Source organism: Thermobia domestica, chromosome 9 (genome assembly GCF_964235325.1).
Source record: "Thermobia domestica chromosome 9, izTheDome1.hap1.1, whole genome shotgun sequence".
Classification (NCBI taxonomy): domain Eukaryota; kingdom Metazoa; phylum Arthropoda; class Insecta; order Zygentoma; family Lepismatidae; genus Thermobia; species Thermobia domestica.
Genome location: NC_137462.1, coordinates 243,124,779 through 243,413,136, shown reverse-complemented (window position 1 = coordinate 243,413,136; position 288,358 = coordinate 243,124,779). Strand labels below are relative to the sequence as shown.

At 36.2% G+C, this 288,358-nt stretch overlaps 1 protein-coding gene across 3 annotated transcripts; it reads right to left on the bottom strand.

Moving 5' to 3' along the window:
* Positions 1-54,393: 54,393 nt before the first annotated feature.
* Positions 54,394-277,644, bottom strand: gek (serine/threonine-protein kinase gek). Of its 3 annotated transcripts, none has more exons than XM_081725920.1 (32): positions 277,489-277,644; positions 261,511-261,887; positions 247,953-248,224; positions 246,323-246,622; positions 243,781-243,924; positions 242,287-242,409; positions 240,219-240,427; positions 235,065-235,201; positions 234,309-234,443; positions 231,463-231,620; positions 230,752-230,858; positions 224,792-225,100; positions 220,543-220,684; positions 219,262-219,411; positions 140,983-141,107; positions 139,140-139,248; positions 133,717-133,865; positions 130,898-131,004; positions 115,158-115,318; positions 112,759-112,996; positions 111,597-111,883; positions 96,505-96,648; positions 92,627-92,762; positions 83,065-83,309; positions 80,005-80,185; positions 79,004-79,192; positions 75,707-75,892; positions 72,413-72,512; positions 72,044-72,209; positions 68,939-69,065; positions 64,187-64,347; positions 54,394-60,821 (listed from the first exon to the last, which is right to left on the bottom strand). In XM_081725920.1, the coding sequence occupies exons 2-32, from the start codon at positions 261,731-261,733 to the stop codon at positions 60,708-60,710; spliced, it is 5,334 nt and encodes a 1,777-aa protein (XP_081582046.1). In that variant the 5' UTR covers positions 261,734-261,887; positions 277,489-277,644; the 3' UTR covers positions 54,394-60,707. The 3 variants fall into 3 exon arrangements, with proteins under 3 accessions (XP_081582046.1, XP_081582047.1, XP_081582048.1); XM_081725921.1 differs by having other exon boundaries at positions 72,050-72,209; XM_081725922.1 differs by having other exon boundaries at positions 234,366-234,443.
* Positions 277,645-288,358: the final 10,714 nt, after the last annotated feature.

Genomic DNA, 288,358 nt, shown 5'->3' with positions numbered 1-288,358 from the left:
ACATAATATTGCATGAAAACCGAATAAATTTTACAAAAGTTACCGTGGAACTCCAAAACAAACAATCAAAAAAAGTCAGGTAAAGCACTTTCACTGATGAACATATTTTTAAAATTGAAGGGAGGAGATAATTTAATCCTTTCGTTCTTACCAGATTTTAACTCCAACCTGTGGTGATATTACAATGCCATAAACAAGTTATATACAGTAAGTTTTGCTATAGTTAAATAATTTCTATGTCATTTACGAGTATATTGGAAAATTATCTTGCATGTATATGTTTAAACTTACTACTAGAAAGTAGATTTCACTCTGGATTGCAAACCCAAACGAAACAATATGATTATTTCTGAAAGTTGAAACGGTGCAACAGTTTTTTCAGGCCAGCCGTCCTGTGTGAGGTTTCCCTGGGTTTTCTTCATTCACGCCAAGTAAATGCTGGGATGATACCTAATATACAGACTTCCTAGGCCACTTCCTTCCTCCCCCTTCAGAGGATAGTGTGCTCGCCGAGGGACGTCATCTCTCATATTTGACGGGCTTAAGGCCATAAATGCAAGTAATGCCTAGAAATATGTATCAATAATTTAAAAAATAAATAAATAGATAACGAGAAACAGGATACCTTGCTTTAAAAATACATAGTTTTAGTAACTTAGTTCACTTTTCCAGTACGCATACATTGTTTTTTTTTTTTTTTTTTTTTTTAATATATGCGCGTCAGTTGTGACAATGTAAACCACTACGTCCAAAAATACTGATCCCGAAGACAATATTTCATTTCTGGTAACAAAAACATACCTTGTAAACGAATTTGAATTCTTAGGATCCCTTTTTCACACTATTGCTTTGGTTAGAAATTGGTTCGAAGATTTTTGTTAAAGTATGTTTACTTAAAAGATGAGATAAAACTTTTCCGTTTCTGAGGGAGAAATTCCTAAATAAGTAAGGGAAAAATTAAAGAGAAGTATTTGTTGGTCCATAGATTAAAGCAGCCATGTATGGCCTTTGAAGCTAAACTCTCCGAAACTGAGAAATAGCTTGACTGAAACGTTCAACAGTGGCCAATCTAGCCCTTGACCAGGGGAGGGGGGAGGCTTAAAGAACTCCAGTTTTTTGCGCAACAAAAATAATTGAAGCTATTTAATATATATATATATATATATATATATATATATATATATATATATATATATATATATATATATATATATTTTGAAACATTAGATATAGCTTCAGTTGCAATTTTCCTGTTATGCAGTGCAGTAGCGTAGCCAGGATGTGTGTTTGGGGGGGGGGGTAAAGCGCTGTTATAGGCACATATAGAAAAATTCCAAATAAAAAAATATATAAACATAAAAATATATAAAAAAAAATTACAAACATCAAAGTACCAAAGTACATTGTTGGACCTGTTTGGGGGGCCCGGCCCCTCCGGCCCCCCCCTTCCCTACGCCACTGATGCAGTGTATAACTGACAACACAACATTGCTGCACGTGTTGCAAATAAGAATAGAAATAAAACACTGAACTGCTGAACAAGAATGTAATATTCATAAAAATAAATATTTTACATGTTACGTTTTCATCTTCTAACCAAGATCATCATCAGACATACACTAAATCTGTTTACAATGTAACCATACGACACTTGCACCAAAAACCTATCTCCTCCCCAGGCCCGAAACCAGCCACAGAGGTTTGGGGGGGGCATGAACATGTTACGGGGGCCAAGTCATCTTACAAATATCTAAATTGCAATTTTTTGTATTAATAATAGCATTTTGTATTAATGTCTGAAGTGGCCACGAAAAGTTTAGGGGGGCAGGGCCCCCTAGTCCCCCTCTGGTTGCGGGCCTGCTGTTCCCTCATTGCAATGTATAAAACAATACTTGAGGTCCACAATGTCAACGTCCAACCTAGCCATAATATCCATCGGGAAAGAGTTAAGTTGGAAACTATTGCAGAACCTATCACAAAATGCAAACTCATGATATATATACCTATCATAGTATGGGTTCTGGCTTCCCCTCTTCCCAGTTTTTATCTTCAAGATCCGCCTCTGACGGTTGAAGTTTTCTTGGATACGTAAAAGTTGAAAATAATGAAGTCATTATTAGTGACATGATGCAAAGTTTTCAACTCATGATATGCAACATATCACTGAAATTACACTTTTTACGATCATATCTGGATTCCTTTTCTCCAAACCTCGATGCATAAGTGATGAACAAGGCGAACAACTTCATCAGAACGTTAGCACATTTGTGAATGGCTATAGTGAAAAATGGACAGAAAGTATGCATGCTTATCATGGCTGGTCTATCATCAGAGAGACTCAATAGAATGTCTACAAACGTAAACGACCAAAGAAAATATTTTAAAGTGTATTTGTACCAAATTAAGCATAGTATCATATATGCTTTACTACCCAACATTAGATAGGAAATATATTTTAACATGTACTTTGCGTATCATGTAAAGTGGTATCTGCAACAAAAACGAGATGTGATGAACATTTCGGTCTTCATCAATCAATTCAGCATCTGATGTTTACTTAAAATCCCACAGTTTCATTTGAAGGACAGAAAGAAAAGTTTAAATTTGTTTTACTGTATATGCAATTCTACTTTAATTGGAATAAACATAAATCTGTATCGAGGTCCGTAGTTTACACCCTGGAGAAGAAGTCTGTCAGTCTTTGTTGTTCTTTGTTCTGGTACGAACAGTCAGCAACAAAAGTTCCTTCCGTATAATGAAATTAGTTTCGTAAATAACTTCAATGGAAGAACAATATGAGTATAGTTTTCAGTAAATTAAAAAGAATGTAATTTACTGTACGTCACTATTAGCGTTATTCCCAAAATATCAACCATACTATCGTTGTTACCAAGATAAATTTTACCAAACGGGAAGAACTTTTGTCGCTGACTGTACAACTGTCTCGCGACTTTTTTGTTTGCGCTATATCCCAGGAGCATTTGAAGAGTCGTGGATCTTTTCTATTGTTGCTTCATCCAGACGGGAACTTCACGTTTCACTAGTTAGGGCATATTTCTGGAAGCTTACCAGTTTTTCTATTATTTCACAACACATTTCTGGCTAATTAGACTTCGAAGAAAACGGTTTGACATCCTAGGCATGAAATACTCGAGATAACGAAAAGTCGAGAAATATAACTTCATGTTAACGGGAAACTAATGAACATCAAAGCGTATTCTTTCCTCCACGGGTGCGAAATTACATCAATATTGAAAATTTAAGTTATAGGCTTTCAATCAATGGAAGAATTGCATTTTTATCAATTACAACATGACATATTAATATCAAATATTTTGAAGCAACCAACATTGATGAGATATCGTTCAATTCTAAAACGGAAAACGTCTCAGTCTGTAAGTCTGTGCGTCACGCTAATTTCTAACAATAAACAATTACGCTAATAGATGTCACTACCTGCTCTATCCCTTGCTGATCAATGATTTAAATTAAAACAATGTTATGTTTAACGAAGTCCTTGGATAATTGTAAACATTTAGAGCTCTTAATCACGATTTCAACCTATAGTGAACAGTGGCCGAAGGCTAGAGAGAAAATAACTAGTGCTAGTCAGGGGTAAAAGTGAATCTGAAATGGCGGGGGGGGGGCGGTAGGTAGTGGCACGACGTCGCGCAGTTCCCCCTGCCGATCTTTGCCCATTTATTTTTTAAGAAACTGGGGGACACTGTACGTATTTTTTCGAGGAGGGGGACGGCGTCCCCCGTGTTCCCCCTCACTTTTACCCCTGGTGCTAGTAAAACATCAACAACAAAAATAACGGCCTTGGGTTTATCTTGAATGTACGATTGGCAATAAATTTCCTCATGTTTTATACCAATCAAAGATTGCACACCAGGGGTGCACCCACGGGAAAATCCACTGTGTCCGGAACCCTCCTCCTCCCCCCAAAAAACTTCCTAATTCAATATACATTTTGGGGGCCGCGGTGGCTCAGTGGTAGAGCGTTCACTTCTGGTGCATGGGGTCCCGGGTTCAATCCCAGCTCCCGCCAAGTGAATCTAGTGGTGGACAAACACGGAGTGCGTGGGTTTCCTCGTGGTTCTCCCGTTTCCTCCCACTTACTTCATTCATTTCTTATCAACACCGTTTCCTTTGCCCTAGCCGGCATAATTGTGGGACGTAAAACTCAAAGATTCCATTTCATTTCAATATACATTTGCACTTGTTTAGCAGAGCATGTAGAGCAGAGATTGATGTAGCATGAAGATTTGATCATACACTTCCTCTGTACCCCTCTTTCTCTCCTTATAAAAATAATCTACTGTAGTTCTCTGAAAACATAGGTGGCAGTACTTTTATAATATTACTTATCGTCTTTTCGGGTACAGAATAATATGCGTTCAATACTACATAGACGTAGGAGTTTGTAGTATTAGACCCTCCTCAAAGCGCAGACCCATCCCAACAAAAAAATCTGGGTGCGCGCCTACTGCACACGGAACAGAAAAAGTTACTTTTACTGTAGCAGATATTTTAATTTTTGACTCCAAAATATGATTTCTTTGTTCGAATGGAAACACACACACATACACTTCAAAACGCAACAGAAGGAAGTTGATCAATTGAGTCACTTCTAGTCATGAGTGAGCAAACGGTTGGTGCAAATATACGTATATCTATATGTAGGGGGTAAAAGTGTGGGGGTACGCGGAAGGACGCCGTCTCCTCGCTTCCAGGAAATATCCGTAGCGTCCCCCCAACTTTCTAACAAAATTACAATTTGCAAAGATAGGCACGGGGACGGCGTGACGTCATGCGTCCCCCTACCTTTTCAGATCCACTTTTACCCCCTGTCTATTTGTATATGTATAAAAATACAAAGTACATTTATGAAAATACATATATTTGCTTGTGTGTGTCTGCAGGTGGATATGTGTTTGTGTGTTCGCAAGAAGAAATAAATTTCAATTCAACTGAACTCGACTAAATACATGCGAATATAAACGAATTATTACAAGAATGATGAAATGTGTTATGTGGATTTCCTGAAATCAATAACTGCAAGTCGTACCCAAGGGAAATACTGATATTGGGTCACGGCCAAACTCAGCGAGGATGACCTTCCTTACTAGGTTACATATTGCCGTTCCCTAACACAATGCTAGAATACACGCAGTTCTTTCAATTAACTAATGAGTTGGCTCGGGATCCGGATCACAATTTATTCTTTACTTTTTCTGCTTTCAACCACGAATTCACTAGTTCACTAACAAGCTACGACAATCAGTTTAAAATTACTCGTCTTTGCGACGAGAAATCCAGTCATATTATCAGTGGCGTATTTACGATTTTGTTTGGAGGGGGAGAGACTTTGCTAACTTTACTCCTGGAAGTGTGAAAATTCTGCAAGATATTTTATTTACTTTAAAATAGTAAAAAAAAAATCGGGGGGCTTAAGCCCGGAAACTCCCCTTCAATACGCCACTGCACAAAATAGATATATGTTGATGGCTTTGTTTCATGTTTGATAAGAATGTTGGATAAGGGATAAGCAAATCGATCTCCGGTTGTGTTCATACTCTGTTCGAAAACACAGCAACCACTGACTTGTGAAATTAGGTATAAAATTAAATAGTCAAATTTCAGAATGAAATACGTAAATAACCATATAGCGTAGCCGAAGTGCCGCAAATCACATCATTAGTGCTCCACAGATAATTCATATTTTTTTAAATAATCACTATGAGCATGTTACTTCAGGGGCGGATCTACGACCGACTTCTAGGGGAGGGGGTTGGTGGGTTATAATACTGCTACTTAGAGCTACTTTTAAGAACTCCGAACTCTGAAATGGGTTTTATTTATATATAAAATAAGAAAGTTTCCTCTTCTGGAGGGGGCAGCCACCCCGATCGCCCCCCCCCTGGATCCTCCCCTGTGTTACTTCATGCCAAGAGGCTCACATCTCAGAATCGCCTCAAAAATAAGTTTAATGGTTAGAACAGTGTTATTGCTCGTTAGAGCCATCAATATTAACGTTAGTGTTTCCACTAGTGGTGTGCGGAAAACGGTTTTTTGGTTTTCGTTTTTTTTCAGAATGTTGAAAAAACCGTTTTTCCACCGAAACCAGTTTCGGTTTTTCTTCAAAACCGGTTCGGTTTTTTACCAGGCCCGGTTTCGGTTTTCTTCAAAACCGGTTCCGTTTTTTTTAATTGGTTCTATTTCTGAGCAGACGAGTCTTTCATTATTCTCCAGAAACCGATTCCGTTTCCACAGAAGTAGTTATGTTTTCCAGGTTTTCACCGAAACCAGTTTCAGTGAAAACCGAACCGGTTTTGGAGAAAACTGAAACTGGTTTCGGGGAAAAACAGAACCGGTTTTTGGAGATAACCGAATCGTTGTTTGGAAAAAACCGAAACCAGTTTCGGTGAAAAACCGAACCGGTTTTGGAGAAAACCGAAATGTCGGTTTCTCGGATTTCGTTTTTTCTAGAAAGCAGTTTCCGGTTTTAAAAAACGGTTTTGCCCATTCCTAGTTTCCACGCGTCCAGCTCTTAACGTAAGAAGATGGGTCTGTCAACTTCATGCAACAGACCCATCTTATTCAAATCTGTCAAATGAACATGTTAACCACAAGATTTTTGTTAGTGCCACACAAATTCACATTAGTGCTTAAGCGTACTTAAGCTAAACATGATCTAAAAGCAGTGAAAAATAAAGTCATCTATTTGCGCCTGCTAACTTAATGCTAGCAGACCCACTTCTCAGAGAGCCTGAAAAATTAATTTAACGGTTAGAGAAGCGTTAGTGATCGTTGGTATTATCAACATTAACGCATCCATACATAAGTACAAGATGATCTGTTTTGATCTTCAAATTTGAACTTGTTACAATATTTGTCTCTTGTTATAATAGAGAATAAATTTTACAAAAAAATAAAAATAGCATTGTGAAGGCAGATTGGAGTAGGGCAGTTTACTTAATAGACCCGATTTTTTCATCCTTATTTTATAAAACTCAGAAACAATTACTCTTATAGCTTTAGGATCACACCTATTTAAAAGATGAAAAAGTGTTTTATATCATACATATTTTGTTAATATTTATAAGTAGTATATTCTTCAAACTTAAAAGTTTAGTTCAGTAACCTTAATTATTATTATTGAAATGAAATCAGGAATTATTATTATTTTCATTTATTCCTGATGTTAGACTACGTGCTGCAGCAATGTTAACCAGGATGCCCCACGATGATGAAACCCGTCACAAGCAGTGATTTAAAATGATAAACATCTAATTTTTCTTTAAATCTCTGTTCATTAAATAAATAAATAAATAAATAGATAACAGGTCATTTACAGGCGGCATAAATTTTTACAATCATACTATCTTATCTATACGCGTTTTGCGTGAACTTAATATAATATATAATTAGACTACACCAATTACAAGTTCAAAATGTACTAATTGACATCAGCTTTCTTTAAACACAACATAGGCTATCAAGTGAAATGCAACTTAAACATACGTATGGTTGAGCACGTACTTGTCGATGACGGTAAATTTATTACAATATGAGATGTTTTTCACAGTTGAAATACGATAGTACCGAAAAGTAACTACTGTCACCTCCATTGAAACAAATTTTGAGGACAAGAACCACGAAAAATACAAAAAAAAAAATAAAAAATAAAAAATAAATAAATAAATAAATAAATAAATAAATAAACACATCATCAAACTAAAACATGCGGCTATTAAAACAAATAACTTACTCACGATTTATATGAAGCACTGCAAACTTCTCAACTTTTTTGGTATAGCGCAAAGTTGAAAACTAGCATTTTAAAAATCATTTCTTTAGAACAAATAGTGGAGCAAGTACACATTTTTTACCATCTTGAAAAAGTTATTTATTGGCACTTGTCAATATTTTTATCATTACGTCATCTGCGCAATTACTATCTTTTAAAAGACAAGGGAAAATGTGAAAATCTCGAAACAAACGTTCAAAAGTGTACTTTTGAGTAAGATATTCTTAGATATATCTTATAAAATAATAATAAAAAAAAGATACTACCACTATGTAATGACCTAGAGCTCCTTCGGGGCTAAGCGGTTAGCGTACGCGCCTTTGGCGTGGGAAACCCAGGTTCGAATCCCGGCGGGAGCTCATGTGGTTCGGATTCCACTTTAATCAGTAGGTCCACGTACCATACTGTCTCACTGTTGAACGGGACGTTAAACTCAAAATCAACTCAACTATGCAATGAAAAGGCATAAATTCTTCTACTGTCCATTTGTTCGTAGTTTTTGAAGTCAAAAATCAGGAAGTAAATTATATTTTACTACCCGTAAAAGTGATCTCTCTATAAACTTATCAAGAAGTCTTTACTACCATGTTTTCTTAAATTAATTAGACAGTAAACAAACATTTTCAACACTTTTCCAAACCTGGTAAGAATTACTTTAGATGGTCATATCAGAAGGTATTTATTTTGTATTTAACTACAGAATATTACAAAACAGGCACATACAAATGCCTTGTCTCTGGTACTTATTCTAAACTAAATTAACTAGAGAGCAAGCAAACGTGAAATCGAATTTCGTTTCAAACTGGACGATAACTACTTTAGGAAATCTCGGCGAAAAACACTTCTCTCGTCCTGCTTAACAAAGCAAATCCTTAGCACACATACAATTCAGGGATATAGAAGCAAAACCTGCTACATACATTTTTCAGTTTTGACAGGAAACGAAACAAAGGTGACTCCCTCATGTTTCAGAATTGTTGAACTTTTTTTTTTTGGTAGATTTCACTCATTTGCATTAAATAGTAACCACTAAAAAAAAAAAAAAAGTTTAACAATTCTGAAACATAAAGGAGTCACTTTTGTTTCGTCCCCTGACAAAATTGAAAAATGGACTTAGCAGATTTTGCTTCTATACTCCTGAATTGCAGTCTATTGTTATTTTTTTTTCGAACTACACATAGATAGATAAAGGTTTGACCTAAGGATGGTTTCCGTGTCAGAGGGTGATGATGGGTGAATGTGCACTAAAATTTTCAGAAATTTCTGGAATGAGGATAATTGTAAGAGGCATATTTCTAAAGAAATCTACCTAAGAGACAGTTTGATTTAAACGAAATACTTCCAAATTCTCCACTTTATTGGAACGACTCTAACTTGAAGGACAAGCAATATTTATACTAAAATATATTTCTGCTAAAATAAATTAGAATATTTGTCATTTGATAGTCTTTTTTTAAATCTTTGACCCCTGTAATTACTGATATCTTTAAGGCAGAAACATGTGCACTTCCTAAAACACGTCAAAAACAAATTTGTCATTACAACATAGATTATACAGTAAAATCACTTCTGATTGTTATTTTGGCGTTTTCATTAAGTGTTACACGGATTTGTTTCAAGATAATGCGCTAGAAATGAGGATGTAAGGAGCTTGCCATTAAGAGTTTATTTTTTAAAAATCTTTTCAAGTGGACGTCGCAACATGACCGGATCCAACAAAGCTTCATTTTTTAACTATTTTGATCTGAAAACCTTAAAAGATTAAGCACTAACTTCAAAATATTCTGTATAAAGCATCAGAAAAGAGCATGGAGCTATCTCGTTCGTTTGGCTGTTTTAAATAACGTGAAGTTAGCATGCTTTTCAAGCGGACGTCGCAAATAATAGAACGACTTTCATTTTTAACTGCTTTCAGATATGTTTAGCTTAAGTACGCATAAGCACCAGGGGTAAAATTGAGTGGAAACGGGGGGGAATATCTATGGTGCCCCCCACTTCCTAAAAAATTACAATGGGCAAAGATAGGCAAGGGAGACGGCGTGACATCATGCGTCTCCTTACTTTTTCAGATCCACTTTTACCCCTGATAAGCACTAACGTGAATTTGTGCGGCACTAACGAGCACTAACATAGAGCTTGTGGTTAACATGTTCATTTGACTGACATGCGATTTGTTCCAGAAAGAGGCAAACAGTGGACAGTGCATTTTGAGCAGAACAGTAACATTTTGAGCAGAAGCAAATATGTTTTCAATGTCCCCCCCCCCCAAAAAAAATAGAAAACCCTCCTAGAGTATGACGTCATTACTTAATACTTTGACCCCCTTCTGCTCAAAAACACAAAACGCTTTTTGTTGTGTGTTATTGTATACTAAAGGACTAACTATTCCCAAAATTTCAGATTTTTCTATCCAGGCTCATTGGAGATAGTGGAGTGAAATATGCTAAACTGGCATAATTTCCCAATTTTATGATTTTTCCCCCAGGTCTTTGGGAGCAGCTACAGGTCTGTAAATTTTTATATATTAACTTATGATCCCGAACTACATGCAAAAACAAATTCAGACCTCTACGGCAGTTGCTTCCTCTTCCCAAACATGTTTTCAATGTCCAAAAATGTTGCTACTGCAGACCCTGATTTCACTACCTTCAAGTGGTTTTAGGCAAAAATGTTACCAGATTAAAGCTTTAGGTCTTCACAAGTTGGAGACGTCCAGCAATTTTCAATTTGTTAGGACAAATACATGCTGAGATATTCGAAACACCGTAAACGCCTAAAATCGAAAAAAAGAAAAACGCAAATGGCGCCAGCCCGTGTGTTGCCATGGGATGTTGTAAAACAATAATTAATTGTGGTACCCTGATACAGGATAAACATTTATGAAAAAATTAGATTTTTTGGAGATGGTCGAGCGGCACATGCTTGATCACTTAGAATGGATTGACTTAGTAACGAAGTAATAACTATTATGTAATCGAAATTGGGGGTACTTAGGTGGCTTGTCAACTTCATGGATACCCCTCTTTCCAGTATTTCTGTTGTCTAGTAAGGCTGGAGTGAAACAAGATATGAAGGGTGAAGTTGATTGTACCTTAAACTATCTTATCATAAGTATCATAAGTAATAGGCGCGACAGGTTAAATTTAAATTTATATTACCTGAAATATTCCTTTTTCGAACGATAAGATAGGTTCATAGAAAGTATTTGAATCCCTTACCCCCTTAGGATATATATTATAATGAAAGTATAATGGTGATAATCCACAAATCCCCCCATACCCCATTCTAATGGCTAATGAATTTTGGCTATAATGGTATCAAAAATGTTACTATTCATCTTAGCTACCTCGAAAATTATGATTAGACACTAATACAGGTTGTTTTCGGTTGTTTTTTGCATATCACCCCTTCCAAATCTCACCTCTTACACTTTTGAAGTCCTCCCCCTTTTAGGTTACACATTACAATGAAAATGTAATAATAAAAATGCAAATGTTACTCCTTCATACCCCCATTCTTTACCTCCATGCCAATGGGGGATCAATTTGGACTTAAACGGGATCTAGAACTATTTACCTTAGCGACTTCGAAAACTATCATTAGACACTAATATAGGTTGTTTTCGATTATTTTTTTTTACATATCACGCCTTCCACATCTCACTCCGCCCCCTTGAACTCATTCCCTCTTTAGGTTATGCATTACAATGACCGTGTAATCGTAAAAATTCAAATATTACCCTTTATACCCCATTTCTTACCCTCATGTCAATAGGGGATGAATTTGTTCTTAAACGGGGTCGGGAATATCACTGTTCTCCTCAGCGATCTCGAAAACTATGAATTGGACACAGATATAGGTCGTTTTCGTTTATTTTTTCGTGTCAGTTTCTTCGCACATCAACCCTCACCTCCTTGAGCCTCTTTCATCGTCACCCACCCAAATTCCTTCCCTCCTAGGATACACATTACAATTAAAGTGTAACGATAAACCTCCGTACTATCACTTCCTTTCCACCACCACCCCCGCTCATCCCAGGGACGGATCAAGGGAGGGCGATCGCCCCACCCAGAAGATAAAACTTTCTTATTTTATATATATAAATAAAACCCATCCCAGAGTTTGGAGCTTTTAAAAGTAGCTCTAAGTGGCAGTATTACAAGCCCCCCCCCCCCAGAAGTTCGTCCTGGATCCGTCCCTGGCTCATCCCTAATCCTATAGAGAATGAATTTGGACTTGAACAGCATTGGAATGTGTCACTATTCATCTCAGCGTCTCCAAAAACTATGACTTGGTCACTAATATCGGCCGTTTTCGATTACTTTTGCATGCCACCCCTTATTGCCTCCCACTCCTAAACCCTCCATGCAAATGAGGCTGAACTTGCGCTTGAACTAGATCAGTAATGTCACTATTTATCTCCGCTACCTTGAAAACGTGGCTTGGACATTAATATCAGTCATTTTGCTTATTTTTACGTCATCACTCGATTTTTCACCTGTGACCGCCACTCTCCCCTTAGGATATGCATTTTAATGAATTTAATATCATAAAACCCTTGGGAGGCCTAAGGTTGATAATCATGCCAAGTTTGATTTTATTTGATTCAGTAAATATTGCGTGATTTAATTTTTCGCATAAATTACGACTTCCTGCTCCCACCTTAGAATATGCATTTTAATCAATATAATATCATGTGGTGCTTGAAGGCATAGATCTAAGGTTGATAATCACCTAAAGTTTCAGTGCAATTGTTCAGTAGTTATTGTGTAATACGTACAATCAGACAGAAACTCACATTGAATTTTATATAATAGATTTACCTAGTTTTTGAACTAAATTTTGTAGCACTAATTATTCTTATTAGCTTAAGAAAATTCACTTTAGTAAAAATCTTTAAAAATAGTTGTTTACAGTGTCTTAAAAATAAAACTTGTGTTGTGTAGTTTTATTACAATACATGCTGAGAGCTCCTTCGTAGCGTACGCGCCTTTGGCGTGGGAGACTCGGGTTCGATTCCCGGCGGGAGCGTATGTGGTTCGCATTCCACGTTAATCAGTAGCTCCACGTCGCATATAGCTCGCTGCTGAAAAGGATGCTAATCTCAAAATCAACTCAACAATAAATACTGAAACATTGCTGTAAAACATGAAATGTGGTGATAGATATATGTGTGTGTTGTAATGTATTGCTGTGTGTATTTGACAAGCTGAGACTAGATTACACTCTAGTGCGGGGCTCTCTTAGGCAGGGGCCGAATGCTTTCTTTACTTTGAGGAAGAACCTTGAGTAAAATCTGAGGCTGCATGTTAGTTTTTGATTTGAATTCAAGTTTAGCGTCCCGTTAAACAGTGAGACTATGAAACGTGGACCTACAATTTAATATGGGATCCGAACCACATGAACTCCGCCAGGAATCGAACCTGGATCTTCCACGTCAAAGGCGCGTGCGCTAACCTCTTAGTCACAAGGACTGCAGGTTAACATTCGTCATTTATTGTCTAACTTGTTTGCTTTATATAACAGTATCTTAAATATTCTGTAGTTTACCTTCCTTTATTTTTTAAATAAATTGAAACAAACATACTACAGGTACAATAAAACTAAAAATCAAAACATCAGCACTGATTTTTAACAAACAACGCTCAGTCAATTTTAGTTTCAGCTTATAATATTCTCAGTTAGCAACACTGTTCTATCGATAATGAAAAGTTCGACTGCTTCCTACATCGATTTAAAAGGTTGCTGGCCAAGGATTTCTTTATAAGTTGCGGTTCATTGAGATGATAAAAACGATTTGGCTTTGTCTGCGTAATGACAACAGATCCGATAGCCAAATAGAAACTAAAATTTCTTTTAACAAAACGACCGCTTGCGGCAGACATTAAACTAGTAAGACATTACGTGTTGTTTTGCGAGTAAGGGAGCTGCAAGAAAAAAAGAGACAAGAACGTGTTTTTTTTTTTCCTCCCCTACTCTAATTCATTTTCCATTTCTGCAGGTGAGCGAGCGTGAGGCCGACGAATAAAAGAAAAAGATAAAAAAGAAAGAGAAGACCAATGAGAAGGTAAAGCATAAAGCATCAAGACCATTCGATCGAACTACTAACGCAATAAAACAGCTTATTCTTGTTTGAGGTCCTTTGTATCTTCCTAGCCCACACAAAAGGCAAAAGAACATTGTTTGAATCTAAAATAAACAAAGAACTTCCTTGCATATGTATCAAAAGCTTATTTATTGAACAACTAGTTGAAATACCCGTTTTTCTCACGGAAAGAATAAGTTTATGGAAATTATTTGAACCTCCTTCATCCCTTAGGATATGCATTTCAATGGAAGCGTAATTATGAGAGGGATCTATCGGGCTCAAACCCCCCCCCCCGAAATAAATTTATTAGTTTTTATCGTTCCACGTACAACCATAATCCTTCTTACCATATCTAAGATTTTCATTAACTTTCCGTTTTCTTATGCTTTTTGTTCAGAAATAATACTGTATTTGTCACAATTTCATTCCATGTAAGAACTGTGTTCTTTTTTTCTATCTTTCTTTCTTTCGTCCATGCTACTCTTCTGTTTCGTTTTCTTAGTTATTACTTTCTTTCGTTTCTCATATCATAGTTTCGACCGTTGTTATATAGTTGTGATTCAAGAAGGCCGTCGCCAGTAACACAAAAATAAGAGCAGCTGATAAGCGAAACTGGTGTTCCACCAACTTGCAAGGATATCAACATAACGGAACTTTAGTTATTATAGCAAAGGAATATTTACAACGTTTAGTTATAAAGGAAGGTAAATGTTTGAATTAAAGAAAATCAAGGGGGGAGAATAAGTAGCCTGGGAAATTAGGTAGGCCAAGAGGATGCTTAGTTTTTTCTTCTATGAATAGAATAAAATGTTAGATTCGCTGCTAAATTTTTGTGTGTATCATATCACACAAGATTCACCAGTCAGCAATTCTTGCCATTAAAACTTCAATTTATGTATAAATTAAAATTAAAAAAGTTTCAAACTCAGGTGGGCAATTGCCCCTGCTTCCTTTTTTTTTTTTTTTTTTGTTAAGCCTCCACTTCCCCCTGCCTTGGCCGATTTCTTACGGTCTTATTATAGGGCAGTCGCAACTTGCCTCTGCCTTTTTTTCTCTCTCATATACTCTTTTATTTCATTTTTTCTCTCTCTGCTATTCGGCTTTCGTCCTCGACAGATTTGAGGTGAGGCTCTGTTTTTATGGCATGGTGCCTAATTATATAAACCATGCCTTATTTTCTTCTTTTTTTTAAAATTACTATTTATATTTATTACAATTATTATTACAATTATTATTATTATTATTATTATTATTATTATTATTATTATTATTATTATTATTATTATTATTATTATTATTATTATTATTATTACAAAAGAACATACACAAACAATCACAGACATAAAACCTGAAAAGAGACAGAGCTGAAAAGAGACTAAAAATAAAAAAAATATTAATATAATATATAAAAGTGATATTACAAATGATAGTTATGATAGTAAAAACACAAAAATTTCCTTCTCGTTTATTAGGAAATCGGTACTCCAGACTTCCTAAACGTTTTTCTTCTCCCTGTATTGTAGGTAGTCCCCCGAAACAAAATCCTAAATACGCTACTGATAAAAACCCACATGATACTCTATTTTTGGTACACATTTTGAACTCCCCTAGCCCCGTAGGATACGTATGGAAACTAGGGATGGCCTCTTTCGAAAAATCTGTTTTTCTATTTTCGGAAATTTAATTTTTCGTTTTTCGATTTTTCGAAAAAAAAAATTTTTCGAAAAATTTTTCGTTTTCGAAAAAGTATTTTTCGAAAAAATGTGGCCATCCCTAATGGAAACAGTATTCAGCACTTATCCTTTTAACAAATGTTATTTAAAAAATACCAACCAAAACAACATCTGTGAAAAGCCCGGAGAAAAGCATTCACATTCAACGTTGATTGAACGTAATTACGCCAATAGGCCTAATGTATTCCTCCTCTTTCCTGTTAAAAACCACTTACACACTTAAAATATGTACAGTGGAGTGCCGGTAATCCGGACAGGTCCGGAAGGAAAATTTTATTTATTTATTTTATTTAAAATACGCAGTTTTAGGAAATGAATAACTAAAAGAATGAGGGTGGGTGTTTTTTTTTCGTAGAAAACAAAGTGAATTTTCATTAAATACAGTTTTCTTTTCTTTAGTATCTGTATTTAGACCTTAAACCACATTACGACAATTACACAAAATTTGAAACAGAATAAAGGCATCAAATTTTTCCAAGATCGGATCAACGAGACCACTTTAATTGTTAATAACAGCCGATAAACACTGATTTTTCTTTTCTTTTATTGGTTCAACTTTATTTCGAGGCTAATTTCTTGCTATGGATAAACTAAGATGTTTTCTCTTCGGTTTAGCAGACTGGAAATTCAAACGAACAAAAGAAAAAAAGTACTCTTTATAAAATACTCTTAATTTTGAAGTTACAGGTGTTGAATATATGTAGCAAATAAACATAAAAAGAATAATCTTTTTCTTGTTACAACAGGGGCGGATCCAGGACCGACTTCTGGGGGGGGCGGTGGGTTGTCATACTGCTACTTTTAAGGGCTCCAAACTTTGGGGTGGGTTTTATTTATATATATAAAAATAAGAAAGTTCTCCTTTTCTGGGGGGGGGGCGATCGCCCCTGTATTACAATAACATATTACTACTTTCAGTAGGAAAAGAAATATGACAATAACCGTCAATTACTCGTTTAAATCTGGTTTATTTATTTATTTATTCCTTCTTTCTTTCTGGCATACTAACTCCAATGCAGCGTTTCGACTTTCTCCCACTGAGAAACAGCACTTTTTCTTTCAAGGACATGTTTATGACCGCAATTAAGAAAGTATTACTTACGAAATCATTAGTTAATATTAGATAACAACTGAAAATATTCACAAGGAAGCGTCGTGTTTCTACAAAGTATGACTATTACGCCTTTGAATAATCACACAAACGTGTCAAAAGATTGTAACATTCTTAAGTTGTATGTACAACTTTATCATTTTTTTACGCTCCAAACACTGTTAAACGTGCGTTGGATGACCAAGAACTTGTACTGGGATGATATTTTAAAAGCAACTTCTTAAAGGAAGCCTAAATTATCCTAAAATCTTACAGGAGTAAGCTACAGGGGTAATCTTACAGGAGTTTTCGAGAAGAGGTGACATACGAACAGGGATACTTGCAAGATCTTTTTACTTTTATGGTTGGTGATCTGACAAACCTAGTACATCACTGGAAACAGGCCCGTAGCCAGAACATTAAGACAGGGGAGGTGGGGGGACAAGATAATTTTTTTGAGGTCTGACCGGACTTCACTTTATATTCGTACAAAACATATTAAGAAACAATTAACTGAGAGCCTCTATATAGCTACAGGTCTGACTAATTGAAACTGCAAATGTTTAGACCTCACCGGTGATTAATATCGCTGCCCCCTAGCTAAACTCATATTCTTGAATCAGGAAATGAGAGAGAGATGACGCATTTTGTAGTCTGGTTATCAGCAAAGTGCTTCTTGTGTTTTTAAGCTAACTACGTAACATATCCATATATAAAACAAGTCCTGAGTGACTGACTGACTACCCAGCACTCAGGCCAAATAGTTTAAGCTACAAACTTGAAGTTTGGAAAGTTCATAGGAAAAGTGACGTAAGATACCACTGAGCAATGATTTTTTTGAATTCTGACGAGGAAGGGGGAAATATGGGTGGGAAGGAGAAAATATGGCAAGATTATGTTAAAATGTTCATATCTTGGAATCTCTGAAGATTAGAGACATGAAATTTGGTATATAGAATTCTCATTTAAAATAATTAGACACACACACACACACACACACACACATATATATATATATATATATATATATATATATATATATATATATATATATATATATATATATATATGCATCAACATCAACGTTTTTATTATTTATTTGACTAGAAATGAAAGAGAGTGAGAAAATATTGAAGGCATTACAATTACTATACTAACATAGAATGTACACGGTCAAGGGCGCCCATGTTGTGGTTTCCAAGGGGGGGCAAGTATAAGCGACGTTTGAAAAATAGTTTCAAAATTTTACTGTAACTAATGTAAAAATTCTATTGGATTTTCGATATTTTGAAGTACAATTTGCTCTAGGGGGGCAAGCGCCCCACCTTTCCCCCCTGATGGGCGCCCTTGTACACGGTTCTGAATATGGAATCTGGAGTCAACCTATATATGTTCAGAAAGTACGCGTCATGTGATGGAAGAATCCGCTTTCAAAAGCTCCGTCAGGCCTAACGGAGCCCATCCCAAAATAGGGAGGTCCGACAAAAAAAAAAAAAAAAAAAAGCTAGCTGGTTTGACACGATACGTGGTACCTGCTACATCATCATAGCTAATACTCCGCTCTTCAAATATCAAATTATTGTTTTGAAATTTGCATACTTTACTTTTTAAAAGAATACAAGTGTATTAGAATGAATTTACTTACTGTATGATCAATGAACATTGCTACAGAATTCTTATTTCGATACAAAAGATGATAGATAGCAAAGAACACTCTGTATACATAATCTTATTGAAAATTTAGGCGTTTCGACTAAATGTGATAGATTAGGTCCTACATAAATTTAGAAATTATGTCGTTGTCCCGGAAGCTTTGGAGAAAGGGGATGGAATCCCTAAATTTACAAATGCATAATCTGATGTTGCATGCAATCCGTCAACAAACAAACCACAAAATAAGTAAAATTTTGTCAAGGAAAATTTTCAAGTAATGACTGTTAATAATTCTTACATTTTTTTCATAATTAAAAACTTGTAAGTTATTTCGTTTGGTTTCGTACTAATATTGTTTCCAATCCTATATATTTTAATGTAAATTGCAGTTAACTTCCCATAAAAAAAAGTCGATGATTACAATTATACAGATTAGTGTGTATTTTCTTCCTTGTGTAATGATATTTTGGAAGAGTCGGGCCAATTTCCCAGTTCTCTTTAGGTAATTTCTGTGACTAGATTGAGAACAGTGTATTGTAAATATGTAACTTAACAAAGCCAACAACATTAACATTGACTTCAATGAACCTTCTAGAATGCTATCAAGATTATAATGCTCACAAAATGGTCACCAAAAGGTGGGCATTAAACCATTTTAAGCAATATTGTGCTTACATCCATCATTGTGATTTTTTTAAAAATTTATGTTTGTATTGACACCCCCATATTTCGATATGGACTATTTAACACCACATTATTGTTCAGACGTTTCGGAGACACGCCATAATATAATATATAATTTTCAAAAATAAATAATGATATTAAAATTTCTGTTTAATTATTTCTACGTAAAAACTACTACTTAGTGAGTTAGGTGCTCCACTACCAAAGAACATATTTTAAAATTAAATATGATGCCCAAGTCAAAGGTTTCGTGGTCATGACTTCGGCACAGAAAGAAAGTGGTGTGGTCAGCAGTCAGCGCCATCTCTAGCCACTTTTACTCCTCAGACTTCTATAATATTCATTTGACACAGGTCGAGCAAAGCCTGCGTCGCAATTTTAGACAAGGGTACAATAAGAGAGGAATTAATAGTACCACGTCTTACACTATTAATTCCTCTACGACGCGCTCTAAATAATAATAATAATAATAATAATAATAATAATAATAATAATAATAATAATAATAATAATAATAATAATAATAACAGAAAACTAAATAAGGAAACAAGCAAAACTTATTATTTCTTGCTTTCTTTCTTTGAAAAAGAAAGAACAAAATTCTTTCATTTTAAAAAAGAGAAAACCAAAAAAGGAAAAAACAAAAAAACTTTTTTAAAACAAAAAGTGAGAAAAATATTATTATTATTATTATTATTATTATTATTATTATTATTATTATTATTATTATTATTAGAATTGAGAATAGTTGAGACTGGCAGATAAATATTGTTTATTAATATGTATAAAATTTTATTTATATCTTGTAATTATACAAAACAATTGAAAAGTTAATCGGGAATTACTGCAATGAAATTACTATGACTTTCCAACTGGAAAAACTACAAAGAAGAATCAGAGAAGTGAAGCGACTTCAGTATCTTTCTTCCCTAACTTTGTCGATTAAGTCTGGAATGTGTTCCTCCTCATCCCATATTTTCTTTTCTTCTTATCTATAAAGATGATATGCACCCCGCTCACATTGTAACTATGTTCAACATGAATAGACCCTTTTATTCACTGCTTGAATGAAATTAACCAGACATCGTAATGCCCAACATACAACATGAACTACGACATCTAAAAGTATGTTTTTAAAAGCATTGTTTTAAGATCACCTAAAAATACAATTATGATATTGTAAATACGTGTATTTAGCCTAAGAGTGCAACTTGCTTTTCACAATTTGCAGTAATTTATAAGCATATTTCTTCCAATTTATAGTTGAATATCAAGTTGCAGTTTTATTATGAAACAATAAGATTAAAATATTAGAGTAGAAATAAATTTACGACAAAACACATTTAGATCATATTTTATTACAATATTTGAACATTATTTTGAATGTCCGCTTCCAAAAAATTGAATGTGAAATAAAATCATTTTTGTAAACATAGAAATAGGACAGAAATTGTTTTAAGAAACTACAAGGATGGTATTTTATGAGCAAGGTTATCCTTTATTCCCTTATTTCCACTCCTGATAGTCTAAATCATTGTCGAAAATGAAGTTACAATCTACGTTGACAATTGTTTTTTTATTATTATTATTAAATTGATTTTAAAGAAATCAAACAAGTATGAATTTATTGATTTAAGCAAAGTCACTTATTAAAATGAATTAGGCCTAGTTGTCGAAAGGTTTTTATATTGTTCTTCTTTCAAATGATAATAGTCAAATCTTTGACAACTTCGTATTCACAATAAAACATTTTCAACCAATTGATTTTAGAGATTTGGACGCAGGGATTAAGTCAAATTAGTAGTCAAATAGTCGTTCAGTGGTTGATAATAAAACCCTAACTATATATACAATTACAACTGACATAAACTAAAGGGGTACTTACGGTTGACAGGGAAAGTTAAATTTGGCATGATTATAGCTTTTCGGGACTAACCGACAGGAAGATTGCCAAAAGTGAATACTTTTTTTTTTTTTTTAAATTTTTAACGAGTCTAAAAAGGGGATGAAGAATTTCCCCATGTTATTTAAATGGGTCTTTTTTGAACCTATTATCTCATGTTTTAGATATTTGGAATTAGAATAAAAACTTGAAATTCGGTATGCTTGTACGTTTTCGTTAGCATTACCTAAGTAAATCAGTGAAAATAAAAAAATCCAACTTTATAGTTGTTTTTTGGAGAACTGAAAAATCTTTCCCATGTTATTTATATGGGATATTTTCCACGCCCCAAAATGCTTAGGCATTTCCGGCAAGATTAGAATGATGAAATTTTGCATGATTGTAGCTTTCTGAAACTAACCGACATGTCGCGACAGGAAAATTGCCAAAAGTGAATATATTTAACTTTTAAGGGGTCTAAAGGGGGATGAAGAAATTCCTATGTTATTTAAAAGGGCGTTTTCTTTGGATACAAAATCTTGTCTTTTAGATAGTTGAAATACGAAAAGAAACTTCAAATTCTGTAGAATTGTGGGTTTAAGAGGTGCGAGATCGTAGGCCGAGCAAAGGCGGAGGTGTGGGGGCGAAGCCCCCACCTGAGCAAATTCAGGAAATATCAAGAGCAAATGCACGAAATTCACTGTTAATACAAAAGTCGATACAGAAGAGATGCGAGGCCGTAGGTCGAGCAAACGAAAGGATCTGGGACGGAACCCCCAGCTACTTCAGTTATAAAATTAATATATTTCAAGAATAAATCATGTACCTATTAATTTGTAGTGACTCTGACTTATGCTATTATTATTATTATTTTGTTTGGGTTATATTTACAATATAAATACATTGCCTAGTAAAATTGATTAAACAAATACGATACGCATAACAAGGGTCATAAAACATTAAACTTGAAAAGACGAGAGGGCAATTTCTAGTCATAATTTAGACATAAGAAAGGTTTTCACTGATTGTAGACATGTCACTAAACAGGAGCAAGAGTCAATCGCCAATTCTGATTTTTAGTCGTTTATATTAGAGCTGGAAATATTATATATTAGTTTATAATTCTTATATTGAATCTACTGTGTCAATTTTGTGTCTATCAATCTATATGTACAGTAAAATAAATGACTAAATAAATAAATATTGTAACAATAGTGACACACAAAAAAATTCGAAACCACTACCAGGCAAATAAACGTATTATAGACCGTATATCGGTTTTATTGTTAGAATGTTACTATGAAATTTCAGGGAAAGTATCAGTTCAGATTCAGGTTTTCCTCCAGTCCGGTAATATGTCGCTTATGAGAAGTTTGAAAGATCTCCTTCAATGTGCTAAGGGCACCCATCATCTTCATCATTTTATTTCTCCAAAAAACATTTCACAAGTGAAGTAAACATATTTATAAATTTACTATAGAGGCGAAATCAGGAGAAGGTCCCTGAAGTTTCTTACCACGCTCCGAGGAAAAATGGATCCTCTACTTTGGTGCTAGCATTACTAACCACGGTCACTCTGTTTTACACTATTTAAAAAATGCAATTATAGATACACCGAAAAAGCCTTGACACATGATTAGTGACAACGCCACTGCGAGTTGTCAGAGATATTCTCTTGCTGGCTCTTCTATAGCCTTCGACTAGCTGGGGACTCGCTCCCTTATCACCGCATTTGCTCGGCTTACTGCCTCGCACTCATATTTCAGCTTTTGTTTCCGTTCTTCGCATGGCAATAATACGTTTATGTCATTGTACTTTGCCGAAATTTAAACACCACATCCCCTTAGAATACGCATTTCAACCAACGTGAAACAATGACAAGCCATGTCGGCCTAAATATCACCCAGTTCATCCGTGCCATTTTAAATAGTTCACCCATTTTCCCCTCATGATGAGATTGAACCTAGAAATCATTTCTATATGAGATTAAAAAAAAAATAGAAATTGCCTTCTTCTCTCGTTAAAAGCGTAATATCTGGAATCGCTGAGGCAGATGTCCACTTGTTTTGAGTAAGATTAAGCACTTCTCATCGAACTATGATTGAAGAAACAGGTCGTTCCAGAGCCTGATTGAGTTTGTCAGTTTTGCTGCATAAGTTCTAACAACTTCCTTCAATGTTCGGCAATCACTGAGTTCTGTTAGTTGTTATCATGTTGAACACTGCTTTTCTCCATACACTTAACATGCCGTTAACTAATGTAGCCATTGTTCACATTATGAGTGCGCAGTGAAAATGTATGGTTTGTAATCTTTGAATATTTTAATTTGCAAGTATCAATTAGAAATAGTTAAGCTGTTTCAGGCCGGTAGCCAGCCCAAAAATGTGGCGGGGGGCCTTGACCCCCCCTTGGATACGGGTCTGAGCTGCTTCTACCTTCGTTCTACAGCTCAGGGGCTGGAGCAACCATCCTAGTCACAGAAAGATCTTGCGAAACCCCATCTTGCTCCATACGGGCCCTTGCGGGCAATCTTACCCCACCTAGATGTCAAATTTCTCCACTTCCGGTTTCAATAGGCAGAAATAGCGGAGATGAAACCTTGTCTTGAGAAATTGAATCCTATTATTATTATTATTATTATTATTATTATTATTATTATTATTATTATTATTATTATTATTATTATTATTATTATTATTATTATTATTATTATTATTATTATCTCTTCACGTTTCCGCTCTAATACCTATCGACAACCACGCCAGAGTTATTCTATATAACGTCCTATATGTATAGACCTATATATAGCATAGTTTTAAAGAGGAACTCCCAAAAATGAAAACTGAGAGGACGGGAGAAAACGATGTTCATTAGGCTAACAATGGACTGAAATTAAAGCCGGAAATAAACGCCCTACCTCTGATCAAGTTCCTCCTACAGGAAGTATGTTTACTTTCTGTATATTGACGTAACAGCTATAACTATAGAGCTGATCTGATAATCGTGTCTTTTACTACACAAATCGAGACTATTACACTAGAGAGAAACTGAACAGTCTCATACACTTCCAGTGGAATATATACACGACAACAGCGCTTTTCTGATGTGAGACTACGACTACAATATCACAAAAGGAAAGATGAGTAAGGGCTGGTCCCATCTTGAAATCTCGTATTCTTGGGAGATTTTGAATTAAACGTCCCTTTCAAGAGCGAGACTATAGGAGATGGGAGACCTACAACTTAACCGAACCACATGAGCTCCAGCCGAGAATCGAACCCGGGCCTCCCAAACCAAAGGCGCATATGCTAACCGCTTAGCCATGAGGAAGCTCAAGTTCTTCGAAGAATAACTACTATATCCTTAAACAGAGAGAATACTTTTGGAAGCAGTACATTTCTCCTTCGTTACAAACACAATTTGTATATTTTACTGTCGTTTGGGTCTTTCGTCAAGATTGGTTTCCTTTTCTTTCTTTCTTTTTTCGCCATCGCTGCAAATGGTAATCTCATTATTCCAGTTTTTTTCTTGTGTTCCTAACAACAACATATTTCTTTCGTTGACAGCACGAATTCCTGTCCCACACACTCTTCCTACTTCATATGGTGATATTACGTAACAGTTGATTCACATCTTTAAGTAACTTTCTACCAACACAGTCCAAATATATATATATATATATATATATATATATATATATATATATATATATATATATATATATATATATATATATATATATATTCTAAGGCAGTCTTTTTGTTTTATAAACATTATCAGCGTTTAGATCATAAGGGAATTAAGTCACATTACCAAAATTGTGAGAAAAATAGACATAAACCGCCTTATGCAAAGTCGTTTCGACGTATGATTAGCGTCATACTAAACTACTGACTTCTGCAGGAGACTTACTGTATGTTAGTTGAACTCGTTAGTATGGCACTAATCACTCTTCAAAAGGACTCTGCATAAGGCCCAATGTTTTTACGGAACACTTAATTAAAGGAAAAATTCATACTTAAAAAAATTATAACAGTTATTTATAATATCTGGACGTGGATCTTTTAAGGAAAGGACCGTGGAAAGGAGCTTCAGGTAAAGATCTTAAAGACTCAGTGTTAACCGACCACACGGGATCGGATCCTGGTCGGATAATGAAAAAATTGCTTGAGACGAAAATTACTATTTCAAAGCTCCTAAATTATATAGTATCTCTGAAATAAGTTAAAAGGCTTACAATATTCCATGCTCGGCTGTTTGAGAATCTAAATTATAAGAGAAATGTCAGTCTGTAGGGATGCGCATGAGTGGAGCTGAGTCCAGTGGCAGATCCAGGGGTGTTCGATCGGGGTGATCGCCGCCCAGAAGAGGAAACTTTCTTATTTTATATATATAAATAAAACCCATCTCAGAGTTTGGAACTAAAAGTATCTCTAAGTAGCAGTATTACAACCCACCGCCTCCCAGAAGTCCGTCCTGGATCCGCCCCTGGCTGAGTCTAGATTTAAGCCTGTCTCGACTCGCCTCGAGAAAATGTTGTTTCGACTCGTGTCTCGACCCGAAAATATGTTTCTGTCTCGACTCGTCAATTTATGTCTCGTATCGTCTCGTCTCGAAGTCGAGTCGAGACAAAATATACCATTTAAAGTATACGCACATATCAGCTAGGACATTTTACTACCTACCTAATTGTCAGTATGTCCACCTTTGGCACGGATAACAACGGCGACGCGTCTTGGCATGGACGCAATGATGATTGGTAGGTCACAGGAGAGAGTTGGCACCACATGTACACACACACACACACACTCACACACATAGGTCACCTAATTCCCGTAAATTCCGGGGAGGGGTGGGCGATATGCTCTGGCGTCACGTTCAATCACATCCGAGATGTGTTCGATTGGGTTCAGATCCGGCGAGTCGGGAGCCAGTACATCACTTGGAACTCGCTCCTATGTTCCTCGAACCACTCCATTACACTCCTGGCCTTGTGACATGGTGCATTATCTTGTCGAAAAATGCCACTACCGTTGGGAAACACGGTTGTCATGAAGGGGTGTACGTAGTCTGCAAGCAGTGTGCGATACGCCTCGGTCGTCATGGTGTCTTGCTCAAGCTCCACTAGACACATGCATGCTCATGTGAATGTTCCTCAGAGCATAATTAAGCCGCTGCCAGCTTGTCTCTGTCCCGCAGTACAGTTGTCAAGGAGCTGTTCCCTTGGAACACGACGGATTCGCACCTTCTCATCGGGGGTCATGATGAAGAAGGTAGCGGAATTCATGAAACAATGCAACGCTCTGCCACTGCGCAAAGGTCTAGTGGCGATGATCACGTGTTCATTTCCGTTGTAGTTGCCGATATCGTGGTGTTAACATTCGCACATGGATGGGTTGTCGGCTGCGTAGGCCCATCGTTAGGAGTGTTCGGTGCACTGCGTATTTAGACACACTTGTACTTTACCCAGCATTAAAGTCTGATGTTAATTCCGCCACAGTTCGCTGCCTGTCCTGTTTTACCAGTCTGCCCAGCCTACGACGTTCGACATCTGCAATGAGGCGGGGGTCGCCCAATTCCTCGACGTTTGGACGCCGTTTCCCCTTGGTTTCGCCACTTGTTGAAGACATTCACCACAGCACTCCTCGAACACCCAAGTGCTGCAGTTTCCGAAATTCTCGTGCTGAGTATCCGGCCACTATAACCTGCCCTTGGTCAAACTCAGATAGATCGCACGCCTTTCCCATTCTACACACGATCAGCACTTCACTAATTAACTGAATTGAGCTGAAAATTAAATCTCGATCTCGACAGATTAACTAAGTTTGAGCATTCTGTACCTTTCTAAAGCAATAAATGCTGGAATTGGTTTCAAGGTTGTTTCTGAGTGAATATTTTTTTCAAAATAACATTAAAAATTGTAGAAAACATTAAAAATTTTTACGAGCATTCTCGACTCGAAAATTCGAGTCGAGAAATACATTTGTCTCGACTAGTCTCGAATTTTATAAAGTGTGTCTCGACTCGAATTAGAGTCGAGATTGAAGACATGTCTCGACTCGTGCACATCCCTATCAGTCTGTGTCACTCTAATTGCTAATAGAAACATTCACAATAATAAATGCCGCTACCTGCGCTGTCAGCCGCCAATAGATGTTGCTAGTTTGCAAACAGTTTGTCGATATAAAGCTGTTGTCACGATTTAATTGCAACTTAAAAATTACATTGTTTCAGTTTAATTACTGTATTTCTAAATAATACAAGGTAGATACTGTCTAGTAATATGTCGTAAATATTTAATTTCAACTTAAACTGCATTTTTCGAAACATAATAGCTAATAATCGTTAGTTTATATACTATATTCATGTCGCTCAGTTAATAAATTATAATAGGCTTGACATGGAATAAGTACTTGTGAATTTTATAAAAGTATTACAATCTTATTTTCATTAAATATGACTTTTTGTCTTAATAATTAACGTAAGAGTTAGTTCATATTCAGCACGATTACTATCCATTTTCAAATAAAGGGAAGCATCTATTTACAATACAAAATCATTTCAAATAAGGGCAAGCAGCGAACGTAGCGGAGCGGCGATTGTTAACTATTAGGAAAGGAATTACTATTACTTATACACTGAGGTGATTTATAATATAAATAGAAGATATAAAATGTTGCAATTGACAATTCTTTGGGACATAATAATAATAATAATAATAATAATAATAATAATAATAATAATAATAATAATAATAATAATAATAATAATAATAATAATAATAATAATAATAATAATAATAATAGTAATAAATATCTTGAACACTAAGGGAAGGTCTAACTAGACAAAACTATTTTTTATATTCCGAAATCGGAAAATTTACCCCATTTCATTAGGCTCTGTAAGCGAGTTTCCTCAAGTATCAGATCTCGCAAAATCGAAAAGTTTATGTTATATGAATTTTTTCCGAGTACACGAGTTTAAAATGATGTTTAAAGAACGTAAATTTATTGAAATTCTTAGATAATATAATATCGACGACTGTTAAAGCATGATTTAGCATCTATTTTAAAAGATAAACTTAAGATTAAAAAAAAAAAAAAACTTTTTACGAAAATAAACTTTATACACACTCGCTTCATAGTCTGATGTATAATACTGTACTTTTATATTTAGTGGATAAATTCTTGTCTTACATTTTCTGAAGTTAATAATTGAAACTTAGAATACTCACATTTCCAGTAGAGCAGAAAACAACAACGTGCAAATATCTCATTTGAGATGATAAAGACATCTCAAGAAGACAGCACGAAACAGGAAGTTAGTTGTTATTTTGTTAAGCAAAGCAGTGGTTAAAAAATAGCATTCAGAGCAATATATACAGAAAAAAATGTCATTTTCTGAAAGTTGAATTATAAACATGTAAGGTCAATACTAATTCCTCTATTCAAGTTTATAGTAAACATTGCAAGGAACTCGTGTGGTTCAGATCCCATGTTAAGATGTAGGTTTATGTATCATTTACCAAAGCTATGAGAAAAAGAAACAAAATTTATACGGTATTTTAAGTACGTGGAAAAATTAACACTGTATTTAACATTGTAGAGCTAAGAATTATTTATATCTGGACATGAATCTTTTAAATTCTAAAAAAAGCTTAATAGAGATCTTAAGATGAATAAAGTCCAAAACTGCTCAAAATTGTACTTGATTTACTTTTGCACTGAACAGGTCCTATAGCCTCGACGTTAAAATAGACGCTATACTTCAATCCAATCAACTTAACGATACTTGCGAGTTTTTGTTGTGTTGTTTCAAAAACGGCCAACATTTGCTCCGTCAGAATTTATTGTTTACTACTTGTTGCTTTTTATTATCTTTTCAATGCTACGGATTTCTTTCCTTTTTTACTTTCGAGCGACGAAAGGAGAGAAAAAAGTTTGGTAACCGTGAAAAAAAATCGAATTCGAAATTTCAACAGATTTAAACGTTTTATGACCCATGGATACACCGAAAAAATATCTATGGACGTCTGTCCATCTGTTCATCCATTCGTCCTGATGTACGGTACACTCACCCAGAAACCAAACCGTTCAACGTATCTCAACCAAATTTTAAACTTAAAGTTTTTATGTGATTCTCCGTGGGGAATGCTTTGATTAGGGGAAATAGAACATATCAGTTTACACTCCTGAATTTCATACTTCAGTGCCATACATTTCTTTTAGATGTCATGTGGTTTGTTTAGGCCAAATTTTCTGTTCATTTGCATAGAGGAACGCACCCGTATCTCCATTTTTCATTTAACTTGCAAACGTGACGTCACATCCACGGCTGCAAACAGTGGCTCATCCGGTCACAGCAACTTTACGGACAGTCAGACCAAATTTCTATTCTGGCTCAGTGGTTGAGCGTTCACCTCCGGTGCTTGGGGTCCGTGGTTTGATCCCAGCTCGCGCCGTGTGGACTTTGTGGTGGACAAACACCGTGCTCGTGGGTTTTTTAAGGGTTCTCCCGTTTCCTCCCATTTTCTTCATTCCACCATTTCACTCATCTCTCATCATCACCGTCTCCTTTAGCGTTAGCCTAACCGGCATAACCGTGGGACGTAAAACTTAAAGATTTCATTTCATTTCATTTTCAAATTCCTGTTCCTAAAAATAAGGGTAGTTTACTTAAGAATAAAAATAAAAAACTACTATTTTGTCAAAAACGACTCTAACGATTTTATTCATGTTTCATAAATCAATTTTCCAAACACAATTCCATCATATGGTATGCCATATTTTCTCTGAGAAAATCGAGAAGGAGTACTTTATTCTTGGGGGTGACGTTCCTTTCAAACGATTTTCTCAAAAACTACTCAGGTTATTTTCTTCATATTTAACTTGTAAATATTTCTTTAATAATCTGATAATATAACTCATTGGTGCTGAAAAAATCTACGAGAGATACCTTATTCTTGGGGATGACTATTTTGGGATGATTTTTTCAAAAATAACTCAGGTGATTTTGTTCATATTTGGTACATAAATATTCAATTAATAATCTGACAATATGGCATAGAATCTGTCATTTTCTCTGAAAAATATACTATGGGTAGTTTATTCTTAGAGATAATTTTTTCGAACAATTTTCTCAAAAATGACTCAACTGATTTTCTCCATATTTCATATATAACTATTTTATTACTAATCTGATAATAGAGTATAATTTACTTGTGCTGAAAAAATTACGGGGGTAGTTTATTCAGGGAGTTTATTTTTTTGACATTTTTCTCAAAAATGACCCCGACGAATTTGTTTATATTTCACACATAAATATTTCATTAACAACCTTACAATATAGTGTAATTAATTTGTGATAAAAAAATAATTATGAGGAGTAGATTATTCTTGGGGGTGTTTTTTTTCGGATGATTTTCTCAATAATGAGTCAAAACGGTAGTTTACTCTTAGGGACGAGTTTCTTTTCAGAATTATTTTTCAGAAACGACACCGGAGATTTCGGTCATATTTTGTTGCCTAAATGACTTCCATGAGAATGTCCATGAAGAGTAATTTACTCTTGGGATTATTCTTTATATAATTTTGTAAAATACCACTCATATGTTTTTTTAAATATTATTATTACTAAGCCAATATTTCATATAGTGAACCTAAAATATGGCATAAGTTGTTTCTTATGGAAAAATCTAAAAGGGATAGTTTACTTTTGGGGATGAGTTTTTCTTCGGTGAAGTTTTCCGAAAATGCCTTAGTATTTTGTTCCTATTTCACAAAGAAATGTTTCAATAATAACTACAACACAATATGATTTATTTTAAGGAAACACAGGCTTTCCAATGCTTAATGGAAAAAATATAGGAAATCACGACGAAAAAATGTAGAAAGTTTCGTGAAGTTGTGAAAAACGAACAGTTCAATTATTTCCGGGAACATTTTGAAAGAACATTTGTGCATTTGGAACATTTTGGAAGAACATGGAACAAAGAGGCTCATATAACAATATTTCTACCACCTTTTGGAAGGAACATTTCAATTATCCAATAGGTATGAACAAAACAGAAAACACAGAAATTACAATGGAATACGATACTGAAAATGCTACGAGGAACATGCAGAAATACCGTTGCCCCCATCCTGGAAAAAACATCTGAAATGTAAAATAAAATCTAAACTGTAAGCATCCTGTAGCTGGCGCTTTCAAAGTAAGATTTGACTATGTGTAACATATTCTACAATTAGTTAGTGCAAAAAGTATTAATACACCTAAATAAATGGTGTCCTCCCACTTGTGTACATTCCCATTTCTATACATGACAAAATCCTTCCCAGTTGCGTACAAGTGCCAGATGCAATGAAATGTCATTATTTAAAAGCGAGATAAGAATTCCCTTTTCCGTACAGGTTCAATAGCTGGCACTATTTCTGTTAATTTTTGTTAGTTTTTGAGCAGAGGGGGATATGGAATCTAAAGGTTTCGAGTAGCAGACACAGCGAATAAGAATACTTGAATAGTTTCGTTTTGTAGGCTGCCTAGCAAGCCAGCACGACCTTCTTTACTGACGGCAGGCTTAAGAGCTACAACAAACTTTTCTTCGAATTTTTTGTAATTCATGCAGATATTGGAAGTTCAATAGAGGAAACTAATGTGATTCCAGTGGTTTTTAGCCTTCTCCCGAACAGGAAAAAGCATACATATGAAAGGTTGAAGTCCTGAATTGGAATAATGAAGTTGTAATGGTAGGCTTCAAGGAAGCAGTAATAAATTCTTTTAGGACAATTTTCCCTTCAGCTTCCGTAAGTGGGTGCAATTTTCACTTTAACCAGTGTTTTTGGCATAAGATACAGGATTTGGTCTTGGTTACAGACTACAAAAACAATGATGATATAAGACTTTAGGTTCGAATGTTTGCGTCATTAGCTTTTCTTCCGTTAGAAATGGTCGACAGTGGTTGACTGTTTATTCAAGAAGACATCCCCTAAGCTTGAGCAGTTCTATGGATATTTCATTGACCAGTTGCTAGGTAATCCTACAGTCCCAATAAGCATGTGGAACTGTCATGAAAAACGCCATAGAACAATACTACAGAGGATTGGGATAACAGATTAAATACTCCGCTAAACAAGCAAAATCCTCATGTCATCAAATTAGTCCGTTTTCTCAAGTTAGAAGCCAGGACAAGTGACCATGCTTACGACAGAAAGTATCTCAACTTGCAAGGTAAAAGAAGAAAGTATATATATGCAGCTTGACAAAAAAAAAAAGTTTTGATTAGTTTTGATATTTCAAAAGATGTTAGATGATATTTGGTTGCACTTTCATATATTCATAAGTTGTCATAAACTGTAAATCGTATATATATATATATTTACGGCCTACTGCACATGGACCAAGATCATTGAAGATCCAGATACTAGTTCGACGAAGACTCTCTACAAAAACCGACTTCTATATCCCTTTGATGTGATTTGTGAATTCATATCACACACATTTCGGGGATATATTGGTCGAATTTGAATTCAACGTGAAGAGTTGAGTCGAAAAAAAAAAAAACTTACAACAGTATGGAAAGCATATACGCATCTTTTCGTATTTCCTTCACTATGCAACTCCATATCATCTTCTGCTCATTTAATAAAAATACACAGAAACAGTGTCAGTTATTAAACATATACGGAAGTCGGAAAACTCTTATCAATATCAAAATATGTCATGTCATCGCCCATGGCACTTTTACGCATCTGGGAAGGATTGTGATATGTACGCATCTGGGAGGTAATCAAATAAATTATTTATAAGTTTTTAAAATCACTACTCCATAGAACGTTTTAATGAATATGACGAAACTAGTTTTTATTCCATTTTGTAGGTGTATGAATACTTTTTCAGCTAATTGTATATTGTTTCGTGTAATTATCTTTAGACAATAAGCAGGAAAGGATGAAACATAGAAGAGTCTCCATTCAACCAACTATTGTGGAGACAAAAGGCTTGCCAACCACCCACACCTTATTTCCTTATGTTATTTTCACAAGTGGAAGTAGCAATGCCACAAAAATATAGGTTTCGTTAAAATTAGGGATGGCCAGAACCGGTTTTTCGGATCCAGGTCTGGAACCGGTTCCTAAGATCCGGTTTGGGAGCCGGGTTTTCAGATCTAGATCTGGAACCGGTTCATAAGATCCGGTTCTGGAACCGGGTTTTCGGATCCAGGCCTGGAACCGGTTCCTAAGATCCGGTTCTGGAACCGAGTTTTCGGATCCAGGTATGGAACCGGTTCCTAAGATCCGGTTCTGGAACCGGGTTTTCGGATCCAAGTCCGGAACCGGTTCTGAAAACCGGATCTCCAAGAACCGGAACTTTGTGGCCATCCCTAGTTAAAATGTAGGAAATATAGGAATTTACAGGAAGAGACGGAAATATACAGGAAAAATAAGTAATATAGGAGCATTGGAAAGCCTGGAATCAGAGTAAGAAAGTTTAGTGCGGTGGTCCATACCTTTTATTTCAATTAATGTTGGGGTTCCTTCTGGGAATTCTGGTTCAAATGGCATAATTAGCAGTATTGCACAATATGACCCATGATATATTCGGCTATATGGAAAATGTTTGTGGTGTCCCCTTCTCTTGTTGCACTGGTTAATGGTAAATCTAGCCCTGGGTAGATCTTCCTTCAATCGTGCTCAACGTGCCATACCAGTCGCAACATTACTTCAGCCCCGTGTATTGGAAATTCTTCACCCCCGTATATATATGTATACGATTTTTTTTTAAATTTTAAATGGCGATTACACGGTTTCGAGTGCAGCCTTAAATATTAAATGAAGTTCTTGTATTAGAGCTGTTACTTGCTTAATACAACACTTCCTTTCCTTGCGTTGCAAATCGTTTATGCATGTGACAATGAACTGAAGAAAACTCTCAAAGAGAAATTTTTTGCCCATTCATTTCGTGTTTTGCAACTACAATACGTAATATGTCCCAGGTACTGTACAATAAGTAGCGATACCTTGACAAGCAAGATATTTATAACTTACGAAGGACGAATCTTGCTAAGAAAAGTACGTGTAGCTTCTTGGCAAGCCTTAAAGATTTTTTTTTCTTGTCATTATTATTGCGTTAGAAACCAGTCAAGAAGTAATGAACATTCGCTTTTGAAGAAAAACTTGAATTAATCATCCCAGTGTGATAATGATAGTTTCATTCGTCATATTAAGACTAATTCTTTCGTTAAAATAGTAATAATTATTATAATTGAGTACAGTAATTCCTAAATGTTTTGTAGAACTACTTAGAAAACATTCCATTGTAAATTCTGTTGCTCTCTAATTGTTTACGTAATTTGGCAAACTCATTTAGAACTATGTAAATCTTTGAACCAAGTGTCTAAAGCGTATGGTCTTGGCTTCGTTCCTGACGGAGTGTTTGCCTTTGGTACAAAATCGAGAAAGGTTCGGTTTGATTTGATTGTGAGTTTAGTGTCCTTTTCAGCAGCGACGCTGTATGAGATGTGGACCTACAGTTTAACCATGAGCTCATGCCGGGAATCGAATTCGGATCTTCAACGCCAAAGTCTCCAAATAGGATTTGGTTGTTACACTTTAAGAAATAGATATTGTCTCATACGTATAACTTCAGCTGAAAAAAAGTTAATTAAGCAATTCTTCAGAACAAGGCATATTGTATTTACAACAGCAATAAAAGGATCCGAAAATATTAGACAGACTAAATATGGGTTTCACTACATTAAATTTTTTGCTTAACTGCGATTGATTATTGAATTCAAATTAATTCTTTTTTTTTAAAAAATGTATATTACATTCTAAAAAGAAAAAGGAAAAAAGAATATACTGCCATTGCTGCAAATGACAAATTTTATTTCACTTATTTTCAAGTTTCACGTTGAACGGTAGCATCCTGTTACCTAAAGAAAATGGCCAATACACAATACACACACGTGAGAGGGCACGGTGGTTCAGTGGCAGAGTGCTTACCTCAGGTGTGTGGTATCCCTGGTTCGATCTCCAGTCAATAAGTTTGTAGTAGACAACATCGTGTCCGTGAGTTTTCTCGGGGAACTCCCGTTTCCTCCCATTTTCTCATTCCACCAATTCTTCCATCTTCATTCACTTGCCTCCCTTAGCCTAAAGGGCATAATTGCGGGACGTTAAACTGAAATGTTTCATTTCATTTTTATTTACAATACACGTCCTGCGCGGGATTCGAACACACAACATAAGAAGTTAGTCATCATAAGCCTAGTTCACTGAAGCACTTGGCCAGCTTTTCTGAACTGAAATATTATTGACAAACTAACATATTATCTCTTACGAGGGAACCTATCCAAGTGCGACTCTGACTTCGAGTCGAGACTATGGTCGTTGGATACCTTGTCCCAAAAGAACATAACACGAAAAGTGATACATCCTCGATCGCAACCGTTGCAGAGATATAAGCGTGAAAAGTTCGAAATTGAGCTCCATACTATACATTACAAAGTCAGCTTCCGGGTCAGATTTGGCGGAAACGGTCAGGTAAGGAAACTCAGCGAATACATATCAAAGTAGTGTTGGGAGCCCACCACCTTTTGAATGAAAAAAATGTTGCCTCCGGGGCACTCGCAGGGTCCCAAGCGGGTCCAACTCAAAATTGGCAAATGGAACCGGGGGTCAAGTAGCATATTGTATGAAAGCTAGTGTTAAATAAAAGAAGATAGAACAAATCTCAACTCTCTATGATGACCCTGTGCAAACGGGCAACTGGTCAAAATGTCAATACAACCTACATCAGAAAATATATGGCCACTGTGAGAGACTCTGCAACAATTTGTTTAACTTCAATACCTTGCACTTTTAAACGTGTTTTTCTGTCTTGTTATTGTCACAACTTAACGGATTTAGAAGAGTGGCCATATATTTTCTGATGTAGGTTGTATTGACATTTTGACCAGTTGCCCGTTTGCACAGGGTCATCATAGAGAGTTGAGATTTGTTCTATCTTCTTTTATTTAACACTAGCTTTCATACAATATGCTACTTGACCCCCGGTTCCATTTGCCAATTTTGAGTTGGACCCGCTTGGGACCCTGCGAGTGCCCCGGAGGCAACATTTTTTTCATTCAAAAGGTGGTGGGCTCCCAACACTACTTTGATATGTATTCGCTGAGTTTCCTTACCTGACCGTTTCCGCCAAATCTGACCCGGAAGCTGACTTTGTAATGTATAGTATGGAGCTCAATTTCGAACTTTTCACGCTTATATCTCTGCAACGGTTGCGATCGAGGATGTATCACTTTTCGTGTTATGTTCTTTTGGGACAAGGTATCCAACGACCATAGTCTCGACTCGAAGTCAGAGTCGCACTTGGATATGGTCCCTCGTTAGAGTTTTAGAATCACTTAGCTTATTATGTTGTGTAGTTAGTGAAGTCACTAAGTCAGCAGAGCAGGAATAGATAGGTAGCCCTGTCGTACAAAAAGTATATTAAAAACTTTATCGATTGATTATAATCCGTCTGTTATCAGTTGGCAGGTACATAGGAATTTATTTTAATTTATAAGGATAAATTATATTAAAATTTGTAAAATCACTCCATAAATTAGACTAAATTGACAGAAAAATCGGAATTTCTGGAGGGTCAGGAACCCCGGGACCCACCCCTCTGCATACATCTCTGGGTTTAACACCGAAGCTATATGGACGGGACGTTTTATTTAAGTGACATTCGAGTTACTACCCGAACGGAGACAAGTATAATATTTCCATGGGATAATGCGCATTACCCACTTAGTCACAAAGGAACACTACGGAAATCTGGAACCTAAGAAATTGTAGTGGGGAGATAGGTAAAGAATTAGACCAGAGACACCATGTATATATGAACTTAGTAATTATGGCTATATTACACAGATGATCACGTGCACATATTATGTAATATTCTCCTTATGGAGATATGAAGATCACTTACCTTCTTATAGGCTCAAGAAGCCAGATCCTTGAGTGAAGAGAATGAATAATTAATAACTCTGTAATGTATCTTTATTAAGACCACTCTAGCGGAAAGGTTATAACGTCAGTCCGTCCGTCTGTCCATTATTCTACTTGATAACTCTAAAACCAAGAATATTTTTTTAAATTTTGTTTTTTTTTTGAACCTACATAGCTAGAGCGATTATCTCGTCGGAGTTCGTTAATTGAGTCAATTTGTTATTTTAACGGCGACGATTGACGACGACTTTAACGGTGGCTGGCTATCCATATCAATTTTCTACTATTGAAACACACACACACACACACACACACACACACACACACATATATATATATATATATATATATATATATATATATATATATATATATATATATATATATATATAGTGGCGGATCCAGGATATGATCAAGGGAGGGGCTAAACCAAAATTTGCCGTTTTATCCAGTGTAAAGCTGAATTGAAGCCCATTTTATCCAGTGTAAACGTGAGCGTCAAGGGGGGGCTATAGCCCCTTAGCCCCCCTTGGATCCGTCCTATATATATATATATATATATATATATATATATATATATATATATATATATATATATATATATATATACATAAAACCTTTGAACGAAATCGCTGACTCTCACGTTGGGGGGCCTGTGACCCCCCTAATTATCACAGAGTCATGATTGATACATAGTAGGAAAGCTTATAGAACACAAATTCCAACGAGGTAACATTTGTCCAATCCACGCCCTATTCGTAGAAGTCATATATGGAACCGTCCTGAAAATAAATGTAATTTACGTTGAAAGAAATACTGCGACTCAAAAAATGGCCAACTTTGTGCCCCCTCCTCCTCCCATATAAGCAACAAGTATGTCCCCCCCAAAAAAACTGGCCCCGAAAAAACGTGGTGGGAAAAAAACGAACTTTACCCTCCGCCGTGGTACTCGCCGCATACATAAAATACATATCAGGAGCAAGCTTCATCCTTCGGGAATACAATGATACCAAAATTATCTTCCTAGCTAAATTAGGGGCTGAGCTATTGAGTTTAACACTTGGACGCAGCAGTTGCGTCAATAGGCGTTTAAAGGATAATTCTAACATGTTGGAAGTTACATATCGCGCTGTGTCGCTGCCCCTTCTCTGGATTCAGAACTCCACATAAAGTACAGGCCGAATAGAACAAGAGGGTTCCAGTATTCAAGATTTAAAATAGAAATCTAGGATGCTGCTGGAAACGCAAACAGGACCACCCACCCTCCTCTGACAGTGGCCTTTCAAGTAACGAACAGTAACCCGCAGAATGATATGATGAAACTAGACTCTGCTCTATTTCCTTCATGGTTTACAGATTGACTTCGTCGGATTTTATCAGTACGACTATGACAAAACTAATCTCTCTGCACGTAATAGTGTTGTCTGTTAGGTTGGTGTTCTGTTAATCGTTTAGTGTGACTCATAATTGTTCGCTGGTTCTCTTACTCTCGTTGAAGGATAACAAATAGTGACTATGCCTGGGGAAAAGAACTTCGCTGGAAATGTATGCACAAATAAAGATTCTGAGTGAAGAAAGTTATAGTACCCGCCAAATTGCTGCCAGATTGCGATTGGTACAAAAGACAGTTGCCAGATCATTAAGTAATTTCAAAATCACTGGAAATTATGGCTATAAAAAGCCAAAAGAACGTCAAAAGTACACAACTAAGCGTATGGATGACGCCATACTTTTGGCAGCTAAAAAGTGAGCCAGAAAATCAGCCAAAGCAATCCAGACCGTTTACCAAAATATAATAATCTACGTAGCTAAAGGAAATGCGCAAGAGGTTATTATGCGTTAATTTCAAATCCAATAAGCCTGCCAAAAAGCAGAAATTGTCGTCCAAGAACATTGCCAACCAATTGTCCAATTGTCACTTTGTAAACATATTTAAAAAAAAAAAAAAAATAAGTATGGGTGCCATTTCTGCTAAAGGAAGATGTGGATTGTGGTTCATGCCTAAAGGGCATGGGCGCCCGAAGAGGGGCGCAGGGTGGGGCCCAAGCCCCTCCCTGGCTCACGAAAATGTATTAAATTTCTTAAGATTTTCTTGATAGAAATAAAAAAAATATCAAACGTAATATAGCAACCAGGGATTTGAGCCCCTCCCTAGAAAATTTTCTTCGGGCGCCCATGCTGAAGGGACATTAATGAACGGAACTGTCTATCTCGATGTGCTTAAAAGGAATTACCAGTGTTTATATGGATATAAGACCAGTGTTTATATAGATCAACTAGTGCACCCACTTCCATGATGGAGCTCCATGGCACCAGACAAAAGCTATTAAAGAATTGCTTGAAACTAGCAGGTTTCAAATTCTTTGACCTTGGCACGGAAATTCTCCTGGCCTGAAACTCATCGAGAACTGTTGGGTAATTTTAAAACGAAAAGTGGCTGAGCGTAACCCGAATTCAGTTTCTCAATGAAGACAAGATTTATACACGTCTGCGTTACAGAAATTACACCAGAATACTGCGAAAAATTGTCTCTGTCCATGCCTTCTCGTATGCAAGCTGTGTTTAAAAATAACAGAGATTTGCACACCAAATATTGAACTCGTTCTCAAGCATGTATACTTCACTGTGTTTCTATCAATGAAACGATACTTTGTAAATTGAAATGTATCATTTATATCAATGTATATATCCATATTTAAATGAGAATGTTCTTGTGTATTCATAAGCATGACACTTATTTGCGGTGAAGTCATCCATTCTGGCCAATACTGTACAGAAATTTCTGTTTTTCATTCAACTTTTACGTAATCAGAATTATATTTTATATTTGGTTAAATTAACTACTCCAAAGCTTATAACAGTATTAATTTAACTCAATTTGATTTCTTTTTTCTTGAAATTATGAAAAAAATGTTACTTTAAAAAAATTACATTTGAAGTATATAATGCATGAGCTTTACACCTTGACAACTGAGAAAAACTTGATATCACAAGGGGAAGTAGGGGAGGTCCTCAACGCGGAGGAAGAAGAACGTTGTGGAGAGTTGCCACTCGTGTAAAAATCCTCACATACGTATTAAAGATTTAGGTAAATTAAAAGTTAAATAAAAATTCCATATTTACTCCCACATTTATGCCATTTAGGCTAAAGAAGAAGACTTATTAATATTTGGTGGAATGAGAATGAGGGACGAAACGGGAAAACCGAAAAACTCATACACAATGCTGTCAATCATAAAATCACATGGCTTGAGATCGTACCGGGGACCCACATACCCAAATGTGAGCGCTCTGCCACTCTCCAGACTTTCTGGGGACTAAGTCAACTATGTCACCAAAAGGATATAAGGTAACATAAAAAGTAAAACAAAAAAGCAAGTGTTGTAGTATGGTTTTGATTAGGTTAGAAAAATGAACCACATTTTCAACATACAATGGTAGTTAATTAACTCAACTCACTGGCGTCTCTGGTATGTAAAACTTGGGGGGTTCATCGAAGAAAGTGATTAAAATGGTGCTACCTAGCCCAACCTATTTATTATCTTCGTTCAAAATATTGGGGAGACGCGACCCCCTCGTCCCCCCGACAGAGACGCCTATGACTCAACTCAATAATCCTATTACATTTTTCTATATTCTCTTTTATTTTTCCCTTTCAAAGCTGCTAAGACTGATAAGCAACATATTTTCTCCCTCCTCTGTTTGTGACATCAAGAGTAAGTCTCGGTTCAGACGAGCAGAAAAGTCTGCTGCGGGCCCGCAGCAGAAAACTTGCGGACCCGCGCGAGCCGGAAATACATTGGTTCTTATCATTCATTCCACACGAGCAAACTTTCTCGCGCGACTCTGCTGCGGACCCGCAGCGGGCAAAATTTGAGCTGCGGGGACTGCTGGCTCGCAGCGAGTCCGCACACGTGTAGCGGGTCGGCAAACCATTGCTGGCAATGAGTCAAGCCACACGAGCAGACTTTCCCGTGCCCGCAGAAATGGAAAGCGAAGAACTGGACGTAGAACTATTCATTACCGAAATACAAAAATATCCGAGATATGGAATTTAAAGTGTGAAAAATATCGAGACAGAAATAAAAAGCGAGAGGCATGGAACAAGATGTGTGAGAAGAAGAAAGAAACAGCATTGATATGTATTATTATTACTTTTTAATGTGAGAATCTAATATTCATGTTGTGTTACTAGTGGCATAGTAACACTTTAAAACTAGAGTCAAGATATCGTTAAGTCTTAATTGTTTTGTTTTTCGTTTGTTTGGTTTTCTTTTTGCTTTGTTTTGTTTATCAATCTCTTGTCTGTGGTTGTCCCTGACCTTCCCTTCCCTTTCCTTTTTTTCTCCCTTTTTCGTTTACTTATGAAATAAAGGATACGAAAATATAAAAAAAATAAACATTCCCAATGATGATACCTCACCGGTTTTGTATGCTCAAGGCACTGGCTGAGCGAATGTAATAATAATAATAATAATAATAATAATAATAATAATAATAATAATAATAATAATAATAATAATAATAATAGTAGTAGTAGTAGTAGTAGTAGTAGTAATAGTAAATTCATGTAGTATTTACATTTTATTTTCGTTTAGCATCCCGTTTCAGCAGCGAGACTATGAACATTTTATAGTGATATTAACAACAATAGACAACAAATAGGTTTGGAGAACGAGTCTCTATTGTTAATGCAGTTCCTTGAGATTTCTTATATCACTCACTCACTCTCGAATGAATGGCCACTTGTAACAGAGCATTATACTTTAGGTCGAGGTCACTTATATAGCCTCTGTGCTGAAAAGGGACGCTGAAGTCCAAAACAACCATCAACATAATAGCAGAACACAATGGCGGATCTAGCCTGGGGCCCGGGGGCTTAGTCCCCCAGTTTTTGGGGTGGCAAAAATAATTTAAGGCAATACGGAAATTTATAGTAATCTCATGATATACGTATCATAGTCTGGGATCTGTCTGTTCCTTCCCCCCGTTTTTACCTTCTAGATCCGCCACTGGCAGAACAGAAAAGAAAGAAAGAAAAAACGTTTTTCGGCTGACAATTCGTCGTCCATTGTTAACGTGTTAAATTTTAAAACTATTAGATTAACACGAACATTAGTTGAACATCAGCGTATTCATGAGGTTAAAAAAAAGCGTGCTGGATGCGTAAGAAAAATATTATTGGTTCTCGTATAATTGATAATATTGTGTACATCGTAGCTATTTTAGAGATAGCAACTAAATGTTTCTTGACATAAAGAACAACTTAAAACCTTGCCATGAAACTCTACCTATGTAGCTTACAAAATAATAAGCCTATCTTTTTTCTGTTTTCGTTTGCTGCATTGCCTCCTTGTGGTGTGCTACACATATTGGGGATTTTCTCAAATCCTTTTATAATTATTCGTAAAATGTTTGAGTCACCTTCCCTGTGATGATTGCACTTCAATAAAAGTGTAATTACAAAACCCCATTACATACTCTATTTTTGGCATACATTTTGAACTCTCCTATCCACTTACACTGTAAGTAAATAAGTGGAAATTTTGATATTATATAAATGACCGCCCTTTCTCTTTTAGCAGGGGAATATACGAAAGCCTTGAAACATGTTCCATTGTTTTATGTAAGAGTTCATATTTGGAATTCACATCTTTAAGTCAAGAAACTCTCTCACACGGCACTGTGTGAATAAATAAAGGGAAATGTTGCAATTATAAAAACATTCCCCTTTTCCCACCTTAGAAGTGAACTATTGGGAAACACTAAATTCATTTTTTTTTATTTAAGAGTTTACATTCTGAATTTCATATTTCCAATTTAAGCGAATCCTCACATTGAACACTTTCTCAATATATAAAGGGAAATTTCACTACTATAGAAATGAAATGAAATCTTTGAGTTTTACGTCCCACGATTATGTCACGTAGGCTAAAGGAAACGGTGATGATGAGAATGAATGAAATGGGAGATTGAAGAAAGTGGGAGGAAACGGGAGAACCCGAGAAAACCCAAGCCCACTTAACGCGAACTGGGATTGAACCAGGGACGCCACGTACCAGAGGTGAACGCACTACCACTGAGTCATCGCGACCCCACTACTATAGAAATCCCTCTTCTCTTCTTCAAGAGAAAAGAAAATCAAAACCGCTGGAACCTGTGCTCCATTGGGGTTTATATTCCGAATTTTACATCCCTAACCGAAGTAAATTCTCATATTCGGCTCTTTGTAAATAAATAAAGGGAAATTTTACTGTTACTGAAATGCCTCTCTTACCCTTTTAGGAGCGGAATATTTGGAAACGCTCAAATAAGTGTCTAATTTTTAATTTAAAGTTGCCAACATATGCCAAAAATTGTAATTAGTCACGTGGTAATTAAACCACGCTAGTGGACGCTAATAACAACTGAAAATGTCTATGAATAGACCCCGAATTTCTTACTTTCTGCATTCATACAAACGATAGTTAGTTAACATAATTAGCTTACATTTAATGTAACAGCTAACATTTGAATTGGTGGTATCGGAAGTCTTATGATAGTACCTTCTGCTTTAATTTTTATCACTTAACTTATCGTTAAGAGTTCATCAAACGAAGTGCTGATCATGCGCAAATAATTTAAAGAACTTCTCTTCGTCATTGCGTAAATCAATAAACATGGAAGACAACTGTAGCTGAAATAGAATAAACTATTTTCTATGTTGGACTGAAACGCCCGCCCGAGTTCGTTGCGAGCCCGCAGCAGACTTTTCTGCTCGTCTGAACCGAGCCTAAAACCGATGACAGCGCCACTCTTTCACAACAATCTGATTGGCTGGTACTTATGCAGCAAATAGAACTCTTAATTTCAACAGAGGACATAGGAATACCGATCCTTACTCTATGCAGTCGTTCTTTCAGAGAAATTGTTCCGGGGGAAGGGCACTCTTAATATTCTGGAGGGGCACTCCTGGTAATATTCTATTTATTATTATATTATAGACGTATTATTTTGTCCTCCGGGAGGGGGCAGTCTCAGAGCTCCTGAGGGCCAGTGCTCCCCAAAAAACATGTTTGGAAGAAACACCGACTCTATGCATGAGGTACATTTGCATACTATTTCTTTCAGTGGCCCTGTCTGTAAAACTAGTACCCGAGGAGGAAGGAGAGGGTGAGGTAACCGGAATATGTTTCTGAGTACTCACCTCTAATACATACCGAAGTAACCTTCCCATTGACTTATTTCGAATGAGAGAAGGGGCACAATTTTCTTTACGTAGCTGTTTCTTAAAGTGTAGATCGTAATAAACCGACATGAAGTCTGTTTAAAGAACTATTCGTTAGAATCAAACATTAATATTTATTAGAGTAATATTCATTACTGCTATTATTCTTCTACTTGGAATCTGCAATTCTTGTTCTTAATTTTTGAAATGGATTGTGCTTACTTCCGGAACGTAATAGATTGTGTTTATATCCATTAACTGACTAAATTAAAAAAAAAAAAAAAAAAAAAAAAAAAAAAAAAAAAAACCAGGCCTACTCCTTTATAACAAGATGGAAACAAATGACCTTACTAATAAATCGGAATATAGACTGGCACTGGATAGTCTCATGTGTAATACGGTACGCTCGCTACAGGGTCAGCGCCCTTGTTAGTCCATTACAACAAATCCTTGTGATAAGGATAACATCAGCCTTTACTGATTTTGGCTTAAGTGTTTGTTCTTTAATCTTCTAACGTTTTCATTTGGATTTCATGTCTTCAAAACTGCCATATGATCTCCATTTTACAATTTATTACTCAGCGTGGAATGTTGATCACAAACGTTCATTGTACTTCAAATGTAGCATGATGCCATGTTATTGATATTATATCATCTCTTATTTCTTTTCCAGTAATCATTAAATTGTTCTACATAAGCATTTACAGTTGCCTTTAGGATATGTTACTCTACAAATTCATCAACAGCATTTGATTCTTCATCTTTTTCTCAACCAGCTTCCACAAGAAGAAAAAGATTATCTCAACAAGAATCAATGCCAATATTCATTCCAAGACAAATCAAAACTGCTTTCTAAACACACTGAATTTTTTTCTTCAATTCTGGTTTTCTACTCTTCAGAAGCAGCCACATTATCTATCAACAAAATTGTCCAGTTCCTTTTTGCCTCCTTTGCTGTCACATTTTATCAATCTCTTAGTTCTCAAGTTTAAAATAACTATCCAATTACAAATATCGTTGACTCTGTAGTTATAGGACATATCTTAAGTCCAAGTAGATGGTTGGACAAGTCCATTGAACGACAGACAACAATGCAACTGAATAATAATACAGGATGCTGCAACTAACAACCACTCTGGGATCTATCCGTCCATAGTTATATTAATAGACATCGTTCCTCTCCAGTCCCTTCCAAACACAATGGCACCATTTTTGGATGTGTCTAATAAAATGCGAATCTGATCAAAAATATACATAAAGCAGTCACTGATTGCTCAACCGTTCCTCTGAAAAAGATGGTAAGACGAAGAGCTGATCCAATCTATGTAACAATGTTTCTGCTCTTATAATGCAGAGTGTATGGATGGAAAAGACATATATAGAAGTAAATGTCCATCGCATGACGTTAATCATCTTCAGAAACAGTTTTTTTTTTTTTGGGGGGGTTACGAGTAGACGTTTCGATATATAATTTAATTGGGATATCATCTCTTATGTTTGGATGGTAAAATCAATTTGAGAAACAGTTTTCGGCATCTCAGGGTGGCCCAAAAGTAGGTATAAACCCCTGCATTGTTCAAGTAGAACATTCTAGTTTATGATTTTAGTTGCTTCGGCTTTTCCGAGATTCAAATATAAGTAAAAACACATTAACAACAAATAATAAAGGAACTACGGATAACAATAAGAAAAGACATAAAATACAATGAGCTGGTCCGTACGGTACTGAATACCTACTTTTGGGCCACCCTGTGTATCCATTTTCTGCATCGAGGAAACAATGCTGTCACAAAATCGACTCTGACGCTTACTGATAGGCAAATCAGATTTGTTGCTCAAATATTCAGAATAAGCATCATCAAGCTTAGGTGTCCTCCGTTCAGTTTTCTGCACTGATTCATCTTGAGGTAACAGACATTTTCAGTTTCTGAATATTCTTGGCTAAATCACATTTCAGCAAAGTTTTAATTCTCAAGTTGAGAATTACAGCACAAGTAGTTCAGTGGCAAAAGCCGTCAAAATTCATAATGATTGAGTGTATTTTAATTCCAAGCAGATGATTGGATATATACCTCCCCATGAAAGTAAACAGTGCAGCCTACAATTAACGATTGTGTACCTATGGGCAACTTTGCAAGTCCTGAACAGTCAAAAAGTATAGTTACCAAGTCAATCGCTACCAAGTATTCCAACACAGTGTTCACTGTTGTTATAATAAACATGTAGTAATCAGATACGGAAGACCTTAGTCTTCAAACTGGTCTGGTGAAAATGTGGACAAAACAGAAAGCACTCCCATTTCATCAGTAACGTTTTATCATGTTTAACCATCAAATGTTGAGTCGAGGATGGAATATCATAAACGCTGGACGACCTTCTAAAAGATTCTTTTTCTTCTTAGGTTTCCATACTCCTAGCATAGCGTTTAGAAGACGAAGTGTGGGATCTCAAATTATTTCTACCGTTCGCCGCAGAGGTACTAACTCTTTACTACAGAAAATATAACCGTGTATATATATATATATAACTCTATGGCCTATGGAACCCGGAGGTTTAATGCCGCGTTCACAAAAGCTCTCCACTGACTTCTATCCTTAGCTAACTGCATCCAGTTTCTACTTTGTATTCCAATCTCTGCGAGATCCATCTTAATATTGTCCTCCCATCTGCGTCTAGGTCTTCCTAATGGTCGTTTTCCAATTGGTCTTCCAGTCAAAACTTTGAAAGCGTTTCTACTTTCTTCCATTCTAGCTACATGACCAGTCCACCTAAGCCTCCTAGACTTGACGACCCTAACAATGTTGGGTGAACCATATAAATTATGTAGTTCCTCGTTATGAAGTTTCCGCCACTCTCCATTCCCGTTCCTCTTGGGTCCGAATATTCGTCTCAGGATCTTGTTCTCAAATACTTTCAGTCTATATTCTTCCCTCAGAGTAAGTGGCCATGTTTCGCAGCCATACAGAACAAAAGGCATGATTATCGTTTTATATATTTTAAGCTTCAAATTCCTCGACAGAATTCGCGACGACAAGAGATTTTGAACCGAATAGTAACACGAATTCCCTGCTTTTAGTCGACATTTAATTTCTTCGTGAATATGATTTTCGTCTGTTAATATTGATCCTAGATATTTGAAACTATCCATTTTATCAAAAGTATTATTTAATATTTTAACGCGTCCATAATTTGCTGTATTCCGGTCCCGACGCACTTCCATGTATTTAGTTTTCTCTGCATTTACTTCTAAACCCATGTCCCTGCAAGAGTTTAATAAGATCTCTGCATTTCTTTCTATTGTTCTCCTATCATCCCCTATTAAATTTACATCATCAGCATATGCCATAACCTGGTGAATACCGTTCAACTGTAGGCCCTGGTTGCTATCTTTGATTTTCATTTTAGCGTATTCCAGAACGAAGTTAAATAATAATGGCGGCAACGCATCTCCTTGCTTAGGCCATTTTCGACGTGAAAACTCGTGGACAAAAATTTTCCTACCCGGACTTCACTTTGGGATTCATTTAAACATATCTTAATTAATCTAATTAGCTTTCTCGGTATTCCAAGTTTTGTAAGAACGTTGTATAATGTTTCTCTCTTAACGGAGTCGTACGTCTTTCTAAAATCAATAAATAGTTGATGTACCGGGGTATTGTATTCCCACTTTTTTTCGAGTATTTGGCGAATGGTAAATATTTGGTCGATAGTTGATCGATTTCGTCTAAATCCGCACTGATAATCTCCAATAATTTCATCTGCGTATGGGGTCAGTCTTGCTAATAAAATATTTGACAGAATTTTATAGAATGTTGACAGAAGAGAAATGCCTCGATAATTATTAGTCAGTTTTGTCGCCTTTCTTGTGGATTGGAACAATGATTGATTCTTTCCACTCTTGTGGCAATTCTTCCTTGTTCCAGATAAGGAGAATAAGTTTGTGTATCTTGTTCCACAATTTTTCGCCTCCAGCTAAAATTAACTCAGCCGGAATTTCATCTACACCCGGAGATTTGTGTTTCTTTAATTTCTTTATAGCGGTTTATATTATATATATATAGTCGTAATATATAGGGTATTCACTTTATTTTTTCTAATATTGGTGAGCTAATCAGTTTGTGGAAGTAATACATGGTTTTCTTTAATTGTTTGAAATTGCAGTAGTATACTAAATGTGATGTCGTGTGTGTACGTTCCAGCGTAACTCTGGAACACCTGGAGCTATTTCAACCAAATTTGATACACAAATAACTTACAATCTACAAATGATACTGTGGGGATGGGAACTAGTGACAAGAAAAATAATCTAAAATGACCGAAATTACTTACGTATAGTTTTCGGGGTAAATAATGACCCACTCGATACCATTTCAGTTTAGTTCCCATAGGCATGGGTAAGAAGGATGCCGGCACCCCTAGGAGTAAGGGTGGGAGGATGTAAAATTAATCGAAAACGACCTATATTAGTCTTGAATATAACAATGCCTGTCAATTCCAAGTTCAGCTCCCACTGAAATAAGGAGTGAGAATGGAGATGCCGATGAAGTCGTCAATTTTTCACACGTGTCCAAAAAATAGACTTTAAGGGTCTTCACTACAGCGAAATTAAACTACCGCTAATTTTAGTTTTCTGTAATATCTTCAAAACAAATAAAAATATTCGAAAAACAGAAATGTAGTGAACTAGACAATACGATTTTGCATGTGATATCACAACTCATCTATCTGCTTTCGATTTGCAACTGTAGATAGATTTAGCATTTTTTGCGGGTACTGTAAATGGTGGCATATTAGAAGCAGATAGATAATTGTGGTAAAGGTATCACATACTGGTACAAAATCGTATTATCTAGTTCACTACGTTTCTGCTTTACGAATATTTTTATTTGTTTTGAAGCAATTACAGAAAAACTCTAAAATTAGCGGGAGTCTAATTTCGCTGTAGTGAAGACCCTTAAGGTGGAAGGGAACCATTTCTATAATTGTTTTTCCGCACTGAAATCGATGTTATGATAATGTTTGACTGCATCACGAAAAAACGGCTGACCTATTTAGAAATAATTTTGGATTTCGTTTCTACGAAAGGAAACGTGATACTTTATGTGGTGAAAAATACCTCTGCCATCAAATCTTGAGATTTAGAGTAGATTCTTCATTACACTCTAGTAATGCAACATGAATTCAGATACACGTAAACTGTTCATTGTGTTGTAGAATAAATACCCCCACTAACTAGCTGGAAATAATCTTGACACTCAACGTCTTCAATTCGTAACAGTAAGTCTAGCAGTTCTAAAGACTCTTGTAAAGATTGTCATTTATATTGTTTAAGTGTTTAAGTACTACAAAGAACGTTAATACAGGAGAAACAATGTAGAGTTGGATGCCTTAGGAACTGTGTACTCTGCTACGTAATAAACCATGCAGGCTGCTAGTTTGTGCTATAAAATTGGAAGATGTGTAAATTCCCCTATCTCAGACTTCGTTTGAATCTTTTCGTTTATGTTATATATATATATATATATATATAATGTAGAGCAGCGTTCTCTTAGTCTTTCTTGATTTGTTCGATGAGTTGCTAATGTGCACATTTGATTCACTAATTGAGGGTTTCTTTCCAGTAGCACCCATTTCTGTGAAACTCTCTTTCAGATGTGTTTCGTTGCGAAGATATCCAAGCAGAAATATGCAGCTTCAGGAGAACCACGAACGAAATATTGGAGCACAGTTCATTTTTTTCTATATTTATAAGAAAGTTCTGTCGCTTTTTGTAAAAGTCTGTGTTCAATTGGCTCTCACACCGAATAGAATGCGAATGGAGATAAGGTGAAGGTCAGTTGTTGGTGTGGGTATATCCAACATACCATCTGGTTGTGGCAGTTCAATTACATCGTGAACTTGCATAAGGACAGAGTGAACATAGGACCTCCATAGAGCGTCATAACGGCGTATATTCTGTACGATTTCAAACTGGAGTCAAACGCCGCTGCAGCGGGGCGGAAGAAATGCCAGGCCTTTGGTGAGGGTATCGTGACTACGCAGACAGTGCAGCGGTGGTTTAACAAGGACGGTGACGAAATACTCGAAGACACACCATGTGCCGGAAGACCAACAAATGTACAAAATGATCTTCAGGCAGCAATTGAGGCGAACAGTGGCCAGACATGTGAAGCACTGGGACTACAATTCAGTGTGAGTGAAGAAACCATTCGGCAGCACCTCCATCAACTTCGGAAGCACTACAAGTTTGGTCGATGGCTCCCACATGATTTGACTCCGGGTCAGAAGACAACGCGAGCAGACACCTGTGATACTTTGCTGTCTCGTCTGACGAAGGAGCCATTTCTGAACACGGTGTTGACGGATGAGAAGTGGATTCTATACGAAGCTCCATGGCGGCATCATCATTGGTTAGCATCACACGAACCGGTTCCAAAACAGCCAAAACCAGCACTGCACCAGAAGAAGGTCCTCCTGTGTGTTTGGTGGACTGCTCAGGGCACGTGCATCGGGAACTGCTACCAGCCGGTTAGAGCATCAATGCAACTGTGTACTGTCAGTAGTTGAGCCGTGTTCAAGAAAAACTTAAAACTCTGGCACTTCTGAATCTCAAAGGGGTCCTCCTGTTACAGGACAACGCTAAGTACCACGTGGCTAGGATGATCCGAGACACCATTCTATGCCTTCGATGGGAAACACTATTGCATCCGCTATACTCCCCCTGACATTCCACCGTCCAATTATCACATGTTAAATTCCTTGGACAATCACCTTAGAGAACACCAGTTCAAATTCCTAGTAGAGGCGCAAAATGCACTTGACACCGCCTTCGCTTCACGGCCACCAAATTCTACCGCGATAGAATCCATGGCCTTCCTGAACGTTAGCAGAAGGCCGTCGATGCTGATGGGGACTATTTTTTTTTTTATCTTCCAGGTACGTCTTAGGTGACATATCGATGTTAAAAAGTGGTGGGTAAAAAAGCGACAGAACTTTCTTGGTTATCTTATCTTTGGGCTGGGGTTATAATAATGTGAAAAGTTCGGGAAAATGTGAGATCATCATCTGGTCTTATATGCTTTTAATCGCGTATATTCTTACGAAAAATTCATATTGTATTACTGGTACTTGTATTACACCATTTACGAAATATGCGTGCTTTGGAAAGTGAAAAAGAAACGTGATATTTTACTAGAACTCTAATACCCTGACTTACATTCAGGAACAAAACGGACGACATTCTTATTAACTAACTGATAATTCAACTTAAAAAAACACTCATTACTATAAAAACTACAATAATAAAGGAACGTCAAACGCACTTTCGCACAATGTACGACGAATGAAACCAGGAGCGCTAAGCAATTGCCACGCCGCGATCTCTCTTACTGGCCGCTGGCGAAAAACGAGGGATGACAAAAATCATACTTTCCTTTCTAAACAGCATGTTCTTAGTTAATCTGTACAAATGGGACAACAACGGAATAGGTAAGCGCTAGCTGTTCTAAGTTCTGGACTCTGAAATTTCGTCTTGTATAAAATCAGATGACATGATTCAACCAGCCAATGTATGATCGAGAAGAAATTGTGTCCTTTTGGTTTCCTGAATGTTGTAATAAAGTAATGTTATTTTAATTACCAGACTGTTCTACAACTTGACTTTACAGAATTTAAAATCAAAAGAAAATCTCACACTTGGTATTTCCAAAATAGTAATTATAATTCGGCGAAATGGCTAACCAAATGCTTATTAAATGATAAATGGTAATATTAGCCATAATTATTACAGAGAAGTAAGTTTTGAATTTCCCTGAAATCAGTGATAAAATAATTTTCACTTGATAATGGGCCATATAAATAGTCCCAAAGGTATCTCCATCTAATTGCTGTGTTAAAAACATTCGATTACAATAAGAATAGACATTCAAGTCGATGAGTAATATCTGCCATGGGGCAAACATATATGGTGAAAATGTAAATAAATAAATTATAAATAAAAACGAATGTTACGATGTTTGTTTGCAAACTTCTCCTAGACTATTGGACCAATTTTTGGTACATGAGTTCATCTTTCTTAACTGGATTTTATCTCATTTTCGGTCTGGAGGTGAAAGTGGGTCGGAACGGGATAATATTTAAGATTAATAATAATAATAATAATAAAATAAAGGCCGATATTGGTGTCCAATCAATAGTTTTCAGGGTTGCTGAGATGAATAGTGACACTGGCGTTGCCACTTCAAGTCCAAATTCATCCCATGTCGTTGTGAGGGTGACATGGATTTTTATCATTACACTTATATTGAAGTTCGTATCGTAAGGAGTAGGAATTCAAATACTTTCCCTAAATCTAACTCCTCATGCGAGGAACCAGCATTTCACCTAGTATATAAATAAATACATAATAATAATAATAGTTAGAGTATCTGAGAAATGCCACAGAATTAGCATTTAGAAAACATGATGAGTGTGACAAGACAGTGAACAAAAGCAACTACAGTGAAACATCTACTAACGGACACCTCCCGTAATGGGCATATTTTGTAATCCCCAAACACTGTAATAGGAAAAAATATATTGGCAAACCTCTCTAAAGCGGACAGTCTTTCCCGTCTTTATAAGTATTATTTATCTTTGTATTACGGACACTTTCTCTAGAAACAAGTTGAAAAGTATAGTAAAAGTATATTCAGTAATTCATACATGTGTTACCAAGGAAGCATTGTGATAATATTTTGCACCCTCAACTGGTTATTCAGGCTACTTGACACCTGCCAACCATTTGACAAACGCAATAATTTTGCTGGAACTTCCAATAGTATTCAAAACTTCTATAGCAGAAGTAGAGAGTTTGACGAAATAGATCGTGAAATTTTCGGTAATTCCTTTGTTACAATATTACTTGATAAAACAACACAAGTAGCAATTTTGAAAATTGTTTCACTACGTGTCAACGGTGGTGGAAGAAAGATTATTGGTGGAAATAGACCAGCACCAGCTTTGGACAAGTACATGTAAAAATGAAAACGTCGCGCGATTATATTACTTTAGGCTAGCAGAATGTGGATATGAGAGGAAAGGGAGAACACCTACAAAATTCACGTACACGATGCTGCCCATATTAAAAATGGATGCTAATATTAGCTTAGAAAAAAAAATAAATGAAATATTTAGTTTAACGTCTCACTGTTATCCTCTTTCGTCTAAAGAAGGCGGATGATTAACGAAACTAATGCTTGTGAAATTAAATTTTCTGTGCTCGAACCCGAAGACAGACGCACTGGACCTGTGACTAAATGTTGTGTTGCTATGTATGACCTGTTCCCAGCCAGAAGCAGCACCTCAAGCCACTGGATGCCCAATATGGCAATAACGAAGTTACACCTATAAGCGCAGTTGTCTTATGATTAACTTTTAATTAATTTTGATCAAATGATTCAAATGGGAAAAATTACCTGAATTATGTTGGTAATTAAAATGTTACTAAAGTGATGTTAATTTGTGACGCAATCAAAATCAAGTTAATTGGCTGTTTGATAAAAGAAAGTAACATTATTAGCAAATAGGTATTATACGTCTTGGGCCACATGATGTTTGACCTCCTCTGAAAGTATTCTGCTGGGCTAATCTTATCCTTCGAGACGAAGAACGTCTTCACAGAACCAAAACTCTTTCCACCAGAGCACATTTAAAAACGGCGAAGTAACACAGTTACTTTGTAAATTCTGAAGTATTGGTATTATCGCCTTCTTTTTTACGCTTTTCTCCGAGGAGAGATAGCAACTTGAATCATTAAGCAGAATGAGCTAATTCAGAATTTTGGACATCGCTTAAAAATCGAACTTTCATGTCATATAAACTCAAAATTATAGCACATGATCTCCAGGGGAAGAAAAGACCTCTAGTTCCCGTCCAAAAGTGTGCATGTTGAACAACAAACTCTAACATGATGAGTAATTTTATTTACAAAATATATCACTTGTGAAGTAGCTTAATATACCAAAAAACAATATATTTTACCTCGAATTTACATTAACTTATAAAGTTACCTTTATTGCAAAATGTAAATATGCATCAGGTAATAAAAGATTTAAATATACATACTATGTGCATGGCAATAAGTTACGGGAAACACCCTTTTTTTAACATTATACCATATTTTTTACAGTTTAAACTGTAATATATAATTAAATAAATGATCAAGACTAGAAATCTAATTATTATTTTTTTAAAAAATATCAATACATTAGATAGAATGGAATACTTTTACTACCATAGTTTTTTTTTAAACCAATTTTGGTACAAAGCAACTTTTTATTATTTTCATGACCAACTTAAATTAGTTTTTATATAAAACAATAAATTATGCTGTATTGGTAGGAAAGCCTCAATATATTATTTTAAATATTTTATTTAGAATGGGGTTTCATTAAACTGATCTCATGCACACTACACGAAACCTCAAAAAAACATAAAAAAGAAAATAACTAGGGTAAACATTTTTTTTTCTGTACAAATTCTCTTATACACAATTCTTATGACACACAATCAAGAAACCATTTTATAACAAGATAAATTAAAACTTAAATACAAATAAAAACAGAAATAAATTATTCATTGTTAACAAATATTTCTAAATTATTTATATATATATTTCTTAAATAGAATGCTCTCCCCTGCATGTGGTAACACGTTAAGAAGAACTCGAAAAGTTAATGTTCAGAAAAAAAAAAAAAAAAATGCGCATCAACAACGGGTTTGCTCTTTCCTGGTCAGTGAATACAGATCATATTATTGCTTACAAATGTGAGTGTAAGCTTTCACAACACTAGCTATTACTGTGCAGCTTCATCTCTATTCGTTCACGATGATAATGCAATTTTTATATCTATTGCAGTTATACACTTAAAAATTATGTTACTACACCAACACAAACAAGATTCATGCTTTTAAAACTATCTGTCTACCCTGTTTACTATTAGTTCTGTCAATGAATGGAGAAATTAAATAATAGATAATTCTTAAATCAAGTTCTCTGGTATAATATTAGTTCGATAGAACATTAGATACTCTAGCCTTAATGAAATCTTTAATTCTTGTTCAATATTATATTTTTAATTTATATAACAGAAACACACACACACACATATACATACGGGAAGTTCTTCGAACACAAACATAAGTCAACAAATAAACTATATTAATTTGTATTTTTGTTCTCAAGTGTCTCCACATATATACTAAAATAGTAAAATCAGGGAAATCAAAAAATCGTAACTTGTAAATTTGGTTAACTAGTTTCGTCAACAATTAAAAAAAAAGCTTTGTTTAACGTCCTACGAATATGTCCTTTAGGCTAAGGGAGACGGATGACTAAGGTAAGTGAATGATGGAAGAAATCGTGAAATGAGATTGTATGAGGGAGCGGGAGTGCCCTTAGAAAACCCACGGTCACAATGTTGTCTACCACAAATCTAACAATTGGACACTCATGTGCTAGAACAAGGGGACAATACATTCGAAATGTTGCTTTCCACATGAAGAAATTTATTTAAAGAATAGCTCTTCCCTTTTCCTTTTGATTCGAATTTTTGACATTTCTTGCTGGCACATTTGTATATTGGTGTGAAAATATGTTGCCACAATCGTCATTAAATCGAATTCATGGAGAAATATTAATTTTATGACTGATAATTTCATCAAGATTTCCGTACATTAAACTTGCCATTATCCATATGAAATGTTTTGGTAATGCTCGAGGGAAGATAAGCTATCTTGAAAAGTGAAGATTAATTAAAATATACATTCGAATTTATCTGGGGTACAAAGTACGAACAGTTCAAATACAATTTAGAAGAAAAAAAAAAAAAAAAAAAACATCGTTGATAATTTTTGGATGATACGCAGCAATATACCGCCTTCCACTGAGTTTTATGTATTTGTTTTTCCTTGTAAGATATGATTTTGCTAGTTTTTAACCCAAGAAATTTCCGATCTGTCTGTTACAGTTAAGCTAAATGCACAAAAGATCCTCTATCACGTGCTAAATATTCACAAAGCTCCAACTGCTTTGGAAGTTCACATATTTTAGCATAAAGGCTTTTGCTAGGCTACGATTACAGATTTTTTCAACGATATTAAGCTAATCAAAGTACTACTACTCATGTACTTAACACAATTTCTTTTGAGTTCAATTAGAAAAAAATAACTAGAATTACCTCAATTATTGTACCTTTCTTTTAGTTCAGAGGTAATCTACAAACAGTATTTTTAAATATCTTGGGATAATATTTCAGTACAACTAACAATTTGTAATTTGACACCACTTTCTACGCTCTGGCTATTGTATTTTGTCGGAACTTGTTACTACTTATACTGTAATCATTGGTGGAAAAATTCATACAATATTTCCTTAGACGTATTATTAGTGTAGTTCTAAGAAGTATTACCATCCTCGTTCTTCTGTGTTTAATATTTTAAGATTGTAATACAAAAGGCACCTTACTTTAACTAAGAATAAATACAATCTGACAAAATACTATGTATTATTAACTTCTTTTACAGTTTCGGCACTATACCACTAATTTTATCAGATATAATATGTCTGATGAAAGCGGATGATTATTGCGGAAATTGTAACACAACTTACTACTAACACATAGTGCTTTGTCAGTTTTTTTATTTCTTTATTTTAAATTCTTAGTTATAGGTAGGTCCAAAGCTAGTATGAATAGTATAAGTTTTTTTTTTTTTTCTTATAGATTTCAGGACGGTCTATTTGGAGTGTTTATTATTTATTTACATCCAAATGTTATGGCTTATGAAAAAATACAAACTGGACCCAATTGGAAATCGCAGATCAAGAACAAGTGTTCTAGCCTTTCCGTAAACTGGAACCCTCTCTAACTGAATTCGTTGCGAAGTGCTGAGACATATATGCTTTCCTTAAACTAAATAACCGAAGAAGAAAAGCTATACAAAAGAAATAATATGTACAAAAAAATCCATAAATAATAGAATTAACACATTAAATCTGACTTATACAATCTTACATAATGAACATACTATACAAATATATATATATACATGTGGATAATGCATCTTCATTGAAGCGTTATGAAACTGATATAATCACTGAGACTTATAAAGCTTAGAGTTACAGTTTTTAATTTCTTCAATCGTATATTTCACGAAAAAACTTTTGTACGCATGGTATTGTTCTTAAATTAATAGTAAGATATTTGAATAGTATGCATTCAAATACACAATGATGTGTTGTTGTTATTATCTGTTGTTAAGTTTTGGATAGTAGATTCTTTCGCATATTTGTTTACAAAGTTAGATAGTCACGTTAAAAAGTCTCTCCTTCCCTGCCTATAATTTCTGAATTAACCAACTACTATTTTGACTTTACAGAAGGATTTTACTGTAACCAATAAATTCATCCAAAAATTTATCACACACAGTTAACACAGTCTAAATGCTGATCTAGGAGAGACGAAAATTTTATCGATACTCATGCATGTCAACTGATACGTAATTGCACTAAGCCACTTTTAAGATTGTCAGCTTAACGCTTTCCAGTATACAAGCGTACATGTACGAAGCAGCACTAACAACGAGTGAAAACTGAAGCGAATACCCTGAGTAACACAAAACCTGGTAAAGTGCATAGCAATGCACTGGTTGAGCGGTGGTTTCGTTCTCTAAAGCCTAAGACCACTCACTGCCCCTGAAACTACGATTTGGCTCTAACAGTGATTTTATTACGGGTGAACCACTGTGTTCCAAAGGGTTAAAGTTCTACTGCACTGTAAATAATAACTATAATGGGGTCTCAACTGCAAAATGCACCACATAAGAGGTTAGGTATGTATTTCAGAATTTGTGTAACGAGGAATGAACAACAGCTTGAAACTTTTTTTTTTTTTTTTTTTTAAAATTTAGAGAATGGCATTAGAATAATAATCTTTTTAAAATACGTGACCATTTCTTACGAAATCCGACAGCCTGAGCAATACTAGCGATTACACAGATGGTGCTTTAGAGAATTTCTGCATGCAGCGCTGCTTTTATCATGATTAATTTTAAATTTTAAGCGAAGGATAGATATTAAGTAATCATCTTTTATATTTCTTGCTGCGTTAGAATCATAATTTTAAAATATTTTCCCCATGTTTAGTGAAAGAAAGAGCCAAGTCCTAGTATTAAATGTACGAAATTCGAAATATTAGTAAGAAAAATAGTTCTTAGAATAGAAACTAATCACGCAACTTTAAAAATACCTAGATACAAGCACAGTATATGGTTCGAACCTACGACCTTTCGAACCACAGTGAAGACTATACCACAGGACCTTCCTACCAACAATATGTATGGCTAAAATTTGATGTTCAAGAGATCCCACGTTTTTTATAATCAAAATATTTATAACAAACATATAAAAAAAAGTTTGTAAACGTGTTTTATATTTCGTATTACAATCAGTTACTCATGAACATAATAAAGTTACGTAACAGGACGAAGAGTTGGTTTTTGACAGTATTCTCCCTATATTAATTACAGTACGGAATGTACAACAGAATGCAAAAAACGAGCTACGGTTTCTTTTTAAAGGTTTCGGCAAAGCATACTCAAATACTACTGAGGAAAGACATTGTGGTATCGGTCCATTTCTGTGCTTGCAATGAATATAATTACGTGAAGAAAGTTGAAAGTCGCAGCTTCAGATTTTACACGTTATTAAAGGTACTGAGAACTTTTGCTTAATTTTCATATATCCAACGAAAAGCGTATCAGACCATCATATTTTCTACTCTCGATGTCAGTTACGTTTTGACATCGAAAACAGCGGAACAGAAAAAAAGATTTACACAAAATAAAGAATTTTATATAAATAAGGTAAAATATTAGTAAATACAGAAAACAAGTGATTCTCCCTTCTTCAGAAAAAAATTGAGTTACATTTTGTGCTTCTTCCTATTCATTTAAAGAACGTTGCATCAATGGAGAATCATCGTCATTGAACTCATAAATCACTAATATGCCTTAATATTTTTAAACTTGTCACATCCATTTAATCTAGCCACAAACTTTTTATTTTATTTTTTTTTATTTTTCAACTATTATTTTTTGAGTGATCAATAGTACATTTTCATACTGTAATGCTGAAAAGTAAAATACACACGACTTTGTTACTTAGCTCGAAAACATTTATATTTAGTTATACGCAGATTCAGATTTTCTTCTAAATACGAAAGATATTAATTACTACGTTCCCGACGCAATATGTCGAATTACCCGCATTTAGTTTTCATAACATGTATGGTTCCTCTATTTATAGTTAGTTTAATCATATGTTATTTACATAATATTATTTTAACTTAATGAAATTAATGATAATTATCGCGATATTCAGATACAGGCATCTTATGTTTTCTCAATAATATTGACTGCAGAGGCCACTTCTTGCTTATATATTATTCAGTTGCCACTTTACGACTATGGAAAGACAGATATTAAATACTCGAACATATTTTTTAAGTAGTCCATTTTTTAAGTATAAAAATCTACGAACGTAAAGTTTGTTTATTTTTTTTTTTAATAAATTATATTTTCAAAACCTTAGTTTACCATTCGTAACATGGTATTTGGCGAATGCGATATTATAACAAGTAAATCTCAAATTTTACGGTTCTCTTAACTGGATACACTATGTAGTAGCAAATGAATCACTCTACTAGATTTTAAGTATCTACCTAATACTGAAAAAGTAATATTCATAAACGAAAATAGAATTTATGAAATTAAAAAATATACAAACAATAACTGCATAATCTCATAGCAATTGAAATGAATATGCACAATAATAGCGGATAGCCGTTTAAAAGCTTTAACACACATTTTTTCACGACAGAAATACGACCCATGTACGACCAGATGCGATAAATATGCTGATTCAGGCACCTGCTTTATAAAGGATTGACTCTACTAGATTACAGAAGTATAATCAAACTGTGCTCTTGTCTCTAAAGCTACATATTCACTCACTATCACACATTTTCACTCAAACATGCTTTGGGCATGATTACGAAATCTATCCTCCGCAAAAGAATAATTAAAAAATACAAATTGCTTGGCAACTCATGAAATGGATCCTCTTTCGCACTTGTACTCAAATAATAAGGAAACAGGCTTCAGCACTAAACTCCACCAGACTTGTCCTTACTTAATGATTATGTACATAAAAAATATTATAAGTTAGTACACGGAGTTAAGTACTTTGTGGTCAGTTCAACATTAAATCAAACTTCAATATCAAACACAGTAGATACATGAGAAAGTATACAATAATGTAATTTCATAATTGCATATTGCATATTCTCACTATTACAGTTGCTTCAATGCTTTCCAGAGAGTCCAGCTCATGGAGAATATTGCAAAGTTGGTTTCCACGGTTTTTGATCTCGGCTTCCATTCTAAATGTTTTACCATTCGTATTATGCCTTGTCATGCTTTAAATTTGGTAGGAGAAAAGGCAGAGTCTTCTTTAACAATTATTACTTCTAACTTTCATAGCTAGAAGATCCTTGATCATGCCCTGGGCTTGGAGGTGTGCTTGGATTGCTGCTATTATTCGATGCGATAGAATGTCTTGGACTTCCCCCTGTAGTTTGGTCCTAAAACATAACAGATTTTTAACAAATTTAACACATACTAAGTAATGAAAAAAAAATCAACATTTAAAGCTGTCTTTTTATTTGCTTTTATATAGTAAAATGCGAAATAGTATTAATATTTATTATTGTTAAAATTAACTTAAATTTGCTAAAGGCAATTCGAAACCGCTTAAAACATTTTTATTTTTGCAAAATTATTAAGCACATAAGTTTCAACTTAATCTTTGTCTATCATGTCAGATAACGTTTCTTTTGTGATATTATGCTTTGTATTATGTATGCATGTATGTCAACGATGCTAAGCTGTGAAACTGATCCTGTTATTTATTATTTGAGCCTCCTTTCATAGAAGACATCATGATGCTACAGAATGTAAATTTTGGAACCGGTGTACCACAGAAGAAACTTCTAGAGTTCAGTTCAATGACAAAGATGTGATAATGGAAACTAAAGGCGAAATATTAAAGCTTAAAGAAAATAGGAAGTTTGTTTCCAAAATTTTTCTTCTTTGTTGCTTACCGCAGAGGAAGACTATCACGCGAAATACACACTGAAATTTATTCCAATATTTATGTTCAGTAGTAATGGATTCATCAGGGGTGGCCCTAGGCAATTTGCAGACCGTGCAATTACATCATTTGCCGCCCCTTTCTCCAGAGAGAACAAATCGTAAAAGCCACGATTTTTAAGTATGCTACCTCAACATGAACAATGTAGGGGAGAGAAAGGGCACACGCACTCAGAAAGGCCTAAACACTACAAATACAATCTTCTTGTGTGTTTTTTTTAAAACTGTTTCCACCTCTAATGATAAGGAACTTGTTTGTGACAAAGACAAGACTAATTAATTTTCATATTAAAACTGTGCTGGTGTTTTTTTAAAACTGTTTCCACCTCCAATGATAAGGAACTTGTTTCTGACAAAGGCAAGACTAATTTTCATATTAAAACTGTGCTGATTAACTAAATGGAACAGGTGTTCGCTACTGTTCGAGAATTGAGTTCTTGTATTTGACAGCAATTAAGCAATTCATATTGGGATTTGTTTGATCATTTGCTTTAGCATTGTCTATGTGACCTTAAACTAATGCGACCTAAACATGATTTATGGATGTACAGTAGTATTCAAATAGGTCAGCTTAGTAAATTTAACTAGCATCATCATGAAGTCTGTTTCTAAGAAGAAATATTTATTTTACATATTATAGTTATGACAGATTTTGCCGACCTTCGGAACTTGATGCGCTGTGCAGATGCACGTGTTGCACAGATAGTAGAGCCGGCCCTAGGATCCATGTATTACATTCACGTTAAAACAGCTTCTGCACCACCTGGAAGATGCAGAAGCAGAAGAAAAAGCAAACTCTACTGACAAAGTACATCAGTTGTGTTTATAGATGAAATGGCCGAGATTAATTTCTAGAAATTTGACATAGAAACAAACAGTATTCTTCATTTGGCAGACCAGTTTTGCACAAAAAATGCGCGGCGTTTGTCATTCGTAAAAACTTTGCGTTGCTTCTAACATATATTTTGTAATTTCATTGAAGAGTAAACATGACAAACCAAAGGACGTTAATTCAGGTTTAAAACTGAAGACTACTCATGCTTAAAAACACCTCATAAATGAAAACGGTGAGGTAAGAAATTTATTAAACAGCCACTACAAAGGCTTCAAAGATTGGTCTGAAACATTTGAGTAGTTCAGAAAAAGGGGCGAACACAACAAATCATTTTGCATGTACCTCTTTAAATGACATGGAGAGCAGGTGCGTTGAACGTGTTTACACCTCACACTGATGTCTTAGTTCGGCTTGACATTTGGTACCCACAGCTTTCTAGAAGGCAGCATTATCTCTGATAGGTTCGAAATCAAGAGAAATTCAAGGAAACTTAAACAAAAGCAAGTAGTTGCGATGCCTGGTATATGCACTACCTTGGACAATGATATGACTGAAATTTTTTGTGATCCCTCGAAGTTACCTTCTGGAACTGTTTCATTAGTGCAAGTGACAGAAGTACCAAGTTCTTTCGCCTCTCGCTAGAACTTTGACTAGCGCTAAAGAAATTTCTGATGGTTTAGAAGAGTATCTTCATTCTTCTATTTTAAAAGGCTATAACTATACTAAACCAAATGATTAGTTTTTCACTGAAGCAAGTATAAAGTGCTGCTCTACCCCTAAATTTGGCTTAGTTTCGTCCTGTAGTTGCACGATTTGAAAACATTATTTGTAATACTACTGATGTCGCTGAAACCTCTTCTCTCATGATCACCACAATGTGGTTCTAACTTTCAGATATATGTATACTTCGCTGTGTTTCTTAATAGTGTTTGTCATTGATGGTGTCTTGCAAAAAATTGAAGATGTGTTTCTTTTCACGTGAACATAACACTGATTTCAGGCAAAAATGTGGGCATTTATGGCTCATTTATTTATCAGGCAAAAATGAGCCATATGACTACAAAGATTACACGACTCGCTATAGTTGGTATTAATTAAATAAGCAGATCGAATTCTAGAAATCGGAATTATGTCAACATGAAGCAAGTCTCCAAACTACAGTCTAATCTGAACATATGTACTGCTAACAACTGGAGGTACACACTTATTACCATATAATTAATGTAAGAATTTAGTAATTTCTAACAACTGTATAATAATTCCTCAATGAAACCTAATATAAAAATAAAATTTGTTTTGAAAAGAAGAAAAACTTGATCATTAAACTGACAAGAAGTCACATCCTAATTTCATACTTGCCATGTGGCTGTTCTACTATTTAGGTTATCAGTGACACGATCATTCTCTTCTTTCCTATTTACTGCCATTTAATCAGTCATCTGAGACAATCTTCTATTCTGTAAATATTTAGACTGAGATTTACTGAGATTTGCAGAAACTTACAAAAGTCACAAACTTTAAATGACTTCTTCGTTTTCACGCAATATTAATGTGCACGGAACAACGCAAAGCACAAAAACCTGACTGCTAGACAAACTAGAGCTTAAATCACTAATCATGCCGCTAGTAGTTCAAGTGGAAGAGCATCCGACTGGGAAGGGGAAGATTGACGTGTGAGGTCAGTACAGTATATAAAAATTGAAAGTAATAAAGATTTACAAAAATAATTTAGTCAACATATTCTAGAAGTAAGGAGAGAACGATTTACCTTTCACTCTTCTCGGTCATTCCCTATTTGCTGAACTATCAAATTACTTTATTAATCTACATAAATAATAAGCCACAACGAAGCATGAATACTTACACAAGTAACAACACCGCTAAAAACGTAATCACTTATATTAACTAAATGCGACTTTTCTTTAAAAATAAAATATTTCTAAAATGTAACATGATACGTACGGCGCATACTTCATGAAGAGATGACACACTCCCAACGTTCCCTGGTAAATTGTGTGGAATTTGTGAATCCGCATCACCTAAACCTTCAGGTGATCTTGGAAGAGACGGCGGAGTTACAGCTGGTCTAGGGGGTCCTGTTGATCTTCTCGTTGATGCAGAACCTATAATGGAAAAAGTTACGTTTAGTTCTAACTGGCATTTTTACAATACTTTAATGAACACGTTTCATGGTTCCTACAAGCCGAAAAGTTGACCTTTGATTGTCTGTTCATCTGTTCGTTCGTCCTAATGTATGCAAAAAGTGTTCCATGTTGTTTTGCAGTTGGCAAACCTGTTCTTACGATAATTGTTATCTGCTGTGACTCCGATTAATGTAGCTTCAATTGCTTTGACCAGTTTTCGTTAGTTTGTTACAGACATGGTGAAGTTTACAATGCAGCAACGCGTGTTGATTGTGAACACATTTTACCAAAGTGGTGAAAGTGCAACGCAGATAGTGCGAAAACTCGTACGATTTTTGGAAGAAATGAAGTCCGTAGTATGATCATAGGTACTCGGTTAATTTTTGGACAACAGACTGCTTTACGCAGTTCAGCAAAACCGGCTAAAATTCTCACAGTCAAATGATGTTCTCCATAGTCATAACAGACAGCCTCATCTATTCGGAATTATGATATTTTGTGTAAAGGTAAGAACATCGAAGTGCTAACTCTCTTCAAAACTAAAGGATTCACCGTACAATATGTAGCTTGCGCTAAGAATTGTTATCGGAATCTCAATTTTAAGTGTCTAAACAGAACAGACACATGGACTTGTTAAACGCCTTTGAAAGTTGCGAAAAGATTGCAATTATATTTAAAAATAAACGGGGAATATATTAACAAGTGTCAGAAATTTATCAATTACTAAGAGAAAAAGATATGTACAAGTTTCTTCTAATAGTCGGTCCGAACAGCAGCAAGGAAGCTGGTGTACAGAAAAACTTTTTGATACTAAGAATACGAACACCTCATTCGTCAGCGTTAATTTCAGAAATTTAATCTGAACACTACAAAGAATGGAATGGATCAAATTGATTTATTACTAATTTTCTAGTGGATTTAAAATGACATTTTTCTTGCTATTTCCTTCCAGTTTTCTGATTGCACTGTAGTTAATTCTGTTAATTTTTAAATTCATTTCTGTTAGAAAATTAGATAGAAATGCCTACAAACCCGCCTATGGCTCATTTAGACTCATGATAAAATAAATATTTAATCCTTGTTTCTGACTTTTAAAACGGCAATTATAGACTATACATTTAGCAATCGGCATTATAAACAAGAACAAGAATATACTAATATAATAAATATAATATAAGAATAGTAAATAATAATAATAATATTTAGGTTTCCCATGAGACGAGACAGATATTTTCGTAACGTTGCACGAGATAAAACAGTTCTTCCAATAGAAAAAATGTACACTTTCTGAAGTGAGATACACAACACCTTTTCTAAAATAGAGTGTCTCAAACTCTAACAATGACAACATATAAGCGCCATAGCTATTACTTTTCCACCCCAGTCAGTTCTTTGCTCACTATAGTACACTTTTAAAATTTTTAGTAAAAATTACCGTTATATCATCTACATGGCAGTTCACAGTACAGCGAATAAATATTTTGAGTAATCTGCAAAAAATCATTTGTTTCCATTTGTTTACAAACTTAGATTCTTCAAAATAACTACTTTATATACTCTTTCTCTCCAGTTTCTTATTTTGTATCACTGTTTACCAGTATATACTACAAACACTTCCAGTAAAAGTTTTGTATGAAATAGAAAGAGTAGATTTAAACTGAAATCAGTGTCTACAACCGAACGCATTGAATTATTATTGTTGTGTTCTCTGTTTATCCTTGGAAAAGTGTGTCTTTGACAGAATGTCGCAAAACAGTTCCAACGTTTTGTGCAGTGACTAAATAGCTAATTTGAGAAGATAGTAAGTGACCAACCTGGAAACTACAATCTATCAACACACTGTAAATCAGTGTGGTCATACACTTAACGGATTATCAGTACATGAATAATAAAAGTGCATCGAGTTTAAGCCTCCTCCTGTCTCATACTTAGAATATTCAGAAATCAGATATAACCAGTCTACGTGTTAATAATACACCTATATTGGATCTAGCTTACACAAGTGCTTGCATTTTGTTCAGAGGAGGTACAAGTAAGCATATCAACAGAAGGTTGTTTTTGGAATTATAAATGACATAAGAAAGGACCAACTTTTTCAATATCCAGTTAAACCTAAAAATAAGATACGTTGTAAAGAAAACACTGCCAGATTAATGTTAAATACAGGAAGATATCGTTACTATGTTGCAATTCCTGCATAATATTTATCTGTGAAAAATATTGAATACAACTTCTTGTACGTGAAAGAAAATTGCTGCATGCTTGAATATTACGCGTAAATAATAATTAAATGCAAATATAGATATACATATCACAATATTGCGAGCGGTGATTATATTCAATGAGAAAAAGCGGAAAGGCTATTACTCACCGCAAAAAATATGTAGCTGAATTTTCTTCTACATGCAACAGGTAGCGCTTTCGGATGCTACTTCCTTTATCAGCCTGTGGTAGACTTAAAAAAGGATAAAAGCATGAAGGATGGTTAAAAGGTTAGGATATGTTAAAAAAAAAAAATCTTCTGTCAAGCATTAAAACACACGGGAATAGAAACTCACTGACATGGTACACTGCTGTTCATTGTCTTCTGTTCTTGCTTTCCAAATGGTGAAAGTATGTAGTGAAAAGATCACTCCAAATAATATTTATTTCTCCTCTATCCAGGCTAAGCGAGGGCCTTTCTTTCTGAATATAATATGATTCCTTGATTTTTCGTTCCGTTGCTGTTTTTGCTTTTTCAATTAAACATGATTCCACGATTTGATGGTTATAATCTCTAAGATGCGCTGCTAGACCGGATAACTGTTGCGGATTCCGAGATTTCGAGGTACGAACGTGCTCAGTTATTCTAGTACAAATGTTCCTTTTTGTTTGACCTATATACATTTTATCACACTGACATTTCATCCGATAGACGCCACTGCTTTGTAAAGGGTCAGTAAAAAATGCTTTAAAATTGGCTATGTATTTATTTATCTATAGATTTTGGAGGAACTTCTGAAATTTTGATGATGTGTCTTTGCAGGATCTTGATTTTTTGCTGAAAAATGCGGAACCAAAGGGACACCAATCCATCTGTTAGTTACGGCATCTGTTGTTGGTTGGTGGTGCCGACGATCTCCTGTTGTACTTGTTTGTACCATTTTAACAATAAAGATTTTTGGAAATCATTTTCCTGTTTAATTTGTAATAAATACTGTATTTCCTTGTTGAGATCCTCAGAGAGGTCTGAAAGTAAAAGAGCTCTCCTAAAAAAGTTTTTCCAAACATTTAATTTCTGAAGCCATGAATGTGATGATTTGAAGTTGATATATTTGTACCAGCAGAAGGTTTGCAGTATACCGAAGTAAAAAATCTATTGTTATATCTTTTAATGGTAATGTCAAGAAAGTTAAGAGCACCATTTTCTTTAAGTTTCTTCGTAAATTTTATTCTAGGGTGAATTTGGTTAAACTCATCGAACAATTTAATTCTTGAGGGTCCTTGTACAAAATCAAAGTATCATCAGCATATCGAAAATATCTAATATAAGGAAATTTAGGAAGGATATTTGTTTCAAACACGTCCAGTACCAAAAGTATTGGAGAAAGGGTATTACCCATAACCAATCCATCGTCCTGTCGAAAAATGGTGTCTTCAAATTGGAAGAAATTGTTCCTTAAGACAAAAGGCTATTAGTTGAGAGATTAATTGGATTTCGTATGGGTTCACTTTTAGTTTAAGTAAAGCCATTTCCACTGCCTATAGAGCCAGGTCTACTGATACTGATGGATACATTTCCACATCAAAAGATGCCAAATGGATGGAATTTTGCAACAACAAAGGAATTCAAGCATGTTTTAAACTCCAACTTCAAGTATGTTTTTTACATATCCTAACCTTTTAACCATTTTTTAACCATCCTTCATGTTTTTTATCCTTTTTGAAGTCTGCCACAGGCTGATGAAGGAAGTAGCATCTTCCAAAAGCGCTACCTGTTGCTTGTAAAAGAAAATTCTGCTACATATTTTTTGGGGTGAGTAATAGCCTTTCCGCCTTTTCTCATAGATATACATATTTTAAGAAGAAAATTATGTTGGTAAAGGAGAGTTCTTTTATTTTGAAAATAAAGCACAGAAGAGTTTACATTTACTTCTTTTCTTTTTGATAAAAGAAACGTGATGTAGCTAAATATTAAAAACATATAGGAACAAATACTGAAGTAAATAGGTTAATAAGTAGTAAATGAGCGTTGCTATGCTGATTTTAAAATGGAATCGCTTATGTTCCGATATGAGGAAGTTTTCTCTCCCTTTGACTCTTCTTTTTCTCAATATTATTATTCACAGTTACGGCTGTAAACACAAATAATCATAATGCAAAAACCGTTAACGAATTATATATTAAAAAAAAAAAAAGAAAAAAGCATGGGTCACTTTGCTCCAGGTAGGGACAAATTGCCGTTCTACTAGTGTTACGGGAGAATTTAACTATTATCGATATATTATATCCTCGTGAACAGAAAAAAATATTTGGATATATAAATTTTGAGCAGCTTAGTGAATCAACTGAGGAAAATATATTTACTTACCGTTATGAACAGGATAACTTTGCACTGGTATACGTGGCTGATGACCTGAAAGACGTCTTGGTTCTGGGTGTATAGGAAGGCGTGGTGGAACCAATTTCGCTGGAGGCGGATGAAAAACATTTGTGACCTAAGAGAGAATCCATTTATGTTAGTACATTAACTGATTAAAGCAGACAGATAAGAAATGCTCATCACAAAGTAATGATGTTACAAATTTCTTAATTTAATAAGATAATGAGATTTAGGAAAAGATTACTGATATACAATTAATCTTCTCATTGTTTTCATTAGTGACCTAAGTGTTATGTATTTAAACATGATCTGAAATGTTAACTCAGTATGCTTACTAAATGAACTATACTTAATGAAAGATTGGAGAAATTTTATTGTGTTGGATAAAATATGAATATATAAATAATATGTGCACACTTTAAGCTAAAGAAAATTACATTTTGATAAAAAGTTTATTAGTATGTTTTCGCAAAAATGTATTTCAATTTTATCATTTTTAATGAATGACAGAATGAAAACTCGTTCATCGTAATTCCTGAAATATATTGTGTCGAACTAAAATAGAATATTTTATTTTTGTTGAATTATACAACTAAAAACGATCTCTTCTTATAAATGAAGTATAATCAAACTGTCCTATTAGAAATAAAACTACTGAATTCTTCACGCTATAATGTTCAGCGTTAACATAGTCATTAAGAAAAATGAAAATGAAACGAAATCTTTAAGTTTTACGTCCCACGGTTATGCCGGTTAGGGTAAAGGAATCGGTGATGATGAGAAATGAATGAAATGGTGGAATGAAGAAAGTGGGAGGAAACGGGAGAACCCCGAGAAAACCCACGAGCAGGGTGTTTGTCCACCACAAAGTCCACACGGCGCGAGCTGGGATCGAACCAGGGACCCCAAGCACCGGAGGTGAACGCATATCGTTACGATGTTAACATCTTAAGAAAATAAAGATGCTCACTAGCTTATATATTCTTCAAAATATTCAGAAATTATAAAGTAACATTAATATTTCTCTGAATAATTTTACAGTACTTATATTATTCAGTAAATCAAATATAGCAATTAGGGCCTAGAGATGAATAACATTCATCAGGTTATGGTGTACGCTGATTTTGTAAATCTGACACGGGGTAACACGAGAACAATAAAAAGAAATGAATAAGTTTTATTACATGGCTCCAGGAGCTTGGTTTTAGAAGTAAATGCAAAGAAAACTAAATATACAAATTCGCCGTGTCCGTAATACTGCAAATTATAGATATGTTAGAATATCAAATAATACTTTAGACAAAGTGGATACTTTCTGTTATCTAGGATCAATATTAACAGACCAAAACCATATCCACTAAGAAATTAAATGTGAACTGAAACAGGGAATTGATGTTATTATTCAATCCAAAATATTTTGCCTTCACTGCGAATTCTTGGTGTTCTTACTGGTTTGCCGTGCACGAATTCTATGAATTTTCCAAGTTTTCCAGGTCACGACTTACAAATTTTCAGCCCTATATATATATGTATGTATGTATGTTCCGACCAGAGGGTTTCTCATCTACTATGCATGTACGATGTGAGTGTGTAGAAGTGTTGCAAAATAAACTAATTTATTTTATAACATCCCCTACCAACTAGCCGGTAAAACAAAAACAAAACAAAACTGAGTACGGCTCCAAATAGTAAAAGCCGTACTTAAAAGTTTCTAACTTTTCCAGGTTCTTCTAGTTTTCCATTAAATTCCAGGATTTTTTACGAGTAAACTGAATTCCCTGACTTCTCAGGTCAATATGAACCTTGGTTGTGTCGAAGAATTTGAAACTTAAAATATATAAAACGATAATTATGCCTCTTGCCCACAATGATAGCAAAACACGGTTGCTTACTTAGAGGAAAGAATGCAGACTATAAGTATCTGAAAATACAATTCTGAAACGAATATTTGGACTCAAAAGGAACAGGAATAGTGGGAAATCTATTAACGAGGAACTGCATAATTTATACCTTTTACCAAACACTGTTCGGTTCATCAAATCTAGGAGGACAGGTGGCAGGTCAGGATGGAAGAACGCAGAAACCTTTACAAAATTTTCACAAGAGACTTAATCGAAAAAAGACAGATGGGAGGACAACATTAAGATGGATTTCGTAGAAATAGAAATACATAGTAGAAATTGGATTTAGTTGGCCAAGGAGAAAAGTTAATGGAAAGCTTTTGTGAATGCACCATTGAACCTTGGAGTTCAATAGGCCATATAGTTAGTTTTGTATACTATATTAGTAAATATACTCCAGTTCAACACGACATAATTGCGACATACTACTGAACAATTTACGAATAACCTGTCTCGTGAAGTTCAAAGATTAACGCATGTCAGTCGGACTTTGATTCCTGGTAGAGGCATAGAATTTTCGGTGCTGACTACCCATCTATCATTCAATTAGCAGCTGTCTAGTTAGTGATAGACCTACGTGGGTTGTACCGTTGGAAATCCAGTTCTAGTTAAAAGCGAAAATAAAATCTTTCATTTAACTCACACGGCTATGTCCTTTAGGCCAAAGGACAAAGATGATTAATAAAAATGAATGATTGTGAAAGACCCAGTGGACTAAGAATGTGGGAGAAAACGGGAAAAAAGCGAGAAAGCTTATGAACACAATACTGTCCATCATAAATGCACATGACCTGAGATCGAACAAGGAACCCCTTGCACTAGAGGTAAGTCCTGTACTACTAGGCGACCGTGTCCCTAGTTTTAGTTGTTTAGCATTTCATGAATACTCGAAGTTTAACAAGATTGCCATGTGTTTTGATTTGTGCAATACTTTTTAAAAGTGAAAAACTATTGGAGAGATTACCGAACACCCTCAGGATAATTTATGTTTCCATCAAGAGAGAAATTTGTCGACACTAAATGCTATCCAGTTTCCATTATGCATTGAACACAGTTTACTGTAAATATACTGTAAACTACGAACACTGAATACTGTAGAACTTTTACACTGCAAAATGTTACACAGAAAATGTAAAACGAATTTCATTTGAGCACAATAATTACACACAATCTGATGCTAATAAATACTTACACTTACTCGTTGGGCACTCTGTTGTGATGTAATTGACTGATCAGCAGTTTCAATCGTAGTAGGAAGATCTAATAATCTTTGAATTTGTATCCCATCACCTGGGCCCATATGGCTAATATGATTGAAGTTTGTTGGTGCTGATATCATTTTTGATCTTCTGTCGGTTCTGCAATTCAATAAATAATCACGTTAACTCATAGCATATTATCAGTTTCAAGTATATTACAAAACCATCAACTTGACATGTATTTTAATAAGATATGAACTTCATACATGTACTAGAATGAAATATTGCAATAAAAACAATATATGTTTTTCAACAGTGGTAAAGAGGTGCATTTATTAAGTTAAGAAAACTGGTCAACTTACGCTCTAGTTGTTCTGTTTCCTTCCCGAAGAGAAAACCTTCTTCTTGTTCTGGGAACTGGCCTTCCTGTTATATCTGGCTGCATTATATTAATAAGTTCTCCTGAAAATAAAGTACTTCCTATGACTTTGTAAAAGAGAAATCTTACGAACTACGTATCTTTAAATGAAAACATTTTTCTACAGAACTAATTTTTCCCACAAAAATAAAATTTTAACTATGACAGTGCATGTTTTGGCTCTGTTAATGATCTGGTTTCTTGATTTGGAGTTTACCGTCCCGTTCAGTACTGAGGTCATATGAAACGTGAACCTATAGCTTAACGTGTGATCCAAAACCTATAAACTTCCACCGGGAATCGAACCCATGTTTCCTACGCAGAAGGCGCGTACGCTAATCATATAACAATGAGAGAGCTCTGTTTCTTGGTACTGTAAATTGCAGAGCTTTATATGGGAAAAATATCAATTGTGTGCACGTGAATATTCGCGTAATGAAGATACAATTACTAAGCCCTTGTATACCTAGTGTTCCTTATTCTCAATCCCGTCCTCCTCTGGTTCCGTTTATAATACAGGTTTATGAAATAAACTTTACTATCCTACAACTCTCCCAAATATATGTAACAAATGAGATCATTTTTGGGATTTCGCTCTTGCCTTACTTGATTTTAGACCCATTCTGCTTATACTTTAAAAGGAATGAAATGAAATCTTTGAGTTTTACGTCCCACAATTATGACAACTAGGCTAAAAGAGACTGTGATTTTGAGAAATGAATGAAATGGTGGAATGAAGAAAATGGGAGGAAACGGAAGAATCTCGAGAAAACCTACGCACACGGTGTTTGTCCACCACAAAGCTTTCTTGGCGTGAGCTGGAATCGAACCAAGTACCCCCATGCACCAGAGGTGAACGCTCTACCACTGAGCCATCGCGGTCCCTATACTTTAAAAAGAGTCGTTTTCATCATTAGACTTTTGAAATATTTAAATCACGCATTTGATGATCTGTGATAGGAAACTTGCTGACTTGAAAATGGGGTTTTAAAGACTTCTCTACCCTTTAGTCGTCCCTAAATTATTATTATTATTATTATTATTATTATTATTATTTTTTAAATTTTAAAGAGAGTTTCGGCTTAGTCGTAATATTGGTTTATATTGGCACTTAATTGTAAGTAACCCTCTTGCAACTAGTACAATTCCATTTCCAACTTTTTCGTAAAAAGTAAAAAAAGTAGTCATATTTTTTAACTTTTAAAAAGCAGTAACTTTAAATGAGTGCTTGACAATGTTCTTTTCTGTATCATACAATTTCCCTCCATTATTACGACATTTTCCCCATGTAACGGAATAAGCACTTAAAATTATATTCCTAGACTACATTGTTGTAGTGCTGTCCGAAAGTGCGAAAAATTTGACTTATATATTGTTTCTTTGGATGGTTCCAGCAGTCCTACATTGATACAGCACGATAAAACACGATAATTGAAGTTGCTCTACACACAGCGGTATCTTGCATTGATACTTCCATACGAAGAAATAATCTCCTTGCTTATATCAACAAATTTAAATAACTCGCTATAAGCTCAATTATTATAAACGTTTACAGCAACTGAGATTTTCGTCAAGTACATAAATAACATGAATTAACTTAATATTACTTCAAGAAAACACTTTGTGCTGGGCTTCAAAGAAATTTCTTTTTAGAAAAATGAAATGAAATCTTTGAGTTTTACGTCCCACGGTTATGCCAGTTAGGCTAAAGGAGACGGTGATGACGAGTAATGAATGAAATGGTGGAATGAAGAAAGTGGGAGGAAACGGGAGAACCCCGAGAAAACCCACGCACACGGTGTTTGTCCATCACAAAGTTCATTTGGAGGGGGCTGGGGTCGAACCCGGGACCCCAAGCACCAGAGGTGAACGCTCTACCACTGAGCCACCGCGGCCCCAATTTCTTTTTAGAAATGGACAAGCCACCACCTGCTAAAACACGGTGAAATTGTTGGCGGATAAGAACATAAAACTTTTGTTTTATCGAGGTTACTAACTTCTCAATAGGAGAAAACAAGGTTTGATCCCCGTTCCCGCTAACTATCTTCCTATCACATGACTATAGTCCGAGTTTTTTTTTTTTTTTTTTTTTTGCCGTATCAACTAAAACTGCAAAGTCACATTTTATATTTTCTTTCCTCTGGAAATTAATGAAATACGAGACAATATCGCTTCATGTCCAGAGAATACAGATAAAAATAAATATTGGTATAGGAGAATTCTAAAACATACTTAAAGAAAAGAAGGTTCTTTCTCTGCAATTGAAACGATAAAAGATAATGTCACTTACAGTAACTTTTAGTATAAACATTACCTCTAGCATTAACAAAAAATTGGCTACTTACCAATGAATCCTCCCTTGAAAAAATTAAAGGTTTTGACGTTTCGGAACTCTCAGCTGGTTCCTTCCTTAGTGGCAAGGTAAAAAGGATTAATACGGAAAGGAGAAAAAAGGAGTAAAACCAGGAATACAAACCATGAATACATACCAGGAATATATACAACCATACGTTACTTTTATATAGTGGTATGTATTCTTGGTTTTACTTCTTTTTTCCGTATTAATCCTTTTTATCTTGCCACTAAGGAAGGAACCAGCTGAGAGTTCCGAAACGTCAAAACCTTTAAATTTTTCAAGGGAGGATTCATTGGTAAGCAGCCAATTTTTGTTAATTTAGAATATCCCCCCATGCGCCCATGTAATTATTACCTATAGCAGTTTAGCGCAAATCTGTAAACTTACCACAAAAATAATCCCACTTCTAATAGTTTTAGCGCAAATTTGAAAACTCGTAACACAAACCAACATTGTTTGTGACACTAACAAAAAAGTTTCAGGTCGTTAGAACTCAAAAATGAAATACGTAAATAAAAAAATAAACCGCGACTCTGATAGGCATACCGAAAGGGAAGTGTAAAAACTCTTACGGTCGCGAAGATAACTTCTTCGAGCAAGACAAGTTTCATTAATTGAAAACTTCAATACATTATTTTTTTATAGTAATATCCTCAGAAAGTTTCTATTAAACAATTACCTATTTGTAATATTAATTAATTATTAACAGGTACTTCACAGTATTTACTCAATTAAGTCAAAATGACTATAACATCGTGACAATTTAACAATTGTGATTATGCTACACACTTAGCGATGTAACTCAGAAGTTCAGTGCAGAACTACAAATGTAATACTATATAAATTTGTGTATAGTTCGAGTTTTGTAAGGAATATACTTACGTTGGTGAATATTACATAAATAAATAACATGAGGAATATCGTTTATGAAACACAAGCTCAGCGTCCCTGTACTGTTGAGTGGTTTAGTTTTTTTCACGTTTATTGTCTGCACCCACTCCCCAGAGGCACAATTGAACACATCCACATGTGTTTCACTGAAGACTAGCAAGAAACCATCACAACAACCTAAAAGAAAATATATAACATTTACAGAAACATACAACTATAGTATAGTTAAATGTTACACTATCAAGTATATCAAGATTAGTTGTATGCTATGTATTCATTTTAATCTAAACTAACTACACAATTTAGGTGGAAACCATAACGATATAAGTGCATTAATCTTGTTGAGAAAATCGAGTTTAAAGTTGGCTGATCCCGTAAGCTTCTTAAGAAACAGAAGGTTATAAACAACTGTATCTCTAGCAAAAGACATTATACTGCTTAGGTCTCTTTGCCACACGATGTTTCTTTTATGTAGTTGCCACTTACGAAAAAATATTACTTATAACTGTTTTTTCGTAAGTGGCAACAGACATCGGACTACACTTAAATTTTATGAAGTGTGAAGTAGGGTTTTTAGAAATTTCGCAAGATCAAATAGAAGTGTTATATTCACAATTTAAAAATTCAGCACCGGGAATACAACTTATCACAACCTCGTCAGCCTTTCTACTTGGTGCAGCCCTTTCACCTGAGGCAACACGTAGTTTGTTAGTCGAGAAAACTAAAAAGTTAGACTTTTTCTTATCACGTCTGGCTCTAGTCTCCGCACATTCAGCTTTTTATCTCCTTCGTGCGTCGTTCTCCATACCAAGAATAATCTATTTTTTACGCTGTTCTACTTCTTGGCGTGAAGTCGATTTACTAGAGAAGTTTGACACCGTTCTGAAATGTGGACTGGAATCGTTACTCAACTGTAACCTAAATAGCAACGCATGGATACAGGCCTCCCTTCCAGTTGATTCTGGAGGTCTTGGTATTCGTCGGGCTGTCGATTTGGCGTATCCTTCATTTTTAGCGTCGTTCTATGGCTCCCGGCATACCATTGAGATACTCCTCAACCAACTGAATGAGCCTCACATAGAATCTGACGTCCAAGACTGTATATCTGACTGGTCTAACCTAGTTGGTTTAAGCCCTCCTGAAATAACGGGCAGAAGTTCGCAATCAATTTGGGACAAGCCAATCATCAAATTACATCAATCAGTGTTATTACAAGAAGCAGACAGTCAAGAGGATAAGGCTAGACTTCTCGCCTCCTCATCAGCAATTTCAGGTGCTTGGCTACAGGCATTACCTTCACACACCCTAGGACTGCACCTTCCAAACGAAAGCTTTCGTATTGCAGTTGCACTTCGCCTAGGAGTAGACATCTGTGAATCACACAACTGCTCTAAATGTGGTGCATCAGTCAAACAGAATGGTCTACACGGTCTGTCTTGTATAAGTAGCTCCGGAAGACATGTGAGGCATTCGAACGTGAATGACATTATCTGGAGAGCACTCACATCGGCGGAAGTTCCATCTGTCCGTGAACCTGTGGGGTGTAACAGATCTGATGGCAAAAGACCAGATGGCATGACGCTGGTACCATGGAAGAGGGGAAGGATTCTTCTCTGGGATTTCACATGCTCTGACACTTTCGCGTCATCTAATTTGACTCTTTCTTCATCTCGAGAAGGAGCTATTGCAGCCCGCAGAGAATGCGAGAAAAGAAGAAAATATAAAGATCTGCTCAATAGATACATGTTCGTGCCCGTAGCCATTGAATCGAGCGGCATTTGGGGTCTCGAAGGGCTCAATTTCATCAAAGAAGTAGGCCAACGTATAGCACACCTTACTGGTGACAAGCGGGCTTCTACTTTTCTGATACAACGTATCAGCATAGCAGTTCAGCGAGGAAATGTGGCTTCCATTTTAGGTACATTACCTCCTGGAAAATCATTAGAAGAAGTTTTTCTTTTATAATTAACTGTTCAGAATTTGCTGTTTATCAGTCTGTAAAAAAAAAAAAAAAAAAAAAAAAAAAAAAAAAGTCAAATATGTTCCAATTTATATGTAAAAAAATATTCTATTTAAATTGTAATTTCTATGAATGCAGTGAAAAAAAAAAAAACAAAACTTATAACTGTTATGGTTTTCACCTATTCAATTTTGTCTAGACAACTGGTCATTAGATATTGTTCTTTATTGAATGAATAATAAACACACTTTAAAGTAAACATTAAGGAATAATATATAACAACTACGATCCGCATACTAAATAATGGGGAGTACGCACATACAACAGAAAACACTGTCGAACTGTTTGGTTAAAATAACTTGCTAACCCCGTCTCTTCTTTTGTATGAATATTACATGTCATTATATTGCTTTGTCTTCACTTCAGGATTTCTGTGTTTTATTTCCTTGTAAGAGAGTTTCCATACATTTAAAAATTAGTTGGGCTGCGGATCGAACCTGTGTCTGTTTTACCTCCGGTAAGTTAACTACTACGCTGTACCAAAGACAATCGAATGCCCGTATATAATAATGAACACTACATGGTGGCTGCGCATTAATAGAGTAAGCATATTTGCGTTTTACGAATTTCACTGTATTTTTATCTTCAGAATTAGGTATTTTAAAAACAATCGGTTGATTCCTAACTTTTTTCTCTCTATATATATAATATGGAACACGTATGGAATCATATACATGTAGAGTAGAACTAATTACGGTTGAATTCGAATGTAGGTTTGAGGACTGAAAGGATGATGTCCAGAAAAAAAAATACGAAGTACTCTTTCATGACTACGTACACCAAAGATTAAACAATGAACACATCCGGATACATTACGAAGATACAGGTTGTAATGCTCGTATAGAACGTAAAAAATAAATAAATAAAAGTAAACTAATAGCTGGATTAAGAAATCTTAGAATTACTGAAATTAAAGGGACCCCCCCGAAAAAAAATTCCCACAATAAAAATAAATGAATAATAAAAAAGTAGATTTTTTTTTTTAGTGCTGTAGTTTAGGATACTATTTATACGAAGCTTGTAGGTATATATCAGGCTCACCCTATTGCCAACATTAGAACTTTTAAACCAGTTTTTGCTAATACATTTCCATATTTACAACTCAAAAACGTATATTCTTCGTTCATTACACACGATTTTCGCACAATTACTACTTGTTTTTGGAATGTAAAATTACAGGTATCTAAAGGACAATCTGAAGTTCATTTTCAACTGTTCACCATTCAGATTAACACTGATTCTCAGAAATACACACAAAATGAACTTACTGACAGACAAGGGGACAGCAGGATACATTATCTCTCTATCCCTTGACTTTCTACCCTGGGCATCGACATATACTCCTAGCATGTTAAAAACTAATAAAAATTCTCCTCTGGAGAGTTCTATTGCACGTAACGCATCCACTTGGCTATAAGCCAAGAACCCAAGCATCTGGCTATCTGGATGCACCAAAGCTGTGAAAACAGAAAAGGAATACATGAAAATGTGATAAAATACATTTAAAATGTATTAATTATAGTAACAGGTAGAGTTTAAATTGGACTAGTTTCTATATGAATATGCCAGACTTTTATGCTAAAATATTTTCATTTTCACAAAAACTTTAAAATAATCGATAGTGCTTTAGCACGTGAACTCAGGATTCGTTGGGAGATTACGTTGAAAGTAAGTGATTTTGTTGAACAAAAATGTAAAATGCTTTAAAAAAAATCCGATTGTCGCAAATATGCGAAAGCTTCCAATGTTCCAGCTTAATTTCTGATAATAGTATTAAAACACTGAATATTTGTATTACCAGAAAGCTGTTTTAAGTGGATAACGAATAAAATTTTCAGCATCTCAAAATAGTTTTAAACTGGAAAACTTTTATATGAATTTAACATAAGGGGAAAGTATGTGCTCAATTACTAAGATACTATTTCGACATTCATTTAGTCCATCACTACGCTGATTAACAGCTCGATCATACGAACTCCTCTGACTTCTATAGTCACTCAGGATTAAACTTTCATTCTTTCTCTTTAAAATGTATTAAAATCACAGTAATTCTTTCTTTCATGTTGCTTCTTTAATTGTGAAACAATGGTCGTTATCATGCTTAGTGACCATCCTATTATAACACGAACATCATTTGAATGTACAGATTTGTGAAAGCTTTCATTTGCTTATCTACTTTTGATGAAACTTAGTTTTCTCTAATACTTAGAAACAAGCAGTTTATATGACGACAAAATCGAGCATAAACAATAAACGGATGAAAACTTACATAATGGATGTTGATCCCCCATAATGCTATAAATAGTAAATCCAGATTGATTGCCAACACACAATCTTCCTTCTGAAAATATGTTCAGTGTTTGGGCCTGCGCTGGCAAAAGAACCTCTCGTAACCTTTTATGGCGAGTCTTTGTGCGAGTAATTTCGTAAATTATGACCTGTGAAGTATTCTGAAAAGACAAAAAAGTATTGTGATGTAACATTTGACACGAAGCAGGAATAAGCATATTAGTTAAGTTAATCTTTTATATAGTGTGTTCGTTATAGTAAGTAACTCACTTCCTTATTCTTTCCCCGATTTATCTTGTTTATACCTAAATACAAATGTTTCAACTTCAAAGCAAGTTCTTATAATAAATTACAAAAGCCTTTAAAGGAAACTGAGAAGCTTTAAGCTACAAAGACTGTTCATATCTGAGTATAAATTAAGTTATTACAATAATCAACATTGCAAAGAACAAACACTGGTAAGGTATAATTTCTTAAAAAAAAAAAAAAAAAAAAACTGATTCTACGAGGAGTGTATTATCATGATTTACACTTTCTTTTTTCATTCCAAGTACAGTGGACCACTTAAATTGGGAAGGCACTCAAAGGCACCTAGGATCTTCATCTACCAATTGGGAGCGTCACTGGCAACGAGGTCGACAGGAGAGCCCTTGCTGTCCATTTCTTGAACCCCTGTGAGTGTTACAATATGGAAAGTGATTAGGGAACACAGCGCTGGACATCGTGGTTCCTGTGGAAAGAGGGTATGGCTGCTGCTGAAATTCATAGCCAATTTGTGGTAGTATGTGGAGAACAAGCACAGTAGCAGAAAAATGTACAACTGGGTAGAAGGCTGGAAAATGGGTAGCACCTCGACGAAAAATGGGAGCAGTCCTGAAAGAAACGTGACAGTGATAACACCAGCCATCGTCGCCATAGTAGAGAGGATCACTCAAAAGAACAAATGCATCACATTCCCTGAAATGGCTGCCACAGGACTAACCAGAAACATCCTGCAGCGCATCGTGTACAACCACTTGGGACACAGTTGAGAAAGGTCAGTGTAAAATGGGTTCCAAAACCCTTGTTTCCAGAGCAAAAATAATGCCGTGTGGACGTGTGCAAGGAACTTTGCAATGCCATAATCATGATCCCGAATATTTCACGTCTAAGCCTGTGACTGGAGATTAGACATGGCTTCATTATTGTGAACCGGACGACGAAACAGCAATCAAAACAGTCCATTGCGAAAGTAATATCGAATACCTTCAGCTGGGAAGTATAAGGCTACAGTGTTCTGGGACACGAAAGGCATTATCGTCACTGGTTGACTGGCTGGGAGGTGGAGCCACGATTAACAATGCAGTGTATGTGGAGACCCTCAAAAGCTTACGTCGTGTCATTCAAAGCGGCCAGCAAAATGGGTGAAAGGAATGCTTCTGCAACATGGTAATATGCATGCTCTAACACAGCCGAAAAATCAATGTTCAATTTCGATTTGCGCTTGCTACAGCCACAAAAAATCTTTCGCAACGCTACGGAAGATTCGACAGATGCACATAATTAAGTTGATTATCTCCATTATCTCCAATATTTCGACCCTCTCGACGGTCATGGTTGCGAACACTTTATTCTGCTACCTGGAAACTCACTAATACATTGACTTTAACTAACGGTGTCCACTGGCAAGGTGATCCCGATCGGATGAGTTCGGTTAAATTTACTGAATTTTCAGGGAAAATCAAATGAAGCACGAAATTTAAATTATTGGATTTTTCTTCTTTCTACGCTTGAGCAATTGTAATGTACCTTCCTTGTATTTCTTATTATTTTACTTATTTATTTATTGCAAAACGTAGCAACCTCCATTAACTCAGAACATACATGCCAATTAGGCAGTTTTATCAGAACGCAGCACTAAAGTTGATGTCTCAATTCCGCATTCTATAGAAACACTGTAACCCTTGATTTTTTCTTTTCTGAGATATATGACTAAGATAAAAATATATCAAACACGGGGCCTTGCAATAACGGATTACACATGTTAAAACAGTGACAAATGAAATGTTTCAACAAATATGACAGATAATTGAATTTATTAGCTATCCTTAGGATAGTTGTACAAATATTGCATATTGTTATTAATATATAATTTAGTGAATGTGTGAAATCAACGAAACTCCTATTACCATTACAGTATTTAGTCTAACTGGAACAGATCCTAACGACACACACACATACGGAAAAATACTAAGAATACTTTTGCTCATAGGCTTTTACAGAAACAAATTCAAAAGCAAAAATATATACAGAAATGCTTAAGTACATGGGTTTTTTACGTTTATTTCACTTAATTGGGTAACTTATGAAATATATACAGGGTGTTTCAAAACAACACTGACAACGTTTGGGAGATGATTCCTGACACCAAGATAAGACAAAAAGTATAGACTAACCTGGGTGCACAAATGCTTCCTTTCGGAGTTATAGGCTGCCGAAAACATGAAAAACTAAACTTTAAAGGTCGATAGCTCCAAAACTATGAGACCCACCGTAGTCGGGTTAAGACTTCACTTAGGAACTAGCATGTGCCCTATCCAAATATCTGAGTTTCAAAATCCTGTGGTACTTCCGCAACAATTTTTATAGAGGTAGTTGTTGAGTACTTCAAATTATGTGCCCGTAGCCAAACTCATTCTATAAAAATTGTTGTGTGAGTACCTTAAAATTCTGAAACATGTATTTTTGGATAGCGCAAGTATTGATTCTAAGTGAAGTCTTCATCCGACTGCAGTAGGTCCCATAGTTTTGGAGCTATGGACATTTGAAGTTCAGTTTTTCATGTTTTCAGCAGCCTATAACTCTGAAAGGAAGCATTTGTGCACCCAGGTTGGTCTATACTTTTTGTCTTAGATTTGAATAGGACGTACTTTTTTAATAGTCCTCGAAATGTTTGAAAGAAACATAGGCGAGAATTACTATTTTTAAACATTACACATGAGATGTAAAAATAAGATGAATAAAGTTCTACGACACTCCCAAGACGATCTCTCATCCTTACCTGTCTCTTAATAGCAACACATAAACAGAATGTTGGTTGTGGAACTCGCCGCATTAATCCTGTTGCAAAAGTAATGCATCCTTTGGTTTCCGCCACTTTTATCCATTCCACGTCATCCCCATCCAAAGCTCGAACCGGTATCAGACGGACATGCCTCTGCTTCCCAGAGAGCACTACGAGAAGTTGCTCTTCACTCACGTACTCCAACTGATAGATTTTCTTGCCTTCACCAACCTTTGCAATTTCTAGAAACATCATATTAACCAAAATTAGTGTTTTAAAGCTGAATAAATAGTTTTCAGTTGTTGAAATTTATGTTTATCTATATCCCTGCGTCAAAATATAAGGTAATGATTGAAGTACAACATAACTGAATAGCTGATTTGTAATAGGTCAATCAATTTGGGTACTAATGAAAAGAATGCAACGATCATGTGATCATTAAAGTTTTAAAAAAATAACGAAATACTCAGTAAAAACAAACAAGTCGGAATTACTTTACAATATGTTATATTTGCTTACAATTATTTGATACATCACTAAGTATACCAACAGACATATTATTAAAAAATGGGGTCTGGAATGAATCTGAACCTCAATCTAGTTATTATTGGGAAGTTGCTCTATTGATTGAGCTACCACAGACACAACGAGTTTTTATGTTTTGGCTCATAACATCTCGAGTTTCTACTGACAACCATATGCTGGTAATTTGTAGAGGTAGTTCAACAACTGTGCATATGCTATTAAATTATTTCATAGTGTCTGAAATATGAAGCACTAAAATACAGAAAAAAAAAAAATCGTGTCGATGGTAACTCATTCGTAGCAGAATGCCCAACAGACAGACAAGTTGTTAGTCCCGACAGGACAGTAGAGACCTGCACGGGCCGAATTTTTCGGCCCAAGCCCAATCCAGCCCGAACGTACCTAGGCCCGGCCCAGCCCGGGCCCGAAAAGTTTTGGAGATTTTCGGCCCGAGCCCGGCCCGGCCCGATAAGTTTTTGAAAATTCTTGGCCCAAGCCCGATAAATTTTAAAATTTTTGGCCCGACCCCGGCCCGATAAATTTTAAAAAAATTAGCTCGAGCCCCAATCTTTCTAAAAAAATTAGTACTAAATTTGACCTAACCCTCAGAAACATTTTCTAAACTCTGGTTCACAACCTGACGCTTGCCTCCCGAATGGTACCATTGCCTCCTAGAAATTTGCCTGTCATTGAGAGAACAAAAATTCCATTCCCTGTAACAAAAATCTAACTTAATTGATTTTTAGCATAAAGCAAAGTTGGCAATAATCTTTAGCGACAGGCAAAACATTCCCACCCCTTCTTTTTATATTTTGAGTTCAGTGAAGGTCAAGGTCAGAGCTCATTTTGCCGCATAATGCCTGCGATCCTCTATAGTGAAAGTGGAGGCGCTAAGCAACACAAAATGTAAATAGCTATTGCATTCTTTGTAACATTTTTCACGGACACACTTCTTCAACGTTTGGCTTTATTCCAATTATCGTTTAACGAAAGTCAATAATTATTAAAGAATTGCAATTGATCGGCCCCAGCCTGGCCCGACCTGAAGAGAAATCAGTGTCGGCCAGCCCAAGCCCGGCCCGGCCCAAAGAAATAATAGTGTCGGCCCGCCCAAGCCCGGCCCGGCCCAAAGAAATAACAGAGTCGGCCCGCCCAAGCCCGGCCCGCGGGCCGGGCCGGGCTTCGGGCCTCGGGCCAGGCCCGGCCCGTGCAGGTCTCTACAGGACAGCGGCCAAATTTTTGTGTGTTAAGTTTTCAGTGTTTCATATTTTTTATTAATCTCACACATCAAACTAAACAGAATTTTCATTTCACTGTTCTATAAATGTTTGGGCCATTCTGTTCTCTGCCAATTAAATATTATTAATTTTTCTAACAGCCTTATATTCAATTTTGACAGTGTCTGTATGTAGTGCCAATTTTTGTGTACAGATGGCTCTTGGGGTGACTTTTTCTCTACCCCGAAGTTTCGCATACTGGTTCCTTTCCTCCCATTGTTCAAAATTTACAGTTAGGCCGCGTCCAAGCATCTTTAGTCAGTGTGTGGGAGTGAGAGCTTTGTGAGTGTAACGCGCTACCGCGATCGTGCTTGGAGGACCAAATTACATTCCTTTTCAATTGGAAAAACTATCAATCTGTGTACTAAATACAGTCCATTAATTGTGTAATTCTTATTATGTGTTATTATAGTATTAAATAATTATCAACACGTTTTTACAGTGTGTTTATATATGTTAAAACAACAAACCGTTGTTTGGATAAACATATTATATGGTCCTCCGGGCCGGATTCGTAACCGTTTTGAGCAGTTTTTAAACGAACAGTGTGAACATTTTATTTCGGTTTAAAGTGTTTCGTGTGCTAAGATGGAGACATTTGCTGTGAAGAAACGGACCCTAAAGTCCAAAATCACAAGAGCGGAAAAAGCCGTCGAGCTTTTGACGACAAGTGAAGTGAACGCCATTCTTGTTCACAAGGAAAAAGTGATGGACCTTGAACGAGAATGCTCAGCGTTGTTGGAAGAATGTGCTTCGGTGGCAACAGACGAAGAATACACAAGGGAAGAAGTGGACATTGCGGAGATGGACAACAGGATAGTGAAACTGCGGGTGTCATTAATTGGATTACATGTGTCACAACCCCCTCCCCCAAATCCTGTGTCTGAAGTACAACAAGTGAGTGACATTAGGTTACCCAAACTCCAGCTTCCAGTGTTCTCTGGAAATCTATTCGAGTGGCTTTCGTTCCATGACTTATTCGTGGCCTCTGTGCATAATAACGAGAAACTAACAGGTGCTCAAAAAATGCAGTATTTAAAAACATCGTTGCAAGGGGAACCGGCACAGCTTTTACAAGCTATGCAGATAACGGACAGTAATTATAAGGAAGCATGGGTCATGTTAAACGCGCGCTATCATAATAAGCGAGAAATAGTAAACTCGATTTTGAAACGGTTAGTTACACAACCTTCCATTAAACAGGAATCAGCAGCCGCGTTAAGAAAATTGATAGACACCACCATGGAGTGTACGCGTTCTCTTAAGGTGTTGGAACAACCAATCGAACATTGGGATGCGCTCTTAGTGTACCATACAGCGGACAAATTAGACAACGAGACACGTAGACAATGGGAGCTTTCTTTGAACTCAAGTGAGCAGCCATCTTTTGAGCAACTCGCGGCATTTTTGAACAACAGAGCCCGCGCTCTTGCTGTTGCGGCCAATGACAAGCCGAGACAACCACCCGCCACTAGTGACCCAATGAAAGGCCGCGAAAAGAAATCAGCGTCGTCTTATGTCACTACCGCTCAACGAACTCAAACTCAATGTGAAATGTGTAGTTCTGACCACCCTCTTTACAAATGTGCCGAATTTACCAAACGAACAGTAGAAGATCGTGTCGCGTTCGTCAAGGAGAGAAAACTATGCTTTAATTGCATGCGCAAAGCATGTTGGAAGGACAAATGCTCATCCAGTAAATGTCGAAAGTGTGATAAGAAACATCATACATTATTACATTTTAATAGAAGTGAGTCGACGTCGAACCCAGTACAATCTCAGGAAACCAGTGTTGCCTCTCATGTGACTTCCGAAGTCAGTGTTCCCCATGTCCTACTGTGTACTGCTATCGTGAAAATATTAGGGAAGGATGGTGTGCCATATCCATTCCGGTGTATGCTCGATTGCGCATCAGAGTGCAGTTTTGTCACAGAAAATTGCGTGCAGAAACTTGGTCTTCGAAAAATCAGATCCAGTGTGATGATTTCCGGTATAACTGGAGCAGGGGTAGGGACTGCCAGTGCTATAGTGAATTTGAAGTTTCAACCTCTAGGCGGAAGTTGTGAATCATTCGAAACTAAGGCTGTTGTGGTGCCCAAGGTGACGTCAAATCTACCAAAACAGCCATGTCCCGAAGCAACGTTCTGGCCACATTTGACAGGCTTAAGGTTGGCGGACCCCACTTTTAATGAGGTGGGGCCCATTGACATTCTTCTTGGTGCTGACGTGTTTCCGTCTCTCATGCTCGGGGGAAAGCGGGTCGGGCCTCCAGGCTCACCTATTGCTCTTGAAACGACACTGGGATGGGTGTTATCCGGAAGTGTAGGCTCTAAATCCAGCAACGTGACAGTGACATCATGCCGTGTATCGTGTGAAATAGATTCTGCCCTTCAAAGGTTCTGGGAACTAGAAGAGCTGCCTCAGCAAACGCACTTATCCAAAGAAGAAAAAGATTGTGAGCAACATTTTCTGAAAACCCACCACCGTGACTCACAGGGACGTTATGTGGTAAGACTACCTTTCAGGGGTAGCGCGCCAGCACTAGGAGAATCACGCGAGATCGCGATTAAGAGATTATTCAACATGGAACGCAAATTAGCGAAACAACCTGTGTTACAGCGGCAGTATCGTGAGTTCATGGACGAATATCTTGAATTGGGACATATGGAGCTTATCCCCGCAAGTGAGAAGAATGTGCCCCCCGAAAAAGGCTGCTACCTGCCGCATCACGCGGTCTTAAAACCTACCAGCTCTACCACGAAAGTACGAGTGGTTTTCGATGGAAGTGCGGAAACAACTTCTGGGGTGTCCTTAAATCAAAGGCTCATGGTGGGCCCGAAATTACAGGAAGACATTTTTCCTATTCTAGTTCGCTTTCGCGAACATCGTGTGCCATTATGTGCTGATATTAAACAGATGTACCGGGCCATACGAGTGCACAAGGACGATGTGGACTATCAAAGGATTGTTTGGAGAAACTCGCCAAGTGAAACTATACAGGACTACCGCCTACTTACCGTCACTTATGGTACCGCTCCTGCTAGCTTCCTTGCCACGAGATGCCTACTCCAGGCGGTCGAAGATGAAGGGGAGAGATACCCGCTAGCAGCCGAAGCCGTGAAACGGGATTTTTTCATGGACGACTACCTCGGAGGTGCGAGCAGTGTGAGGGACGCAATTGAGTTGCAGCAGCAGCTAATTCAACTGTTACGGGAATGCGGTTTTGAGCTTCGAAAATGGTTATCTAGTGAACCAGAAGTGCTTGAGGCCGTTCCCCCCCACTTGCGCGAAATGGATGTGCCCTTCAATTTTAGTGAAGAAAGCAACTTTAAGACTCTCGGGGTGCAGTGGTCACCTGTAAGTGACGAATTTGGTTTCAGTGTATCCATCCCTCCTCCTCCCTCTGTGTGGACAAAACGGAAGGTACTCTCGGAAGTGGCCAAAATCTTCGATCCTCTTGGTCTTCTTTCCCCAGTGACTATCAAGGCTAAGATACTATTGCAATCCTTATGGAAGGAAAACTTAGGTTGGGATGAACCTCTTTCTCTTGAGACCAGTGCAGTGTGGCAAGCATACTGTGACTCACTATTTGTGTTACGTGAGGTGAAGGTAGCGCGATGTATCATGCCATCTGACGCTGTCAGCTGTCAGCTGATAGGCCATTGTGATGCTAGCGAACGAGCTTATTGTGCAGTGGCCTACCTACGATCAGAATGTGCAGACGGGGGTGTGGGCGTAAGCCTCATTGCGGCTAAGACTAAGGTTGCGCCCATCAAAGCTGTGTCCCTCCCCCGCTTGGAGTTGTGTGCGGCATTACTGTTGGCTAAGCTACTAAAAACAATTGCCAATGCAATTAATATCGATGTGAAGGAAGCTAGAGCCTTTACGGATTCTATGGTCGTGTTATCGTGGGTAGCTCAGTCACCGGATAAATGGCGAACCTTCGTTGCTAACAGAGTGGCGAAAATTCAGAATATTCTGCCTGCCTCCCAGTGGGGGCATGTTGAGAGTAAAGACAATCCAGCAGACTGTGCTACGCGGGGGGTCATGCCCCAGGAGCTCTTAAGTCACCCTCTGTGGTGGGAGGGTCCTTCGTGGATGCGCGAAGCAGTGTTGCCAGCGTCATTTTGTACTCCGGCTGCCTCAAGTGTAGTTGAGGAAGAAACACGAAAGTGTGTCACAGTCATGTGTGTAAACACCGAAAATGACCTTGTGAACCGTTACTCCTCCCTGTCAAAGTTGAAAAGAGTGGTGAGCTGGTGTCGGCGGTTTATTTACAATTGCAGAAACCCAAACCAGAAGCTTCGTGGTTCATTGACCGCGACAGAATTAGAAGAAGGTCTTTTATGCCTGGTCAAGGTAGTGCAACAAAGTGTTTTTTCTACAGAGCTGAAGTTTCTGCAGAATGAACAGCCCCTCCCCCGCAAAAGCAGTTTGTTGTGTTTAACTCCCTTTATTGACAGTGATGGAATTTTACGTGTTGGTGGAAGGTTGCAGAATGCCGAGATGTCCGTGGATAGGAAACACCCTATTTTGATGCCCAAAAAGCACAAACTTACTCGTCTATTGGTGGAATGTGAGCATGCAAATACCTTGCATGGTGGGCCTCAATTAGTGCTGGCTACCCTGCGAACAAAGTTTTGGGTGCTGGGGGCCAGAAGTTTAGTGCGTGATGTTATTCACAAATGTGTAAGGTGTCAGCGTTTCAATACAAAAACTCAGACTCAAATTATGGGTTCACTGCCAGCATCCCGGGTTAATCCCGGCAAGTGCTTTTCCAAGACTGGTGTAGACTACGCTGGCCCATATGTTTTGAAAAACAGCTATGGAAGAAGCCGTATTAAGGGTAAGGGCTATATTGTTCTGTTTGTGTGTCTCGCTACCAAGGCACTACACCTTGAATTAGTATCTGATGCCAGCACCAATTCATTTCTAGCCGCTTTGAAGCGATTTATAGCCCGCAGAGGTGTTCCAAGTGATTTTTATAGTGACTGTGGTCGAAATTTTGTGGGCGCTAGTAAGGAATTAAATCAGCTGTTGAAGGCCAGTGCGCATTCCAAGGAAAATAACTTGACCACATCATTCCTCTCCAAGAGGGGAATAACTTGGCATTTTAATCCCCCCTCTTCCCCTCACTTTGGTGGTTTATGGGAGGCCGGCGTGAAGAGTGTGAAACACCATTTAAAAAGCATAATGGGAAATGTAACATTGTGCTACGAAGAGATGTGCACCGTGCTGGCCCAAATAGAAGCTATTCTGAACTCGCGTCCTCTCACACCGTTGTCAGAGAATCCTAATGATCTCTCCTGTCTTACCCCTGCTCACTTTTTAGTCGGGGAATCCCTCTTGGCCCTCCCAGAGAAAGACTGCTCGTCCCCTAACCTCTCTCACCTTAGAAGATGGCAGCTGGTACAACAGCTTGTGAGGCATTTCTGGCGTCGCTGGTCATTAGAGTATGTGTCTTGCCTCCAGCAAAAGGCAAAGTGGTTTACGCTACAAGATAACCTGAAGGTGGGCGACATGGTGATAATAAAGGAATCCAACCTCCCCCCACTACAATGGAAGCTTGGGAGGATCAAGGAAGTTCACTCAGGCCGCGATGGAGGAGTGCGTGTAGTTACAATTAAAACAGCCCAGGGCGAACTGAAACGTCCTATTGTGAAACTGTGTTTGATCCCGTTCGATTCCGAAAATAAATAGGTCATGGCAGTGGTGTTGTGACAAGTGCATTAGCTGCTGTCCTATAATTTGTAAATAGTGTTTTCATGTTTCAGCGTATTAATATGCATTAGTTTTATGCAGTGTATGTGATTTGTGTGATTCAAGGCTTGTGAAGTTACTATTTTCTTTGAAACTTGAGCGTTTCAAGGTGGGGGCTATGTTTGGGCCATTCTGTTCTCTGCCAATTAAATATTATTAATTTTTCTAACAGCCTTATATTCAATTTTGACAGTGTCTGTATGTAGTGCCAATTTTTGTGTACAGATGGCTCTTGGGGTGACTTTTTCTCTACCCCGAAGTTTCGCATACTGGTTCCTTTCCTCCCATTGTTCAAAATTTACAGTTAGGCCGCGTCCAAGCATCTTTAGTCAGTGTGTGGGAGTGAGAGCTTTGTGAGTGTAACGCGCTACCGCGATCGTGCTTGGAGGACCAAATTACATTCCTTTTCAATTGGAAAAACTATCAATCTGTGTACTAAATACAGTCCATTAATTGTGTAATTCTTATTATGTGTTATTATAGTATTAAATAATTATCAACACGTTTTTACAGTGTGTTTATATATGTTAAAACAACAAACCGTTGTTTGGATAAACAATAAACTTTACATGTGAAACGTACTCAATTACGATGTAATACACTACTCGTTAGTTCAACGTTCTTCTCTGACACACTAAACATAGAGCAAGCCATTATAAACACCAAATCACAACTAACGTAACTATACATTAATTTGACTATTTGACTATGAATTTCTTATTAATAGTACACTGTACAAGTGTAATGTGTCTAAAACACGAGACTTGGAACTTTATTGGAATTTGACTTAAGTAACTAATTTACCACAAATAAAAAGATTAGCTTTCGAAAAATATATTTCATCACAACAAAAAACCCTAAATAGTATTTAAAAAAAAAATAAAAAAACTGAATAATACATATAATGGTTTCGACAACTTTACAAAATCAGAAATGCAGCATCAATTTTATTTGCCATGTTATCTGTCTGGGTGTTACTTTTTAATTTCAAAATTTTCATTAGAATCTTTTTAAGCAGTTTTATTTTATTCATTTAATGGATTTCCTTTTTGGAACTTCCTATCTAATTTTCCTGAACTGAATTTTCTCAACCTAAAATTCTTTTAAGAAGTTTATACAGCAAGATACCGAGTTTATTAGGGGACAATATCTTTCCACAGTTCCACGTATTGAAGTTTTTATTAGTGTCTTTGACGTCATGAATTTTCAGAACTGAAATAGCTAATTATTTTATTTGTTTATATATAAAAAAAGAAAAGTTACGGAAAAATACTTCCCATTCATAATAACAGAAAGTTGACTTCTCAAAACAACGATTTAATTACACTTCCGCGATACTTCGCAAAGGATGCAATTCGAACTACATACATTAACTAATTTAAAGTCTACTTGTTCAGCGTTCCTTTTGTTATAACTTCTTAAATTGCTATGATCGGGACTGTCATCCTCTTTTGAGCTATTAAGCTCGGAGCGAGGGAAGTTTGTTATATAAATTTAGGATAAAGATATCACTGATTAACAAATCTATGAACAGCTCAATCGAACTTGTAGAAGCACAATGAATAGCTGAGAAATGAATGGACAAACTCTACTATACCTCTACAAATTTTAATTCAGCTATTAACAGATTTTCGAGCTACACTTTCACATTTTTAACTTAAAAAGTAAAATACATTATCTTCTACACTTTAATCTAAGCATTTATAGATTTTTAGAGCTAGCTTCTATATATATTCCTTACTTCAGTTAAAATGGCAATCCCGGCCACCGAAAATTAAGCAGTGGCAGTAAAATGGGAAAAACGATGTTCGACATTAATTACATCGATTTTTGGATATTGTTCACTCTATAGACAAAAGTCTTTTTAATATTTAATACATCCGATAATCCTTGTAACATATCTGACTATAAGTAAATAAAAAGTTGAAATGTTACTTTTCTAAACCTAAAACGACTGAAATGCATGTAGCATCTACAACACAATATTAAATACTTACCACTTCTATCCAAATCTATACAAAACAACCCATCTTCTGTTCCAATGACTAGTCTATCAGGATCTATTATGGCCCCTGACATGGCATTTTTAATAAATGTTACTGTATTATCAAACAATTCTCTTGCTCTAAAAATCTGTAAAAGAACATGAAAAGCATGTGGCATTTAAAAAATTAAATAGACAGACTTCTAAATACTATGAAAGTGGCATAATAAAAGTTGGTCATTTCTTTCCATCTAACAACTTTAAATATAATAATACGAAGGTCTATTTTCAACTATTTTTCATTATGTCTATTATTATAAGAATATAATAATTATTATTTATTTCTCATATGCATTTTCACCGCCTAACAGGCCCTGTGAATTTTTATTATCTTCTACTAAATTCTCTTAATTTCCAACAGAGCAACGCTACCACTCCGACTCCGAAAGCGAGTAAGTGCCAAATCTTCCATTCTTCAGTCAACGCTCTGTTCTTCAGTTCTTTCTTCCTAATCCTTCCTCTCATTTTGACGAAAGAATTACAGAAAGACTTATTTTTCTCTGTCTTGTTAATGTTTTTATCTGTCTGCTAATTAATAATTGGATTTCTATGCTCGCTTCATAATTCCTTTATTCCTGTCTGTATTTATTTCCAACAAAAGTATGTGACAGAATTTTAGTTTTAAGGCTGTGTACTTAGTTACTTTTACTTTTGGAACATTTAAAAACTACTATCATTGGTTCGCAAAACTACTTTTCCAAGGCATGGTTAACTTCAAAAAATGGAAGGAACTTCTGAAGTTCAGGAACAGATGTCAGGAAAATAGAGCTAAAATATTGACAAACGGAAGACTGCTGAATCACATTATGTCCAATTATGGATTACTGTGCTTTCGGACTTCTCGACGGCGTCCTTGATCACTCCGGAATCGCAAGATAAATAGCCTTTATAAAGCCTGCAATTACACATGGGACAATATATCCTAGTACAGCTACAACGAAATATGCTGCAGTGGAAACTGTGATGTTGGGCATCACATAGAAATGATCGAAAGTGGCGAGGTGCAATACCTTAGATAAGAACTTCAATTTATTAGAATGGAAGTGGGTCAGCCTCTATATTTAGTAATTTCAATACAAACACTGAAAATAGCGAGAAAAAAAAAAAGTTTATCAATACAAACACTGAAAATAACGAAAAAAAAAGTTTATAAAATAAGTATTCTTTTATACTTCTAATATATTCAACAAGATGAAGGAGAGAACTTTAAATAAATCATAAAGACATTGGAATTAATAGAATACTGAAATTCACATTACAGGGATGCAAACCACTTTTGATGTCAAATTTACCGACTTTACTGACTTTAAATCTGAAAATACTATATATATATATATATATATATATATATATGGTGATTCTTTATAGGATTTACAACTTCAATAAGTTATAATTCTTTACTGAAACCACATACAGACTTGGTTTATATGTCATTATACTGCAAAACACTTCAAGTTTTTTTTGTGACAAATCCATTATGGCTCAATGTGTGCACCTGCGGACATTCTGGACACACCCCAACGGAAGTCGATTTCCTGCCAAACAGTAGCCGCATTTCGGGGGTAACGTCTGCGATGGCTATTGGGATGCGATATTCCAGTTCATTAACATTATCAGATAGGGGAGGAGTGTACACCTTATCTTTCACAAACCCCTACAGAAAGAAGTCAAGTGGTATGTATTCTGGAGTCCGTGGCGGCCAGGCAATTGGTCCACTACAACCTATCTCCTTATCTGGGAAACGCTGATCAAGAAATTCCCTTACGTCTATCAGGTAATTCGGCGGGGCAACATCCTGTTGCCACCATAAGCGGCCATCTTCATCTAACTGTGGAACAAGGAAGTTCTGGAGCATATCAAGATAGGCGAAGCCGGTGACGGTGCTCTCAGCAAAGAAGAATGGTCAATACACCTTTGCTCTGGAAAAGGCGCAAAACACGTTCACTTTGGGGGTGTCACGGACCAGCTTCAGAATACCAGTGTCTGAGGGATACCAGTTTCTTGGGATGCACGTCGTGTAGATTTTCGAGGACTGTGGACGAAACTCTCCCTAGCTGTTTCCACCACATCGTCAGTCACGGGTGAGCAGCCTGGAGCCTTTGTGTCGCACAGAACAACCTGTTTCAACAAATGTCTGGTGCCATTTGCACACTGTTGGTCTGCTGGATGGTTCCTTGCCGTATTGTGTGCGAAACTTACGCTGTACACTCGTTGCCGACTTCGTTTCTTCAAACCAAAACACGCACTTAGTTCTTTCCGCACCAGTAAAAGTCTCCATTTTCAACGATTGATCGGTGGCGCCACGAGAGGTCAACTCCGCAACTATTCACTACGTGAGTCAAACTTGAAGTGTTTTGCAGTGTAATGACGTTTAAATCAAGTCTATGTGGTTCCAATAAAGAATTATAACTGACTGAAGTTGTAAACCCTATAAAGACCACCCTATATATATATATATTAAGTTGGCCACCTTACTCCCCACTGAACAACTGTAAGCTTATGTTAACTCAGTTATTAACACATTTTGCAATATACGTAATATGATAATAAGTATATTAAATTCAAGAGCTGAAAAAATACCAAAGTTGTCTTTGTAAATCTGTCTACGCAAAACCATATGCATAAAAAACTGAATTGAAGTAAACTTATTTTCATAAGATGAAAAATTAACTACAGTTGCTCGAGCCAATTTCCCTTGCCTCCTTTTACTCATACAAACTTAAGAACCTTATTGTGATGTTCACCCCCCCCCCCCTTTTTTTTATTTCTTGAAATAAGATAGTAATTAATGAAGACTTTCCTTTTCTACACTTTTCTGAATTTTATCAGCCTTTTGTTTCTTCTCATCAGCTTCTTTCTTCATCTTTGTGGCACTGTCAAGCACTGCTTGTGCTCCAACGAGATCTTTGTTCTTAATGGCCTCTCTTAACCGTTCATTTGCTTCCTTCAGTAACTTATCAGATGTTTGTCTCTTCTCTTCTTCATCCCTTAGACGTTTTTCTTCAATTGTTCCTTTCTCAATTAGATTTTTTTTTTCAATTCTTCTTCAGCTGCCCGTTGTTTTTCCTCTGCTTTTCTTTCTTCTTGTTGTTGTTCCTTCAATTTCCTCTGCTGCTCACATAACTCTCTATAACTCTTGTAAGCAATATGTGCCAGATCTAAAAGCCCTTTAGATAAATATACTAAATATACCTTCCCATCATATACCTCATGCTGAGCTCCCGTAATATGCAAATGAGCATTGAGAACCCTCTTTTAAATTCAGCTGAGCCATGTAAAATTGAGAGGACTGCTTTCACAATTTTTAACACAGTTGGAAATATATGCTCTCCTAACATGTTAGTCTTTTGGTAAAAATGGTTCCGATAAACATCTATTCTTTTTTCACTACTTGTGATCTCGTCGTCTTCTAACCTTAATAGTGTCCACTCATCCACAAGTGTGTCTTCTTTGTAAGGGACAGGGAAAGCTTCAGCTATTTTGACAATTTTTTTTTTCCCAGTTGTCCTCTTTCTTTCTTTCTTTCTTTCTTGAGGATTCAAACACTCCAAATGTTTTAAGAGAGGCTTAAAAACCATAGACAACTTGTTGAAAATATGCTTCCTTGCTTGATGCAAGAAAGTTAGTTTACTCTTTTCATACACTTTGCTCAACTAACAATTGTTTTTAAAATTTTTGTTTAATCTTGCAAAGACGCTAAAATACTGACTTATTTAAAAAAATACTGACCTTTACTGACCAGTTTGCATCCCTGATATTAACATAGCTACCTCTTTCTGCACGATATAAGAAATGCAATTCTTTGAGAGCTGCAGAATTGAATATACTCACAGTTCTATTAGGCAAATTATTCCTCTTTAATATTCTATGCAGTTCACTAAGCGCCACCACCCACTTCGTTTTCTCACTTTCTGTGTCAGCCAACATAAGAGTATGGTTTTTTAAACCAGGAGGATCCATAAGAGAAGTAGTTATCTGTTAAAAAATAAATAAATAAAATTACGGTTATGAGAATCAAATTAATTAATCATTTTTATAGAACAGAAAAGCAAACGAATCAATTCAAATTGACATAAAATCATACTTTTCCCCTCTAACTTTATACTAATGTACATGAAAAATCTATTGGAAAAATAAGGATTCTTAAGATGTCACTGTAATTTCATGTTTTCTCGTAGAACTTCTTTGCACCAGAGAACATTCCTGTAATAAAATTAATTTCGTATATATTTTTATCACAGAAAAAAAAACTTTACAAAAGTCATTTCTAAGTGTGGTAACAAGAAAATCATATAAATGGTTTAAATATATCTAGCTCTGATATATATATATATATATATATATATATATATATATATATATATATATATATATATATATATATATATATATAAACTGGGGTAGGTTTATTTTTAGACCTCTTTCTTTACTGGGGTAGGTTTCAACTACAGCTACATTACTTATTCCACTTTCACTGATTTCGCTTATTTAGTTGAGAAGTTTCTACTTCCATTCTATTGACACATAAGATCAAGTTACATTCGGTTTTCATGTTAATTTGAGACATTCTCTACATAAATTATACAACAAATGTATATCCAAGCACATACAACAGGTTGTAGTCAGTACCACTTTAAAAATAAACAAATAAATACACAAATAATAGCGCCATGAAATATATGCAAATATATTGTAAGGTTCCCACGTATCTTCACACCATGCTGGATGTAACCATGTGTTTCTATTACTCGTGCCCGAAGTAAACAAACACACTACAGACGACAGCAATGAAGAGGACGTCGTCCATCGTCACCAACATGTGACAAATGACGCAGAGGCCAGCTGTCAGCAACATTTTGGTATGAAAGAGAAGAGCACACCTTAGGAAGTATCCATCTCGCCCGGTTGATCAAACTACCAACTCTCTAAGACGCTTGGTCATTCAGAGCGCCCTACCCCTCTCTAAGATGCCTGGTCATTGAGAGGCACCTTTTCTACATGCTCTAACATGCCTGGTGATTGAGCTCCTTTTAGAGTCACCTCACCAACAGCCCTAACACGCCTGGTCATTGGATTCCTTTCATTATATAACCTACATAATTTTGTATTCAAGAGAAACTACTGTAATAAAATGTAATGGAAAAGTCCAAACACCTATGTACCGAATTTTGCTCTACCTTATACAACAGAAAAAAACTTTACAATATGCTTGTTATTACAAGCAGACGTTATCATGGTAAAATTTTCCAAAATTTTGCTAAATAAACATACAAATAGTTTAACCATATTCATTTCAGTAAAATAACTGAAAAACTACAAAAAACACTAATTATTATTGGTTATTTGGTAATAAAGAAAAATGTTTAAGTACAACCTTCTATTGTCTTTCCGAAATCCACAAATGACATTTGCATGAGGAGAGAACTGAGGATAAAAATTATCGTAGCATATTCAACTGGAAAATAGTTTTTGAAACAGTTTGCCAGAGCCGCTGGCGAGGTCCTGTAACTCAGCTTTCTTGGACTAAGAAAAAGTGGAGGGGAACGGCCTGTACTAAGAGCATTGATCTTGCTCGGTGGTCTTGTGCATCTGCCAACAATACTGAATTCAAGCCCTCGTCGTGGTTTGGTGCCCATATTAATAGTAGGTCTACATATCTTATTGTTTTCGCCGACTGTTCTCCCTCGAACGTAGGAATGAAACAGTGTAACAACGGTCTAGCTCTGGGGAACAAATTCGTGATGAACAATTCCGCGAATGTCGAAAAATACAATGATTATAATCTCCGTTGAGCTGCGGCTCATTCTCGTCTTCTTCGGTCGGTTAGTTTTTCCACTGTGATGACTGTGGTTGTGTCTCAGAGATATACCTAAAGACCCAACACCTATCACAGGTGATGCTCCAGGACTTGAAAGATGGGTCATCAGCGACATCTTCATGAAGAACTTGGCGTATTTCGAGATGATGTTCCTTCTGTTCAGGGGAACAGCTGCCGAGGAGCAACTTGACAACGACACGGCGCGTGTTGAACTGCAACGTCAGGATTGTCTGTATTGACATACACGACACACCAACAATGACTATAAGCTCGTTGATAATCCTCTGGCTATCCTCATCCATAATTTTCCCAATTTTTTCGGTGCTGATGCTCGTAGAACGTCTCCCAAATTACTCGTCGTCTTTAACGTTCTTCCAACTTTGAAGGTGCTAGTCGAAACACTGAGTAGGACTCATTGTCTCATCACTGTAAACTTATCTCAATGACCTATTTCCCCCAATTTACCATAAAATTACACACTGATTTTTTTTTTTTTTAAACTAGGATGTATTTACAAAGTACCCATATATAGGCTATGTTCTCACAAAGCCACAAGGATGCTTGATATTAATACAACGATGTCTCTTGACACATTATTTTTATCAAGATGGAAGGTCACTATAGCTCCGAGAGCAATCTTTGTGCTCTCACCTGTTAGTGAGCTATGGAACTAATTCGGATATTTTTTTACTGTCTTGTATTATATACAAGCTGCGGAAAATAACACTACGAAACTCCGGCAAGTGATTCCTTATATGAAATGAAACAAAAAGAAAGTTCTAATAAACATGGATGGAAAACTTGTTCATTTAGAGTTATAAACCACTGAAAATGCGAAAAATCATGTTTCAAAATGCACTAGCTTTAAAACTATGGGTTCTATTACAATGGTCCAAGGAAGGAATTACACAGGAACTAGTATATGCTCTATGTTTCAGAATCCTCAAGTACCAGCGAAATGAACTGTATAAAGGAAGTTTGGATATAATTTTAAATACTGCTGGAGCATTTGTTTCGCCCGTACCGTAGGATTCCAAGATATGGAAGTCCCTAGTATTTTTGTGTAATTCCTTGAGGTGCTTGCGATAGGTCTCACAGTTTTTAAGCCAACGCGGTTTGAAGCGTAACTTTTTTAATTTTCGGCTGTTTATTACTCTGAAAGTAGGCGTTTTTCGGCCAATATTTATTAGAATTTTTTCTTTCTGGGATCAGCTGAGTTCGGTGCTGTTATTTTTTCGCTGCCTTTATATCGGGCTGACATGATGCAATTTAATGATCGGGATTATTAGGTGTTCCTGTTAAACTTTATAACGTATTTTTACATTCGATAACCTTCTTGCCTTTGGTCTGATAATAAGCAGAACTAAGTACCTAAAATATTGGGCGACATATTCAAAAATTAAAAAGGTGCTAACGAACCGGATATCGAACCAGATGTCCTGTTACCATGGCCGTGTGATTATTACTTTTTTCACTCTTTAGGTTGATTTGTTCGTTGAAATGTAGCGCCCTTTTCCAGTAATAAGGTTATAAGAGACGATGCCCTACAGTTTAAGATGGAATTCGAATTAGTGTAATGTGTTCAAATCTCAATGCTCTTCCACCAGGAATCGAACCCGGGATTCTGTGCACCAAAGGCGAGCCGCCAGCCACTAGGCTAGTGAGGAGGGCTCTTAAGAGGCCTAATCACTGTGAAATTAAAATACCGCAAATTTTACAGTAATTATGTGATATCTTAAAATTGATAAAAGATATTCGAAATGTGGAACAAGAGCGCGCTAGACGATATTATTTTGCATGAGGTACCGATATCACAGTCACCCTAGTAGCTTTTTGTTTGTAGTCATTTGCGAGGATCGGCTGATAAGTTCTCGGTCCGACCCCCTTCTGAATGTACTACCCTGATGTAATTGATGTCCTGTGAAATGTTGATCTTTTATATGTTTAAGTACCAAATTTTACAATTCTACCATGAACGGTTTTTATTTTACAGGTAATTGAATGAACCATAGCGGAGCCAAATGTCAAATTCACCAAAGAGGAGTTGCGAGGTGTAATGAAGTTCTTTTCCTGCAACAGAAGTCGCCCAAGGAAATCTATGGTTGCATGCTAGACACATTGGTTGGACAGTGCCCTTCATACTCCATTGTGAAGAAAGGGTGTGCGAACTTCAAGCGTGGTGAATTTTCAACAGAAAATGTTGACAGGTGTGGCAGGCCAGTGTCTGTGTCAACTCCGGAAAAAGTGGACCAGATTCATGACCTGATTTTTAGCAACTAACGGATTTCGCTTCAGGAGATAGCTGACAAAGTGCACATATCCAAAAGAACGTGTTGGGTCAATAATCCATGATCAGTTGGTCATGCACAAGCTTTCTGCGAAATGGATTCCGAAATGTTTAAACGCGGATCAGAAACGCGAACGTGCGAGATCATCGCAGGTGATTTTACGGCATTTTGCGAACTACAAGGACGATTTTTTGAATCGGCTTGTTACCCAGGATGAAACGTGGTTGCATTACTTTGATCCGGAAACCAAACAGCAGTCATGCGAGTGGCGCCACTCAGGATCTCCAAGGCCCAAAAAATTCAAAGCACAAAAGTCCACAGGGAAGGTGCTTGCCTCAATATTCTGGGATAAGGGTGATGTTTTGCTCTCAGACTACCTTCCAAAGGGCCAAACCATAACTGCAAAGTATTATGCAGTCTGCTGGCTAAGGTAAAGGATGCTATTAAAGAAAAGCGCCGGGGAAAGTTGACACGAGGTGTCTTATTCTTGCAGGACAATGCTCCAGTCCACAAGGCTGGCAGAACAATGGGTTTTCTGAGGGACCTAGGGTTTCAGTGCATTGACCACCCACCTTACTCGCCAGATCTTGCCCCTTCTGATTATTATGTTTCCAAAACTCAAAACAGCACTGAAAGGACAGAAATTTCACAGTGATGAAGAGGTGATAACAGCTGCGGAACAGTTTTTTGCAGACCTTGAGATTTTTTTTGAGGGGTTGGAGAAGTTGCAGCATCGAAGTGCCAAGTGTGTTGACCTTAAAGGGGACTATGTTAAATAGCCTCACACCTTCATGCCTGCAGCTCAAGTCCTTCTGAGTCGGGCCGAGAACTTATCAGCCCACCCTCGTATAAACGCGAAAATAAATGCCGATTTTCTAAAGAGCTGGAAATCGAAAGCAGATATGAGTGAGTTATGATAACGGTATTTCATGTAAAATCATATTGTCTAGCGAGCTCTTGTTCCACTTTTCGATTATCTTTTATCAGTTTGAAGATATCGCATAATTACTGTAAAATTAGCGGTATTTAATTTCGCAGTGATTAGGCCTCGTAAGGGTTGGTGTTCAGCCATTTCGACATGTGAGCTATACAATAACTGACAGCTGCGAATACAACCTGGCATGTATTAATAAGCACTTGCGACTGTTAAATTATACACATAAGAACAAACAATTGCTCGACGTACAACGAATTACATACAAAATAATAGTGAAAACATAATGGCGCAAACTAAACTAGGCAGGCTTTAAGCTCTTCACTTAATGTTTTATCAGTAGAGATGGTATCGAGACGAGACTTTGTACAGTCTCGGTCTCGTCTCGGTTGATAAATAACAGTCTCGGTCTCGTCTCGAAAGTATCGAAATAAATAGTGTGAAATTAAAATTGTGAAAGTGCTATTATCGTGCAGTCTATCGTTTCCGCTACTTATTTTTGCCTTCATTCTTGACTTATAATTGAAAGGTTGCATGAAAGAACCAAGTAGGTCCATTTTTTTTTCTTTCTTTAGCGAATTTGAGGTTTTCACATGTTCTAGTAGGAAAAAATATCACTCTACATTGTATGTAGGAATCATGTGGATCCGATGATTTTATTCAGTGTTTTAACCCATTTCCGCATGATTTTTTTTTCTTTTCGCGAAAAAATAATCAGTATTGAAAATCCTTATATGGGAACTTGAAAAATGAATTAAAACTTGAATTTTAGATTTTTCACTTAATTCCAACGAGAAGTAAGTACGTGTTATATATGGCACACTATGCAGTAAGATAAACTTTCCTAGAAGTGCGTAGGGATAAAATTCTAAAGGTACATTTGTAAACCAATTTCGAAGAATATTTTGTGGATTATATTTCGAGATACAGACTGAGTCAACCAAACATCAACGTTATTACTATCGCCTAAGTCTGGAGCTGCAGTAGGAACAATATTACTTTGAGCCTCAATTCCACTCAGAACAAATGCTTTATAACCCCATTTATGACGTTTCTTTGCGTTATATTGTTCTACCGATGATCTACACTTTATGGGAGTGATTTGCTCATCGACTGCCAACAATTCTTCTTTGGAGTCTTTTCTCATACGCTCTAGTATATGTTCAAGAAAAGGCCTAATCTTATGAAGTATGCCATTGCCAAGTTCTCCTACAGGAATAAAAATTGAAGTGGCATTGAAGTAAATAAACTGTTTGATCTCTTCAAACCGATCACAACTCATCACCTGATTTACCGTTTCATGACCAAGCCTTCCGTTCCAGTAATTTCTAGTAGCTGCGAGTTGAATAATTGACATGTAGAAAACCACACAATAAGCTGTTCAAGTTTATTTGTAGTCATTTGTTGGTCGAACTTGTGTTGAATATAGCTTTGACTGTTCAACTGCGTAATGAAGAATCTCATCAATGAAAAAGTACTTGAAATATTCAATAGGCGTTTATAAGAGTTTTATTTCTTCAGGTAAGTCCTAAGAGCCTTGAAATTTTACATCTTCTTGGGACTTTTCCATGTTTCTAGGTCTCCGCTTGATGTTTTTCACCATACGTAGACCTCCTATCCTGAGAATTATTTATGAGATAGAGAGGGACATCATAAACATTTGAATTCATTGCATCATCAGAATTGGATATGATAATCCTCTCAGGGGAAGGAGCAACAGAATCTTCATCCAAGTCCGATAACAAAATATTGGTATTTCTTGGATCTAGTGCTGATTCATCCTCAGATAAAACTGATAATTCACTCTTCACCATTTGGAAGTTCTTTAACAGCTACTGATGAACGTCCATCATATATATAAGCCCTGGATCAACTGCTGTAACAGAATTGCAGAACGACTATAGTAGTTGTCACTTCCACACTTCAAGAACATAAAAGTACCTGTAAACGCATGGTTTGACATATATGGCACATACGTTTTTTTTTCACATTCCTCCAATACGAACATACAAAATGAAGATCCTATTGTTGGAAATACATCTCAAAGTACTTATCTTGAATGTAATATTTTTTGTTTGGAAAAGTGCGCACAATGTTTCGCCAAAAAAATATCTTCACTGTTAAAAATCCACTGCTTCACAAAAACCACATGTCAACGTTTCCCCGCCTAATACAACTCCAAAGAACATGCCAGATGACACCAAAATATCTTATTCATAAACGTCAATATCTCAACACAGCAGAAGAAACAGTTATTTGGCGCATTTGATAAATTACATAAAAGCTAAAGTGAAAAAAGGGAATGTGCCATATATGGCACGGCATGCGGTAAGGGGATAATATAAAGGGATGTACCTACATACAGTGATTATCGTGACGTTAGAGCAAGAAGCACGCAGCTCTGGAAAAAAATCTAAAAATGGGCATATCTGTTTCTTGCATCCAACCCTTCAATTATGGTATGGTGTACCTTCTAATAGCTAGTTTGCTAGTGCTAATGCTTTCCATGCGTGTGTTCCAGGTTCAATCATCAGTGGGTATATCATACCTGGGATAAAATCCTAATAGTAACCCATATTTCACTTTCAGCAATAGACTTTGTCTCATATAGCGTCAGTACTGCCTATACAATTAAACTCTATTAAATGAACTCCAGTACTATATAGTAGTTTATTTCTATCCTTTGAATCAGAATTGTTTGATACCTCCTAACGGATAACGCAACACATCGGCACTCATCTTTGTTAATGTGTGGTCTTGGGTTGGATCACCAAACACATTAGATTCAATTATGATGTTTCGCATAGTTTGCGTCTCACTTTAAATACATTCTGTTTCTTATACAAGTTGCATAAGGTCGTAATGCATTACACAAGCATATATCTAGTGCCGTACAATAGATTCAGCTTATTACTGAGCTCTCAGCGGTGCATGCCATCTTTATTCGAGAAAACTAATCGTGCGTTCATGATGTTGAAATTTTACACTGATTGAAAATTACTAGCGAAACAGGGACATACATATTATACAGAACTAAGTAATTCGAGCTATATTTTCTCTCTCTCAGTAAAACAAGTAATTGATTCTTAACGTTCTGGTTTTCTTTTGTATTAATTTTCGTAGTTCTGCTGCAACATAAAGTATTGAATAATCCAAAATATTTTTTCGCTGTATGACTTTCGTTAAATTTGGGCTCCATTTTTACCCTACCTTACCTAGTAAAAGTTATATATATGATTAAAAGTGAGGGGAACGCGGGGGGACGTCATTCCCACACCTCCATAAAAGTGTGTACGGCGCCCCCCAGCTCCTAAAAAATTACAATGCGCAAAGATAGGCAGGGGAACGGCTTGACGTCATGCCGCTACCTACCGTCCTTCTACCTTTTCAGATCCACTTTTACCCATATATATATATATATATATATATATATATATATATATATATATATATATATATATATATATATATGAGTGGCCCAAAAGTATCTCAGTCATTTTTGATATTTTATTTTTCATCTCCTCCACCCCACTCAATGCAGATGGGGATGAACTTGGACTGAAACATCATTGGAAGCGTCAGTATTCATTTCAACGACCCTGAAAACTATGTATTCGACACTAATACATGGTACATATTCAATTATGTTTTCATGCCATAATTTAGCCTCCCCCCCCCCCCCTAGGGTACTAATGGAGCTGAAGTTGAACTTAAATGGCATTTGGAATATCACTCTTTATCCAAGCGACCTCTAAAACTATGTACACTAATATCGGTCGTTTCTAATCATTTTTATGCCTGCCCCTCCCACTCTCCACCAGGAGTGCTCTGAAGATTTTGTCCCCACTGGAGGGTGAACTTGGACTTAAACGGCACCAGGACTGCCTCCAATTAACTTAGCGATACTTAAAGCTTATGATTTGTCACTAATATCTGTCGTTTTCAATATTTTTACGTCACTATTTTACCCCCGGGATGCTAATGAGGGCTTAAATTGGACTCAAACGGCGTTGAGTGTGTCACCATTTATCTAAGCGACCCCGAAACTATGCATTCGTTTCTTATCTTCTTTATTATCTGTCGTTTCTTATCATGTTATAGCCCTCTTTCCTTCCTCTAGGAGTACTAGGCGGATCTTATCCCAACTGGGAATTGGCCTTGAACTTAAAAGGGCACTAAACTGTCACCAATCATCTTAGGGAATCAGAAAACTATGGGTTCGGTACTAATATCGGTCAATTTTGATTTTTATGTTTCCTTCCTCCCTCTTTCCCCTAGATGTGTTACGAGGCCTTAGCCCGACAGTACTCTTTTCCAGACTGTAAGTAAGATATGTGTATCAAGTTTGATTAAAATAGCTCCAGGTGTTCAAGAGTTATGGTGGAACACACACACACACTCACATCCATATTTAACTGAAACGTGCAGAAAAGCATTTTATTATTTGTTTATACTGATATACGAGTATGTGCAATAAAAATGAAGGAAATGTAGTCACATTGCTTTGTGTTCAAGATTACAGCTGGACATCATTACAGTGAATTTGATCGAGCGCGAACAAAATTCGTTATGCATGATTCCCGAACGGGTATGTATATACAGATGGTGATCAGAAAAATGGAAACGCCTGTAGTTGGCAACACGTCAGATGTATAGCTTGGAAGTGGTGTCGTGGCACCCGCAGCGCCGGACCGCTGGTGGTGGTGTGTTAGGTCGGTCTCCATACTATGTCAGGCGCAGTGGAACAGCAGTGTCCAGTGGCTGCAGCCGACGGAGGTAGTGTAAAATGGGAGACCTCTCAGATTTTCAAAGAGGGCAAATTGTTGGTGCGCGGTTATGTGGAGTGAGTGTGACGGTAGTGGCTACTGTGTTAGGTGTGTCGCGTGGGACAGTGTCGAAGGTGATGACGGCCTACACAACACACGGGAAAACCACATCGGGGAAGCGGAACAGTGGGCGGAAGAAAATCATGAGTGACATGTCACGCCGGATATTAAAGCGCATTGTCACGCTGAACCGTCGTGCCACTGCGGAGCAAGTGACGGAGGAACTCAATCAGCACCTCCCCCACCCTGTTTCGACAATCACAGTCCGCCGAGAATTACATGACATGAACTTACGGGGTCGTGTTGCACGGGCCAAACCGCTCATTAGGGACCATAACGCTTTCGCACGCCGCAAATGGTGCCGCGACCATGCAACTTGGACCGTTGAGGACTGGAAACGTGTGATATGGTCGGATGAGTCATCCTTCACCCTATTCTCAACCACGGGCCGTGTTTATGTGTGGAGAACGCCCAAAGAAGCTTATGATCTGCAATATCTCCGCCCAACTGTGAAACATGGCGGCGGCTCGGTGATGCTGTGGGCCGCAATATCATGGGTTTCATTGGGTCCTGTGGTCACACTTAGCGGACGAATCACTGCCAACGATTATGTCGCAATTTTAGGAGACCACTTGCATCCTATGGTCCGGATGTTGTTCCCGGACAATGACGCCATCTTCCAGGATGATAATGCACCCATTCACACAGCTGGCGTTGTTGCAGCGTGGTTTGAGGAACATCGGGATGAAGTTCAACACCTCCCCTGGCCCGCCCAATCCCCAGATCTCAACATAATTGAACATCTGTGGTCCGTCTTGGAAACACGACTCCGGCGACGATTTCCACCTCCATCCTCTCTCACAGAACTGGCCGATGCCCTGCATAAGGAATGCTGTAAAATTCCACTTGCTACCATTCACGACCTCTATGCCTCCATCCCACGTCGCATCAAGGCTGTTCTGAAGGCGAAAGGTGGCCCGACACCATATTAATCTGGTAAGTTGCAATTTCGTTCAGGTGTTTCCATTCTTCTGATCACCATCTGTATATGGGTTTGGAAATTAAATTCCAACAACAATGTTAAAATGTGACCTTCTACGAATGAATATCGAAGTTTATCTTATTTATAATTAAAAAAACATGCCAGTCTGTGGATAACGGTACTTCCTAGTAGAAACAATCAAGTTAATAGCTGACACTACTTATGCTGTCTGTTTATCAATGTATGTCGCTTGTGGGCAGGTAATTTGCAGATTTAAAAGTGTTGTAACGATACAGCGGGCCAAAGACTTAATTGATGAAACACACATTACATCCACATTGGATTAAAGTTACATTAAAGTAGGATTGAGACTACGCGCGGAAGTAATGCACAAACGATCTCCTGCTACTGACATCTTTCACGTAAGGACAAAAAGCTCTTACAGGAGGAAATGAGCATAATTTACACGAAGAAATGTTAGTATTTTCATAGGAACTTCGGCTTCTGAAGTAAGGTGAGCTTGCATTTAAACAATCAAGCTGCGAATACATTTCCCATAGCGTAGAGTTTTGCTAGAAATGTGCTATTATGCGGGAAGAGAATGAAACTTAAGACCTTCTGGAGAGCCTAGTTCCATCATAGCACTAAATAAGCTTTTTACATACTCAAAGATTTTATTTTCCAACTTGAATTTTTCTTCGTTATGGTAAGGATAAGGCATGTGAACAAAGTGTTACATAACGTGGAACTCCATAATATATATGCATCACTGGACATTATACCAAATATTAGACAAGGTTCCCATTATTTGGTGAGCACCAATTCCTTGACTTTTGCAGCCTTTCTAGGTCGCGATCTAGAAACTTTCGGACCCATATATAAAGTAAAAAGTAACTATACTTTTCTTATTCAGGGGGTTCCTCATTTACTATGCATACGCATGCATAAAGTGTGTGCGCAGGTAAACAAGTTTTGCAAAACAAATTTATTTTATAAAATATCCTCTAGCAAATAGCCGGTTAAGGTAAAAAGAGATATGGCTTCTGAGAAGTAAGAATCCGCACTTATATTCTCAGATTTCTCCCCGATTTTTTCAGCTTTTCATGAAATTCCCCGACTTTTCCATGTTCTCCAGGTAGGTGAGAACTGTTAGATCAACACGCCTAAGGTGATGAGGCACATCGTTCGTATGGAAACCTGGGTGGGGGGTAGATTTCTGGTTAGAAAGAGACCTATGGTCAGGCCTAGAATATGGGAATAATATAATACAAGGCTTCGGGAAGCAGGGTGTAGGGCACGGTGGCTTATGGTAGAGTTGTCACCTCTGGTGCAACGGATCCATGGTTCTATCTCCGGTCATGCAAGTTTGTGGTGAACAATATCGTACTCGTGGGTTTTCTCAGGGTTGTCCCGTTTCTCCCACATCCTCATTCCATCAATTATCTTATAAGCATTTATCTTTATTAATTCGGCTGTCTCCTTCAGCCCAAAATGCATACACGTGAGTTATTTTATTATTCTTCTGTAATGATGAATCGTTTAAGTTTCTTAAGCCATGAGAGTAAGTTACTGATATTTTCGGTACGTCGAATTATCGATATCGGTTCAGTTCAAAACTAGATATTTTAAGAAATTCTTAGAAACTTTAGCGCGTGAGCATTTACGCCCAATCTAATTTCACAACAGAAGGAAAAGCAGTCATTTTGATACAGTGAAAAGATGTAAAAGAGTTATCATTCATGGCTACTTTGCTACTGTTGATGATTCAGATCCTATTCATGGACCTACTTATTGTAATGAAGTTCCTATTTACTCGACTTAGCCATTCGTTTGTCAAGATACTCCCCTGAAATGCCTAAACCGTTCTTAACAAAATATGACAATGTGATTCGAGAGCGCGCGTTGAATGTTTAAGGGGCTGCATGTCCCGATTGGACATGCCGTTGAGGAAGAATCACAGAGAAACGGGATGCCTAACCTTGGAAAAGCATTTGGTGTGCAAATTCTTATTGTGAACAATGGAAAATAGAATTTTCAGCATTAGAAATCAGGGTTGGCTGGTTTAAACCAGCTGTTAAAAAAAAAAAAAGGTTTAAACCAAAAAACGAAAAATGTTCGTAAAAGTGTAAGTGTTCGTAAAATCTTGATGAACACACATTTGTTGGTTGCCACGTTTCACTACCGTATATTATTCGTATTATATTCAGACCTAAATTCTCCATTCAGTACTCAAAGAGATTATACTACAAAAGCACCTTTTTTTAAAAAATAAGTTTGACTGTTTCTTTTGTGATTTTTTTTATAGTTTATTATTATTGTTATGCAATTGCAATCAATGAAAAATTCTAAATATTGTTTCGTTTTAATAATGTTTACTATTGATAAAATACATCGAAATGCCGTGCTTTTTTTGGCGAGGGGCGGGTGGGGGGTCATGCAAACTTCACGAGAGGCATTTATTGAAATCAGAAGTATCTTTTGCATCTATTTATGTGTAAATGGGTCAGAGCCGAAGTGCACTCAAATAATTCGTATCTTTATTCACTTTTCTTACTGATATGCAAATTAAGTCGTTATACTTATTTACCTTGGACTAAATTAGTTATTCTGTATTCTGCAGTATTTTGAAATTGTTCATATGTAATTCTGTATAATGGTTTTATTTGTGTAACTGCTTATCTTTTTGTCCTTCTGAAATGACTTGACAATTATATTGACAAGTATGTAAAGGTCAGTACAAAGTATTTTTATCACAAGTCCTTCGTGAGTGAGTCGGCAGACGTATCGCATTCGTGGCTAATTAGCCCCGGTTTCGAGTTTCAAATGGAGGACAATTTCTTTCGGATGTAAGCCGAGAAGCGGTTTGGATTGCGCTTTCAGCATAACTCGGTTGTTGCATAACACCAAAGGCGGAACATATTTCTGTCCATATGTGATATAAATACGTAGAGCAAATTATTTAAAAAACTGGTTTAAACAAAAAACCTTTTTTTGTTTTTTTTTCAATAAAAAACACAGTTTTTGCCAACCCTGTTAGACATAGGGCGAAGCCCTTTTCCTTTTGTTTTGCGAACATAACTTTTCAAAGCCCTTATGCTTTCCGCTATGGCAAAATTCAACTATTTGCATATCGTCTTCATTCACTAAAGCAACTGATGCACTAAAAAATTCTATGAATAATTATTCATTATAATCAATAAAAGTCGATCGCTTCGCTTTAAATTTGCGATTATTGCATACCTAGTATATCTATACCTTTTACCCGGCATTAGCATAGGGCAACGAAGGTCATTTTCAATCAACTGTACGCTTGAAAGAGAAAAACCAACGCAAAAGGAAAGTCAGAAGTATTTTACATTCAGTCGTTTACGGAAATTATATAAGCACTTCCAATAGGTAATCTATTTAGATATCGAGCTAATTCTCAACAACTTTGTTTACTTTACTTCAAATTCATTTTAGCAAAGGATTAAATTTTCTTGATACATCTACAATATATATACATATACTGTAGACATGTTAGCATTTGAATTTAGCATTGTTCAAATCACCTTTCAAATACTTAACTATCCACATTATAATCAGTCAGCAGAAAGGAAAAAATATATATTGGAAAGTAGAAGGCAAAAGTAGAGTGCTCGACACATGAAATTGTTTAACTTATGAACGTTTAAAATTAATGAAGAAAGTAGATCATTATATTAAAATGAATTTTCTACAAATGTTACTTACCATAATGTTTCTTTACATAAGAAAAATGAAAAAAAAATGAAATCTTTGAGTTTTACGTCCCACGGTTATGCCGGTTAGGCTAAAGGAGACGGTGATGATGAGTAATGAATGAAATGGTGGAATGAAGAAAGTGGGAGGAAACGGGAGAACCCCGAGGAAACCCACGCACACGGTGTTTGTCCACCACAAAGTTCACTTGGCGGGGTCTGGGATCGAACCCGGGACCCCAAACACCAGAGGTGAACGTTCTACCACTGAGCCACCGCGGCCCCTTTCTTTACATAAGAATCTCACTGTTAGCTCTACCACGTATTCCACTTGAGTTTCGACACAAAACACTTACCCTAAAAATACAAGGTATATCCTTCTTGGCAGCATGAATGACATCAGAATCTCTCACGGAGCTTACTGAAAATTCTTCGTCTCTCATATCTAATACCTGAGACACATACACACTTGGAAGAGCGTTTCTATCTGGCGAAATATCATACAGAAATAGTTTAAAATCACACACCACCACAAACTGTCTAATCCATCCCTTCTTCACTCCTCCGGGTTTAGGTACTTTGACGTAACCTTCGTAAGCAGTGCCGATGCCTCGAGTAGGATCAATGCCAAGGGGTCTTTTTGCTGGAAAAAGAAGTTAATTCATTAGCAAAATTATACATAATTATCTTGTCTGTTATTATTTCCTTCAAACCAATACGCACAATTACACAAATAACGTATTCTGTATTGTTTTCACTATTATACTTGCTACTAAGCAACAGAAGCTCTTAATGTGATATGTAAGTAAAAATGTGAAGCAATAAATTATTTTACTATAGTTAATTAGACATCCAGTGTACATCTACAGCATATCAAATTTACAAAATGAAACTGCTTGAAGTGAAATGATTTATTTATTTTAACTGTAAGAACTGAACTTCACTATGTTAAAGGATCACAATTTTCTTGACTTTTCTCAACTTTGGAAATATGTTGCTTTAATAGAAATGATACTTGAATGAATTTCTTACACTAATGCAATTTTTATATTCAACTATTAATAAAATGTTCTTCCGGATTCCTCTGCGACATAATAATGGTGTATTGCATGTTTAATAACACACACTGAGATATGATCAAATAGAATTCTTTTAGCCTTAAAAAAAAAAAAAAAAAAAAAAAAACTTTTTTTTGTTTGTTGTTTAACGTCCCAGTTATGACCTTTAGGCTTAAGGAGACGTATGTTTAATGAAAAAGTGATTAATATTTTGTGCTCTCCCACCGAGACCACGCGCATCAAAGGAACACGCACTAACCACCAGATTAGCGGGAAGGGATAATAAACTAGTCTTATTTAAGGACGCAGAGAAAAACTGAAAATGATCGCTTGAAGCTTTAAAATTTCATTATAATTTGGTAGCTGTTAGCCAATTCGAAATTTATACGTACAAAATTACAAGCGTATCAATATTCTTGTTAGCACAGTTACGTTTAATGGGAAAAATTGCTAAACTTACTCTGATCTGGAGGTACAGGACAAATAGCAGGCACTTTCTCACAGCAGCCTATATGACAGGCAAAACCACAGACTTCGCAAACAACACCCTGGCGAGTAAGTCCTACCATAAGCGACGTACAATGATTACATTTGGTGGGCGATGAAAATGTGCGAACAAGGAACTGATGAGACTTTGGTTTCGGAGGCATATGCGTTATTTGAGGTTTATGTTCAAGTCCTGGTGGAGACCCATGATCCTAAAATAAAGATAAGAATCATTACAGACAAATCCAACCCGAAATCATTCGAAACATATTCAAGTAAGAAAAATGCTCATTTAAAATACGTTATGATCAAAGGTTCTTAAAAGTACAAATTGCTCTTTTTGTAAGTTAATTATTAAGTTACATATGATATAAACCATTCAATAGGGTGAGATCGAGGGAGAGAGAGAGAGAAATAGGAAAGTATGAAAAATAATGTTACACATACATCATGTGCAGGGCTTGAAAAATCTTGGTTGCAAGTACTAGCCAGCCAAAATATCTACTAGCCAGACTATTTTACAGTTACGGTGTTTATACAAATAAACAAAAATCACTTTGCGACACAGTAAACGTATCAATATATTTTTTTCTATTTGTTTATTGGCATGTTTCTTACAAATAATAAAAAAAGCGTGACATCTGCTATTTATTCTTCAATTTCTTGTGGATTGATCGGACTTAACTCGCCAAATGTAAAAAAGTATTCGCCACTGGCGAGAAGGCGATTTTTCACGCCCTGATCATGTAAACAAATTCTTCCCACATATTTCAAGTATGACCGCAAGATTTGAATACGAATTTACAATAAGAATCATTAGTATTAATTTTATGTTTCAAACACTTTTATCGCTGAAAATACTGCAAAATACATAATATAATCCTAGAATTTCTCCGTATCGTTTCCTAATAGCTACAAAACAACAGTCATTGTATTCGAGATATTTCTTTATGTTAACAAATATATTTCCAAATCAACTATGACTCATATTCTTTATAAACAAAATGTTCCAACAAGAAAAGCAACTCTGTATATTTTTTATTTGCAGTTCTGACGTTCCGCACAGTATTTTATGTGCTGAAAATGGCTAAAAAAATTGCTTATCTTTTCCAATACTAGAAAAATTAAAACTGAAAAGTTACACGCTTTACGAAAAACGAAGAAGTATCTCTATTATAATCGAAGTACCAACTTAGATCTCATTCCCCTTAGGCACCAAGCACGTAAGACATTAAACTAAAAACTACAAGGAGAAAACAAAAGAAAAAAGTTACAACCGACAGTTTACATCCGACGGTTATGCTCTATAGGCTAAGGGTAAAGGATGATGAACGAAAAGCGAATGATTATGAAAGAATGGAGAGATGAAAATATGAGAATAAACGAAAGAAACCCCCCCCTCCAAAAAATCCACGGTCGTGCTGTTGTCCACCACAAACTCACATGACCTGAGACTAAACGGATGATCCTACAGGTAGGCTATGTTAATACTCTTATAGCTATAATATTTTCATTAGTTAATGTGTAGATGTCGTTGGAAAAGGAATGATTATTTAAGGTAAGTGAGAAAGTATTTGCATATCATAGGAAAACGACACATGTATTTACACTGATATTTACACAGGTTCCTTTTCTCAAGATATCGCCATGTATTATTCAACAGAAATTGAACAGTATGATCTCCATCACTGCCTTAGCATAATGTTTAATTTATATTCGCACATTTATCAATATTACACTCTTACTAATAACTGATTTATACTCCGATCTGTAAATACTCTTTAACGCTATGATATTATTTCTTAGGGATCAAGAAGACAGATAAATGCAAGGAATTGACGGTGAAAGAATTTATGAAGATAATACGGTGAAACTAATATAATAAGAGAAAGCCAACGGATATACTATCTACCACAAATTGAGATCGCCTTGGATAGATCAAGTGACCCTTTGCACTAGAAGGAAGGCTCTACCACTGGACCATCAAATATCCTTCTCTCTTCTCCAATTCGTGCTACAGTTGGGTGCTATAAATACCCTAACGTCCTGATCAACAAAATTAAGCTGTCTTATATTGAAAAATGGAGCAAACAAACGATTTTAACACAACAATTCTTCTATAGGTAAGAATTCAATGATACACAAAGAGTGGATGAGTACAGAGTGAGGAAATGTATGGCTATTCAGGAAGCGGACTGGATTAATGCATCAGCACGGTATGCCGAATATCCTGGGCCCACGTCCCGGTTCAGTCGTGCATTTTTCTCTCTCTGTGTATCATTAAGTTGTCTTACTTTAATCATTCAAAATCAACATAACCATTTAAATTATTACTACACACAAAGTATCCAGTCTGAAATAACAAATACTTACTATACTAAGCTCTGATAAATTTGACTTGCTACTTGTAATGGAAGGTGCTCTATTGTCTTCAATATCTCCTTCTTCACTCTCAACTGAACCACCATGCCGGGTAGAGGATTCTTTTAAAAATTGTTCTAAATATGACATTCTTGATGACGGTCGTTCTGGAACTAAGATGATAATTTATTTTAAATGTATGTTTCAATTTTCTACAAAAATTACAAAAAAGTGCACGCATAAAATATTTTTAACGGAACACTCAGAATTTAGTATTTTAGGTTCACAAATTAAGCAATATGAAGAAAGTTTAAAGTTTTATACATTATTCACTCGTGTTATCACTATTTTATTAATCCTTAGTACATTTAAAAACAGTTGTCTCGGAGATTTACAAATCAACTCAATTCATGGCACTATGTCGTTTTATTAACTAGAAAGTAATATCGGGAGGTAACTCATAACATAAATAGTGCAATCAAGTTTAAACATAGATATAAAAAGGTTCCTCACAGCTAAAAGCTCCCGAACTTACGAAAAAATAAAACTAACATAAATGAGACTAATAAGTTTATGGAAGTAGGAAGAATCAATTTTAGCAGAGATGAATCATGATTGGAAGTCATTCCGATGTAAGTTTTACAACCTAACCGTTATTTTAATTATTTATTTTTTCGTTTTACGTCATACGAGTCTAATTAGTCTAAAGGAGACGAAAAATTACTAATACCAACACTGTAAGATGGATCGAAATCCGCTTATTACAAGTGAATGATTAGAAAATAGAATTTTCCGTAAAAATAATCTTCCAACTTATACACAACTGACTAAAAGTAGCAATAGTTTATAACTTGAAGATCTTTCTTTGAAACAGAAACCTTGTTTCTATGGGTAAATTGATATAGTTCATTCCGAAAAAAAAAAAAAAAAAAAAAAAAAAAAAAAGAAAGAAAGAAAAACTTCGGAATCACGAATAAGGCATTTTTCAAATCGAAGTTTCACTGTAACAGCAATCTTTCGTACGATGAATTATAACCAATCCGTCTTTCATTCTTCCTATTATATGACCCATTTCTATCTCTGAACACCAATCAGATAACTGAGGAGTTTCTACTGTCGGCTCCAATTGTTTGTGGACAAATTCAACCTTATTAGTAATAATAAAGTGACGAATAAAACATTTAACTTGATAATAACTATAGCAAAATCATCAATTCAGTTTCGACCGATCTATTCATTCATATTTCCTATCGAGTAAGCATGCCATTCTGTTAGCTTTAAACTACTATGTCTGTACATACGAAAGCCGATAAATTTATAAGTTTATAACGTCCGAATATTAAAGTTCATTTCTCTATAACTGGAAAACATTTTCTGTTAGCAAATATTCGAATTTGTTGAAAAAAATAATGATTTGCCACCTGTATCTAACTGAAAAATCAGAATGTTAACAGTACATGTTGAAGGTGAACACTTTTTTTTAAATATCTGCAGATTATGCCTTATAGTTCAAAGGAAAAAACGGGAGAACCTTGAGAAGACATAGACACGGTAAAATCAATCATAACATAAGATAGGACTGAACCAGAAACCTTTAATCAGAAACAAGCACTCTACACCCTCAGCCTCTCTCGTTGAAGAGGAAAAGAAAAACATGTGAATTGAATAGTTACTGTGATTATGAATGGTCACTATGGAACTTATTTAAGTCTACAACGGAATTTATTGAGTTCCATCAACTGTAAGTTTTACTAGGAATATAGTTACATTTATTATTGATAAACTATTACAGACTGTTGTACTAACCGTTCACTGTTCCAGAAAATGCAACGGCAATAAATGTTTTCTTCGTGAAGCAGAAAATAAGTTGAAAAAGCAAGAATTTTCAGCTATTATGACACCTCTGTGTACATACACCAAATGTATGTGCCATGCATTTTAACATTACAAGAAAGGTGATATAAATTAGCGTTTACTTGATACGTTCAAGTATGCAAATTATGTATAACTGAGAAATCTTTTCGAGTTATCGTTATTTTATTTATATATTGCTGCAAGTAACTCAACTGTTCATTTCTTTAAAAAGGGGGTGGAGTAACAGTGTTGGCAGAGCTGCTACTAAGAAGCATCTTGTCTGTGGTGAAGAATATGATATACAGCCATTTTTACGTTTCTCATTATCATCCTTAAAATTCTGACTTATTAACTCCGGAAACAACATCAAAGTGGACAATGATGTCTTCAAAACTACATTATATCCCAATAGGAGGAGTGCGATTAAGAATGAACAGGATGATTATTATAGAAGTTAATTGATCATCTGGTTTATATGGAGATCTAGTTCAATCCAGTCCGCCTTACCAAGTTAGTTCCTAGACCAGAAAATGCTCTGCTTGTATCCTACTCTCCTCTAGCAGGGTAATTACACATGTAACGAAAGATATTGGTAATTAATGTTTATAGTTAAAGATGACTATTAGTTGCAACAGAAAACATGTCGTTATTATAGTATGGATTTTGCTGATACGTCAACTTTTATTGGTCATGCGAAGGAAAATGCGTTGCCCATACGAACTTCACTAATTATACGTAGGCAATTGAAAACACCCTAATTTGAAACCAAGTGGAGGAATTTGGATCAAATGTTGAATGTGAGTAATGGAGTTCTAATATCTGATGGAGGTATGAGCGTCATGGAACATACCTTCAATTTAGCTCAAGGATTTAAACGAGAAGAAATAAAACATATTGTTTAGGCTGAACTTCCTTAAGAAAACTGTAAACGAAGTTATTTTTAATTTTAGTTTTAGTTATTTGTCTAGAATACACAGACTATTAAGTTGAAATTTTCAGAAATGCAATGGGTTATCTTAGTTTTTCTATATCTTTCCATTAAACCGTAATTCACCATCCAATCACGTTTGGCTAGGTAAGTCAGCATGATGTTAACCCTAAAAAACAAATCGAGTTAGTGTCGATGATTGGTGTCACATAAGTAGGGTGAGTACACCAGTGTTCAACGCGTGTCTCCGATAAAAGTAGTTCTTAAATGGGTTTGTGTGTGATGATAAACACAGTGGGCAGCCAAGGACCACAAACAATGAAAACATGGCAACAGGATTCGTTGTAGCAGCCATTGTGAAGAGCCCCAAACAAGGTATACTAAATGGAAATAGCTTGTATCTAATGTAAGTCAAGAAGTCCATCTTAGAACAGCTGCATACCAAAGAGTGGTATACCTTCAAGTTGCAACTCCAACAGACGATTCAGAAAGGTGTATACAATTTATGACGTTTACTCAGCGCAATGAGAATACTATGTTTCCTAGGCATGTATTATTTAGTGATAAGGTCACACTCTATTCACAAATGTATCTATATAAATAAAAATGAAAGTGACTATATCTGTAACCTAATAACTCTTGAACCATCCGACCGATTTAGATCAAATTTTCAAAATACATGAGGGGCGGCCCTAGAATGACTTTTATCATTTCATTTTGACGGAGCAACTTAGGGGAGAGGAATATATATATATATATATATATATATATATATATGATTGAAAATGACCGACATGTGTCAAATCCACAGTTTTCGGTGTTGCTGAGATGCACAGTGACACTTCTGATGCCGTTTAAATCCAAATTCAGTCCCGCAAATTGGGGAGGAGGAAGATATATCAAAATGATTGAAAATGATTGATATTAGGGTCAGATCATAGGTTTCGGGTCGCTGAGACGAACAGTGACGCTTTCAATGCCGTTTAAATCCAAATTCAGCCTTCATTAGTACTCCTGAGAGGGGATTGTTACATGTAAAATTTATTGAAAATGACCGATAATAATATCGAATTCATAGTTTTTGAAGTTCCTCAGTTGATTGGTGACAGTTTTGGTGTCCTTTATGTCCAAAATGAAACTATTCTCCCCGTGTGAAGAACGGCTATTCTGCTAGTAAATCAATAAATGTGAATATCGTTGGCACTAACCTATCGTATACAGATTCAAGTAAAGCAGTTGACGGGACCGCTCAATGTGTCCCAGCTTATACAGTTCGGATGATAAACTGGTTGCGGAAAAAAACACGTATGTGTATGAGACAAACAAGAGCTGTGTTTTAAATATTTGTATATAAACTTTGACGTAACTTTTGGAAAACAACTTCAATAGATTTGTTATCAGAGAAAACACAGATCATTGGACAATGTGTAAACCATTTTTCAACGAATTTATAGACTTTGACATTTTTTTTTGTTTTTTTTTTTGAAAATTGTTCATGATTAATGAAGGAACTACTTTTTAAAATCATTTTTAGATCATTGGTTCTCCATGAACTGGTCATCATTCAACTAATAATTATTAAACAGGTAATGATGATCTTTGACGAAAAGTTATTACTTTTGGAATCGGTATGCAAATAAAGAATCGAAACTACAACGCCATTGTTAACGTGGATAACATCGACTTCAAAATCTCAAAAGTTTATCGCCCAGAAACAACGCTCACCATCAGATCCTATTCTGTGCTAAACCAATCCAGGCAGAATAAATTTCTAAATCGAGAAGGATAATGAATCATCTGTTATCAGTTTCCATTTGTCTTATTTCTTCGTGCTGTCACAGGGGACACTTGAAATTAGTATTTCATCAAGTACATACAAATTCGGATGAAGATTAAATTAGGGAAATGACAATACTTACTTGGAATACTAACAGTATTCAGACTAAAAATTTCCTAAAAAAAAATTTCACACATTGTGTGTATGACATTGTAATAACGGGCAATTTTGTTTACCGTAATAGTGATACAGATAAAAATTGGGCATAGTACTACCTTGAAATTAAAGAACGATCAAGCTGCTTTAGCAAAGTTTAACAAAAAGATAACATTTTTTCCTCCTAAGGTATTGATCCATATTGAGCCCTAAATTCATCTTAGCTTTTACTAATACATTAAAGCAAATTTACATTTATCGAAGTTCAGTATAACGAAAGTATTGTACGATTGGAAGCTTCGTAAGGATTAATTGCTGTTACTATTAGTTTCTAGTTTTACAGTGTCTATATAACACTAACTTCAACGCAATAATGAAAATAGAAACTTTACAAGAATTTTGTAGAATTATAAATAACAAAAAGATAAACGATATAATAAAGAAAAAGGATATACCTAGGTCCGTAAAAAAGAATGGAAAACGATCGAATGTCATACAAAATAATGAAAGACTTTACTCCAGCAAAAGAAAAGGAAGGAGGTGATGATGATTTTGGGTTTAACGTCCCGTTCAGCAGCGAGGCTATATGAAACGTGGACCTACTGATTAACGTAGAATCCGAACCACATGAGCTCCCACCGGGAATCGAACCCGGGTCGCCCACGCCAACGGAAGAAAAGGAAGGCTAAAATTTAGATGACTGGATGGCATTGAAAGTTATTTTGAAAAAAGTGAAGATCCAAGGATGGAAAGTGATGGGGAAAGACTGGAGGAAAATAATTTAAGAAGCAAAAGCGCATAACGGGCTACAACACTACGTGGTAAGATAAAGTAAATAAAGAAATAAAATAATCTATTCTAGCAAAACAGAAACTATCAACTGCATCAGACTGGTACCGAACGTTCTCGTTAACGCCACGTTTTACGATCGTTGTCGAAAACTACTCATCAGAATTAACCCCTACGCATAACACTTTGTTCAGCTCGATGTGATATATCGATTAACATGTGTCATATCTTGGGATAATAATAATTAAACAAAAATTAAAGTTCAAGAGGTAAACATGATTTTGGCCTATCTATATGTTAAAATGCTACGCTTATATGTTTGTTTCCAATCCTTTCGACAATGAAATCTCGAAAACCATTAAGTGATAGAAACTAATCGATTCCAAATTTTGTGTAGAGTGTTCAGTTCTAATTGAATATTTAAAAAACATGGCCGTTATTACGTTTTTAGAAGTACACTGGAAGTGTTGAAATTTAAAAAAAAAAAAAAACATATCCTACGAGTTATACATTCAAACACCACATCATTGTATATAGGAGTTTTGTACCTCTCAGGCGTTAGTTTCATGGCCAAATGATATTGAAAAACGAAGGATAACCATTTCCATGTCTAAGATGAATCTTTATTGTTTGGAGTGTTTTGTTCAATGAACACCATATATCAGTGACATTATAATTAATTTTGTACGTAATGTATTTGCTTATTACATACTTCATGCAAGAAGAAAGAAAACACTGATCATACATGAATTAGAAACTCCAACCGGAAGTAGGCTCAATCTTGCAAATGGTGCAAGATATCGAGAAAATTTCCCATGAAAACGTCCTTTACTTCAATCTGTAAAGGGATATGTACAGATGTTGTGAGGAATGACAAGGAGATTCATGCTTGTATGTAAAGGATGCGCTGTGTAGAGAGCGCAAGTTCAGCTAATATCTCATTAAACGCACTGTATACTGTCAACTCGCTAGTATCAATAACGAAACGCGTAACTAATGTATACTTCAATCTGTTTTATCTTAACACGTGGCGAGTTATAGTACAACATCCATTTTTAGGTTTACATCATCTTTTTAGTCTGACGTTCTACAATTATGCTCTTTAGGCTAAGGGAGACGATTACAGCAAGTGAATGATGATGGAAGAATTTGTGGAATGAGAAAGTGAGAAGAAACGAGGGTATCCCGGGAAAACCCATGGACACGCTATTGTCAACCAGAAACTTACTTGGCCGGGGATCGAACTCGGGACCCCACGCACCAAAGATAAGCGCTCTACTACTGAACTACCGTGCCTCTTTTTAGGTTGACAAATTAGCTCATTTTTTTCCAATTTTCTTAAAAACTACACATGAAGATTTATACCCACCCATATCATTTTCTTGCACTTAATGAAATCTGTCGATTGATATACATTTCATCTTCGGACACTTTCGTCCCGCTAAATGCTAATCATATTGTAAAATTTCTTTATAGTCTACGCTTAGCAATTGCAGAAATAAGTATGTCAAGAATATTTTATTTCAATTACAATAAGCTAACTGTTCTTATGTGGACCGACCGAACGTATAGAAAACATATCAAAATATAACACATGAAATGAATGAAATCTTTGAGTTTTACGTCCCTATTATGCCAGTTAGGCTAAAGGAAACGGTGATGATGAGTAATGAATGAAATGGTGGAATGAAGAAAGTGGGAGGAAACGGGAGAACCCCGGGAAAATCCACGCACACGGTGTTTGTCCACCACAAAGTTCACTTTGCGGGGGCTAGGATCGAACCCGGGACCTCAAGCACCAGAGGTGAACGCTCTACCACTGAGCCACCGCGGCCCCCTAAAAATATAACACAATACTAACCTGGGTGTGTTAGTAGATGTTTTCCTTTAAACGCTCATCAATATTTTTAGCAAAATTCACGACTGCTTTTCTTCAGTGATTTTAAGCTTAATTTTTGTAGATGTTTAGCTAATCACATATTAGAGCATAGCACTTCAGTGGCAGTAAATCAATTGTAATTATCTACGTATTCCAATACTAAAACAAATAACGAAAACCACCTATAGATAGTATCTCATATACGGTATTTCTAATTCATATTTTTTTATAAAGTGCACTATTTAGGGTCAATATAAATTCATACTTTATATTTACACGATAACTTTTCCAACGTTCTGAGCAATAATAACAAAAATCGTTAAAAAAAACTAGTGCTTCTTCATCCACATTGGAAAATTTTGTGCAGTTAAATACAATATCGACTTGGAGAGTCACTGCTGCTAAACTTGTTTCCAGTATGATGATGTTCTCTTATCCACTTTTGTATAAAATTTCATATTCCGCACTGGAAGATAGGTTATTAACTGATTCACTGCCATTGAAATATTATATCCTAGTATGTGATTCGCCACGGGCGTCTCTCCTTCAGTTTAACGTTTCACGATATTATGCCCTTTAGGATAAGGGGACGAATGAATGATTACGGCAAGAGAATGGTGATGGGAAAACTGGTGCAATGAGAATGTGGGAGAACATTTGACATAATTATTTGAAAAAGTTTATATGGACGAAAAAACACGTAAGTTGAAAAGTAATGACTTGGAAGGAGACAGGGCACAAAGATGGAATTAGTTTCCATTAAATAAAATAAATGGAAGCTTTTCAGACAAGGAAAGGAAGTATATGTTGTGTTCGTTGATTTCGAAAAGCAATAGTGTAATCTGAAAATGCTTGGAATGAAATGAAAGTTCAAACTCGGAAGAAACTCACATAAGAATCAATCATTAAAAGTTGGAAGTTGTGTTTGACAAAAATTTTGCCTTTCGGTGACATTATTTATTATCTAAAAGAGTAGTAATGAAAACAGTCTGAGATTAAAATAAATATAAAAAAGATATAAGCAATGGTAGCTGATGATTGAGGCTGTAACAGCTGCAGAAATTTGACCAAAGAAAGAATAGCTGGTAGTTTTCAATATTAGGTTTCAGTATTAACGAAGATATGAAATTAAAATTACCAATAAAAAGCAACCTGAAAATGGTGAAATATTTTTAAAAATGATTATGGTAATGATAATGAGAAGCATATTATGTGAGTCACCGAATGAATAGTTATAAAAAGAAGTTAGATGGTAAGTACTAAATTATACGCAGAACAAACATGAACATAACGAAAAGATGACAACAAAATCTTGATTGTACTTGAATTCTTGAGTTCTTCGAAATTATACTTGAGTACTTCGAAATTTGTACGTTGAATAGAATGGAAAAACTTAGCTGACTTGAATGATAAACCAATAAGAGGCATAAGGAATAATAGGGATGAAAGAACAATGTGAAATAATTTAGAACATGTAACGACATTGCTGGACAAAAAAATGGTGCTTTGAGTGACGTGGTAGAAGACATGATGGAAGTAAAAAACGGTGGTAGTGGTAGAGGCATATAGAATTAATGGATAGTATTATAGTTCCTACATCAAGAGAAGTATCCTAATGATCATAGTATATACGATACGTAGTAAGCCAGTAAACTACCAATGATAGAATAATGTATTATGATTAATTGTACTGTTAGAAGTAGGAACTCGATCCCACCAGCTCAAGTAGCTTCCCATTTACCTCACGATTTCTGACATAAATTTACTTGGGATCTACAAGTATTGTTTGTTGTAGTCGTCCCCCTCAACTTTTGTATGCCAGAGACGTCTATGTGATTAGCCAAACATCTTTACAATTTAAATCTATAAACACTCTGAATAAAGGGAGTAAAAATTTTGAGTATTTAAAGGAAAACTGATTACAGGTTAATACAAATCCAGGTTAATATCGTCGTCTTATCTTCTTTTCCTGCCAGAAATTATGTGGCTCTGATATATCTTCACGATGTTTATTGCTCCTTTCTATTTAATCTGAAACTTGCCTCCCATGAAAAACAGAAATACTAAATTACAATAGTTAAAAAGTTTTTCTTATGTAGTCGAAGTCATTATAATGTTTTGTTGCACTCATTATAAATTATTATTAGTACGCTAAGGTATCAATTCCAAGGCACTATTTTCTATTAAAAACCAGTTTGCTAATCTGAGTGATGAGTCACAGCGTTTGAAGAAGCTGAGATATGTCATTGACTTTATTCCTGCCAACATTGATGAGCATTTATTTCTCTGGAATCTTTTCTTGACTGATTTATTTACTTATGACACTTGCGTTTACATTCCTAACAATATCATAGATTACTGTAATTTTATTGATGAATTAAATAATCGTAGTACACAACATTACTTACATTTTCGAGGGCAACTGATTTTATACTCAATTTCACAACTTCTATTCTTTAATCTATAGAGTTTTCTGGTTTTTGTGTATCTTTGCACGTCAAATCAAATTACGAGATTCGTACGAAAATAACTTTTCTATCAATGGAACTAAATAAATGGCTAGGTTGTTTGAACAAAATGAAAAGGCATATCTGACGATGATCCTTAGCCTACTTATTATCGTAATTTTTTCTAACCTGAGTAATAATTTCTCTACATTTGGTGCAAATTCTGTTTAAATTATCCTTATCTACTTCCAAAACGTTTCATAGCACATTCATGAACGTTTTCATTCAACTGTAATCCCATTAGTCCCCTCATCAGCAAGTTTTAAATTTTACGACGTTGCGCAGTACGCAGTACACTTTTGGCTGTTTTAAAAATTATACATATCGTGGTTTGTTGAAGATTATCAGTAACTTCACATTAATCTCCAATTATATACATGTGTAAACTATTTTAATATCAATACGTTAATGAATTTCTCTGTAAATCACTTAATGCCTTAACATAAAACTATGAATTCAACAATTACTATTAATAAACCCTTTCCATGCATTTTAATAAACTGCTATCAGCACTATTATTACTAAGGTTTTATGCTGCATGCTGTAAGCAAACTAGCGGCATTACACAACTGCGGGTAATACACAACCTAATCATGAAGCCTGCAGCATTTTCTAATACTTACACAGAGTAATTTTCGCTGATTTTCAGTGTTTAGAACAGACACTGGTTGGTTCAAAAGTAACTAACTGAGAATGTACTCTGCTGCTGAATTACAACTTAACGCATCTACATCAACTACTAGGTATATATAAAAAAAAATAAAACACGGTTACCATTTGATGGAACATATATGTATACATAACTCCTTATAAAGTCAGAATTGACTTTTTAGGTAGCGTCATGCATGTTACGAAACAACGGGTTTATCTGTCAGGAATCAATAAAACGAACATGTGTTCTTGCTATATATCAGCGAAGGTTGCTTTGGTATTTGTCTCTGAAATTCACACAATCCTGCGAACGTATTTTAATTTACAATGTCACTTTACAAATGTTTGTTTGTATCATATGTGAACTCCTTATATTAGTCAGCACTGCACACAAAAAGTAATAAGGTAATGACATAAGTAGTGGGGTAAGAATTAATCACAAAACAAATTATGCACCAGTACTTTACCATAATGTGCTGATACACCTTTTTCTGTCCGGTAAGTTGATAGCATTGTCAGAAATAGATTTTCATAAGCAGCATCAGTAACCCCCACAGGCAGCTTGTTACACCAATAAATAAGGGCATTTTGTCTACGATCAAAAGCAAACATTTGAGTCAGACCTTGAACGCTCTTTAACAGAAAATGAATGCACATGTCAGATCCGATTTTTCATTTCCTGTAAATTTATATTATATAACTACACAAACTAATCTACAATTGCCATGACACAGCTTACAAGTCCAGTGTATCACTGCTTCTGATCATTCTTCCATTTTCTTTATACTTAAGTCTTTGGGATGCAATATGCTGCTAGACAGGAATCTTAAGGAACAGCTCTGTCTCTCTCATCTATCTAAGGTCACTTACGATTAGAAATTTATTCTTCATCATTCTTCATATAATTATTCCAAATATTCCATAAGTAATAAATTCCTTGGTTTGGTTGAATAATAATTCCAGATGATAGCAAAAAGTAGAACCAACCCGTTTTGTTCACGAAATAAAATTTACTGTATACATAATCACATGGAGACTCTCCATACAATTTGCACCAGTTAAAATATTTCAATCTGCAGAAACGAATCTAAACATAAATACTATTCACACAGCAATATTCGACGTGTTCTTACATTAAAAACGAATTAGAAGAAACATGTTACGTTCAACTATCTCTGCATATTTAACCGGAAAAATTCAAGATCTCAAAATTAAATTGTTGACATTTCTATACCGACCGTTTATTACCTTTTTCTGCTAATTTGCTTCTCCAACTACACTACATAAGAAGTGTTATTTGCCGTCCATGATAAGAAATGTTTATTTCTTCACGCTGAACCAAGTAACAACAATTTACCTTGACGTTACATCTCCACATTTAGCTCAAAATATATTAGGGAAGACGAACTATTCCTTGGCAGAAATTACTCGTGCTTCAGTATGATAAATATTGATATATATCGTGTATATGATATGTCTATATATACATAAAAAGATTCGAAGCACATATTCCGCAATGATAATTCTGAAAAGTACTCTACAACCTGCACAATAATAATATTACTATAAGAACATGAACCAAAAGAACCACAGATATTTCAATAGAATTTGAGCTATGTACTTAAAGAACAAACACTTGTGATGATTGAGAAAATCGAATTCATATCAAATTCATCCAAATAATCGAAACACACGTATTCGACACCAAATAAAACTCTGACTTTAGATAAGAATGCTGCGACTCAATGATAACATTGTTCTCAGAAGTTAAATAATGCAATAGCAAATTCTAAAAGCCAATCAACAATGTATGTATCTCAATAACTGCTTTACATTGTTCAAATCTGAAACTCATTTAATAATGCAAATCTTTAATTTTATCTGAGGGCAACTTCTTTATCTAGTTTTATGTTCATCTAAGCCTCCATCACGTGTAAGGGACAGCATACGTCAATAACACATAGTTCGAGTGGCATGTGAGAAGAAAGCGCTTTCAAACTTGTATTTCAGACGATCTATCCATTGGTAGCCACGTGAATCCCTAACGATCAGCGGCTCTAAGAATCGAATGTGTTTCTGAATTATCAAGTGTCCTCTATTGTACTTACTATCGTCTTATGTTTTCTTCTCTTTTGTCTGTATTATCGTCCAAATTTTAAGGGTTCAAATTAAACTGCGCGGGGTAACTTCCAATGAGACACGAGGTATCACCTTTTCTTTTCAGAGGCACTGCTCAAAGTATGTCCATTGCTCATCCTGACTATACTCCCAGTGTTTATACTGAAATATAAATCTACGATGTTTCAATACAAATCAAAACATTTGCTTTAAAATTAAAATTGGATTCTTTATTCTCGAATCACCTGCGGTAAGAAATTGTTTCTCACGTACAATAATTTTCTAAAAAATGAAAAAAAAATCCTTAGATATAACAAAAGCTGTTCGGTTTGAAACGATAGTACATTACAGATCCGATATTAACATTCAACTTCGCTCTTCTTCCGTTTATTCCGCACAAATAATTGACATTTCACTAAAGTTCGGCAACATTTGATAATTTCGACCATTGGATAAACTTCCTTGTTTTCGATATTCAGAAACAGAACAGTTTTACAGAAACAAGATAGGTATCTCGTATTTCTCGTAAACTGGACTACCATTGCAATATACCCATCGCTGTAGTATCTTACGTTTCTGCGATTTATTTCTTCTCTTTTTGAATTTAACCCTCAATGTTACATCTATCCGCTTTGAAATTAAATGTTTTTTCTAAGTGACCTTCGCCAACATGTCAGCAAACTTCTAATGCCTATAGGATGCATTTCTGAAACGATATATTTTTTTCTTTTATTATAGTTCGTAATTTATTTCTTTGATTCCAACACATTCAAATAAATATTATTCTATGTTCTGTTACTCTCTTTAACAAACAGTATACCGCTGCACAGAAGAGTAAAAAATTAAAGCGCCGCCCTTTAACTGTCTGCAAGGCGTATTACACCTGAGAAGAGTCGTAAAACATGACCTTTCATGGTCAGAGTTCAATACTAATCCTGACGGAAAATAATACTTCAACCAAACTCGAGGACACACATGCCAATGGCATAAGTAATCGATATCGATAAATAAAGTTCTAGCAATAACATTATTAATTATCCAATACATCGCTAAATATATTGATTCGAATCCAATCTAAGTCCGAAAAATAAAGTACTATTATTTTCATAGTCTGAATCATATCAAAGCCACTTCTCACTACGGGAATCGGATCAACAAACCATTTCATGGCCCAAAGGTAACTTTAAAGGCAATTCCTCTGATCATACACTTATTTATTACAAGATAATGGTTCCCAACAACTCGAAAGAAGACTGAGTTTAGATATTGTTTAAATTATAATATTATCACATGCTTTAATTTTAATTTATTTTTTATTTTTGTAAGGTACAACATGAAGCTGAATTTTAAACGGCTTTATTATTATAGTTTTAGCGTTTTTTTTTATTAAGTGTTGATATTTAATATGTAAACCATGCAGTTCATACTTTCCTTCTTAATACGGGAGTAATATGATAAAAGTTAAATTTTAGTCACGGAAAAAGCGTGTATATCATGCAGTTTAAACTCCTGATTAGTTCACTGATGGAAGTTACAACTATTCTATTTAGTAAGGAAATTTAACATCACGGATAACACAACACCAGCACTTGGGTTCCTGAAGACGACATAGTGCAATCCTACGAGATGGATGTAATTGTTCCTGCTTTCTATCCATTAATGGTATTTAAACATAAAAATATCTATAATTTTACTTTTAGCAATATCACTACCTCGAGATCTCTCAAGGAGGATGAAGTTAATATCATTGGATATTATTTAAGTTATATCAAACAGGGACTTGAAATCGCTTGAAAAGCTCGAAATCGAAAACAACATAAACGAAAATTATTCAATTATCTATTTGTGAATAGAAATAATTTGAGGTAGTTGACGTAAATCTTAAAAACACTGTTATAAGAGACTAAATTAAGCTGACCATCAGTGAACTTGTATGAAGAATCTAGTGAAAAGTCAGATTCTGTCACAACGAAAATACACATTAAGTAAGCTCTTTGTATTATATTACATATGTCTTGAAAGCCACATTCGCAATATGTTTACACACCAGAAGCTTTAATTAGTTTCTGAGTCCAAACTACGTGTATAACGTATCCAGAATACCTGTTACAATTGTTTTTGTCCAAATAATCCGATTGTTTCGCACGAGTTATACAGTGTAAGACTGTTTTCCATGTGAGCAGTTCTCTTGTGCTGAAAATTACCAACCCCTATGAATGTTATTTTTCTTCTGAAAGCACACATTAACATAGTATTTTCTTACTATTTCAGTATCACATGATGCCTGAAGTTAGTAAAAACGAAGCAGTTATGAAAAAAGCATATCAAAAGTTAAAAAAACTGCCTTGCAAACACGAAAGCACGTACAGTATACTAGCATTTAAAAACATACTAACTTCAGGCAACAAGGAATGTCATATCACAGCGGAGAATAATTAAAGCACTATCTAGATATAAGGAAGTTAAACCATTCAACAGTCCTCTTTTTATACGCACCATTCAGACCTGTATCTTCGAAGCTAAAGGTAAGACTGATTAGCTACAGCAAACAGTACTAATAATAATAAATGTAAAAATAAACATTCTTAGGATTACATTTGCATTCTTACATGATTTTTGTAATTATAATTTTAACAGTGAAAAAACGAACAAAAATTTCAACTCCCAGTCTATATTTTTTTAAAAAGCACTCATACGTTAAAAAAAATTCTTTTTTGAATTCGGATACAGATTTCATTAGCTTGTACAACGTTCAAATGGTAGAACCTTTTAAAGACTAACAAAAAATATAGTGTGACGGGTACTTCTTGTTTTCATCATCGAATGTCCAAAGATTATTAAGTTTTCAATTTCACTATTTAAAGCATGACCTTACTTCCAGAAGATGGAAGATCCTGTTGTGTAGTATCCAAAACTGTGTAAACACGCGTAAGGCTGATCTACATCCACTGTTCTAAATATCCCACACTAGCAAATGCAGTGACTTCACAGCAACATTTACCATGCATCAAGCAAATTCTTGTGTAATTATGCATTAAAAAGAAAGAAATTTCTATTTATTTCTGCAGCAACCCTTTAAAATGAAGTACTTACAGCTTTCTGTTGCTTCCAATCGTTTTTGCAAGTCTTTGATCTGAGACTCCTTTCTCTTCACATCCATCACAATTCCGTCGTACTTTTGCCTAAATTCTCGCAACTCCCTGTAAATAGTATATTACACTTTTAGAATGTTCTCTAGTTTATTGACAATTAGAACAAAGAAGTTGAATAAGCTTTAGTTTCAATATAGATGAGATATGGCAAACTTTTGTTAAGAATAATAACAAGTAGAAAGAAAAGTGACTGAGTTATATTACATTAGCACCAAATACCCAACGTTAAACTTGAACTAGAGCAACCTAGATAAAAATTAGAGTAGTGTTAGAAATAGGTTCATTCAAAAATGCCATTTTCAATAATGTTAAATTGAATAAATAATCCGGCTATACCCAAAAGCTATAAGATAAAGCATTTTGTCTGTATTTGAAATCTGACGACTGAAGTGAAGTGAAGGCTTGGAAAAGTTCACCCTCTGAAAGTATAACTTGTGTGTGTGTGTGTACATAGTTGTGTCTGTATTTTATTTGTATGTTAGTGTCAATCTTTAAATTTTGAGCTAGTGTGTATATGTTATCGCACATAGTGTGTATTATCATTTTCTCGGAAAATGACTGAAGTCAACTTTCTTCAATAAAGTCTGAAATGATCTTAGTAAATTATTCATCACAATAAGAATCAAAATTACAATACATCTCTGTCTAGTAGAATATAATCCACAGCACATCAACAATTCTTCTTCGTTCACCTCTTCTCTTAAGTCTAAGGACACACAAAAAAGTTCGTGGTTGTTAAGCTCTACTTTGTTTTATAACAATATATTCATTATTATAGTTAAATGTCAGATATCCAATTTGATTTATGTTATAGATTATGTTTTAGGTACAACAATATTGTTCAACACAAACTAACTACAGCAATAAGAAAAATGTTAAAAATAAATCTAGTTTTAAAGAATTCCAATTCTTCTATTAGAAAATGGTATGGATACTACACATTTATTAAATGCAAATGTTTCTTACTCTACAAACTGAATACCATAAAATTTATTTCGTGTATTTAGTAGCCCACTCAATTAACAAGTTTACCTTGTAAAAGTAAAATGAAATGAAATCTTACGTCCAACGCTTATGCCAGCTAGGCTAAAGGAGACGATGATGATAAGAAATGAATGAAATGGTGGAATGCGCAGTGGGAGGAAACGGGAGAAACTCGAAAAACCCCACGCATATGGTGTTTATTCACCAAAAAGTTCACTTGGCCCGAGCTGGGATCGAACCAAGGATCCCATGCAACAGAGGTGAGCGCTCTACCACTGAACAACCGCGGCCCCTCCTTGTAAAAGTAATACTGTCACCTGGCCGTTTCAATATGACCTATGATAAATGACACGACTTGTTTAAATGCTCAGAATGACGTTATTTGTCAATGCAACACCGATTTAATGATACAGAAGCAGTTACATGTACGCATGTAACTACCCTTAACCCTGTTTCAGGAACATGAAGAAGTATAATTACGTTCTTGATTGTACGCGGAAGGAACATGCATCAGTGCCAAGAACTGATAACTGTTCAGCTATACCACATTTGACTTGATTTAATTTCAGTTTACCGTCCCTTTCAGCAGTAAGGCTATATGAGACGTGGACTTACTGATTAACGTGGAATCTGAATCAAACCCGAGTCTCACACTCCAAAGACGCGTACGTTAAACGCTTAGCCACGAGGGAGCTCAGCTGTATCAAATTATTAACAAAGGTGAATGTATTTCAATATAAACATGAGAGAAATTTAAAAAAAAAAGTTTGATTTTCCTAGAACGCGACAGATCAACACGATTTAAACGTTTATGGCAAATGATCCCCAAAGGATACGCAAGGAATTGGAAACATAATTAGAAATTTCACCATTTATACCATGTTAATGAATGATTTTAGCATGCGTAAAATTTCTGAAAAATGGATGCCACACTATGTCAATAAAATATAATAATAGCATAAATGGAAACCATCTGCATTGTTACAAATAAAATTACATATCCTTGGTAGCATCACTACAATCAACAAATCAGGCTCGGTCATAAATGTCAATTTTAACGAATGATATCGTAACTGTCGTTACATTCAAGCCAAAACCTAGAAACACAAAGATAGAAGATTAGGAAATGAATGTCAACTTCTCACGTACTATTTCAACATAGTTAATATGCACATTATTCTCACTATCTGAAGTACTCTCATTCCAACAATTTTGCGTCCCGAAGCTACATCTGAGATCACATCACGTTGACGATGTTTAGTGCAAACATCTTATCTCGCGAAGGCGAATAAATTGAGTTGAGAGAGACTTGTGCATCCCCTCATATGGCTATACTTTTGATTTGCTTCCGGATAAGGAATCTGTAGAAGGAAAATGCTTCTTCCTTGACATCTTTAGTATCACTTCAGTAATACTCTCTCTTCTGGGAGGAAACAAAATGGTATTATATTGTAACGTATCACCAGGTACAAGAAACTGAGTAATCCCAGCAACAAGAAATAATACTGAATGACTGAATCAATAATCAGCTGCATTACATTCGCATTTCACTAGCAGATTTCATATCGCCACTACAAAACAAACAGTCCTCTATTCATGTATGTTATGTCCACCTTTAATATGAAACTGTATTCTTCCGCTTTTATACTCAATTTTGACAATACACTACAAAATTGATATATCGCAAATAATAATACCACATTCAAAATATCTGACAAGAGCTACTGTACAGTTCGTGACAAAATGTAATTAAAACAAAAGAACACTGAGACTTACTTTTGCGCTGCAACCAATTCCGATCTTGTTTTACTGAGATCTTCACTAATTGCCTGTTTCGCTTGGATTTCAGACTGTAAACTACTTTGAAGATTTAGAAGTTCCATTTTATCCAATTTCGCTGATCTTCTATTTCTCCAATTTTTACCCTGAAATATTAAGAATGTTATTGTACACTGACGGAAGTGCATTAATTATGCAACGGTAATTAATGTCTATGCAACGGAACTTATAAATTATTTTTAATTGAAACTTATTTATTATTACGCGAAAATGTTAAATAATGACTTCATTGGAAATTTAAAATTACAATACATCTCTGTCTAGCAGAATATAATCCACAGAACACCAACAATTCTTGTTCGTTCACCTCTTCCCCTAAGTCTTAAGTTATTGATATGTCATGGCTAGAATTCGGATTACAAGTGCTCTATATTTCCACTGGATACTTCAAATGTTCTAGCTTATAACTGCCAAGAGATGTGAGAAACTTATGGAGAAAACAGGTATACTGAATATGAAAATAAATGTAAAGGATCAATTTAAACTTAAAATAGACCTGACTACGGATAAGCAAAAATTCAATTTAGGCATATTATTATTATTATTATTATTATTATTATTATTATTATTATTATTATATTACAAGGCGCATGTAAAAAAAAATAATAAAAACAAGAAATTGATAGAAGAACCTTGACTATTTTTCACCATGAATTTCCAGATATTTCTAGTAGCGTGACACAAGCTTCCGCATATTCTCTATGCTAAATTTTACCGCCCGAGAGTGCAGCCAGTCCAGAGCTATGTCTTGAGCACTTCACTGCTGTTAAGACGCTTCGATACAAGCAACTTTTTCAGGCGAAGAAAAGGAAATAAATTGCTGGGGGCAAAGTCAGGGCTATAAGGGGGGTGACTGAATAGTTACCATTGTAGGCGTTGTCACTGACCAGAAGAATTCCAGACGTACCATTCCTCTGTTGATTTTGGATGGCACATTGCAGATTATTCATTATTTGGCAATACACATCTGCTGTAATTGTTTGTTCTGGTTCCAAGAATTTCACAAAATCACACAATTCCATCTTTTGGTCCCAAAACACGGTTGTCATGATTCTATAAACTGATTGTGTCTGTTTGAATTTCTTCGTTTTAGGAGAACCAGAGTATTTCCATTGCACTGACTGCTGTTTCGACTCCCCAGTGGCATACAATATCAAGGTTTCATCCCCTGTCACTATTGAGAAAAGAGGTCTTCCTCATCCTCTCTTCAGTAAACCAAAAACTCACGTGCAGCTGTCATTCTTTGTTCTTTGTCACAGTGTGCCAATAGTTTTGGTAATAGTAGAGTGCTATTTCTTATATGCAAGTTCATCGTGGATTCGATAGTAATGCGCTCAGGGGGACGCCCATGGAAATTAATACATGAAAATACATTTTTCCAAGTAAAAATAACGTAAATTCTTTACTGAGTTCAACACAAGGACGCATAAACTTACGATGATAATTATGTTCATGAGCATTCTAATAATTTACCAGTCTATTATCGAACTACTTTACACGTTAGCAATATTATTTCATCATAATATCTTCGCGCTTACGTCGTTTTCTTTAGCCAATGGAACATACTCGTAAATTGTTTATAATAGTCCATGTGAACATTTTCAAATTGGCTGAAGTGTTTTGAACACATGAGTTAACATTTAAACCTACAAATAACAGGTATGGTCTCACAGTAATGATAACAAGCTATGACATGATTATAACAGAATCGGTGGAATGGTCATATGGGAGGAAACGTCAGAATCGCTTCAAACGTTTGCTTTTATTTTATTTTTTTAAACTTGTAAACCTCGGAACACAAAACACAATACTTTCATGATATAATCTTTTGCAGATGTGCCACTGTATACCAAACATTAATCACCTCAGAGCTGACGGCAAGCTTGTAGCCACTCCAAAAATGTAGGGGGACGATAGAAGTTAGGGGGGCTAATCCAACCATATTATAGTTCATCAACACATTATAGTTTATTTGCAAGCCTACCTTGAAAATTTTAGGGGTTCAGAAAAAAATTATGGGGCGGCCACCCGTGGATACGGGCCTAGCTGAAGGGGAGAAAGAATATATAAACTTATGTTTGCATACTTAGAACATTATTTCGGGTAAAGTTATTGAAAAGAAAAACCTGAAGTTTCAAAGTAACAACATAATACATAATGAATCTCTGTCAATATTCCTCTTGTTCAGGCTCGAAAATTCCTAGACATCAGGTAGTCAAGGCAATTGAAAATTGGAGTTTGGCTCCTAAATAAGTTAAATCCAAAATAAAATTATGTATGCTCATGTATGAAATTGTATTATGGTGCCTAGGTTTGAGAACCGGCGCCTAGGTCACAAGAAAAGTTCTCGAGCACTTATCTTGTTTATGATGGTCTTTCGGCAGCCTATCTGCCTGCCTCTATTCGCTACAGCTTTCTCCAGCTTCAAACCACCGCGGTGACCACAAAAGCATTTCCCTTGTAGAAATAAAGTAAGAAAGTAAAGCGCTATATAATACGATTCTTGTAGCATTAAGATAAGAATAGTTGTAGCAATGGTGTGCGGTGGCCAATTGCTAATATGCCGAGTAAATAGTAGAAAAAATGAAAGGATGTAACAGGATACGAATATTTTTAAAAAGATTAAGAGCTTTTTGGTGCAGAAAGTGCTTATTTGTAGCTGTAGTATAATAGCATGGAGATTCACGACAAATCTTCGAAATAAAGAAAAGCTATAATATGGTAGCCTAGATATTCTCAAACTGCGCATGACTTAATTTGAACTGATATAGTGCTTAGACTCTTCATGTTTTGGGGGTAATACAATAGTAAAGTAATCCTGCTTTGGTGTACAAGTACCTAAAATATTTGTAATGACAGAACATTAGAAATTATCATTAATGTATTTCAAACTAGGAAAATAGGTCTTACGTTACGTTTATATACAGTAAGTGTATTACTTATTTTGTCATTTTTCCTTTCACTATTCTACTAAATTTATTTGTAGTTTGCAGCAAGAAACTACAATATGAAAAGATTCCCTGAAACTTCCAATGCAACTCACAAGTGATACGGACCTGTGACGTCACGCCAAAACCTCTATTTTTGTTGCCGTGACATAGGCAGCTCATTTTTCCATGGTTTGAAACGTTGTATCTCCGTAACGAAGAAATATTTTTCTGAGATTTTTTGTATGGGTATACTGAAGACTAGTTCTACACGATGGTGTCTTTAGATTACAATCTTTGGTCCAAAAGGAAATGTTCATTCGATGGACTGTTTTCGCAGACACTTCTGGAAACTCTTTGCCGAATTCAATTATTGTGAACCGGTGACGGAACTTTCTCGTTTCGCCAGATCGTCGGTCTGAACACAATGCCTAACGCTACGATAATCATCATGAACATTTGAGCGCTCTTTCCCAAATTCTCTGCACCATTACCTGACCTTCCCTTAACTCATTACTGTCGGTCCGTAAATGAAATGAAAAAAAAAAAAAATCCATGTGGATGTAAGCTGCATTTTGAAATTGTAATAATAGATCTCAATTCATATTTGGCGGGATTTCGTATTACGGTAGCCATTTTACCATATTGCTACTCCCACGTAAGTAACTCCAATCGGACGATTCTATCTCTGTTGCAGAATACTAGGACATGCTCCTGCGCATGCTCAATTTCATCAATGTTGTCAAGTTTGCGTAAAAAATATTAATCTTTTTTTTAACATGAGCCTCGTATTATTATTATTATTATTATTATTACAAGTGTTTTTTTAAAAACCCTTTAGCTGCGACTGCTTCTAAGGGCGACGGTAATATCTGAAACTACACTAAATGACATGTGAATGAATGAATGTAGCATATATTCTACAAATCATACGAACGTATTGAACGTACTATTACCATTCAAAAACCTCGTCGACAGAATTTATGTCAATATTTCGTGTGTTGGGCCCAGTATGGTTCCCCTAATATGTTAAACGAGACGAATGAAAGAAACAAGATTGTGGAATGGAAGAATGCCATGAGAATCCATTTCCACGATGCTATTCACCAAAGACTTATATGGCCTGAACTCCAATCCATATCTAGCACCAAAAGCGAACGTTCTTTCATGCCATATTATAATTTTATCAACTCAAGATTTCATGCACTTTGAACTGATTTGTATATATTAAGCAGAATACTACTCTAAAAAGTAAGAAATTTTAAATTAAGAGTTTTGTAATGATTTTGGCAAAATTGCATTATTTTTTTTAGAAAATCACGTATTTACCACTAATTAGTACAGCATCGAATAAAGTAACTTAAAATGGTTTATCTTCTCTGCTAAATTACTTTTTAAAAAATTCTAACTTACTTAAATCCATCTACTAACATCCAACTTTTTAGCATTTCTAACCTGGTTTCATAAATAGGTCTGATCACAATAACATATTTTCAACGAAAATTATATGCTACGTCTGCAAATAAATTTTTAATTTTTACACTTAGCATGACGTCAAAAATTCCAAAACACTGGTATATTCCTCATCGTAGTTTAAGTTCGGTGCCACGCGTTTTGTAAATAGGATTCTGTTTATAATTTCATTTAAAATCAGGGACAGCGTAGAACTGTACCTCACAATCAACAGGATCGTATGAAGGTTATAAGAAGATGGAAATTCATTAAAATGACATAAGTAGTACGATGTACTCCTAAGCTTGCAGATGTCACTAAAACTGTAATCCAATTAACGTAGAAGGAACGCATTTAGTAACGTTTTCTCCCATTATGTACGTACCTTTTATATTCATGTAATTAAAAAATATCATAAATGAATATAATTCACTATCAATAATTATAGAATTGCTTTGCAAAAGTTTAAAAACAAGACACCAATCGAAATCAGAAATGCAATTTCGTAAACTTTACTTTGATCTGATAGTGTATTTTCTTGATTTGTTTTGTAGTTTTAGCGTCTCTTTTAGCAACGAGGCTATATCAGACGTGGATCCGAACCGCCACGACTTCCCGCCGGGAATCGAACCCAGGTTTACATCACAGGTGCGTATGCTAACCACTTAGCCATGAGGAAGCTCGGTTCATTTCTCTTATACCAACAATAACAAAAAGGTTAGAACGACGTTATACCCTTGCTTCCATGTAGAAATAGTTACTTTAAACGATAATGTAGGGCTAAACGAAAGTAGTTTAAGACCTATAATTCGATAGAACTCAACAGAGTATGAATAGGAAATCTAACTAATCTGAAAGTCCATTTGCAGATCAACTTTACAGTGTAAATCCAACATTTTAGATCTTAAATTTCCCACACATTTCTTTAGTTACACAGTACACATACTACTAAACCAGAGAAGTTGCAAGTAAAATACTTACAGCTGATGGAGCATTGCCCACTCCTGTATGCTTCATAAATTCTAACTCTTCTGTCATTTTTGTTGCCAAAGCCTGTAGGTAACCACGAGCATCCTTCTCATCACTCACCCTGAAAAATAACAAAAATTTATTTCATCCTAAAATAGTTATATTATAGAAAACGTATTATCCAACTGGTATGAAAATCACACTTGTTATGTTACAATAAACCTGAAGCCAATTCATTATATCCTTGTAATTTTACCTGAACGTACCTAATTTACAATTAGATGCCACATAATTGATATAGATTTTATATCTACGAGGGCTGGAAAGAAGTAATGTAGATGTCTGCAAGAGAGTGACCAACAGCTCGAAATATGAAATATAGAAACGTATCCCTCGTAGCGGTTCTTTCATCTCAGGGAAAGATGAAAGTCACGTGGACCCATGTCCGGTGAATAGGGTGGGTGCTCTAGAACCTCTCACCCCCAACGTGCAAACAGATTCCTCACAGCAACTGCTTTGTTACAAGGTTGTTGTCATGCAAAACAATGGATGGATCCCTTATGAAGTTGGGTGTCCTGCGCAGTACAGGACGAAGATGTTCCAGAAACCTGCCGTAGTACACTGCATTTACGGTCTGGTTCGGAGGAACTGTATGCCGTAATATGACACCACGCACATCGTATGCCACTATCGGCATCACGTTCACATTCCTCGATTCCTGGCACAACTTCTTGCGTCGGGGAGATGATGAGCGACACCATTCATTTGATTGGCACGTAAGTTATGGCTCATAAGAGCACGCCTATATTTCGTCAAGTGCGATGATCCTGTCCAGGAATACGCGACCTTCCCGTCTGTAACATGCCACATGATTACTAGCGAAGGTGTATCTGTGCCATTTTTGCACGTCTGCAAGGTGCTGTGGTATCCACCGAGATGCAACTTTTCAGTAACCAAGGACATTGTGCAACACAGTCAACACTGTAGTGTGGGATGTTCCTACCTCGTTAGCCAATTCCCTGGTAGTTCTCCTGTCCACATGCAGCAAAGATTGAATCAATTCAATGACTCAGTTGTCGACTCCATAACAACCTCCACCTGGTTCCTGTTGCACACTATCACGCCCTGCACGAAACGCTGCAACCCAACGTGCCACAATCCGATACAGCAATGCATCATTATCGCACGCTTCACGTAGTAAAGAGTGACATTCCCTGGCGTTTTTTTCTACGGGCCATTTTGCTCTTTATCCATGACATTGTTCTACTTGTATCTTGGAAAACACCCTTCAAAGCGATGTGATTTGACAACCTACATTCAACACACTCCACTACTATCACTGCAGCACCTACACTAGCGCCGTCCCCGAGTTATATAGCTTCACCCACTCTCTAAATGTGCTGTCAATAGCAGCTCGAACAAAAATCCCTGCGCGGGTACAAAAGAGTGTTGCACTTATTTCTTTTCAGCCCTCGTATACCTGTATATAGGAAAAGGGACAGCAATGGCAATTTTTACGTACGTATACCCTTAAAGGAGGACTACGCAGCGTGTGGTTAGCGAACCACTCCGCTGGGTTTGGCCCCTGGTTTACGTATAAATAACTTAAATGACAAGTCTAATTTTGGGCATAACAAGAAAATCAACATGCAAATACACCATACAGGGAACACTCACAAATTGAAAAGGTAAATGAATTGACACAGTGATCACATTGACATAGTCATAGTGAGCACTTCCAGCAAAAACCGTACAGTTCAACTGAACGTTTGCATGATATCTGATTTTTCTGCATAAAATTTACCTAACAAAGAATCTCTTAATATTAAAACTAGTTAAAAATTTTTAATCTTACCACTGAATGATTTCACTTATTTGCGCTTCCCACTGAGCAATGGCATCTTTTTTGCTACGAAGTTCTTCATATTCTTCATCTATTTGCCTTCGTTCGTTTTGGAGATGGCTCACTGTTTCTGTTAGCTGCAATAACATAACACAATTACAAACGTGTAGATTTCTTACAAACTCTACATATCATCTTTGAATCGACGTCATATATATATATATATATATATATATATGTTTTCATTACTATAATTTGATTGAGGAATTAGCAAATAATTATAACAAAATTGGTCCAAAATTCAGTTCTGATAAAGGTATTTTGAATGAAAAAAAATATCTACGAATAAAAATAATAAAGTTACTATCAATATCAGCAGCCAGACGCATTTTCCATGTCTAGATATTTTCCCTTCAAAATAATTCAGATGCTTATTATTGTGTTTCGTGTTTCGAACACTATTTTCAAATAATATGAAAAACTATTATTATTATTATTATTATTATTACACATTTGAAGAGCCCATTATTGCATTTCTCGATACAATAAATCACTGTCCACATTTATTGCAAGTTTATCTATAAGAAAAGTCCAAAAGCTCTTATTAGTAACTACTAGTGCTATTAGTATTTTTAGTAACTGTCTTCTTTGCTTTAATTTCAGCATCTTACAATGGTTTTTGAGCAATTGTTGTTTTGTTTTCATGTTATTATTATTTGTTTCATCAAGTTTTATGTTGACAGCTCGGACCTACAGAAGAAGAGAAACGATTGGAAATATCTATTCTCCTAGGTAGAATGAGAATCCGTAACTGACAAATCTTCGTTCTACATACCATTCGAATGTCAGCCAGCCGAACAAAATGTATTTACAGTTTTAAATAAGGAGAAAGATTAAGTAGTATAGGGCCTATATGACTTTACATTTATTTTCTTAACTGAAAATTATAATGCATTCTAAAAATGCACTAAGATAAATTATGGTAAGCTTGATTTCAAAACTCCACATACAATATAACGCATAAACGAAGATATCAAAGAGGGCACTTAAATAATTATCGAAGTATCGTAGTTGGATCTAGAAGTCAATTTACTTGAATGGGATTTCTTTTGACAATACTAACTCATGATTTCAGTGGCAAAGATACATTGTTTCCTGTGTTATATTAGAATGCTGAAAATTCTACTGAATCAGCACATCAAAAATAGAAAACTTCTAACGACATTACGTTTATGTTAAGAAAAGTTGGGTGGATTCTCGTGTTTAGAGTTTCTTTTCAGTAGCACGGTACGTCAGACGAGGACCTCCTATTAAATATGGGATCCACACATGTCCTTCCTCTGGAAATCGAACCATGTCTTCCACGCCAAGAAACGGTAATGAAACAATGTAATACGTTAAAAAAAAAAAAAAAAACTCTTGTCACGTTAAGCACTATGGTAACTACTCAAAATAATTTATACAACGTATCTAGAAGTTCAACAGCAATTATCAATACACTGACCCACACAAAGTTTTCTGAAAAATCTGTATGATCATCTCTCAGTCATCACTTCACTTTCCGTGTCAGGCCGTGAATTGTTGCAAGAAAAGCTACTGAGACAAGAGCAGTAAAGATGAAATAAACTTACAGTCAAAACCCGAATGGAATGTTATCACTTATCAGCAAATTGAAAAGTCTTTGCTCCATGTTTAGATGCAGCATAAGTACATGAATATATATGTATAGCTTGCCTTTCTTCTCAAATTCAGATTTTTACATCAGTACATGTTGTAAAGTGTACTCTCTTTCCAGCCTTAGAACAAAGTAGACGTAAACAAAGCGAAATGTATTACTCCGCGGCTCACACGTGCTTCGGCAGCGAGAGACGTGAACAGCAAGATCGTCTGCTTACTTACTGTGGTCGCATAATTTTCAAAGTGTAAGGCTACAGTTGGTTGGTTAATAATTAACGCACTGACTACTGCCATGTTGGAAATATGTATTTTCTTAAATCCTTATATAAACGAGATTGCCTCTGTTCCTGTTGTCTTTGTTTGTGTGTGTGTGTGTGGGGGGGGGGGAGCGCGGATTCGACTTGCGGGGTCGAGTTTTGTGTAAAAGCAGTTACTTCCGGGGTCAGAAAACTTTCGGGGACGAAAAATCACGTCCCGAAAGTCGGTCATAGTTTTTTCTTATTAGTTTTCCTTATTTTGCATGTTTATTTAAATAATCTGTACTTTGAATAATAAAAATTGAAATTTATACTTCCTAATTAGTAAACTTTGCAGTAAAGTGCAATAGTTTTTATGTATTTAAAAGTTTACCATTTAGAACCCTACGAAAATCACTTGTGTACAGCTATTTTTGTAGTTTGGCAACTTCCGGGGTCGTTTGTTTTTTTTACGAAATTAAAATTATTTAGGAGTGTTTAAATTGCGTAAATGGACGTATTGATAACTTGAAATGTATTCTTTTAAATTCTGACAGAAATTCCACTTCAGTATGCTTTATATACTTAAACAAAATTACACACACATTTGACTCAGTTGCCCCGCCCACTCCATGTCAGTCATACTATGAGCAGGCTTTGTCAGACCATGGCTCTTCCCACTGCCCCGTCTTCCTCTTGTCAATCATTGTCAACGTAATACGTGGATTGAGTTAAATTGTACGTACAAATCAATAAAAATTAGTGTAATAACTTCAGTTGTTGCTTCTTTTTAAATGAAGAAATTAATAAATGTGGCTTTGCTTTTCGGAAAAAACATTGTTTAGAATGACTATATGTCGGCAGAAAGAAAATTGTTCAGATGTATTAGTTTTGTGTGAAAAAAATTATGTATTGTCAAATATGATGTTCACTTCGTTGACGCATGCACATTTCCTCTGATTAGCTTTGCTCAGATTTGTAATATGATGCACAATTGTAATGACTACAAAATTTATATTATGATCACACATTCTTAACCAATTTCTCTAGTATCCAATATAAATAAATTAAAGAGTTTGTTTGCCTGTGTTTATGTCTGTCTGTCTGCCTGCGAGCGGCCTGGGGACCGGACGAATGGGCCGAGAGTTATGAAATTTTCGTCACCGTACCTTCGTCCAGGCCCCAGACCAAGACGAAGAGCTTTTTCAAAATTCGAACCAGGTGTCTCAGGGGGTCGTTTACCGGAACTTGTAAAAGTAGTAGAAAATGACGGATATTATTGTCAAATTCATAGTTTTCTCGGTCGCTGAGATCAATGGCGAAAATCCGATCCCATTAACTTCCAAAATCATCCAATTCGGCTGCGCGCCTGGGTTAGGGGGGATACAGAGCATGTAAAAATAATCCAAAATGACCGATATTAATGTGAAATCTATAGTTTTCGCGGTCACTGAGATCAATAGTGACACTTCCATTAGCGATAACGTTCAAATTCAGCTACCATTGTATCCACTCCGGGGATCACCGGGGGAATACAGAGCCATGTAAAAATGTCCTAAATCATCGATAATAGTTTCAAATCCATAGTTTTAGCTTTTGCTAAGATCGATAGTGACACTTCTATTAGCGATGACTTTCAAATTCAGCTACCATTAGGTGCACCTGCGGGGGGGGGGGGGTACCAAGACATGTAACAATAATCGAAAATGAATGATATTAGTATAAATCCATATTTTTCGGGGTCGCCGAGCTCAATGGTGAAACTGAACATTGCGTTTACTTTCAAATTTAGCCATTATTAGTTAAGGAACCGGGTCCATAATAAAAATGTTACCGAGACATGTAAAAATAATCGAAAATGACCGATATTAGTGTCAAATCCATAGTTTTCGTAGTCGCTGAGATCAATAGTGACACTTCCATTAGCGGTGAGTTTCAAATTCAGCCAAAATTGTATGGGGGTTGAGGGTCTCCTACTGGGGGGTAAGCGACATGTAAAAGTAATCGAAAATAGCCGATATTAGTGTGAAATTTATAGTTTTATTACATTCATGTTGCTTCCTTCTGTTTAGTAGTACCGTAGATGGTTTTATTGTGGTTAAAAACAGATTAGTTAATTGTTGTATTAGGTATAAACCGTGTTCACTATTAAAATCATTCCAATGGAAACACATCTACGTTATAGGATATGCATTCATACAAACTAGATCCAATTTCAGAAATGTTTCTTAATTGCTCTTTGGTTGTTTAGTTTGTTTCCATCGATATTTTATCTCACCCGTGTGAAGAACGGGCATACCAGCTAGTTTATAATAATTTAAAGGATATTTCATAAAAATAATAACTTCTTTTTATTTTCAGCACACAAGAGATTTATCGTAATTCTTATGTAATTTTTGTGATATTTTCTAGTGTTGCTCACATAAGACAGACAGGATATAAGGGTTTATCACCTCGTTTCAAACACTTCAGAGAAGATGTATCGTCTCATCTTGAATCTCAAAGAATTCCATCTCGTCTCGTATTGATTAACTTTTGAAATTTTCTCGTGTTGTTTTGTAAATGTATGACAAACTTTGCGCATTGATTTTTCTACTTTATTTTTTCTAGAAGTTATGACATTTTCTCGACTGGCTAGAAGCCTAAAAAAGATTGTTGTAATAACTTATAACCCAAGTTTATTACTGGGGTATTTGGATCCTCCAGTTTTTTGTCACAAAAATAATTTAAGCTATTATTTGTATATTTTTGAAAGTCTATACTAAACCCGTGATACACCTATCAAAGTCTCTTTCTTTCTGCCCTCCCCCCCAGTTTTCACCTTCTAGACTCGCCCCTAGAGAATTGTCATATTTCTCGTCTAGACCCAAATTCAAATTATAATTCTCGTCTTCGAGCCAATAATACAGACGAGGCTAAAAAATTTTTGTCTCGTTTCGTCTCCCGTTCACCTACTTTTATTTTCATAATACACAACGTTCATTTTCCTAACGAATGTAGATTAATAAAACTATCATCGTAGGTGCTGCAAATGGAATGTTTTAAAGTGAACGAAGCTAAAATTCTTAACTAGAAGTTCAACTTGTCATCTATGCTAGGTATGCTGAGCGAGAGATTCTGTTAAAGAAGGTAAAATACAGGAGCATGAGAGTATGTATTAGCATGCGATGGCAGGCCATAACTCAAAATCTCTTAAGATTAGCGATATGTTAGGGATATGAGAACCTGTGGAAGTAGGCTGAGCAAATACAGGTCTTCGGGTCGGCCTCGTACTTTTCGTATATATATATATATATATATATATATATATATATATATATATATATATATATATATATATATATATATATATATATATATATATATATATATATCTGTGGCTTCGGTCTAAAAGAGCCAATGTCATTTTTGACAAAGATACTCTTGAATTTTAACGTCTATAAATGGATGTTTTCTTGTGCAAGAATAGCAAATGTCAACACGAAATAATTTGTAATATATACCATTCATACTTTTCTTGCACAGAAAATATCCATTCGTAGGCGTTAAAATTTGATGAACATCTCATTTTTTGCCCAAAAAATGACATTGGTCCTTTTAGACCCTTGCCAAAGATATATATATTTATGTTCTGTCAAAAAATCCTGGTCTATCTTTAGTCGTTAAGGAAAACCTTGGCAAAGGTGAGCGGAAGGCCTTAAAAATTTAACCGATTGCTAGAAAGTTTGCATGTAGAAAATGCAAATTCCACCGTTAAATTTAATCGTGGTTGTATGGTTTCTGTAATCACCTTCGGTGTGGGAGAACAGAATTCTCTTCCCAATGGGAATACCCATTTTCAGTGATGCCAAGCTCAAACATTCTAAAATTCCATCTCTAGAGGCAAAAATTCCCATTTCGTTTTTGAATTTCCCACGTTATAGTAATTTAAAAAATAAGATTTCAAGATTATTGATGATTCATTGGCCTATTTCCCACCCATAAATAATTTATTTGTTCTCAATGAAAAATCCCTTATTTGCTGCCAATTGCGACAAAAATTCCCTTTATCCCTTTTCAAGAAATTAATGTTAAAAAATACCACAAAATGTGATTTTTTCACGGGTTGACATCACTACACATGTTTCGGATTCCACGTTAAATTCTATATCTACTTCTCATATTATCTCTGTCCTGAAAGAGATGCTAAGCTTAAACTCAACCAAATAAACGTGATCGTTGATCTGGGCGGAAGAATAACTTGGTCCTTACACCTAACGGCAAGTTAAATTCGCTGCTGTGGTCGCAAGTTAAATTTTCTACTTTTGTTCTGTTGCATTTAATGTTCCATTTCAATAATGTTCCTTTGAATATTGAGACATTTTTAGCGTTTGTGCGATCTTTTGTTATACTTTTGAGTACAAAAGTTGTGATCATCTGTTCCAGTTAAGTTTGTAGAGTGATACAATAGAAGTATAATCATGGGGGAGATAATGGAAATCCGGCCCTCCAAACCACTTCCTGGCCCCCAAAATAGAATTTGTCTGCTAAGTGTTTATTTAAACATGTTTACTCTAGCAAATGCATAACGTATATAACAAAACAATTTGAAATGTCGGTTCTTCGCGCAGGAAGAATAAAGTTTAATAAATATTGGAGAAAGTTCGAATATTGGAGAAAGTGCCTCTATTTTCACTTTTCAAGCAGAATGTCGAAATCCTGCAATACATGATTACCTATTGTTAATTATAAGTTTATATACCGAATTTTATACCTCCAGCTCAAGCAAATCCTCACACTAGTCACTTTCTGATAAAGAATCAAATCTTTTTAACACTAGAAATCGTCTCTTATGGAGCCGAATTCTTAAAAACGCTGAAATATGTTTTCGTATTGTTTCAATTAGGAGTTTATATACATAATTTCATCCCTCAAATTTAAGAGAATGCTCATATTTAAATTTTGTGTATAAAAAATTGGAATTTTTTAAATTGTCGAAACATACATTCTCTTCTTTTTAATTAAGAGTTTAAATAACGAATTTTACATATCTAGCTTGAGTAAGTCATCACACTTGACGGTTTCACAATAAAGATTCGAAAATCGTAATATAGAAATTGCTTACTTTCCCATATTTAAGAATGGATTTTTTTTAAATGCTTAACACATATTGAGTTACTTCTATTTTTATTTGGAAGCTCATATGCGGAGTTTCATCCTCTTCACGTGAGATAGTTTATTTTCAGGAAAATATATTTGAACTCCCTTTAAATTCTCTTAAGATATGTATTGAAAAACTTTCTTATCCTTTTTTCATAATAAAAAGATTTTCCTGCCCAAATTGTATTTTCCAGCTATAGTTGTACGCATGTGAGCTCACGCTGGATGAGATCGGTAAGGGGGCAACTACTCTGCTAGATTTTTGACAGATATTCGGTTCTTCGAGATACATGTCACAAGCACATTAGATTTGCTTAGGTGTTTACTTTGTTTGTGCCGGTATTTTGTTCCCCCCTTTTTCTTCGAAAATCTTTCGGGTGGTGTTTCGGATAATATGATCTTTATGTTGATAAGTGAGTCACTTTTACTCTTTTAGGTAACAGTATAGATAGGGAAGAAAAATTCTAAACCACGTCAACATATGATAATAAGTAGGAACTTTTCAAGTAGCTACAATAATATAATTAATACAATACTGATTAATGATCAGAAAAGCATCATAGAGCGGTTATAATTGCCTTACGAAGATGAAAACTTGAACACACACATATACGCCAACCATTATCTGGAGTCATCGGCTGAAATGTGAGCCATAGGTCGGCTAAAACTTCTTCGACTGATGTAACACGAACTTCAGTATCTTTTTTTCTTTCAATAGGCAGAGGTAGGGAAAATTGCAGGAGAAACAGATAGGAAATAGATTACTTTTGTATTCTTCAGTTATACAGATTTAAAATACAGACCATTTTTGCAAATAATATAAAAATATAACTTCATGGAGTCCAGGATTTGTTCCCAGTTGGCTCACGTTCAACTGAGAGTTACATGGGTAGCACATCGGTTCCCAGCGCCACTATTTCTAGCTTTCTGGAGTGGACCTTGTTACCTCTTAATTCAGACAGCACCCCAATTACCTCATGATAATAGATCAATACTGGAGAACTTTAGTGCTCTCACCGAGAATAGAATAGGGATCATGCACACAGAGGTCGCGCACGCTGACAATTTGGTTAAACAGACAAATAATAATAGTAATAACTTTGAACATTCGCTTTGTAATCTCTACTCGCACTCGCATGTGACATATTTTGATACCTATGGTAGCGAAAACAGTTGAAAAATATTAAGAATACAGTATATAACTAATCTGCTGTAATCGTGTGGGGTTGAAGACAGAATGGCGAGTCAAACTCCTGTCTACGCCACTGATTGATTAATCATCTACTTTGTTACTCTCATTTACCACACTCCATGCATAAGTTGCGAGTTTATTACTAGACTATTACAGATGAGGTTCTGATCTTATTTTATCATCGTATTTTTCGATTTTTTACAACTTATACAAACCGGAAGTTCAACAAATGAACTTCCTAATTTTTTTCTTTTCTTATGAATAGTTTATTGGCACATTTCCTACTACTTATGACTAAGTTTATACAGTGTCAAATCAATGTTTCAACAGCAAATAATAATAATATATAGTTTCTAAGTTATTAATGCTTTCACTCCTGATGCAGAGTGAGTTCATTAACGCTTCCGCATCCTGAAACAAGACTCTTGATTCGCTTTTAGTATGTAAAAATCTGGACTCATGAAAGATCATGGGATCCCCTGAAGAAAAATTTGCTGGGTATATCCATGTGATATAGGTATTCCTTATTGAAGTCTGTTCTATTTGATTTAATGTGTTATGATGTGCTGCTTTTCTTTCCGAAACAAATATAATGTAATGATTACTAATTTCAAAAATATCACAAACACTGCTATAAGAATGGTTGCACTTAATCACAATAAAATTTTAAGAATCTCCGTTATCTGAATATAGACTAAAAATATAAGATAGTTTTTATATTTTCTTGCTTTTGCCTCTCCACTTTTTTCTTTAATTCTATATATAATTAAGTACGCTTTCCAATATTCATTTTTTAAATGATTCTACTTCGTGATCCTGTCGGTGATCTGGAATAATATATTATTTCCCGAAAAGTATTTTTCGAAACATAACTATAAATTATTTTCATAAATTTTACTCATTGAAGTATTTTCAGTGGCACGTTATGTTATTATTATTATTGTGCGATGAGTTTCACTCTACTCTGCGTGTGAATTTCCTTTCGAAATACATTTTAAAATTATTGACTAAATAACTTATTTAGCTACTAAGTAAGTAGTTAGCGTGCATGAAACTAGATAGTTTTGTTTTCTTCTGTTTCCTAACTCATTTTGTTCGTTTCTAGCTACACCGTTTATTGAAATTTTTACACTAATTATCGAGTCCATTTCAAATTATTCACATGATTTAACGTATATCTTATCTTTTACTATATTTCCATAATCTAATGCATTTCTTGTTGTTGATTACTTAATTTAAATTTATAAATTAGTATTTTCATTTTCAATTGTATATGTGTTAAAGTACAATAATAAGTAACAATGAATTCAAACGTGATTATTAGTGTCAAAGTAATTTTATTCTGCGAATCTTTCAGATATATTATAGTTGAATTTGTTTTCATTTGAACAAGTAGAGGAAAATTATGAGAAAATAGAAGCAATTGCAGACAGAGAGAAGAGGGAAGCATGTGTAATTGTAATGGGAGATTTGAATGCAGTTGTGGGAGAAAAACAGGAAAGTAATGTCATACACAAATATTGTTTAGGCGAAAGAAATGGAAGGGGAGAAAGACTGCTTAATTCATGTATACAGAATTCACTAGTAATTGGGAACACGTGGTTCAATCAGCACAAGAGAAGATATACATGGAAATCCCCAATAGATGGTGGAAGATATCAGTTAGACTATGTTATGATTCAGGACAGATGTCGAAATAGCTTGAAAAACGCGAAGACCCTTCCCGGGCTGACAATTTCTCGGCGTAACCTTGTGCTGGCCGAAGTAGACATGCAACTGAAAAATGTAAGCAGGAAGAAAGTAGGCAACAAGATGTTAAATAACGAAAAATTGAGAAACGAGAAAATAAGAAATCTTTCCGTTGAGAAATTCGAAGAAAAATATTCAAATAAGGAAACGATAGGTGCAGGTAGTAATAGACGGTGGATCCATGTTAAACTTAGTACACAGGATACTGCAGAACAAGTAGTATGTTACCACGAACATAAAATGGTTAAGAATCCAGGGTTACATAACAGATGTTTAAAAAAATGAAGGAAAGGAAGACGTGGAAACAGGTCGATACTGAAAAGAGAAGAAAAATGTACAGGAAGTTAAACAATGAGTTACAAGGGGAAACAATAGAGCACGGGAAATTGTACAAAAGAAAATGCGAGGACTTAGAAGAATTAGAGTTCGGAAATATGAAGGAATGTACAAGGAGGTGAAATCTATGGAACTGCAGAAGAAACAATGGGCTATTACGATGGCTAATATGATGGCAGTAGAAAATAAGAATGAAATGGTAGTCAGCGAAAGAAGTGAAGCCTTAGGAAGATGGAAAAGCATATGTTGAGGACTCATATGAATGGAAAAGCAACCCGGATAGATAATATAAGAATCGAATCCGTTAAGAACATAGGAGACAAGGGCAAGAAAGAACTGTTTCGACTCTGCGATGAAATATATCAAATAGAAGGGTGTCCAAAATACTTCCTGACGAAACCTAAGATGATGCCGATGGCTAAGAAATTGAACAAAAAAAGAGGGTTATAGAACTATTAGTCTTAAATCTCATACAGTGGGGCCGCGGTGGCTCAGTGGTAGAGCGTTCACCTCTGGTGCATGGGGTCCAGGGTTCAAACTCTGTTCCCGTCAAGTGAACTTTGTGGTGGACAAACACCGTGTGCGTGGGTTTTCTCGGGGTTCTCCCGTTTCCTCCCACTTTCTTCATTCCGCCATTTCATTCATTTCTCATAATCACCATCTCCTCTAGCCTAACCGGCATAACCATGGGACGTAAAACTCAAAGATGTCATTTCATTTCATTTCAAATCTCATACAGCTAAAAATTTCTTCGAACTCTGAACAGAAGGTTGTATGTAAGAACAAATGAAAATGTTGAGGAAGAACAATTCGGGTTCAGGAGAGGTAAGGGTACAAGAGATGCAATTGGATTACTAAGGGTGATCGGTGAAAGATTTATAGGAAAAGGAAAGAATTTATAGATTATTAAGGTATGTGGTATTTATTGATCTAGAAAATGCTTTTGACAGCGTGAATTGGGGATTGTTGTTGGAAGTTCTAGAGAAAGTTGGGTTGAAATGGAAAGATCGAAGACTCATCAGAAACTTATATGCAAAACAATAAGTACGTGTTAGAATATAAGAGGAAATGACAGAGAGAGCGCAATTGGAAGGAAAATTCAACAAGGATGCTGTCTCTTGCCTACATTATTTAGTATATATCTAGAAGAGATGGTGAAAAAGAACATACATAATAAAGATGAGATTTCACAAGGAGGTAGAATGATTAGGTGTATATGGGTTGCAGACGATATGGGGCTCGTTGCAAAATCTGAAAAAAATAAAAGATATTAGAAAACTATGGATGAAAATAAATGTTAGAAAGACAAAAGCCATAATGATTTGAACAAAGGGGTGTGTGTCAAATATATAAGTAGAAGGGGGAAAATAGAGCAGGTGACTAGTTTGCAATACGTGGATAGTATTATTAGGAATGATATGAAGTATGAACATGAAATAAAAGGAAGGATAGGAATGACGAAAAAACCTTTAGTAGGAAGAAAATGCTGTTTGTGGGACCTTGAATATAAAGTTGAGAAAAAGACTCATAAAATGTTTCGTGTGAAATATTCTGTATAGGTGAGAGACATGGACATTGCGCAACAATACTTTAAAAAAACACCCGAAATGTTTCGAAATGTGGATGTGAACAAGAATGGAGGGAATTAGCTGGGTCGAGCGGAAAACAAATAAGGGAAATTTAGAAATATTGATTTTTAGAAGCGGAAAATATCAGGTTGTCAAAAAAGTATTGGGCTTTTGGAGGTAAAACTTGAGAATAAATTGTTGTTATTTGAAAATAACATTATAAAACTGCGCATGCACTACTTTGTTGATGAACTTCTTCCATTTTATCGGGAACACTATAATTCCGTCACTATAATCCCGTCTGCTATATCTGGTCAAAAAATTGTTCATGTGATTTTCACATGTTTCTTTGAAACTAACTAACTTATCACTATTTCGGAAGTTCTGTAGTGACTCGAACAAAAGGTAGTCCGGTAATGCCAGCCCCACGATATAAGCTGGACGCAATGGTAAATAGCAGTCGTTTTTTTTTTTTTTTTTTTTTTTTTTTTAATTTCTGACGGCCCGTAAATATAAATGCGATCTCGTCTTGTTAACGTGGTGTATGACACCCTTTGTGTTGACTTCAGGCTGTTCCTTTCGAATTGTTAGGTGCATGTTAATTGTTGACAGTCCATGATGGAGTCTATCGTTCTGCTCGGTGAAAGCAGCTCGTGATTCACAATACCCTAATAGTTCCATCAAACTCAAAGAATATCCTTCCTAGAAGTGAGTGTAGGCTTTGCAACGGACTTCCTATCACGATCGTTCTTCGTGCATACCATTAGGTTATGTACTTTTCATCACTCGTGGCAAACCAATTTGGAAATGATACCAAAGATCCAGAGATGGCTGAGTGGTTAGTGTACGTGTATTTCACGTCGGAGACCGGGTTCGATTCCCGGCGGGAGCTCATGTAGTTCGAATCCGACGTTAAGATGTAGGTCAACGTTATATATAGTCTCTCTGCTGGAATAGACGTTAAACTCAAAATCAAATCAAATCAAATCAAATCAAAGAAATAACTCTAGTTTGTTACGTTTTAGTAGATATTCACAGATGAAAATTCGTTCGAGTAAGTGTGTTTGAGTCATTTCATATATCAACAAAATGTCAAGCTGGTTTTATAGCCAGTTTTCTCGAAATGGTTTAACACCATTAATGTTTCGGTAATAAGCAATACTATGACAGCTTACACTCCGGTCTTGCTTGACTTTTGTCAGAACATTATCCACTTTTGGTGCGGTTGATCTCCCACTGCGAGAAACATTTTGGGTATTCAAATTTCCAAAACGAAAGCAACTGAACATCTTTGAGCTGTTGTTTTAATAATGTGTATTGTGTATAAACAGCACTAATTTCATCACAGTCCTGGCAAATTAGCAAATTATTTCACTCATGTTAAGAGAGTATCCTCGTGGTTATGCGGTAAGCATACGTGCCTTTGGCGTGGGAGACCCAGGTTCGATTCCCGGCGGAATTCACGTGTTTCGGATCCTACGTTAGGTTGTAGTTCCACGTCTCGCGTCTGATAGTCTCCCTGCTGAAAGGGACATTAAATTGAAAATCAAGTCAAATAAAATCATGTTGAAGTATTAGATATATTCTGCAGTTTACATCAGAATCTGTTACATATATATTGTGATTCACACTTCAAAACAGGATTTAATATAGGAAAGAAATTATACTCTTCGTGGATGTTAATAATTTGCAGTTCTTTTGTCATAAAACTCTTAAGGGTATTTGCCATTACTAGAACCTGCGCAGAGTATGATAAAAACATATAATGCTATCATGGAAGAAAATCTGTATCATAAAAATTGCAATATAACTAATCAGACATCTCGAGGTTACTCCGATATTGAACCTATTATTGGTACACTATAGAAAAAGTTTCTCGTTACCTACTACTGTAATGTTGTATTGATGTCAACTACAGCAAATCGGATGTTGCAATGGATTTCAATCACTTCTGATTTTAGAAGAGCGATATTGTTGGACAGGTGTTATGTTCTTGGTACGCTGAATCCATATTAAGAAACTTTTTTTTTTTTTTTTTTGTCTCTGACCATCCTGCTATTTCCGGTTCGTTAGAATAGAGGAATAAGAACGGGGATATCACATATTCTTTGAAGGTTGAATCCATACAAGAAAACCATCTCTATTTTATTATAAACTTTTTGCTGTCATACCTAGTGATGGGCAGTGGGAATATTCCCGGTGGGAAGGAAAATAAAAAATGGGAATATTCCCGGTTTTTTCCCTGGCATATAAATTTCCGGGAAGGAATTTATTTCCATTTCTTTACTTTCTGTTCAAAATTATAAGAACCATAAGACTAATTACTTTATTTTCATTTATTACGATTTACTTCTAGGTTTTAAATAACTTAGAGAGTAAAAAAAAAAAAAATCGTTGATTGTACTTTATATAACTAAATATGATTTTTTAACTTCCATTTCCATTTGCACTACAAAGTAGCAAAATACTAATTTACAAATGATGAAAAGGAACCAGTTCGTAAAGTAATGTAGAAATTATGTAGGAATAGAGATGAAGTACTATTAATACACTCCGAACCACCGTTAGTAATAGACGTCGGTCTGTCTCCTGTCTCCAGTCTCTGACTTGAATTTCTGAAGAGGTACTCGGATTTCTCTTACATGTGAAATAACGCATGAAATTTTGAGAAATAGGTAGGAAGAAAGGTCGTGTTGACAATATTAGGGATGAGCATGAGCGAGTTCGAGAGAGTCTTCACTGAAACTCGAATCAACTCGAAACAGACATCTTTGAACTCGACTCGAGAACTCTTCTCAAAAAATTTCCTCCAACTCGACTCGAATTTGACTCGAGTTTCGAGTCGAGTCGAGCGAAAACGAGCCAAATTGAGCTAAATGCTGTGTGTAGTTTCAAGTACTTTCTTCATGTATGCTACATAGACAAAATAATTATTATCAATGATACTTCTACTATTATAACATTATTATTATTATTATTATTATTATTATTATTATTATTATTATTATTATTATTATTATTATTATAACAACACTGTGTATAAACATGAAAGATAGGTGAATACTAAAAATTTTTTGACTACTGACCTCGATAGTCGTGAAGACTAGGAGGCAAAGACATCGTTCACGAGATTCTGGGTTTCATTTTCGGAGGAGCAAGTATCCGGGCTCGAACCAAAAATCGTTAAAAGTTAAAGGGCGCCGGCCACACATGTTCAAAACTGCTTGGTCCGGGTTTAGGGTTCTCAACGGTTCGAGCGGCTCGGCTCACAGCTCATTCCCTACCGGGGGAGCCGAGCCAACAGCTCACCCACCCAAACCAACACGAGCCGAAACGAACCGAGCTGATGACTCACCCCAACCGAGCCGGCTCGAGACTATGGCTCACCTAAGCCGAGTCGCTGCCTCATCTCAATCAAGCCGGCTCGAGGTGTTCGCTCAGTTGAACCGAGCTAAGCCGGTTAACATCCCTACACGGGTTGGGCTTTCGCTTCGGCTCAAAACTTTCACCTTGCAGGTCTCAGCCTTGGTGGTGAGAACTACAGTATATACTTATGTTAGTGCTCACAACATGTAAATGCTGTCTCGTTATAAAAATCCATTATCGTCTTATTAATAGAGACGAGGGGAGATGCGAGCAGTGTCTCACTTCGTGAGCAACACTAAAAATGTTCCACATTTATGTTTACATTTCTCATAGCTTTAGTTTTCCAATATAATCATCGAAATGATCTCAAAACGAGTTAAAACGAGCGAGCGATTTTTCAAACTCGACTCAACTCAAAACTCTACCTCAAAACAGTGACTCGGCTCAGAACTCGACTCGAATTCGCTTCGAATTTTAGCTCGGCTCGTGCCCATCCATAGGCAGTGTTATGTGCACAATTCTAAAGATATGAATATCTTCCAAATATTGTGAACAAAAGTATGTACGCGCAAATGTTGATAAAATGGTGAGACATATGTCTTCTTGCAGTTACCCAGCCTAATTTGTTAATCTACATATTAAAATGCTAGATGTATATGTTTGTCCCCAAAGAAAAGTTTATATGTTTCTCTCCAATCCTTCCGACACTGAGATCTCGAAAACCAGAAGTCCTAGAAACATGCCCTTTTCGCTGGTCGATTCCAAAGTTTGTGTAGGTATTATAGTTCTAATTCAATATTTTGAAAATCTGGCTGTTATTTCTTTATTACATTTTCTAGGGGTACACAAGAAATGATTTTTTTTTAAAAAAAAGTCATATCCTATCAGTTATACGTTCCAACAGGACATAGTTGTATATAGGGGTTGTATGTCTCTCAAGCGTTTCTTTCATAGTTAATGATAATGAAAAACGAAGGATAAACATTTCTCCACCCTAAGATGAATCTTTATTGTTTGGAGTATTTTGCCCAATGAACACCTACATCACTGACATTATAATTACTTGTGTGTGTGATGTATTTGCTTATTACATACTGCATGCAAAAAGAAAGAAAACACTGATCATACATGAATTAGAAGCTCCAACCGGAACTAGGCTCAATCTTGCAAACGGTGCGAGATATTGATAAAATAATCGATAAAATGTCCCCTTTATGGTATCCTTGCCGATTTTTATCAAGACGTCTTTTACTTGTGTCTGTAAAAAAACATGTACAGATGTTGTGAGGAATGACAAGGAGATTCATGCCCATATGTGAATGATGCGCTGTGTAGAGGACGCAGGTTCAGCTAGTAAAATTTAATATGTTTATAATATCAGTAGTAAGGTCAAATTTAGAAAATCTACTTACAAATAAATTAAAACTGTTTACCGGTGTAAAAGTATGTGGACTTACTATACCCTTTTTTCACATATTTACTTGCATAGAACATATTTAAGTTAATATACATTTATGAGTACTCCTTAAATATAATAAAATATCATAATACCGTTCAGAATATACATTTTAATGAATCTTCTGGAGACAGCAATAGTAATATACTATGATATAAAAAAACAAATTAACTTTGAAATCATAATATAGTAATATAATGTAATTTTCTTTATGATAGTACATAAATTTCCGGAAAATTACCATTTTGGGGAATCTTCCCGGGAATATTCCCGAAAAATATCTTCCCGGGAATTTGCTCATCACTAGTTATACATATCGAAGACAGATGAGTATAGCCGTTCTGTAAAAATTCCGATACTTGTTCATAGCATAGTTTTGAAATCTAAAATAGTGCAACCTTAAGATAGTCCATAATATACTTGTTTTTAACACTTAAATAATGAGATGATATTGAAATACACGATTTATAGTTAGTTTATCCATACTAGATCATGGTCCAAAAGTGTAGAATACTTCAATAGGTGATGAATGTTGCAAAACCTAACCAAAGTAACAATAAGTGAGGAAAATGTTTAAAGGCTCATTATGATGATTACCGCCATCTTGAACGTTTACAATTGTCTTAAATGGAAACTATATCATGGGATACATCATTTTAATAGCAAAATCTTGCAGAAATTTAAAGGGCTTTTTTTTTTTTTTTTTTTTTTTTTAACGAAGCTATGACTTTCTTTCTTCATATCGTTGTAGGTGATTTACTAGCAGAAGATTGCCTTGATGCATATAGAGCGCATCTACATCGTGCTCACCTCTGGAGAACGAAACACCAGACTGACTAAAGACGATTTTAATCGTTCTCATTTACAAAGTACTCGTATCGGCAATAATACTGTGTTGAAAGTATTGAAGAAATTCAAGAAATAAGATTTGTGGTTGATCGACCCAGCCAAGATAAGTAGACCACGCACAGCGACAGACGAAGCAATAACTGTGGCAATGTTGCCATCATTCAGTAAAAGTACCACGATAAGTACGCATAGTGAAGTCTATGAAGGTGGTGTTAATCGCATATCAATCATGCGTGTTGTGTCAGTGAATAAATAACACCCTTATAAGCTTCAACTTTGCCAACACCTTACATAAAATGCAACACCTTACATAAAATAGTAGTCTAGAGTTTGCTCAATGGGCCATAGTGTTACTGCAACAACTACAAATAACGTATTTGCCTCTACCGTATTGTTTACGGATTAGGCAAAATTTAACGTATCGGGCGAGGTTAACAAACATAATGTGTGATACTGGTGTGATAGTGATCCACGTTGGTTTCAAGCATCGCATGTTTTCCTGGTAAGACGATGTGTAATGTGATATATGGGAGACTCGCATTGTGAGCCCAGCCTTCATCGACATCGGCGGATCACATCTTATCATCACTGTTGTCGCAGGCAGGGTTATTTCCCAAGTTTTTTCAACACGGTGACGACCCATCCCACTGCGGTAGCTGTCTCCGCGAGAACCTCCACCAGCAGTTTCCTGATGCGTGGATTGGTGGTGAGGTGCTATGTAACGGCCAGCTCATTTCCCTGGCGTGACCGACTATAGTATTACCTGTGGAACCATGAGAAGTCTGCTGTGTATGCGGTGAAAATTAGTGATGTTCACCATCTCAAGGAACGAATTGTAGACGCACATTCCAACATTACAGCCGTCACTTTGCAAAAAGTTTACATGACTCAGAACTTCATATTCAGCATATTCTTTAACAGTGAGTGGCTCTTGCCGTATGACTAACCGCTTTTGTTGGGGACACAACAACAACAATAAAATAGTCTTAACTTCGTAATGGTTAGCGCTACAGCACAAATAACACTGACATTCAATTTGTACAAAAAATGCTATTAAAATGACAACATATATCATGATTTCCATTTAAGACAATTGCGTAAAATACAAGATGGCAGATGTCATTGTGAGTGTCCTCAAACATTTTCCTCATCCCTGTTTCTTGACTACATCGTTACTTATATTTTTGCAGCGTTTATCATTTATTAACGTGTTTACACACTTTTGGACACCCTGCGTATTGACTTGTACAGAATAGAACATTTAAGAAATAAAACTAATTGATTTTCTGTTTAATTCGAGTCAACCTCGGTCCCATCTTACTTGAATTATCGCGATTGCATTCGAATTCAAACCACTAACCGGCTAACCATTACACTTCTTTACCTAAGTTTCGATTCCGAAGAAACACAACGAATGCAGCAAAGGATGAGCTTTATTTCTAGTGAAGCAACCTCTCCGGGTGAATAATTTCCATAGAAGTTTTCTATCAAGAAACAAGAAACTAAAATGGAATTTACGATAGGATTGTGAAAATTAGTTTTCTGCTTCTCAAGAATATAAGAACCGCTAGCTAAACCATTTTCCGGACGTTCCCTTTTCAACGCAGGGGTCCAACTCTCTATTGAAAACTCATCGGTGCTCCTCCTCTTTCCTTTCTACCTGCTTACAGGCTAGTTTTCTTGTCTCTCTCTACCTCCTGATTTGCTCTGTTTAACAATGTGCAGCGAAACCTCTCCCACATTAGACAAACATTGCCCATTTCCTGGTTCTCAGTAGCAATGAACGGTAGCGAATTATATTCAATGTACTTGCTCAGTGGCGGATGCAGAAGTTCGTCAAGGGGTATTAACCTAACAAGTTCATAGAATTTCATGCGTTTGTATACAAATCTTAATATGCTAAAGGTTTATTTTTTTCATATCTTGCTCAAGAGAGTATTAAAACCCAGAAATTCCCCTTGCGTGTGCCACTTCAATGTTTTGTCACTTATGTTTAATTCTCGTTTCAATATATAGAATAGAATTTCTTATATGATCAACTTCTTCCCTAATGTTTAACTGCATATAACACTTCTGTGATTTTATTACATCAAGTAAACCATTAATATATAACAAAAACAGCAAAGGTCCTAAGTTTGAACCTGCGCAATACCTGAATGAATTACAAATTCAGAAGTCAGGACAGTTTATATAACTACACGATGACTGCGCTCATGGAGATATGGCGATATGTAAATTTAATGTGAAAAATTAATAATGACAAGCTTCATAAGAAGAATATCATGATGTATGATACCAAATGTTTTACTATAGTCTGTATAAATTGTACATTTGATTTCCATTATCAATTTATGTTGCTAGTGAGTGAGCTCAACAAGATTAGTTATTGTTGATTTCCTGGGTAAAAAAAGAAAAATCATGCTGGCTTTTTAAATTGATTGGATAAACAGGAAAATATATTGTTTTGTGAATAATAACTTCAAATACCTTGACAGAACAGAGATTAATGCTACTGGTCTGTAACTTTTTTATATCAATCTTATTTCCCTTAGCGTTGGAAATAAAACAAATACCAGAAACTTTACTTCTATTTGAAAAGCGAAAACTGGCTAATGACTTATTAAACATCGCCTATAATAGATATTTTAGTGATTAGTTATACCTTGATGATATATGATTCCTATATTATAGGTGGACAAATACCGTGTGCGTGGGTTTCCTCGGGATTCTCCCGTTTCCTCCCACTTTCTTCATTCCACTATTTCATTCATTTCTCATTATCACCGTCTCCTTTAGCCTATTCGGCATAACCGTGGGATGTAAAACTCAAAGGTTTCGTTTCATTTTTTCCTATATTCTAGAGAGATTTGAGTTCTAAGCCTTTTGAAAACATCTATAACTTCTTCCACTTCAACATTCCAATGAGCATGAATAGATTTGAACTAATTAAACAAATCAGAGTTAACACGATGTGACAAAAACTCAAGATCATACTCAGATTTGTTACATGAGACCTGAAAATATTGAATAAATACGTTAGCAACATCTAGGTATTTTGGTATTTATTTGAAAAAAAAAAGTGAAATGAAATCTTTATGTTTTACGTCCCACGATTATGCTGCTTAGGCTAAAGGAGACGATGATATTGAGAGATAAGTGAAATGGTGTAATGAAGAAAGTGGGAGGAAACGGGAGAACCCCGAGAAAACCCACGAACACGGTGTTTGTCCATCACAAAGTTCACACGACGCGAGCTGGGATCGAAACAGGTTCCCCAAGCACTGGTATTTATTTGACGTTCTTCACAATTTAGAGTGTTGTTATCGGAATTGCTTTCTTAAAGTCGAAAATGTTTGGGCTTTACAAGAACACATGATTCGTAATCATTTATGTATCTATCATAAACACTTGAAACTTCCCCTTTCGTTGCAACCATAATTTCTTTAAATGATATCTTTATGAAAATATATGGATATATCTTCAATTATCTTTATGGAAGTTATAGTCTTATTTAATATGCTGACTCTTAGTACGGATTCTCTTATTATACGAAAATCAATAGATGAAGCAGGGTGATGAACCTCTTCAGACACCAACAATTTAGTTCCGATCCTTCTTCAATGTCATTGATATTTCCAAGAAGTACAACTCCCATTCTTTGTAAATTTTGTTTAGCGTCCCTAAAATTTTCTTACTTCATAAAGCTATGTAACTCCTTTCAAGTATTTTGTAGAACTAAGAAAATAAAAATCAACTCCGGTTGTGTATGGGTTAACCTCACAGGTTGGCTAGCCTGGAAAAGTTGTTACACTTTTTTGACCGAGTGTTCGGGAATTAAATCGAATCCGGGACCGCTTGCTCCAAAGACAAATACGTTAGCGACTACGCTACGCAGAGCAACTTTAATCGCCCATTAAAGAATCTTACTTTCCGGTTGCGAAAATATATACAAATAATCAAGAGATTTGGTTGATTCAGATGGAAAATATACAAGGCAATAGAGAAGAAACGTTGTTTACACTAATTTTTATGCATGTAGGCCTATATACGTAAGAACAACGACCTGCAAGTTTCAGGGGAGGATGAAATTTGATTCAGCGGGCTGACCCCTCTGATCACCCTCTAACTACGAGCCTGAAGCATTATTAAATTCTAGAAGTGTGTCTTGGATTCAATTCCTGCAAACAGCACAATTTCAGTGTTGTTTTATCGTTTAAGAAAACCGAGGATTCTATTTATAGTGATCGCAACGAGTCGTGAAACTTGACCTAGATCTATCGATTTCACCACCCAACAGAACGCGAGGGTGTGTACTGGTTGTCGACCACTATCTATGAAATTTTACCAGTGTCGTCTCTCGTCCTATATGGAGAACATCTTCAGAGGTTCAGTGTTGTCGAAATGCCGCTAAGTTTCGTTTCGTACTTTTTGGGGCTTTTTTTTATCGTTGTATTATATTTTTATTGTTATTATTGTTACGATTTAATTCGAATAATTCACTTGTTTCTTTTTGACAAAATTACAACTAATGTCATCAGAAAAGATTGTAATTAATTTCTTGATTGCGTCACTGTAATCCAAAGTATTTACTCTGAGAATTACCTGAAAAGATAAACAAATATTTCTAATTTCTGCAGACATAAAATCCACCTGAGATACAATCTTGTGTAAGATTACATTTAAAAAAAAAAACAATATTTTAAATTCTTCTTTGGTTTCTTCTGGAAGTGTTTCAGTATCAAATATGTTATCTTTCGATTGCGGGATTCAACTTCCTACATTGATATAGTCTAAATCTAAATGTTACCTTCAAACGTCCGAGAGAATTAATGGTTCAAACTTAGAAAAATGTAATCTGCCCATTTACTTCTGCCATAGGTTTCATTGTCTCAAATTGTACACAGAGCACCCTTGTGGCTATGTGGATAACATACGCGCCTTTGGTGTGGGAGATCCGGGTTCCATTACTGCCGGAAATTCATGTGGATCGGATTCCATGTTAATCTGTAGGCCTAGGTCTCATAGTTTGCTGCTGAATGGGACGTTGAACTCAAATCCACTCTAATTCGGGCACATTACATCTTGTTTCAGAAATTCTGTAGAAGGAATGCCGACACGTGTATTTTAATATCTGTCGGATTGATTTGATTTGATTTTCAGTTTTAGTTTCCCGTTCAGCATCGAGGCTATATGAGACGTGGACCTACAGTTTTAACGTGGAATCCGAACCACATGAGCTCCGACCAGGAATCAGACCCTGGTCTCTCATGCCAAAGGCGCGTATGCTAACTGCTTAGCCAATGGAGAACTCTCTGTGTGACCTTGAAAATAGCCTAGAACAATGCAAAAGTCGCTTAATTTTTGTATTACCAATAGATTAAATTTCCTTCCTGCCAACAGATTTTAAAAGATCACTTAATCCATATTTTTAAATCTAATTTTGTTTAATTTGACCTCTAGAAAGGGAATATTTAATATATATATAAGATGTAAGATTTTCTTTAAAAAGTTGGTAGTTCTTTGGTTGGTAGCTCACAGTACGATTTAAAAACGATACGGTAGCTCGAAGATTCATAAGTTTGACGACCACTGGTTTAGAAGATAGTTCATACTCTATTGATAAGAGTGCTCGATGATTTATTTTCCCTTGACCCAAAAATTAACGACAATAGCATAGTAAAAAGTGCTTTCTCTTGCATAAATGTATAATTGCGTTCTTTGTATTAATTGGAGAACACTGAGTTGGATGAAAGTTTCTTTAAACATATCTGTCCATAGGGTCATGAACTCAAACTGCTTTTGTTAATGGTGAAAGTGCCCACGCTTTGAAACATTTCTAAATGTACTTTCCATGGGGATTCCAAATCTATTGGAACTATTCTAAACATATTTGTCCATAACATTACACACACACACACAAAAAAAAAAAAAAAAAAAACTTGATCTCTTTGATCTCAATGGTTTCTGAGCTAACGATAATTAACTAAACTCTTTCACTTGCCGTGAAGCGGGGTAATTACAAGAGCAGGGTAATGAAGATTTTTGATGCAATGCAAACTTCAGGAAACACAATTATTGTAACTTCAAGTAACAAATTTCATTGAGAAGAAGAACTGTAAGCCGTTTATTTTCCGTGACTTAGTCAGATCCAAGAAAGTAGCTGCTACTCTGACTTCTTAATTTGTTTCTCTTTGACAAGATTATCACTCAGATCATCAAAATAGGTTGTTAATTAATTTCTTGATTGCAGCACTGCCATCCAAAGTGTTTATTCTCAGAATGGTTTCAAAAGTTGCATAAATATTTATCATTTCCGCACACCGAGAAAACGAAAACATCATCTTGTGTACCGTTATATATATATATATATCTATCTATCTATCTATCTATCTATCTATCTATCTATATATATATATATATATATATATATATATATATATATATATATATATATATATATATATATATATATATAATTAGTTTTCTACAATTTCTTCTAGAAGTGTTTCAAATCCTCCACCGAAACTCATGTCTGTGGACAATGTTTCTGTCCCTCTCTCTCCCCGTTGCAAAATCTGAAATGGCACTATTGATTCAGACCTTATACCTCTTACATCCCTATGTATGGTAACCTTAAAAGCTTTAATTGTTTATTTCAGTGTCAAATGAGTTATCTTTTGACTGCAGGATTCATCTTCTTATATTTGTGTGATCTAAAATTTCCATTCAAACATTCAAGAGAGGTTCAAATTGAGAGAAGCATAATCAGTCCGTATACTTCTGCTATCCCATCACGGTACAAATTGCATTGGTTTTCAGTATTTTGTACAACTTTCTCTACTTTTGGTAGTTTTTCTGTTATTGATTTTATTGTTTTAATTTGTGCACAGCACATCTTGTTTCTGAAAGGTTATGAAGAAAAGAGATTGCCCACCAAAGCATTTAAATATTTGTGATAATCTCTTTGGGCTTGAAAACAGCCAAGTAGCAGTACAAACGGCACTAAATTCTTTACCAAGCAATGAACTATATTTAATTTTTATCAAATATATTTAAAAGATCATTAAATTCATATAATTAAATCCAATTTTGTTTAGTTTAATTTCTAGGAAAGTTGTAAAAAATTGAAAGAAAATATCATTTTATCTCGCGCTTCTTAAAGGTCCGGGTTCCCAACCTTTCTCGGGATTACCATCCCATTTTGACGATCTTGATGATATGCCTAGACTGAATGTTGGGCACACCTCGAGTGCTTAAACTTAACTTGAATAAATTTAACTATTCCTTTAACAGTCGATTGCTCAGTAATCCAATAACGTGATTTGAATCACTTGAATATATTTTGTTTATAAATTTAATTGGTTTGATTGTTATAATATAGTCACCTAGAAACTCTTAGTTTATGAGTCGATTTGGTGTAACTCATCACGATTATGATACACGATAAATCAGCAAGAACAATACCGTGACAGACAACACCAAAATCAAGTTGTGACAAACTCCCGTCACGATAGTACACTTAGTTTTGTCCAAACTTTGAATAGAGGTTTTTCTTACTGTTCTTTCTCTATGGCGATTAAGATTGAAGTCGGAAATGGTAGACTTCTAGCTCTACCGGCTACAATAGAAGAATTAGAGCATATGTTTGAACTATGAATGTACACAAATTCATATCAAACGGTTTCTCGGAATTTATTAAGTAGCCTTATTTAATATTTTGCCTGGAAGAGGGAGAGGCAAAATTATCCTATATAATTAAAGTTCCACGTTTTTTCTTAGTAGGTTATTGAAATTTGATATAGGCCGTACCAGGAGTATCAAAATTCTGGGGGTTATAGGCAAACTCTGTTAAAAGTGAAGATATGAAAACATGGAAAGAGGAGAAGTTGTTGGAAGTAGGTAGCTTTTAATTTAAAATATTGGACTTTTTCTAATAGCACCAACCGTATGAACTCTACACTGGGAAAACGCCCCATGTTAAATGAAAATGAAACGTTTTCAGTTAGCAGGCTGTAAAATGGAACGCAACGGCACACAAAAGTAATCCACGAAAAACGTGCGAATTGTTATGTGAAGGAATCTAGAATATTATGGTATTAAGCCCAAAGCAGCAGTCTCCCAAAATGGCAGGTTGCTTTTTCGTCTAACATAGGGCACCTTACCAGTGTAAAACCTAAATGGTTGATACGATTCGGAAACTTCCACGATTTTAGATTGAAAACCACCTATTTCCAATAACTTTCCTCTCTTTCCATTTTTTCGTACCTTGATTCAGAATAGACTTTGCCTATTGCCCTTGCCGCCCCCAAAAAGTTTTGATACACCCGGTATTGTGTTATTGACATATAATTATATATATGAAACTCAGGGAATTGGCCTTTGCAGCCCTGTATAAAGTCTTTGTATCTGTTACATTTTTGAACAGGGAGGTAATGTTGAAACCGGAAGTTGTAATGGATTTCAGTTACTTCTGGTTTAATGGAGTGATAAAATTTTGCAAATGATGAATACCGTCAAATGGGGTGAATAGAAACACATTTTTGGCTATATGAGTATATAAGTCTGGTGATGTTAAAGATTTCGCGTATCAGATTATTCCAAAAAAAAGGTCTTAATATGCTAATGAACTTCAGTAAACGTCATATTAATTTATCAACTCCACTTTTCTTAACCTTGATTTTTCTTAATGTTTCTATTCACTCCATGGGTAGGGGTGAATAGAAACAATGGCTTTATTTTGATTGTTGTTTCTTTTATACTATTGGAAAGGTAAAAAGAAACAGCGTATTTGTTGAAACGAACTATTTATTTGATATCTGCAAGATACAAGTTCAATAAGACCAGTATTACCTAAGTTACAAACTTATAAAACAATACAATGCACAATATAGGTACAAACGACCATACAGTTTTGATGATATTTGAATAAGATTTAAACCACTGAAATCACCAGGGAAACTTATCATGAGTTAAGTTGATTTTGAGGTTACCGTCCCGTTCAGCAGCGAGGCTATATGAGACGTGGACCTACTGATTAACGTGGAATCAGAACCACATGAGCCCCCGCCGGGAATCGAACCCGGGTCTCCCACGCCAAAGGCGCATACGCTAACCGCTTAGACACGAAGGAGCCCGAAACTTATCATATACTTAAAGTGTGGTGACGAACTCCTAATAAAACCGAACAGTTTCGTATCAATATCCTCATGTAGTAAGAACGATTCTTCAGAAGTTTCTGAAAATTTCATTGTTTATGTGCTCGCTTCTAAAACACTCCCACATATCCATCATGTTCACATTTTCGCACTTGGGTAGTGAATAGTATCATCGAGTTTTAGCTTCTCATAAACCTTCACCACAGCAAAATCACCAGCTTTAGAAAACCATCATCTAGTTCGTGATCGTCTGGAATGCTGCCTTTCTCCTCTTCCGACAATACAAGGGTAGGTTGAGTTTCGTTGTGATTTGATGAAAATGCACCATTTTCAGAAAACAAACCAAAACTCTTACCAGAAACATCTATTCGTACTCTCTTGTTCTCTTGTTTAATTTTTTCATCTTCTCTCATGCTCTTGAAAAAACATAAGGGAACGGTTTACAGTCTGAGGTGTCTTTTGCTGTTCTGTTTCTTCTCGTTCATTGTCTCTTTTTGGCAGCATCCTCAGCATTTAGCCTCGACAAAGGGGAAAAGCTCCACACTTTTCAAATCCAGCCCTGATATTTTCCTCCTTCAGTTTGTCACACATTTCTTGTTTTTAAGAAGACTTGGAAATTTGTCCTTAGGGGTGGTTGATTCATTTCTACCAGGTCTCTTTTTCCGCTCCTCAAGAATTTTCCACTCCTCAAGAAGTGTTTCTATTCACCCCACTAATTAAAAATCATAACAATAACCCAGTAAAGTTAAATTTTGATTAAAAATAATTTACAAAAGGAAAACTTTAACTATGAACGTCAGTAAATGAAACAACAAACTACAAAATAGGCATATGTTCAAATACAACAAATATGAAAATGTCATACTTGCCAAGAAAGTTTGAGGAGCGCTAAAATACCGTGTAAGATTTCAGTAACACATTAATGCTACTGTCTTCTATCTCAGTGTTTCCAACTCAGGAAAACATTTTGTCTCTGCCCTGAACAATTTAGCCGTATAAGACTATGTTAAGAAATTTCAGTTTTCTTGATTAATTTATCGTCCATATAAATCCAAAACTAATCTGGGAGTTTTGTTTCTATTCACCCCCATGTTTCTATTCACCCCATTTGACGGTACATTAAAGAAAAAATACAATTACTTCCAAACTTTTCTTCTATGGCTACTAAAACTGAAACTGTTCTGCTGTTTACGGCTGGAAAAGAGCCAAAGGACGGAGATATTACATATTCCTGGTACTCTGGATCCATATCAAAATATCATCGCTCGCTATGTTCTTTTTTTTTCGCTCTTATACTTGACAAACAAACATAGCCGTTATACATTATAATAATTAAGATATTTTGACAATACTTAGCATAGTTTGGAAGACTAGAATTAATACACAGCTAGAAAAAGAAACTATGATATTATCTTAAAATTCTAGGTATTACGTTGGTTTTAAAGTAAATATACTATATTTTTACAATCTGAGTTAGAATCAGTGGCATTTCAGGTTTTACCAGAGGAGCAAGTTTATTCAACGATATTAGCATGCAATTCTCAAACTCACGTGAGGGCAATTACTCCCTGTCCTCCCAAGGGATGTCCTTGGTCACCCTGTTCCATCGTACAGGAAGTATCGTTACTATATTCTTATTCAACCTAAAGGAGCCCAGACAGAAATAGAAGCGACCCCTCGAGGTAAATTCAAGTATCCAGTATCTTTCTTCTGTTTTCCCTGCTCTTTAAAACGTATCAATGACTTCCCATTTTGCCATTCCTAAACTAGGCTGCTCTTCACTAGAACCCAAAAGGGCTTCTCACAGAAACATGACTACTTCATTGCAAAGATTGAAGAAAAATATCTGTAGATGAGGGCAAAGTCCTCCGCCCCCATTTGAAGTCTTTGATATAGTCACGCGCCATGTGACCTTGACTACAGAATAGTAGTTTTGCTATGTCTCTTTTCTCTTGACGAGTATATACCTAGCTAGAAAGGCGGCACAATTAAGTTATCTTCTTGAAATTACTGTCACTGACAGTGAACTGTTTACATGGTTTGACCCTGTTACCAGGGTCTCAAATCATCTGTAGTACATACTGTGGGAGAAAAGCTAATTTTTTGTTTAAACCACCGCCTCCTCGATTCACTTACCTGCCTGTTCATTCTTTTCAAAAACCATTGTCTCCCGCGTGAACGCTTGTTTTCTAATTTCGACGCTAGAGTGCAGCACGTACTGCCCATTTTTGTGAGTAAATCTTTATGGTTTGCATAGGAATGACCACACTTTTCCAATAGTTTAGAAAAGAAAATGGTCTTATATTGTTGGGTATCATTCTGCAAAGCAAGAAAAGGCAAGTTGGAATACAATGGAGTGTTATTTCATGAAATGCCGACCGATAATGAACTATGTAAGAAAATTAATAGGGGTATACATGAGGGATACTAGATTTTCCGTTTTTTCCTCAAGCCTTTGGCAGTTGCATATACGAAACTCTCTAAGTCAATAACTGACTGTATACTCCACAGTTGATGAGTTCAACAATGTGGTATATTGACGAGGAGTTATAAAATGAAAAAGATCTCCAGTATTAGACTTCCAAACTATACTATGTATAAGTGTTGGCAGTTTTCTAGAACGGCTATGTCCTTCGGTTGACAGGTACCAGAGCAAAAACGGCAAGAGCTATCGACATGCAGTTTTCGGGGATCGATTCAGTGTCCCAGGAATATCTTCCATCTCCTTGGATTACCTTCTACTTAAGCCGGAAGTGGTTAAAATCGACCACTTCCGGTTTCAACAGTAAAGCTTATAATTCAAAACGGTGATAGATAGCCACAAGCTGTTTTCGGAAATTGATTCATGGTCTCAGGGAAATAACCCATCTGCACCCCTATATCTTAGTAAAACTGGAAGCAGGGGCGGATCCAGGACCGACTTCTGGGGGGGCGGTGGGTTGTCATACTGCTACTTTTAAGGGCTCCAAACTTTGGGATGGGTTTTATTTATATATATAAAGTAAGAAAGATTGCTCTTCTGGGGGGAGGCGATTGCCCCGATCGCCCCCCTGGATCCGTCCCTGACTGGAAGTTGAAGAAATTCAGTACTACGTCCAATTTCATTGTTGATTTTCATATAGCAAAACCGGTAAGAGATTTTGCGAAAGGTTTCTCAGTAATAGATTCAGTCCCAAGAATGTACTCCATGTCTTCAATATAGTATTCAATTTGCATAGCTTGGAAGTCTACTGTAGTTTCACTGTCTGAAATGATACTCACTTGTATATTTTGGATATTGTTGCTCTCGAGACAAGATTTAAGCTACTTCATCTCAAGAAGCTGTTGCTATATTGTGAGACAGCTTTTCATCTCGTTTCTCATAGACAGTTGCTGTTTCGTATCGTGGGCAATACTAAATTTAATACTAAAACAATGTACAATTTAGTTTAGAGTAAAAACAATCTATATAACATGTTGTGGTGTGGTTTGCGATAGCCCAAAGTCTGGAAAGTGTATTAGAAAAGGTACAATTCTTTGTGTTTCACATTTGTATTAGTAATGACTAGTGTTGGAGTTTAAACTTCCTTATTATATATAGGGCGGCCCAAAAGTAGGTATACAGTAACTTACTAATCAACCCATTGCTTTTTATATCATTTCTTATTGCTATCCATAAGGTAGACTTAGTTTCTTTATTATTTATTCTTGATGTCTTTGTACTTATATCTTAAGCTCGGAACAGCCGAAACAAATGAACCTATAAGCTAGAACAGGGCTGTCCAAATGGCGGCCCGCGGGCCGCATGCGGCCCGCCAAACCATTTTCTGCGGCCCACAAAGCTTTCATGACTTACGATTGTTATAACTGATAATATTTTAATTTATATTCATTCATTCGTTTAATGTTTCCACTCCTCTTTCGGAATAAGGCATCCATTTAGCGCTTCTATACAACAAAAAGGCGCGGGCCTCCACGGCAACACTGGAGTCGGTAATGTAATCGTTGCTGAAAGCTACTACGATTACTTCAATGAACGAATATATATTTGATCTAGCTTTTAAAGTTAGACCCTCTCTTCCTCGAACTTTGCCTAGAAGCCATAGCGTGCTATAAATACACCACTTCTTGTGATAAACACAATTTAGCATACTTTCCAAGTTGCAATCGTCTGACATTAGATTTTGAAAAGGAAGCATTTATTTTTTCTGAGTTCTGTAGAGACATCGAGAGTATAACGAATGGATTTAATGCGAGATTCTGATTTTGACAAACTAAAAATAAAAAATAAAAAAACGACATTGCATTATTTATTAATCCAGTGACAATAGACATCGAAGAACATCCTCCAAACTTACAACTCGAACTTCGTGACCTTTAGGCTGAACCATTCTTTCAGACAATAACAAAGAAAGGAGTAGATTTTTCAGATACTTTCTAACAAACGTTTTCCTAACTTTTGTGAGTTGTACCGGAAAATAGTGTCAATGTATGGTAGTACTTATCTGTGTGAAAGTGCATTTTCCACCGTGAAAATTGTAAAGAATCTGCCTTGGAGATTCTTATCTTTTCACATCTTCCGCGGGTTACATCTTTTACAACAAGAGCCCTTGTAAACGCTGCTAGTTACCCTTTACATTAGTCACATTGAACAGGTATGTAATATTTCAAATATATTTTTTTATATATTTTCTTCTGTAGTGTAATAATAATAATAATAATAATATTATTATTATTATTATTATTATTATTATTATTATTATTATTATTATTATTATTATTATTATTATTATTATTATTATTAGCTGCGGCCCTCCACCTTATCAGTAAAGACGGTTATGGCCCTCAGGCTCATTATAATTGGACAGCACTGAGCTAGAATGATATACCTGATCGACGCAGGGGTGTAGGCGTATACCTACTTTTGAGCCACCCTGTATAATTACAATTATAGTTAATGGCGCCGATTTCTCAGTAAATTTGGGAGGGGGGCATTCAGATGCAGAAGACATATATGAGGATTTTAAGACAAATTGCGTTCAAATTATACCAAATATCGCATATTCATAAGTACAATGCGCGGGGCCGGGCCCCCGCCCCCAGGATCGGCACCCTTGCTTATAGCATCAGAGTTCCTTCACACGAGAGCATAAAATTATATACTGTATATTCTATTTAGGCCAATATATGATTGTGCGTATTCTTTCATTTTTGTGCCTCAGCCGTAACATCAATAAATGTGTTTCTATTTAAACTTTTTTTTTTTAAGTTCTTCAATGATTACCGCATATTATATCCTTTACGCAAACCATTTAGATTTCTTTACATTCTTTCTATTAACATGTATTGTATACGTACAAATGTCAAACTGCAACGCTACAGGATTGACTGTCAAACGGTAGGATGCCATGGTAGGACCTGCCATCTAGTGGCGAATTCGTGATGAAACGTACACGCATTTTTTGGCTGATTGAGCAGGCAGGTAGAGGGAGCGGACGGATGTAGAAGGCAGTGGTTTAAACTCCGTAACGAGATATTGATGACTATTGATTGAAATGTACTCGCTAAAGGTTTTAATGAACTGAATAAAAATTAATCAAAATTTTGTGTAATTAAATTAACAGTTATCTTGCAGCAGTAGGTATTATTAGCTGGAACCTTACTCACGGTTGGCTCTAATGTATGTGTAACACGTGCCACTTCACGAAGCGGGCAAGAATTTGAGGGACAAGAAACTAGTATCAAGTTTACAAAACCAAAATGTATGAAAAATGTATTAATTAAAATGAATATTTATAGCTCAAAGTTAATTCCTGTCGAACGCACTGTAACTTTGTACCTTTTCACTGATCAACAACTGTTCTTATTAACAGTTTATTATTATTATTATTATTATTATTATTATTATTATTATTATTATTATTATATAATAATTTTTAAATCTTGTTTTTACTAAAGCTACAATAATTATAAGAAGTAAAGTACTTAAATTCGTGGCTCTTAAGATGTATTACTTCTAGGGGTGAAGGTAGGGGTGTCAAATGTTACTATTGCATCGATTACGTGTTGTTTGCCACGATGTTATCTTATATCACAATCGTGAAGATTTATACAAAATCCACTCATAAGCTATGGGTTACCAAATGATCATAACAATCAAATCTATTATATTTATAAACAAAATACATACAATACAAACTGTCGCAAGCACGTTATTGAGTTATTGCGCTATTGGCTGTTAAGGCAACAGTTAAACTTAGGCCTATAAGGTGAGTTCAAGCACTTGATATAATAATTTGCTTAGAAACTCTCCAAATGCATTTTCAAAATTGATATGAAGTACAATTTGTTTGTGTTCGATTGTGTAGCCAATATTAAATCTAGGCTATCATCAGGACTACCCATAAGGGGGGTAGCAATCCCAACAAATGGGGACCCGAACCTCCTGGAGGAGCCGCGATATATATTTTTTATTATTATTTCATAACCTTTGTAGAGAATAAATTAAACAAAATTAGATTTAAAAACATGTTTTTACCGATCTTTTAAATACCTTTGGTGAGGGTTTAGTCTATTGGTAATACAAAAATTTAGAGACTTTTGTATTGTTACTTGGTTATTTTCAAGTCCACACAAAGAACCTCCTAGTGGATCCTTTCGCGTGGGAGACCAGGGTTCGATTCTCGAAAGGAGCTCATGTTGTTCGGATTCCATGTTAAACTTTAAGTCCACATTTCATATAGCCTCGATACTGAACGAGACGCTAAAATTGCAAATCAATCAATCCCACAAAAATTATTAAAATACAAGGGGCGGCAATCCTTCCATAGCCTTTCTGAAACAAGATGTGCACGAATTGGAGTGAACTTGAGGTGAGGTGAGATGATTTTGAGTTTAATGTCCCGTTTAGCAGCGAGGCTATATGAGACGTGGACCTACTGGTTAACGTGGAATCAAAACCACATGATTTCCCGCCGAGAATCGAACCCGGATCTCCTACGCCAGAGGCGCGTTCGCTAACCGCTTAGACACGAAGGAGCTCTGGAGTAAATTTGAGTTAAGCATTCCATTCAGCAGCAGATTATGAGGCTTGGGCCTACAGCTTAACATGGTTTCCGAACCATATGAGTTTCCGCCGGTAATCAAACCCGGGTCTCTCACACCAAAGGCGCGTACGCTATTCACATAGCCACAAACGAAGTCTGTGTACGATTTGAGACAATAAAACCTATGGCAGAAGTAAACGAGCAGATTACATTTCTCTAAGTTAGAACCATTAATTCTCTTTGACGTTTGAAGGTAAAATTTAGACCATATAAATGTAAGAAGTTGAATCCCGCAATCGAAAGATAACTCATTTGATACAGAACCACTCCCAGAAGAAACAAAAGAAGAACAATTTAAAATATTGGCTTTTTTATGTAATCGTACACAAGATTGTATCTCAGGTGGATTCTGTGTGTGCATAAATGAAAATATTTGCTTAACTTTTTAAGTAAGTCTCAGAGTAACACTTTGGATGACAGTGACGCAATCAAGAAATTAATTACAATCTATTCTGATGACTTTAGTTATATTTTTTTTCAAAGAGTAACAAGTATAAAGTGCAGCTACAGTCTCGGATTTTCAAAATGAAATTTATAAATTAAAGTCATATTTGTGTTTCCTGAACTTTACAAGGCACTCAGAATTTCCTCGCGCGAAGTGGGTTTGTGGTGGACAAACACCGTGTGCGTGAGTGTTCTTCTGTTTCCTCCCACTTTCTTTATTACACTATTTTTCATTCATTCTCATCATTACCATATCCTTTAGCTTACATGGCATAATCGTGTGACGTAAAATTTAAATATTTCATTTTTATTTTATTAGTATATAAAACCCAGTTCCTTAGTCGCGTGGCATAACGGAAAACAGAACATTATATAACAGAGGAGATTATATTAAAACTCCCTTAAAACAGCAAATGCAATTATAGGGCCTTCAATTTACTATGCAATTGTGATGTTAATGATGATTTGTATTAATTTGTTTGGAGCTTAATGTTCTCTTTCAGCAACGAGTCTAATGAAACATCTCTCGTCCCAAAGGCGAGAACATTTACCACTTGTTCCAGAGGATCAAAAACAGAGGTGCCTGACAACTCCTGCTTTTACTTCAGGTGTGTGTGAATTTTCACGATAATGAGATATGATAAGATCGGAATGCAAATATTGTGGCAAAATCGTGGCAAGTAACACGAAAATCAAGCCGTGGCAAACTACACCACGGCAAACAATACGCCACCATTGCACCGGGCAGCAAATAGCTTAAGATCGGTCCTTACCATACTATATGATTAAAAGCAGACACGTTTCTTTCGAGTGTTAGGGAGGAAATGCCAATATTGATTTCAGTTTATCCTTCCTCTGCGGAACAAAGGCTGTAAAATGTGGGACCTGTTCAAAGTTGGATCCCGCACCGCCGCTACTTGAGTTTGTATCCCAGACTACTACCACATCGAATTTTGAACCCAAAACCGCGCACACAGAAAACATGAACGGTACCGTCCACGACAAAGCGTACACTTTAGGAGAATTTAGACGTATTCGTCTGAATTGCGGAGGAGATGAGCATTCTTGGTGTCTTTCTATGTATCAACAATTATGATTCGTTTATTGGAGTTATAATGTTAAAACAAATGTTAAAATTTCAGATAACATTTCTAAAAAAGTTGACCACAAGGTCAAAGAGACCTCTAATATTATATGTATAGTTGACTGGAAGATTTGGAATTTAGTGTCCCTTCAGCACCGAGGCTGCAGGCCTATGAGTTGTGGACATGCAGCTTAATGTGAGTCTGATTCACATGAGCTCCCTCCGGCAATTGAACTCTGGGTCTTCCGCGCCGAAAGCAGTTGAGTGGATATAGCCACGTGGAATCAAATTTTATAGTTTCAAGAAATTTACAGGCAGATTTGTCGATTTTTAGGTATATAATAATTGAGTTATAACAATATACATGATAATTCTTAGTTCGGCTTGTGCATAAATTCTTGAAGAAAGAACCGCAAATCATGAGCACGAAGCAACTTTTTCTATCGGAAGAAATTAAAAAAAAAAAAAAGTTGTCCTGAACATAAAGTTCAAACTACTTAGCTAAGCTGTCTTAGGTGTTGGCTGGCAAACGAAAGACAAAATCGGTAGTTAAAATTTCGTTTGCTAGGGAAGGGATATTAGCATAACATGTCATATTAACTGTTATTGCCATAATCATTTCTGATTTTCCTATGCAGTGGCGTATGTAGAAGTTCGTCAACGGGTGTTCAAGTTCAAATTTCAGGTGTTTGCATATGTATCCCTGCTCTGCACGTCCGCAATCGTGAACGTCAACGTCCTCTTACACCTACCAGAGTACGCTCGTGGCTATATGATTAGAACGATATATTCGAGTTCGATTCCTGCAGGAGCTTATGTGATTTGGGTCCCACAGTAAGCATTAGGTCTACGTTTCATGTAGTGTCGGCATTGAAAGAGACGTTAAACTTCAAACCAAATGACAAACACATTTACTCTTACATATGAGAAGAGTAAAGAAATACCTAAACAAATTCCGAAAAGACTTACTTTATCATAGATGAATCGAAAAATACAGCGACTCAAAACATCTCATTATATTCTAAAAATCAAATTGTATATAACAGTCAAATATTATCCATATTCTACTTGGTTAATCTCTCCTACCAGGCCGGTAGCAGCCCAAAAATGTAGGGGGGCGGCTGAAGTTAGGGGGGCTGATCCAACCAGATTATAGTTCATCGCTATATTATAGTTTATTTGCAAGCCTGCAGTGGAAATTTTAGGGGGCCAGCAAAAATTTAGGGGGGCCTGGCCCCCCTAGACCCCCTGGATACGGGCCTGTCTCCTACACTTCTCCACAACCACCCATTATTCGCAATTCTTATTAAAGTTATTGTGCAGTACTTCTTTGTTTAGTTGCAGCCTTGTATGAGATTTTCCTCTACTCATTGTCTCTTTCAAGCAATCAAAAATATCATCACTTCTACTTGCAATATATCCGACCAACTGCCACTTCAATACCTTTATTTTCGTGACAATATCCGCAATTCCTCTCATACTTGTGAACAAGTGACTCTTTTCGTATATTTGCGAATGGTTTTCAACATAGTTACAATTTCTTGTGAATTGGCAGATGGTGAATTTTTGATTTTGTTAAAAGTCCTCGTCACAGTAGTGTAACAGGCTTTTTCTATAGGAAATCTGTTATGCGTGTTGAAGTTTGGTAAAATATACATAAAAAGAAAAGATAAACATTTAGACTAACTTTCTTTTAACTGCAGGAAACAATAACATTGCGGTTCTTATAGTAAAGGAACATATTGTCATAAGCGGATCCAGAGGGACCAAAGGTCATTCACCTCCTGTGAGGACAGGCGACAGCGGTGAAAAATCTGGTTGAGAAAGAAAATTGAGAACATTTCACGACCCCTCCACCAACCATCTCCCAAGAGACAATCCTGAATTTGCTCCTATTACTAGTAAAGTAATTTATGAACACCTCATATAATAGACATTTCCACGTTTTTTTTTATAAATACTTCAGAGCCAGATGGTTACGAGAAGCACTTCCTTTCACTCATGCGTTAATTCTAACTAGTTGAAGTTTTCGATCGAATTTCGGTCTGTTAAAACAACGCATTTAAAACAATGACTGCCATGTTTGTACGTTATATGTCGGTTCAGGAGAAACTGTCCCGTCGCTCAGAAGAGATAAGATGAATGTTTTTCACGTGTGTAAGACGTTGCAAATAAAACAAAGAATAAATAAATGATAATAACTTATGGCTTCTCTAAAAACTAAATTATTTATCTTTTTATTTATTACAAATTATTTGAATATACTTTTGCAATATTATACGATGAAATATCTAGCATATATCATTACTCAGTAGTGAAATCCATGCATTGAATTTCGTAAAACACTTAAATATGTAACTGGTGTTACTTTCCTTAGCAACGCAACATATTCAGTGCTTATGAACGTACATTCGCATTCAAGTATTGTAGTTCTACTAAAAGCTTTAATGTAAGCTACACGCGTAAGTACACGAAGGCAGTTTTGATAGTAATTTTATTTATTACATTTACGGAAATTGACATTATTTGCAGACTGAGTTAATAAACTAATTAATGTACTCGTGTTTGGGTAACCAACCAACCTTTCGAAGCGCATTTCGAAATGATTTGATAGAGCGCTATTTTCTTGTATGCAAGTTCGTCGTGGATTCGACAGTTAAGCATTCAGGGAGAGCCCGAGGATATTTACTCACTAGAAAACATTTTTCAAAGCAAAAATAATCTAAATTCTTTATTTAGTTCAACAGTAGGACGCACGAACTTAAGATGATAATCATATCCATGAACTTTCTGAGAATTTTCCAGTGCTATTACCGAACTGCTTTACAGATTAACACTGTTATTTCACCATAATATCTTCGTGCTTACCATCGTTTTCTTTAACTAATGGAACATACTGATAAATTGTTTATACGCGTATTAGTCCATATGAATATTTACATATCGACTGAAGTGTTTTGAACACATGAATTAACACTTAAACCAAGAAATATACAGATATGGTAACATATATGACACATGTGCAATTGACTAATTATTGAACGAAATTTTTAGTTTGATGTCCCACGAATATACCTTGTAGACTAAGGTAGATGGATGATTAATAAAAGTGAATGATTATAAATGAAAATGAAAATGAAATGAAATCTTTGAATTTTACGTCCCACGGTTATGCCGGTTAGGCTAAAGGAGACGGTGATAATGAGAAATGAGTGAAATGGTGGAATGAAGAAAGTGGGAGGAAACGGGAGTACCCCGAGAAAACCCATGAGCACGGTGTTTGTCCACCACAAAGTTCACTTGGCGGGGGCTGGGATCGAACCCGGGACCCCAAGCACCAGAGGTGAACGCTCTACCACTGAGCCACCGTTGATTATAAATGAATTGATGGAATGATCATGTGGGAGAAGACGTCAGAATCGCGAGAGAACCCACGAACTCGATGCTGTCCACCACATATACTTCGGATTGAACTGAATACTCCTCGCACCAGAAGTAAGCGCTCAACCACTGATGAAACTTTGCATGTAGACTTTTCATTTAAAATAATTAGATACCTGTCTTATGTTGTTTCCCATAATTACAAGGGGGAAAATGGTGGGTAGACAAAGAGAATGGGGTTGTAATTGTTAAAATAAAATGACCATATCTTGAAATCCCTTAATTTTTGAAACATGAAAATTGCTGTTTCAGGTTTTAATTTAAGATAATGAAATATGTGTTTCAGGCGTGTTTTTTTGATGTTTCCCTTAAAAGGGAAGAGAAAAGGATAGAGGCTGCAACTGTTATAATAAAATTCCCACATCTCGAAATTCCTTAAAATTATAGACATGGTAGTGATATTAGAGGTGCGAGATCATGGTCTGAGTAAATATAAGGGTCTTCGGCTGAAGTCACCAGCTAGCCGAAGGCTACTTTAAGAATAATTCGAAACTAGCAATTTGAACCAGGCGATATGACGAACTATTTGTATCTGAAAAACAGGATTGGAAGAATATGTAGTAATTATCTCCCAGGTTTCTTTCTTTCTTTCTTTTTTTTTTTTTTTGTTTAAACCATAATTGTTTTTGTTTTCATCAAACATAATGTTTTAAAGTAAACAAAATTAATAATAAATGGGAAGACTATTAGTATGGAGATAATATAGTTGGAAAGCTAATTGTGATTTGTTTGATTTTTACAACGCAAAATATTCCAGAAAGTGCTTAGTCCAAACAACTTTATTAAGGTATATGGACTCACCAAGCATAACAAAACTCTATTAGAGTTTCGCAGAAGTGTTCAGGGCATCTAAATAATTACACAAATTCTTCAGGAATCCGGTAGTGGAAGATAACATCAATATTAAAATGTTTTCTCAATTTCGACACGTAAGAGCCGCGATGGCTCGGTGGTAGAGCCTTCACCTGTGGTGCATGGGGTTGGTGGCTCCATCCCAGCTCATGCCAAGTGAACTTTGTGGTGAACAAACACAGTGATTATTGGGGGGGGGGTCTCAGGGTTCACCTGTTAACTCCAACTTTCTTCACTTCACCATTTTTATTCATTTTTATTATCACTGTCTCCTTTAGCCTAATCTGCATAAACGTAGGACGTAAAACTTAAGTCTTTCATTTCCGACACTTGCTTCCATTATGAACTGTTGTAAAATACTTGTCTTCGTTTTGAATAAAAGTAGAAACCAAATAATCATGGCAACTTATCAACGAGTATAGGATTTTGGATCACGTTTTTAGTGCTGCTTCAATATACCGTTTCCTGGGGACACTACAGGAACGAAGTATGCAAGGTTTAACATTTTCAGGAATCAGTGAATACGAAGTTGACTTCGATTTTCGGTTTGGATTGAGTTTAAATCTATTTTGAGCATCGAGATTATATGAGATGTGGAACTAGAGTTCAACTTGGAATTCGAACGACATGAACTCGAACTGGGAAAGAACGTGGGTTTTCTGCGTTGAGGTAGGACTGAATATGGAATTTCATTTAACTTCATGAAAACAGTTAGTGTTCCAAGATGCATTTGATGCTCTCAAATCTACCAATCATTTTATTATACCCGTAAAAAGAGTATTCTTCAAGTTTCATGAAAATCGATAGATATTTTTATTTTTATTTGATTTGATGTTGAGTTTAACGTCCCTTGAAGCAATAAATCTGTATGAGACGTTTACCTACTAGTGCAGGAGCCATACTACTGACGACTGTTGCACGGAAGTGTATAGAGAACTTATCTTCAAAACTTGTTTCCTATCTGCCTAAGAATAGTTTTTAGCTTGGATACGCATTTCTGGTATGGGGAGGTTTCTTTTAATATGGCCGCCAATATGGCCGACCAGCCAAAGTAAAGAAAAGTCAAAAATTATTGATATGAAAGTGGAAACATCTAATGTTGAGCAAAATTGATATTTCAAGATATCGTGGCTCTCAATTAATAAACTTTTAACCTTTGAGCTAACACCAGCGTCATTCTTCATGGCCAAGAATGGCAATCTGATAAAATTAAACAAATCAGAATTAAACTTAGTAAAAGAGCTTGAAATAAAAATAAAAACCACATTCCAATGTCATCCAAACACATCCTGCATAGTATTTGATTTTATGGTTCATGCTCGCTGCATAGCTGCTACTGCTGAAAATTCCATGAAAAGCTTTGGCAATTTCTCTGAGAGTATGCTAAAGAGGATAATTTACCTCTAAAATCATCCAAAAGGGATGATATTGTCTTTTGTATTTACAAAAATGATAGTATAAAGGCTGTAAAAAGATTGAGATGAATTAAAAAGGACCCAATTAACATAACAATTTCAAGCAGTGTTATACCTTTGCCTGAAGACATGAATGCATTTTGTGCTTCAATTCAAACCAAAACACAATTTCAACAATTCTGTAGAAAATTTTATTCAATAAAAGGACAGACCTTCAAGTAAAATAGTTTATTTTAGTGGTATGGATGGAGACAGTGGCGTATTTACGACTTTGTTTCGGAGGGGGCTTTGCTAACTTTCGGGGGGGGGGGCTTTGCCTGAAAATGTGAAAATTCAGCAAGATATTTCATATAGTTTACTATAGTAAGTAAGATTTCGGGGGGGGGGCTTAAGCCCGGAAGCCCCCCCCCCCCTAAATACGCCACTGGATGAAGAGGTCACAAATTAGAAGAAAACAATGCGATAGAAGAACATTTCAGTGTAGTACCCTTCTAGAAGCCGATACACATAAATCATATTGCAGGTATCGTTGAGAGCAGGGCTGTAGTCGATGGTACACGACGGTACACGTCGTATACCCTCAGCTTAATCTTAGTCATTAGAGTGTACCTTCTGCTTCAAAGCTATAATACTTTCTACTTTTGTTTCATTTAATTTTATTTACTTAATCAGGCCATTATTCGAATGATAAAGTGACTATATTACCAGACCAAAGCACAAAATTGTAAGTTTTAGGCTATGGGGATAGATCGATGCAAAGTGGCGTAATTTTTTTTTTTCTGAGTCGATATCCTAGCGTTTTGAAGGTCGATGGTTCTGATATTTCAATTGCTTAAAACCCTGTTTTCTGCTAAAGGCAACCAAACTTGTTTGATATTTTAAAACTAAGGTATGAATATTTTCAATATCATGCTAATGTTAATACGTAACTTTGAGCAATACAGAACCTATTATTTGAAGAAAAAATGACAATGATTTTATAGAGTTAAATTTTGGGAAAATTTTCTTACTTCTGGCACATCGGGCTCAATTTTTCTGTTCCTTCTTTAAATGAGTTGTTTCCTTCTCCATACCTACACGCTTTTATGTCTTTAATAGTGTGATTTAAGTAAAGAATGCCATCAAGTAAACAGTATGAAATGCTTTTAGATTATATAATAGTAAATATCCTTTTTATTTAAATTCAATTAATTAATTCATGGGTTGTACATTGTTTATTAAAAATGACTTCTATGTCCTTTATGACAATCATAGATGATCACAAAACAGCCTATGAAAATTTTAGGACTACAGCATTGGTTGAGTGTGTTAATAGCAATATTAGACACAGATGTGTTTGTTTGTGCTGTTTATTATTTTCATAAAGTGTTTCAACCGAATGGCGTAAACGCATTTCGGACCTTTTCTGCGAAAGGACAATCTACAAGGTATATCCCAGTATACGATTTATGTCATAGTGTTTCAATACAAGTTATTGAAGTACTTCTTGCGATTCGTTCCAGGCCGGTAGCCAGCCCAAAAATGTAGGGGGAGGCTGGTAGAAGTTAGGGGGGGGGCGACGCAACCATATTATAGTTCATCACTATATTATAGTTCATTTGTAAGCTTACTGGGAAAAGTTTAGGGGGCAAGCAAACATTTAGGGGGTGGTCCGCCCTCCCGTGGATACAGGCCTGATGCGTTCTTTGAGTGGATATGATACTACCAGCAAATTTAATACGAAACAAACAGCTTTAAAGCTGGCAGAAGACTACTCATACTTGATTAAAGACTTCGGAAAAGATGAACTAGCAAGCTCAATAACTGAAAATGCTGCAAAAAGTTTTTGACAAGGATGTTGTCTAAAGACTTTAGAAAAATGGATGACTTAACAGTCATAAATACCATCGATTGTAAACTGTAGACTTCACAAAGCTTCCACCATTATCATCTAGTACGGCATTACATATCCAGAGGGCATATTTACAAGCTAACTGATGGTACAGTCTGTTAACAGATCTACGAGATATGCATAATCTTATTGAATATGGATATGCGGAATTTGAAATAGTATGTATTTCTCAAATTACCACACAACACCTTCCTCCTGACTTTCCTCACATTTCTACTTGTCAGAAGAATGTAATAGCGTGTTCCAGATTCTGTACTTGTGAACTTTCAAATTGCCACAATGATTGGAATTAGTCTCTGTTATATTATATATAGAGATTAGACCTCATTAATAACCATTTACTGCTTCTAGTTTTTAATAGGCCTAATTATAATCATTCCTATGCTTAAGATTGTGTAACTTATCAAAATGTATATTTTATCTTAGTAATGTTGCAAACAATGGAGTGTTTTTAATAATAAAGCTTTTCATAATCTTTAAACTATTTTTTTAAACTGCACATTATCCAAAAATATGTACTGATTAATTTTAGTCTTTTAGACTTTTGAGCTAAAAGCAATAGTTTCGGAGATATAGCTATCGCTAGCTATCGGTTAGATTATTTTTCACCAACATTAAACATTAGGTGGCCGCCATATCGGCGGTCATTTTGGGAGAAACTTCCCCATACCAGAAACGCGTACCCAAGCTAAAAATTATCCTTAGGCATATAGGGAACAAGTTTTGAAGAGAAATTCTCTGTACACCTCCGTGCAACAGTCGTCAATAGTATGGCTCGTAGACTGTACAGCATAACGTGAGATCTGAACAACATGGAATCCCGTCGGCAATCAAACCCGGTCTCCCACTCCAAAGGCTCGTACACTAAAAGTTTAGCCACGGGGGAGGGGGGAACTTTAAAGATATTTTGAATTTATAACGAAGAACCTCCAGCTTTTTTCCCCTTCCTTGTGTCAAGTAGTTAAATCACTTTTTTTGTGTCCAAAGGAACTCTCACCAAATCATGAAAATCATTAATTTCTTTTAAGATAAAAATTGCAATGATGTAACTAAGGAAGTATGCGAAATTCCATAATATGACAATTTCCGGAAATTAAATATTATTACTATTAATAATAATAATACTTTTGGAATGAGAAATGGAAATTTTTGCCGTACTCTTTGGACTCATACTCGCTATCCTTAATAGAATTTGTACACTCTCGATCTCAGTATTCTCATTGAGGCTCGTGCTCTCTACTTTTGATGATTTCTCTTTCTTGGACTCGTAGAAGGACAATTCTTAAACTAACTAAGCGAAATATTAGAATAAAGTCATCCTATTGCAACACTTCTTAAAGCAATGATTCAAAATGTTAGGTACTACGGTGGTGCAGTGATAGAGCGTTCACCTCTGGTGCGTCGGGCCTCTGGTTCGATCCAACCTCGCGCCATGATGGACAAACACTATGTGTGTGTGTTTTCTCAGGTTTTCCCCGTTTCCTACAACTTCATTTATTCCACCAATTTATTCTTTCTCATCACCACCATATCCCCACAAGTCATAAAAGTGGGAGGTAAAACTGAACGAATTCATTTCGAAATTTTAACTTTTGTCTGTCCTTTGCATAGGTAGTGAATTTAAAGAAAGTTCCAGTGATTTACTAAATTTTAAAATGAAAGTATAAAACTCAATTAAGGAATATAACACAATTGTAGCACGATTTCTGTTGCACTTAAGCGTTACCACTTTATATGGAGGAACTCAGGTTGCGTTCTTCGTGGACATCATATAGTTTAAATCCCGCATTAAATTGTTGGTTCACGCCTCATGTACTCTTCATTTTACAAAGAACGCTAACTTGAATACAACCAACTAAAATACAAACTAGTTCCTATATGTGAAACCTATTCATAAAATCTCGCAATCTTAATGCTCTTTAAGAAAGCATTCACTTAAGTATTAATAAGAATAATATTGTCACCAGTAAATCATCCTGGCCTTAGGGTGTATTAATAAAATACAAAACCCAGGGGCTGTCGAAGTTTGGTTTCGGTGCATTAAACAGTGTGGTCTATAAGCTCCTGCGACGAAAAAATCAACAAACAAACGGTCGCACATCGAAAATACTTTTTTTTTTTTTTTTTTAGGGAGGAGACATGTTGGAGTTATGAGACGAGTAATTCAGTAGAAATTTCGAATATGTTTTTTTTTTAATTTAGATTAAAACCCTCATTTTTTAAAATCTTAGTTTGATTAAATACATTTATTGATGTATACTTCCTATGTATGGTTCAAGTTTCACGGACATATGTCACTTGAAAGTGGCGCAGCATGCGATACTTACTTTCATCCTTAAGTTTTACACATCAGTTGATATAAAGAGTTAACAATTCGTTAAATGAAATGAAATGAAATCTTTAAGTTTTACGTCACTCGTTTATCCCGGTTAGGCTAAAGGAGACGGTGATGGTGAGAAATGAATGAAATGGTGGAATGAAGAAAGTGAGAGAAAACGGGAGAACCTCCGAGAAAACTCATGCACACGGTGTTTATCCACCACTAAGTTTACTTGGCGCGAGCTGGGATCGAAGCAAGGACCTTATGCACCAGAGGAGTGGCTCTACTCCCGACAGTTCATTAAGGGAAAATGTCACACTAAATCCTTGCAACATTCTGGTTCTTGTTTGCTGAAACTCAGTCACAAATAACAGAAGTTATAAAAAAAAAAAAAAAAAAAAAAAACGATAATGAAATTAGAAAGACATGTGGATGCGTTAGTTTGCATCATAGTTGTCGCGCTAGCTGCGGTTAATAGGGCTCGTGCGTTCTTTTTACTTTCAACGGCGTTTAAGCTAGCTACATTAATGGGACTTTCTCGGGCTCTGACTTGTCAACTACAATGGGGCTTATGTTCGCTTGACTCGCGCTCAAGCATGGAACTGGAACTCTTATAAGCGTCAGTCTCAGACTCACGAGCTTCGGGAATCGTGAGTTTCGATAACCAAAATTGTACAAAATCAATTTTCATGTAACATTCAACGATTGTGGTAATGCTTATTCAGCAAAAGATCCCTCAAACTTCTAAGAATAATAAGATTTAAGAACAAAAAGAACAATAAAGTAATATTTCAACAATAGAGTAATAAAGTAATATTTCACCTGTTTGTTTTCGTATTATTTGATGATATAATTGTGGTAGTGGCGTACGTAAAGGGGCTTTGACCAATACATTAAATTATATATACAAACACCTGGAGTTACGTGAACTTGCGAGCTTAAAACCCATCCTGGATGAACTTTGCTACTCCATTAAATTGTGCAGGTTTATTTCATAGACCAACTATTTAATATTTTTCAACATCCATGAGATATAGGCCATATTATACTATAACCCAAATACCCTCACCCAATTATCTCCTTCCTTTGTCTTATTGAGTTGAGTTGATTTTGAGTTTAAGGTCCCGTTCAGCAGTGAGACTATACAAGATATGAACCTAATGATTAACGTGGAATCCGAACCACATGAGCTATCACGGGGAATCGAACTCAGGTCTTCCTCGCTAAAGGCGCGTACGCTAACCGCTTAGCCACGAATGAGTCCCCATGTATTATTGTTCTGGCTACGGGCCTACCTAACACTGAATTGATAGTAAGTGAAACAAATATAATAAAATTAAACTTCCTCTCTTAACCCGTAAGTAGTCGCGCCATTTTTTGTAACGTAAGTACTCGCGTGGGGGTGCCAAAGACCCCCATATTTTTTTTTTTTTTTTTTAGCTGTTAATTAAAATATTGCGGTGAGAATTGCTAGAGACATTCCTTATAACCTTTCTTTTCGACTCAGTGATTAATAAAAGGCAAAATATTGATGTTTCTCAGGAAGGTACTGTAAGTGGCAGCAGTATAACCAACTCCATTTTCAAGAACATCACTAAGGAAACTTGCTGGGGGTCCAGGAGACCCCCACGCGAGCACTTACGGGTTAAGCAGAGTTTAAAATGTGTTACATTTTTTATTTATTGGAAAAGTAAATTTGAGTTTCAGTATACATACATTGAAACTGACTTGCGACTAATTGTATTACAAAATTGGTCTATTTGTAAATTTTATGTGACGACATGCCTGTATGGCTCATTCTTGCATTAGTCAATAACTTTTTTTTTTTAATTTTTAACCCCCAATTGTTATAGTAGTGAGTAAACCAAATTTATAAGCGAGACTACTTTCATTTTCTTATCTAATTTAATAACTATATTGTTACAATATTTTCATTTGTGATAATTTTCTCATGGTATACAATGTTATTATACATGGTAATTCTCACTCGAAGGTTTTCTCTGCGAAAATAGTATTAGAGTAAGTGCTTTCATAAATTTTCCATAAATGAGAACATATATATTTACTCTGAATAAACCAATGATAAAAGAGTTTAGGTTAACTTTGTTGGAATAATTGTATGGAACAAACATTATCCTCAAACTGTTATATAAATACCATCGTACTTCTAATGGAAAATAAAAGTTTGATTGTCATAACTTACATTTTGGCCAGTTTTTCATTGAATATATGACAATTACATGCGATTAAACGAGAATGGTGCACTTTGTTTATTTTTTCATCTACCATCTCGTTTTTCTAAAGTGAACTATTGTACGGATGATACAATTTATGATCTTATCAAGAAGGAAGAACGTAATATTTACGTGTATGTGGTCCCAGGTTCGATTCCCGGTGGGAGAACACAAAATAGTAATTTCACATTTTTCACTTTCATGAATTATCCGTATCATTTAGCATAGAAAGCATAACCATCAGACGTTCAACTAAAATCATTAATTTCATATGTAGTAGTTTACGTTACGTCGGATAACTATATTTACTAGATACCGGAGTAGGATCTAGGTGGATATGGTAAATCTTATAAGGTAATTAGGATACAGGTTGTAAGTATTCAGGTCAAAAAAGAATGAAATTTTACTGGTAGAATTGAATTACTTCAAAAGAAAAATTTCTAATTGCTAAGAAGCAGTGGCGGCGGTTAGACGTTAAAAGTGAGGGGGCAAGACATGATCTGAATATTTGTATATAAATGTTAGTTTTCCTGGTTGTTTCTAACATTTTGTTTGACGAAAGGTTGTATAACTAATAGGATACTATATTTTCAGTTAAAATACCGTATATCGTATATAATAGTTTATTAAGTAAATTGAGAAGAACAACGCAAGTAGATACTAGCCCTTTGTACTCTTAAACAACGAAAGTGTAAGAAGAGATTTGATTCCTTGCTCATGAACATCTTAAAATTCTGTCTGGAAAATTGTGTGATCAGATTATTTAATAAATTTGCAAAACAAATAAATAGAAAGGATAATATTAATCATAGTAATGAATAATGATGCTTGTTTTGCAAAAGTTATATTGAAACTGAGGATTAATGAAAAACTTAATATTTAATTCCAAACATGATATTAACCCTCGGATGCATGTGTGGGGTCATTTTGACCCCAACATGCTTTTATTTCCTAGTATTACAAGGAAATCTCACTGAAAAATCCTGATGTTCTGTGACATCTAAGCAGGATGCTTCAACTACAAAAGAATGTAAACACATTTGTTTTGCAAGTTATTATTATTTATTTTTTTTACCATTTTTTATCATTACCCATCTATTACATATGTGGGGTCAATTTGACCCCAGTTTCAAAATAGTTTAGAAACGTTCAAAATAAAAAGTTTGGCCTGGATATAATGTTCAGCTATACCCAAAGTAGAGAAAATCTTTTAAAATCAGTATTCCCCGGTGGATAAGTGGTTACTCTCACCGCCTTGTAATCAAGGGGTCCCGGGTTCGATTCCCGGTGGGGACACATGTGATTCGGATCCCACGTTAAACTGTAGGTCCCGTCCTTAGGACGTCATCATCATCCCATGGAAGGCAATGAAAAACCACCATGGGCTCATCTTGCCCAGGGACCTTCGGGTCAAAGACCTGCCTTAGGGCAGAACAACAATCATCATCATTCGAATTATCGAGGGATGATGATGAATCTTTTTGTAAAACTGGATATTTTTTATAAGTTTTGATTTCGAGATCTTATTTTCTCTGGGAATAAACTTATGCTCTTGTAAAATTTCCATAAATTCGCATATTGCTGCAAGTATAGTAAAAATTTGTCGCGAATAAAAGGTTGTTTTATCTTATTTGAAAATATTTTTTTCCACTGTAACCTGACAACACTGCAATCAGTTGTTGTTGACAGACCGCGTGTATAGTCGGACGACATTTCTACAGTGCTCCGCTCTCATGTTTGTTTGTGTTGCAGAAACAATTGCACACCGTGTGTGAAAGAACGCCGCATTTTAGGTTTGAACAAGTGCATGCTTATTGCTTTTACGTGATTTTATAAAATCCTGTTTATTAGACTGAAAGTGCCATAGACAGTAATGACAAAAAGAGGATTGTCTCTAAATGAAATAAACGAACTGCTTACGGAGGAGGATGATAATGGTGTTGCCAGCAACTTGGACAGTTTTGACGAAGATGATGGAGTTTCAGAGGAGGAAAACATTCCGAGGGAAGACAGTGATTTTGAAATGGATAATGGTGGTGATGATGATGAAGAAGAAGAAGAAGATGCAAGGGATGAGCAAGCGTCTTTCGGTATGATTTCGAAGAATGGAATTGAGTGGAAAAGCAAACCACCCGGTGTTCACCAGACTGCTAGGCACAACATCGTAAGGAATGTACAAGGTCTCCTGCGGGGCTTTGTCTTGACGTCACCCAAAGATGCCTTTGATTTGTTCATTTCCCGTAACATTTTGGAGGAAATTGTGCAGTGCACGAATTTAGAAGGAAGAAGAGTGGCAGTGAAATCAGTGAAAAAGTGGACTGACCTAACATTAGAAGAGCTTCAGGCTTTTATTGGCATCCTTCTTATCGCAGGTACTGAGAGAAGTTGGGATGTTCCTATTCGCGAACTTTTTCTCAGCAAATTCGGTAATCCGAAATACAAAGCAACTTTTGGCGTGAATCGTTTCGAAGATATCAGAAGACTGCTCCGGTTCGATGACAAGCGAACCCGCGCTTTGCGTCTGGAAACTGATCACATGGCTGCATTTCGATATATCTGGACACTTTTCATAGAAAATTGTCGAAAAGTTATGGTTCCCGGAGTTTTCCTCACGATTGATGAACAGTTAGTGCCTTTCCGTGGGAGATGCAAGTTTGTGCAGTATATGCCAAGTAAACCAGGTAAATACGGCATTAAGATCTTCTGGTTGTGTGATGCTGAGAACTTTTACGCAAAAGACGGTTTAGTGTACTTGGGACGACAGCCAGGGGAACCAGTTCAAACTCACCTCGCCAGCAACGTCGTGAAGACATTGTGCTACACGCTGCGGAACTCCGGCAGTAATATCACAACTGATCAGTTTTTCACAAGTTATGATTTAGCTAAGGAACTGTTGGTACAAAATGTAACTATTGTTGGTACAATAAAGAAAAACAGACGTGAAATTCCACCTGCGCTGGTCAATGTTAAGTCAAGACAGCCTAGCACATCACAATTCGTCTTCAATAAAGATGTTACCCTAGTAAGCTACGTACCGAAAAAGAATAAGAACGTCATTCTACTCAGCACCATGCATCATGACACAGGCGTGGATGAGGAAGATTCCAAGAAGAAGCCAGAAATCATAAAATTTTACAACCAAACAAAGAGTGGAGTTGACGCCATGGACAAATTGGTTCAAACATACACCTGTAGGAGACAGACGCGTCGCTGGCCAATGGCCCTCTTTTATAATGTAATCAACGTAGGCGCTCTCAATGCATACACATGCTACTTATCACAACATCCGGATTATCATTCAGGGATCAGTCACAAGCGCCGTGTCTTTCTAACTGAGTTGGCGAACGAACTGATTCTTCCTCACATCAGGCTGAGGTGCCACAGTTTGAACCTAAAGAAACCAGTGATTGATGCGATGAAACTCTGCGGTGTAGAGAGGGAAACAAAGGCATTGGCTCCTACATCTTCGAACAAGAGAGTAAGATGTCAGATCTGTACAAGGGAAGAGGACAGGAAGACATCACAGCGTTGCAGCAGATGTGAGAAGTATGTGTGCAAATTTCACAGTAGTGTGTTAGTAGTGTGTTCTGAATGTCAGTGATGTGTATTGATGTGACAAAGCCAAAACATGGGTACTTTCTTCATATTTAGTGTTGTTTTCCTTGCTCAAGAAATCTTTTGTTTCAAGTAAGATTATGGTGCTGAATTGCAGCTCGGATAAGTGTAAGTGAACTGTTACTCATATTAATATGAAGAAGAGTGAACTATTTTTAACTATTCGGAAAGCGAGGAAGAGGAAAACAGTTAAAATATCTGAACAATATTTGTAATTGGTTTATTCCTTATATTAATGAATAAAACGCGATAACCTGAACTATATACCTTGCCTAATGTAACCTAATCTAAACAAACTTAACATACCTCCGCATTACCTAACTTAACCAAACCTAACGTAATCTAATTAACCTAACATGCATACTATGTTATATTATTATCAACCAAATATTGCGTGGGGTCAAATTGACCCCACATATGTAAAAGTGTAGAAAAAAAGCGACATGCATCCGAGGGTTAAATGTATGTTATTACTCTTAGAAAATGAAAGACAGTAAATACTACAAGCATATGCTACGACATTTAAAGAAATATTTGCTTTTGCAACTTCTTGAAATATGTTCGTTGCCATTAGGTGCAGATTTCACTTTCTTGGAACACATCAAAACACAACAATACTTACAATCCACACTTCAGTTATACAAAATAAACTTAAAACCTAGAATTATGTTCAATTTACTAAATTTTATTGTATATACACTCGTACATCCTTAAACACAACACTTCACTCGTATATTACACTACAAAACAATGGAAAAGGTAGAAGTTGTTTCTTATCACGCTCTTTTTAATCGATATTCCTTACTTTAGAAAGAAGAAAAGACATTTTAGGAACTGCCAATTTTTGTGCAATTAAAGAATAACTTGTGAAATAGGCCCTACTTTTTTGCATAATGTTCTTTCGATTAGCTTCAAAGCGGCTCACTAACATATCGAACCCTTGTAAGAAGAAATGAAAGTATGCTGAAATTGTGCTCCAATAGGTTATTTTTTGGGGTTATTTTCTGTGGCGATTAAAACGCAATTACTGTAGCTTTCTTTACTCCACGGGAAGACAACCAATACGTATTCACGCAACAGCAAATGTTATATGGCAGCATTTTTTCCTATTAATTAACACATACAAAATCGTTACATTTCCAAATGAAACTATATATATTAATTGGTTACTTAAAAAAAGTGCGGGGGCAACTGCCCCCCTTTGCCCCCCCTAATCGCCGCCCATGCTAAGAAGTCAATTTTTGCGAGAACAGAATGGGATAACTGCATAGTGTGTAACCTCATCAAGGATTGCTAAAAGCTGACAATGAATGGAAATAGTAGTTTATACTGTACTTCTGAACCAACTCTGCATCTACTCTGCCTTGGCTCTGTCCAGTTTCATAATTCTTAGGGCTGTCAAAGCAATTCCTTCGGCAATTATACCTAACAAATGTACAAATTCTCTACTATAATAAAGAGAGGGCACGTTGGCTCAGAGGTAGAACGCTCACATCTAGTGCGAGGGGCCCTGTTTCGATCCCCAGCCACGCATGTTTGTGCTGGACAACACTGTGTCCGTAGTTTTCTCGGGGTTCTCCCATTTCCTCCCACATTCTGATTTTTACAATTACTTAATAGCCATTCATTTTCATGGATTAATCCGTTTCTGTAGTCTAAGGAGCATGGCCGTACTGGCCAGGCGGGAAACCGGAAAATTTTCTTGTGGGCACTGGACGGTGAATTTTTTAGTGGGCCCTCCGCCTCGTACTGTAACTAGCGGTATATGAACAAAAAGGCACACGTCGAGAACCGGCAATACAGTCAGCTAATCCGAGACTAGCGTTGCCAGCCCATGATGTTGCGGAAACAGCTTTCACATTTTTCGTAATTCAAAAATTGAAAAATTCCTGATTTCTCACTCTGCTTGATATTTTTGATAATATTGAAGTATTAAGCTAAATTGAAATCTCAAATAATGCAATAACTTGAATCGCTGTCAATCAGAGCCGTAGCTAGAGATTTCGGCGCCCGAGACGAAGTAGAATTCGGCGCTCTCCTCCCCTACACTCACCTCACCAAGCTTTATCTATATCTATATCTACATCTATCTATCTATCTATCTATCTAATCTATCTATCTAATCTCTCTCTCTCTCTCTCTCTCTCTCTCTCTATATATATATATATATATATATATATATATAAGAGAAGCTGCTTTTGTCGTTATGCTACGATAATTTTTTTTATCAAGCTGCTTGGATAGACCATTACAACAGCCAAAAGGGATCATTAGTGTTCTTTTACAAATAAGAGTTTTTTTAAAGAGGCTTATATTAGTTTCGTTAAACTCGAAAAAAAAAAAAACTACCTTTTATTGTATGCAAATCCAACTGGAGCACAGCTATAGAAATTTACAACTATTTACAACGTTTCATACTATCGATAATAAATGAAATTTCAATGCATTAGGAACTATGTGCTTTTAAAATGTTCGAAATGGGTGACAGCATTAATTTCCAGTAATAATTGTAAACTTTTCAAATTTTAATCTGTATGTAACTACACAAATACCATTTTAAATTTCGATTCTTGTACGGTAAGAAATATTTTGTGAAAGGTAACGGAAATTCAGAAGGAGCCTTCTTTGCGAATTTCTCAATATTGATCATGAAGATCAAGAATATGTATAATGTATCTTTCTTAAAATCCAAATGTAGTTTGGTTACTACATATGTTTGAAATTATAGCAATTACTTGAAAGTTCTGAATGTAAGGCTACTTATTATTAACATGTTGAAAACACTAACACATACACACATATGTTAATATATATATATCCTGGCGATACATTCAGTAGATGGTGAAATCGTCCCAATAGATTCCTTGAAATTGGAAGCATTTTATATCAATGGAATGAAAAAAAGATCACTTGTTGTGACCAGTCTTTGAAAAAAAGTTCTGACTCCATAAGCCCCTATTCTACAGTTGCTTCAAGTTCGAAAGTGTTGTTATCCCCCGCCCTTGTTTACCTTCATTTCTAATATCCTCGCACAAACAGCAGCTTCCGGCCATCTATATCACATCTTCAATTACAAATCATATATAGTAACTTTCTTTAAGTAATAAGTAAAAGTTTGTTGCGACTTCTTGAAACGTTTGCGTTGTGAGGAAAGCGAAGAAGATTCAAAAAAAGAAAGAAAAAAACTATCCTTTGCAATCCCACAATATTGAGTTAATAGAGCGTCAATACGTTTTCATTTCCGACAATTTTTATTTCTTCTTGTTCGTTCGGCACCCTCTTGCTATCAGGGCCCGGGGCTACGGCCTCGCTCGCCTACCCCTAGCTGTTAGTACAGGATAATGGAGAAGTATCGCATTTGTATAAAGTATAAATTACGTCTGATGTTTCTGATGTTTCACCACGGGCGACTATAAAAGGTTTATGGCACAAGTGCGGCATTGTTATTTTAGGGGGAGATGTGAAGTAATCGAGCCTGTGCAGATGACTCTACAGTTGCAAGAGAAGAATGGAGGATTGGGCATTACGTCAGTGTCAGGGGAGAAATTACTGCCTTAAAAATGTTTAATCTGCATTTTGAGACTATTCAGTGTACTTAATCCGAGTGACATTCCCGGACTTCTTTTATTGTCGGGGGAGGGAGCAGTACGTATATGTAAGTGGGCCCCCTAGAAAGTACTTTCCCAGTGGGCCCCTGGGTTGCAGTACGGCCCTGCTAAGGAATGTAACTGTGAAGTATAAAATTAGAAATGTAATTTTCCGAAATGAATAAAAGTACAAACCTTCCTCCCCAGTGAGATTCAGGGAGTGGCCCGAAGGAAAACATTCCTCCGGAGCTAAGAAATTCTTAGCGAGGGTTACCTTTTATTTATTTATTTATTTATTTATTTATTTATTTTTTTTTTACGTAACTGCTTTCATCCCCATGCATTTGTAATTCTGTCCTCTCCGGGAGAACTGTTCCGAAATAAGCGGTGCTCCTTGTGTAGCTAAAGTGCATGTCATTGTTGCACAAGATCTTGGGTTTGATTTTCAGTGAGAGAGAGTCAAACGCAATCCAGTAGTTCATATTCTACTTTAAACTGTAGGTCCTATTCTAAATAGACTCGCTGCTGAAAAAGAGCATAGACAAAAATCAACCAATCTAATAAGGAGCAAGATTTTAGAATAATAACAATCGAAATTTTCAAAATTGAGAGTTACTTATGTTTATAACCATAAAGCTATGCTCAAGTTCTATATTTACTATAGAACGGTGGGATCTCATGTGGTTCAGATTCCATATTAAGCTTTAGTTCCAGGTCTTATATAACCTCGGTGTTGAAAGGAACGCTAAACTCCAATTCAAGCAATCAATCAGGTAATGTACAATTTAAGAAAAAGAAGTGTGTAGGAAGTACAACATATAAGGTCTGAAGACAATTGAAGGTTATTTTTTGCAAGACGCTATCTTTAGCCATAATACATTAATAAGTTCTTCATATTCACTAAAATTATATCTATGACCATGATATGTATACCGATCTATTGTCAATTTCCACAGAAAAGATAGGAAAGCCATAAAGAATAGAATTCCACTCGGCAGGACATCGATTAACCGCACCGCCAAATCTAATATGGGAAAAATCCTCTCAGAACCTTTCAGAAAGCAAAACAAGCCATGGGATGGCCATTTCTTTAAAAGAGTTACCACGTCACAAATGTGGGAGGAGCTTATTTAAACTCACACTTTAAATATGTAAAAACAATCACTTATGAGGTCGGCCCGTAAGTCGGTAAATACATAGAGTATCTGCTATTTGACTTACGGGCCACCTACTTTCGGGGACTTTTCGTGTGTTAAGTGATTTCTTATCATTATATGTACTTCACACTTCAAGAATGACGTAGCTTAATTCATAAATGCACTATCTAAGGATTTGACTCTACTGTTAACCCTCCAGTTTAGTAAAAACGTTTGCTTTTCAGATGGTCCCCGCAAGTCATTTCGGAGTTGTGTGCGAGGTGTGTGTACAGGCGCTTGGCCCGCAAGTCGGTGCATGCTGTACTCTGTGTGTGTGTGTGTGTGTGTGTGTGTGTGTGTGTGTGTGTGTGTGTGTGTGTGTTCCCGCATTCCTATCCTTGTTGGTACCTGCATATGGTTTAACACCTTACCAGTTGGGACCGGAAAAATTGTTGGGACATTTTCCGGTGCCAACAATTTTTAAGCCTACAGGGGCTTCGTGGCGACCCCGTGGGCCTCCTGGCCGAATTTCGGGAAGGTCCCAATAATTATAGAAAAATGTGAGAATCTGTGTAAACCGTGTGTATGCTCTGCCGAATTAGCTGCCTCCTGGTGGTCTCACACTTTAACTACGAAACGGTGTGTAAATATGACGCATACCGCATTTATTGGCACTGCCCTGCTTACGGGATGGAGAAACGTAAGGGGAGTGGAAAGAGGAGGTGAGTCGTGCGGGGGAATAAACACACAAGCAAATTTACACAGTGCTTGTTGGTACCGACGCAACCTTGAAATTTTCGTTTGCGCAGTCGCGTCTACTCACAGTAGCCTGCCTGTCACATGACAGTTAAAGAGGAGAAGGTGGGTTGAAATCCGGGGAGGCATTGATCACAATTGGAGAAACGTATATGCATATATTTACAACTCGTACTTCCAGAAACGGTGGGAACAGAAACAAACATTGTGATAAATGAATGGAAGATAGGCTAGCGTAAAACATATACACAGAGCGTGATCTTATCGGGACACAATTATTGTTTCTATCTACACACGTAGTTCGATTTTCTGTTGCTTTATGTAAGAAGGTCTGGGACCAGTGTATGAAGCGAAAGTTAATTTATTTGAACAAGAGAAAAAACAAATGTATCCTAAGAGGTACACTAGAAAGGTCTAAGATTGAAGACTTATAAGCACATTTGCAGAGCACAGATTCATACATACCTACGTACTATATGTTCCAACTTTCACACTATTTTATTTCCTTCTTTTGTCAAACAGAACTCATTAGTTTAAAAATAATAATAAACTAAATATTTATTTTAACCTTTAACAAATAAAAAAGCACAACCGTAGTTTACAGATATGTCGCATACAGATTTATTAAATTAATTCAAGCAATGGAGTAGGAAACATGTATAATGTCTGGGTTGGCAAAGGATAGGCAGCGACCGCAGCCCTTGATTGTTGGTGGGAGTGATACGGCTAACTACGTACTATGTGAGTCTCAGTAGAATAGTAGTGTGACGGTATCGAGTAAGCGGTCATAAAGTAAAATAAATTAACTAATTTCCAAAGAGACCAAATTATTAAAGCTCGGATATATGGTGTTAGCGTGGTGAAAGTGGTAAGTATGCTTAGTGTGTCGCGAGTAACAACACTTAGGTGACAGTCAAAGTGATGAAATTCTACAAAATTTACGGGGAAACCACATCCTCGAAGAGGAACAGTGGTTAAAAGAAAATCCTCGGTGACAGGTGCCACGTACAGCTGTGCGATATTAAGATATATCGATTAGTAGATATTTTTAAGTATCGAAATTTTTTAACCCTTTGGGGATCCGATGGTACAACTTGTACCATACGGGTGTTTCATGGTACATTGCGTTATAACTATCCTATTTGAGCTTTTTCGTCCGGGTTTTTTGTCTTTCAAGTCCAGAGGCATTGTAGAAGACTTTACGGATGGTTTCACACCTTCCTGCGTCGAGACATAGGAGGTGATGACGTCATAATTCTAAAATATATATTTTCATTTATTTAGCCTATTTTCATTATTTTTTGGCGGGCTTATTTTTGCACGTAGAAGATTGAAATTTTGCACAAACATTCAACCTACCAAGTTGTATTTAACAGATTTTTTTCAGATTTCTGCGTTAAAACAGAGGGGGATCCAGAGGGGCAAATTGTTGAGAAAAGGGATATTTTTACCCAAAAAATCCCTTTCTTCGGGATGTTCCTGCCTTAGATACATGATGGAGACACGCGAGTCATAGCGTCTGAAAGGCAGTTTTATTCTAAAGAGAATGATGGGCGAAACATGACCCTAGGGTAATTAGGGATGCCTCAGGTAATTTTTACAAAATATCCTTCTGTATACGTGAATTTGATACATTGTCTTTATATATATATTTTTGGCGGGCTTACATTTGCACCTAGAAGATTGAAATTGTGCATAGTGGACGCTGTGGCTCAGCGGTAGAGCGTTCACCTCCGGTGCTTGGGGTCCCTGGTTCGATCTCAGCTCGCGCCGTGTGGACTTTGTGGTGGACAAACATCGTGCTCGTGGGTTTTCTCGGGGTTCTCCCGTTTCCTCCCACTTCCTTCATTCCACCATTTTATTCATTTCTCATCTTCACCGTCTCCTTTAGCCTAACCGGCATACTCGTGGGACGTAAAACGAGAGATTTTTTTGAAATTGTGCATAAACTTTCAGCCTACCTAGTAGTATTTATCATATTTTTTTTAGATCTCTGCGTTAAAACAGGGGGTCCAGAGGGGCTCAAAGTTGAAAAAAGGGATATTTAGACCATAAAAATCCCTTTGTTCGGGATTTTTCCGCCTCAGGTACATGATGGAGACACATGAGTCATACCGTGTGAAAGGCAGTTCTATTCTGAAGAGAATGATTGTCGGATTATAGTCCTAGGGTAATTAGGGATGTGTCAGGGATTTTTTTTTATCAAAATATACTTCTGTATAGGGGAATATGGGACATTGTTGGTATAAATATATTTTTGGCGGGGTTATTTTTGCACCTAAAAGCTTGAAATTGTGCACAAACATTCAGTCCACCGAGTAGTATTTAGCAGATTTTTTTTTTCAGATTTCTGCGTTAAAACAGGGGGGTCCATAGGGGCTAAAAGTTGTAAAAAGGGACTTTTAGACCAAACAATTCCCTTTTTCGGGAATTTCTCGCCTTATATACATGATGGAGACATGTGAATGGTACCGCCTGAAAGGCAATTCTATTCTGAAGAGAATGATGGGCGGATTATAGTCCTAGGGTAAATAGAGATGTCTCAGGAATGTTTTTACCTTTGATCATGGTGTTTTACTGTAATTTGGGGCATTGTGGGAATTCTTGATAAAATTTCTCCCGCCCTTAGTATTCAAGATAGAAACTTGAAATTCGGCACACTCATTCAGTATACCAAGTACTATTTATCAGATTTTTTAGATCTCTACGTTCACACAGGGCCATTCCAGATGGGCCCAAAGTGGGAGAATTTTTTTCCCTCCGAAATTTTCCCTTTGACAATCTTCCCTCTCCTGGTATATGGTATGAGCATGCAAGTGGTACCATTTGAAAGCCAGCTCCATTCTGAAAAGAATGAGGTATGAACCATGATCCTAGGATAAATAGTGACGATGCAGTAGCTGCTTGACTGAAAGTCTAAAAAATAGCCCAAAAACCCCGGATCCCCAAAGGATTAAGATCGATGTTTTTAATATTTCAATATTTTTCAATATTTCGGTATTTTTCAGTATTACGATATTACGATTCTTCGATACTTTTAATGCTTTAATATGTCCATGTTTCACAATATTTCGATATTTTCTATTTAACCTCTTCAATCCCAGGTAATTATCTGCAGTCATACAAATTTATATATTTGTGTATTTGTATCGTAGGAAAAGCAAATTTGTATATTTTTAAACTGGAGTGTTATAAAACATAGAAATGACGTTTTGTAAGAAGACACTACCTAGGTATATTTATTTTAATAACCCGAACCTGCCTAATCGAAGAAATAAAGAAAACCTGTGGATTTCAGTATATTTATTATCTAGTGTACTATGTATATTAGAGGTGTTCAACTATCAAAATACGAGCACAATATGTTAAAGGTGTCTACCAAAGTGGATTGTAAGGTAAATTACGACAGTAAAAAATAAAGTGATATTGCGTAAAACAAACAGATGTAATACTTTCTCGTGTTCTGACTGTTGATAACAAAAATAGAAACAGTAAGTAACATTTCTTCTCTCAGTCGGATGCGACAAAACTTTTAAGTTTTACGGACATGACTTCCCTCCGGAGCCGAGTCTGGTGTTGAAATTGTAATATTTATTATATCCCTTCTTTCTTCTGTATTTCATATCTGTTTTACTTTACATGCAAATCATCAGGACAGTTTCTATTTTCTCAATACACAAAAACATCTTTCACTTAGCGCACTTGAAACTTTTTGATTTCGAACACCCAACCTTAGTCCATCTTTGGTAGTTTTTGTCTTCAGCTTTCTTTCTTTACATATCTACATCACATTCATCCGTTTCTTCAGATCCTTACGCAAGAGTTGTTGGTTGATTCAGGGTCTAGCATCCTATACAGCACCAAGACTATAGGAAACATGAAATGCAGCTTAACGCGGGATCCTAACCACATGAGGTCCCACCAGAAATCGAACCCGGTTTCATGCACTTAAGGCGCGCATGCTAACCATGTAACCACTAGGGAATATGAAAGCGGAAGTCCAGTAAGTCTTTCTAAGAGTGTCCGAAATTAAAATTGTATTTTCTATGGACTATCAACGAATTCACTAAATACACTTCCGCTCAATGCCCATGTAGCAAACGTACCAATATTTGTTCTTCAAGATCTACAAATGCTTAACTATTTAACAGTCACACCTGGAGTTGGTAACACGTCACATATCTGGGTCACCAAAGATTATGCGGCCACCACAGATCTGAGACGATGGTAGTGGCGTGGTACGGCCAACTCCATACTACGTGAGGGGTAGTAGAACGTGAATGGACAGTGAGCTGAGCAGTGTTAGTGTAAAATGAGAGTTCTATTTAGTTTTCGAGGAAGGAAAATTGTTTCTCCGTCAAGATCTGCAAGCGCGACAAAACTTACAGGCCTGTTAGGTGTGCCGCAAAGGACAGTGTCCAAAGTGATTACAACCTACAAAACTGACGGCAAATCCTCATCCGCGAAGTGAAACAGTGGATGGAGCAATACCGCCGTTGACAGATCTCGCCAAGCCTTACGGCGTATTGTCACTCTGAATCATCGTCTGACTGCGAAGCAAATAATGGAGAAACAAATAGCACTTTCCTCAACCGGCGTCGACAATCAGTCTACCAAGTTACATGACATGAATATGACCTGACATGGATGGCCTTCATAATGGACCATGACGCTTTGGCACAATGTCAACAATGAAACATGTCGACGGCTCTGTGTCATTGTGGGCTCAAATATCCTGTTTTCAGTAGATTCTGTGCTGACGCATACCGGTTGTGCCAATTCCCGTGACTATGTCGTCATTTTTGGGAATCAGGTATTTTATGGTCCAATTGTCTCCGTTATGAAACAGAAGAACACCGAGAAAACCCATTGAATACAAAGAAGTTTTTCCGCACCTGAGGTATGGGTAGGTAATGCAAAAGCTGAACCCACCTAGCATCCTGCAGACAGAGCAAAGACATTAACACGCTGTTACAAATCTTTACAGGAAAAAATAACTGGAGAACGAGTAATTTCGTTGAGAACTTGTACCAAAATTGTAAACCAAGTATTTGAATTCCGACTATCAACGAAGTTCATGATTTTTCGAAACTGTTCACAGCTAAGAAATTTAGAAACGAAGAAATATGTTATTTTATAGAAGGAACTCGACTAAAGAAAAGATAGCAACCGTCTAATTAACGAGTCCAGGGGGAAATGCGGGATGTCCACTTTTGGGCGAAATTTCGATTTTCATGCCATCTTGTTGAGCACGCTGTGAGTTTCATTCAATATATGGAAAAGGGGGAAAGGTTTACGGTTAGCCTGCTATAGCAGTTTAAAAATCCTTTTAAAATGGAAGGAGGTATCGTCATCACTTACAGTGCAAGAAAGGGGAATTCATTTTACTCTTATTTTTCTTTCTCTTTTGTCGATAACGTTCAACTGTATTTGTGTGCCAGTGTTGACTGATCATACAGCTAAATGTAGCTTCAACAATCTATTTCTTTAAAAAAATTAGTAAGACAAATCATCTCCCAACATCCATAATCTTGAGCTTTTCTGTTACACTTGCAGTAGTCAAAATAAGGATTATACTTTATTCAGATGCCTTCATTGCATTGCACATGAAAGGCAAGGGTTCATTTTCTTTCAAGTAACATTACCAGTTCGTGTCATTCCTACCTTGAACGTGATAAGAACATGAGACTGGTGAACATAAAATCAAGAGATCAAATACCAGAGGATTGGAATAATGTAATCAAAGGCAGCAGAGTGAAACGTACACTACATAAAGTAAGTGGATTTACACTTTCATAACTCGAGATTGGATATCATTCTTACAACCGCTGTACTTGGGAAAATGCTCATTCCACTCTAGGCCAATCATGAGCTTCGAGTAGAGAAAAGTCCCCCATGTTTTGTGATACCAAGGGAGACAGACTTATAATGGACTTTTTTCTTCTGTGATTCACCTACTAATAACAAATGGCCTACCACAACCAGATTTATTGGAGGGAGAAATCTTTAATCCATAAATGACTCGCGTCGGAAAGCCGGACGCTTATACCATAAATTGTATTAATGTTGAAATATAGTACAATAACACTGCACGGGAGACCCGGGTTCGATTCCCGGTGGGAGCTCATGTGGATCGGATTCCACGTTAATCGGTAGGTCCACGTCTCATATAGCCTCGCTGCTGAAAGGGACGCTAAACTGAAATTCAACTCAACAACTCAATAACACTGCAATAATGCGCAAAGAACCGCATATACATTACTATGAAATAAGAAGAAAAATCGAATGAAAAGGCCAGGATTGTAAACATCATATTATGCATCCGTGAAATTGATCTGTCATGGGCATGCGTGCAATACAAGTATTTCCAATGAATTATTATTAAATGAGTTAAAGTATATAACTATTGTTCCAGAACCCGATTTTTAAAATTCTAATGTCAAACTTGCTTAAGCAACTGCACCTTTCCGTAAGCAATGTCAAATAGTCGTTTATAAGGCTTTGACTCTCAGGTCAACAAAGTCAATGAAACTTTGTACCCCACTTGTTCTCCTTGTTTCACTCTCCCATACTTGATATTGATTAGAGGATAAAAGTACATTTCCAAGATTTTCGTTGTACATTAAAGAACTGGGTTAAATCGGTTGGGAACAGTTTGAATAGGATGCTATGAAAAATATCATAATTATTGGTGGGATTTACAAGATCGTTTCCTCTTTCTTAAAGGGAAGTTGCCTATCTAGGAAGAAAAATTGTAGGATCTGTATGCTTTGAATGTCTTATGCATCCTAAACGCTTAAGCCTTCTATACGAAACTCCAAAAGAAGTAATTAGCGGAGTAAAAGAGAACAAAGATGTCATACTTTTAATAATATTACTTATAAATTGAAAAACAGTTGCCTCTTTTTTCCGTTAATTTGCCTGCAATAGACCCGTTTTTTCCCAGTATATACCAACCTCATGTCAGCTTTCTTGTATTCTTTTACTTACAATAATATACATTGAACATAAGATTTTGTAAGCTAGTTTCCAATATAATAAAGAACTTGTAAACCAAATCTGAAGCATTTCCCACGATTAGTTTCCGAAATAAAATGTTTTGAACTTTAAAAATCGTTTCCTGAAAAAATTGTAAAAATGGGCATCCCCTTTTCCCCTGAACTCTTTATCTATGACAATTTAAGAAGGGACTACTCGGTAGCCTTATACAAGCTCATGCAAACGATAAGCATACCTGCGACATGCAGGCATTCGACCTATGTTTGCGCCATGAGTGACAGTATTTCTTGTAGAATGGCCTTGCCGTCCGATTGTATTCGTATGGTGGTGCTCTAAAGCTATTTGTAGGTAGCGCGTATACGTAATAGTAGCGTTGGTTAATTTAGTTTATTCAGTAATATGAGTAATGTTTTTCGAATCCAGGTTTTCTGCATCGAAGACTGTAACGACAGTGATTTAGCTACAAGGGAACTAAAGAAGGAAACTAAAATTATCCAAAATTTTTGTGTTGGAAAAAATGCGACCGTAGCTATGCAAAACGTAAAACCAAAGAGCTCATTGGGAATGAAACGAAATCTTTCACTTTTAGGTGCCAGAGTTATGCCGGCTAGGCTAAAGGATTGATTGATTGATTGATTTTGAGTTTTACGTCCCGTTCAGCAGCGAGGCTATATGAGACGTGGACCTACTGATTAACGTGGAATCCGAATCACATGAGCTCCAGCCGGGAATCGAACCCGTGTCTCGCGCGCCTAGGCTAAAGGAGACAGTAATGGTTATGAAATGGTGGAATAAAGAAAAAGGGGAACTGAAGAACCCCCAGAAAACCAACGCATACGGTGTTTGTCCACCACAATATTTATTTGGCGTAATCAAACTATGGATCCCACTCACCAGAGCCCATAGGGAATAATAGAGAAGAAAAGAACGTAACTGGAGACAAAAATAGGTTAGGCCATCACTGCTGAACAAATTGTATTGTGGGAGAGGCGGTAGAGAGGAAAAGCGACAAATACTACAATTTATGGTGGTATTAAAGCTGTCAATTCGCATATCAGGACGATAAAATTGCTGAGAATCGTTTCAAGTAATATATTTGTGATGGCAATAGCTATAATGAATTATATAATACTGTCGTAGAGACAACAACTATATTTCGTTTCACAATGTGAACATGGTAGACTTCGAAACTATGAATATTCAATATTAAAACTGGTTGCAGGAGATATGTAGCTTTCGATTACAATAGAGGAATAAAATTAGAGATAACATGTTCTTCGGACGCTAAATATACAACAAAAAGTTCTATGTATTATTGTATTTGCTCTATGGAGATCAACAGTGAAACGGGAAGTAGTATTCGGTTTTCCTAGTTTCGCTTTTAGTGCCGAGATACGAGTGAAGAAATATATTCTTGGTACGATGAATCTTATATAAAAAAAGTTTTTCCCTATCTATATCCATGTTTGCTGTATGGAGATTAACGTTAAAACTAGAAATTGTCTACTTTGACCACTTCCTATTTAAATTGGTCAAACACGGGATGGAGCCTTGGGACCTTGAATCGATCACAGAAGACCGATTCTCATAAATATCTTTCAGTTTTATCTCAATGCGGATCAATACTGACACTAGAAGCAGTAGTAATTTCTTTACTATTTCCGGTTTAATAGAGAGAGAGAGTGAGTGAAGATGGTATATTTTCTAGAGATGCTCAATTAATTCTAGAAAACCGCCTATCGCTATCTGTTACTGCGTTCTTTCTATGGTAATCAGTGTTGAAATCGTAAAAGGTTTATTTCTACTACTTCCGGTTTTGGAAAAGCGTTAACGGAGGAAATGGGAATTATTCTTGGAATGGCGAATCAATTTCAGAAAACCGCTTCTTTATATACCTTACGATTTTTTTCCTGTACGGAGATCGATATTGAATCGTTAATTGTAGCTCTTTTCGAATGTCAAGTTAAATAACTTTGAGAAGGTTTTCTCCTTCTTCAATAGCAGTGAAGCGACGTTGTCATCATTTTGGGGCAGATGACAGTACACAGACACACGGAATTTCGTACTACTATGACCTTTGTCAATATCTGTCGCAGTACCTAGAAATATCGCGTATCATTGGGTACCGCTCATGTAGGTTCTCATCTGGAAAAAGGTATAGTAATAAATTTCTTCTTTTAGCAAACAAACACGGGTGATGTTATCTTTCCTTGACACGCTCAGTCCATTCCATAAAACAAATTATCGTTATATATTGCCGCTTTTATTCTATGGCAATTAATCGTGAAACCGGATACGGTTGACTTCTACCACTTCCAGTTTGAATAGAGACTTATCAGAGCGGATTGAATCTATTCTTCAGGCGCACAATAGACTCCAGAAATTGCATTTTCTATATCTTACTGTCGGTCTCTCCCTCTATGTAGATCAATATTGAAACCGGAAACAATAGTAAAATATTACAATTTCGGATTATAGTAAAGAAATACAGATTCTTTTTTTGAGACACTGAATCGATTTGTGGAAACTATTTGTCAATATCTAGTATAGTATTTGTTATGCTTAATTTCTACTATTTCTGTTTGAACAGCATATTAGCGGAGTACAAAGGATTCTATCTTGGGACGCTGAAATGATTAAAAAACTGATTTTCGATATATCTTACCGTTTTTTTCCATGGATATCAATATTGAAACCGGAAGTAATAGTAAATTTATAATGCTTTCGGTTTTAATACCATATGGATGAAGATTCTAAAATCTTTCAAAAATTGAATTGATTCCCGAAAACAACATGTTCTGCAGCTCTTTTCAAGTGAGAAGTTACATGGGTGGTAGCCAATGATACGAGATGTTTCCAGGTAGCTCATCTGGCATTGGCAATAATCATAACTAACTAACTAACTCTATGGCCTATGGAACCCGGAGGTTCAGTGCCGCGTTCACAAAAGCTCTCCATGATTTCTATCCTTAGCTAACTGCATCCAGTTTCAACTTTGTATTCCTATCTCTGCGAGATCCATCTTAATATTATCCTCCCATCTGCGCCTAGGTCTTCCTAATGGTCGTTTTCCTATGGGTCTTCCAGTCAAGACTTTGAAAGCGTTTCTACTTTCTTCCATTCTAGCTACATGGCCTGCCCACCTAAGCCTCCTAGACTTGACGACCCTAACAATGTTGGGTAAACCGTATAAACTATGTAGTTCCTCGTTATGAAGTTTCCGCCATTCCCCATTCTCGTTCCTCTTGGGTCCGAATATTCTTCTCAGGAACAATAATCATAGTAATGCGAAAAGTCCTTATGTCTATATACCTGCCCCAAAATGATAACGAAGTTTCACTGCGATTGGATGTAGCATAAAGTCCGCTCAAGGCCATGTATCTTGTCATTTGAAAATATTTTTTTAATATTACTGTTATTACTGTGTTACTTTTAAGGCGATCAATGTTGAGACTGCATAAGGATGACTTTTACCAGTTAGCATTTCAATAGTGGATTAACGGAGGATAAGATGGTGCCTATTCTTGAGATGCTGACTCGATTTTTGAAAACCACTTCTCGATATTACTCACCAGTTTTGCTCTAATCCCCGTCACAAATGGAAGGACGGGTATAGCCGTTTTGTAAGACTTCCGATATTTATGTATAGCATAGTTTGGAAGTCTAAAAATTGAAACTCACTAGCTTTTAATTCAAATATCCATCTAATTGCCTTGCCATTTCAACATAACTTTAGTTAAGTCTACAAGCATTATAAAGCACTTATGGTACCCATCAATTATAACATTCAAGAGACGCCCATGCTTATATGGAGTTATTCTGTGCTCAACTGGCAACGTTTTGTCTGTTACGCGCAAACACGATTCCTCAGTTTAGTGTTTACAGGAATGTTTCCCTTTATCATAAACTGTTAGGCCATTATAAAAAAATGGATAATTCAATGATTTTCAAACACAAGAATACCTAAGAAAAATCTATTTAAAAGTTTTGTTGATCATTTTGGTTTGGATAAAGTTTCAGTTGCCTTTTTATCATTACTTAATCAACTGAGGTATCAACAAATTTAGCTTCGTATTAGTATTCTATATCTCTCTATATATCTCTATATCTCTCTCTATATTCTATATCTCTCTATCAGTATACGAGTATTCCTTAAATATTTATCGTTCTACTCTGTTCTATATTCTTAAGAGGAGACTAAGGCTATTCGGGTCATTAATAACATGTAAACGAAAATAATGATAAATGGTATCTATTAAGAATGCCAAATTTTTAAGTGACTTTATTAAAATTTAAGCTTCGTAAAAAAATCGCGGATTTAAAACACAAAAATCCTCACCACCAGAAACGACATTCTGGGAGGGCATAGAGGGTAATTGTCACTCCTAGTTTTTACAGATACAGACCATTTAATAAATCGTATACTAATATACTATATAAAACGTGAAATTCCTATGTCGATGAACGATCTTGCTCCACCCCTCCCCGCTAAAATCTAACATGATCTGAAATTACGCCCCCGCTCACCACTGAAACATGGTATTCATAAAGTATATTACAACATGAAGCTTTTGACATAGGTTACAGTAACCGTAACACTTGGATTAAAAGCAATTGTAGCATGATTACAAGACACTCTTTAATGTTTTATTTCTGTAAGGTTAAATTTTGCCTCCATATCATTTTGTAAGGGATACTATTTTAACAGTTGTGTTTACCTTTACGTGTAGGTATGTATTTAATGCATGCTTTCATTTTTACTTTAAGTTCGTGTACACACCAACTTTTTAATTCTTTTAGAAAGTATAAGGAAAATAATATACTCGAGCCCCAAACTTAAAGTGACCTAAGACATTCATATGCCAGGTTTCATGAATGTCGGTTAGGGTCAGCAATAGAATACATGAGGTAACACTATAGTCATTTTATTCATGGAGTGTCTGTACTAAAACAGTGTATCAAATACTGCCAATATTTAAGGAAACCGTATCTTATGTCGAACCTCATGTCCAGAATGCAAAAAAGTCTAGGACAGTATAGCATTCATATGCAGGATTCAATATGGAATATGCTCTCCTCGAAGAGAAACGCACTACTGACATCGACGTAGCATACTGGAAACGATTGGCAAGCAGTTATTGTTGCAGAGCCTGTCACTCTTCGTTTGAGAGTTTGTCGAAAGTCTGGAAGAGTACTTGGTGGAGGTATACGTTCGGCAACACGTCTCCCTAGAGCATCCCAAGTATACTCTTTGGGTTGAACTCCAGGGAATACGCTGGCCATCAGATTTAATGAATATCCTCTTCCTCAAAGAGGGCGGCCACGACAGCTGTACGATGCGGACAAGCATTGACATTTATAAGACAAAACTTTGGACGGATAGCTCCACGAAACAAACATAACGGAGAATGAATGACATCAATGCAGCATCTGGGCTCTGTTATAATCCCTCCTTCTATGAACTGCAGTTCACTGAGTCCGTTAAATAACAAAATTGTATCTTTCGTGCCCTTGCCTAGCTGAAAACGAACTCGGAGACTGATTGTCGGCTGAGAGAAAAAGTTTGGAATTTCACTATTAGCTGAGTCTAAGTCTATTTTCACCATCTTTTTACAAGTAGCATTATTAACAACGTTTCAGCTGTTGTGTGTGATCTATTGCTCTTAGCGGTAAGTTCGGATATCTTATAATTAGCTTTCTGTACTTTTTGCGAAACACGCGCCATAGGAGCAGTGACGACACAAGCTTTACTTTCTTGGGGGAGGGTATGTGTGTGAATAGGCGGATACATTTTTGGAAACCCAGTAATATTTTGTGTACCGAAAAACTGCTGTATGATAATACATCATGCCTTGCGGGGGGCGGTTGTCACGAGGACGGAAGGCGGACGATGTGATCGGAAGGCGCCCGTTCCCCTAGTCCCTTCTAGTGTCGTCACTGCGTAGCAGTCATACACGTCTTCGTTTTTTGTCCAACAACCGATGAAATTAATATATAGAGAGTAAAATACGACAGAGAACAAAATACTGTACAAGCGTATGAAGCCTAGTAACTATAATAATAATAGACTCTAATAACAATAATAATAACTCAAAAAATAATTTCTTACGATGTGTAAAACTTTGCATCACATATTTCACCTTGCCATGACACTCTGGCGCCGCAGTACGCCGGTTGCAGATCACTCGTCTAGTATACTGGGTGCATCAAAGACCGGAACTTTGTTACGATAAAGTTACAACAGCAGAAAAGAAAAGTTGTTGGAAATAGAAGGTTTTCAATCTAATATCTCGGATTTATTCCAATCGCACCAGCCGTTTCCGCTCCACACTGTAAGGTGTCCAGTATTAAACGCTGACAGTGCTTTTCTGTTTATGTGAAGGATATACGAGTATACCGTATATATCGTATATAATACTCATTGTCAAAGCTGCTTCAAGATAGATTCCCGGCGACGTCACCACCAAACAGGTCATTACTTTGGATATACATTAGTAAGGCGAGGATTGTAACTCACACTGTAATGTATGTTCGATAACTCTTTCTATTTTCAGTATAAAGTCGAAATCCCTAAATATATATTTTGGTTATGTCACTGATTTAGATACAATGAAAACAACCAGTAGGACTTTATTGATTATAAATCTCACGACCGCAGCTGAAAATTACAACATGATTGCTAAATTTGATGCTTGATTATAAAAATAATGCTTAATGCTTATGAACTAAACCTTAAGAGAACAACAGAAACGGTAATGAAAATGATAAAATTATCGTCTTGAGTAACTAATAAGGACAAAATTCTGATTTGATAAACAAGGAGTAGGGAGAAGTTATAGCCTTGATTTTCATAAAAGGTACGGGCCACCGCACTACACTTTGTCGCTCCAATTTCCTAAACTGTTAGGCCACACTTCCTATTGAAACTTGTATTTGGAAATAGGAAAAAAATAATTTGTCTTGGAAATCTCAACTGAATAAACTTCACCCTTCCTCCCAAAAAATGTACCATTCCTTCAGATATTTTTATTAGACGTATGTCATACTGTATATTAGAGCAATTAACAAAATAATTGTTTTTACAATATTAACAAAAGCATCTGAGCCAATTTTGAGAAAATCGTTAGAAATCTCACTCCAAGAGTAAACTACATATTGTGGATCATTTTCGATCATGTGAGTTTAGCAATATTTTTTAGCTACTTAATGAAACATATATTTACGAAACTTGAACAAAATAGCCTGAGTCGTTTGAGAAAATTGTAGGGAAAAACCATGAGTAAACTACCTTTTTTTTTTTTTTTTTTAGGAACAATGAGTTAATCCATATTATTATATTACTAATGAAATACTTATTTATGAGATCACTTGAGTTGTTTTTAAAAACCAAAAGTAGCCGAAAAATACAAGAATAAACTACCCCTTGCAGATTTTGACCAGGGAAATGTCTTATACCACAATATAGGGTTCTTAATTAAATATTGATTTATGAAACATAAAAAAATTGTTGGAGCCATTTTTGAGAAAATCCTGTTTTTCGATCTTTACTCTTCAGTAAACTACTCTAATTTGAAGAAAACTTAGCAAACGGACGGACGGATATATATCGAAAAATCACATTTTCGATATGTAGGATTCATGAAAGATGTAAATCCGTTGAGTTCTCGATTTTTTTTTCACGATCGCTATGCTTTCTCTCCTTCGTCGTTCGAAAGTAAAAAGTGAAAAATGACCATCTGAGATGGTTTTACAGGCGAATCGAAAACTGACGAAAGAAAAGTAATGAAATGGACATAGCGGGAAATGGAAAAGAAAAGGAATTGCAAAGAACTGGGAGATACCAAGGTATAACCGATGATTATAATGAGGATAACGTCATAGAGCAGAACCTAGAAGTGTAGTAGGTAAATTGCGGAGAAACCGGGAGGATGCTCATTAAAAGGAAAACGTCATATTAAAAATGGAAAGTTGACATAAGTTTTCATGTAGAAGAGATTTTCTTTTTCTAAGAAAAGAAGAAGTTAATTTAGGTGTTTGTTTAACGATAAATGTCCTAACATTACAACCCACGAAGATTTACGGCAAGACAGAGGGCTTTTATAATGACATTTCATTAGCACTAGGGTTCCAATCGCAAATTATTTTTGGTTTTCTAATCTGTGAAAATTTCCAATGGCTTACGACGCTCATTGATCGACTGGTTGGAATTAAATCTCCCTTTTTAGCACCTAGGTTATATGACAAGAAACACACTAATGTAATATGCAAAACACATTGCTCGGGTTTGTATTTGAAGCAACTACCACCAGTAAAACTTGAACCAATGATACCAACTCGTGGGATAAATCCATATTGTAGGATTTTTTTTAACATTTGCTATTAGAAAAGGGATAAAGGAAGTTATGAGGGATATTTATGTGGGACTTTTACACCTTATCGACGACAACAATTACTTTAAGGACCGAAAATAGCCTAGTAAATCTTCAATCTGTAATCAGGTAATTGTAATTTTATGCTACAAGAAGACACATGCTAGAGGGAAATGTCTTAAAAAAAAAAAAACTGCTGTCGGCCGCCAACAAACGTAAATTGTGCTCTGGCGTTGAAAATATATACTGCGAAATGAAGATTTTTTGTATTTTGCCTATTTCCTTTTCTTGTTATTTTCATATTAATCTTTGTTGTTACATCCAGTAGAAGATAATGGAACAAAGGATTGGCAGAAATAATAAGTTTCGAAAACAAAATATATTTGTTTCTATCAACATACTAAATTGCTTCTTTCAAGAAAAATCATTCTTTAGAAGCTACTTTATAAACGTAGAAAATCGATATTTGCGGATAATTAATTATATATCGCAGAAAATAACATTCAGTACTTCTGTTTTTCTTACTTTGCAAGTTTCGTAAATTTATAATTAGCATAATGTGGGAAACTCAAGAGCAAAATGGGAATTTCTACACTACGAGATGGGATTTTATAACGTTTGAAGTTGGCATAACTGATTTGAACCCATAATCATAATCTCTCACGAAGGACATACAATGACGGTAATTATGTGGATTTATTGATAATGTGTGCAGGACCACGTATACCAAAAGTGCATTCGCGGTCTCATTGTTAAGTCCCGTACCCCAAGGTCATATATACAAGGAATTTTCAAATGAAAAAGTACGAAACATCGTAGAAAACAAACGTCGTGTGTTGAAGTAGGAATAACTATATCGCTTTGAAATAAAGTACTGCGACATCTAAGGAGAGAATGTAGTGTCCGGCCTGGTTGTGCCCATGCGTAGCTGCCTTTCACATGATGCAGGAGAGAATCAGGCAATTATGTGTTCCGTTCAAGTCGAATTGACTCGGCAGTGTGTGTCAGGAAATAATAGCGTTCACAATGAAACATTTGACGATTGAGGAACAGCGAGGTATTATCCGATTTCTGACTGGGAAAGGGGTTTAATCGGTCGATATTCATCGCCGGATGGTGCCTGTATACGGGAGAGACTGTGTGTCCAACAAGTCAGTGAGAAAGTGGAGTGATTCTGCTCCACGATTACGCTTATCCACACGTCCAGCAGGTCACACGAAGTGTACTGAATAATAATTTGAAGTGGGAGCAGCTTGAGCATCCGCCCTACAGTTTGGACCTATCTCACTCCGACTTCCATCTGTTTGGTCCGCTAAAAAGACATCTCAAAGGCAAGCGCTTGAACTCGGACGAGAACTGAAAGAAAACAATGTAAAACTGGCTGCTATCACACCCACTGGATTTCTGGGAACAGGGAATCCTTTGGCTCATAATACAGTGGGATAGTTGTGCTCAGCGTCTGGTAATTACTTTCTAACAAAGACATCGATTATACCAACAGTGTCATCTTTCACCTTTCCATTTGAACACCCCTCCTATATCGGACTTAAATATAATAAAATCAATACATTCTTTGTATCGGGTCTAGTTAGAGAGAACGATGAGAAGCAAAACTTGGCTGCCATAATGGTTCTCTGCAGGGGCGGATCCAGGATATGATCAAGGGAGGGGCTAAACCATATTTTGCCGTTTTATCCAGTGTAAAGCAGGATTGAAGTTCATTTTATCCAGTGTATACCTGAGCGTCAAGGGGGGGGGGGGCTATAGCCCCTATAGCCCTCCCCTTGGATCCGCCACTGGTTCTCTGTTTTTGATAAGAACTACTTCTTAACTGTTATATAATGATCCAACTTTTTTTTAAATCGCCAATTTTTTAATTCGATAAATTGGTGTTCTATCGCAAGCATGCATACTATTAAGTAAACCAACAGTGCTAATAATATTATCAGGCAAGCAGGTAGTAGCAACGATCCTCCAGACCCCTGGAGGAGGGGTGAACCTCGAAACTGTTTTGCACAGGGCTTGGGTTTTATTCCAATGATGGGAAAACTTATTTAGGAAGGGGCCGAAAGAAAAAAGAAAAACACTTTGGCGGGCTAATATTCAAAGAAAAAGAACAATTAGGTGGCCTATACATTTTCTTTAAAAAAAAAACGACTTCTTGTAATACTAAGCCCACGATTGAAAGACTATAAAGTGGAAGTGGTAAATGAAATTTGTACAGCATTTCTACAAGTTTCTCACAATATTGATTAAAGTGGGATTCACGGATTTTCAGAAGTGAAGTTAAATTCTGTAGATCAGGACTCATGTTGCGGACCTTGTGGTGGACAAACACAGTGCTCGTGGGTTTTCTCGGGGTTCTCCCGTTTCCTCCTACTTTCTTCGTTCCATCATTTCACTTATCTCTTATCATCACCGTCTCCTTTAGCTTAACCGGCATAACCGTGGGACGTAAAACTTAACGATTTCATTTTATTTTCCATACTGCGGACCTGATAGAATGTTTCAGCCGGTGGCATCTGGCCCGTGAGCCGTAGTTTGCCCATCACTGTTCTATTCTACAGATAGATAAGACAAAACCGGTTCCGTCACCATTGTGCCAAGTTGTTACATAATTAATATCAGCGCCAGACCTTAGTGATGCACTGGAAACTATTGTTTACTTTTGTAAAGTATTGGCATGTCTGCACTCCTATTGTTTGCGGCCTTGGATCATAGAATGTTTTCTTCCTTTAACTACAGTGACCATAACGACTCGCGAAGCCTGGGCTCTACACCAATTACAGAAATGTTTTGCTTTACCTCTGATACATCGAAAGATTTCGGTATACGATTCGTGGAGCCGTCTTTCGAACGCAAGCTTGAGAAAACGTCAAATACCGAAACTTCACCAACAATATTGCCAAACTCTGAAGACGTGCTGATTATTTGGTTTCGCAAAAAACACATCCTAAATAAATCTAAAGACACTGTATCCTCGTGAGATATTATCCATACAACGCGGGAGACGACAGAGGCAAAATTTCATGCATAGGAGTTGTCAACCGACACCTCTCACGTTCTATAGGGCCGAAAATCGGTATATTTAGGTGAATTAGGCAATGTAGGCAGTGTTCAGTGATATTACGAGGAGTGTTCGTTAATTCGATATAGAAGATTTTCCATTTTGCCACATAGTCCCATATCACTATAATGCACTTCTCCCAACAATGTTCTAGAGCATGAATACCAGTTTTTTTTTTTTTTTTTTTTAATCCTTGACGGCTGGAAGCCATTTTTCGGCAGCCTGCATAACATCGTTGGCAAACTTTGTTCCTCGCGGGTGCTACTTAATCTTGGGAAACAGGTGAAAGTCACTTGGGGCAAGATCTGGAGAGTGGGGAGGGTGCTCAAGTATTTTATACCCGGCATCGGCAATAGCGGTGGAGGTAAGGTGACTTTTGTGAGTAGAAGAATTGTTCTGCAGCAGCAACACCTTCATGTGTAGCTGCGTTTTCCCTTGATTGCCTGCCTTACTTTTGGAATCAGTTGTGAATAGTAGTCACTTGTAACTATCGTTGGACCCTGAAGATAATCAATGAACAGTATGCCCTTACTATATCCCCCGTCCCAGTAAAAATTTGTTACTAAATAAAATTTTTAAATTTAGCATGAGGCGGGGGGGGCTAAGTGCACGCAGGTTTCAAACCAGAAGACTTTTGTTAATTGTAATCAACATATTGGATCCGCCATTTTGAATTTTCTAATTTTGACGTCAGATTTTGAATCAGCTGTCCTGAAACCTTTCTGGGTTCTTCTATATTAAATGATTGTTTTCTGTCTATGCTTCAAAACCTTCCTTTATGTTCAAAGGGTTATCGAGAGACCTTAAACCCGAACCATTGCCGATTTTTTTTTTAATACGTGTCGATTCCTTTCCGATGTTGTGCAAATATGCAAAGTTTCATTCAAATCAGTGAGTTACACGTCCGTAAGTTACCTTGTTAGAGAGGCATTCAGTAATATAATAATGATGGCCAAAAGAATTATCTTACACAGTGACCAAGACAATTACAAGAATATTTTCTAATTCCAGAAGTTATATACAAATGTGGAAACAAAGTTGTCACAGTCATTTTCTAATGTGCAATTTTTGTACTGAGTGCACATGTTTCAATGTAATTAAGTTGTTCCTTAAAGTGTCAAATGTGAAATACATTTAAATTCATATGATCAGTACAAGAGCCCGATCAAAAGTTCTGTTCATCTCTCCGAAAAGCAATTACAAATGTCCTTTATTGAACGTCTAAGTACATACCAAGAAAATGCAAAAAATAGCTACGCTTTAAAATTCTCAGCATATCCTATTTATGTTTCTGTATTAACATTTTTCTTTCGAAACAGTTCAGATCTTATGCTTTTCCTTTCTATCGACGAATGTGATATAAAAAGAGTCTCACTGTCGTGAGAATGTTTCTACGTCATCGTCACGTAGAAGGTAGAGGAACTGTTTGAATGGGGGGAGAGTAAATTGAAAAGGTGGATATATCTTTCTGAGCGTTTATTAACAAATGCAGCGAGCAGTTGTGGTCATAGCAAACTTCGAACTGCCTTTCGCCCGTTTACGAACGAGTTGTTTCTTTCCCAGTAGAACTTGTTTTAAATACCCACTTCTACTCCGATAAAGCGAAGTGGAGACCAAACATACAGTGTGTCTCCCGGTTTAACGTGGTTGCCAGATTTAAGGAGTAGTGTAGGCAGTTCACTTGACGAATATCTGATAATTTAAATATAAAAAACTATATAGCTTCTTTCCACATATTTTTACATTCTTGTAGACTTATTTCCCCAAAACTGCGTGTACTTTTCTACTTTGTGCTATTATTTTACACTGTAGATAACTGAAATATTGCAACACTGTAGAGGTCCTCATAACGCCTGCAATTCTGTAGAAGAGTGTTAATAGTGTGTATGTGTGTAACATTCGATCATCCAGATATGTTATTGGTACCGGTGCCATTTATATCTTGCAGGTGATGTTGGCACCAGGATCCAACAAATATAGTACGGCACCATACGCATTTCCCAAGAAACTGCAAGAAATAGCGACATAAGTATTTTCCCACCGCAAATCTGAATAAAATTCATGCATTTTGATCTCACTCTCGTTTTTGTATCTCTTCTAGTTTTTTATGCACATTTGGTTCCAACAAGTCGGTCTCCCAACTCGGAGCTAACAAGTACGCAAATACGCGTATACGTGTGTGTGTGTGTGTGTGTGTGTTTGTTTGTTTGTTTGTTTGTTTTATAATACGAGACGAAAATGGATTACTGTCACACGTCGTCGCCATGAAACTCTGTATTCTAAAATAATTTTAAATGAGAGGGGTAGGCGCGCGAAAGCATACGCATGCGCAGTAAATACTGTATGTCCAAATACGGGTGAGGTTGAAATAAAGCTATATCTGTTGTTAAATATTATAGTTATTGCGTTTATTATCACAAAATGCAGAATAAATTCAGATATCTTTATTTGAAATTATGATTTTAGTAGAGGTTATATTGCGGTAGGATACTAGTGCAATGAGACCAACAACCAATCACTGGTCATCGACCCACTGGTAGTCAGGTGGATTTGTTTACATCTAGGGCCGCGGTGGCTCAGTGGCAGAGCGTTCACCTCTGGTGCTTGGGGTCCCGGGTTCGATCCCAGCCCCCGCCAAGTGAACTTTGTGGTGGACAAACACCGTGTGCGTGGGTTTTCTCGGGGTTCTCCCGTTTCCTCCCACTTTCTTCATTCCACCATTTCTTTCATCACTCATCATCACCGTCTCCTTTAGCCTAACCGGCATAACCGTGGGACGTAAAACTCAAAGATTTGTTTACATCTACTTTTTTCTAAGGCTGGAAAGAGAATATATGAGTATCATCTCACTGTTATGTACATCTAATATCGGAAAAAGAAGGTCTTCGCCGCTATGCAAGGGTCAAAAAGTTGGCTGAATTATTAAAAATTCACACAGGACTAATTTTAAAATCGTGTTAAGTTTATGTCTTATTATAAATTGTTAAAAATCGAAATGTGCGATTAACGATTTAACCCAAGTATAAAAATAAGTTTGAAACTTTTATCCGAGTATTAGAATTAGTTATTCCTTTATTCGAGTGTTATAATTAGAAATTTCTTTTCTCCTATACATATATTTTATTCCCTACTGTCAATTACAACTATACTGATGAACCCTCATTCTTACGATCTGATAAAAGATTAGATTTACTGAAAACAAGGTGAATGAAAGAATAGTCCGATAGTTTTGTTGAGAATCTATGTGTAATGAAATAAATATGTATCACTTACAGTGTCCAAGTCCATCATAAGCTTTTTGTTGTCTTCAACAAGCAGCATCTTCTCCCTCTCATGTAACCTCTTTAATTCTGAAAGAGCTTCTTCGCTGTCTGTTAAGCTTTCGAGTCTTGCTTGTTCTAATTTCTCTTTCAGCAGTTGGACCTGAAATAGTTTTAACAAATTATATAACGATAACTGCAAACAGTGCATTTCTTACTAGCGAATATAAAGGTACACTTACCATTGTGCTGAAATTATTTATACTGGGAACAGTTTGGATATGCCTTTAATATCTTTATCCATCCAGATTAGGTGAAGATGTAATGTAATAAACTGACGAGTACTTCTAATATAGTTATGAGCTACCGTTAGGTGATGCTACCTGGAGCCTTCGTAGCTACTAACTGAATCGCCTGTTAATAGGAGGAAAGATGACCAATTGGCTGTTTTTTGATGAGACTCTGGACTTGTAAAAATAGCCACCTTAATTGTTAGTCACCTTCTTACAAATTCTTGGCATGCTACTGATTAATATGTTAAATAATGCGCTACACAATTGTTTCCCTAGCATTAATTACAAACCGACTTTTCGCTACTATCTCTACTTCATTTCTCAACAAATTCGATTTATGGTAAGTCGGGTGATTGTGAAGATCATTTCATGATTTTAATTAAGCCTTCGTCCTGTTTCTGTTCCTACAATCCTCTACACAATAGTCTTGATGCGATAGCTGATTGAGTGAAAGTCTACAAAATGCCTCAAAAACCCCAAAATTTAAAAGCGTTAAAGCAGCGATGAGTTGTGTTGCAGTTAAGCATCGACTCATTTTAGATACAACTTTAATGAACTGTTCCTGCTTCGTTGTGGTGCATTTGGGCCTTCCAATTCGATTTGTCTTCATTTGTAAAAGTCTCTCGTTTTCTAACAAAAGTGTGAGTTAGTCAGTCTGTCTGTCTGTCTACCATCCATCCATATATATACACATCATCCATGGACTGGAAATATAGGCAACATCCAATTTACTCAACACACAATTTTTACTAAAAACGAAATTTACCTGCGAAATACTTTACAATAATGAAACGGTTTTTAAATTATTTCCAGATAAATATCTGTACTTATAAGAATCTCCTACCTTAAAAGAAATAAAAATGTAAAACTTTTCAAGAATATAATTACTGGCATTGTCTTTTTTTCTTATTACTAACGAATCATTAATAAATCTACAACAAAGATACTGTGTAAACGGTTCAACGAAATAAGGATATTGTTACCCAAGCATAAATACTTACTTCTCTCTCTAAAGCATCTCTTCTGCTTTCAGCCTCTTGCAACTGATCCCGTAAACTGGAACATTCTAAATTATACCGACTTTGTTGTTGGACCAAATTTTCATTGTATTGGACTTCTAATTTCTCAACTTCTGCTTTTAGTCTGCAACAAATAAGAATGCATCATACAACTTGTAACACACATATATAATTAAATATTGCAGTTCCAGCTTGTTTAAAATCACTTTATTCACCATATTCACCAAAACTTATCACGATAATTATTTCAATAAATTAAACTATTTTTATTCTTTTTAAACTTTGTCTTCCTTAATACTTATCCTTCATTTTGCAGAAATTAAAAATACACTTCAATCAACTATAACTTCCTTACTTATTATATCTTTAACAGCACAACAAGTGCTTTAAACAAGTTTGGCCACAAGCTTTACCACAAAGTACCGGACATTGTCCTTGTTGCCCTATAATATACATAAACGTTATCGTTGCAAACTGTACATTGATAGATTTAACAAATAACAATAATGCCTAATGCGTAATAGATGTAAACCCAGTAATGTAAAATAAACCAATGGTTTTCTTCTTTTCTTTAAGTTAGAGTCAAGTTTCAAAGACAGACTACAGATACTTATCAATTTAATGGAAACACATCAAACGTCTGGGTTGACAATGCTCAGGAGGCGACCACAGCGCTGGGGTGTTGGTGATAGTGTGTTAGGGTAAGCAAGCTCCACTCTACGTGAGAATCAGTAAAACGACAACTGAGAAAATGGTGATACTGTGAAAAGGCGAACACTCTGATTTCCAGAGAGGCCAAGTTGGCGTTCGATTATGAGGTGCGAGCGTGACAGAAGTGGCTAGTATGGTTGGTGTGTTGCGAGATACAGTGTCCAAAGAGATGGCCTACAACGCTCAGGCAAAAGGATATCGGCGGGGAGGAACAGTGGTCAGAAGAAAACTTCCAGTGACAGGTCCCGCCGAATATTAAAGCGGATAGTTACTCAGAGCCGGCGTACGACTGCTGTGCAAGTGACGAAGAACTCACGCAGCACCTCTACAATCACAGTCCGCTGCGAGTTATATATCGACATAGGGTCAGGCTGCGCAAGTCTAACCACTAATAAAGAACCATAACGCTTTAGCATGACGTTAATGGTGCCGTGAACATCCAAAATGAATTGTTGATGACTGGAAATGTGTGATATGACCGGATAAACCCTTTTTCAGACCAGGAGCCGTGTTTGTGCGTGGCGAAATCCTTAAGAAGCATATGATCTGTAATATCTCCGCCCCATCGGGAAACATGGCGACGGCTCTTTGTGGGCATAAATATCTTCGTTTTCAATGGATCTTGTGATAACGCTTATAGGTCGCGTCACTGTCCGTGATTATGACGGCCAGTTAGAGGACCATAGGTAGCCTATGGTCCAAATGCTGTTTATGGAGAGCAATAACGCCATATTCCAAGAACACTTTCCCTAACCTGCCCAATCTCCGGACTGAACACAACTAAACATCTGTGGCCCGTTCTGGAAACACAAAACCAGCGCAATTTCTACCTCTATTCTCTCTTATAGAACTGAGTGATGGCATAATATTTCACTTGCTACTACTCACGACCTCTACGACTCCATTCCATGTCGTATCAGAACTGTTTTGAGAGCGAAAAATGGCCAACGCTTAATCTGGCAGGTTGTACTTTTTGAGATGTTTCCATAAATTGATACTATCTATACATTTGAAGTCTGAAATCGCAAAAACTGGCGAGGGATTGTAAAAGGAGATGCATTTATTCACTAGAATTAAATTAAAGTTGTTTTCAAGATTTTTTTTATTACAGTAACTTGTTTAATTTATACCATTATTTAAACAGAAATATCGAACTGTTCAGTGTCCGACAGTAGGATAACTACACGAGTAGCAGTCTGTTTTTTACTTTGATTTGTTTTAATTCCTTTTCAGGGACAAACAAAAGCTTAACCCTATGTTTACCATGTGGGGTGTGCGCACACGCCAATGTTGTTTCTTGTGTTATAACTTAAGTAATGATGTTTATTCAAGGATGTTATTCCTTGACTTTTATTATTTATTTCTGTTAAGCCTATCTACAAAAAAGCAACAGTTTTCATAGCTGTCTTCTAGAAATTTGAAGCAACATATCGCTCCCAGAAAGCAGATAGGTGCTATGCGCCAAAATGAAAAATTTCTCAGGAGAGCATAAAAACGAATGAAACACTAATTAATTTCGATTCTGTCTTTGTTCTAGAATTCAGTTTTCCCTGCAGACCTTTCATATTGTCTCCTGCCACTTATCTCTTTTCTGCACATTAAACAGGATATGCATTTAGTTGGAAATCAAGGAAAGTGGCGCTTAACACCTCTCTGCTTTTTTGGGGCGATATGTTATCTTTGTATTATTGCTATTGCACAATTACCATATACAAATATGCAGTATAATAAATGTGCTGGTATTCAAGTTTCGACGGTATCCATATTATTCACCTTGATTCAGAAAAATGTACAAAAGAAGTGAAAGAAACTTCGTAGAATTAAGGACGTTGCAAAGAAGCTATCATTTACGAGACCGGTTAAGAATGTCTTTCGTGTTTTAACGTAGTAAACTTACACGAAAGGAAATATTTACTCAAGAATTTCACTGATATTGGCAGCGAACAAGGTAGAACCGCACAAAATGTTTAATTCGCCAGTTTTATTTCTGTTTCTTAAGCAATACTACGACTTCGACAACATGAGAAGGATGTACATCTTAACTTTTCCCACAAACGTAAGGTTCATCTTGTGGAAAACAAGGCAGTAGAGACCCCTGTTTGCTTTAAAGCCCTTTCCGACTGCCTTATAGAAAAACAGAGATGTCTGTCTAAGTGTAAAACGTTTCAGACTATATACCATAAATGGGTCACATGGTCACACTGGAAGACTTCCTGTTGATAAATATGGTAAGGTATCTTCAGTGTATGATTGTAAATGGCATACGCTTCCAGAAAGTAACTATGAATTTACCTCTTAGGGGCACTCAACTCGTTCATGGAGACACACAAGTTTAAGTCTGACATCCAAGAAAGTTACTGTGGAAACATCAGAGAGCTGCAGGGACGTAACCTAGAATGCCTGAGGGAGTAATTTCTGTTTGTGGTATGGTGAAGTGCTTGACGAACTACAAGCAAAAGGCTACAAATAGCCACAAAGCCTGTTTGACAACATAAAATTTGCCAGGGCAATTCTCAGTTTATAAAATACAGGAAAATTGTAATGGGCTATTCATTTAAGTATTATCACAGAAAAGAAAAGGACTAGCTACAATAAAGTCTGATAAAAACGGACTGAATTCAAAAGGCTATACAACGCTCCAATCAAATTTCCACCGGAGAAACGCTGTGATTTGGAACATCTTCTAAAATTCTGTAAAGGAGAAAATTCCTAGGAACTATATTGTCAACTTCTTTCTGCTGCTGAGGATGATTACAACAAAGAGATTAGAAACATGATGAGCTTAGGGGTAATTACTGAAAATAAGACCTTTCACTTTTATCTCATTTGCTTTTAATTTTACTGAAGTTAGTTCTTTCTCTTGTCAGATTATATGCTGATTGAAATAACATCCTTGAAAATATTTTGTTAACTTATAGTCTTTGTAATATAATAAAACTGTCATACTTAATTGCAAAATGTTTAGTTACATAAAGAGCACTCTGATCAGAACTAAATAATAGTAATAATAATAAAAAAATCTTGAATGCAAAACAAGTTGCCCGCGCAGAGGAAAAACCAACGAATTCCAATCACTACATTAACTAATAATATGCACCTGAAGTTATCATACATTTTAATAACAGACTCTATTAGATATTCCCTTGTGAGACGGTGAACTCCTAATCAACTCAACTCTTTATAATATGATACAATATTTGTAAACATTAAATATCTATGTTTCAACTTCAGAAAACAGTTATTTAAATATCAGCATATATTGAAGTAAGACTTGAAATCCACGCAAACATCGTTAAAATCTATTGTTAATTTTGGGCTGTACTGAATGTAACACCATTCCTACTATATTTAAATAGAATATTAAGATTTTGTTTCACACAAAATACTGCGCAGAAATTGTACTTGAAACTCGATGTTAAGTGATGGTACAATCTCTGCAAACCTTACAAATGTTACTACTTATTGATCAAATAATATACATTTAGCTGAATAAAAAGGTCAAAATAATACTACTAAGTACCTTGCAATTTCCTGAGATGCCTGTAGTTGATTTGTACTAATATTTTCGCCAACATTCTTTTGCCTCAATTTTTCCATTTCCTCTTCCATTTGTTTGCAGTATTCTTCACTCCTTTCCCTTAACTTCCTTTCCTTCCCTGCTTCAGCTTGAGCTTCCTCGATTCTCGCTTCCAATTCTCTTCTTAGTTTCTCAGCTTTTCTTATGTCATGACGTAAACTATCGATCTTCTGCATTGCTACTTCCAATTCCTCTTCTTTATCCCTCACTTGTCTCGACAGTTTCTGTTTCTGCTGACGCAATTCTGATAACCTGTAAGTTAATTAAATTGTACTTGTAATTTCCTGAATAATAATAATAATAATAATAATAATAATAATAATAGAATCTAGGACATATTTAATATTTAAACACCGCATATTCGATTTTCAGCTCAGAAACTTCTAATGAAGCAACATATTACTACCTGATTCTCCGTACCAAATGCTTAAAATGTATATTACACTAACGACGCAGTAATTTATTCAAGACTTCAAAAAAAGTTCCTGCCTTTTAGGATCATCAAAGACAGACATACAAGGCATCGTACTCAGCGTTAGGTCTCGAAGTGATCTCTTCAGTATCCAATACACTTTGCCAACGTTCCTGTAGCTGCTCAATGCCCTGATGATAAAATCCAAGGGTCTTGGACGTCAAGAAGTCTGTGAGTGCGTGCTGCAGGTCTGCCTCATTATAGGATTTCCCACGGAAGTAGTTGTTCAGAAAATAGAACAGCTGGTAATTTGTGCGCGCTAAGTCCGGCGAGGATGGCGCAGTGTCTCCAGCCAAGTCGCTGAATACTAGTCGTTCTTGCCATGTGTGGCGTCTATTGTCATGGACCCTTGCGATTAACTTAACCAATGCTGGCTTCTTCTGTAATACATACTGCATCCGCCGTTGCGTAGCTTGGCGGTAGGAGCTGCAAATGACAACTTGGCGACTAGTCCACCGGACACAGAGCATGGATGATCTTGCGTGGATGCAGATGTGTTCTTGAGCTGTGAGGCACAGGGTCACGTGATGACAACCAATGTCTGCTACGCTTGGGTGTGTCATACTAGACTCACTTTTCGTCACTGGTAAGCACTCTACTAAATATGGGTATGTTGCGGTGCCGAAGCAGTAACGACACAAAGACTATAACCAGTTGTTTCCTGTTGGCTACCGACAATGTGTGAGGTATCCATTTGCTCAACTTGTACGTCTTCCCAATGTGGTACACATGAAGTCTGATTGTTTCTTCGGAAACCTGGAAGCGTTCGGCAACTACAACACACGTTTGACTGTTGTCCTCCTCTATGGCTGCTTCAGAGGACAACAGTCAACTCTATGCCGACCTGAACTTCTGAACTCAATGCCTGGCGGTGAGTTTGTTCTGGGCATCCTCCCCAAATGCTTGAAGTGTTCAACAACTTGATGTGGCTGCTGGAACAACAAAAAACAAGCTGCTTCCATACTTTCGGTTATCTTCGACACTAGACGAGTTGTGATTGCTGGGATGTGCAATGTGCTTTATGGACGCAGATCAATAATCACACTAATTCCCCATCGCTTTTCCGATGCGTAAGTCATTTTGTTTTCTCTCTTTGTGAGCGTTTCATCAAAAGAGATGTTAAAAACTGCAATAACATTTTTTTTAAATGGTACACAAGTAAATCACTGTAATATATTACGTAAAAATTAAGTGAACTATAAAAGGAACCTAAAATTAGTGAGAGTACACATAATACTGTCACAAATATGCTATAACGAACACGAAATACAGTACTAGCAGTAAACTTTTATCAACGCCAATGTCAAATAGAAGGATATAAATTAACAGCACAAAATTGGCGAAGGAGGGTTAAAATAATTATAAATGTGATGATGATAAATTCAAAGTGAAAATTGGAAAAGAAAATACGTCTAGAGAATTAGAAATTTTGAAAGATGTAAAAAAAACTCCAGAAACACTATTCAATGAGAGCTACTATAGACCTACCGATAAAAAAGAAAGAACTGATACGACGTTCAGTCAGTTAAGTCCAATTGAAAATTACTTGGATTTTAAGTGATTTTTGTTCTTACAATTATTAAAAAATAAACAAAAACGATAAGATGATGCTCCAGAAACAAGATACTAAAATTTTAAAAAGCAGCTTAAATGAATTATCTGCAATAACTCACATTTAAGTAGTGTATCATGCTAGGACCTAAGCATTTTTCAAATACACTGAAAGTCATCAAAACTTGAAAAGCACGGAGTTAAATGGGGAAGAAGCCAGTTACCACATATTAAACGGAAATAAATTTAAAACAAAAATCAAATTACAAAGCATAAGTACTTAAGTTTAAGAAACCGGACAATATTATATCTACAGGAATACAGAGATTGTTTCCGATCTACAATGACGATTCCAAGGTGCATCTACCTCAGGAAACTCTAGACCCCACCACCAAGGACGCTCTGCTTCAGTCATTTCTAGCTAACCAAGGTATGACGTAGGAGGGCGCTGTTACAATCTGAGAAACAGTGCAGAGAAACATGCCGAGCAATGGAGGGGAGAGAACGAGACAGGAGAACGGATAAAAGCAAATGTTAGCAGTGTACATGTAGTTATGGAATCACAGCACTATATGCCTGCAAAACCATCGACTACGCTATCGATGCTGTTGTTCGCCTGTCACTATTGTTTATCAACGTCAGGTTTTTTCGTCAGACCTTTTTCTCGTATGGTTTATTTGAGAAGAGGAGCCGCAAACTATGATGTCACAGAGCATTCAGTTGGAAATGACTGGTCTATCTGATGATCCTACAGTACATTTTAGTTGTCGCTCGCCATCAAAGTTTCCAGTGGAGAAGACTGGCACACAGTGTAGATATTTTTAGAAGTAACCATCTCTCTCCACGGGATTTTCAACTGGTCGTCAATAGGGTTTCTACTTGTTTGACAAGCACGAATTCCCTGACTTTTCCAGGTTTTCCAAGTCACGATTTACGCATTTCCAGGTCTATATATAATGGAAAAAAGCAACTATATTTTTCCCTGAGCACGAGAATCCTTATCTACTATACAGGGTGTCCCAAAAGTAATGGTGAAAAATGAAACAACAGATTCCTGGCACCAAAACAAGAATAAAGTTTATATGACATACAGTCCGGAAGTGGACACGGACGGAGCTAGACAGCTTCGAATGTGGGGGAAAAGAACTCACACTCAGGGAATGGAACTTGCCGATTTACAAAACCACATTGAAGATGCGTGTGAACAGTTACATAACACACCGGGAGCGATAGAATGCATTTGAAACTCACGGTTAGCACGTTTGCATAGATGAGGGAGGACAGCACTTTGAATATCTTCTTTAGGTACGTTTATTGTTAGCACGTATGACCTAGTAGTTTGTAGTGCTATTCTGTGTAAGATACTATGTTACAAATACAGTATGTTATTGTGGATTCTGTTTGTTATTTCATTAGACTTTACATGATACGACTAGTTACATTTGTTCTTATTTCTACCCTTGCTCTGCAAGTTTCTACCTGGTATACCACTTTGCATTGCACCCTAAGATTTTGCAAACATGCTAAGTGGTCTTTGCTTTGACTCCCATTGAAGATGTGCGTGCAATCGTGCCATGAATAACAACTTTCTTCTGTATGGTTTCCATCTTTACTGCACCGTTCCACTACCCCTGCCGTACAGACATTCGGTGGATCCCTAAATGACGTATGGAAAATCTCAGGTGCAGTTATGTAACATGCGTTTAACATGTCAAGCCGATATGATTTTTATGTCTTTCTGAACCCCCTTCCTAGCTCCTATCATTGTTTCGCTGACAGGTGTGAAGTTCCTTTCCTCCTACATTCGTTGCAGTGTAGCTCCGCCCCTATACATTTCCGGACTATATGTCATATAAACATTTGTTCTTGTTTTGGTGCCAGGAATCTGGTTTCATTTTTCATCATTACTTTTGGGACACCCTATATACTTCTGTATCTCAACGTATATAGTGTGTGTGTGTGTGTGTGTGTACGGTAGAGAAATTTTGCAAAACATACTAATAATTTTATAAAATATTCATTGCCAAATAGCCGAATAAGGCAAATAGAAAAATGGGTTAGAGAAGTAAAAATCCGTACTTAAAATTCTCTGCCTTTTCCAGGTTTTTTCAGCCATTCATGAAATTCGCAGACTTTTCCAAAACTTTTTATAAGTAAGCTGAATTATCTGACTTTTTCACGTTCTCCAGGTTGGTGGGAACCCTGCTCAATGATATTGCCAGTTTGAGGAGACCGAGAGCACAGCAGTTCATCAGTGAGGCATCCGGAGATTTTACTGGAATGTGGATGAAGGGAATCCCAAAGATACCAGATTATTCTGCTTATTGAAGGAAGAGGGCAATCGAATGAGATATGGTGGATGCCTTGTCTTGATACTGTAATATCTGATTTCTCTCCTTCCCATACTGACAAGGAATGTCAGGTGATAAATTGTTGTCAGGACGAAAGTCTGATAGTAATGGGAATTCACCTTGGCATTTCTGATGACAAGGTATATCTTTGACTTCCCACTGTAACAGGAACCAGCAACGACCACAAATTCTATGCCAAAACTTCCCATGCATTTACGGTACCATCTTTGAAAGTCTGACGTAACGTTCTCTGTAGGAAACTGCACGTGTCATGTTACAATTAACTCAGGCATAAATACGACTCGTTCAATGTGGCAAAGTATTTCCACCTGGCGCACTCCAGTTAAAGCTCAGAGCCATCGATAATTGGTGCACCTTTCTACAGCTATTTTGGCAAGTTTCTGAACAAGTCCCTTTCGACACCTCTTTACACCTAATTACGATGAATTATGGTGTGAACTGTCTTGGGGGGGGGGGGTGTTCAAACACAGTTTTAAATACCTCTCTGTGTACCTGGGCGCCTGTATTTTCCGGATTAGAAGCTGGTGTACGACTCGTGGCAGGACGAGGTTGGCTTATTTCTGCCCTACAGGAATCGCCTCATTTTTCGCTTTTTCTGCCTCGTTTAAAATAAACACATACTATACGATTCTTCGATATGCTGAGTTCGCATAGTTCCTTGCACATCTTGACTATGGAACTATAACTGTATTTGGCATCGGAAAGCGCCATTATGTAGCCTTCCCAGTAGATGTAGATCTTCCGTATAGTATTCTCAACATTAATGTTCACCACATCTACCTCGAATAATCTGAAGCTCAATGTATCTGGACAACCGAGTTGTGTCGTCATTGTAAATCGGAAGAAACTTCCGTATTAAACAGAATTAGATCCCACAGAACAGAAGTCCAAAAGCAATGGAACAATGTTCATATCAAATATACGGAATTAGCATTAGCTGGGATTTAAAATAAATAAATAAATAAATAAATAAAAATAAGATCAACAGGTTGGTGCTGATAATGCAATATGAGCACTAAATTCTACAAGTAGTGGTAGAGGTGATATAATATTGCATTACAAGTCATTAAAATCATTGCATTCTTTAGATTAGCAGATTTCACCAGTTTTGAGAATCTGTTCTCCAAATCTCCAACTATTTTTTTTAAAATAACGGAAATAAGACAGCAAATACAGAATATGATTATGTGTAAATCTTTTATATTTTATGAAAGTGCCTCTAAATAGTGGTTTTCATTATTTTAGAACGAAAGATGCTGTAAAACATTATTTTTTAATTAGTTCCGCTAAATTATTTATGGATGGAGAAATGACTGCATCATACACAACGCCTTATTCCAAAGAATATGCCAGACCACATTTTTCTTGAATAATCAAACATTAGCCAAAGTATGTTAATACAATCTCATGATGAGCAACTGATTTGACTGATCACCTTCTACCACCCAAAACATTATTCAGAAAAACAGAACCAAGTGTTAAGCATAAAATGTATTTACGTATCTTACCTGTCAGTTACTTCTGTATATTCAGTCATCGCCAACTTACGTTGACTTAAGGCATCTTTTAATTCTTTTTCTTGTAATTTAAGTTTTTCTTGAGCATCTGCTTTGTCCTGTTAAAAAAAATACCAGAATTTATACATAAACTATTATACTTAAACAACTACTTATAACACATTATATTGCTTGAGTAAATTGCTTATATTTAACTTCCTAACTGCATCCAGAATTAGGATATGTACCACGAAAAGTGAATTTTACAGTACTCACATTTCAACTTCCACTAAACTGTCTCTTGTCTTTACGATTTCCTTCTTGTACTTTCTACCAATTGTGAGAAAAAATTCTGGAGAAGGGAACTATGTAGATTAAAAGTAAATTGAGAAGAAACTATTCTGAAATGTTATGTCACAATGGTATTATTATTGTAGCAAGAATAATACTATTTAATTCGTTAACATTATTTGTTGAAGTTTTCACGCTCAAAAATATGAAAAAATCTAGACGTAGATTTTCAACAACTGTGATGTACTTTTGAATAACTTAAAGACATTCAACTGGTGTAAATATGACAATGCTACTTTATTTTAAATGTTTTGCGGGAAAAGGATCTATAGTATAATAGGTTATTTTCTTTCAAAACTCCACAATCGTTGGAAATTCAAAAAGTTATTATACGACTGAGTATATGAAGTATTTAAATGTAGCGATGCTTACCCTCATGACTTCATCCTTTTCCTGTTTCAGCAACCTAATAACTTTTTCAAGCTCTTTAATTTTATGCGAAGTCTCCCCTTCCAGATTCAGTATATCCTTTCTTAGGTTAGTGGACTGTTGCTGCTGCTGTTCCAGAAGTTGTATCTTGCTTTCCAACTCTATAATTAACAGGATAACATATTTTTAAGAAATAAAAAATGAATGAAAATAATAAATAAACAAATAAGAAAATTTAGGAAGCCACATGACAATTAGATATTAACATTGAAAGTATTAAGTGCTACAGGAAAAGAAAAACATCAACATATTAATAGTATATTTATGACTTATCCACGCAATAAGAAAAGAGAGAGGGGGGGAGGGGGAAATATGCAAACCATCAGGAAACCGACGCAAATGAAAGCTAATTCTACCATATATATTATCAAGAAAGAACTATTGTCTTAAATTATAAAGTAAGTTTTAAATTATTGCTTAATAATGCAATTAAAAACATGCATTTCTTTACGTTGCTCCCGATTATATCTTAAATTATTGTTAATCTGTCGATATTATGCATACACGCAACTAAGTTCCGAGCTTTACTACTCCCTTCAGAAATAAGAAAGAATACTCAAATTATACTTCTGATGTGCTATCTTCATTTCGCTTAATATAACTGAGGGGAAAATGTCACTTCATAAAATCCATAATTGACGTAATCTTGTCACTACGGTCTCCTCTAGGCATTGAATGAATAGGGGGGGGGGGATGCATTATTACCTACACTATCCCACTCATGTAATTTCAATATATTCCTAAATAAGAATTCTGTATGCGGCATATGTGTGATGTTTGGCCATCTATGGTTTTAAAACTATTTAACTGACTCCAAAATTTCTTCACTGAAATCTCAGTGTGTTTATAGGCAACCTACCATTAAACTTTGATTTCATAGAACTGAACAATTATGCCAAGATGGAACAAGATTGAGAGATATTTCATATATAATATTACTACGTGTACCTTTTCAATTTTCTGATTATAAAAGCAAGAAATTGAGTAAATGGTGATACTTTCAAACATTACCATTCGCTTGCACAAATTTAGTGTAGCGAACAAAGATTATTTTATTATTATTATATTATATAAACATGAAACTTACTATACGGGGCTTCTGCATAAAAATATTACAATCACCTACACAATTGTTCGGAAATTCTATTCCGAAGCAGCAGAGGAAGGCAACTTCAACATGGTGGACACAGAGATACAAAGGGAATTTTTGACAACCGCTGGTATGCGTTTTAGTATATGGAGGATATTAGATACAATGAATATCTAATTAACATGCACAAATTTAGATACCGCACTGAAGAGAAAATACAAATAAACTATTACACTTTTTTCTTCTGAATTGCTGCATATAAAACCACAGAATTTGATATAGTTTTATTTTAATACTATGTATAAATTCACTTGCACAAATGTTGCAAATACCATCCAGAAAAATGGGAAACTTTTTCTGAACCTTTGTGTCAAATCTTGTATACGCAGCTACAAAGAATATACGAATATCGCATTCGTTTACATGAATCAGCAAACTCATCCCAAAAGGGTAGGTAAGAGCGGAGAATTCTGAACTATTACGTTTCTTATGAGCCGTTAAGCATGAAGCCACAAAATTGATATGTTCAAACTACTTTTTTATAAACAAAAACAAAACACGAATACTCCTTCCACTTGCACGAATGTTCGAAATTTCACTCTGAAGACATGAAGGATGAATTTAATATAACGAACGTAAGTGACTTTTAACTTTTAGCCACAAAGGCACGAAATATTTTGTGTAGAAGCTTTTTGATAGAATATTTATTCACTGCGCGAATTTAGTATGGACTTACATTTTCCGAACGGTTTGACACAAAGACACGAAATTTGAGATGTTAGGATTTTTGGTATACAATATGACTATCTCATCACTTGCACGAATTTTGGAAATTTTAACATTAAAAGGTGGAACTTTTATTGGATGTTTCTTCTGAACCATTGGACTTAAAAGAACGGAATTTTGTATTAGAAGCTTTGAAGCTGTTTAATAAAATACGTACATATTCACTCATTCATTTGTTCAAAATACAATGTGACGGATACATGACTGTTGGAATGTAAACTTCTGTCAATGACGTTCTAGAATCACTTTAGGTTTATTTTATCTTCTATTAGAAGGGAAAAAATTCACTTTAGCTGCTGCACATATATATGTACTGTATTTTTCTTTAGTGGATGTGTTTAGGTTTTTACTAGTTCCTCTTAAATATAAGATAAAATATAGGAATATAACGCTTCATCAAATAAGGAGTGGAAGACACAGGGAGAAAAAAAAATTAAGAAAGTTGCTGTGAAGCATCAATGTAGAATCTTACTCAGAATATTGTCATTATTTAATTCAAACGTCGTGATCTAGTTTGAATTAGGAAAACGTTAATATCAACAACAATGCACAAAAAATGATTACTTCACAATTAGTCAAATCAACCTCTTCCCTTTAAATCTAATTTGGAGAATATACACACAAAAATATCGGTTACAGTTCTGCAATTTTAACTAATGGCGGAAACTTTGGTGATTACGGTTCGCTTCGATGTAACATGTTAAGTTTAATATTACTTGTGCACATAAACGATTAAAAACACTCTGCTGTAGCTGATTTGAAGAAAGAAATAAAAACTTATTAAATCATTTTCGATTAATTGAATATATTATGTGTGTACTGTTAGCAACTTTACTATATGCTGATTACAAGAATTTCAGTACTCTCAAAAAGCTTAAAATATAGTATTCATTTCATGACCTAGCTCACTCACCACTATTTCTTTTCGTTAGCATATTGATTTCATCCTGAAGTTTTCTTGTTCCATTACCTTCTGATGTGGGGGAAATGCGGCGGACTTCTTCCTTTGCTCCTTCACCAGTAAAATCCAATGGAAGATTCTTTAAATCTAAAAGAAATTTAAATATGTACATATTACCAATGTACTAAATATTAAAAGGGTTACACAAGTTTCTTCAAATATCACCGGTAATTCATTCAAGCAGATACTACCATACTTAAAGAAGTATCAGTTCGTAATTCTGTGAGCTTTACAGTGAGTTTTCATGTACCTGTATGTCTGAAACATTAATTACGTTCTGCGAGACGTATTATCTATACATGCATTTCACAGTATAAACTTGGGTTGCTACACGATTGCCGGATTTTTAAAGTATTATACCAATACAAGAAACACAATGAATGTAACTGATTTATTGAAATCAAAGGTGTTTTCCGAATATCTGCACAGAATGATCCAGAGTAAAGGTGAAGGAATCATGTAGTCGTCATATATTTTGGTCATCACCTTGTAAAAATTGTCAGAAACTCGATCGGAACGATAAATACAAGGATTCTGTTCATTCAAGAAAACGATAAAGAGCGAACAGATACTACTATTAATCCTGAAGTGTATCAAGATATATATATTTCACATGTTGTGAATAATAATAATAATAATAATAATAATACAAACTAAACAGGAGAGCGGGTTGTAAGTACAGTTCATACATTGTTATGTTATACTTACCGGCTAGTTTCTTCAGTAGCTGCTCTTTTTCTTCCTCCAATTGTTGAACCTTTTTATCAACTACAGTCTTTGCAGGAATTATGGCACTTCCATCTACATTTTCTCCTCTAGGCAATGAACTTAAGTCTGATATGCAGCTGTTATAAATGAACAAACAATAAAGCGTATCAAGTTTTCTCTGCACAAATAATTTCATAGTCGCACATTTAGCTCATGGGCTATTAATAACAATTTCAATGGCTTTAAATTAAAAATCCTTTCGTACTTTTCCCATTTTCTCTAAAATAACAATAGGCTTATTCCACAACCAAGAAACAGGAAGAATGTTCGTTTTCAGAAATAGGTACTTTTATTATTTTTCTTCGTATCTGAAAATGTAACCACTGTTACATGTTAATATTTTAGCACCTGAAGTTAGAAAGAACTCTCTTCCGATTCGTTGTAAGAATTATACTCGATAAAAATTCAGATTTTTACTCATACTATTAACACAAATAAATAAACAAGCTATTTTCGTCTTCTCTTACATCGTTTTTCAATTATATTTTACAACAGCATGATTTCCGTGCGCATGATTCCGGGTTCGAAACCTGATAGTGGCATTAACCTTGAACACACTTGAAGTATTGCTTCAAATTCCACTTTAAGCAATTGGGCCAGCCTTATAAAAGTTCGGTGATAAAAGAGGACGTTCAACTCTTAATAAATTAATCAAATATTTTACAACAGAATTCTACAACATACTTTCAAATACTTACTACTCCCCTTTAAAAAAACGCTAGCCAAGATACAATATTTATTTTACTTTACAGCTTCACACCTTTTATTCTGTCTTTTGTGGCCAATTATTTAATTTTAACAAGACATTTCCTACAAATTTGACAATATTTTTTTGTTTACTTTAAAATAAAAGGATTAACATGAACCAATAAATCCAAATGGCATCACAAACTTGTCTCTGATGATGCTGCTTACGTGACTCAATTTCAATGTTCCTTACCAGCACTGAGGCAGTATTAGACATGAAGTTATAGTTTAACGTGAAATCTGATCTACATGATTTTTCTTTTTAAATCGGGAATCTAATGTGAAGCTCCCACACTAAAGGGAGAAGCGTTAATCATTTCACCACAACGGGACTTGTGTCTTACCACAATACCTGCTTTACATGACGCACTATACTAATGTAGACTATGCAAGATTTACTTCCTAACCTCTAAGAGTTCCTAAAATAAAAGTATTTACGATTTTGAGAAATGAAGAATAGTTTCTGTCTATATTGCGATTGTATCACAGCAAGTATTATCAAGGATCTATTTTCAAACTATATATCTATTTTCAACTTTATATGTATTTTCAAACAGCTTAATTCTTCACAGAATAAACCTTTTTGAAAAGAGATTTCAAAAACGTTTATTCTATGAACAATTAAAAGTACACAATTTAAAAATAAAATAAGTCAGTTCTCATGCAATACAGAAAATATGTAGTACTTGTGCTATGTCGAAAGAAAGAAAGCGTTGCACACACACACACTATGCGATCGAAAATATCCGGACACCCCCAAAAACATACGTTTTTCATATTAGGTGCATTGTGCTGCCACCTACTGCCAGGTACTCATTATCAGCGACCTCAGTAGTCATTAGACATCGTGGGAAAGCAGAATGGGGCGCTCCGCGGAACTCACGGACTTCGAACGTGGTCAGATGATTGGGTGTCACTTGTGTCAGAAGTCTGTATGCGAGATTTCCACACTCCTAAACATCCCTAGGTCCACTGTGTCTGATGCTATAGTGAAGTGGAAACGTGAAGGGACACGTACAGCACAAAAGCGTACAGGCCGACCTCGTCTGTTGACTGACAGAAACCGCCGACAGTTCAAGAGGGTCGTAAAGTGTAATAGGCATACATCTATCCAGACCATCACACAGGAATTCCAAACTGCATCAGGATCCACTTCAAGTACTATGACAGTTACGCGTGAGGTGAGAAAACTTGGATTTCATGGTCGAGCGGCTGCTCATAAGCCACAAACGACGCCTCGCTTGGTGTAAGGAGCGTAAACATTGGACGATTGAACAGTGGAAAAACGTTGTGTGGAGTGACGAATCACGGTACACAATGTGGCGATCCGATGGCAGGGTGTAGGTATGGCGAATGCCCGGTGAACATCATCTGTCAGCGTGTGTAGTGCCAACAGTAAAATTCGGAGGTGGTGGTGTTATGGTGTGGTCGTGTTTTCCTTGGAGGGGGCTTGCACCCCTTGTTGTTTTGTGTGGCACTCTCACAGCGCAGGCCTACATTGATGTTCTAAGCACCTTCTTGCTTCGCACTGTTGAAGAGCAATTCGGGGATGGCGATTGCATCTTTCAACACGATCGAGCACCTGTTCATACTGCACGGCCTCTGGCGGAGTGGTTACACGACCATAACATCCCTGTAATGGACTGGCCTGCACAGAGTCCTGACTTGAATCCTATAGAACACCTTGGGATGTTTTGGAACGCCGACTTCGTGCCAGGCCTCACCGACCTACATCGATACCTCTCCTCAGTTCAGCATTCCGTGAAGAATGGGTTGCCATGCCTCAAGAAAATTTCCAGCACCTAATTGAAAGTATGCCTGCGAGAGTGGAAGCTGTCATCAAGGCTAAGGGTGGGCCAACACCATATTGAATTCCAACAGTACCGATGGAGGGCGCCACGAACTTGTAAGTCATTTTCAGCCAGGTGTCCGAATACTTTTGATCACAAAGTGTATATTATCTTAGTGAAATGAAAATGTTTGAGAATTACATTTTATTTCGAAAATCTTTGCTCTGTCTTTTATGTATTTTATTTTGGATCGTTTCTTTTAATAAAATGTTTTGCATATGAAGTTGTTTTCTTTTGTTCTGTACTTAATGTAGTTTATTTTGGATTGTTTGTTTTAAGAGGATGTTTACAAAAATTTAACGTTTTGTATATGAAGCTGGTTCTCTTTCGGATATTTTCAAAGAAAACCATAAGTATTTTGATATTGTTCCTTATGTTATATTTTGGCATGCATATAATCTTATCTTCGCTGTCACACCATTTCATATGCGTCTGCAGACTTCTTGATCTGTCTATTAACTTTTATAGTGTGTTAGTAGGTTTTAAATACTTTGGAATGGAGCTCGAGAAGGACAATATTTGAATTTAAAAATACTATTGATTTGAATTCAATGCTAACCATTGCTGATATACGCTTGAAGAAGTAATATTGGATTTCTTGATTGATATTTAATACAAGATAATGTGTTCGCTACGGAATGTTTTTCTTTCTTTTTCTAGGCTTCCCTGTACACTCTAATAAGAATCACCATGCAGATCTGGGTTCGATTCCCAGGGGAGCTCATGTGGTTTGGAACCGGTCCACATTTCATATAGCTTCGGTGCTGAAAAGGATGCTAAACTCCAAATCAATCTACCAATCAACAATCATCCCGTATAAAACTAGAAAATTTAGTTTGTCCTCGTCTTCAATTTTTGTAGTAAATAATCACTTCGCAATGAAAAGAAGACTTGAAAACTTCGTACAGGAAAACGAAGTTATGAATCACCTTGATTGAAGAACAAGGCACTGTCTATATACAGCGTATCCACAGAAATACTACCATATTTTAAAATGGTATTACGTCGCTTTGGATAGTCGTATTTAAATGAAACTGTTCACATTAAGGTTGGTGTAAAGGGACAAGTTTTGCCGATAGATGTCACTACAGTCTTCGTAACTCTCTAATATATTTTTTACCTTTCACAAAAATCCAGGATTTCTCTTATAAATTTCAACTTACAGACTTCAAACTTTGAGAGAAGGAACTTCATAACCTATCGAAGGCAACAATCCGTGCCGATTTTTTATTTGTAATTTTCTTCGTTGTTGAAATAGCTTGATTGTTGAAATGGATATCCTAACCTTTGACAATGGAACTGTTTCAAAAATAAATAAAAAATCGACACGGATTGTTGCCTTCGATAGGGTATGAAGTTTCTCCTCGAAAAATTTGAAATCTCTAGGTTGAAATTTGTAAGAGAAATTGTAAATTTTCGTGAAAGGTAAAAAATACACGAGAGAGATACGAAGACCGTAGTGACATCTATTGCCAAAACTTGTCCCTTTACACTAACCTTAAAAAAAAAAAAATACTTTTGTGCATGTCAACAATGAACAACAATGTCAATACTGGATGGGATCAAACACAGAAAAAGTAAATTCACTTATGTTTACTTTGTGCTCACTAATTGGTGAGTACACTTCTGTTTACGTGCTCACAATTGATTATTTCCACAATTGGAAGAAGGCGGCAATGACTTTATTTTCCAACAAGATGGGGCACCTCCTCACTGGCATTTACATGTTCGGAAACATCTGAATGAGCGGCTTCCAAGAAGATGGATTATATGTGCCGGAAATGATGATGTCTTCTACAAGTGGCTGCCGAGGTTGCCTGATTTGCCGGTCTGTGACTTCTTTTTATGGAGTTCGTAAAGGTTTGTGTCTACGTACCCCCATTGCCTCAAAACCTGCAAGTGCAAGTTCGTATCAGTGCTGCCATCTAGTCCATTTCATCAGATATGTTGGGAGCGTGAATGGGAATATCATTTTGATGTCTGCATCGCTATTCATGGAACCCACATTTAGTGTCTATGAGATATAGTAAAAAATATTTGAGTTTTTCTTTCAAATGTGACCAATTTCATTTAAATATGATTATCCAATGCAACGTAATACCGCTTTATTGGACAGAAGTATGACAGTATTTTTATGGACACGCTGTATTTCAACATACACTGTTCCTTAACACAGGATCTTTCATTATGTGCGTATTGTGCTGGTTAAAAACTACTCTCTAACAAAGGAGAGTAAACTACTAATGATGAATCTACCATACTGCAGACGATTTTCCATTTTACTTGCAATTTCTATTTTTACTTGCAAGTAACATTTCTTGACGCATATATGCTATTGATTATCAACACAGTAGTAGCAAATCCGTGACGATCTAAACGGAAATTAGAAAAGTGAATGCACACATTTTAACTTCTTGATTTTCTAACACATTTATTATTTACTTACCTAAAACGATCAAATATGCACAAAATATAGTTTCTGCTACGAGACACTAACCTTCCCTGTGTAAATGTGAAGCCCACAAATGGAAGATGCAATGCAGTAAATGCTGCATTGGCAGTAGGAGGCACGGCATCTGATGTACGGATGTCAGTATCATCCACATCAAAGTTTGAAGTGTCAGTTGGACTACTGACTTCAGGAACATAAGGTGCAACACTATCACGGATAGTGTTCCAGTCAAGGCCAACAAACCATGGATGATTCTGGAAGAAAGATAAACACAATAGTCAAAAGCAAATAATGTATGAGTTCTTCATTTACAGGAATATACTATTAAACTAACTCTGTAGCCTATGGAACCTGAAAGTTCAAAGCTGCATTAAGTTCCCCACTGACTTAAGTCCTGTCAACTGGATCCAGTTCCTACTCTATTTCTGCGAGATCCATTTGTGCCTAGGTCTTCCTTGTAGGCTTTTTTCGATTGGGTTTCCAGTTAAAATTATAAAATCGCTCCTAGGCTTTTCCTACTACCTGCCCACCTAAGCCTCATAAACTTAATGACTCAATAATGTTACATAAACGGTATAAATTACGAAGTTCCTCGTTATTAAGTTAAACCATCCTCCATTCTCGTCCCTCTTGGATCCGAGTATTCGCCTTAGGATTTTATTTTCAAATACTTCCAGACTGAGTTTTTCCCTCAAATTAAGAGACCATATTTCGCGGCCATATAGCACAAGAACTTCTTGTAAATTTTAAGCTTCACATGCAACAGAATTCAAGAAGACAACAGAGTTTAGTTTAGTCTGAATAAAAGCACGAATGCCCTGCTTTCACTCGACATTTAATTTCTTTGTGGGTATGGTTTTTGGTCTGTTAATGTTGATATCCTAGATATTTGAAAGCGTCCACTTTGTTAAATACACCATTACAAAGGAAAGAAAGAAAAAAAATAATGCAGAAAAGATCTTGCAAGTTAACTCTTAAGGATTGCTGGTGTCTATATATAATTCTAACATACCAGGACAGTACTGAGTGTCTCAGACCAGCCGTACCCCACTGTGGAAATTTTACCAAATAAATTTAGAACATTTTTAAAAATGGTATTTCAGTAGTTTGGTTATGCTTTATCGAATCGTGCTATTTTCAGCTTCCAATTTTTACCGAAAATACTTTATTCAAACCGGAATTTGAATTTTTGCAATGGAACATCGTACTTTTCATCTTTGTTTCGGATTCTACGTCAAAAAACAGGTAACTTGCGTTTAATTTTTTTAAAAAATGTTTCTTATAATCTTTAAGTGATCTTTGAAATGCGACTATTTGCTCCCGAAAGCGGTAATCGTTCACATAGATAAAGTGATCTGCGTGCGCATTAAGTCATTTTGTGTCTTATGCATGTACTAGGTCGATTTCATGTCTAAGCATTGGTAATAGATCAGGCTTTTTTTTCTACACATACGCATTACATTGCTTCCTCTCTACGCATGGGCATTAAATCAGGTTTGTCTCTACACATGGGTAGTAGATTGGCTTCATTTCTACGGGTACGCACACACACAGGGTGGATCGAAAATACATGCGTACTTAATATGTTCACTGTAGCTAATAAAGTGCACTGTGCGTAATTAATAATTATTGTTCTACATGATGTATTATCTGCATCAAAGTATGTCTATTCACGACTTCACTTGTGTCAGTCCTTTGCTCCCCCCCCCCCCCGGAGAATATTTTGCGGCTGTTTATGGTCCTCAACATTACACATACGTAAATGTAGGGATGTTTTCGTAATTTCACTTACTTGAGTGCACTACTTATACTTGTTCTTTTACATGTTCTTGGAAATAGAGTTTTCTCCTGATTCACAACCTTTTGTGTATTATTACTATAAACCTATTTATGAAGTCTGAAGTACTACTCATGATATTACCAAGTACTATAACCACTATCGTTCGTTAAAATCAGTGTCACGTTTACAACTTTGTTAAAAAAATTATATATATACAAAAGCACTGTATCACTAACAACTTTTTAAAAATACATTATTACTGTTACAAAGAAATCCAGCTAAGTAAACAAAATTGCAGCACACGTACAACTCTGTTTTGTTACGATCTCGTACCTTAAAATCTTCCACACCATTCTGTCCTAACCGATAATCAGAACTGCAGATCAGTCTCCTCATTAAGTCTTTGGCTTCTGCTGATACATCATATCCCACATCAGAAGGGAAGTCGAAACAATTCTTAAAAAGAAAGTACAAAAACATAACATTCAGTTCCAAATCATATTACACACGTTACGTTCAAAGATTTAGTAGTTAAACTTATAACAAATTTAAACTAATATTAGTCTGGGTCGCCACCGGTGCGGACCAGAAAAAAATTTTTCACACACGGACAACACATTTCAAGCACAGGACTGAAAATGGACATACAGAAGATAACCCGAATGCACGAGTTACTGTTCTGACTTATTCGATTATCACTTTTTTCGGTTATAGAATTACAAAATAGTTCTTAAAGTAAGTCAAATATATTATATAATCGATATTGGCTTCGAAAATTACAAATCGGATTAACGTAACATTTGAATATGATCCACGACAATTTTTAATTTTTTAAAAAAATACACAGTATTATCAGTTGTAATGCGTCTGAAAGAAAATTATTGTTAAAATACAATCTTTGTCATAAACTGATACCTTTATACTTAGTCATAAATTAGACAACACATATCACACTCGTACCGGCAAACATACGGTAAGTAATAAACGACATAAAGGAAAACATAATAAAGATTTACACAATGAAACTGGATGAGTACGACTAGCGTTGTATTCTTTAAATCAAATTAGTTGACGCTCAAGTCAATAAACTACAGTCGAACGAGGAATTACTAGATAACATTTTATTATTTTGTACAGGGTGTTAATGAACTATACCGTCAAAACCGTAAGAAGTTATTTCAAAATTAAAAAAAAAAAAAAAAAAGTTCATATGGGGAACAATAGTTTCGGAGCTAGGGACGTCCAAAAAGGTGAAATTTCGTAAGATCCCTCCTAATGACAATCTTCTTGGACAGAAGAGAACTACTTTTGGATAATCCTGTACCTAAGGAATGAAGATTCAATAAGCACTATGCTCTTTTAACTTTTGGGTAGGTGACTGCTTCCTGCAGTGCACCACAATCGTCCAACCCTCTTACAATCAGATTTTCTTCTCCACTATGATATTTCACCATCTCGGAGATACAGAACTGTGACAGACATTTGCAGGTTAAAAGAACTGAAGTGTTTTCTTAGCGACTCTAACATCCAATTTTGCTAAGCTCACCTAAGCGTGTTTAGAACTCAAAAGATTCAACGCGGGGTAATTGTCTAACCCTTCTCCCGTCCAAAAAAGTCGTATCAGATAGCTTTCTCAAAAGACGGCAAACGTATGTAGACATAGACGGGGATAATGTTGAACGATATTCCAAAATTAAAATTTGTGAGAGATTATGAACAAAAGTATAGACTTTTGGTAAACACAATATATTATGTCACAATTCCTCCCAATAAACAATAATTGTACGCTTGTGTAAAGAGTCACTGTAAAAGAAAATTTTCACCTACCTTATGATTCATAATTTTTCCATACGTTTCCACTAGTGATTCTGCATAAAATGGAGTCTCACCATACAACATTTCATACATGCACACACCAAGTGACCACCAATCACACTCGGGTCCATATCTTCCCTGACCATCTTCCATGGCCTATAAAATACAAACACCAACTTAATCCACTAATTATCTCGCAATCTGTTAAAGTAAGCTAACGAAGCTTAGTATTGTATAACCAGTTATTCTTTGTAATTACAATGAACAATTTATCTCTACACTTTTTCCTATATTTCTCTAAAATGTAGTAAAGCTGAAACATGTTATTAAATAGAAGAACGTTACCTATTTACTTGCCCTTTAGTACCACAAATACGTTATTAGCTCAGCAACAAACTGTTGCCATAATCGGATGAGTGTCTGTTAAACTAGACAATCTAAAAAAAAATCATCAAGACTTCTATTAATTTCTAACTAGTCTGATGATGGCAGCTGTTTAATAACTAAACTAATGACTGAAAACAATAACTAATAACTGAATAATAGTTGAATTAATAACTATTTGAAACATTAAAAGACAATAATTGAATACCATTTTTTATTTAATATAAATATGAGACAGTTGCGTACGATTATATATCGAAATATGGTTGAATATATTTACGTATCTAGCTTCCAGACAGCATGTGAAATCGATTTCCAGCGGAATAATTAACAATCAATAACTACCAAACGTCCCTTTCGTGTTACTGCGGACAAAATTTTGTATTCTTGGGTCTGCATCTTTCATACAGGATCCCTCCGAATTCGACGTCTCGAACGAAATTCGAATAGCTCAGATTGGCATTTCAGTGAACCACTCCCACCCCCATTTACTTCCCTTTTAGATCAAATATAAAAAAAACGCTGATAAACGGGTTGAATCATTTTACATAAAAAGTTCAAATACCAAACTTCATATTTGTAAACTTAAGGAATTCAGATAAATCAACACCTTGGAATAACCGCAACCCCTTTTCATATCTTCCACGTCGAATTTGGAACCACCTTCTCTTTCTTTCTAGATCAAATATCAAAAAACGCTGAAACATGTTTAATTAATTTGAATGAAGAATCCGAATACCACATTTCATCTCTCTAAACTTAAAGATTTTTGAGATATGGGCATCTTATTATAATAACTATAATTCCCACCTTTCCCCCTTTCCCGCCCCCTTTCCTTCTAGGTAACGCTGAAACACTGTCTAATTATTTTAAATGATAAGTCTATATATCAAATTTCATGACTAATCTTCAGAGATTCGGAAATGAAATGAAATCTTTGAGTTTTACGTCCACAGTTATGCCGGTTAGGCTAAAGGAGACGGTGATGATGAGAAATGAATGAAATGGTGGAATGAAGAAAGTGGGAGGAAACAGGAGAACCCCGAGAAAACCCACGAGCACGGTGTTTGTCCACCACAAAGTCCACACGGCGCGAGCAGGGATCGAACCAGGGACCCCAAGCACCGGAGGTGAACGCTCTACCACTGAGCCACCGCGCCCCCCTCAGAGATTCGGATATCAACATCTTAATATATTATAATTACCACTTCTATTTCCTATCTTTCTCATGGAACTTACAAAACTCCTTCTTTAGTGGAATCTTATTTCACAAATCCTATGCACTGTCCAAATTTCAAGTTTCTAGCTTGAGAGGTTTGGTCAGTATGTCAGTCAGGACTTTTTCTTTTATATATATATATAGAAATAATGGGAAAGGAACTGGAAAGGCGTAGGCCAGTGTCTACATCTGAGAGGTAGAACCTTGCTATTCTTTTGAAACTGAAGAGAAAGGAAAAATACAGAAATTTCAGTTGGAAAGGTTGGGTACTGATTTGAGCCAGGAATTTCCCAACTACAAAGCAAGAACACGAATCACTAGCCTATATATGCTTAAGAAGTTACTTAAAATTCGAATTCACCTTTACTACTGCCGATAACATTTTACCTGCTTTTGCTGTCTACGTTTCTTTGTCGACATTCCCTTGTATTCAATTTGAAATCAGCCCATAAAACTTTTCTAACGTAAGTCAACAGACTTGCTTAATAGTAAGTCTTCATTTGAATATGAGAACAGCATTTATTTATTTATTTTCAAAATAAAAGACGTTATGTTCAAATACATCCTGTTTCTTAGATCTGCAATCTCAGTAGAAAAAGTTACACGTCTGTGATTTAATTACAATTTTTCATTTCTTTCACTCAATTCGTATAATGTACTTCTCTTTTTAATTCAAATTGTACGAAAACAAAGTAAATAAATAAAAAGTTCAAATATCAAATTTCATATCTGTAAACCTAAGGAATTCCGAGATATCGGTATCGGACTCTTGTGGAATTAAAAGATTTAAACACTGAAATGTTGTGTGCAAAGAGAAGAACGAAGAAACAGAATCCACGGTATAATGAGGTACATCAACAAGTTATGAAAAAAAAAAAGCATCGAACATTAACTTTGTATGAATTTTCATTTTACGGAATTTCCATGTAAAATAAAATAAAAAAAACTTACCCTAAGAATTTCCGGTGATATATAATCAGGAGTTCCAACTGCAACATTACTTTGCACTGTTCCGTCTTCAAAGAGTTTTAAACAGGAACCAAAATCTGCTAACCTTATGTGTCCATTAGCATCTAACAACACATTATCTGGCTTAATGTCTCTATGTACATATCTTAGGTCATGTATTGAACCTATTGCTAACACCATTTCAGCTATATAAAATCTTGCCATGTCTTCTGGCAAGCGATCTTCAAATTTACTCAAAAGAGTCAATAAATCCCCACCACAATAGTAATCCATAACCAAATACTGTAAAAAATATATATATACAATTAAAATAGAAACAATCAAATTTAAATTGTAATAAACATAAATTTAAGTATAAACACCACAATTTTACACTGGAGATTAACACTTGATGCGAAACTGTTGCTGTATCGTCTTTCATTAACACAAAATGTTTCATCGTACCTTTTCAATCTAAGCAAATCTCAACTTCACAAATAAAGCTAGCTTTTCGATATTCAAAAATTCAAAATCCATCAAAAAAAAAAAAAGAAAAAAGAAAATGTTAAACACAGTACATATTACTGATCTTTAATTCATTCTTACAAATATTTTATTTATTTTATTTTATTTTATTTTTTATGTAGACTCGCAGATATTCTTAAAGCAGAAAAAATTACAAAAGCTAATGTCTCAAACACACAAGTCAAAGTACTCTTGTTCAACAAGTATAATACTAAATTATACCAACCTAATGGATCATACACATCATTAGAAGTCGCATTACCGTATTTTACGGATTATAAGACGAACCTTAATTTTTAAGCAATTTTTGGGCGATTTAAGCAATTTTTAAGCAAGTTTGTGACGGTGGAGCGGGGCGGGGAGGGAGACAGTGTTAGCACGCTTGTGAATCCCCACAACTCATGTTTATTGCATCGGTGCACTGTTGCTGCCAGTTGAATCTAATGTTGCCAGATAGAGACATGTTTCCCGCGGCCATTGAACATATGGCCATTTATAAGACTGGCGGGAATTTTAAATCAAACACTGGACATTTTTATATTAATTTCGAGTATAATGATGGCCATAAACACACACTTGCATGACCAACGTGCATGAAAGATTTGTATGATCATACATATTGGAAGAATTTTTTGCCCACACACGTACTACCTTACTGTCCAATGTACGACCTTGGCATTACGGAGTCACGTGATTTTTTCCGCTGTGGTGATTGGCGAACCTAAATATAAAACAACCAACTTGCATGAACGAGCACATACATGGTAAAGATGCATGAAGAACGGCAAAACCATCATGCATGTTTACAGAACATTTTGAAAACTTTCAACATGCATGAACGAGGCCGTACTCGATCAACTTGCCTGCGGTTTTATCATCTTTCATGCATATTGGAAGGTTTCTTCATGCATGTGTCTGCGTGTATGGGTCCCTTAAGACGCACTTGAATTTTGGAGGCAATTTTTCGAAGAAAAAAGTGCATCTCATAGTCCGTAAAATACGGTATATCTATTGTTAAGAGTTGTACTCAAATTTTTAAAATATGATATAATGGTTTAAACTTTTATAGATGACAGAATACACCACATTGAAGTCGTAATGTACTTACCAAATTTGATTCATCCTGAAAAGCATAATGTAGATTTGTTATCCATCGGCGATCCCCATACACTAACACATCCCTTTCTTCTTTAAAACATGCTGTTTCAGCACGTTTCAACATTTCCCACTTATTCAAGATCTTCATTGCGAAGACCTTTTCAGAATCCTTCATTTTCACTACACATACTTCACCAAAAGCACCACGACCAATCACTTTCAGAATTTCAAAGTCATCACGAGTTAATCTTAGGTTTTTTACGCATGTTGCCACTGGTTTGACTATGAAAAGACAAAAACTCCCAATAAGTATTAGTATTCATCCAAATTACAAAATAGTTAATTATTACAGAAGACATAGCTCAAACTAATGTATTAAACTACTATAAAAAAAATTACTTCTTTTCAAATCTATTAAATTATATTATGTTCAAAAAGTTTTAGCCACTCACCTCTCTTCAAAAAAGTAAATTAATACAAAAAGTCAAGTATTTCAAGCACCGAGATTCATGGATTAATGAGAAACAAAATCACAATGTAAATACAAAGAAAGCAGTCTTTAAAGCAAAGAAAATAATCAATACGGTTTTCAGTACTGGCAACACAGAATGTAAAAATCCTGCTTCATACAGCGAAGAAATTAACATTAATATTAAAGTTCAGGGTGAACGTATGAGCTCACTCAATAAAGGAAATTATACACTTCAAAGGAAAATTAACATTAAAATGCATTATGTTGGTAAGATTAACGGTACACCTTTCCAGAAAATTACTTCATCACTGTTAGACATCTCCCCGCTCCCTCCTTAAAAAAAAAAAAAAAAAAACTACCTTTAGTTTTAAGGTTGGAATAAAGCGTCAGTTTTTTTCGCTTGTAGCCTGCTGGCTGTAGTCGCTACAGTTAAACGGGAATGTAAGTGAGAGCAGGTTATACACAGGAATCCCAAAGTGTTATACAGAATTGTATACTTTGCAAATTTCAACTGTAAACAAATGCTAGTAAAAAGTGTTTGACGGATGGTAATATATCTGGTAGATAGTTGATCAATTTTGCCTAAATCCGCACTGATAATCTCCAATAGTTTCATCCAAGTATGGAGTCAATCTTACTAATTAAATTCTGAGATTTTATAGGATGTTGAAAAGAGACATGCCTCGATAATTATTAGAAATCACTTTTGTCGCCTTTCTGTGAATTGGAACAATGAGTGATTCTTTCCACTCTTCTGGCAATTCCCCTTCATTCCAGATGGGGGGAATGAGTCTGTGTATCTCGTTCCCCAATTTTTGCCCTCCAGCTAAAATTAACTCGACGGGAATTTCGTCTACATCCGGAGATTTGTGTTTCTTCAGTTTCTTTATAGCAATTTTTATTTCTGTTTGGTTAGAAAATACGGTTCCGCTGTATTCATTTCACTTTCCCCGCGAACATTATTTTTTGGCTGTGTGTTAAGCAAACTTTTAAAAACTTATTTTCAGCTATTCAAAATACTATCTGTATCTACTAGAACTCTTTCGTCTGTTTCAACGATAACCTTACTCTTATAATCGCTGCTACCAGGTAGTCATCAGTACCACAAAAAACTCCTCTAAACGCCTGAACATCAATTATGCTAGACTGTCTCCTATCTACTAAAACGTAATCAATTTGATTGTCTTTTTGCATCTAGTGTGGTCTAAGTACATGTCTGAATGTCACGACGAGTGATTTTTTGTAATCTTTACAGTAAGAGTCTATCGCCGCTGTTAACACAACTTTCCTTCTCTGTAATTCATTGAAAATATCTTCTCGTTCTATCTTCGCATCGAAATCCCCTAACACAATTTTCATATGGATCGCTGAGTTGGACAAAATACTAACTTGCCTCCTACTTCTTCGTAAAAACTGTTCTTCATAGCGTCATCCTTATCTTTTATTGAGGCATGTATATTTAGAACAATATCGCACACCGATCCTTAAGAGTAACAATTAAAGAAAGAAGTTCCTAAATGGTGATTTTTTTATTTCATTGCTTATAAAGAAAACGTACAATTTCCAGTCTAAAGCACACCTTTTCCTTCCCATTTAACTTCCTGATTATCTAGCGAGGCTCATCCTATATCCCTCTAACACAACTGTTACGGATTTTAATGGGCCTGCTATACTCCTTGTTCCTAATCTCGTATCCATTTTACTTTGCCGAGGTTGTGTCAAGTTATTAGTCCTGATTCAAGGCTTCTGTAAACATTTCTGAACAAGTACCTTTTTCATAGGATGATGTTATTAACCTTATGCCAAACCCGCAAGTTGGAGGACCACAACTTGTTGTCTGCCTGGGATTGTTTATTCAATATATTTGCAGGTAATCTATATTTAAAGGCCTTCTCCTCAATCCACAACCTAAGAACGTGCCATACAGTGGTGACAGTAACCTACGTTACATCGATTGAAACATGTGCATTAGGAAATTAAAATCGTCCGGCCAGTGCTTGTGAATCGCAGACGAGTTATTCTACTTTACGACACTGCGAAACCACATCTTGCTAATGCTGCTCTTAATACCATCATCTTATTTGGTTGGGATCTGCCATACTACCCGGAAATGGCACCATTGATTATCATTTGTATCACTTGTTAAACAATTATGCGGGGATAATGGTTTCGAACCCTACACAACGTAACTCACATTGCGTGAATCTGGTTCAGACTCCACTACGGTCTATAATCGTGAGATCCAGAGTCTGCTCCAGTCCTGACGGCTTGTATTGTGGATAGCGCGCTCTTTTTGATGCACAGATCTCGAGTTCGATTCCCAGTGGATGACTTGAAATTTACAAGCAATACGGTATTCGGATTCCACTTTAAATTGTAAGTCCACGTCTCATATAGCCTCGGTATACTGAAAAAGGACACTACAGCACACCAACAGCCAGAGACTTGAAAACATGTTATTACTGCTCATGGAGACTATTTCTGATTTTTGTAAGGTTCATGTTATCTGTTTTCTCTTTATAAGGTCCAACCGACATTGACATTTAGAGGAAAAAATTTCAACACTGAACAAAGAAAAGCAACTCGTGAATAAGAAAGGATAACATTTACCAATCTAGAGATACAGGCATTTCAGAATAACCTTCATGCCCACTTAATTTCATCTGCACACAAAAGTAGCATAGGTATCTTAGTGAATTTAAGAAATCGTATCTCGTAGGGTTTGTAGTGAATATTTCTTTACTTGGTCATTAAATTTCTTGATCTTCAAAACAAAGTTAATAGGTTAACAACGCTATTAAATTGCTTCTCGTACATCAGACCCCATATATAAAAATACCTGTACAAATTAACAATTGTTTTCACGCAGGTTAATATTTAAAACTACCGTTGCTTTAAAAGATATACACTCTGTTTCAAAAAGAATATACGTATTTCGAATGCATATATTTATTAAACTTTAAGACATACGAATATGAAATTTTACACACATGTTTACGAAACTCTCAAGTTCAAATTACAGATGTTCAATACGTCATCCATCAGCGACACGAACAATATCACATCGATACTCAAATTCCTCCCATACTCGGGCAAGCATGTCCTGCGTCACTGATGTTATGGCAGTACGGATCCGGTTCTTCAACTCTCCCAGATTCTGTGGGAGTGGTGGTACATAAACGTTGTCTTTAACGAAACCCCACAGGAAGAAGTCAGAGGGTGTCATATCCGGTGACCATGGAGGTCAGCTGAAACATGCTAAGTCGCCAGCTCCTTGAGACCAATCTAACGGTTCGGTAGAGTTTCATTCAGATATTCACACACTTGGCAACTCCAGTGAGGGGGTGCCTCGTTTTGTTGAAAAATGAAGTTGTCTTCGTGCAGCCTCGGAAACAACAAGTTTTGTAACATAGCGAGATACTGCTGGCTGTTAACCGTGTTTCTATTAAAGAAGAATGGGCCGTAAACAGATGATCGGGATATCGCACAAAACACATTGACTTTCGTACATGTTCAATGACTGCATGTGGGTTCTGTAGACTCGTTCCAAATTAGAACATTTTGTTTGTTTACCTGTCCACTAACACGGAAAGTCGCTTTATCACTGAACATGATGCGTTGTGCAAAAGTGTTATCATTGTCAATAGCATCCAGAATCTCGTTATAAAATGCCACACGTTTGCGTTTGTCATCAGGACGCAGAGCTTGTAACAGCTGACTTGTACGGCTTCATAACCAACCGACGTCTCAAAACATGCCAAATTGTTGTTGTCGCCACTTGTAACTCCCGACTAGCACGACGAGTTGATTTTGAGGGACTACGCTGGAAAGCAGTTTGAATTCGTGCAACATTTTCTTCAGGAACACGAGGGCGGCCAGTGCTCTTTCCTTTACATACACATCCTGTATCTACAAACTGCCGATACCATCTGCGAATGTTCCACCCACTCGGAGGATCAATTTGGTACCTCAACCTGAAACGTCTTTGCGCTGTAATCACGGATTTGCACTTCGCAAACTCGAGAACACAAAATGATTTCTGCTGCGGAGTAGCAGTTTTAAATATATGACGGTTACCAAGCAAAACAGAAGACAATTGACATCTAGCGGTTATTAATACAAACTAGACTATGTATTCGTTTCTCCAATTCTTCGTAATACGTATATTCTTTTTGAAACAGGGTGTATTTCTTATCTAAAATAGTACTGAAGACATTCAAGTCCATCATTTTTCACTGTACTGAATTTGAATAGTAGGCCTATGTTTATTATTCTCGCCGAGAAAAATTAAACATTTTTTACTGATATTGTAAACTACAAAGAACGTCTAAGAATACATTTTAATTTCTAAGAAAAACTCTCATTGAAAAATCACTAATAAACTACTGAGTATATTTTAGAAATATCTCATTAATCTAAGTTATATAGGTACCAATGGATGATATTTCCTTTTTCCCGGTGCTCGGTTTCAACCTTTATCTTTTTTTTTTTTCTTCTTTCCATTCGGGTCTGCTTTAAAGCTGTCATTCATTTGCAAGATCAATTTCTCACCTATAATCATTGACTACATTTTCACAAAGTTCCAAAAAATAGTGAAACATATACAGAGTATTTAGCTACCGGAGACTGTATCGAAATGTTCTCAACCAGATATATTAATGAACGAGAACTCTTCTTTTTATAGCAGTAAACGCTGTATTGTTTTAAAAATTCTACAAACTTATCAACAACACCGAAAATTTTCATTAAGAACATACCTAATCTGTTATGTCCTTAACATCAGAAGATTTGTTTGAATATGTGGTTTTCATCAATACAGTGAAACCTGTTAATTTGGTCATCTGCTTAAATTGGCCTCACGTTTGTGTAACCTGAATTTCTCTAAATTACTTATTATTCTGAAAATACTGCATTACTTATTTTTCTGAAATTGTTCACCTGTCTATCTTCCAACTTAGCCGCATTGAAGGAATCTTATTCCTATGTTGTTAATATTAAATTTACCTTTGCATATTGCAAACTTGAATACTTGGCAGCATATACGATCTTACAAATCCTTATGAACATCTGTCACTAGGATGATAATGTTATGTTCTGAAAAGTCAATAAGCCCAAGGCAGAAAACTTGACCATTGAAAATAATTTCTTCATAATTGTTTACTGTTTCTTACGTCTGTTACCGACGCGTATATCAACAGAGCCCTCCCCCCTCCCCTTCCCCAATTAATCATCCCACATTACGAGAGTCCACACGAATTTCTTACGGTATGAGTGTCTTCTGTTTTAAGTTACGTGTTCGAAGCCTTTTCCTCTTGAAACTTGCAAGAAATTTATAACAAATGACGATCGGATTCATGTTGCAAAGTGTACAACGGAAAGAAAAAAATAACCACAAGTCGTTCCCACTGCCTCACCTATTTGTGAATCTAGTACTAGGATTGGCAGGGACAAGAATGTTCCGGACTTTTCTTGAAACTTACATTTTAAATTAGTTCTACTGGGTTTCGCTTCAGGAACCGAAGTTTAATTTTTCCGAAGAAACGATCCCAGGCGCGAAACCGAAATTGAGTTTCTGAGAAAGTCGGCTTGATTTTACAGGAAAAACATTGTCTCTTTCATCGATATTGAAATGGAAGCGAACTTATACAGAAAAGGGAACAAGATTTGTAACCAATCTTACGTTGCAGTTTATAACGATGACCTAACGATGTTTGCAATCGATCGATTAGTTTGTAAGCTCAACATCGTTTGTTGCTTGAAGTTTTGGTTTGTGCTTGAGTACTGTGTCGCTGTAGTTCGTCTTTGACTGCGCGGCGGCAGAGCGGAGGCGTTGCAAGGACGGTAGGTTAAGCGGAAGTGTTTTTCGTTTGGCTGACGCGGCGCGTTGCGCCACTTGTATACGGACGCAGCGCTCAGCACTAGGCGCACCGCTTTTTCTTTCTTTCATTTAAAATTCAGCATCGCATCCCTTTTCAGCATCGCGAACCTACAATTTAAGGTTCACTTCAAATAACCGTAATATGTTCAAATTTTAAGGATCTGTTACCGGGAATCGTACCCGGGACCTCGTGCACCAAAGGCGTGCACGCTAGCCACTAGACGAACGGGAAGCGGTAAAAGATTCGAGTCTTCAGGCTCTACGTTTATCATAACCGAGCGAAGGGTTGTGACGCTGCGCCACATGATGCAGTTTGTATAAAACCATACGTACAAACGCTAAAACATAGCAAGACGTTACGTTAAGATGTGTTCCATTTTTTCTGTACTTCCTACAAAATCAACGGGAAAAAGAGTCAACAATCAAAATTTGAACCGATATTAATATTGGCCCACATAGCACTGTAATATTTTCCGAATATTCGTCGAATATTCAATTGATTCGTGTTACATTTCGGAAATATTAATCGAATATACAATTACGTATATTATAAGAATAAATGTCGAATATTTTGTAATTTTAAAAAAAGTTCTAACATGTTTATTTATGTATATTATATATATTGAATAAATCTCGAATATTTTGTTGATTTTTTTTTATGTTCTGCGTTTTTAACTAACATATCATTTCTTTTCTGTCTTCAAAGTCTATTGAAATGGCAAGATTATTTTAAGATTGTTTGGCGTTTCTACCTTAATACTCATATGAATATATTTCTCCAATAATATTCGTAGCAATCGGTAAATGTTCGGTTAGTATTATAACTTTTGAGAACGGTCTTACAAATGGGTTCAGACAATCACAGGTCTTGAAGTTCGTTCCAAAAGGTGCATTTAAAGAAAAACTAATTAACTCTATGGCCTATGGGACCCGAAAGTTCAATGACGCGTTCACAAAAGCTCTCTATTGACTTCTGTCCTTGCCAAATGGATCCCGTTTCTACTTCTGCCAGATTCATCTTAATATTGCCCCCCCCCCCCCCCCTTCGTCTGCGCCTAGTCTTCCTAATGGTCGTTATGCGATTGGACTTCCAGTTAGAACTTTGAAAACGTTCCTACTTTCTTCTATTCTGGCTGCATGGCCTGTCCACCTGAGCCTCCTAGATTTGATGACCCTAACAATGTTTAGTAAACGGTATAAATTATGTAGTTCTTCGTTATAAAGTTTCCGCCATTCCCCATTTCCGTTCATCTTGGGTCCGAATATTCGTCTTAGGATCATGTTCTCAAATACTTTCAGTCTACGTTCTTCCCTCAGAGTACGCAAACATGTTTCGCAACCATACACAACAGGTATGATTATCATTTTATATATTTTAAGCTTCAAATTTCTCGACAGAATTGAAGAAAACATAAAGAAAAAACACCTGTCTTCTGTAAAGTGTTGCGCTCATGTAATCTACATGAACAATACTGCATTCTCACGGTATGGTGGTTAGCAGGTTGGAATATAAGTGGAAAGTTACTAAGCCCTACTTTAAGTTGTGCTTTTTCTCCTCTCTCTTTCTCTCATTATGTCTTTTTTTTTACTTTTATCTGTTGTATCCAACTGCAGTCAACTTGGTAGGCTGAAGCGCAATGTGAATTTAATTTCAAAAACTATTCTGAGGTTTGATTGGCTACAGATAGTGAATATTCCCTGAATGCTCCCTATAGATATTACTTGACCATATTCCCTGAATATTCTGTGGATATTCTTTGAATCTCAAAATTGACGAATTCCGAATATGTTCCGAATATTTGATTCTAATATTCAACGAATATTCGAAGAATATAACTGAGCCGCCTGAGGGTTACCATTAAGAATTTGAAAGATAATAACTCGAGAAGTTATTTAACTGAAAACAGTTCCAAAACAATTCAGTGTGTTTGGTTTTCGGCTGCGTGAACAGAATCAATATGTTAATGTATTTCGGTTGTCTTCTCGAAACTTGAACTATAATTTTCGGGCTCATCAACAGAACCGATATTCAAAATGTGTAACGGTTCTCTTCTCGAAACACGCTGAATGTTCATTTTACGTTCTGTAATCATAATCATTAGTCAAAATGTGTTTCGGTTCTGCTTCCACAAGCACACTGATTTGAAACATTTATTTACCTTCCAGGAGCGGAACCTAAAATATTTTCGGTAGCGTTCTGTTAACAACCCTAGTTGATATTACAATTCTTAAATCTTCGAGTGCAATATGGCCAATTCAGAGTTATTTACAACCTATAATTATCAATGCTTTTATATTGCAGAAATAATTTTTACTATATACTATTTGGTTGGCTGCTTCGGAATTTGATATCCAAACCGAGGCTATATATAAGAAACACTGCTCTATTGTTTCAAGTAGAATAAATGAACTCTCATCGGAAATCGAACCCGGGTCTCCTGTGCCAAAGCTGTGTAAGCTAACTTTATAGTCAGCAGTGTAATGAAATTTTAAGAACAGAGTAAAAAAATCTTATTTTATAAAACATACTAAGAAGTTTTATTCTAATGTTAAAAAGGACATTTAAGTAATAAAGATTATTTTTGTATTGTTTCTAGAAACTGGGGATTCACTCGGGTTCAGACTCAGATTGGGATTCGGATCCTGACTCAAATGAGCATGGGTGGTGTACGAAAAACCTGTGCTGTCATAGGACAAATTCTTTTATTATAAGTCTGTATTTTTCATTCTTGTATATTAAAACGCTGTCGCGTAAGAGTTCTAAGCTTGGCGTTTGGTTTGGCTTCTCGTGTAACGGCAGGAAGTTGTCTTTATTAGCTATCCTTTTTTTATATATCAATTGTCTAATGAACCAAATCTTATAATTACATGTAAATAAAGCTTTGTATTTTGTACCAAAAAAAAAAAAAAACTTGGTTTTTGCTTTAATTTTACCTTACATCTAATTCAATTAAGGACAGGTAAAAATAACTGTCTTTCAAACATTTGGCTCCCTTAATTAATTCAAATTCTAAACCCTAACAATCCCAATATTTAAACACTAGGGAGCTCTGATACATAAGTAATATATTATACAATATACAAACTGAAACATGGTTAGTAAGTGGTTATGCACTAGAAAGTGCATCTTACGATGCAGAATAGTTAATGATTCGAAGTACATTTATTTTCTCTAATTTGGCCACTTTTCAATGCACTTGATGGTCTTCAACATAGACTGTTTTCACTGCTCAAAGCAAAATAAAAAGTAGCTTTGATATCTTTTCTTAATTTTGTCTGCTTCGACACTTTTTTTTAAAGGAAATATTCAGTTTACATTGTTACTGTTTGCTGAATCAAATTTCCTTTATAGGATGTCGCCCACTAAAAAATACTGTAGATATATTTTATCATTATGTTTGCATGTGGCTGATGTGTCTCGACAACAAAAGCAATATCTTAAGTGCTCTTTGAATAACGTTTGAATGTTCTACCTACCAAAAATTATATAAAGGAAATACAGATCTTGGTGAGAAGGTAAACGTATAGAAAAACTACTAACTTCGCAATATATATATATAAAATGCCAATCAAACTCTCTATAAACAGTTTTATACAGAGGTTATTTCCGAATTATAGTGACGATTTCTACTTGAGAGAATTCCATGATGCCATCATCAATGATGATCTATTTGGCGGCCCTGTATTCTGGCTATGCTCGGTATCAAAGTTCCCATTCGAAAAAGATGGAACACGGTCCAGAGGCAACCATTCTTCTTCACAGACCTAACACACGCCGTCACTGGTGCAAGATCTCCGTTGTGCCAAGGCCTGTTTAAGGAGACCGAAAGTACAACAGTCTATCATTGAGTAATCCGGAGATTTCACTGGAATGTAGATGAAGATAATGAATAATAATAATAACAAAGATTCTTCTGTCAGTTGTTGCAGGAAAAGGACTTCGAATAAGCACGTATGGCTGGATTCCTTGTCTTGATGCAGGCATACCCGATTTGTCTACCTCCCAAGTATACGAAGAATATCATGGCGGCGTATTGTTATCAGGGTGTTCATCTGATTGTAATTGATATTCACATTGGCATTATTGGCGAAACAGTGTACCCTTAACTTTCTATCGTAACAGAAACAGCAAACCAACCACCATCAACCCTTGCCAATACTTTCCATGTATTTACAGTACCATTGTTGGATGTATGATATTCAACACTAGCTTCTCTGTAGAAAATTGCACGCTGCCTGTTACAGTCATTAAGGTACATACATGAGTCATCCAATAAAATAATTTATGTCTATATATCACCAGATGATGGTACTCGTAGGACCATCAACAATTGGTGCAACGTTCTGCAATGTGTTTTGGTAAGAATTTTTGAACAGGTCCCTTTCGATGCTTCTCCAACCGCGTAACGAATTATGGACTGAATTGTCATGGGAATGTTCCAACTTTGTTTGCAATCTGTTTCTACCATGTTAACGAGAGGATTAATAGGACGAAAATGCAACTTTTGTCCAGCTATTAACGGCATTTTCGCTAAAAACAGCTGAACCAAAGAAATGGATAGTAGTTCTCTAGCCAAGTTGTAATGATATCCGACTAGCCAAGTTGTAATGATATGATATCTAGTATAAGTTGTAATGCACATCCGAAGGTGAGGGCAGGCAAAGGGCTCATGCCAAAAAGAGGAATCTCACGAAATCCTGAAGTTACGGAGACGAAACTAGTCATATAAGCTCCTCATTAAAAATGAGTTACCACATGGTTCAACATTTGCGAAAATTCCACTTGCACAAAGAGAGCAGAAACTAAAAAAAACGGGATTTTCTGAAGACCAATCCATCCGGGTTTTTTCGGACCTTTGCAGTTTTTACCGAATTCTGTTTTTTTTTGGGGGGGGGAGGAAAAAATATTGGAAATTTGATTCATATATGAAGATAACATCACTGACACAATTTTCAACAATGTTTTGTTCACTGGTAGATGAAGAATTTCTCAAGTTTATTATTATTATTATTTCTTGCTTATTATTATTATTATTATGTACTGCTTGAATTCCGTGCATCTATAGGGTTCAGTGTTTGTTCGTTCATTCGAGTTTAGTATCTCTTTTCAGCACCAAGGCTATATCAGACGTGGACTGCAGTTTAACGGGGAATCCGAATCACAGTTATGCGTTCAAATTCCAACGTGTTTTCATCAAGGATCAAACCAAGGTCTACATGCACCACAGACGCGCGCTAGCCCTACACTAGCAGGAGGGGTTGTTCAGCATTTGAGTATATGGTGAAATCAGTATGTGATTTTTCTTTTTTCTGTACCTTGTCGTTCTATACAAACTACTCATGGCTTAAGATTCAATTGCATTTAGAAACGATAAAAACAAGTTGCGATAAAGTCAAGCTGTTTATATTTGGTAACACTGTGAAACCTACCTATGTCGGCCACCATTGTTCTTACAAAAAATAAGTGTATGAGCAGCATTGCACAATTAATTTCTATTGTATGTTAGTTGTTTGATTCGGGGCTTCTTTCAGCTCCTACGTTACTTGAGATGTGCAACTACAGTTATCGTAGAATCAGGACCATATGAGCTCTCAATACGAATCAAATCCGGATCCCCACGCTGTAGTTGCCCACGCTACCATATAGGAAGGAGCTCTGGTACATATGAGATACAAAGTGATACACAGTAATACGTAATTATTGCATTGGAAATATAGATCATAACACAAATTTCTAATTCAATAATTATTTACTGTTTCAATTTATATCTTATATACAGGGAGATCAATTTCTACAATATTTTAATTCCCAACTTCTTGTTCATAAAATGTTCAATGTAAGCAACCAGATGAACCATTTGAAATGAATTTTAGAATCTGGGTGATCATCAGTTCAAATATACCTTTTAAGTAGTTTTCATAAATATTTTTCCTACATGAAGAACGACATTTCAGCTAGTGGCATATAAATTTTCAGATGCAGTAAATACAGGTTAAATGATGTTATTTCTACAAATGCTTATATTATAGTTTACAAGGCTGCAATGAAGCATGAAACATCGGACAGCATGGGATGTTTCTGATCAATAAGATAAAAGATTCTGATAACTTCAAGTATGTAACATACCATCTTTTTGTCATGTTTAACTGTCGCGATGGTGACTGAGGTATATAATCTAAACAGGAGTTTGAGTGTTGTAAGATTTCGTTACTAGTTATTGGCACATAATTTACAACGGAATATCGTTTCATGAGTCATTATACAGACATATTATATAGTTTTTGGTGCTTTTATAGTGTACAATCGTAGCCCCACCCTTTTTTCTTCCCGCCTTTCTTTCTACTCTTCTAGGGTGGAATATCAAACAACGGTGAAACACATGTCTAATTATTTTAAATAAGAAGTAGTCCAAATATTAAATTTCATGACTCTAACCTTAAGAGATTCCGAGATATGGACGTATTATAATAATTGTAATTCTTACACCTTTTCCTTCTTCCCAGTTTCCTTCCCTCGTAGGGGAAATATCAAGGAACGCTGAAATACGTGTTTGATTATTTTAAATGAAAAGTCTAAATACTAAATTTCATGTATCTAACATAAAGACCCATAAGGGTATTTCCAGAGCTATTAAAAATTTAAGCATCTTAGGATTTTGAGATATGACCATCTTATTTTAACAATTGCAACCTCTTTTTTTTTATCCGTCAATTTTCATCTGCTGAAATACGTCCTTAATTATTTTAAATGTAAAATCTAGGTATCAAATTTTATGTCTATACTCTTAACAAATTTAGAGATATAACCATCTATTTATAACAATTATAATCCCATTCTTTTTTTCTTGTCTTCTAGAGCAAATATCAAACAACACGTGTATAATTATTTTCAATTAGAGGTTCAAATACCGAATTTCATGCCCCTAACCTTACGAGATTCAGATATAAACATTTTAAGATAATAATTGCGACCAATCTTTCTCCACCTTCCCTGCCGAATTTCTAAAAATCCTTCCTTAGTGGGACCTCACATAAAAAATCTTATGATGCCCTGTCTCAATTTCAAGTTACTAGTTTAAGCAGTTTGGCCTGGGCGCTGATCAAACAGTTAGTCAAGATTTCTTCATTTCTATATAGAGAATTATTTAATACTCAACTTCATCTTGTCTATTATCAAATTTTGTTCTTATTTCCTAAACAAACAAAAATGGTACTTACCAAATTCAATAAAATCTGAAACTGTCTTTTCTCTTCGTAATGAAGAATTACAACATTCATCGTACAGCACCACAAGGATGTCTAGAAGGGTTTCTAAGCTGAAGGACTGCCCTTGGGCCTGAATAGGCCCACCTAGAAAGATACTTTCTAATTGGCGAAGCCTATCCTCAGCTGTAACCCCTCCAGAGCCCTGTGATGCTTTCGTCTGGCTCTGGTCAGACATGGTGCTGAGGTGATGCCATGTTTAAAATAATAGCATAGGCTTCCATCGCACTTGTATTACGGGTACTCGTAACACACTGCTCCTTGGAAGACACAGTGTGATAGTCTCAGTTGCAGGAATATTAATTATGCTTTCCATTATTATTTCACGAATTCTGCAAATAAAAGAAAGCATTACTTTAATATATTTGATCACATACAGTATATGAAAACCATCTGCAACGAACATCACTAAATCATAACAAAAATGTTTCCTCAATTATGTACAAACTAACTCTAATCACAATACCTAAAATTCGTAAGATTTTTCCCTTAGCACCCTGCATACCTGGATGATTTACAAAGTAGAAATCAATATAATAGACAGTATTCTCAGCTATACCGTATACAGTAATTTTTGTACGGGTGAGGGGTATTCTACTAGCATTTGAAGCCATATGTAGATATAATTATTTAATTTTTATTGAGATTCTTCCTCCCAGATTAAGATCCTGGTTCTCAATCTTACTCTTCCAAGGATTCCGCAAGGTACTTAGAAGTTGAAAGGACCGATTTTATGCTTTCTGTGTAAAGACAAAATGGTCACTTGCGTCAAAAATCAACATCAATAAATGTAACCGAACCGTATATTCAGCTACGAAGAAGGTAGATGATTATTTTAATCATTTTTGGTCTTACTGAAAACTGTCGCTCCTGCTTCCAAGTAAGTTTGTATATCGTTTTCTTTTTTACTTGCGCACATCTCTCATATGATTTAATCGGTTTTCGAACTCATACACATCACCGAAAACTCCTCCAGTAGTTCTGAACAACTTCACTAATTACGTACACATTTCTGAAGTGTCCGTTTGAGATTTTACACACAAGGAAACTCAACGTCAGGGACTGCTACTAATAGTACACCTAATCACATTAATATTAGGACCAAAGAATACGACAAAAGCTGGTGCAGAAAGTTACAAAAGAACACCTTAACACTTCAGTTAAAATAAGAAATCGGCTGATATCTAGTTTCTCCTCCAATCTTGCACATATAAGATTTACAGTGTGCTACTTACTTTACAAAATATAGCTGAGCTAGGAACAGCTAGCGAAGGGAGTTAGAAGCCCCCAGGGCCCTTGTACTTCTACCTTTAGACAAAAACAAAGTACTCGGTTCTGGAACCATGAAACGAGTTGGGGGAGATACTAAATGCCATCCAAGAAATTTAAATTAGGAATGTACCGATATATCGGTATCGGTGATATCCGCCACTTTTGGAAGTATCGATATTGGCAAATAGACACAGATATTTACCGATACATTTTCCGAATGATTTTCAATTTGTTTAGTATTAACAGTGACATATTTCATCGATTTCTTTTACGCTTAAAGTTGATCTAAATTACTTTATGCTTGTGTACGCCTTTGATTTGCACTACTCGTACTCAACTTACATTTTAGTCCCTCGATGCCAAAATAGTGGTGAATAAAAGCGAAAGCTGCTCAGTCAGGATCATAGAAGCCCGAAGAAAATTTTCTAGAGAGGGCCCATTCCATGGTTGCTATATTGTCTGGTATTTAATATACGTGGTTTACTATATTACGTATACATTTTCGTGAGTCAGGGGGGCCGGGCCACACCCTACCCTCCCCCTTCGGGCGCCCATGATCAGGATAGCAGACCCATCATTTGAATCCCAAACGAGACAGAGGTTTCGGTTCAGAAGAAAACGCTATGGAAGAAACCCACAAGACGCTCACTTCGTCATTATTTTCTCCTACTTACTGGTTAAAAACAATTAGTTCTAAAGTTAATAAATAGTTTTATCGTTTTCGACTTCGTTAAAATAACTCTTATTTTTTTATGGTAAATTTGTAATGGTAGTATTCCTTTGCATTATATGTATGCAAGGGCGGCGATTAGGGGGCAGAAGGGGGACGTTGCCTCCCACTTTTTTGAAGCGACTCCTTAATGTATATAATTTAATTTAGAAATGTAAAGTTTTTGTATGTATTACTGGTTCATAGAAAAATGATGCCATATACTCTGTCGTGGCGTGAATATGTATTGGTTATTTGTTTTCCCGTGGAGTTAAAAACGCTACATGAATTGCGTGTTAATTGTCTCGGAGAATGGCCTAAAAATTAACCTTTTGGAGCGCAATAATTCCAACTTACTTTCATTTCTTCCTACAAGGGCTCTATGTGTTAGTCAGCCGCTTTGAAACTAATTGAGAGAACATTTCGCAAAACAAAACAGAACAAAACAAAAAGTGTTTCACAAGTTATTCTTTAATTGCACAAAAATCGACAGTTCCTAAAATGTCTTTTCTTCTTTCAAATAATAAGAAATATTGATTAAAAAGGGAGTAATAAGAATCAACTTCTACCTTTTTCATTGTTTTGCCTGCAGCGTTTATGATATTCCGCAGTTACAAATTGGTGGTGAAAGAACAGAATGTTTCTTTTTTTACTAGCAGGCACAACAATGCCCTTTTCGCAGACGCAGCAAAGCCCGTTTCGTTGCCTTTTTTCTTTGAACAGAAAGCAACAAAGAAACAGTTGAGAATGCTCGAAGAGCATTGCCGGAACGAACTTAAAAATAATTAATTTTTCGAAATTTATATGAAATTGTATTTGGTATAGGAATTAATTCGTGCGGGTGGACAAGAGATGGCGCAACGAACGGAGCGTCCCACAGTTCCGTGTATCCACACATGTGTTGCAAACCCCTGTCATCGCGTATCGTTCGTAGTATAGGGCAGTGGATTAAAGCGTCAACAACACCAGTTTGTAGTTAAGTGAACATGGCGCAATTTGTGCCTGATAAAGTGTTTTTGCGGGGTGTCCTGCTGCATTACTTTAACATGCAGAAAAGTGCGACTGAAAGTCATCGTATTTTGGTGGAAGTGTATGGTGACCATGCTCTAGCTGAGCGAACGTGTCAGAAGTGGTTTGCACGGTTTAGAAGTGGTGATTTCGGCTTGGCAGACCAAGAGCGAGCTGGACAGCCAAAAAATTTCAAGACGAAGAATTGACAGCATTGCTCGAGCAGGATTCGTGTCAAACGCAGGAACAACTTGCAGCAGCATTAGGCGTTGATCAAACAACAGTCTCCAAACGCTTGAAAGCCATGGGAATGATTCAAAAGATGTCACATTGGGTTCCACATGAATTGAAAGACAGAGACGTTGAAAGACGAAAAACCATTTGCGAATTGCTGCTTCAACGACAGAGCAGAAAGGGGTTTCTGCATCGAATTATTACGGGTGATGAGAAGTGGATCCATTACGAGAACCCTAAACGAAAAAAGGCCTGGGTGAAACCAGGTGAACCAGGTCCATCACAACCAAAACGAGATATTCACTGTGCAAAGGTTATGCTGTGCATATGGTGGGATATGAAAGGTGTGGTGTACTATGAGCTGCTGCAACCGGGTGAAACTATGAATGGAGAACGTTATCGACGACAATTAATGCGTTTGAAGCAAGCTCTGACCAGAACACGACCAGAATGGGAGAACAGACATGATAAACTTATTGTTGAACATGATAACGCTCGCCCACATGTCGCAAAACCGGTCAAAACCTATTTAGAAAATGTCGGATGGGAAGTTTTACCCCACCCGCCGTATTCACCAGACGTTGCTCCTTCGGACTACTACTTGTTCGATTGCATGAACAACGATTTGATTGGACAGCGGTTTACTTCTTCAGAAGATATCGAAACATGGGTCTCTGACTGGATCGCTTCCAAGGATGAGGACTTCTTTCGCCACGGAATCCGTACATTGCCTGATAGATGGGCGAAAGTGGTGGCTAGCGATGGACAATATTTTTCTTAAGGTATTTATGTATTTTGTGTTTGTACTACAGCTTCAATGTGTGCGTACCAACCGCACGAATTAATTCCTAGACCAAATATATTAAATGTATTTGATTAAATTCAATAGATAATACATTTATTATTTGGAACTGCGTATTAGGGAATCTGTTGAATTAGCTATATTAAGCTGTCACTTTTTATCACCGTATATATATTGAAAATGAAGATATAACCAGTGGCCACCGGTTACTATTTTTTAACAAAAATTTCACCATCCTCTCTATGACTTACGGTTCCCGAGATATGCCTCCTTAAATCTCCCGAAATCGGAACTTTTTTGCCCAATATCTGAGGAACGATGGCCAGTTGGCTAGTGGCCCCCGGTTAACATCTAGTACCAAAATATTCACCATCCTCTTAGGTATTGATCAACACCAATATCATCTCTCCTTGACTTCCGATTCCCGAGATATGGCTTCTTAAAACTACCGAATCTTTTTTCGCCAATATCTTGGGAACGGTTAGTCATAGAGAGATGATACTGATGTTGATCAATACCTACGAGCATGGTGAATATTTTGGCACCAAATAGTGACCGGTGATCACTGAGTAACTGGCCACAGTCAAATCACACAATTTTCCAGACAGAATTTTAAGATGTTCATGAGCAAGGAATCAAATCTCTTCTTACATCTTCGTTGTTTAAGAGTACAAAGGGCTAGTACCTACTTGTGTTGCTCTTGTCAATTTACTTAATAAAATATGAAACACGATACACGGTATTTTAACTGAAAATATAGTATCTTATTAACTATATAACCTTTCGGCAAACAAAGTATTAAAAACAATCAGGAAAACTAACATTGATATACTAATATTCAGATCATGTCTTGCTCCCCCGACTTGCAATCGCCGCCACTGTATGCATGTAAGAGAGACTGATAAAACTATCAAAGTACATTGTCACTCTAAATATCAACCACTGACTCTTAGCATTAAGTTTACACTACATAAGTATCAGCTGCTTTTTACTTCATTTTATGTGAGCTACATTAAATTTAGAGGAAATATATCTTGTGTGGAATCTAATACGAAATTCTGCTTTTTTTGTCGTTGTACGTCAAATTTTGGTTTTATATCTAACATACCCTATTACAATATTGATCATTTCATTTTTCTAAAAATTTCTGACAATATATAAGAAATGTGTCAAAAGTATCGGTATCGGTACATCCATAATCTAAATTTACAAGTGTATTTTTTAAACTGTTACTAACTCAGCCTTGTGTTCAATTTATTATCACCCTCATTAATAATAATATTAATATTATTATTACCTCGACAACTAAAATTAATAGAACTAAATGTTTTCTCCTAAAATTTTCCATGAAAAGAAAAAGTTACATCGAAAATTCGTCGGAAGAAGGAAAATCTAGCGCGTGATTTGGTTGAAAGATAGTGGTACGAAATATGGATTCGTGGACTTTATTTCGATGGACAGAAAGGAAGAAGTTGAAAAATTCTACAGAAGAGAGATACAAGAAGGGCAAAATTACTGGAAGAACCCGCCTTAAAATATTTCTGACATATATATTCCGCTTTCCGGGCATGGAGACAAAATAGCACAAGCGCTTCTCCAGTTTCTTGGACAAAGTGGTATACAGGCTTCACAACTACTTGCACCAAGATGCGATGGAACTAATGTAAATACAGGTAGATCATGTGCAGTAATATGTGTAGAAAGTTAACAAAGGAATGCAGAGAATTGCGTGCCTATTTTAGCATCTTGATGTCGCATCTACCGGCCCAAAGGAACTATCTGGTTTGACTGAAAAAGGATTGACTGCCTATGAAGAATTACCTGTGGTTTCTGCCCAACCGATTGACGTCCAATGGGTCGAAAAATGACTGATTTAAACGATTTAAGTATCGACCAACAAAACCTACTAGACATTTGTCGAGCTGTCTCTATTATGCTGCCAAAATGTCTTGAGCCGTGGCAAAAATGCGAACTAACGCTCACACCCTTACACACCCACGCGTTGAGCCAATAAGGGTTTAGCTGTTGCTAAGCGAGAGAAAGCGAGTGGAATTCCTTCAACCGATAGCAGCGCTTGCAACGGAAGACTAGGGATCAAGTCAATGTAGCATATCTAAAGTGGCACATATTTGCCGGACCTCTGGACTAATTGTACAATCTCGTTGGTTAATAACTTCGAGATAACTGTCTTGACGTGAGTATCATTGCACTTGAAGAAGCTACTTCAGTGCGGGTCCCGACACTTAGGAAAATCGTTGAATCTGCCCAATTTCTTCCAGAATTCATTAAACAAGTTGTCCATTCATTCGTAGTGTTAATGCATATTTCTCATCCTGAAAAGCTCATTTTATCCACGATAACGGACAAAAGCATTAACATTAGGACACTGGGATGGAGATGTATCAAGAAATGTCAACAATAGAAAAGACTTTTATGGGAATTCACAGACGACGAAATCAACTTTACATCGGTCGATTACTATATTGATCGATTGGTTTTCCACCTAGATAACAGAATTACCGTTGACTAAGTCAATAATGACGGACTAGTTTGAGAAAAACACCAAAAACGCAGCCAAGATTGATTATAACATTACGTCATTTCCGTACAATACTCAAGTAGTTGAGAGGATCCTACGTGTGAAAACAGAGGCTTCGAAAGCAGTTTTTCAGCTTCGGCCGCTGAAAAACTTTGATCTATATTTTACCTTGAAGCACGAGAAAAGGAGTTGAACAAAAAATTTGCAATTTTGCATGCAAACTACTGTAATCCAAATATAACTTTTCCACAACTTGCTCAAACGAAATTCGAAAAAAAAAAAAAAAAAAAAAAAAATTCGGCCCACCCAAAATGAATGATAATATAAGTTTGTTACAACAACAAGTTACTTGCGCTGGCGACTGAGTGATAAGCTTTGAAAACCGTAAGTAGTTCTGGAAGTTCAACAAGAATGTAAAGGCTTTGAAATTACGATACGACAATATGATGTGAACAATGGAAAATGAGAAATAAAAATGAATATTAATTCAATATTAATTAACTCTAATATTAATATTAATACAATGCTAATTAACTCTTTCTAACCGAACAGGTTGCTGCTACCTGGATGTGTTAAAATCCCATTTCATATTCATATGCATAATAAGTTTACGAGATTTCGGGAACATAACTATGAAAACTAGTCCGAGAAATTTGCTGTCCCAGGGCCATGGCCGATGCGTAAATACGGCACCGATTACAGATACCTAAAAGTAAAACCTACCTGAAATCCTGAGTGTTCTCCATATGACTCAGTGTAGGAAGTAGTACAAATAGTTATAGATAGTGTATAGCTCATAAGAGTTTCTACATTTGAAAGAAAAAGTGGTTTCCATCATACATTTTGAACACAAATGTAGCGCCTATAAATCCATATGAGCAACGATACATTTGAACAGACATTTATTGTTTATGAGTTGTTGTGAAGTATTGATATCTATCAATTCAATAACTATAATACTTTGATAAAACTTTTTTTTTTTTTTGTGATTTCTTATCAGAATGAAAATAATTGTACAAATTCAGATTACCACAACTACATATTTGTGTGTGTGTGTGTGAGGGAGGGGTTATTCTCCTGTTTTAATATTTTAAAAAATTCCAATAAATCTAAGGTATCTTGCTTGCACAAGAGAAGTATGTGTATAATTCAATTGATACAACTTGTCCCTTGTGACAGTTGCTTTCCTTTTTTTTTTTTCTTCTTCCTGCACGTGGTCATAACAATCAGCCAAGAAGAACTGTTTCTATGGCAACAACACGTTCAGCCAATTATAGTGGCTCATTCCTCTCGCTCTGCAGTGGTAAAAATTCCCCCCTCTCCGCACGTTGCCAGTTTGAATAAAAACAAAGGCACATTGTTTTAATCGAATGTCAACTTGAGTAGTGGACCTTGTGGTTACTGAAAGCATTCCTTTTAGTTCATTTCTGTGTCATTTAGCATTCTACATTTAGTAAATGTTAATATGAAACAAGAAACAATTCACTTGTTCTACTCGTGTAGTTTCAATATTCGACACAAAAGCTGACGACGCAACATTGAGCACAATGTGCGCGCAGCGAGCTGTCACAAGGGACAAGTAGTATTAATTGCAGTGTAGTAATCCACTTCATACAGTAAAGGCTGAGTGATCCAGGGCAGGCGAGAAACAAAGAGGATTTCAAAGGGGTCATTCCACGTCAAATCAACCTTGTTATGTTAAAAACACCATCTCAGATTTTCATGAAACTTCTGTCACTTGGTAGTAGTACAAGGGTCATAACCAGTGTAAAGTTTTTCCCTCTTAGACCAAATAGGTTTTAGAGTTAGAGGCGATCAAAGTTTGGGAAAATAGCACATATACACAACTTCCGAGATTCTGCTTTGAGACTGCACTCTAAATTGAACATGTTTGAGCTCAAGATCTAACAAACATAGCTGCGTGAATTTTTTTTTTTTTTTTTTTTTTTAGAGAAGCGCCAGTTTGTAGATTTCAGAAAAAAAGGGGGAAAAAATCATAAAGATAGCCAACTCCTGTCTTTGTCAAAAAAAAAGTAAATAAATAAATAAATAAATAAAATAAAAATAACAGATGTTATAACTTACATTTTTATGGAACGAAAACATTGCATCACTAAACAACAATTATCACCGGTGTTTTGATGGTAATTTTTGTCTTCAACTAAACGTCGAGTTCTGCTGGGACTTTGAATACATGTTGGTACTATTAATAAATGTTGTGAATTTATGAATTGTTAAATTACGAATTACAATATGCTCGAGTTCTGGTGTAGTGTGGAGGGGAGGTGAAGTATCCGAAAGATTACGCCCGAACCAAGATAGGAGAGGGCCAAGTACACAAATGCAATATAACCGGACACTTACTTCTTATAAATATATAACAAATAAATAAATTCAAGGAGTCTCTGAACTCATCCACTTATTTTAAAAAAAAAAAGGTTTACATGTTCAAAGCAAATTAAAATCGCTGCTAAAATGGATATATAAGTTAAGTGCTCAGTAATACACATGCATATATAGGTAATGTGGTGAACAGTCTTGCCACCTTAAGAGTATATCTGCATTAATTCAAACATCCTACGATACTTACTATTTTAGACGTTTGCGAAATTCGGTACTTGGCACACTGTATTTCTGCACCTTATTAATCATCACGACAAGTTATTATAAACAAAAACAATTTCTTATTAATATGCAATGGACCACTACTTTACTGAGTTATTAAGTTCATGTAATGAACAGCACCTTCAGAAATAGTTTCAAATTCTACGCCTTGTACAATCAGTTGCAGTAAGAGTACTTTTCCGATGAAGTTTCCACCGTGTGTCATACACTTTTAAATCTGCTGTCAAAAAACGGTATGTGTGGCCAGAGTTAGCTGTTGGTGGCGCCTTCAAAATTGTAAGAATATGAAAGAAAGGAATCAAGCACACATCCTCTCGAGTTGAACGCCAATAGAATTAAGTTCTTGGCCCAGCGGGTGCATGAAGTTAACCTGAGCACTACTTTCTGATCTATTAATGTTACGTATTACACCAACATAGCCGCCACAGACCCATGCGGACATTACCTTTTCGCCATACACAATTGCAACAAAGCAGCCGGTATACAGTTTAGATACAATATTATCAGACTCACATCTGGTTTCCGCTTCAAAATTGAAAACTAAAGAATACTTTTCATCCTGACTTATTTTCTTCAATTCAGCCTAGTGCTGGGATAATGGAAACACACCATAAAAACCTCTTGTGCCAGGAATAGTTTTTCCTTGTATAATTGCCTTTGGTGTGAACGAATGTGATTCAAGCGTTTTTTCAATTTTATTTGAAATAATGCAACCAATGTGTGCACTGCAGTAGGCAAACACTTTATGAACGGATGTAATTTGATCTTGTAATAGTCGCTGAAGGCTAGCTTTAGAAGTAAGTCGTCTGTCTGCCACCGATTCCATCACAAAAAGATTTGCCATGAGTTGTGGCAAAGAATAACCAAAAAGCTGTCAGCCTGAAATCTTCCTTGTGATGCACAAATTGACGAAGGTTTGTAGTTTTTTATTGCGCACCACAACCATCGCTGAAATAATGTATATGTTCAACACAAGATAATTGCTCCTTATGTAAGTGGCTATTTCTGACTGAATTTTATACGCCATTGAAACATCGTTATCTAGGTCATCTGATAAAATCGAGTGACTGCTTGTTTGTAATGCATCATCACTTGGACGTTTGTAATACAGCATATCTGGATGAACTGTACAGTAACCCTGAGTCCAATGGTATCCTTGTCCTTCATTTTGAATAACAAAGGGATAATTTTCACTACAATCCAACAACGCAACAACAGCTCTGATACTAAGTTTCAGATAGCCTGACTGTTGCTTTGTGATATATATGCGTGGAGTACGAGGAGTTCAAGCTTTCACACTACGTTTCTATAAAATCATCAACATTTATAATGAGTGTTTGTAATTCTGTTCTGCTGGTATTGATCCACTGGTGATATATTCAATTACATCATCTGGATCACAGTTCAAACTTACTAGGAGATGGTACTCTAGGTTTCCTGGAGGACAGTGTTCACATTGTCGGATCATACAGGCAGTAATCCCATAGTCACACACAAGAAATGAAATAAGTTCCCTGTAGCTGCGATAACCTAGAGCGTGAAGCAGCAACTCAACATTTTGATGGATGGTGCAGACACAGATTGCATGAGTTTCCCAACTTCCTGCCAAAACACACACCATTTTGGGCGTAGAACACAGAACTTTGAAAACCCTACTTTGAATTGAGCATATTTTTCCCAAAAGGAACAGTGAAGTTCACGTAAGTTGCATAGCAGAAAGATTTTCTCTTTATACATATTCCTGGATATGCTAACTCTATCTTGGTAATTCCTAGCATTTGGCTGGAAAACTCATCATCCTAATAAAAACCTTGAATTATTTGCACTGTCTCTCCAGGTAGTTTCTTCCCTGGTGTGAGATGGGGTACTGCACAGATTCCGTGTTCCAATGTAAGTTTTCTTGCCTGCCGAACCATGCACTTTGAAACATCCAATTCGTTTGCAGTCTTCTTTCTGGACCACGATTGATGGCTCAGGTGAGAATTTGGAATTTTCGTTGTCTATTCCCTTTTGTGGGCAGCTTCTGCTTCATTAAAGAAACCAACTGATCTAAATCTGCAGCCTTCTGTTCCAGGTAACGCTCACATTTATCACTGTCACTGCTTCAACTATCATCAAGTTCAACTTCGAAAACTTTGGATATCTTGTCTGCTACAGCTTCTGTAAGCTCCTAAACTTTACGTTTCTCATATTTAGATCTTGCACAATTTGGTACGGAATGCAGCTTCAATGGTGACTTCTGCAAATCTTTTACAATTCTGTGAAGTACAGCTCAAGTTCCCTCTTTCACTGTTTCAGTGTTCAACTTCTGAGTGACGTCCCCTTCTTCTGATTTCTTAGATAAAAATTCAACAGAATGTAGAATGTTCATATCTACCTACTTCCTACACGATGCGCAAATTTTCTGTCCACAGATGAAATAAACACTTGCTTTGTTTGCTATTTTTTTCCTGTAAAGAGATTGTACGCAGAGAGTGCTTAACTAAAATGCAGTGTAATTTCATGGGGTCGTAGCATGATCTCTGAAACAGTTCATCCTTCCTCAAATACAATGCATGGTGATGCCAACATTTGTTTTTAACAACATGGTTCAAGTTTGTGACTAGTGGTCGTAGTTTTATTTCAGACACTGAAACAATTGAACCACTTAACTCAGTACAGCTTCTTTAAATCGAATTGAATGAACTCAATTATCAAATTAACTATGCATTAGTTCAGGGCCGTGCCGTAAAAAATCAGCGCCCGGGGCGAGTATACGACGGCGCCCCCATACATATATTCCAAGCAATTTTTCCTATCTTTTTCCTTTTTCTCCCGAATTCTTCTCCCCCTTACTTCGGCGCTCGGGGCCGTCGCCTTGCTCGCATCTCCCCCCCACGGCACGGCCCTGCATTAGTTACTGCCCCAAGTAAAACTAATTATGTAACAGAAAACTGTACTAGCAAACCAGTGTTGCAAGCACGGTAGTGACACATTCTTCCCCAGTCTTAAGACAACTGAACTCATTAAACCAAGAGGACTGCTTTTACACTAAAGGCCATGAATTATTCTAGACAGTTCGAGAATGTTCTGAAAGCAAAAACAATGTAGAATACAGTTCAACATCATTCTGCAAATTTCGAAACTGTTCCAAAGCATTGTAAAGTATTCTGGTATGTTTCATATTCTTCCGGAAAGATTTAAAATATTCCACAAGGGGACAGAAATAAAGTACCAAACTTCCAAACAAATACCAAATTTTCCAAACGTCTAAAATAGTAGGTGTCGTAGGATGTCTAAATTAATGTAGATATACTCTTATGATGGCAACACTGTTCACCATATTGTCTATATGTGCACTTGCACTGAGTACTTCACACACACATGTCTATTTTAGCAGCGATATTAATTTGCATGGAACATATGAAACTTGTTTAACAAAATAAACATGTGGATGAGTTCAAAGACCTCTTGCATTTATTTATTTATAAGAAGTAATATCCAGTTAGGTTCCATTTGTGTACTTGGGCCCCTCCTGTCCTGGTTTGGCCTTTAATCTTTGGAATACTTCATCCTTACACCACAGCTTAAAGTACAATATTGTAATTTGTATTTTAACAATTCATAAATTTATAGCATTTATTAATAACACCAACATGTACCCAAAATTCCACTGTTTTTCTTTTATAACTTTAGAGCAGAGCTTTAAGTTTAGCTGAAGACAGAAATTATCACCAAAACACCTGTATCTTTCGTGATAATTCTTGTTTAGTGAATGCAGTCTTTTCGCTCTATAAAAATTTAAGTTATAACATTAGTATTTTTTTTTAAACAAAGACAAGAGTTTACTTTTTTCCTTGATCTACAAACCTTGAAGCTTGTCTGAGAAAATTTTCACGCAGCTATGTTTGTTAGACCTTGAGTTATAGCATGTTCAATTCAGAGTGCAATCTCAAAGCAGAATCTCGGAAGTTATGTACATTTGCTATTTTCCCAAACCTTGATTGCATCTAACTCCAAACCTATTTGGTCTAAGGAAGGTTATGACCCTTGTAGTACTAACAAGTGACAGAAGTTTCATGAAAATCTGATACTGTGGGTTAAATGGCTTGGATGAACTGACATGGAATGATCCAAAGCCGCTTAGCCAGGAACTATTTGCACTTACGGAGACTAAAATACCTTGGAGATGTTACACGTGTGTAATATCACATGCAGGGAAGATTGCATAAATATTTTTTATGGAGGATTACAAGCTAATGACGCTTACATTCGTGAACTCCTTGTGGCTATCCCAGTTTGAATTCTGAAATTTAAAAAAAATGAAATCTTTGAGTTTTACGTCCCACGATTATGCCGGTAAGGTTAAAGGAGACGGTGATGATAAGTAATGAATGAAATGGTGGAATGAAGATAGTGGGAGGAAACGGGAGAACCCCGAGAAAACCCACGCACACGGTGTTTGTCCACCACAAAGTTCACTTGGCGGGGGCTGGGATCGAACCCGGGACCCCAGCACCAGAGGTGAACGCTCTACCACTGAGCCACCGTGGCCCACAGGTTTGAATTCTGGTTGGTACTCATGTGGTTCGGAGCCTACATTGATCTGTTGTCGATATCTCATGAGCCTCTGTGCCCAATGAGACGCTGAACTCTAATCCAACTAAGTTTACATTATTTATGTCATTTCTACCCTGTTCGTGTGGTTACAGGTGTGTAGCCTCTATTTTTCATACTGCCCAACCTGATGGCAGTTCAAAATAATTTTCTTCTCATTACACTCTCTTGAAATCTCTCAATCGTAAATATTCCTGCTGTCCCTCTTAGAACCACTAACTCACGCACGGAAATTAAGAATGTGATCGAACACGTATAAACAATTAATTTATTCTTTCACAATAACAAAGACTTTATTACATTCAAATACCGAAGTGGGATAAATAAAACTCTTGTCCTGTGTAATTACCAGCTCATTTAGTAGTTTGAAATCGTGGGACTGGGATGGAAAGCCTGGTAAACGAGTTTTAATTGCAACTAATAGGATTTTTCTAAAAAAAATCTTTGTTTTACGTCCTACGGTTATGCCGGTTATGCTAAAGACGACGTGATGATAAATGAATGCACTGATGGAATCGAGAAAGTGGGAGGAAACAGGAAAACCTCAAGAAAACCCACACACATGGTGTTTGTACACCACAAAGTTCACTTAGTGCGAGCTCGGATCGAACCAACCACCACAGGTGAACGCTCTACCACTGAGTCACCGTGCAACCAGGGAACTGAATAAAAGTATAATTTTATAATGCAATATTATGCAAAAAATAATAGAGCTCTGACATGTAGCCTAACGGTGAGATACCAAACATTAGGAAAACAAATATATATATATCGCCTAACTGCCCAATAGAAGCTACTTTGTCACATTAATCTTACCTGAAGATGAAAATATAGTTGTGGTCGATATTGGGGTTTGTAATAGCTGAAAGCGTTAGCAAATAATCTTTCAATGCCGTCTAAAGAGCACGACGAGTGCGTTCAACAATGGTTCGACTTCAGACTATATGAGCTTGTGGTAGAAAACATTGTGTCCGTGAGTCTTCTCGATTTCTCCCGTTGCTTCCCACATTCTCATTCCCCAAAATTTTCAGAATCACCCATCTTTAGTCTGAAGAGTATAGACGTGGGACGTTATATCGAACACTTAATGCAATCTTTCTTTCACTGTACCACGTACGAACGTCCTGCAGTGTTAAAATTTTAAACGACATTGTATATTACAACTATTTCCCTTCTTGAATCAGGTTGGTCATTTTATTTTTCCTCTCGTAATGTTTAAGAAAAAAAGGTTAGTTTTGGTTGCCTACAGTAGTAGGTTAAATAGAACGAAGAGTACACGGTTTGTTTCTGAACTTTACCCGTTAGATTTCCAATATTACGGCTACGTATTCTCAATCTGCATCACACAAACTTTATGTACCATATCTTTCTCTTCGTAATAATTTATAAAAACTTCTACAATTATTAAAAAAAAAAAAAAACTACTTTAAACCGTATTGCTTACTAACTTTTTTGATAATATTTTCTCTTTTAAAATAACATTCCATTTTAACTTGAGATGGAAATCGGTTTTTAAATGTCAATTCTTAATGCAAAATTAAAAATGAATATATCATAATCAAAAATTACTTGGCTCGATGGACGTCAAGCTAAACCTTCTGATTTAGGTCTCGTGCAAGCATATTTAAATTACGTTGAGTTCAAGATGTAGTAATTAATTTTACAATTTCGACGTTTCATAAATTTCCTTCTCCTTATTTCCTCCGTAATCAGCTTTATTTACGTTTGTACTGGCTTACATCCAAAGCATTTCTCCCCCACCACGCACACTAGTAGTTTGACGCAAACGTAATATGCCCTATGTTGACAAGCACTATAATACGATATAGAAATGATGCTACGTCAAGCAGACAGCAATTTTAATTTTGCGACTCGTGTCATGGACTTAGAAGCAAAATATATAAATCCGAATCATTTTCACTATGAGGCACATCTACACGTGTAGTTTCCTTTAGCCTTCTATGATAAAAAAGAATGCACATATCAGTTTACTTTCATCAAAAATAGTCTTATAAGATGATGAACTTTCTGCTGTGTCGAAAAGTCAATATGACGAATAAAGCGCGCACACATTTACAAAGGAAAACACTTCCATCTTTATGTTCAATGAGCAAGTAGACATCTCGAAAAACATTATCATCTATTTACCTTATTATTACAATTCATTTGCTCTTTTTATTTGGCTACATATTCCTTGCACTGTATAATCACCAATGCTAAACACACCAAAATATGGCTGCCACACCTAGCTGCAGAAGGAATCCTGGGAGTTATGCGGCATTGCCAGATTGAAAATAAGGTGAATCCGGAAGATAAATAATTGACGAGAATGAAATACCTCAAATTACGCCGACCTAATACTGATCACACCTCTCCCCTTTTCACCCAGATAAATAATATGGGTATTTTTGAATGAAAAATTGATTAAAACTTCGTTAAAGTCAAATTAACAAAGAAACTCGTTCACTGAGTGTTTGTTCTTGTCTAGTTAAATTTTCTTTGCTATAAATTTTCTGTTAATAGCTGTGAATCTGTTTCATTTTGTTATATCATTCATTATGTATTCAACATTGTCAAATTGGTGCCGGACAGGAACGTCCACAGGGGATGGTCCTGGAAGTCCTGACCTCCGAAATTCCAACTTTTTTGTAAATTTATTCCAATTTCAGGTGTGATTTTACACAATTTTAATATAATTTTAATATAATATATATCGAATTTGGACCTCTTCTGAAATAAATTTCTGCGTGCATGCTTGGTACCAAGTAATAAAATACTGTAATAATTTCAACAATTATTTCTGAGAACTAATAAAAGGGTTGATAACTTACTTTTTTTTTTTTTTTGTCAGTCCATGGAGCAGGGATCCTATTAAATGTCTGTTTGCGATAATCGATATTACAAATATAGTTTTGTGAATTTGCAATGCGGTATCAGTAACGCAAATTTTCCGTAGTCAGGAACGTACGGAGGTGTTTTTTTTTGGGGGGGGGGTAGGAGGATACAAGGTGTTTGATTCAACACTTAAGCTTAGTGCCGTGCTCATAGACAAATGTTAATGAAAATTTTTGTCATGATCTGTCTTGAGAAATGAATTGCTATTTCATAATTCTATTGAGGCAGGATTTTTAGTTATAGATCTTCTGTAAGAAGGTCTTGATGAAAATGTCTTTTGGACCTCATTCATAAACATTTCTCAAGCCAGATGTCCGATCTCACTAATTCACAGTCAAAACAGTGTTTCCTAGAGAAAGAAATATTCGAGTCAGAAGAAAACAAAATAGCATTTTTGGCAAGTCGTGGTTAGTAGGTGTCTATAAAGTAAAAATTGCAAGAACAGGATGGAATGGAATAGTGCGCAGAAAATCTTTTTCCAGTCGCGTCGGCAAGTGCAGTACGCAAGAGCAAGTGAACCACCAAATATCGTGCGCTGTTTGTTTTTCCTTAAGATATTTAATCATATTTAGAATATTGTTATATTGTAGTTTCGTTTCTACTCTCCGCTTGCTTTACCTCTTGCGTATTATGCATTCCATCATCACACCACCACGTTCACAACAGAGTAGCGAGCGTAATAGACTGCTCTGTGTGTAGTACAGAAGGGAAACACGGGCAGCTGAGCGGAAGACGATAGGTTTGTAGCAGGCCCGTATCCAGGGGGGTCTAGGGGCCGCCCACTAAATTTTTACTGGCCCCCTGTAAAATTTTCACAGTAGGCTTGCAAATGAACTATATGATGATGAACTATAATATTTTTGGATCGGGCTCTCCCATAGACCCCCGCCCCTCCCCCTACATTATCGGGCTGGCTACCGTTCTGGTTTGTAGTGTTAGGTTTTCCTAAAATACTTTCTTAGTACTTGTGAATCTAAGGCCTTTTCTGCACGGAAGCATTTTTCGCAAGATCTCTTATAAGAAAAATCTTATCATTACCCTATTTTGTAGAGGATTCAGTCGAGCGATTGCAAACTATTATACAGTACGTTCCACGAATAACAATAAGGCCCGTCTCCTGAAGAAATCAAGGCAGATAGAAACATGAAAACTTATGTAACCTTCAAGAGACATAAAAGACAACATATTATGCTGATATGGAGAACCCCCCATGAGGTGCGCTCAAGGGGGTTACGGGGGTAACTACAAAATTTTAAATAGCAACCCCCACCGTGTGGTATCTCGTTTGAAAGGTAATCATTGTAGAGACTAGTTTTGGAAACTACATGTCACTAGCGTGTCTCTGTCCAACATGGCGGCCATCCGTAAGTACGGTCGGAGTACGTTCCACGCATAACACTAAGACTCATCTCCTGAAGAAACCAAGGCAGAAAGAAACATGAAACTTTTGTACGCATGTCAAGTTAGACCAACCACCAACACCAAAACGACCGGAACATATCTCAGAATTATGGGCTATTTATGGGCTAATTAGTTGCTCTAATCCCAATTTTTGGGCTCCTACTGTTTAGCGGGAAATCGGATTCAAAGTGGGCGAGTCCAGCTTGATATCAAGCTAGAACCCCCCATATGGTTAGAATGATCCGATCGAAAAAATTCAAAGACCAGAATTATGGGCTATTTATGGGCTAATTAATTGCTCTAATCCCAATTTTTGGGCTCCTACTGTTTAGCGGGAAATCGGATTCAAAGTGGGCGAGTCCAGCTTGATATCAAGCTAGAACCCCCCATATGGTTAGAATGATCCGATCGAAAAAATTCAAACGCCAGAATTATGGGCTATTTATGGGCTAATTAGTTGCTCTAATCCCAATTTTTGGGCTCCTACTGTTTAGCGGGAAATCGGGTTCAAAGTGGGCGAGTCCAGCTTGATATCAAGCTAGAACCCCCCATATGGTTAGAATGGTCCGATCGAAAAAATTCAAACGCCAGAATTATGGGCTAATTAGTTGCTCTAATCCCAATATTTGGGCTCCTACTGTTTAGCGGGAAATCGGATTCAAAGTGGGCGAGTCCAGCTTGATATCAAGCTAGAACCCCCCATATCGTTAGAATGGTCGAATCGAAAAAATTCAAACGCCAGAATTATGGGCTATTTATGGGCTAATTAGTTGCTCTAATCCCAATTTTTGGGCTCCTACTGTTTAGCGGGAAATCGGAAGCAAAATGGGCGAGTGTTGCTCGACATCAAGCAAGAACCCCCAATACGGTTACGGTTAGAATGGTCCGGTCGAAAAATTCAAGCGCCGGAGTTATGAGCTATTTATAGGCTAATTAGTTGCTCTAATCGCATTTTTTGGGCTCTTACTGTTTAGCGGGAAATCGGATTCAAAATGGGCGAGTCTAGCTTGTAAACAAGCTAAAAAAACATACGGTACGGTTACAATGGTCCTATCCTAAAAATTCAAACGCTGGAATTATGGGCTATTTATGGGCTAATTTGTTGCTCTAATCCTGATTTTTGGGCTTCTATCTTTTAGCAGGAAATCGGAATCATAGTCTGCGAGTCTAGCTTGACATCAAGTAAAAACCCTCCATAAGGTTAGACATCTCGAATCGAAGAAAATCAAACGTCAGAAATATGGACTATTTATGGGCTAATTGATGCTGTAATTCCTAGTTCGGGGCTGCTACCTTCTAGCAGAAATTCTTTATCAAATTGAGATTTGGCTTAACTTCTAGCTATAAACCTAGGGCTATAATACTCCGATCAAAAGAATTAAAATGTCGGAATTATGGGTTATTTGTATTGCTAAATTGTTGCTCTAATGTCGAGTTTTTTCTTCTATTTTTAGCAAGAAATCTCATGCAAGATTGGTATTGATCTTAAGATAAGTTGGGATGATACTTTCAAAGTTGGAGTGAGAAAACATCGATGTTTATTATTGAAAATTAATTTTTTTGCACTCTCCGCAAATGTAAATCTATATCTCTACTAGTAAATCCATGAATTAATTTTTCACATGTTTATGTTCATTATGTTTGGAAGTAAGTAGTGTATATATAGAATTTATATAGTGAAATATCATCATTTTTTAAATAAATTTTTTGTGCAAAGGAAAAGCCTCTTTGCCGTTGCTGGGGGCCGCAGTGGCACAGTGGTAGAGCGTTTATCTCTTGTGCGTGTGATCCCTGGTTCGATCCCAGATGGCGCCAATTGGTCTTTGTGGTTGACAAATACCATGTACTTAAGTTTATCGGAGTTCTCCCATTTCCTCCCACTTTATTCATTTCACCATTCCATTCAATTGTTATTATCACCGTCTGCCATAGCTTATAGATCACTCAACATATACACACACAAAAATGAGGCATTAGCTACATTCGGAATGAGCCTCGTAATATAACTTAAACTTTGCATAACAATGGACAAATAATAATCAGAAATAATATCTTGCAAATGGTTGTGTGTTTTTTCTGTACCATGCCTACAGAAAAAGGCATTTCTGACTTTACTCTTCCACTTTTAATTAGCTTAATAAAATATTTTCCAACATGCTTGTGGATCACAATGTTTACCCTACTCTTCGAGAACTACTACAAATAGAGTTATGGTTTATGCAATATCTTTATCATAGGTGAGATTACCTGTATATTTCTTGAAAAAAAAAAGCCTCAACACATGTTTTTAAAAAAAATGGAAGTACGGGGAGGAAATGAAATATCTAGTTTAACGACCCCTATTAACCGAAGCTAAGGGAGACGGCGATAATAAGAAATGAATAAAGTGTGAGGAAACGGGAGAATCTCGATAAAACACACCCACAAGGTATTTGTCAACCACAAAGACCACTTGGCACAATCTGGGATCGAACTAGGGATCACACGCGCAAGAGATAAACATTCTACCGCTGTGCACTGCGGCCCCCAGCAACGGCGAAGAGGTATCTCCTATAAACAATATATATATATATATATATATATATATATATATATATATATATATATATATATATATATATATATATATATATATATATATATATATATATATATATATATATTTAAAAAATAATATGATATTTCACTATATAAATACTATATATACACTACTTACTTTCAAACATACTGAACATATAAACGTGAAAAGACAATTCATGAATTTACTAGTTGAGATATATATTGGCATTCGCGGAGAATGCTAATAAATCAATTTTCAGTTAACAGACATCGGCATTTTCTCACTGCAACTTTGAAATTATCATCCCACGTTATCTAGAAATCAATACAAATCTTGCATGAGATTTCTTGCGATCGATAGAAGAACCAAAATCGACATTAGGGTAACTAATTAGCACACAAATAACCCATAATTCCGGCATTTTAATTATTTGATCGGAGTATTATAACACTAGATTTATAGCTAGAAGTTAAGCCAAATCCCACAATATGATGAAGAACTCCTGCTAAACGGTAGCAGCCCCAAACTCGGAATTAAAGGACCAATTAACCCAAAAATAGCCCTTAATTCCGGCGTTTGAGTTTTTTTTTTTTTTTTTTTTTGATCGGAGCATTGTTACCGCATCGCGGGTCCTAGCTTGATATCAAGATAGACTCGCTCATTTTGAATCCGAATTCCCACTAAACAGTAGGAGCCCGAAAATTGGGATTAGAGCAACTAATTAGCCCATAAATAGCCCATAATTCTGGCGTTTGAATTTTTTCAATCGGACCATTCTAACCATATGGGGGGTTCTAGCTTGATATCAAGCTGGACTCGCCCATTATGAATCTGATTTCCCGCTAAACAGTAGGAGCCCAAAAATTGGGATTAGAGCTACTAATTAACCCATAAATAGCCCATGATTCTGGTGTTTGAATTTTTTCGATCGGATCATTCTAACCGTAACCGTAGGGGGGGTTCTAGCTTGATATCAAGGTGGATTCGCTCATGTTGAATCCGATTTCCCTCTAAACGGTAGGAGCCCAAAAATTGAGATTAGAGCAACTAATTAGCCCATAAATAGCCCATAATTCTGGCGTTTGAATTTTTGCGATGGACTATTCTAACCATGTGGGGGGTTCTAGCTTGATATCAAGCTGGACTCGCCCACTTTGAATCCGATTTCCCGCTAAATAGTAGGAGCCCAAAAATTGGGATTAAAGCAATTAATTAGCCCATAAGTAGCCCATAATTCTGGCGTTTGAATTTTTTTGATAGCCCATAAATAGCCCATAATTCTGGCGTTTGAATTTTTTCGATCGGACCATTCTAACCATATGGGGGGTTCTAGCTTGATATCAAACTGGACTCGCCCACTTTGAATCCGATTTCCCGCTAAATAGTAGGAGCCCAAAAATTGGGATTAAAGCAATTAATTAGCCCATAAATAGCCCATAATTCTGGCGTTTGAATTTTTTTGATAGCCCATAAATAGCCCATAATTCTGGCATTTGAATTTTTTCGATCGGACCATTCTAACCATATGGGGGGGTTCTAGCTTGATATCAAGCTGGACTCGCCCACTTTGAGTCCGATTTCCCGCTAAACAGTAGGAGCCCAAAAGTTGGGATGAGAGCAATTAATTAGCCCATAAATAGCCCATAATTCTGGCGTTTGAATTTTTTCGATCGGACCATTCTAACCATATGGGGGATTCTAGCTTGATATCAAGCTGGACTCGCCCACTTTGAATCCGATTTCCCGCTAAATAGTAGGAGCCCAAAAATTGGGATTAGAGCAACTAATTAGCCCATAAATAGCCCATAATTCTGGCGTTTGAATTTTTTCGATCGGACCATTCTAACCATATGGGGGGTTCTAGCTTGATATCAAGCTGGACTCGCCCACTTTGAATCCGATTTCCCGCTAAACAGTAGGAGCCCAAAAGTTGGGATGAGAGCAATTAATTAGCCCATAAATAGCCCATAATTCTGGCGTTTGAATTTTTTCGATCGGACCATTCTAACCATATGGGGGATTCTAGCTTGATATCAAGCTGGACTCGCCCACTTTGAATCCGATTTCCCGCTAAATAGTAGGAGCCCAAAAATTGGGATTAGAGCAACTAATTAGCCCATAATTCTGAGATATGTTCCGGTCGTTTTGGTGTTGGTGGTTGGTCTAACTTGACACGCGTAACTTACGCAACCTTGAAGGGACACAAAAGACAACATTATGCTGATAAGGAAAATCCCCCATGAGGGGACCTAAGGAGGGTTACGAGTACTTCGCCCGTAATTACGGATGGCTGCGATGATGGATAGAGATGCGATAGCGACAAGCAGTTTCCAGAACTGATATCTACACGTCATTAGCTTTCAAACGAGGTACTTCACGATGGGGGTTGCTATTTAAAATTTTATATTATCCCCCGTAACCCCCTTGAGCGCACCTCATGGTTTATTTCATATCAGCATAATGTTGTCTTTTGCAATAAATGGCTGACAGATTAAAAAATGAAAATATCATTGTTTTGCTTTTCTCGCTTCTTACCTGAAGTGAATTAGCAACGAACCTGAATTGTGTAATATATTTGGGATATCTGATAGAAAAGTCAAGAAGTATGAGAATTGTAATAAACACATTAAAACTATGCTGAATTTAACTAGTGTGAGCACCAGGGGCGCATCCACACGGAGAATCTACCGGGTTCGGATCTCCTCCAAACTTCTTAACTCGAAATATATTTGTATACTTTCATAATAAAACTATAATTGCTTAATAGAGAAATGACTGATGTAGTCTAAAGATCTGATGTTACACGTCATCTGTACTCTTTCTTTTCGTGAGCTCCTCCGTGGCTAAGCGGTTAGCGTACGCGCCTTTGGCGTGGGAGACCCGGGTTCGATTCCCGGCGGGAGCTCATGTGATTCAGACACCACGTTAATCAGTAGGTCCACGTCTCATATAGCCTCGCTGCTAAACGGGACGTTAAACTCAAAGTCAACTCAGCTCTTTCTTTTCGTAAAGAAAAATCTAATTTTATATTTTTTTCTTAAAATATAGATGGCGGAACTTAACAATTACACATCGTTTCTCAGGTGTAGAATTACATCGGATCAATCGTACGTAGATACAGTGTCTTATAGTATTGGACCTTCCTCCCAAACTTTGGATTCATCTAACAAAATTTTCGGGTGCGTGCCTGATAAGTATGCCAAATATTCTATCACGATTCATTCGCATGATCATTTCTATTAAGACTCATATAATCTTGTAGAAAAAGAAGTCACATTCGCTCACTTTTGATTGATTACATCAGATTTTGGCGTGTTTGAATATGCTGTATATCTCCATTAGGAGCCTGAAGATACTAGTAGCTTTGGTGTTTTCCATGGTTTGGTTGACTTCATGAAGTGTCCTGTCCTCCTCGTTTGTACACTGACTAGTCAGGAGCGGATTAAGGGCGGAGCCAATGGAGCTCAGGCTCCGGGGCCCCCAAGAATACTATTAGTACTCTTTAGTACTAAAATATAGCACTCAACTTATTATATTATAGGCTTCAGACCCCTGTTAATTGTTTTACCCGCTCGCTACGCTCGCGGTATCGCTAGAGTTAAGTCTTCTTTCACCAGCATCTTCACAATACTTATTTTGTGAGGGAGTGAGCTATTTTACGCTTCTATTACAAACCAAATTATTAGCTTGTGGTGACAATTCTTTTGAAATAACTCTGTCATTACTTAGAGCAAATCTAGGAGGTTTTCCAAATCTCCTTAACAATAAAACGTTCCTAATCAAGTCAAATCAATTTGGACTCTATATTAAAAAGTCATTCCCTGAAAACTTGTCTCGGGAAAAATTATTTAAGACACGAAAAGATTGGGAAAAATTACTTAACACACGAGTTTCGTCTTTTCTTATTGTATATACCTAAAAATAATAGTGGAAGTTCTCTTACAGCAAGTAAAATACTTTTATAAAACTGAAATGAAATCTTTGAGTTTTACGTCCCACGATTATGCCGGTTAGGCTAAAGGAGACGGTGATGATGAGTGATGAATGAAATGGTGGAATGAAGAAAGTGGGAGGAAACGGGAGAACCCCGAGAAAACCCACCCACACGGTGTTTGTCCACCACAAAGTTCACTTGGCGGGGGCTGGGATGGAACCCGGGACCCCAAGCCACCAGAGGTGAGCGCTGAGTCACCGTGGCCCCCAAAATACTTTTGATGTTACATGAAAGTAACTTAGATACAGTTTTCCCAAATGTCTGCACTGCATACAGAATTTATCTATCTATTTTTTTACAAATTGTACTGGCAAAAGATCCTTGTCTAAACTTAAATGGTTAAAAAGTCCAATGAGGTTTAACATCACGCAGTAGAAGCTCAATGCTCTTGCCTGTTATCTATTGAATGATCTTTGATCAGAGAGTTATCGTTTAATGACATAATAGAATCCTTTGCAGAGCAAAAATGTAGAAAGAAAACTTTTTTAACAACGTAGCCTTGTACAGCTTTACCTTTTTGTATATGATTTTTCTCCGTTTACTCTATTAGTGTTTTTACAGAGACTGATGATTATTTGACTTGTATTTGGCAGTATATGAGCATTTACACTGCAGTGTATGAGCATTTAACTGTTAATAATGAATGTAAGTAAACAAATTATTGTAAACTTGGAGCACATTAAAGTATTATAGCACAGTTCTCGATGTTTCGATAAGCCTGTGAGGCTGTGGAAGGCAGCAACGAAAATTTGTCTTGGAATTATTCGTAACATAGAGCCCCCTTAAAATAGTCGGCTCCAGGGCCCCAAAAGCCTTAATCCGCCCCTGTGACTGCTGTACATCTTTGGTGGACAAGCCCCAGGTTCAATTCTAGGTGGGAGAACATCAAACACATTACAGTAATCTCCTTTTTAACTATAAATTTCGTCTTCTATAGCCTAACATCTAACAGAGAACATAAATACATAATAGTCACGTCATGAAGTGTCATGAGACAACAATACGAAAGTACATGGACAAAGCTTCATAATAGGGATGGTATCGAGACGAGACTTTGTACAGTCTCGGTTGATAAATAACGGTCTCGGTCTCGTCTCGAGTCAAAAATCGCCGTCTCGGTCTCGGTCAACAGATGCTTGTCTCGATCTCGGTCTCGTTCTCGTCTCGGTCAACAGATGCTTGTCTCGATCTCGGTCTCGTTCTCGTCTCGGTCAACAGATGCTTGTCTCGATCTCGGTCTCGGTCTCGAGGACCAAATCTTGGTCTCGTCTCGAAAGTCTCGAAATAAATAGTGTGAAATTAAGATTGTGAAAGTATTATTATCGTATAGTCTATCGCTTCCGCTTCTTATTTTTTGCCTTCATTCTTGACAATTATGGTACGCTGTACCTCTTCATAGCTAATTTGCTAGCGCTAATGCTTTCCAAGCGTGTGTTCCAGGTTCAATCATCAGTGGGTATATCATATCTGGGATAAAACCCTAATAGTAACCCATATTTCACTTTTTAGCAATAGACTTTGTCTCATATAGCCTCATTACTGCCTATACAATTAAACTCTATTAAATTAACTCCAGTACTATACAGTAGTTTACTCTCTTTCTATGAATCAGAATTGATCAATACCTCCTAACGGATAACGCAACACATAGCAGCACGAATGTGTTAAATCGGACCGAAATTGAAATTTCACAATATCTCGTTTATTATCCAATACATTCTGCTTTGACTGTCATTTTAAAAACAGAATATAACATTCATAATCTTAACAAATAGGGTAAATTATTACTACAATATATTTTGTTTTTAATTGATCAAATGCTTTGTTAGCATTTTACATCTCCGTGTTTAATTTACACTTTATAACACGAACTCCTGAACCTTGTGGTGGGAGCTAAGGCACTCACCTTTGCTATGTGTGATTTTGGGTTGGATCACCAAACAAATTAGATTCAAAGTCCGATATTTCGCATAGTTCGCGTCTCAATTTAAGTACATTCTGTTTTTTATACAAGTTCATAAGGTCGTAATGCATTACATAAGCATATATCCAGAGCCAAAACTGGGCAGGAGGATTTGGGACAGTGTCCCGGGGTCCTCACCCATAAGGGCGTCGAAGAACCCAGTCAGGCTTACAAAATTTCTACTCTGAGAACTAAAGAAAGGATA

Coding starts and splice junctions, on each gene's coding strand:
- gek (XM_081725920.1), bottom strand. CDS start 261,733: ATGTCTGACCAGAGCCAGACGAAAGCATCACAGGGCTCTGGAGGGGTT. Junction 231,621..234,308: donor GCTAACGAAAAGAAATAGTG/GTGAGTGAGCTA, acceptor TGTTAATTATAG/AGTTGGAAAGCAAGATACAA. Junction 72,513..75,706: donor TTTATGTAATATTCACCAAC/GTAAGTATATTC, acceptor CTTTATTTTCAG/GAGAACTTATTAATATAATG.